Source organism: Meles meles, chromosome X, assembly GCF_922984935.1.
Source record: "Meles meles chromosome X, mMelMel3.1 paternal haplotype, whole genome shotgun sequence".
Classification (NCBI taxonomy): domain Eukaryota; kingdom Metazoa; phylum Chordata; class Mammalia; order Carnivora; family Mustelidae; genus Meles; species Meles meles.
In genome coordinates, this window is record NC_060087.1 from 116,834,194 (window position 1) to 117,122,551 (window position 288,358).

The 288,358-nt window shown below is 44.7% G+C and overlaps 4 protein-coding genes, 1 non-coding gene and 1 pseudogene across 6 annotated transcripts; 5 read left to right on the top strand and 1 right to left on the bottom strand.

Annotated features, from left to right (window-relative positions):
- The first annotated feature begins 35,963 nt into the window (after positions 1-35,963).
- ADGRG4 (adhesion G protein-coupled receptor G4) lies at positions 35,964-139,577 on the top strand. Its single transcript, XM_045994635.1, has 24 exons — positions 35,964-36,149; positions 38,905-38,983; positions 55,998-56,612; positions 71,942-77,800; positions 79,168-79,262; positions 80,908-80,972; positions 81,980-82,019; positions 83,466-83,509; positions 85,596-85,759; positions 87,372-87,504; positions 88,977-89,095; positions 97,968-98,184; positions 99,154-99,316; positions 108,647-108,781; positions 113,588-113,707; positions 117,822-117,867; positions 119,516-119,619; positions 121,657-121,778; positions 124,727-124,995; positions 128,196-128,274; positions 130,664-130,944; positions 135,896-135,997; positions 136,912-137,079; positions 139,298-139,577. Exons 2-24 carry the CDS (start codon positions 38,914-38,916, stop codon positions 139,480-139,482), a joined length of 9,195 nt encoding a protein of 3,064 aa, XP_045850591.1. The 5' UTR covers positions 35,964-36,149; positions 38,905-38,913; the 3' UTR covers positions 139,483-139,577.
- Positions 116,460-117,251, bottom strand: LOC123935228 (annotated as a pseudogene).
- A 49,865-nt stretch (positions 139,578-189,442) lies between the features above and the next one.
- TRNAE-CUC lies at positions 189,443-189,514 on the top strand. The gene has a single exon. It is a non-coding gene; the product is annotated as a tRNA-Glu (tRNA).
- Positions 189,515-192,439: 2,925 nt separating this feature from the next.
- BRS3 (bombesin receptor subtype 3) lies at positions 192,440-196,555 on the top strand. Its single transcript, XM_045996514.1, has 3 exons — positions 192,440-192,873; positions 194,491-194,842; positions 196,142-196,555. The coding sequence occupies exons 1-3, from the start codon at positions 192,440-192,442 to the stop codon at positions 196,553-196,555; spliced, it is 1,200 nt and encodes a 399-aa protein (XP_045852470.1).
- A 5,328-nt stretch (positions 196,556-201,883) lies between these two features.
- On the top strand, positions 201,884-219,115 carry HTATSF1 (HIV-1 Tat specific factor 1). 2 transcript variants are annotated; one of them, XM_045995433.1, is made up of 10 exons: positions 201,884-202,098; positions 202,290-202,547; positions 204,271-204,451; positions 205,109-205,156; positions 206,132-206,286; positions 208,459-208,622; positions 209,581-209,680; positions 215,064-215,153; positions 216,271-216,408; positions 216,858-219,115. In XM_045995433.1, the coding sequence occupies exons 2-10, from the start codon at positions 202,362-202,364 to the stop codon at positions 218,091-218,093; spliced, it is 2,298 nt and encodes a 765-aa protein (XP_045851389.1). In that variant the 5' UTR covers positions 201,884-202,098; positions 202,290-202,361; the 3' UTR covers positions 218,094-219,115. The 2 variants fall into 2 exon arrangements, with proteins under 2 accessions (XP_045851389.1, XP_045851390.1); XM_045995434.1 differs by lacking the exon at positions 215,064-215,153.
- A 24,380-nt stretch (positions 219,116-243,495) lies between these two features.
- Positions 243,496-259,642, top strand: VGLL1 (vestigial like family member 1). The gene is made up of 3 exons (XM_045994653.1): positions 243,496-243,697; positions 253,492-253,911; positions 259,602-259,642. Exons 1-3 carry the CDS (start codon positions 243,496-243,498, stop codon positions 259,640-259,642), a joined length of 663 nt encoding a protein of 220 aa, XP_045850609.1.
- Positions 259,643-288,358: the final 28,716 nt, after the last annotated feature.

Genomic DNA, 288,358 nt, shown 5'->3' on the forward strand with positions numbered 1-288,358 from the left:
AGTGAAGGAGAGTGCTTGTGGGACATGCACTTTGATGAGCCCTCTATATCTCAAAATTTCAGGGAGCTGTAAAAGGGAAGGAGCTAATAACAGCAAACATTTATTGCCTCTTACTATGTGCCAGGCCCTGTTCTAACTACCTTACCTATATTCATTCATTTAATCCCCCTACTACCTGACAAAGTAGACACCGTTATCACTCCCATCTCGTAGATAAGGAAACTAAAGCAGAGAGAAGTTAAATTATTCACAGTCACACAGTTACTATCAGAACCGGAATTTGAACCCCAAATGTCTGACCAGTAGCCTCCTCCATGTGCTTAGCCTTAAGCAATACTGTTTCATAAAAGCTGGAGATTCATATATAGCTCCTAAATGATTAGCATCCAGAATGCATAAAGATCTAAAAATACATAAGGAAAAAACCTCCAAGTAAAGTGAGCAAAAGGCATAAAACAGGCCTCCCACAGGAGAAAAATCACAAATGACCAAGAAACATGAGAGAAGATGCTCACGCTCTTCAGCAGTCTGAGAGAATACAAACAAAACCCAGAAGATATCATGTTATACCTACAGATTTAGCAAATTTAAAGAGTGAACAATAAGTGTTGGTGAGGCTGTAGATTAATACTGGAGGAAAAAAAATACTGGGGATAGACTTAGGGAGACTCCCATCTAATAATGGGAGTCAGGGGTAGAGTGGGAGTGGGGAGGAGGAAGTTTGGCATTAGAAAGTGCCCAAAGGGGGCGCCTGGGTGGCTCAGTGGGTTAAAGCCCTGCCTTTGGCTCAGGTCATGATCCCAAGGTCCTGGGATTGAGCCCGGCATTGGGCTCTCTGCTCAGCAGGGAGCCTGCTTCTCTTCCTCTCTCTGCCAGCTTCTCTGCCTACTTGTGATCTGTTAAATAAATAAACAAAATCTTTTTAAAAATAAAAAAGTGTCCGAAGTCCTGCTCCTGTGTGTACCCAGAGAGCAATGGTTTCCATGATGCACGTGACGGTAGCCATGATTGTTAATATGACACACATGTGATGAAGACACCAGCAAAGCAGACGCACATAAATTCAGCTTTGGTGATTTATCTGGAACTCCACAAATGAACAATGCAACATCACCTTTATGATTTCTTTCTTTCTCTTTTTTTTTTTTAGATTTTATTTATTTACTTGAGGGAGAGGGAGGGTGAGCACACAAGCAGGGGGAGCAGCAGAGGGAGAGGGAGAAGCAGGCTCCCAGCAGCACAGGGAGCCCGACGCGGACTCAGAGCTCGATCCCAGAACCCTGGGATTATGATCTGAGCCGAAGGTAGATGCTTAACTGATTGAGCTACCCAGGCACCCCACCTTTACGGTTTCTTGCAAAAATGCTCAAGATGCTGAACCTATCTAATAATGAGGAAATTTCAGACAAATCCAGACTGTGGCGTTTTCTATGAAACAACTGGCCTGGATGCTTCAAAATGTTATCATCATCAAAGATTAAAAACAAACATTGGAGAGTGTTCTGGATCACAGGAGACTAAAGTGACCAAGTACCAAGCATGGTCCTTTATTAGAAACTAGATTAAAGGGGTGCCTGGGTGGCTCAGTGGGTTAAAGCCTCTGCCTTCGGCTCAGGTCATGATCCTGGGGTACTGGGATCGAGCCCCACGTCGGGTTCTCTGCTCCCCAGGGAGCCTGCTTCCTCCTCTCTGCCTGCCTCTCTGCCTAGTTGTGATTTCTCTCTGTCAAATAAATATTTTTTAAAAATTAAAAAAAAAGAAATAGATTAAAGGGCGCCTAGGAGGCTCAGTTGGTTAAGCATCTACCTTCAGCTCAGGTCATGATCCCAGGGTTCTGGGATCCAGCCCCGAGTCGGGCTCCCTGCTCTGTCAGGAGCCTGCTTCTCCCTCTCCTTCTGCTTGCCACTCCCCCTGCTTGTGCCTTCTCTCTCTGTCAAATAAATAAAATCTTTAAAAAAAAAAAAAAACTTGGGCGCCTGGGTGGCTCAGTGGTTTAAGCCGCTGCCTTCGGCTCAGGTCATGGTCTCGGGATCCTGGGATCGAGTCCCGCATCGGGCTCTCTGCTTGGCAGAGAGCCTGCTTCCTTCTCACTCTCTCTGCCTACCTCTCTGCCTACTTGTGATCTCTCTCTGTCAAAGAAATAAATAAAATCTTTAAAAAAAAAACTAGATTTTAAAAATAGCTTTAAAGAGCATTGATTATTGTAGCAATGGGGAAAATTTGAATATGAACCATGTATTAGATAATATTGCATTAAGGTCAAATTTCTTTGGCGGGAGAATGCTACTGTAGAAATGTCCTTTCTCTTAAGAAATAAAAGCTGAAGAGTTTAGGGGCAAGGCATTTTAATGCCTGAAACTTACTGTCAAGCAGTTCAGAGGGAGAAAACAGCAAATATCACAAAATGTTAAAAATCGGTAAAACTAGGGGCGCCTGGGTGGTTCAGTGGGTTAAGCCTCTGCCTTGGGCTCAGGTCATGATCTCGGGGTCCTGGGATCAAGTCCCGCATCGGGCTCTCTGCTCAGCAGGGAGCCTGCTTCCCTCTCTCTCTCTCTCTCTGCCTGCCTCTCTGCCTACTTGTGATCTCTCTCTCTGTCAAATAAATAAATAAAATCTTTAAAAAAAAATCGGTAAAACTAGAGGATTATATAGATGTTTGTTTTACTCTTCTTTCAACTCTTCTGTGGGTTTGAAATTTTTCCAAATGGAGATTTCTTTTTTTTAATCTAGAAAGTATGGCTTCAGCTGACTTGCAAACACCACCACTTTGAATAAAAATAAAATTTGATTTGAAAGTACACACAGGGAAGCACCCTCCATGATCTTTTCAGCATTTAGAACTTTTAAGGCCTTAATCCAGCCCAGGCATGGATGGGGGGGAGGCGGGGTGGGCAGAGGAGGGGTACTAAAAGGTTTACAAAAAAAACAAATATGGGCAATGTTTGCTAGGAGCTGGGTTAGTAATAAAAATGTGTTCTGAGAGCTCCGAGGGACAAAAAATCACTTCTGGTTAGGGTGTTCAGAGAAGCCTTCACGAAGAATTGGCACTTATTTCTGGACCTGAGGACCAAGAGAGAGCATCACTCCTTCATCCCGGCCCGTGGGAACTGAGTGAGGAGTTGGGCCTATCTGTAGCCAGATCTTCCCGTTTTTCAAAATAAGCTGGAAATCTGGATTTTAATATAAAATCTCTTATTGTAAAAATGATGACAACATTAAAAGTTTTGGAAAACACAGTGCAAGGCAAATAAAATGATCAGATATCTCATCAGTGGTCAACTTTGGCAACTGTTGTCTCCTTTCCTATGTCTGAATAAAAATCCAAACAAGGGGGGCACCTGGGTGGCTCAGTGGGTTAAGCCTCTGCCTTTGGCTCAGGTCATGATCTCAGGGTCCTGGGATCCAGCCCCACATGGGGCTTTCTGCTCAGTGGGGAGCCTGTTTCCCCCCTCTCTCTGCCTGCCTCTCTCTCTCTCGGGATCTCTCTCTCTCTGTCAAATAAATAAATAAGATCTTTAAAAAAAGATCCAAACAAGGTCCACACATGGCATCGATATCTCCTTTAAATCTCTTTTAATCTACAGATAACCCTTCTTTCACACAGGGAAGTTTAGCATTCATTTGTTCATTTCAAAGGTGGAATCACTCAAACTGTCATCTGCTCTGTGCCTGGCACGTGGTGGGGAGACGGGAAAGGAGCCCCGCCCTCCATTGATTCTATGCTGATTATTTATTCAATGTCAGGGTCCAACCTTAGAGGTTTTCTTGGAACTAGAGCAGCTCCCTAAGGAGCCCACACAAGACTATATTTCTCAGAAAAATATTGGAACTAAAGGCGTCCGTTTGGGTAGAGTGAGTCTAATTCTTCTGGGGCCAGCCCAGACTCAGCTGGGAAGGAACCCAGGCGGCTCCTCTCCTCCTGTGTTTGGAAAGCGTGTAAGTTCCCCAGTGAGCAAAAAAAGAACTGGAATCCTGCTCACTTTTTTCCCCCCTTGGTTATTTTTTCCCCCTTAAACCTGACACCAGCAGGAAGAACATTCAGAAACCACAGGCACAACAGGTCTAGGATTTGTCACATTTTTTTTCTATCAAACCATGAAGTTTTTAAAAAATGGAATTCACATGTAACAAACACTGGGCAGACTGCCCGAGTCTAACAAATTTCCACTGCAACTCCCACCACCGCGGCACTGTACTGGGAGTTTTAAGCTTCATAGCCATGAGATGGCTCTCCTCTCCATCCCTGAACTACCTGTCAGATTGGCCCAGCAGGCCCACAGTGGAGGCACTTGGCCTCTCATTTCTGACTCTTACCTCCCATCTGTTGCAGCTTGGCTGTGATGCCAGGGTTGGGGGGACGGGGCGGGGGGGGGGGGTTCATTCCGGACTCATCTCTTACCAAATCTATTCACATTTTCCTTTCTTTCCCCAAATCTGCACTTTTCTTCCCTCCTAAGCTACAGGCTTACCTCAGGCTCTGGACATTTCTCGAAGCTTTCTCAGCTCTGGAATTCCCACTCCAGGAGCACCTTCCACCCACCCATGCCACAACCCTTCACAGCCATCCCTCCTCACCCCATCTCTCCTGCTTTCTCTTTGCCTGGAGAACTGGGGTGGCCTTGCTCTGTGTACCCTCTCCTTTTTAGGGAGTCCCTGGGCCCTCCTGGGGTGGTCTGGGGGGCTGATCATCATGGCCTGAAGCTCACCAGGATGGAGGCAATAAGCTTCTGAGGAGAGGAAGAAGCGGTATTTCCCTCCAAACTGGAAATTCAGCTAAACCTCGGAGGGTGAGTCTTGGACACTTAGGGGAGAGAGTAAGAGCTGTCATTTATCCCTTGCCTACTCACTGGCGGGCGCAGTGCTAAAGGCTTTGCACGGATCCCTTCATTTAATCCTTCCAGTACTTTTATGCGACAGCTTCTATTCTCATCCTCACTTTACAGATGAAGAAATGGGAATGGGGAGGTTGACTAACCTGCCCATCCATGCTTAGCACAGCCAGCTTCAAGGGGCAGAGCCAGGACCCAAGCCCACGTATGTCTACTAAGCCTTCCGCTGTGTCTCCCAGTTTACTAGGTGCTGATCTCCAGTCCACTCTTAACTCCTACCCCATGCCTCCTGCTCTTTCATTGATCCAGTGGCCCCACTCTGGCACCTGAGCCTTTTCTAAGCTGCACTTTCTATACTTAGTAGTCTTACTACACCTCCCAACTCAAGTGTCGACAGCTGTTTCTTAAGCCTTTAATAGAATTGACTCTGGACGCCTGGGCAGCAGAGTCGGTTAGGCGCCTGACTCTTAGTTTCAGCTCTGGTGGTGACCTCGGGATCCTGAGATCGAGCCCTGCCCGGGTCGGGTGTTGGCCTCCAGGTCCAACATACAGAGCCTGCTTAGGTTTCTCTCTCCCTCTCCTTCTGCCCCTCCTTGCCACAGGCCCTCTCTCCAGAATAAATAAATAAATCGTTAAAATTTTTTTGATTCAAACTCTTGAGTAAGAAGCCATTGTAAATGGGTGTTTAATATAGGTCTTGCAGTGGAGATCCGTAGGTCTCCTCTTAAGCAGCTTTCTTCTAGAAAGACTCAGCAAAATCAATAAGTGCTGAGTATTCAGGACTGGATTCAAAAATACACATGTTAAAAAAATGCGTGTGTAAAGGGAAAGACGCCACATCTCTTGTAGTCTATCTTGCAATGAATGTTGGCTGAATGAATGACAGCAAATACTAAAAGCCTCTACGGTACTGGAGGAAGAAATCAAAATATTCTGGATGGCCACTGGGGCGGGGGGGGGGGCGGTTTGTAAAGATCTAGACTTAAAATTATTAAAGGGCAAGTAAACGTCCTCATTTTTTCCCCCTTAACTTCAAATAAGGTAGAGCAAACATGGGCTGGGTCTTCTCATTCTAAATACAGGTCTGTAATATAAAGGAAGCTTCAGAGGATGCCAAAAAGCCGAAAACACCAAGGAATGCCCTTTACAGACACTTAGGAATTTCTAATAGAGCTAAAAGTTGGTGAAATCCAGATGGGAGAAAATGAGAAGAAAAGAGGAGCCGAGATAGTTTATTAAAACCCACATTGTTGGGCCTCATTCCCAGGGTTTCTGATTCTTTAAGTGTTATTAGTTGTATAACATATACCTCTAAGGAATATACCAAATGATGTCTAGTGTGATGTCAAGTACACCTGAGTACCTAATGTTATTTCTCTTTGATGATAATAAATCTGAAAAATTCTAATACAGGCCTAGTGTCTCCTAGTTCCTGATTTCCTGATCTTTAACCTTTTCTTTCTTTTCTTTTTTTTTTTTTCCACTAAGGGCAGGCAGATATTTTGCCCTAGAGTACATTGAAAGCCAAGGTATTGTCATGGCAACGCCAGGAAGCATCACACAGGGAAGGGCATCACCAGTGGAGGGAGGAGCACCGCAAGGAGGGAGGAGGTGTGGCCAGGAGGCCTGAGGGCGGTTTGTACCACAGTTTCCTGTGCTGGTCTCTGATACAACACACAACATATTCGCTTTTCCCTCTCTTTCCCTCCACCCCACAGCACACTGTACGCACAAATGCACCTACATTTTATTTTATTTTTTTAAAGATTTTATTTATTTATTTGACAGATCACAAGTAGCCAGAGAGACAGGCAGAGAGAGAGAGAGGAGGAAGCAGGCTCCCTGCTGAGCAGAGAGCCCAATGCGGGGCTCCATCCCAGGACCCTGGGATCATGACCTGAGCTGAAGGCAGAGGCTTTAACCCACTGAGCCACCCAGGAGCCCCTGCACCTACATTTTAAAAGGAGCTAGTTGAATGACGGAGGGGAGAAACATCCAGATCACACACAGAAAGAGAAATGCAAAGCCATGGAAGGAATCTCATGCATATTTATGTATCGTACTTCGTTAGTCATCAAGTTTTATCTGGGACTACATACTATTCTAAAAACTCTTAGGTCTTTAAGATTTTGAGACTTGGGGCTCCTAGCTGGCCTAGTCTGTAGAGCTGTGAGTTCTTAATCTCAGAGCTGTGAGTTCGAGCCTCACTTTGGGGGTAGGGTTTACTTAAGAAAGAATGAAACCATTGTCAGTGATTTAAAAATTCCATCCTTGGGGGGCCTGGATGGCTCAGTCAGTTAAGTGTCCAAACCTTGATTTCAGCTCAGGTCATGATCTCAGGGTTGTGAGATCAAGCCCCATGTTGTGCTCCTGACTGGGTATGGAGTCTTTTTAAGATTCTCTCTCTCCCTCTTCCTCTCCTCTCTCCCTCTCTAAAAAAAAAAAAAAAAAAAAAAAAAAAAAAAAAAAAAAAAAAAAAAAAAAAAAAATCCATCCTTATTCTGGCTATTTTTTTTTTTTAAAGATTTTATTTATTTATTTGACACAGATCACAAGTAGGCAGAGAAGCGGGGAAGCAGGCTCCGGGCTGGGCAGAAAGCCGGATATGGGGCTCGATCCCAGGACCCGGAGGTCAAGGCTTAACCCACTGAGCTACCCAGGCACCCCACCCCCCTTATCCTGGCTCTTCTTAAGAATTTCCCTTTGCTGGGGCGCCTGGGTGGCTCAGTGGGTTAAAGCCTCTGCCTTCAGCTCAGGTCATGATCCCAGGGTCCTGGGATCGAGTCCCGCATTGGGCTCTCTGCTCAGCAGGGAGCCTGCTTCCTCCTCTCTCTCTCTCTGCCTGCCTCTCTGCCTACTTGTGATCTCTGTCTGTCAAATAGTAAATAAAATCTTAAAAAAAAAAAGTATTTCCCTTTGCTGGAGTTGGTGGGGAGGGCTGGCTCTACTGGTCACCAGCGTGTGACTCTTGATCTTGGGGATTTGGGTTCAAGCCCCACATCGGGTGTAGAAATTACTTCAAAATTTAAAAAAATCTTTAAAAAATTTTTCTTTTGCAAAAATCAATTGTCAATGGGCTGATACAGTTGTAGTGGAAAGCCTACACTATAAAGCCCATTGTTCCTTGAGGGCCAGCTTGCAGATCTATTTAGAGAATATGTACTTTCAGATTTTAAAAAAAAGGGCTGAGAGTACAAGGGAACCTTGTGTGCACACTCCTCAGGCCACGTGGGTCTAGCGGAATGCACACTTGGGCAGCCAAGAGCCCAGGCAAGTTTCGCCACGGTTCTCATCCATGTGTGTGGCCGGGGTGAAGGACTCAGCAACACAGAGCAAACCTTCAGGGTCAGGTTCGCTCAACAGCCAGCCCCTCCAGGCACCTGAGGAGTGTCTTCAGAGACGACTCTTAGGGCGGATGGGGCAGAGAAGAGAAAGTACAGGTTATCCCTGAGGCCAGTGGGTACATAGACCACAGTTCTCTGTTCTCATGAAAGACACACACCCTTGACTTTGCTTTTCTGGAGTTTCTAGATGTTGCTGTCAAGATAGCCACAAAAGGTGAGAGCTAGGGATGACCAGCAAGGCGATGAAATTCAGTTCTTCACTTTGACCCCAGCTGCCGTAACTGGAACCCCAGCTAATGCTCTACTCCCTGCACATGCGTGAAAGGCTGTCCAGATCATCTTTTGGGAGGAAAAAAAGTGACAATTCCTGATCTGGTGCTGGGAACCATTATGTAATCCAGCGGGAATTTGCCCCATATCCTCCCAATGAAATGGAAAAGGGACACGGGAGGGAAACAGATTGAGATACGGCTACACTGGCAAAGGCGTGCTTAAAAGGATGTTGAACAACCATGATTTTTGTGAGGGGACCAATGAGTTGGTCCCTGTCTGTTGCTCTGGACTCAGCTCTCATCACCTCCTGGGAACTCTTTTTTTGCAGCAGCAGAACAGGGCAAATACCTTGGCTCTCGGGCCCCTCTTTACTCTTCCCCCACCTCACAGAGGCAGGATTCAGATTCGGGATAATCTGATTCCAGAGTTCTCGAGCTTTCCAGAAGTAGCGGGAGCCAGAGCAAGAGAGGGCCCCTAAAAACAGTGCCCGGCAGCCTAGGCCAAGGGCAAAAAGAACAGCAAAATCGAATCACTCTTTGAATCTGGGAGTGGACGACATGGGAATGGGGGAGTTGGCCAAGGGCCAACGTAGCCTGAGAGGCTTCCCGGAAAAAGTCGCTCTTACAAGTGTTACCCTCAGAACTCTGCATGGTGTTCGGTAGAGGGTTTGTGCTGTTATTGATATTATGATGCCTGGGGATGATTAATTCGACCAAAACATACCCAGGAGGTACTAACTAGTTCTTTCTCTGGGGGGAGGAGGGTGGGTGCCAAATCCTGGGATCCAGCAGCTGAGTCTGACTTCAGAAGGAAGGTGCGAGAAATACAGCACTGATTTCCATTTGAGTTCTGTAGAAATATTTGGGAAGCCTGCTTGGTGGTGTTTTCATGATTAAAAATGACCCAGTGCGTGAGCTTGACAGGAACATGGGCCACAGCAGGCCTGACATATGCTTTTTGCCATCTCCGTATGTTTCATTTATATCTTAATCCACGGCCTGCTGGGGAAGAGCTGGGTAACATAGCAGTTCAGGGACCACTGTAAGTCGGTCTCATACTATTTTCCCAGCCTATGGTATTCACACATCCTCCACTACGAGCTGGAATTTGGCCCTGGGCCTGTGGAATTGCCATAGGGCTGACTGCAGGGGAAAGAAAATTTGAAATGTGAAATGAATTTGTTCAAATGTGAGTCAGGGATGTGTTCAGTCTGTTTATAGAAGGAGGAAATGACATTTGAAGAAAATTGGTTCTGGAAGAAATGCTGTCATTATGTAAGCTTTCGAAATTTAGTAACTGACTGGCTAGGAGAGTAACAGATTGGCTAACTTGTAAAGTACCCAAACATGACCTTTACCCATTACCGCGTGGTGGCTTGGGTCCCAGCCCTGCCACTTAAAGACTATTCAACAAAAAGTCTAGGTTTCTGCATCTGTAAAATGAGGGTAGTAACAGTTGCTCAGTCAGTGAAGCGTCTGACTTACACTCAAGTCACGATCTCAGGGTCCTGGGGTTAAGTCCTGCATTGGGCTCTCTGCTCAGTGGGGAGCCTGCTTCCCCCTCTCCCTCTGACCCTTGCCACTCCACTTGTGTTCTCTCTCTCTCTCCCTCAGTCTCTCAAATAAATATATCTTTTTAAAAAAAAAAAGCCGCTTTGTTGATAGAAAGGATCAGGTACAGTTCTCAGTATGCGCTCAATATAAAATAGTAGTAATAACAACAGCTAACATCTTAGAGGCAGATATCACATCCTTTTTTCATGTTGTCTCACTTACTCTTGACAATTAGGCTATGAGGCCAATAGAATTACCTACCCACAAATGCCTAATACCATTAATAATGACAATATAGCACACAGCACAGATTGGAATAGATGATTCCGTGCTCTCTAATCCATTCACCCCCCCACCACACCTTCCGCTACTGAGTTTTCATTTGTGGCCAGAAGGCGGGAGATGTTTCACAAGACAATAGAATAATGAAGACGGGAGACCAAGAGAACAAAACATTTTGGAGCTCAAATGCTCGAAAAGGGGTTTGCAGTCAGAGCCAAGCGGTGGTCAGGTTTTCACACAAAGAATAATTGTGTATAACTCTCTAACAAAGAGGCTTGTTTGGGGAGAAACAACCGTGGGAATCATCCATGCACTTGAAATCTTATAATGAACCAGAAGAGTCACTACCCTTTATGTCTCTGTTCCTCACCCACCTTCCTTCTCTGTTTTCCTCTGCTGTAAGGGGAGGAAAAGGCCTTTTCTACAAAGGGAGAGGGTCTGGTCTATCCCCTTGAGGTGGCTTGCCAGTCCCAGACCCCATCCCCCACCCGTAGGCACTACTTCTCGTGGGGAAGGCACAAGGTAAGAGCAGAGAGTGCCCAAACCCGTAGACTGAAGCTACTAGGAAGCTGGTACTCCGCTCATTTCTCCCCAACGGACACGGCCTTATTTGATCTTGCAAGAAGCCAACAGTTCTCTTAGGAGAAAGGTCAAGAGGGAAGCACAGGACGGGCCTTGAAGAACCTCAGGTCTGTTGGGAGTTAAACCAGGTCACATGACTAAATATACCCCCCCCACCCCCACCCAATCCCATAAGGACAGCTTACACTTGTGGGACACACAGTGTCTCTTTCAGGGCAAGATTATTTTAATACTAACTGAAACCAAAGCGGGTTCAAATTTCCCTTCGGCCTTAAGGAGGTAACAGCACAAAATTTCAACATTTTTTGCTTACCCTGTCCGTGCATGGTTCCAAATTCGTTCTGAGTACATTTCCCACTCCCCTCCCCCTAACCTCTGCCAATTCTCTGGGTGTGGGAGAAAGGAAGCGCTTTCAGTCTGGTCTCCAACAAAAGTCATGGAAATACGAATGACAGTAATACGATATTTGGAATTGTGTATTGTTTTAAAATAGGAAAGTCAGTTATATTTTTCTCCAGTGGCATTTTGTGCCATACTTTTCAAAACAACAAGTTAAGGAACACTTTCAGGTGAGCATTCTGAGCTGGGATTCCTCAGAAGCACCAGAGAGAGAAAAACTTAAATGATGACTTATTTGCTAGCTCAAAAGCACTGGATTTTAAGAGCTTGAGATTTAATCCTTAGTCAGCTTCCTCTTTATTTTGCAAAGAAAACAATTTAGAGGGAGACTTGTCCAAGGCCACCCGGCTAGTAAATGGCAGAGTCATATGTTTTAATGCCCCATTTTCAAAATTCTGTTATACACAATCCCATCCCGGCAGGGGGCCCTTTTGTGTGTGGAAATTGACAAGATGATTAGTTGCCACGAGGATTAAACGGGATAATGTCTATAAAGCAGCGCTCACAGCAGCTACACAAAACTGAATGAACATGTTCCTTCCTTTATATTCCCATCCACATATATTTTAGGTTTACATAGTTGTAATGTTTGTGTCTATACCACATTGTGATCTCCTTTCTTCACTTAACACAGCCCGCATACTTACCATTTTGATGTCTGAAGAATGTTCCATCTGGTCGGTAGACTACTTTTTTTTTTTAGACACTTTACCATTATTGAACATTTGGGTTGTTTTCAGTTCTTCACCATTATAAATAGTGGGACTTGGAACAATCTTACATAGCTTACCGCCCTCCCGCCCCTGTACCCCTTTTGGGGTTGTTTCCTCGGAATATGTTCTCAAAAATGGAATGAGACACAGAAAGAGCTCTCAAACCAGATTGCTCTCCAGAGAAATACCACCAGAGTACTGTGTTTGTGTGTCACTAGTGATGGGAGGCATATTATTGCAAAAAAAAAAAAAAAAGGGTTTAACTGTTCTGTCTAGGCATAGAAAAGGAACTTGGGGATTCTTGCCTGAAACTTCCTTTCCCAGCAGCCCCTCCTCCCCCCACTGTCCCCACCCCTGTACCCTTGGCAGTGATCATGCTTTCCTGGCCTTTTTCTGACTTCCTCCTCCTGTTCAGTATCTTGGACCAAAAGTAAACGTGCTAATACAGAACAGGATGAACAGTTTCTGTATTAAAATCTAAGAAAAGCCTCACATGGAGGGTGACGATCCCAAGGGCCTCACCAAATCAAAGGAATGCCGGAGAGTCACTTGTGACTTTCCATAACAAACAAAACAGCAATTTGGGTTTTGAAGAAAAACCTGCCATTTCAATAAGAAAATCTAACTGTGGCTCTGTGTATCTGTGGGCTTGAATCCAAACTTCCAGCCCACTGGGCTTCGGGGGCCTGTTCTGACTTCTGTCACTTACAAACTGTCACTGGTTCAATAACAATAAGTCACATTTTTGAGAGTCAAGGCCCTTTGCCTCCATGCGGCATCTCATTTAATCCTCACAACCATCCTCGGAGTGAACACTATTATCATCCCTATTTTATGAATGAGGAAATACGAGCTCAGAAAGAGTCACACGGCTAGGAACTGCCTGAGCTATGACATGAACTCAGGTCTGTTTGACTCCAAGGCCTTTGTGCTTCCTCTTGTCCTGCCTCTCATGCTCTCATTAATGACATGGTGACTTACCTGCCACACTGACCCCAGTGTTGTTTCAAGGATCAAATGAGACCAGAATTCCCAAGTGCTTTGTAAAGAGCAGACAAAACGTCGGATAGATGGATAGGCATTTTATCAGTGTCAGCCATTATCATCACTTGGATTTAATTTAGCTTTGGTGACTCTATGGGACTCTACCAGGCCATATTACCTAGCCCCGCCCTAGGCTTTCTGGAGAGACTTGGTGGTTTCTATCCTAAGAACAACTTCTGTGAAATGGGTCTCTGATTAGAGTTACCCTAGGCGATCTGCAAACGCAGTGTTCTGCAATCGTGGGGCTCTGCAGAGGAAGACGGCACTCACCTGAATTGGTGGTTTTTTTCTTGACCTTTTGCATGTTTCCAATTGAGTTCGATGAACTAGACAGGATGTGGTACTCAGAGACTCATCTTCTGAGCAAGCCCGGCTCTCCACCGCAGGTCTTATTGCAGTGGGCAAATGATGTGGTTACGGGGTAATAATGGAAGGAACCTCTGTCTCTCACTTGTTTCCCTAAGGAAGAGACCTGGAGTTAGACACACAGTTCACCTCCATACCAAATCAGTGACTTTGAAAGAGGCCTTGAATTCCTCTCCCATGCCTGATTTCCTGAGGATGGCTTTACTGCTTAAAAATACATAAATGAATAAAAGCATGTATACGTCTTATGTTGTATCAGACTGTCACGTGCCTCTCTGTCCCTTGCACACATGGTCTCTAATTCTTTTTTTTTTTCTTGTATTTCCTGAAGTCATCTTTACTCCCAATGTGTAGCTTCCACTCATGACCCTGAGATTGAGAGTTGCATGCTTCACTGACTGAGCCAGGCAGGCGTCCCTGGTCTCTAATTCTTGTAAAATCCTAGGAAGTCACTATTATTATTATTATTATTATTATTATTATTATTATTATTATGGCCTTATTACAGATGAGGAACTCCAGCCCAGAGAGATGAACTAATCTGCCTCAGCACGCACAGTTGCTAAATGAAATCTTCGGGCAACATTTATCTCCCCGAAGAAGGAAAGTGGAAGAGACTGGGATGCAGAGTTAAGGGACTGGAGCTCTAGTTTCCACTTTGCCACTTCACCTACACCTATGACCTTGGCTAGAGCTGTTTCATCCTCTGCAAGTTAAAGGGTCCTACTCAGTTCTTGCTTTGGTTCTTTTATGGCTCCCCACCCCCCACGAAACCTGTATCATTATTTACGATTACTAGCTGTTCAGGAAAATAAAATAGAAATAGAAACAGACAGTATGGCTCCAAAATCGAACACGAGATGATAGAGATCCTCATACTAGTGACAATAGACCCTTTTTCTCTTTGACAAAGCTAAGTGTTGCTGCCACCTAGTGAGGAAAAGGAGCATAGCCTCCTGCAAGGTCTCGTCCTTCCGGGGTGGCCAAGGGAAAAACTAGGAGAAAATCATTCCATTGACCAAATAATTTGTGGGACTTCACAGATATGTTCAGCCTTACGCTGTTTCTGCAAGCTAGTCTCTACCTTTATCTAAAATGAGGTTAGGAGAGGGGTGCCTGGGTGACTCAGTTGGTTAAGCCCCTGACTCGGGTCATGATTTTGGGGGTCCTGCCATCCAGTCCCGCTTGCTCACAGCTGCGTGCTGGGTGTGGAGCCTGTTTAAGAGTCTCTCTCCCAAAAAAGATTAGCTTTAAAAACAAATAAATAAAATGAGGTTAGGAGAAGAGCTTCTCTGGGAGGTATTATTAGGTACGTGTGACCCATCGCTGTCCTTCAATGTGTCAGTTATTGTGTTGTTTCCCATACCTCCCCCACCCCCGCCGGCACCTGTAATCCTAGAACGCTAGGTCTGAGCAGGAAAGAACCATCCTCAGAGAATTTCCAGGGCAACCCATTTCATAGTCCAGAGGACAAGTGTTTTGACCGAGGTCACACAGGTAGTTAAAGTATGCAGCGGTGACTGTAGACCGGTCCCAGAATTCCCAAAGGTGGTCTGATAAAACCCACCCGGAAGGGATGAGATTAAATTATTTGCAAAATCACCTTCCCAGGAGAATAGCTCCCAGGCCCGGAGCAAGGTTAGGAGAGGGAATCAATGATATTTACATATTTAAAGAAAGCCTGAGTAGTTCCGGTGGGGAAGTGGGGGTGGTCAGGCCGGAATCCCCCGCCCCAGGAGCCCTCGCTTACCCGAGCTTTAAGCTCAACAGGGTGCTTAGTGCGGAAGGAAGTGCTCCCCGGGACTCCCTGAGGCCCCCAGCCCGGGAATCTCAATTTCCGGAGAGATCTTTCCCACCCTTGGGAACCCCGGGAGAACTCCCAGAAGGAGTTTTCAGACGTGAGAACCGAAGCAATGGTTCTTGCACGCCAGCCGGCAGCGGATAGAATGTATCTGAAGCAGTCAAAAGTTTTTGTTTAGTACGATTGTAATGAATCACTTGCAGCCAAACCACCGGCGCCTCGTTGAGCGGATCCACTTACTCTCCTAACAGTTCTTGGCACAATCAACAATCTTTTTAATAAGAAGACTAAAATGGCTGATGTCACCAAGGGCACCCATTGAGTCAGGGGCTTTGCACTGTCTCCCATTTACATCTGACAACAGCCCAATGAGGTAATAATTATTATGATCCTCATTTTACCACCGAGTAAGCTGAGGCTCAGAGAGCACTGTACGCAGAGTCCCTCAGCTCGTCCTGATGTTCTCAGTCCTTGATCACTACCCCGTACCACCTCCTCCCTGCCAGCTTGGCCTCCCAGATGCGCGAGGACGGGGAGCAGGAGGGCGCATGTGCACTCTGGCTGGTGAACACGCACCTTTCCAACTCGCGGAGAGGGGGCGGTCCTTGCCAGCCCCCCAACAGACCCCACCGGAGACGAGTGCAGGGGCATTCGGGTGATAACAGCCTCCCCTTGGGGAACTGATCCACCGGCTTGGTAGGCTAGTTGCCTGTAGGGGGAGAGATTACCTCGGGAAAACATTTTCCCTAATTATCAACAACTGTTTGCTGGGCGCAGGCGGAGGGGGGAGACAGACTGTAGGAGGACAGGTGACTAATTAAGGGGAAGAATTTTTGAGTATCTGTTGTTTCAGCTTATCAGAGCAATTGCTTCTCTCAACATGGATAATTAGGAATTTACTGCGTAGTTAAGTGGTGCAGACCTTTCTCGCTCACATAAAATTCTCTTTGGTAATAAGCAGGCACAGAATTTTTCATTGAAAAGGATGGACTTCCTTCCAGTGTTTGTTGTCAGGTATAATCCCGTCCTCCTCCGATTAATTTATCAATTAGGGGAAGAGCTTCCTTAAACAAGAACATCTATCATTCCTCTATATGTAATAGAGGAATTACATCTCTGTAATTGAACAATAGTAATATTACTCTCGCCCCTCTCTCTCCACCCTTATAATATTACTCTCTCCACCCTTTTGACTTTTGTTGGTTCCTTGGGCTACGAATACACGTTAAGGCTTTGATAACATTTTATGCTGTCTCTCTATAGTTTTTTTTTTTTAAGGCAGAGAATAATAAACAAGGGCATTTGGAAAATGTGAACAGGAAACAGTTGAACACAAGCTGAGAATGCTGTTAAAAAGAGGAAGTGAGTCGGGGACCAAAGGAAACTTTGTGTTCAGAAAGAAAAGAAAAAGCCTTTTTTTTTTTTTTTAAAGATGCCTTGCCTCTCTTGTCTAGGCCCCTTGCACCAAGTCTGGACTACAAGCAGAATTTTCAGCTGTTTCCTGAAATAAGCCCAAGGTATAGGACCACAAATTGCCCTCCTGGGGTTGAGATCTTGTCTCATATTTCATTAAATTCCACCCCCCCCATGTCTAGCCTAGTTTTAACATGTTTTAGCTAATATTGAGTGAGTCAAAATGCAATCAGGTTTCAGCCTTCAAGAATCAAGTTGCTTTTTTCTTGTTAAGCAGCAAAGGACATGAGGAACTATAGAGACTTGATTTCACAGCGTGAAGGGGGGCTGTAAAGATAAGTGAATGTTCGGGGCGCCTGGGTGGCTCAGTGGATTAAGCCGCTGCCTTTGGCTCGGGTCATGATCTCGGGTCATGATCTCAGGGTCCTGGGATCGAGCCCCACATCGGGCTCTCTGCTCCGCGCGGAGCCTGCTTCCTCCTCTCTCTCTGCCTGCCTCTCTGCCCACTTGTGATCTCTCTGTCAAATAAATAAATAAAATCTTTAAAAAAAAAAAGATAAGAGAATGTTCTCATTTTATATGAATCATAAGTATAATAATGCAGCCAGCCACGGCATGGGCAACTCTTCAGTGGCTGGTTACAGCCAGCTTCCAATCCAGCTGTCTACCTGTAGGGTACAATTCACGGAAACAACTGTTTAATTAAAAAGAGAAAACTGCTGTGTGTGTGCGTGTGTGCATGTGCGTGTGTGTTGTCTGTATGTTTAAGCCAGAGAAGTTAGAATTGAAAAGAATTTTTAGTATTGAAAAGCGTTTTTATTTTCTAATTGTTTTAAATAATTTGTAAAATTATATTATGTTAGTCACCATACAAAGCATTTTAAGAATTAGGAGAATTCTCACTACCAGAAGTCTGTGTTCAACTTTCGTAGTGTGGTGTGTGAGAAGTTCCCAAAGACACCCCTTTGTCTTCCTAACTCCCCGCTGCCTTCCTCCTACAGCACGTGACAGCTACTTAAAACACCCCCCAGCAGGGAGGTAAAGATCCTGTCTCTTGGTGGCCTCTGTTAAAATCATGCATTTGGAAAGAAGAGGGTAAAAAAAAAAAACACCTGAAATCTTGGCAGGGAGCAATTATTATGTGCCAGGCATAATGCTGGCAAACATGCATATGAAAAGATACTCGACCTCATTAGTCATGAGGAAAATGCAAATTAAAGCCACAGTGAGATTCCACTGCATACCCGATCAGGTTGGGTAAAATAGAGACAAAGCAAAACCAAAACTGATACTATCAACATGCTGACAAAGATGCAGAGTATTTGGATCTCTTGAATATTGCTGGTGAGAGGAGAAATATTCAAGGAGAGCAAGATGAAAATGTGTACTAATTTGGTCTCTTATCTAGAATGGACCTTTTCTTGGCGGCGGTTAAAATAAAGGATTGTTATAAGCAGGTCCTGACCAGGGCCGTAGCTAAAAACACTAGTGGCCACGTATTATGTAGTGACTAAATCATTCCAGAGCAAAATGAAGAACTCTGGAGAAACACTTAAGTTCCTGGTCTCAGCCTGAAACCTGTTCCAAAGATGGGGAGTTTGACATTCTTTCTATTAGAATTACTTCTGGAAACCTAATTTTTTTTAAGATTCTATTTTTTTTTTTAAGATTTATTTTTTTGACAGATAGAGATTACAAGTAGGCAGAGAGGCAGGCAGAGAGAGACAGAGAGGAGGAAGCAGGCTCCCAGCCAAGCAGAGAGCCCGATGCGGGGCTCGATCCCAGGACCCTGGGATCATGACCTGAGCCGAATGCAGAGGCTTTAACCCGCTGAGCCACCCAGGCGCCCCAACATTCTATTTTTTAAGTAATCTCTAGACCCAACAAGAGGCTCGAACCCACAACCCCAAGATCAAGACTCGCCTGCCCCACTGACTGAGCCAGCTCGGTGCCCCTGGAAACCTATTTTTTTATTTTTATTTTTTAAAAGATTTTATTTATTTATTTGACAGAGAGAGAGATCACAAGCAGGCAGAGAGGCAGGCAGAGAGAGGGGGGGGAAGCAGGCTCCCTGCTGAGCAGAGAGCCCGATGAGATGCGGGGCTCGATCCCAGGACTCTGGGATCATGATTTGAGCCGAAGGCAGAGGCTTAACCCACTGAGCCACCCAGGTGCCCCAAAACCTATATATTTTTTAAATTTACAATAAGATCTATGCCGAAGGTGGGGCTTGAATTCACAACCCCGAGGTCAAGAGTCGCATGCCCTGCTGACTGAGCCAGCCAGGCGCCCCTCTGGAAACCTAATTTCCACCACTGAAAGAACACATGTCTCCTTTTAATTTTAAGAAATTGATCACTTCTGTAGATTGCTTTTAGTAGGGAGAAGTTTGTGGAATGGTGGGGGGCGGGAGGCGGGAGGGAGAAAGAGACAGAGGGAGAGACCTTGTGATCAGGTGGTTTAACTCTCCTTCTGGGCACCTGGGCCAGTTCAGGGCTCCCTCTAATGAATGCCTCCTGCAGCCTTTTAGCCGTCAGGTTCATGTACAGATTTGCTGTGTTCCAAACGAGTCCGAGCAACCTGAGCTTCCTAGGATCGGTGACCCTTGGAAACCACTTCCTGATAAGGGGGCTGCATGTGGTCTCAGGATATACTGTACCTATCTCAATCAATGCTAATGACTTCCCCGCATTAATGGCTTCTGCTTTCAGTAAGAATAAGGCGCCTCCCCAGTTCTGCCATTTCCCTGACAACTATGAATTACAGTCAAGGTTATGCTCTTATCTCCACCGGATTCAAATCACCCTCCTGGCTCCGGAGCTCTGGGCAGCTTTCTAGACAGATGTTGCCGTGGTTCTGTTTCCTGACTACCTGCCAATTTGGTTAATGTGGGTAAATACACTTATACTCTCTGCCTTTTACCTTTGGAGGGGACCTGTCTGGAGTTAATTGAAATAGAGAACGCCAAATAATCTGAATAAATATACATTGTGTTACACGGGGCAACTAAATCAAGCCAAAGAGTTATCCAAAGTGATAACTACTGTAGAGAAGCGACAGTCTGTGTTGTTATTACATGCCTGAATTGCTCATGTGGAGGTCATTTTTTTGGACTAGAAAATGACCTATGATGGTACAATCAATGGGATTGCCAGCTGCTTGATTTCATTCCAGTTGGTTTGGCCAAATACCATCGACCAGAAAACAATCCATCTGACTGTGATGATTTCTAATTGTTCTGACAGAATTGATTGATTGAGGATTTTTTTCACCCATGGAGACAGACTTGTTTTTGTATGGTTTTAATATTTAGGAATTTGGAACCCTTTTCCTCTATAAATGATTCAAAGTTTCCATTCTTTTTCTTTTTAATTTTTTTATTATTTTTAAAAAAGATTTTATTCATTTGTCAGAAAGAGAGAGAAGGAGCGCAAGCAGGGGGAGCCGTAGGCAGAGGGAGAAGCAGGCTCCCCGCTGAGCAAAGAGGGAGCGGGACCCTGGGATCATGACCTGAGCCAAAGGCAGATGCTTAACCAACTGAGCTACCCAAGCGTCCCAAAGGTTCCATTCTTTTTCTTAGATAAAGCACACACCTGTCTGAAGGCTGAAAGTTGGTAATATGTCGCCTATTATTTATATGATTAAGTCACTAAACACTCTGGAAATGACCTTCCTTTTTGCCCCAGGTCTGGCAGCATCTTACAGGTGACTTTCCTATCTATTATCTCTCTCCATCTAGAATGCTCTGACTCCCAGCATCTCCCAGCACTTACAGGAACTCAATAAATATTTTTCTGCCTAGCACAGTGCCTGAAGGGGCTCCATGCTGGGCTGAATGGAACAGTTAGAGAGACTAGACCTAACCTTCCCTCACTTATGTAGACACGATGCCAACCTCCAAATAGCCAATGTAAAACAAAGCTGGCTGGATGTATTTACAAAACGGGGGAGGAAGCAAATGGCACATTCAGGGGGGCTTGGACTGGCCTAGACCGGCCTACACTGGGAAGCTGGGGGTTGTTAGTATGAGTAGGCCTGGACCTGCCACGTTAGTGCCTCCCGTTACCCTTCGAAACCTCATGGGGAATGGGCAGAAGGCTGCGCTGCACCGCAAACTGAAGTGAAAAGGTACAGGAAATCAGGAAGCAGTCAGTGAGCATCATTAGAATGAGCTAGGGATAATCATAATAACTGCCATTTACCCAGTTCCAGGCCCCATGCTCCATACTTTCCCATACATTATCTCATATCTTGCTCACAATGAGTCTGAGAGAGAGAGAGATCTCCATTTCGTGCTGTGGAAACTAGGACTCACTTTGGTACAGAGCTTGGCAGTGTTCCCACGGAAGTCCAAGGCACTCTAACCCTGGTCTATCTGAGTTCAGAGCCAGAACTCCCTTTTAACCATTGAACTATTAGCCAAAAAAAGAGTCTAGAAACATGCAAAGCCTACTGTGAGGTGTGTGTGTGGGGGGGGGGGTGTCAAAGTAGCTTCCAGGGTGCACTTTGATCAGTTGCTAGAGAGCCCAACTGAAGAGATAGATTTATTGGCCACTGGGCAGGGGACCCGTGGGAGGAAGATTTGGCCTGAGCCCCTGACTAGGCTGGAAGAGGAGTGGGACCAGGAAGAAGGAGACCAATAACAATTAAAGGAAAATATCCAGCACCTAGGAGAGCTCCGGGCTTCTTTTCCGTGAGGGCAAAGCTGGACCTGGCAATGCCCTTGGTCCTGCCTTTCGCCCAGAGACCTTCCCCACGTCAAGCAATGTGTTCAGCGATGTGACAGGGCGGCATGCACTGCTGTGGGCAGCTCACAAGTGGGAGCTGTGTGTTAAGGAGATGAGCTGTATGTCAGACTTCTAAGTTGCAGCCTAGCTATGTCCCTGAACCCAGACCCTGCCCCAAGTCCTCGAGCACTAGAACAGCAGTGACAGCTGTGAAAACAAGCCGCCTTGCTCATCTTGGCATGGAGTTATAGAGCACATCATCATTATGGAGGGAATCAGTAACATCTGTCTTTCCTGGCCCTTATTTAACTAATTCTACTTAGGCAACCTCTCCATGTTCCCACTCTGTAACTACTGTAAATGATGCAAAAGAGGAGCAAGAGACAGAGCAAGAGACAGAAAGAGGGAGAGAGAATTAATTTACCACTAGGTGAAATGAAAATGTACTGAAGTGTAATGGAATTTCATTAACTTCGGAAATGATGATGAATGCTGTCCAAATAATTCTTACTAATGCATAATTCACAGCTGAAAATAGAGCCAAACTCTCCTAAAAAGCACATCCATTTATGCCCCCAAATTAATTTGGTGTGTTATTCAGGATGGTTGACAGGATAAAAGATCTACTATGAAATGTAATCATCTATTAAGATTAGGAATCTATGAGTCTTTCTGGTTTAGTAGATGAGGGGAGCTGATAGCAAGTGGCAGCTTGAGAGGCAGACACCCACAGTCCTCATTCTCATAATTTGAATCTCCCCAAAGACATAATTTCAGACATAACCACGGAGAAGTTAGGATGAGCTTTGAGATCTCCATAGCAACCACGACCCAATTCATATATATATCCCAAAAGGAAATTAAAATCCCTTTCAAAGATTCAAATGGGGTCAGGAAAAGTCCCATACCTTTCCTGACTGGTGAGGTTTTTACATTGTATCTTTATATAATATATAAATTATATAGATCATATATTATATACATTTATACATAATTACACAGAAAAGGTTTAAAAATCACGTTCCCATTTTGCGTAATATTGTCTTTCCTATTCCACAAACTCTTAGAGACATTTATCACTTAATGTCTCAAGACATAATAATCCCTTCATTAAAACCCACTTATGCTTTTTGTATACTCAGGAGAGTGGTAATGGGGGAGAGACCTTTTCACCTTTGGATCTAACACAAACCCCCACTGTGGTTGGCAGAGAGACCATTATGCTGTAGGAGGGTAGCTATTGGCTTAGCTTCCACCAATGGGAATGCGTGGCTGCAGAGGCCAAGCAACACCTCACAATGGAGGCGTCATGGCTCGTTGCCCCCTTCAGCCAATCAGAGAGAACCTTGGTCAGACATGTGAATAGTAATGTCACAGTGACTTCTGTAACCCTCTGAATTCCTTCTTCAGCGTGGATCGTACTGTGCACAGATGGAGATGTCACGGGGCCAGGGAGCACTACCTTCCAAGGTCACCCCTATTTGTCTAAATGGCCAGGCCTTATGATTTGAGGTGCTGGGATGATAAACAAGTTAATTGGCTGCTGATACAGGGTGTCTAATTCAGGAAGCAGCTGCCATTGACCAGCATCCACCAATGGGAAGCCGTACTTTGTAGGACCAACAATACCTCACAATGGAGGCTCCTCCCCGCCCTGGGTCCCTCAGCCACTAAGAGAATACTTTGTTGCTGACATACGAGTAGTATCTGATATCAGGGATAACTAATTCTACCTTCTCAGGTCTTTCTCCTCAGATGAGGTTTAGTGACTGGAAGCGAATGTGTCATGGGGCTTGACCCTATGATTTGGAATGCTCGGGTGGTAACTGAATACATTGTCAACTGATCCTGAGGGTGTGATTAAGTAGAAGGGCAGCCATTGGCCAGCTTCCACCAATGGGAGGCCTTACTGTGACGGTCATCAATGCCTCACAATGGAGGCATCATGACTGGCCCCCCATCCATGTGAGTAGTGACGTCAGAATAACTAAAGCTACTCTCCATTCCTTCCCCTAGAGCAGGATTCAGTGTGTGAGGTGGAAATGTAGTGGGAGAGGAACACTACCTTCCAGGGCCATCCCTATGCCTCTTAACAGTCTTTCCATATGATATGGGTGCTGAGGTGGGAGTCAAGGACATTGTCAGCTGATCCTGAGGGTGTGATTAAGTAGAAAGGCAGCCATTGGCCAGCTTCCACCAATGGGAGACCTTAGTTTGAGAGAGTGGCAACACCTCACAATAGAGGCATGACCTGCCTCTACGTGGGTACTTTAGCCAATCAGACAGCACCTTGTATTGACATGTGAATAGTGACATAAGAGACGACTTCTGCCGCCCTCTCGAGTCCTTTTCCTAGGACGATATCTGGCACGTATGGCTGTGTCATGGGGGCCTACCACCTTCTAAGGCCACCCCTATTCCTCTTAATGGCTTGACCCTATTATTTGGAATGCTCGGGTGGTAACTGAATACATTGTCGGCTGATCCTGAGGGTGTGATTAAGTAGAAGGGCAGCCATTGGCCAGCTTCCACCAATGGGTGACTTTTGTTTGCCAAGCCATCATTGCCTCACAATGGAGGCATCATGGCTCCTCCCCCTCCCTCTCCCACTGCCCTCCAGGAGTCCTACATCTATTGTCACAAATCTGGTGCTGACGTGTTAAGAGTGATGTTAGGGATGATTAATGTTACCCTGTATTCCCTCCCCCAGAGCAAGCAAGATTCAGTGTGTGAGGTGGGGCAGGGAGCACTAACTTCTAGGTCCATCTTTATTCCTCTTCACAGTCCTACCCTATGATATGGGTGCTTTAGTGGCAATGAAGCCCACTGGTTGCTGATACAGAATATGTGATTACGTAGGAGGCAGCCATTGGCCAGCTTCCACCAATGGGAGTCCTTAGTTTGTTAGGTCATCAATGCCTCACCATGGAGGCATCATGGCTCCTTTCTCCCATGCGTCCCTCAGTCACTCAAGAGAACACCTTGTGCTGACACCTGAATAGTAATGTCAGGAAATGTATCTCTCCCTCTGAACAGCTTCCCTTGGGGGCAAAAGTGCAAATAAATGGGCCACTATCAATTAAGAAGTCCCCAAAGTCTTTCCCACCCTGGTATCCCCACCCTGTCCCTGCTGCTATTCTGTGATGTCATAGACTTCTTACATCACAGTAACCAGGTAACCCTCGTTGAAGATACTCGTCTCTGTCTGTTCCCATACCTACGGATTTACGTGCAGTTACATGGCGATAAGTCGCTTACCTTATGAGTCTGACATATTTTCTATGCTGTACCTCAGTTTTTCATACCTTGGAGCCTTTGAAAACTGCTGTACCTTTACAAAGGAGCCCAGTCGAGTTCCTTAACAGGCTTTCAGGACCCCATGTGGCTTGCTCGGTCCCCTCCACGCCCCCACCAAGGCTTCTCCCCACCACCTCTGCTGTGGGCACATAGGTATCAGGGCTCACCCCGGGCCTGAACTCACTTTACTTTGTCTACACCCATTCGAGTGCTACTTACCTTTCCAACGCCAGCTTCACTGTCTTCTTTGGAGCTCTTGCCCCGGGTTGAAATGTTCCCTTTTGCTGTGAGTTTGAACAGAGAATCAGTGTTAGTATTGGATCTTTAACTAGTTTACCGGCTTAGTACGTTTATCCCTTGGCCCTCTATCTCTTTCTTGTTTAGATGGCTATATTGAAAAAAAAAATCGCTATGTTGAATGAGTCCTTGTAAACTATCTCCAATTCACTGTGGAACAAATAGAATAAACGAATAAAGAAATAGTCTCTTTCAGTGAGTTGCACCTCTAAGCCCTATCTGTTACATGTTCTCTATCCTCCACGTCTGCCATTACCTTGTTTTTCTGATGGGACTACTCACCTGGTAGTTGGATGGATATTGGTCGTTCTCTGGATACAAGCCTTGCCACTACGAAGGTGGGTTCCAGACGTCTTCATCAAGGCTCTTCTCCAGTGTCTGAGCTGTCCCAGGGAGTCCGCCTGTATTTATACCCTGGCCCCACCCAGATTGCCCTATTGTGTGCTAATCACCCCACTGTGACCTAGCCTGCACTATGACATAGGCGGACCAGGACGACTTGTAGATGGATGTATTTCAATGACTGAATAGTTTTCAAGGTAGAGGAAATATAGTTACATATAAGCACAAACACTGATACAATAACATCCCCACAAACTTGTTCAGAATTCTGGATTCACAATCCCATCACTCTTTCTGTTCGTAAAGCGTGTGAACGGCACTGTAGCTGCTGCCTGACAAGCTCTATGACATTCTTCAGAGGCCCATTGCTTATTTCATCAGACCCCATAGCCAAGCCACATATCCCTAGTTTCAGAGCTATACCAGCGGTAGCTAAACATGAAACTTCAGCTAGGTCAGTTCTAATTAAACCTAACGGCTCTTCATGCTTTTGTGCTAAAAAACATACCCCTCTTGTATTAAATAAAAAACAGTGGTCACTTGTGGGTGCCTGGGTGGCTCAGTAGGTTAAGGGACTGACTCTTGATGTCTGCTCCAATCATGATCTGAGGATCTTGAGATCAAGCCCTGCATCAGGCTCTGCACTGGGCATGGGACCGGCTTAAGATATTCTCTACCTTGGGCACCTGGGTGGCTCAGTTGTTAAGCATCTGTGTTCGGGCTTGGGTCATGATCCTGGGGTTCTGGGATCGAGTCGCCCATGGAGCTCCCTGCTCAGCGGGAGGCCTGCTTCTCCTTCTCCCACTCCTCCTGCTTGTGTTCCCTCTCTTGTTGTGTGTCTCTCTGTCAAATAAAATAAATAAAATCTTAAAAGAAAAAAAAGATTCTCTCTCCCTCTCTCTCTACCCCTCCCCCCTGCTTACATATGCTCGCTTTCTCTCTCTCTAAAACAATGCTCACTACTTTTAAGCTTGTTACTTACCTCCCATTAGGAGTTCCCTTCTCCTTCCGACACCACTGCCCATTGGTACAGCACTATAAACCCAACCTCCTTCCTTTGCCTGAAAAAGGAAACCCTGAAACTGCTTGTCTCTGTTAAAAAAAAAATAACAAGCAACTACCCATATTTGTTAGGACTGCACAGACCGTCTAGAGACTCCCTTGAGTAATGCCAATTTAACTGTGCTTGTTAATTGTTCATACATGAAAAGCAAAAACCCGAAATTGACAAACAGGATGTGTTATCGCAGACTTAAATTTACTCTTAAAATGTAAACTTATCAGAGAAATTAAATGAGTTCTAAGGGCTAAATTGGTGGTCTTTGCCTAAATTGACCAAATGCCAAGAGACGAAGGTTTATATTGGTAGCATATGGTTTTAGGTTAATCTGATTTTGAAATGCTTTGAAATGAAGAAGTTTACTGACCTTGACAGAAACACCTGTAAAAATGGACCAAGTCAAGAACTATAATAAAAGAGGAGCGCAGTTCAAAGTGCAAGGACCCAGGGTCTTCTAAGAAAACCTTAGCTGACTGCTATGCTAGACAAGCAGCTTTGGCCCAGATAATTGCTCCTGCGATCACTCAGAAAGGAGACGACGTTGAAGGAATTAATAGATCTTCTGAGATTGTTGTTAACTGTCAGAGACAGATTGCCATTAACTGTTGTTAACTGCCGGAGAGAAGCCTTTAATTTGGAAAAAAGATACCTGGGAAATACTTGAAGCCTCATTGCTTAAAGAGAGTATTTGGTACTTGTCTGTGTGCTTACTTGGTAGCCTTTCAAATGGATTTTAGCAAGAATTCTTCATGATATTATCCACAATAGCAGAGATAAATTGGCCATATTATTACATTACCGTCCATGGGGTAATTTTAGAGGTATTGTCAAAATGTTTCCAAAACATGCCCTAGCAGCTAACAAGCTAGTCCTGGTTAAATAGTAAAGTGGGTCATGGACAGGTACCAAAGCCTGGAGGGCCCTTTGAACACCTCCAAATAGACTTATTTATTTATTCTTTTTATAAAGAGGTGTTTTTTTATTTTTTTTATTTTTTTTTAATATTTTATTTATTTGACAGAGAGAAATCACAACTAGGCAGAGAGGCAGGCAGAGAGAGAGAGGAGGAAGCAGGCTCCCTGTGGAGCAGAGAGCCGGACATGGGGCTCGATCCCAGGACCCTGGGATCATGACCTGAGCCAAAGGCAGAGGCTTTAACCCACTGAGCCACCCAGGCGCCCCAGAGGTGTTTTTTTTTAAAGATTTTTTAAATGTATTTGACAGAGAGAGATCACAAGTAGGCAGAGAGGCAGGCAGAGGGAGAGGGGGAAGCTGGCTTCCCGCTGGGCAGAGAGCCCGATGTGGAGCTCCATCCCAGGACCCTGAGACCATGACCTGAGCCAGAGGCAGAGGCTTAACCCACTGAGCCACCCAGGTGCCCCTCTGAATAGACTTTATACAAATGCCTCCTCAGTAGGCTATAAATATATCTGGTCGTTGTTTGTTTTCAGGGTGGGTTAATGCTCTGCCTGTGAGAGAGTACTACCCTGTTTTTGTGTCCTAGGGCTGTGTACTAGGGTACCATACATTGGATAGCTTACATGACAGAGATTGGTTGTCTCACAGTTCTGAAGGCAAGAAGTCTGAAATCAAGATGAAGACAGGGTTGGTTTTTCTTCTTGCATGGTTGACTGAGTGAAGTCAGCTCTCTGCCCAACGTGGGGCTTGAACTCACAACCTTGAGATTAAGAGTTGCAGCTCCACAGACTGGGCCGGCCAGGTACCCCAGGTTGGTTTCTCCAGAGGCTGTGAGGGAAGGGTCCGCTCCAGGCCTCCCTCCTTGACTGGTAGCTGGCTGCTTTTCCCTATGTTTTTTCACGTCAATTTCCCTTTCTGTGTGCCTGTTTCTGGGTCCAAGTCTCTCCTTTTTGTAAGGACACGGGTCATAGCGGATTAGGGCCTACCCTGATGACCTCATTTTAACGTAGCTAATTATATCTGCAAAGGCCCTATCTGCAAATAAGATCACGTTCTGAGGTCCTGGGCGCTAGGACTTCAACTTATGAATTTTGGGGTCACTATTCAATACATAACAGGCCCTAAATGTGGCAAAATAAAATGCTGATTTCATTTTTTCCCAATCTGGGGCATTCCAACTTATCTCTCCGGTGACAGGGAAACTCACTCGCCAGCTGTTATTAAGGAGCTCTGTAAATGTCTCCGTTTTACCCGGAAACTTCACTGTCCTTATCATCCACAGTCCTCATAAAAAGTAAAGAGAATTAATGGAACTCCAATAGTAAAACTAGCAACGCTCTCAGAAACCTTAACACTTCTACGGCTTCATGTATTACCATTAGCTTTAATGTCTGTAAGGTCAGCACCCTCCGGGACCCACAAATTATCTGATGAATTAATAAGGACTAATGACCTAATAAGCCCTATGTGTTTGGGAATTTTACCCCCTCCCCAGCCTTGGATTCTATCCTATTACAAGCAGACATGATTAGTTCTTGCGAGACATTCAAACCATACTTCCGGCTTTATCGCCGACAGGTGCCAGCCACATTTCCAAATATCTACCTCGGCAGCTGGATAGTCTGTCTCTGGAAAGACTGGAGAAAAACTGCTCTTGAGCCTTCACAGAAAGGACCTTATCAGGTCCTGTTAACAGTTGTCATAGCAGTAGATACCCAAGGTACTGATCCTTGGGTTTGCAGTTTCCAACTCAAAAGATGTGCGTCGCTCCATCCTGATCACCAGACATCTGTTCTGCGCAGAGACCTTCATCTTTGGATTCTTGGGAATCTCCAGAAGCCGCTGACTTCAGAGGCGGACAGCTTCTCCCCAAGATAACTGAACAAGATTAATTTTCTGATTCTCCAACACTCTTTTTGTTCTTTTATTCTCCTACTAACCTTGCTTATTACTCTACTTTGATGCCCTCTAGATGTGACATCCCTGGTCTTCATCTGATTGTTTTGCTTCCTTACATCTCCTTCTGCCTCTTAAGAAAAAACTTAAACTCCGTCATGTGTTTTTTCTGTACCCACCGAATTTCATGGCCCGCCGGATCTGTTACCCCTTGCCTATCCCTGCTGACAAAAATTTAATAGCTATTCCTTTAAATACCTCGGAGGAAGCCTCTCTTTGACAGGTCCCTTCTGGCACTTGTTTCCTTCCCAGTGTTAACCCCGACGTTTGGTCTTAGAAAAATTGGACCTTGACCTCACGTCAACAAAATGCTTCTGCTGAAGTCCTTAGGATCTTATCAGCAAGTCCTGGTCAATCAGGAGTAGGCAGTGATATTAGGGATTTTCCTGTTGCAATGGTCTGTTCTTTTCAACTTACTTTGGAAGAATGGTTTAACTCCACTAAAGGGATTTGTCCATCTTCAGGGATATAAATTGGCTTACTCCCATTGGAGTAAATAAAGTAAATAATTATATATAATTATATATATATATATATATATATATATATGACTGCCCTGTACTATTTACATAAATGTAACAAGTATATACACACACACACACACACACACACACACCATTTTATTTATTTGTTTGACAGAGAGGGAGCACAAGCAGGGAGAGCTGCAGAGAGAGAGTGAGAAGCTGGCTCCTGGCTGATCAGGGAGCCTGACATGGGGTTTGATCCCTGGACCCTGGGATCACGACCTGAGCTGAAGGCAGATGCTTAACAGACTGAGCCACCCAGGTGCCCCAATAGTTACAATTCTAGTACAATCTGTGCTCTTAGAGTACCACTTTTATGAGGATATCAGCCCTATACCTTGAGGAGGACACCCAGAAGCCTCCCACATGAAGCAAAAACAGGTTATTCAAGAGAACTTGTAGGAGGGATAATTGATTCCCTCTTTATGCCTCCACTGTGAGCTGTAATTCTGTAAGGGGAGTGATAGTCGATCTAGATAGGTGGTCCCAAACTTGTCCCTGCCACTGACAGAAGTAATAAATGACACACTTCTGCTTTGGAGGCCCAACAGACTCATCTAAATTAATTAGCTGGTCTTGTCACAAATGATCACCCAGCCTCTGATTTCCTCTTAGCCAACCAAGGGAGAGTTTGCACTAAAGCAAGTAACTCTTGTTACGTTTATGTAAATAGTACAAGGCAAGCAGAAGAGTTTGCGACTTGATTGGATTCTGCGACATGTTTTCATTAGCTGGGTTTCGTAATCTAAGCCCCTGACTTCAAGACTTGTTACTGATACTCGCGTTGGATAATTGCTTGTGTTACATTGACTGATGCAAACCTCCCAGTCTTAGGACAGTGCCTTATTACTGTGCAGTCATTTTCATCTCAGAGAATGCAACAGTTTATCCCACAGCAAGCAGGAGGGAGAGACTAACCCCCAACCCAACTACAGACTACATGTTCTAGATAGCCGCCCTGACCAGCAGTAGGGAAATCTGGGTGTCATGGAGAAATGGCCTGTAGCTGGACTTCATCTGTCCTTGGCCAAGAGAGAAAAAAGCAGCCCTGTCATCCAGGCAGTGGTCTGATGTTCACAGAGAAGCCTGAGTGTTGGTACAAGCTGGCTTGGTACTCACTGCTACACTATGTTATTCTCCCGTTTGACACAAACAATCTTACAGAAAACCGGTGTCAGCCAAGGTTACTCTAAGACCAGGATAGAGTAAGATCAAACAAGGCTGTTTCACAATTCTGTTTAAGTAGAGACAAAAACAAGATTACCCTGTAGCCCACAAAATGCCAAACATCTCCCTCTCCTGGTTATTGTGAGTGACTGCTGCCTCTCTACAAATTAAGGTACAGGAACTCCTCTTTATCCTCAGTTCTGCTTTCCACAGTTTGTTATCCATGCTCAACCATAGTCGAGAAGCAGATGATCCTCCTGATGAATCATGAGAAGGTCCCCAGTAGCCCACGCTGCGTCACAATGCCTACGTCATTCACCTCACTGGGTCTCATTGCTAGGCATTTAAACATTTCACACCATCACAAAAAAGAGGACAATAAGATATTTTAAGAGATGGGGCACCTGGGTGGCTCAGTGGGTTAAGCCGCTGCCTTCGGCTCAGGTCATGATCTCAGGGTCCTGGGATCGAGCCCCGCATCGGGCTCTCTGCTCCGCGGGGAGCCTGCTTCCTCCTCTCTCCCTGCCTGCTTCTCTGCCTACTTGTGATCTCTCTCTCTGTCAAATAAATAAATAAAATCTTTAAAAAAAATATTTTAAGAGAGAGAGAGAGAGACCACATTCACAGAACTTTTATTACAGTGTATTGTCATCGTTATTCTATTTTATTATTAGTTATTGTTGTTCATCTCTTCCCATGCCCAATATATAAATTAAACACTGTCATAGATACATATATGTGTAGGAACAAACATGGTCTACGTAGGGTTCGATACTGTCCATGGTTTCAGGCATCCACTGGAGATCTTGGAATGGATCCCCTGTGGGTCAGAGCGGGGGACAACTCCAGCTGTGTTCAAACGGTAGTGGGTTCTCTCTGTAGATCAGACTGACTGAGATACCCAATCATGGAATCGTCCCTGCTTTCGGACGGCAGCTAACCTAAAGCAAACCCTTGCCTCCTTATACCATCCCCAGATTCCCCAACCAAAGCCCAAATCCTGTCAGAAGTCTTTCCTAACTCCCTCTTGCTGAGATACCTCACGGTTCCTCTGCAGCATGTGTCCTCCCTTGTTGCAACGAGTAATAAAGGCAACTTGTTCAAATACAGATGTGTTCCTAGTGGCCTTCAACAGGAGGGCGCTGAACACCGGAGAACTTTGGTGGCACCTGAGAGCTGCTACTGAGACTCATCTCCAAAAACCCTGAAAGAAATGTTTCAGGAAGTGATAGACCTTTTTTTTTTTTTTTAGATTTTATTTATTTATTTGACAGACAGAGATCACAAGTAGGCAGAGAGGCAGGCAGAGAGAGAGAGGGGGAAGCAGGCTCCCTGCCGAGCAGAGAGCCCGATGCAGGGCCTGATCCCAGGACCTTGGGATCGTGACCTGAGCCGAAGGCAGAGGCTTTAACCCACTGAGCCACCCAGGTGCCCCTAATTGCAATTTTCTTACAACTTTCTTCCGCAGGTTTGATGTCCTTTTGAAGTCACATGTTTAAAAAAAAAAACAAAACTCTGCAAGGGGGGCTCTCTGTTTCTCCAGAATAAGGTCAAAGTTCTGAAAATGGCACACCAGAGCCTGTGTGTGTGTTTTGGCTCTCCAGTATGTCTCTCCTCTCACTGTGGTCCCCTTAACTTGTTCTGCTCCTGGCACACTTACGTCAGCTCTGTTTCTAGAACATCCGGACATAAATGTCATGAGGAGAGAGAGTTATCTGTTTTGTTTACTGCTGAATCACCAGCATCTTAGACTCATCAAGTGTTCTTGACTAAATGCTGGTGAGGTAGAAAAATAAATTTATTATGAACCGTGCAGTATTCTAAGTGCGTTACATGTGTTACCTCATTTATACTGTAAAAAAAAAAAATACTCGATGTGGATATGATCGTCATTATCATCAGCAGCATCATCTCCATCATCCTTATCATCAACATCTCCATTTTGCAGATGAAAAAGCTGAGGCAGTAAGACAAGAGAGAACCCAAGCAGTCTGCTTTCAGAGTCTTTTTTACTAACTACGCTCTGTGCTGCCTCTCTTGTGGTACAGTCCCTTCTATGTTGTGTTTAAAAGCATGCACATTTAGGTGATGTCTAAAAACGTGTTGATAAAGGACGCCCACTTATGTAGCAAATCTATGAAGTTATGATGGGAATGACAACCAGCAGGGAGTCGGCTGGATGGCAGTGTTTAAGGTGGCAGGCAGACCTAATCAAAATTCCCCTTGAAAATCGCTTAGCAAGTCCCCAACACTGATGATTTTTTCCTCCAGCATTGGATCCTTTCCTTATTTCTATGGTTCAGACCCAAACTCAATGGCTGATTTGCGGTTGGGGGCCATGTTGGATGGGAATCACCTGCCTCTCGGTTGGCTTGGTAATACTCACACCAGGAAGGGAAGAGGGAATGACGACAGCATGGACCTTCACCAAATTAAAGGTCTCTTCGAGCATCAGAAACAGGGACAGAGTCTCAGTAAGCTCAGCCAACTCGCTCTGTGGGAGGACAAGCAAATCAGCAGAGCCCCAGGAGTTCTCTAGATCTTCGAGTTTCCAGGATGGCTCATCACATCCCGTGACAGCCTTTTCTGGTGTTTATCAACTCCTATCAGCAGTAATGACTTACTTATGTTTAACTCTTATCTCCCACTACAATTTCAGCCCACTTCCCATTACTCTGTAGATACAGAGAACAGATGGCCAACTTTTTCCTTCTAATCTTCCAGAGAGTGGAAGATACCCACTGAAGCCCTCCCTCCTCGGGTGGCATTTTTTTCCTCCTGACCAAAGACTTCCAGCCTCTTCATTTTTATGCATGTTTCATTTTTCAGCCAGTTGTTTTTTTAGTGGGCTCTACTCCCAGTGTGCGGCTTGAACTCCTGACCCTGAGATCAAGAGTCACATGCTCCGTCATCGGAGCCAGCCGGGCATCCCGCACTACATTGGATTTTTAAATAAAAGTAAACATAGTGGGGCGCCTGGGTGGCTCAGTGGGTTGAGCCGCTGCCTTCGGCTCAGGTCATGATCCCAGGGTCCTGGGATGGAGCCCCACGTCGGGCTCTCGGCTCCGCGGGGAGCCTGCTTCCCACCCCCTCTCTCTGCCTGCCTCTCTGCTGACTTGTGATCTCTCTCTCTGTCAACTAAATAAATAAAATCTTTTTCAAAAAGTAAACATAGTGATTTTTTTGGAAAAAGTAACACATGCAAATGATGAAACATCTAGCAGGACAAAAACATATGCAGAGAAAATTAAGTTTCGCTCCCATCCAAACCCTTCTCCTTTTCTAGAATCAGCTCTTCTCATCAGGGTCTTCTCCCACCGAATTTTCTTAACATATCCAAGTACATATGAATATATTCTTTTTTTAAAAAGATTTTATTTATTTATTTGACAGAGAGAGAGATCACAAGTAGGCAGAGAGGCAGGCAGAGAGAGAGGAAGGGAAGCAGGCTCCCTGCTGAGCAGAGAGCCCGATGTGGGGCTCGATCCCAGGACCCTGGGATCATGACCCGAACCGAAGGCAGAGGCTTTAACCCACTGAGCCACCCAGGCGCCCCCAGATGAATACATTCTTCTCCTCAAAATTCTTTTCCAGTTCAACAAACATCTACTATGTGCAAGACGCTGTGCCAGCTCCTGGGACTGGGCCTGAGGGGAACAGAGATGGCTTCCCTGTCCTTAGCAAGGGCACACTTTAGTGTGGGCGGAAGGCATAGTCATGCATTCATTTGTTTATTAAATATTCAACGAGCCCTCCCTCCGTGCCAGGCAGTGTGTGTGCCACTGAACAACATGGAGTTCTGTCTTTCCAGAGCTCATCGTGTCATGGGGGTGGGGGAGGCAGACCAGTGAGCAGACCTGGTGTGAAGTCGAAGCCAATGCCAAGGAAACGGGAAGATGATCCTTGGCCACCGCCCCACCCCCACCCCCTTGTAAGCTGTGTGGACCACGTGGGGCGTTGGGCCACCAAAGTTCAGCCTTGCACACAGTGGGAAGAGAAAGCAGTGGTGAGTGGCCCAGGTACCCCGGGTCAGACCCTGAGCTCAGCCCTTCACACCCACCGTCTCCTATAATCTTCACAGGGATATGACATGAATGCCATTAGCCACAGTTTACGAATGAGGACACTGGGGGCTCCATATCACACAACTGAGAATCAAACTCTAGTCTACCTTTCTGGAAAGCCTGGGCTCTCATCCACACCACTCACAGTTTCTGGGCTTGGAGATGAGTAAAGGATGATTCTGATAAGCCCCCTCCTCCCCTTCCCCTACCCCCCACCCCCGGGGAGTGCCACTAGCCTACAGATAACAGGTTGTCTCAGTTCATCATTAGACTGAATTGCCCCATTTAAGGCGTGGATGGAGGGGAAAACACGTTGGCCTGGGAACCAAGAAACCTCAGTCCTAACTCCTGCTCTCATAATCTCTGTGACCGTGAGCAAGTCATTGTACCCTCTGAATTTAGGGTCCTGACCTTGGAAACGGGGAGGCTGGCGGGAATCATTCCCGGAGGCTTGATGGAATTTGACGATATTTCCATCATTCCAAATGGTTATAAGGACACCTCTGGGGGCAAGAGCTGCATCCCCCCCGCCCTTGAGAATGACATAAAACCAGTTCTGTAAATCTACTTTCGAAGCAACTTGAAGAATGGATCGGCAGTGAGGGTAAGAAGCTGCCTCCGTCTCACTGATGGCGTGAGACGTGAACGTGCTGGTACTTCCTTGGCCCCTGATTTCTGCTCATAGTTCTGAACACTCTCCCCAATCCCCATTTTCTCAATAAAGTGAAATGAGCCTTGGTTAAGTGAGCAAGTACCGGTTTAATATATCCAATTTAATTAAAGTGATAATCAACTAGCAACTGCAGATAATCCTTAGTGAACACCAGGAAAGAGCCCTGAAATGAATGGGTTATTGTAAGTATGTAATAACCTGAGAACTTTGCTCAGGCTGATTTCATGCTCGGGAGAGCAGCCCCATGACGTATTATCAGCCGCGGAAAGAGAATCTGCCCTGGTCAATTAGCCCCATAAAGCTAAGAGCAGAGAGGCTGGGTTGATCCAGGAGAAAAAAAAAAAACCCAAAAACAACAAACCAGTGACCGAGGCAGGACCAGCTGATGAGGAGGCTTCCTGCATCTTCTCGTCCCATTTCACATCAAGCATAGGGATTCGGAGACAGACCTGGTCATTCGTAGAGCAAATTCTTCTGGACTCCATAGTGACACGGGGTGGGAAGTTAAAGGAATCCAGCTCTCAGGTAAGCGTCTTTCTTCCTCTCTTCCCCGCTTCCTTCCTCCTACCCTACCTCCCTCTTTCCTTCCTTCTCTCCTTCCTTTCTTCCTGCCTTTACCTTTTTTTAAACGATGAAAGAAACACATATTCCTCACAGAAGAACCCAGTTACTTATGACTGTATGAGGTATAAAACAAAGGTCCTTACTCTTTACCCTTTCTTTCTCTCTTTCTCTTCCTTTCCTCCTTCTCTTCTTTCTTCCATTTTGGAAAAAAAACCGAAAATAATGCATGCTCAGTATGAAATTCTCAAACCGTACAGAACGGTATTAGCTATAGAGGAAACCTGTTTCGTCCACGTTCTTCCATCCTGTCTTGTCCTCTTCCTCTCTCCTCTCCCTCCCTCCCTGTCTCCTTCAATTATAAAAATCACATAGGTAACAAATGATAATCATACAAGGACCAAGCAGTACAGAATTGTCTCCTATACAAAGGAAAGTCCTTAGTGCCCATCCCCCCACCTTTTCATACCCGACGGACATACAGACTTACCCGATTCCTTTTAATGGCTGCGTAGTATTCTGTAGCGTGTCCCGTGAGTTATTTACAGGATGCCAGGTAAGTCTCTGAAACATACGTTGCAATTGTTATAAAAGTTGAGAGGAAATGCAAGAAAGATATAAATTGGATTGTTTGCCACTGAAAATTCCATTTTATAGATAGCAATCATATCCATTTCTATAGCACTTTAGACTTTGAAAATTGCCTTTGAAATATCACCTCATTTGATCCTCTTCCACAGCAGCTCTGGGAAATAGGCAGATTATTATCTCCATTTTTACAGATAAGGAAACTGAGGCCCAGGGAAACGAAGGAACAGAAATACAGTCCCACAGCTACTTATGGATTCTCGGTCCGGTCCTCCTCCAGGACTGTAAATTTAAGCTGAATTTCATCTTACAAGTCATAAAAGATTTAGACATCCCCGATTTCTAAGCCGGTAGTTTGGGAAATCCATCCGAGTCATACAAATTCCATTATTATTCTAATGAGAATGGCAGTAGACCACTTTGTAAATATGAAGAACTATATTAATGGCTGGGGCTCAGAGCGAGCCCAAGATTCATTTGGTTTCGTAATTGGGTTCTGTTACTTTAAATGTAAAGCGGGTCTACTCGCTCCAAATCCCACTTAGAAGTGGTAAGAAATACAATATGTCGCATTATCCTACAGGAAAAGAGATGTTTAAATCAGTAGTAAATCATTCAGAAGTGCATTTTATTTAAAATCAGAAAAGGCCCATCAGCGCCCTACTGCCAAGCTTCTGTAATATAGTTCTATAAGATTCATAGTTTTAATGGCGTTTTGACTGGAGAAAAAGGGATCTCCAGTGTATTTCCCAAATAAGCAGCTTTAATTACACTTTTAAAAAAATAACTTATTTCTATTTTTAGAGTGGAGGGAGGGGGAGGGGGAAAGAATGTCAAGCAGACTCCCTTTAGATGTGAAGCTCCATCTCACGACCCTGAGATCATGACCTGAGCTGAAACCAAGAGTTGGATGCTTAACCGACTGAGCCACCCAGGAGCCCCTAATTATACTTTTTATTTTATTTTGCTTTGCTTATCTATTTGCTTATATATTTTTTAAAGATTTTATTTACTTATTTGAGAGAGAGCGAGCACGAGCAGGGTAAGGGGCAGAGGGAGTAGCAGACTCCCGTCTGAGCAGGAAGCCCGACTCGGGGCTCAATCCTGGGACTCTAGGATCATGACTTGAGCTAAAGGCAGATGCTGTCAAGCCACTGATTATTTATTTATGTTTATTAAAAAAATTTTTTTAAAGATTTTATTTATTTGACAGAGAGAGAGATCACAAGTAGGCAGAGAGGCAGGCAGAGAGAGAGGGGGAAGTAGGCTCCCTGCTGAGCAGAGAGCCCAATGAGGGGCTCGATCCCAGGACCCTGAGATCATGACCTGAGTCAAGGGCAGAGGCCCTAACCCACTGAGCCACCCAGGGCCCCTATTTATTTATTTATTTATAAATATTTTACTCATTTATTTGAGAGAGAGAGTGCATGAGCAGGGAGGAGCAGCAGATGGAGAGGGAGAAGCAGGCTCCCCGCTGAGCAGAGAGCCGGATGCAGAACTTGATCCCAGGACCCCGGGATCATGACCTGAGTGGAAGGCAGACACTACACCGACTGAGCCACCCAGGTGCCCCCCTAATTACACTTTTTAAAGGAGAAATCTGGGTAAATGTAAGGAGATGATCGGGTTTCTCTAAGCAGATCTGCTTTAAAAATAGAAATGATTTGATGAGTTACTTTTGCCAATAAAGCCTTCTTGCATGGTGCTTCCTTCAAAATGTTTACGATCATTAAATGCAAGTCGTTGGGTTGACGTTGTGTGCATTAAGGTTGAATGTATCTCATTTTGTAATTATGCATTCGATGTCTGTCTTCCCCTCTGGGCCAACTTGTCTTCCCAGCGCTGTACTGTCACTGCGTGCGTGCGTGCGTGCGTGCGTGTGTGTGCAACACAGGGTCTGGCACACATAGGCCCTCAGTGAAGTTTGTTGGAAGGATAGGCACACAAATCAATCTGTGAGGTTTCAGCAAGGCTGCATGACTCAGGCAAGCGCCCATATTGCAGCTGGCGGACATGGCTTTAAGCAATAGGAAAAAGCCTGGCGTCGGGCGAGGAAAAGTGTGCTCACGTACACTTAGAAATTGTTCGTTCTGAATCTCAGCCGGGTGAATTTCTGACTTTTTGAACACAGGTTTACACAATGAAAGAACATATCACGTGTCGGAGGCTTTATGGATTGGTCCTCATGTTGAGTTTTATCTTTCTCTCAGGTAAGAAAATGGATTCTTACGATTTCTTTCAATGTCTCATATACAGTAGCTTACAGAAATAAACCATTTGAAAAGTTGTGGGACTGCCTCTCAATGGCTTCCTTGTGATCAATATGGCTGTAGGACAGGTTGAAACTTCAGTAAATGAATTCATTCACTCAGGATTGTGTAAGACTGATCAAAAATTGGCCTCAAGTGGACAGTAGTTTGGACTATTGTCTTTGATATTTCTTTCTTTCTTTTTTCTTCCTTCCTTCCTTCCTTTCTTTTTTCCTCTCTCTCTTTCTTTTTTCTTTATTCTTTTCTTCCTTTCTCTCTCTCTCTCTTTCTTTCTTTCCCTCGTTCTTTTTTTACTTTTATTTTTTTTAATTAAGTAGGCTCCACACCCAACGTGGGGCTTGAACTCACAACCCTGAGATCAAGAGTTGCATGCTCTACTGACTGAGCCACCAGTCTCTCTCCTTGACATTTTTTATAAGATTTTATTTATTTATTTGTCAGAGACCAAGAAAGAGAGCGTGCACAAGCAGGGGGAGCAGTAGGCAGAGGGAGAGGGAGAAGCAGGCTCCCTGCTGAGCAGGGAGCCCAATGTGGGGCTTGATCCCAGGACTCTGGAATCATAACCTGAGCTGAAGGCAGATGCTTAACAGACTGAGCCACCCAGGCATCCCTGTCCTTGACATTTCTTTTTCTTTTTTTTTTTTTAAGATTTTATTTATTTATTTGACAGAGAGAGATCACAAGTAGGCAGAGAGGCAGGCTGAGCAGAGAGCCTGATGCGGGGCTCAATTCCAGGACCAGGGGGCCATGACCTGAGCCAAAGGCAGAGGCTTTAACCCACTGAGCTACCCAGGTGCCCCAGGTGCCCCACGTCCTTGACATTTCTTTTTTTTCTTTTTTCTTAAAGATTTTATTTATTTATTTGACAGAGAGAGATCACAAGTAGGCAGAGATAGGGAGAAGCAGGCTCCCCGCTGAGCGAGAGCAGGAGGCGGGCCTCGATCCCAGGACCCTGGGATCATGACCTGAGCCGAGGGCAGAGGCCCAACCCACTGAGCCACTCAGGTGCCCCTGACATTTCTTAGTGCAACTCTGAAATGCCATTTGGTAGCTAATGCACACCCAGTAGAAGCTTTGAGTTCTTTCTTGCGCTGTTTTCCCTCATGTAAATGTTTTATTTATTTATTTCAGATTATATTTATTTATTAGAGAGAGTGCAAGCACAAGTTGGGGGAGGGGCAGAGGAAGCCGGACAAGCAGACCGCCTGCTGAGCAAGGAGACTGACTCACCCCAGGACACTGGGATCATGACCTGAGCTGAAGGCAGACGCTTAACCAACTGAGCCACTCAGGCGTCCCAAGCTTTGGACTCTTGATTTCAGCTCAGGTCATGATCTCAGGGTCATGAGCTAGAGCTCCAGGTCGGGCTCTGCACTCAGCAGGGAGTCTGCTTGTCCCTCTCCTTCTCCCTCTATCCCTCCCCCATTCGCAAGTGTGTGCACGCACGTTCTCTCTCCTCTCTCCCTGAAATAAACAAACAAATCTTAAAAAAAAAAAATGCTCCCTAGAGCATGATGATACCATATTTTTAAAAAGATTTTATTTATTTATTTGACAGAGAGAGAGACCACAAGTAGGCAGAGGCAGGCAGAGACAGAGGGGGAAGCAGGCTCCCTGCTGAGCAGAGAGCCGGATGTGGGCTCGATCCCAGGACCCTGAGATCATGACCTGAGCCGAAGGCAGATGCTTAACCCACTGAGCCACCCAGGCGCCCCACCATTTTTCTTTTTTTAAGATATATATCTTATTTTTTTAAAAAGATGTATTTATTTATTTTGAGAGAGAGAGTGTGTGGGGCAGGGGAGGGCAGAGGGAGAAGGAGACTCTCAAGCCGATTCTGCTCTGAGCAGGGAGCCAGTGGCAGGTCTCAATCCCACAACCCTGAGATCATGACCTGAGCCAAATCAAGAGTCAGATGCTCAACGTACTGTGCCATCCACGTGCCCCTAAGACATATATTTTAAGTGCAACAATTTTTTTTTAATTTTTTTTTTATTTTATTTATTTGTCAGAGAGAAGGAGAGAGAGAGAGAGCACACAGGCAGGCAGAGGTGGAGAGAGAAGCAGGCTCCCTGCCGAGCAAGGAGACCATGCGGGACTCGATCCCAGGACCCTGGGATCATGACCCGAGCCGAAGGCAGCGGCTTAACCCACTGAGCCACCCAGGTGTCCCAAGTGCAACAATTTTTTAAATTGTTTTGTGTGGTCACTATTCTTTTCTTTTCTTGTATTTTACTTTATTTTATCATGAGATCACCTTTCTGTCCTTTATTTGTCTATGGCAACAAGCATAGACTAGAGATGGGGAAACCAAAGTATGCCAAAAACTGGTCAGTGATTCACAGGGACAAACAGGCGTCTGTTTTGCAGTGGCCCAGATCTTGCTTAGGCTCTGTGATAAGAATGGAGGTAGATTCTGTCTCTGTGTCTATTCTGCAGTGACTAGATGATTAAGACAGTTCAACTGAAGTAGCTAATAATTTAGAGACTTAAGGAAAAGGTTGCCTTGGAAAATTGCAATCTCGTCCATATTAAGTAAATTCAGTTGATAACATTGTTCATTTAGCACATCAGTCTTTAGCTAAAAGGTCATACATGTCAGTGAGTGACAATCCCTGATGAAACAGACCTGTGGTTTAATTTGAACAGTCCTCACATGGAAAGCTAATCTTCTGGAAAAATACCAAATCATCATTACCATCAACAACAAACACTGACTGCCTTCTTGCTGTGTGCAGGACCTGATGGGAAACCACGTTTCTCATAATAAAGCTTGAAATGGGACCTATGGGGCACAGTGGCAACTCTGTCACCTGGCCTTGACTACCCGCTAAGATGTTGATTTGTCTTTCCCCTGTCTGTTTCCTCAAAGGCAAGAAACTATTTTTGCCATTTCTTTATCCAGAACGTCCAGCACAGGTCTTGACATGCAGGTTAGACATTCAGTACTTATTTGCTGATTTAATAGATTTGTTTTATTTAATAAATCGATGCAATTTGAAATCACACAACTTTGAACACCTGTATGGTGGTAGTATATAAGACACAGACTCTAAGTGGGTTATTATTTTTTTTTTGAGGGCTCATGGGGCATGAAATAGATCCAGGAAGAGGGCGATCTAGAAGTCTTTAGTGTAGTCATGAAAGAAAAAGTGGGAGTGTGTCGTACTGGAAAATTAGAATGAGTTTGAGAGCAATGTCATTGGTCAATGGAAATCATGATAGATATGCAGATCTGAACCCTGAAGAGATCACTTTGAAGCATTCCCAAGGTTTTGCAGGCTAAGTCTCAAAACTATAGATCAAGACAAGGACTTTTCTAGGTTATCAAACAATTAATTCTAATTATTCTTCAATTGGTAAGAAACTCATCATTTTCTTCCCTGGGGAGTGGTGTGGGGGGTGGTGTGAGGAAGATCCTGTCCTTGAAACAATGGCATAACTAAGGTTCAGTCTCCTTCAGTCTCCAGATAAGTCACCAGCTTCCCAACTGTGAGGGTCATTGTGAGTTAGAGGGCCAGGGTCAACACTAGACCAGGCAGAGGGTGACTCAGATGCTCCAACTGGATGGAGCCGGAGTGTGGAGAAAAACCATGTTCTTGGAAGAATACCAGGGGTCAAGAAGAAGAAACGAACCCTGTCATAAAGTCTAAGGGTTGAGGACAGAGCCAGCAAGAAGGGATGAAGTCTAGGTCAGGAACTGAACAGTTGCAGAATGGAGCAGGAGATAAGGAATGAAGCTGCAACAGCCCCCTCACTGGTCTCCCTGCCTCCACTCTTGTTCTGCTATAGCCCATTCTCCACACGGCAGCCAGAACAATCCTTTCCTGTGTCAACTCAGATCATGTCACTCTTCTATTCAAAACCTGCCAATACGTTTCCATGACAATTAGAATACAATTCAAACTCTTTCATAAGAGCTAAAAAGCACTGCATGATCTGGTCTCCCACTGCTTCTTGGGCCTCATTTCCTCCCATACTTCACTATCACTCCACTCGAGACACACCGGCTTCCTTCCTATTCCTTGAACATACCAAGCACAACCCTACTTCAAGGCCTTTACATATGCTATTACCCATGTCTGGGTGACTCTAATTCCACACCTTTGTAACCCTAGTTGTTTTTAGTCTCCTAGAAATAAGTAAAAAAGACTTTTCCCTCAAAGAGGTCTTCCTCAACTATCCTAATATAGGTATTCCCATCGTCTCATCCCCGTCCCTCCCATTAGCTAACTCATCAGCCTATTAATTTCCTTCAGAGGGCTTTTCACAATTTGTACTCCTTTAAAAAAAAGATTTTATTTTTAAATAATCTCTACACCCAACATGGAGGCTGAACTCACAACACTGAGATCGACGGTCTCATACTCCACCAACTGAGCCAGCCAGGTGTCCCACAAGTTGTAATTCTTATATTTGTTTATCAACTACCTCTCTCTTTGGAATTTAAGCTGACTAGGGCCAAGGACCTGGTGTGAACATGAGTTCACTCTATCACTGTACTCTAGCACTGACACATAGTTGGTGCTCAGTGACCATCATGGGTGAGTAAATGAATTTTCCAGGGTGCTTCTGGTTTTATGAGTAAGGACATCCATTTTGTTTGGTGAGACATAGGCTTAGGATGCAAAATTTGAAGGAACAATCACATTACCTATGTGGGGGTAATTTTCTGCTTCTTACTCTGAGAAGAATGCCTGGCAGGCCACATATGTGGTCAGCAACCTGGGTCCTGATGGAGGGGATGTGTTGGATAAGTCAGTGACTAGTGACTGGTGACAGAAATGAGGCTCAAGGGGCACCTGGGTGGCTCAGTGGGTTAAGTCTCTGCCTTTGGCTCAGGTCATGATTTCAGGGTCCTGGGATCAAGCCCCGCATCGGGCTCTCAGCTCGGCAGGGAGCTGCTTCCCCCCTCTCTCTCTGCCTGCCTCTCTGCCTACTTGTGATCTCTCTCTCTCTCTCCCTGTCAAATAAATAAATAAGTAAATAAGTAAGTAAATAAATAAATAAATAAAATCTTTAAAAAAAAAATAAAACAAATGAGGCTCCAAGTTGGATGTTTTTATAGTTGGCAGATCTGGTTTACCAGATTTGCTGGTTACTCATAAGACCAGTGGGACGCGTAGACAGCGGGTGGCAGGCGTAATTCCAGTTCTCTGTGGCTGTTCACATGATGAACACAGTGTTGTGGGTAATGGAGCTGCCCAGTATCAGGCATCTATCCTTTATATCAACTCAGACAGTCATGGGTCTGCTAGACTGGGGCCAGGTCTACAAAATTTTTCAAAGCTCCTGACCATTCATTTGCATTTGTGATACTAAGAGCCAAAAGACTCCTTGTGCAAGTATAGGTTTTGTAAAGTATAGAAATGAGTGTCTGCCCACTATCCCCCCACTTTTTAAAAGATTTTATTTGAGAGAGAGAGAAAGAAAGCACGAGCAAACACGAAGAAGGGGAGGGGCAGAGGGAGAAGCAGACTCTCCACTCAGCAGGGAGCCCAACACAGGGCTCGAACCCAGGACCCTGAGATCATGACCTGAGCTGAAATCCAGAGTCAGACACTTAACCAACTGAGCTATCCCAGGCGCCCCTGCGCATTCCCATTTTATGAGTGACTAGTGACATTTCCCAGGGACATTTCCCAGTGACATTTCCCTACTCCCAAGTAGGCTTGGTGTACCCTTGGCAGAATCCCCATCCTCAGAGTGGCCAGATTCTTGACAGTATCCATGCAGCCAATGCCTCTGGTGAGTCCTTTCCCTAAAATTTGCGCTCTCTTGTCTCCCTCTTCTGAAAGGAAGTATCTCCAGGTGATTAGCCGGGCCTCGAGCCTTATTCAGTATGATGAGTTGAATTGTGTCCCCCCAAATTCACATGTTGAAGTCCTTTCCCTCAGCACCTCAGAAGGTAATCACAGTTGGAAGTAGGGTCATTACAACTGTAATTAGTCAAGCAAAGACAAGGTCATACTGGAATATGACTGCTCCTAATCGGACATGACTGGTGTCCTTATAAAGGGGGAAAATGTGGACATAGACACACAACCGGGAGAGGGCCATGCGGAGATACAGGCAGAGACTGGGGAGACACAACTGTAGGTCTCAGAACACCAAATATTGCTAGTGAACTAGAAACTAGGAGAGAGGCGTGGAACAGATCTTCCCTCCAGAGCTCTTAGAAGAAAAAGACCCTGCCGAGACTTTGACCTCAGCTTGTAGGCTCCAGAACTGTGGGACAATAAATGGCTGTGGTTTAACCCCACCGGCCTATGGTACTTCATTATAGCACCTAAACAACGCACACATCACTGCTCAGTCAGACTCTCTGAGTAAAACAGAGGAAAGCAGGTCACCTCACGGGAGAGAAACAGTGATCGGGTCATGCCTCCAGTATCTGACCACGATGAGCTTTGTCTGTCCACTCCTCCTGAGATGGTTCAGGGCAATGCACCATAACATCTCCGTCCCCTACCCTCTGAAACACTTTAATATCGTGAGGAGACGCTCAGCCAAGAGAGGACGGAGAAGCAAATACAGAATATATCTGATGATTGCTCAGTGCTGTCTTCAGAAAATTCAGGGACTTTGCTGGTTTTAAAAAAAGAATACCTTGGGTTGCCTCTCTCTTGAGGTTCTAAATCTTTTTCTCACTGACTTTTAAAATGACTGTATTTATTACTTTCGGGGTCTGATAGGAAGAGGGAACTTTCCCCAGAACTTTTCCAGAAAGTTCTTGGGCAAGGCGCAAGTTCAGGTTGCAGTCCAGAACTTCTCATTCTATGCCAAATGCTTCACCCACTTCCCTGATACCTTTGCACGAGGAACAGTCGTAGAATCCAACTCAGTGCCCTAAAAGCAGGGCAAACCATTTATTCAGAAAATAGCTATAAAGGACCCACTATGTGCCAACCGTTGTGCTGGGCACTGGAAACTGACAGTAGGGGGCCAAGACTCAGGTTAGGCCCCCGCCGTGAAGAATCAGAGAACATGAAAGTTGAAGTATTCTGGGAAAAACCAGCACTGTTTAATGCTTCACAAATTCAGGTCTGCTTAAAAATTGTGTAAACACGGCATCACCAGGCAAAGCAGCTTGGGAACCTCACAAAAGGCAAAATAAAATTACATATTGAGTAACAACTGTGGCAAGAGTTTTATTTTCTTTTCCCCGGGCTCTGCCAGAGATAGGCCTGGAGCACAATGTTTTGCTATATCACTCTGCTAGAGAGTTAAAAAGCGGTAGCTGGCAGACACAGCCATCACAAGAAATCTGCAGACCAAGATCCCTTATGAATATAGATGCAAAATTCTGTTTCAAAAAAGATTTTTTAAAAAATTTTACATAATCTCTACATTCAACGTGGGACTTGAACCCACAACCCTGAGATCTAGAGTCACGTGCTCCACAGACTGAGCTAGCCAGGTGTACCTCCCCCATCTCTTCTTTTAAAAGTAAACTATAGGGGCGCCTGGGTGGCTTAGTGGGTTAAAGCCTTTGCCTTCGGCTCAGGTCATGATTCCAGGGTCCTGGGATTGAGCCCCGCATCAGGCTCTCTGCTCTGCAGGGAGCCTGCTTCTCCTCTCTCTCTGCCTTCCTCTCTGCCTACTTGTGATCTCTGTCTGTCAAATAAATAAATAAAATCTTAAAAAAAAATAAAATAAAATAAACGTATGTCACCAATCATCAAAGAAATGACTGCAACAGCAAGATATTATTATCAGCTAGATTTAAAAAAAAAAAAAGTAAACTATATGCTCAATGTGGGGCTTAAACTCACAACCCTGACATTTAGAGTTGCATGCTCTACTGACTAAACCAGCCAGGCTCCCCTAGGTGCAAAAATTTTTTTTTAATATTTAATTAACCAACATAGAGTACATTATTAGTTTCAGAGGTAGAGTTCAGTAATTCATCAGTTGCATATCGCACCCAGTTAGATGCAAAAATTCTTTTTTTTTAGAAGATTTTATTTATTTTTTTGACAGAGAGAGAGAGATCACAAGTATGCAGAGAGGCAGGCAGAGAGAGAGGGGAGGAAGCAGGATCCCTGCGGAGCAGAAAGCCTGATGCGGGGCTCGATTCCAGGAACCTGGGACCATGACCCGAGCTGAAGGCAGAGGCTTTAATCCACTGAGCCACCCAGGCGCCCCCAAAATTCTTTTTTTTTAAAGATTTTATTTATTTATTAGAGAGAGAGTACAAGCAGGGGGGAGCAGGAGAAGGAGAAGCAGGCTCCCCACTGTGCAGGGAGCCTGATCAGGGCTCCATCCCAGGACTCCAGGATCATGACCTGAGCCGAAGACAGACACTTAACCACTGAGCCACCCAGGCACCCATAGATGCAAAAATTCTTAACAGGGGTGCCTGGGTGGCTCAGTCAGTTAATTGTCTGCCTTCTGCTCTGGTCATGATCCCAAGGTCCTGGGATCAAGCCCTGCATCAGGTTCCCTGCTCAGCGGGGAGTCTGTTTCTCCCTCTGCCTCTTCCCCGCCTCCCCTCACTCATGCTCTCTCTCTCGTTCTCTCTCTCTCTCTCTCATATAAATAAAAATAAAATCTTAAAAAAATTCTTAACAAAGCATAGCAGACTGAATCCAGCAATATATTTAGAGGATTATATACCTTGTCCAAGTGGAATTTATCCCACAAATGAATGCAAAGGTGGTTCAACATGTAAAAATTGATCAATTAATGTACTAAATCACATTTACAGACTTAAGAGGGGGAACCATATGATCATTTTAACTGATGCAGGAAAACAGTATGACAAAATCCAACACCCTTTCATGATAAAAATGTAATGTAATAAGAGCATCGATGGGGCTCCCGGGTGGTTCAGTGGGTTAAAGCCTCTGCCTTCAGCTCGGGTCGTGATCCCAGTGTCCTGGGGTCGAGCCCCGCATCGTGCTCTCTGCTCAGCGGGGAGCCTGCTTCCCCCTCTCTCTGTCTCTGCCTGCCTCTCTGCCTACTTGTGATCTGTCTGTCAAATAAATAAATTAAAAATCTTTAAAAAAAAGCATCTATGAAAAACCCACAGTAAACATTATACTTCATGGTGAAAAACTGAAAGCTTTCCCCTATGATCAGACACGAGATCAGATTGCCCAGGTTCCCCACTCGCATTCAACATTACACTGGAAGTTCTAGCCAGAGTATTTGGGCACGAAATAGATATAAAAGCCATCCAAACAGGAAAGAAAAAATAATACTATGTCTATTTGTAGATGATATGTTCTTACAAATAGAACATCATAAAGAATCCACAAAAAATATATTTAAGTTAATAAACACATTCAGCAAAGCTGCGAGATAGAAGATCAACACAGAAAATCAGTGGTATTTCTATGCACCAGGAATGAACAATCTGAAATAAAGTTTAAGAAAACAATTTTATTTACAATAGCATCTAAAAGAGAAAAATACCTAGGAATAAATTTAACCAAGTAGTTGAAAGACTTCTACACTCAAATTACAAACATTGCTGAAAGAAATTAAAAAAGACCTAAGTAAATGGAAAAGATCCCATGTCCACAGATTTAATAAAAGATAACAAGATATAATATTAATATGTCAATATTCCCCCAAAGAGATTTCCGGATTCAATGCAAGCCATATTAAAATCCAATGGCTTTTTTTTCTTTAAAGATTTTATTTATTTATTTGACAGACAGAGATCACAAGTAGGCAGAGAGGTGGAGGGGGGGGAGCAGGTTCCCCACTGAGCAGAGATCCCGATGCCGGGCTCGATCCCAGGACCGTGAGATCATGACCTGAGCCAAAGGTAGAGGCTTAACCCACTGAGCCACTCAGGCGCCCTTGGCTTTTTTTTTTTTTTTTTTTTACAGATATGTAAAAGCTGATTGTGCAATTCATATGGAATTGCAAGGGACCCTGAATAGCCAAAACAATCTTGAAAAAGAACAAAGTTGGAGAAACCATACATCTAGATTTCAATGCTAACTGCAAAGCTATGGCAATCAAAACTGTGTTATTGGCACAGGGACAGATATTGAGAGTCCAGGAAGAAACCCAAGCATATACATACGGTCAATTAATTTTCCATAAGGGTGCCAAGAACATTCAATGAGAAAAAATAATCACTTCAACAAATGGTGCTGGCCCAGCATGTGTACATAAACACATAAAAAGAATGAAGTTGGACTCCTGTCTTAACACCGTGTACAAAAATTAACTCAAAATGGATGAAATTCCTAAATGTAAGAACTACCACTATAGAAATTAGAAGAAAGCACAGATATGGGCTCGGATTTGGCCCTGGGTGACTTTTGGGCTTGGATGACCTTGGATCTGGCAAAGGGGTCTGAGAACTGACACCAAAAGAATGAACAGCAAAAGAAAAAAAAAACCAGATCAATTGGATTTCCTCAAGATTAAAGATGTGTCTACCACAGGACACCATCAAGACAGTGAAGAGACAGCCTAGAGAGGGAGAAAGTATTTTCAGGTCACATGTCTCATAAGGTTCTAGTATCTAGAGTATATAAAGAGTGCTTACAACTCAACAACAAAAACAGGAACAGCACAATTTAAAAATGGGTAAAGGATTTGAATAGACATTTCTCCAAAGAAGATATGCAGATGGTCAACAAGCACATGAAAAGATGCTCAATGTCATTAGTCATTAGGGAAATGCAAATCAAAACCACGATGAGATACCGCTCTGCACCCTCTGCAATGGTTATAATATTAATTAAAAAAATGGAAAACAACAAGTGATGGTGAAGAGGTAGAGAAATTAGAACCCTTATACACTGGTGGTGAGAATGTTGAATGACTGCTGCGGAAAACAGTGGCTGTTACTCAGTAAGTTAAACATAAAATTACTAAATGACCCATCCTGGATATATAGCCCAAAGAAATGAAAGCATGTTCAAATTGAACAAATGTCATGAATGTCCACAACAACACTGTTCATAATAACTAAAAAGTGGGGAAAAAACCATTAATGTGTCCATTAACAGGTTAATCAGTAAATAAAATGTAGCATATCCATACAATGGAATATCATTCAGCCATTAAAAATAATGATGTACTGGGATGTCTGCCTGGTTCAGTTGCTAGAGCGTGCAACTGGATTTCAGGGTTGTGAGTTTGAGCCCCATGTTGGGTAGAGAGATGGCTTAAAAAGAAGATCTTAAAAAAATAACGATCTACTGATGCATGCTAAAACATGGATGAATCTGGAAACATTATGCGAAGTGAGAGAAACTAGAAACAAAAGGTCACTTGTATGTTTCCATTTATGTGAAATGTCTAGGATAGTCAAACCCATACAGACAGAAAACTAGATTAGTGGTTGCCAGTGGGAGGGAGGGGGGAAAGGGCCACGATTGCTTAATGGATATGGGGTTTCCTTTTGGCATAATGAAAATGTTCTGGAACTAGATAATATGATGGTCAGATACCATCATGAATGTACTAAATGCCAATGAGCTGCACACCTTAAAAAGAGTAAAATGGCGAATTTTGTGTTATGTGAAACAGTACAGATAAAATGGTGCCCGGGACTCCAAGGGCTGTAACATAGCCATTTGTATGAGGCTTATGATAAGGTTTTCCAAATATGGAAAAACACTTCTGTCACCTTGTGAAGTGAGAAAAGCAGGGTACCAAACTTTCCATGCAATGTGATCTTGGCCACGTAGAAACAAACAAAACCTGTACCCGGAAGAAAAGAAACACCAAAGGAAATTTACCAAAATGTTGTCTCTGGGTGGTGGGAACTCCAGCTGACTTTGTTCTCATCTTTTTACTTTTCTAATGCTTGCCATGTTTTCTTTTAAGAAAGCATGTACAGTATCACTTTTATGATGGGCGAAACACCTTTTTTTGAAAGCACGGACAACAATAAATGTAATTTAAAATAAAAGGAAACAGGACGGAGGCAAGGAGACACAGAGGAGCCAAATGACGAGAGAACATGCTTCAGGGGAGCAATCATGCAATTTGGACTTGAAAATTGCCAGGAAACAGATGGCAGTGTCCAAGCAGACATCTGCAATGGATAGTTAAATCATATGCAAAGACACAAGTGGCCTTTGAAGCAGGCCCTGGAGAGGCCCAGCAGAGAAATCTGCTTGCCTGGCCAAACAGAAGGGCAAAGCCTTTGCCCCCACCTCATTGCAGCCTGGCCTCTTCTGAGCCCTTGCTGGGAGCCCGAGTGGGGGGGGGGGGCGGGTTACAGCAGGGTTCCACGCAGATGTGCTTGGCTGGGTAAGGGTACAAAAGAGGTTGTGGGAGAAGAAAGAGACTTCTCATCATGACAGTGGCAAACAGAGCAGCTGACGTTTACCTGGGGATTCACAGTTTATAAACATTTCACATACATAACATAAATGGCAGTTACATTACTGCATCATCCTTCGTGACGGCCCCGCTAGGAAGCTAATTAGTATTCCTATCTTAACCATGGAGGAAGGAGACACAGAGAAATGACGTGGGTTTGGTGCACACTCGCATAGCGCTCACTATGTGCCGCTGTCCTCAAAGCTTTCCCGTGCATTAATTGTCCATGTTGATGCAGCTAGTAAGGGACAGAACTGGGACTCAAAGGTGCGTTTTTGGATTCCACTACACTACGCTTCTGCTGATATCTAAGTAGGACTTAGCTCTGCCCGCAGAATCTCAAGTATGGCCCCAAGTGGTTCTGTCCATCCACCCATCCATCCATCCATCTTTATTTTTCTGATTTTATTTTTTTAAAGATTTTATTTATTTATTTGACAGAGAGAGAGAGATATCACAAGTAGGCAGAGAGGCAGGCAGAGAGAGGGGGAAGCAGGCTCCCCGCCGAGCAGAGAGCCTGACTCGGGGCTCGATCCCAGGACCCTGGGATCATGACCTGAGCCAAAGGCAGAGACTCAACCCACTGAGCCACTCAGGCGCCCCTATTTTTCTGATTTTAAATTTGACATATGATTGCATAAAAAGTACAAAAATTACTGAAATAAATAGCATAGAAAGCAAAAGTCCCCCTAAATCTCACATCTGAAGATATTAATTCTTCTTTAAAAAAAGATTTTATTTATGAATTTGTCAAAGACAGGAGATAGAGCGCACAAGTTAGGGGAACGGCAGTCAGAGAGAGAAGCAGGCTCCTTGCTTGGCAAGGAGTCCAGTGTAAGACTCGATCCCACGAATCTGGGATCATGACCTGAGCCGAAGGCAGACACTTAACTGACTGAGCCACCCAGGCGCCCCTAAAGATACTCATTCTTAACTGCTCGATGTGTGTTCTTCCAGGTTTTTTCTGTTATGCTAATGTACACATTTTTCTCTTATTTTAAAAAGTAGGATAATATTGTATCTACACTTATGCCAACCCCGTTTCATGGAGTATATGAAGCCTTGGAAATCTCTCCATGACTGTATAGATCTACCAGATTTGTTTTAATTCTCCATTATATAGAGGTAACGATTGCTTAGCTAGCCACTTACGGATAGACATAAAGATCTTCTTTTTCTCCATTACAAACAATACTGCAATAAATATCCTTGTACTTGCATCTTTGTATACATGTATATTTGTCTAGGATAAATGGGTATAAGTGGAATTGCTGGGTCAAAAGCATACACACAACCATACACAATGAACATGTTCATAGATACTGACGGATTGCCCTTCAGATAAAAAGACTACTGGGGTCCCTGGCAGGCTCAGCCGGTGGAGCATGTGATTCTTGATCTTGGGGTTGCAAGTTCCAGTCCTGAGTGGGGTGTAGAGATTACTAAAAAGTAAATAAATAAACTTAAAAAAAAAGGACTCTGTTAATTGGTGCTCCCACCAACAGTGTATTAAAATGACTTGTTTCGGCAGATGGTGCAGAGGATGCAGAGAAAGGGGAACCCTCCTACACTGTTGGTGGGAATGCAAGCTGGTGCAGCCACTCTGGAAAACAGCACGGAGGTTCCTCAAAAAGTTGAAAATAGAGCTACTCTGGGTCCAGCAATTGCACTAATGGGTATTTACCCTAAAGATACAAATGTAGTGATCCGAAGGGGCACACGCACCTGAATGTTTATAGCAGCAATGTCCACAATAGCCAAACTATGGAAAGAACCTAGATGTCCATCAACAGATGAATGGATAAAGAAGATGTGGCATATATATATATATAAAATGGAATACCATGTAGCCATCAAAAGAAATGAAATCTTGCCATTTGCAACAATGGGGATGGAACTAGAGGGTATTAGCTGATCGAAATAAGTCAATCAGAGAAAGACAATTGTCATATGATCTCTCTGATCTGAGGAATTTGAGAGGTGGGGGGTGTTGTGGGAGGTAGGGAAGGAAAAAATGAAAGAAGATGGGATCAGGAGGAAGACAAACCTTAAGAGATTCTTAACCTCATGAAACAAACTGAGGGTTGCTACGGGGTGGGGGGGGTAGGGTTAGGGTAGCTGGGTTATGGACATTGGGGAGAGTATGTGCTGTGATGAGTGCTGTGAAATGTGTAAGCTTATTCACAGATCTGTTCCCCTGGGCCAAATAATACATTATAAGTTTTAAAAAAAGATATGAAAAAAATAAATAAAATGACTTGTTTCCTCACAAGCTCGTCAATGCTGGGTATTCTCAGCCTAAAATGCTATCATTTCAAAACAGTAAAAATAGTATCTCTTTGTAGCTTGTGTTTTAAAAATAGGAAGAGGCCATCTTTTTGTATTTCTGATTTAGTAAGTTACTTGCTTGTGTCCTATGGCAACTGGCTTTGTATTCATGTATTACAGAGCAGAGAAGCCCTGTAGACAATAGGGGATTATGGTACATTCTCTTTTAAGGGACAAATAAGCCCTGGAGATTTACACTCACCATAAAAGCCGTTCTTAAACGTTGTGATTGACGTCATATCAGAGGGCTGAGCAGAAATGCAGTTGGCCAATCATAATCGATACTGGGTTTCTTAGTGATTATCACCTTGTAGGGTTACCTTTTGATTTATTAGCCACATGAAATATGGTAAGATAATATAATCACATAAGCCAGGGACAGAAATAAACGTTTGCTCACCCACCATGGACAGTTCAGAAATAGCTCCCCGGCAGATGGATGGCAGGGGCTCCCGCACAGGGAGCGGGATGCGAGCGCACACGCACGCATATGTACGCAGGCAGGCATGGACTTGCTTGCCTTCGAAAGACACTCGGTGCAGGAATGGAGGGAGACAATAGTGTAGAGCTAGAGAATATCTAGAAGCTCGCACCTGGGGCCATCTCTCCGAAGCAGGGAAGTGGTCACTTCTGGTCAGCCCCTCTAGTGTGCCGTTCTGGCTGTCAGTTTTAGAGTGCTGGTCCCAAGGTCACAGCCCTAATTTAGAGAGAGGTTGGAATTCCATTCTGCCATAAAGCTCTTTTCGGTTTGTCTTGGGCTGCGCTGGGACTGGAATTAGGTGGATGTTTGGCAGTTCTCAGCTGTTTGCTTTGGGTCCTGGGTGCGAGCTTCGTCATGGTGATAGTATCATGATTCACCAATATCTCCCTAGGAAGCAAAGGGCACACTTGATTACAATTTTTATAGATATTGCCAACTTGCCCACCAAATGACTGTACTGATGGACATGTTCTTTTCTTCTTAAGACTTCATTTATTTATTTGAGAGAGAGGGAGAGCAACAGAGAGTGAGCATGAGCAGGGTAAGGAGCAGAGGGGGTGGGTAGCAGACTCCCTGCTGAGCAGCGAGCCCGCTGTGGGGCTCAATCCTGGGACTCCAGGACGGTGAGCTGACCCAGGTGATGGCCATGTTCTTCAACAATGTTCGGGAGGGCTTTGCAGGCATCATTGCCCTTAATTTTCAAACAGTTTTGTATGGTCAATAGATAAGGCTATTATCTGGCATAGATTATAATGTAAATGGTGGCTCTCTGAGTTGTGTTATATATTGTGGCCTGGATTCCCCATTTTACTGAAGCAAAGGTTGAGGCATCAGGAGGTTAAGGTCCTTGCTCAAAGTTACACAGCAGATGAACATCAGACCTGAGATTCCGACTCAGGTTCTTTGACTCCGGAGCCAGTGGTAACTGGGTCCATGGCCACCTGAAACATTTTATAAAACAAGATTTGTTTGTTTCAGAGACAGAGAGAGAGCAGGGGGAAGGGCAAAAGGAGAGGGAAACCAGCAGATTCCCTGCTGAGTGGGGAGCCTGATGTGGGGCTCAATCCCAGGACCCTGAGATCCCGACCTGAGCCGAAATCAAGAGTCAGACACTCACCCAACTGAGCCTCGCGGGTGCCCCCCACCAGGAAGCTCTTAAAGGTATGCAGGCCCCCCCAAAAAAGATATGCAGGCCCCTTGGTGAGGAGACAGAAGGAAGGAGTCGGGGTACCCATTCCTGAGGACAAACAGAAGCCTTGCAGCTTCAGTATTGTCCAACTGGTCATCCTCCAAGCCTCTGTTGGAGCCCTCAGTGAGAAGCCGTCTCCAGAGACCGAATAAATCAGGTAATTTGGCTCAGGAAAAGGCATTGGAGAAATAAATTGCTGTTGCACCATGAATATAATAAGGCAGTTAGGTAGATGGAAAGAGCTATCTTTTGATTACACGAGTGAAGATTATGTGCAGCAGAGTTTCAAATCCAAGCTGCCTTTTCCTTGGCCGCCTCTCTGCCAACTTAGCTAAATACTTCTAGCTGCCTCCCCACACTGTCCAGCTAGGAGCACTAATCTGACTTTTCATATTAGCCCAGGCAAAATGTAATTAGGGAGAGACTCTTCTGCCAGAAAATGTCACATGCCAGTGTCAAATAGAGATGATTTGTGTATATCCACTATTTGGGTGTGGGTTTTTTTTTTTTGTTTTTTTTTTGCACCCGTATTAACTCATACTAAATAGCATTGTGTAATTTGGGATTGACTATGTGGCTAAAGAAGATACAATTGAATTTTTGTTATCAAAATTTCATTTGCTTTCTCTTTCCCCTTCCCCAAATTTGGGCAGAGGCACTTTCCCTAAAAGGAAAGAGACTGGATTTTTATGGAAGAGCTGACACATACGCGAGCCTGGCCAACACGTTTCCTGAACTCAGTCGACTCACAGCATGCATTGACCTGGTGTTCGTGGAGGACAAATTAAGTGATTGGATGGCCTTCTCCTATATTGCTAATAATGCCTTCCTGGGCAGAGAATCCATAGACCTTGGACTTGGAGGAGACCATCAGCAGCTAATACTATACAACTTGGGCAAGACCTTTTATATCCGGTACTCCCTGACTCCCTTTCAATGGCATACAGTATGCTTGGTGTGGGATGGTGTGAAGGGCAGATTAGAGCTCTTCCTGAATACAGAAAGGATACTGGTAATGACGGATCAACCACAAAGCCTGACACCTAATGGGACTCTGATTCTAGGACATTTTCTTTCGAACTGGGACAGCCAGGTAGGAAGGGCCCTGCCTGGCTTCACTGGCAGCTTGTACTACTTTCAGCTCTGGGACCACATCCTGGAAAATGAGGAGTTTTTGAAGTGCATCGGTGGAAACATTGTTAGCTGGGAAGAAGATGTCTGGCTCATCAACAAGATCACCCCAACTGTTGACACAAGACTGCGCTGCTGTGAGTAACTTCTGAACTATCCTCCTTGGCAAGGGTTGACTATCCTCCTTGGCAAGGATTGGTCTTCCGTTCACTAGTCTGGATAACCCACTCTGGGCCAAGGCTCTGTCTTCCTCAGAGGGGCCCAAGGTTGCCAGTTTTTTCATCTGCTTTTTAACATAGAGCAAAGACTGTTTTCCTTCTCTTTGTGTTTTGTCTTTTGTTTTGATATCATTTAAAACTTGCAGAAAATTGGGGCGCCTGGGTGGCTCAGTGGATTAGGCCACTGCCTTCGGCTCAGGTCATGATCTCAGGGTCCTGGGATCGAGCCCCACGTCAGGCTCTCTGCTCCACAGGGAGCCTGCTTCCTCCTCTCTCTCTGCCTGCCTCTCTGCCTAGTTGTGATTTCTCTCTGTTAAATAAATAAAATATTTTTAAAAAAAACTTGCAGAAAATTACAACAGGGCAAGGAATTTATACAAGTTTTTTTTAAATTTATTTATTCGACAGAGATCACAAGTAGATAGAGAGGCAAGCAGAGAGAGAGAGAGGGAAGCAGGCTCCCTGCTGAGCAGAAAGCCCGATGCGGGACTCGATCCCAGGACCCCGAGATCATGACCTGAGCCGAAGGCAGCGGCTTAACCCACTGAGCCACCCAGGTGCCCCTATACAAGTTTTTTTTACACAGATTCACTGATTGTTACTTTGTTTCCCCAGATTTTATTATTCTTCCTCTCTCTCTCTTTCCTTCTCCCTATACACACACACACACACACACACACACACACACAATCTGTTTCTTAATCCTTTAAGAATAAGTTGTGGACATCGTGCCTCATTACCCCTAAATAGCTCAGTATTTCCTTAGAATAAGGACATTCTCTTACTGCTGTAGCTTGATATAATTTCAGTATTTAATCCATCGTCAATATTAAAATTTAACCAATTGTCCTACTAATTTCTTTTATAGCTATTTTTCTAGATTTCTCCACTGTTACTATTTTTCCCTCTGTAATTAATAACCAATTTCTGGGAAAGGGTGCCTGGGTGGCTCAGTCGGTTGAGGGTCTGATTCTTGGTTTCCGCTCAGGTCATGAGCTCATGGGTCGTGGGATTGGGTTCTGCACTCAGTGGGGAGTCTGCTTGAGGATTCTCTCCCTCTGCTTCTTCCCCACTCAAATAAATACATCTTTTTTAAAAAAACTAATTTGGGGGGAGATATTTGGAGGCTATGTAAATATCCTGTTCTTCTCAAACTTTTTTAAAAAAGGTTTTATTTATTTGTCAGAGAGAGCGAGCATAAGCATGGGGAACAGAAGGCAAAGGGAGAAGCAGGCTCCCCACTGAGCAAGGAGCCCAATGGGGGACTCGATCCCAGGAATCTGGGATCATGATCAGAATGGAAGGCAGATGCGCAAGCAACTGAGCCACCCAGGCGCCCCTGTTAACAAACTTTCACCCAGTAGTTTTACATCTATCGAAGATGCTTGCCTCAATGGCTTATACAATAGTCACAAAACATTGATTTTTAAAACTCTGTCATTTTTCAACATTTATTAGATAGTATTCTATTGCAAGCAAGAGGGTTTTCTTCTTCCACATTTACTTTGATATTCCTTCAGTTGTTATGTGTCTGTACCAGCATGAACTCATGGATTCTTACCTTATTCAATGGGTTGCAATCTGTTGCTATTATTTATTTTGATGTTCAAATTGGCCCAGTTTGGGCCAGTGGGAGTCCTTCCATCTGGCTCTTTTGTCCTTTCGACACATTCCCATCATTTTTTGAATACTTCTTTACTTTTAGCACAAGATGTTATAGGCTCATCTTGTACTTTCTCTGCTCAGCCCAAGAATCAACCATTTTTACCAAAGAGTCCTGATTCCTTTTAGCAAGGAATGGGATTTATAAACCAATTCATTTTTCTTTCATGAGCAATGATTATGTTAGGAACTTTGTGGGATGGAGTTCTTGGAACTCTGTTCTTGGAACGGCTGCTTGGAATGACACATACATTTTTCTCCTTCTTTCTGATTTCGACGAGAGAATATACGATTGGTTTTCTCTGTCCAACCCTGTTCTCCCCTCAAATCCAATCTTTTCCTACCTCGGCTGCAGCGGTCCTGAGTGTGGGTAAAGTCAGTGATAACAGGATCAAGATGAGATTTTTTTTCCCCCCACATTTCCTGAAATGCGTACTCATTCTTAGGTTTTATTCACGATTCTTAGGGATTGGGGGTGGTATCCAGAGAATGGGGGTTAGATCCACGTCTAATAAGTTCTCACAGACTTCGGGGATGTATTTTCACCAGCAGTTTGAATTAATGGCAGAGGCACATTCCAGGGGGCTTCTGGGTTTCTTTGAGATGAGACTAAAGCAAAGAAACAGGAAAGCTATTCCTTTGAGTGACTACCTGGAGACATTTGGTTTTTCTCTTTTCTGAAGCCTTGAAAATAAAAGAGAGCAGTGCTAGCTGGCTCTGATTACAAAATGGAGCTAGGGACTAGTAGGTTAAGCCTGAACAGCTCACCCAGAGCAGTTTAAAGTTACTTAATCTTTGATCTAAAGAACCGGAAGTATAGCTCTATTAAATCCTTATGCTTAGCAGCGGTCTTTGAAAACCTAATCTGGCCAGTGAATTGCCACTTTGCTACCACTTTGCTGGCAAATCACGAAATCTAGCTGATGTTGTTAAAGTGCAAGACAGCCCTCATTTACTTTGGTCTTTTGTACCCTCTTTAACGACCATCCTATCCTCTTGGTCTGATTGGGTTCCGGTAGGCATAATACACCAATACTCCAGCACAACAAAAAGGAAAAGAAAGCACAACCTAAAATGACAACCCGGAAAAGGAGTAGAAAATATTATTTTTACTTTTCATGCGTCTTCAGATGTTCTTTCTAAACCTTAGACCAGGGCTTTCTAACCTGAGGTCCAGAATGACCTCGATAGTTGGGCAGAGCCCTTGAACGGCTTGAAAGTGTACTAAAAAGGCAAGATGGATTCCTCTTTCCGAGGACAGAGTCTATAGTTTCCCTCCTATTCAAAAATAACATGGTAATTGCTACTTTTTACGAAGTTCTTTCCGAGTGCCAGGCATTTTATAGATGAGGAAAGAGAGACTCAAAGAGGTTAAGAAAAACTGCTTAATGGCACCTATTAAATAAACAGTGGGGCTGGGATTTGAGCAAAAAGTTGTCCGGTTGCAAAGGTTGTGCTCTTTTCACCTCGGCCTGCTCACCACTGAAGGAGCTGTAACACCACACAATTTCTTCTACCTTTGCCCTGGCCGCGTGACTTCTGGGGGAGAGGGGGCACTTACATGAATAAATACGAGTGATTACAACACGGCTAGCTCAGCTTTTGCCTAATAAATTGGTATTTATGGTCTATAGAAGGATTATGACCTTTAAGGAATAAATTTTAATGAGCACATTGCTAGGTTACAAATCTCAATAAATCTATTTACCCATAAATTATATATGTATATATTTATATATTCATGAGAACAAGGCTTTGGGGGAACATTTGCTGAAAACCATGAACCCTACCTGGATTTAATAAACAAGTATTCACAAGAGTTGGCGATGCCTCAGGAATATTTAAACAACACAGTAATAAATAATAACAACAGCAAAGTTGCCAGTCATTAGCGATTTAGTTATGGAGGTGTTTTTAAGCATCTTTTCTTTATTTTTACAAGTTACAAATGGAGGGGGCAACTTGGCTGGCTCAGTTGGTGGGGCATGGGACTCTTGAACTCAGGGTTGTAAGTTCAGTACACACATTGGGTGTAGAGATGACTTAAAAACAAAACCTTTAGGGACGCCTGGCTAGCTCAGTCGGGGGGCATGTCACTCTTGATCTCAGGGTCGTGAGTTCAATCCTCACGCTGGGCGTGGAGTCTACTTAAAAGAAAAATATCTTTTTATTTTATTTTAAAGATTTTATTTATTTATTTGATACACAGACAGAGATCACAAGTAGGCAGAGAGGCAGGCAGAGGGAGAGGGAGAAGCAGGATCCCTGCTGATCAGAGAGCCCGATGCGGGGCTGGATCCCAGGACCCTGAGATCATGACCTGAGCCGAAGGCAGAGGCTTAACCCACTGGCTACCCAGGTGCCCCGAAAAATATCTTTTTAAAAAACATTTTATTTATTTGTTTGAAAGAGAGAGAAAGAGTGTGCACTCATGAGTGGGGGAAGGGCCAGAGGGACCAAGAGAAGGACAAGTGACCCCCCCCCATGCTGTGTGGGGATCTTAATGAAGGGTCTCAATTCCAGGACCCTGAGATCATGACCTAAGCCAAAGTCAGACTCGTAGCCGACTGAGCCACCTGGGTGCCCCCAAAAAACAATTTTTTTTTAAGATTTTCTTTATTTATTTGACACACACAGAGAGAGAGATCACAAGTAGGCAGAGACAGGCAGAGAAAGGGGGGAAAGCAGGCTCCCTGCTGAGCAGAGAGCCAATGCGGGGCTGGATCCCAGGACTCTGAGATCATGACCTGAGCTGAAGGCAGAGGCTTAGTCCACTGAGCCACCCAGGCGCCCCCAAAAAACAAAATCTTAAAAAAAAAATCACGAGTGCAATACATTATAGTTGTTTATTATATGGAGTTTATTATAAACTCAAACAATACAAAGTGCATGAACTATGAAGTAAAACCTCTCCACAGAGGTGTCTGTTCTTTTAGATTTTTTTAAATGGCTTTATAACGAGTGTTCACTTGTGTGTATAGTCCTAAAAAAACCAAAATAAGGGGCACCTGGGTGGCTCAGTGGGTTAAAACCTCTGCCTTCAGCTCAGGTCATGATCCCAGGGTCCTGGGATTGAGCCCCACATCAAGCTTTCTGCTCAGCAGGGAGCCTGCTTCCCCCATCCCGCCTGCCTCTCTACCTACTTGTGATCTCTGTCTGTCAAATAAATAAATAAAATCTTTTTTTTTAAAAAAGCCAATATACAAGATTTTAAAAAAAACAAAATAATATATGCATACATACAGAATGTTTTACAGTTGATGTATTTTTATAACTTAATATTATCATGGACACATCAGTACATTTAGATCAACCTCGTGCATGTTTAGTGCTGCATATACCCATTTTACAGATGTGCTATGATTTCTTTAACTCACCACTGACAGGCATTAAAGTTGGTGTTTTTTTAAATAGGTTTTTTATAGGTTTTTTTTTAAATAGTTTTAAATAATGCTGTGACAAATATCCTTGTACATACATCTTGGTATATGTGGGTTTGCTCTTTCATAGGACATGTTTGCAAGAGTAGACTTGCAAGGCAAAAGATAGAAGTTTTACAATTTAAATTGTCATGATTTTTACTAGTTTATTACTTTAACTATTCATTAAAATGGATTTATTTTTTAAAGTAAAAGTAATAGATAGGCGGGTAAAAATTGAACAGTGCACAAAGATAGAAATTAAAAGTAAAAGCCTCCTTTCTCATCAATATTGTTCTTACCCTAAGTCCTCTCCTTAAAAGTGACGATTTTTAACAATTTCTTACTTATCTCTGCAGGAACAACTGAAAACTTGGGTTTACGTGAATATAGTCTTTGTTTTTCTTTTTCAAAGTTAGGATCATCATTATATGTTCATAGTCTTCATCTTTTGTATCCATTTAATTATATATTTTGGAGGCACTCCCATATCAGAAAATATAGAATATAGAGCTGCCTGCTTATTGCGGGGGGGATGCTGATTAGTATGACAGAGTAGGGATCTCCTATAATTTATTCATCGAGCTCCCTTTGAGGGACTTTTAAGTTGTTTCCAGGTTTTAGCTGTGACAAAAGTCTGCCGTATTTTGAAAAGGAATGGATGGTGACAGGAAATTCTTGAAGTGACCATTAGGGACAGATCACAAACTCAAATTTCTCTCCAAGTATGTTTAGCATAATTGCCTCATGTTAACCCAGACACCTGGCCCAACGAAGAATTTGTTCAGACTTGAGGATGTATGAAGACACAGAGTCTTCCTAAAGACATGCAGATGAAATGACTCCTAGATATGTTTGGAGAAATCACCTTTGGAAAGAATGAAATAACACGAGCTGGGTCCATCCCGGGAAATCTGCACTGTATCAAAATCCGGGGTCCCTGTATCTGTGGAGGTATTGATTTGCTAATAGGTATTAATTGATCTCATGTTCCAGTGGCTTTGAATCACTTTATAAACTAACCATTCTTCGAATATGCAGAAATTGATTATATAGTTTATGCACTTTCTAAGAGCTTTGTTTAGCCCACTAGGAAGCCCTCTAAGCAATTGTCAGCTCTGATAGGAAAGGTTCCATGGTCATGGGCTCTACTAGCTAAAAGGCAATTTGGTTTGGCCCTTGTGTATCAATTCTCTGCGCTATCCTTGTTTTTATCGTGAAAGATAAGCAGGAGCTGTTTGTAGTTTGCTTGAACCTTCTTATTTGTATTCCCATGCACAGAGTGACATTCTCCTATAGATTCAGAGATGGAAGCTCTAGCCTGTTTCTCTCCCTATCTCAGAATTCATTTTTCATGTCCTTGCCTGGAAACTGAATACAGACACCATTTTGAAAAAAAAAAAATATACACACACACGCATATATATATACATATAAGCATACATATATGTGTGTGTATATATATATGTGTATATATATATGTATTTTTTTCTCATCATCTTAAAGATACTCATTTCATATTTTTCCTACCTCACAGGCAGATCTGTCTGTGGCGGTTCCTGGTCAGTATTATCTCACAAATCTAATAAACACACTCGTGATTGAAAGAAAAAAACCAGATGCAATATGTAGGCTAGAAAAACACAAAGATTTAATATGAGGTGATATACCCAAATCACAGGCAGAATTTGGTACCTTAGCAAATGTTCTACTTAATATTCTCTTGGCAGGTACATCTGCAACAAAATGCCTCATAAATATTCAGCCACTCTATACCTCTGTTCTCCCGCTCCCAATGATTACAATAATACAATTTTGTCTAGAGTGAAGGAGCAAATGGCAATTAAGCCCACAGGCCGCTGTGAATTAGCATGGATTATCCCCACTTTAAACTACAGAGATAGCAAAGCTCATGCAAATCATTTGTGCAAATGATCACTTGTTCACAAACGGGAACAGAATGAATGTGGCACAACACGTTTGCAAGCCCTTCCAGGATGGAGGCCTGACTCCATGGTTTCTGTGGTCCGTCCAGTAGGGATGGACATTCGGTTATCACTCAGCTACGTGCATGATGTAGGTTTTTGCATTTGCCTTTTTTTAATTGTGAGAATTATAGATTCACATGTGGCTGGAGATCCCTTGTATAATTTGCGCAGTTTCCCCCAAGACTAACATCTCACAAAGTTGTTGAGATAATGACCAGAAGATTGATGTTGATACAAATTCACCAATCTTACTCAGATTCCCCTAGTTCTACTTGGACTCATTTCTCTGTGTGTGTGCATTAAGTTCTATATAATTCTATCACCTGTGTCGATTTGTGCATCTACCAACATAGTCAAGGTAGTGGACACTTTCAGTATCTCAGGAATCCCCCTCGTTGCCCTTCATGAACACGCCCACCTCCCTCCTGTCCTTTCTCTCCACCTCCCTCGGCTCTCCACATCGCTAACCCTTGACAACCACTAATCTGTCTGCCATTTGTAGGAGTCTGTCATTTCCAAAATGTTAGTAAATAAAATCAGATGGTATGTAACCTTTTGGCATTGAATTTTTTTCACTCAGCATCATTCCCCCCTTGAGATCTGCCCAGCTTATATGTACCCATAGTTTGTCCTTTTCCATTGTGGAGCAAGGTTCCATGGTATGGATGTACCACAGTGTGTTTAAACGTTCACCTGATGAAAGACATTTGGACTGATTCCAATTTTTGGCGATAGCCACTCCCTCCCCCTAAAAACACCCACACCCTGTTATGAATCTCTGTGTACAGGTTTTTGTGTAAACACAAATTTTCTTTTCTCCAGGATAAATGCCCAGGAGTGCCATTGCTGAGCTGTATGGTAGTTGCCCGTTTATTTTTATTTTTTTTAACTTTATTTTTTATATTTCTGAAGATTTTATTTATTTGACAGAGAGAGACACACCGAGAGAGGGAACACAAGCAGGGGGAGTTGGAGAGGGAGAAGCAGGCTCCCCGCTGAGCAGGGAGCTCAATTCGGGGCTTGATCCCAGGACTCTGGGACCGTGACCTGAGCTGAAGGCAGACGCTTAACCGACTTGAGCCACCCAGGCACCCGACCCACTTAGTTTTGCACAAAATTTTCAGGCTGTTTTCCAAAGTGGCTGTACCTTCTTATATTTCCACCAGCGATGGATGAGTGATCCAGTTTCTCCCATCCTTGCCAGCATTTGGTGTTGCCATTACTTTTTGTTTTAGCCATTCTTGTAAGTGTATAGTGCGGTTTCATTATGGTTTTCATTGGCATTTCCCTGGTGCCTAATGACATTGAACATGGTTTTCTATGATTATTTGTCATTTGTACACCCTCTTCAGTGAACTATTCATGTCTTTTGCCCATTTAAAAAAGATTTTATTTATTTATTAGAGAGAGAGAGCACAAGCAGGGAGCAGAGAGAGAAGCAGACTCCCCACTTAGCAGGGAGGCTGTTGTGGGGCTCGATCCCAGGACTCAGGATCATGACCTGAGCCGAAGGCAGATACTTAACCTACTGAACCACCCAGGTGCCCCACCTACGTTTTTTAAATTTACATTCGTTTTACTGTTGAGTCTTGAGAGGTCTTTATATATTCTAGTCCTTAGTTGGATATATGTTTTGCAAATATTTTCTCCTAGTTTACAGATTGTTCTTAAAAAGCCTTTTCACATGGGCTTTCATGGAGCGAAAGCTTTTAGTTTTGGTGAAGTCGAATTTATCAATTTTTCTTTTGGTATCAAGCCAAAGAACTCTTTGTTTAGTGCTAATTTTGTATGCTCTGACCTCACTGAACTCACTTCTAAGTTTCAGGAGGTTTTTCCTTTTTTTTTTTAAGATTACTTGGGATTTTCTACAGGGACAATCATGTAATCTGCAATGCTTAAAAATTTTTTTAAAAATTTTTTATTAAGTAAACTCTGCCCTCAATATGGGACTCAAACTCACAATCCCCAAATCAAGAGTTGCATGCTGTACTGACTGAACCAGCCCAGGGCCACTGCACTGTCTTTATTTCTTTTCCTTTCCTCACTGGAATGCCTCTGACTTCCAGTACTGTGTTGACTAAAAGTGGTTAGAGTGAACATTCTTGCTTTGCTTCCTGTCTTGGAGGGAAGACATTCAGTCTTTCACAATTATGGGTTTTTTAAAAAGATTTATTTATTTATTTATTTATTTATTTATTTGATGGGGGGGGCGGGGAGAGACCATGTGCACAGTGAGGGGAGGGGCAGAGGGAGAGGGAGTGAGAGCATCTCAAGCAGATTCCCCACTGAGTTCAGAGCCTGACATAGGGCTCAGTCCCCCGCCCCTGAGATCGTGATCTGAGCCAAAATCAAGAATCAGCCCAGCTGATCGAGCCACCCAGGGCCCCCCGGTTGATGTTAAACGCAGGTTTCTTGGTGATGTTCTTTATCAAATTGACATAAATACCCTCGGTTTCCAACTCGCCAAGGGGTTTTATCATGAAGGTACATTGGATTTTGTCAAATGCTTTTTCCGTATCATTTGAATGTATTTCCTAACCCATCTTAATTAATTGCCAGACTTGGGGTTTGAAAGAATCTTTAATTCCTATAAGTCTTGGTTAAAAAGTATAGACATTTGATTGGATTGACTTTATCTGGGATATGGATGACTCTTCAAGGCAGATGTTGTCTCGGGGCATGGCTGTAATTTAGGATCCCCATTGGGTTTCGATGCCCAGGTTTGCAAGGAAATCTTTACGTTTTAGTTTAGCACAGTGATACTCTCCTCTATGTTTTATGTCATGTAGTGTTGGGTGATTGCTTATTCTTGAGCTGTTCAGCACTTGCAGAACTTGGCTTTTATTATCTAAATTTGTCTTTTTTTTTTTTTTTAGGTAGAGTCTCTTCTTTCTCCTAGGTTTGTGGTGGTACTGTATAAATTGAGAGCATGCACTTATGGCTACTAGATAATTAAAACTCTGGCACACAATGTCTTACTTCTCTACGTGTTTCATCTGTGGAAATCTCATCCTGTCAGCACTGTACCTCTCTGGGCCTAGTCTCTAAATGAAGGGATTGAACACAATCGCCAAGAGTTAGTTCTATGGTTCTGTGATTTTAATTAAGGAAGACTGGAGTCTTTGTGAATAAAGACATTAGAGGAGGGGCGCCTGGGTGGCTCAGTGGGTTAAGCCTCTGCCTTCAGCTCAGGTCATGATTCCAGGGTCCTTCCTGGGATTGAGCTCCGCTTCGGCTTCTTGCTCAGCAGAGAGCCTGCTTCTCCCTCTCCCTCTGCCTGCTGCTCTGCTTACTTGTGCTCTCTATCTCTCTGTCATAAACAAAATCTTAAAAATAAAAGACATTAGAAGAGAAATTTGGTACACTAATCCTTCTGGAGAAAACCTTTCACCTGAAAGATTCAATGGGAGGGTTGCTGAAATAGAAATCCAGGCTTTGGGTTCAAGTGAGGAAATGTAAATTGCACTATTTTCTAAGAGATACCTGGTACTTAAAATGTTACCTGCTTGGCAATTTTGTTCAACTCATTTGTTTTTTCTTTTCTAAGTATTTTTTAAGATTTTATTTTTGGGGGCACCAGGATGGCTCAGGGGGTTAAGCCTTTGCCTTCGGGTCAGGTCATGATCTCAGGGTCCTGGGATCAAGCCCCACATCGGGCTCCCTGCTCGGGAGCCTGCTTCCCCCTCTCTTTCTGCCTGCCTCTCTGCCTCCTTGTGATCTCTCTCTTTCCCTCTCTGTCAAATAAATAAAAAAAAGATGTCATTTTTTAAATGATTTTATTTATTTATTTATTTGACAGAGAGAGAGAGAGAAAGGAGAGGACCAGGGGAGGGAGAGGGAGAAGGAGAGAATCTCAAGCAGACTTCTTGCTGAGTGCAGAGCCTGATGAGAGGCTGACTCTCATGACCCTGAGATCATGACCTGAGCTGAAACCAAGGGTTGGATGCTTAATGAACTGAGCCACCTAGGGGTCCCTTAAGATTTTTAAAAAATAATCTCTACACCCAATGTAGGGCTCAAACTCACAACCCTGAGATGAGGAATCCCACGCTCCACTGACTGAGCCAGCCAGGCAGCCCCCTCCTTTCCTAAGTTTTATGCGTCTTTTTCAAATGCTTACTGGAAACATTTACAATTACTTACAATTAGTATCTACAGCTCAGCCATCTTTACGTACAAATATCATATCTAACTCCCAACCTCTGTGTTCTGAGTTTCTCATTACTCATTAAGACTCCTGGAACAGTGCTCTTTGAATATTGTATCAAAGAAGATGGACTTCTGTGGTATTCAATATTTTATTGTTTTCCTAAAAAGTGAGTGCAGCTCCATCATGAATCACTTGTAAAAGAGCAAGAATTAGTGTATTCTTGGAGAGTGATTCAGGAGCTGGGATGCCACAGTCCTCAAGTGTGGTATAAGTGACCCTTTAAAAAGTTTGCAAGTGGTAAAGCCTTCTGCAAAAATGGAAACCAAAATCCTGACTATTCTCCCTCGACTTGTAGTTATGGACACATTTGAAGGCAGAAGTCTTGACATAAATGTTGTGCTGCAGAAGGATAGCAATTTCGGGCGCCTGGGTGGCTCAGTGGTTTAAGCCACTGCCTTCCGCTCAGGTCATGGTCTCAGGGGCCTGGGATCGAGTCCCGCATCGGGCTCTCTGCTCAGCGGGGAGCCTGCTTCCCTCTCTCTCTCTCTCTCTCTCTCTGCCTGCCTCTCTGCCTGCTTGTGATCTCTCTCTGTCAAATAAATAAATAAAATCTTTAAAAAAAAAACAAAGAAGGATAGCAGTTTCTTGGTAAAGCCTAACAGAATATGGACCTCTGATCATTGAAATGATGTTGTAAAATTAAGTGGGAGAGTACTTCTTCTACTAACTCTGACTGTTCCCTTTGCATGTGTGTGTTGTGCCTTTATACGTGTGTGACTTTTGTCAACTTTGTTTGCACATTCAGTTGCAGGCTTCTAAGTGTCATTCATCCCACTTCCTAATGACCACAAAATCCTAAAGAACATCCTACACACATCTCAGAATTTCTATCTATGCAAATTAAAAGTAATTTGAATGCTCAAGACAGTGAAACAAGTTAGTAGATTGTCTACCACCATAATTATTTCTACATCATAAGTAATATGCTTCCCAGGTGGATAAATTCAAAATGCTAATTTCCCAATGGTAAATATGCATGATTTCATTCTGGGTGATCTGAACCGGAGAAAAATTATGACTCAGTCTTGAATTTTACTGTGTGCCATTTTCGCTTGGATGTTCCATCACCCTAAGTTCCACTTATCCATGTCAGAAGTGCATATTTTTCTTCGGAGAGAGGCCACCTTCCCAATTTCCCTATTTCCTATAATTATCAACATTCTCCAAGTTGCCCAAAAGCAAAATCTGCATCCTCTGAGATTTCTTTGTCGTCTTCATCTTATAAGCTTCTTTGTTACCATACCTGTTGCTTCTTCCTTTAGGAATCCCCCACACTACTCTTATTTCATTCCAAGTCCTCATCATCCCCTTATTCTGTCAGCCTGCAGATTTCACTGGACATCTCCCATGTGCCAGGCCCTGTGCATACGGTGTAGTGAAGAGGACAGACAGGAATAAGCACGCACTGATATAAACCTTCAGCAGCAACAACTACTCTGAAGAAGAGGTGTGGGGTGTCCCAAGAGCCTAGAATAGATTGGTTTGACCTAGTCATGGAAGCTAAGGAAGGTAGCAGCCTCCTTGAGGAAGCAATGCATGAGCTGAGCTCTGACGGATGAGAAGTTAGTCAGATCAAGAGGGATGGGAAGCAGACTCCCAGTACAGGTAACAGGATAGGTAGCGGTCTTGTGGTGGGAAAGAGAATGCCAAGTATTGGAGGATTAAAATGAGACTGGTGGGCTGGAGTCCAAGAAACAAGGGAGAAAGCTTCTCACACAGAGTGAGGCCGGACAGGGGGGGGTAGGGACCAAACTGTGCATAGCTTTATAAGCTCTATTAAGAAACACACTTTTTTTTTTAATCCTAGGAGTAATGGAAGGCCACTAAAGGGAACTAAGTTTGTGTGTGAGTGTGTATGTATATGTGAGAGAGACATGATCAAATTAGTATTTCAAAAAGATCGTCCTGATAGAACTATGGAACAGATTGGAGGGGGGCCAAGAGTAAAGGCAGAGGGTTCAGTTGAGAGACTATTGCAGAGTTTAGGTGAAGAGACTGATGAGGGTGGTAAGTGATCAAGATGGAGAGAAACAGAGTCAAGAGCTATTTAGGAGATAAGAGTCATAGGGCAAAATTATGGGTTGTCTATGGCAGGTGAGACAGAAATGGAAGGAGACCAAGGGAGAGGGTTTTGGCTTGCATAATTGAATGTATGATGATGCCATTCACTGAGAGAGTACTGAGAAGACCCAGTTTGAAGAGAAGACAATGAGTTCAAATTGGGGCATATGATAGAGTTTGAGGGTTACTGAGCTATCCAAGAGATGTCAAGTAAGCCGCTGTGGAGCTCAGAATAGAGATCTGGTCTAGAGATATAACGTTGACTTTCATTTGTGTACAGGTGTAAACTCGAATATGGAGGTGTGTGGAGGAGTCACAGGGTAAGGAGAGAAGAGATACTGGGACCAAGGCTTGAAGAACTCTAATATTTAATGACTGGGTTAAATAGGATGGATCTGCAAAGGACATAGAATAGGAGTGCCTGTAGGATTAGGAGAAAGCCCAAGAGCATTTTATGTCATGGAAATCAATGAAAAGAGCATTTTAAGAAGGTCAGAGTGGTCACCATTGTCAAAAGCTATTGAGAGTTCAAGTAAGATGAAGACTTGAGAAGTATGTGTTCTCAGGGAGGCCATTGGTGGCCTTAGTGGGTGCCGCGCAATGGAATGATGACAAAACCCAGACTAGTGTGGGCTAAAGAATGGGGCTGAGGGGGGTGGAGAGAGTCAGGATAGATAACCTTTCTTAAAGTGATGTGATGGGGAGGAGGGAGACCTGCAGAGAGATGTGGGGCTTTTATTTTTGTGTTGTAAGAGAATGGAAGATATTTTCAATCAGGAAGGAAAGGCTCCTTAGGGAAAGGAGAGATAACTGCTGATGAGGGCTAACTGAGGTGGTGCTGAGTTTCTGATCACTTCAGTTATGTTTTTATATGAAGTAAGGGGCACAGGTACTTAATAAACTTGTGGGGGCAGAGTTTGATAATGAGGAAAGTTTTATTTTACTTATTTATTTTTTAAGATTTTATTTATTTATTTGATGAAAGAGAGAGAGAGAGCACAAGCAGGGGAAGGGGCAGAGGGAGAGGGAGAAGCAAGCTCTCCACTGAGCCGGGAGCCCAATGCAGGACTCGATCCCAAGACCCTGGGAACTTGACCTGAGCCGAAGGCAGATGCTTAACCGACTGTGCCACCCAGGCACCCCAGTGAGGAAGGTTTTAAATAGTTACTGCACAGAGTAGTAGCAAAATTGACCAGAGAAAAGTAGACTGGGCAGTGTGAAAGGCTTATTTGGGTTTGGTGATGATGAATTGATAGAAATACTAGTTCATCCCCTTGTGTGACCATGTCCAGCAGTACTTGACTGCTCAAATGCAGGTATGGAGGTAATGGAGAGTTGTGCTGGCCCAGAGTTGGTGGGAATGAAGTGAGGAGGATGACTCTACCAGCCTCCTTAAAAGTTGCCTGGCTTTCACTGTCTTCCTGTTCCTACCCATCCTGTATACAAAATTCTTTTTTTTTTTTTTTTTGAGAAAGAGAGAGAGAGAGAAAGCAAGTATACAAGCGGGGTTGGGAAGGGGAAGAGGAGAGAGAGAGAGAGAGAGAGAGAGAGAATCTTAAGCAGGCTCTACGCCCAGCACCGAGCCCAATGTGGGGCTCGATCTCATGACCATGAGATCATGAACTGAGCCGAAGTCAAGAGGTGGACACAACCAACTGAGCCACCCAGGCACCCCTGAAATGGACGTCCTTCTACTTGTTACAAAATGAAGGCATTTTGAGAACCATATAGAGATTTTAGAAAGTAGAAAATCATTTTAAGAAAAAGCAAGTAATCAAGTGGCTTGATTATATCTGGTACTTATCTCCTCTTAAAAACATGAGAAAAAATTATAGAGCTCTTTCTAACAGAATTGTCTCTGATTTCTAAAGCCAAATCCAAAGTAACACATGCTTTCTGATTTTTCAGTTGTTTCTGAAAATATAACAATTCAAGAAATGAGCACAACTCTTCCACAACAAATAGATTTGACAACTCCATCCCAAGTTACTGGACTAAAACCACGAGAGACAATATATTCTTCTACAGTGGCATTTAAAAGCATGCCTGTGTTTGCAAATGATTATACAACCATATCATATTCCAATACAACATCTCCACCTCTGGAAACAATGACTGCACCAAAATTTTTAAAGACACCCATAGCCGAGACAACCAGATTCACAGCACACATTTTGTCTACTTCAGCAGCTGTCACTCTGCCTACCAAGAGCACCTCCATAGGCACTACTAACAATTCCATGAAAATAACTAAGTCTCCATCTTCAGAGAGCATAAGGACAACAAAAGTGGCTGAAGCCATTGCTACTGAGACTTTTCATCCAACTACAGCTACGAATTTTCTATACACTTCTGGACTGACCAAGAATTCAATTATATCCAAAACTTCTGTGACTGGATCTCAGTCAACCATTATGAAGACAACACCTTCATTCTCCTCTGCTGAGTCAAAACCCATATCTACAATATCTTGGCCCAAACATGAATCCCCAGGTATTGATGTACTTTCAATCTCCACAGCTAGCCAGGAACTTCTTGCCCCTACAGCTGGTAGAACAGTACCTTGGTGTTCGGTGGAAGAGACTTCAGCTACAACTACTCATATTGGGACTGCATCGACATTCCCACCCGAGTCTGTGCTCAACTCCACGGTTGCTCCAGTGGATTCCGTATTTCCTAGAAATCAGACAGCACCTGCGTTGGCAACAACTGACATGGAAATAGCATCTCCAGCGTCAAAAACGCTCCCAACTAGGCCTATTGAGGTGATGCCTATGCCCACGGCTGAAACAGAATTGACATCTACAAATTTCCAGGACGTCTCTTCACCCAGAATGGAGGATCCGGTCTCTACCTCCATACCAAAAAGGGCCTCTTCTGTGGCCCTTTCTTTCAGGACATCCTCCCCATTTGCCGGAGCTCAGAGTGCACAGCCAGTTATCGACGCTGAAACTACACATACAGCCTTGACTCTTGGGGCCACACTTGCGCCAGTGGTGGCTGACACTCTGCTTCCCCCCATAACACCTGGGCCAGTGTATACCCAGAACATACCCACAGGGGGAGGAAACATGCTTCTTTTGAGTTCCACTAGGTCAGCTTCCACGTTTAAGGCATCTGAGTCTGGTCCCACATGGATAACTCATGATGGTGTCCATCTGTTCTCTACCAATGAAACCACATGGACTCCTGGGCCAGACCAGACCCTGCGCACATCCGCATTCCACGGGAGTGATTCTAACGCAGGACATTTATCCCCTACTAGTACTACAATTATCCCACCAGAAGGCTCCTCAGAAAGTGAGGCTGCCACAATCACTGATGCTAGTATTACTGCTGGTGATAGTACAGACAGATACGGGACAGCTCTATCCACGTTGATGACTTCATGGTTTGCTAATTTTTCCACAGTTTCAGGAACCATATCTACAACCAAATTGCCTGAGTTTAAACTTACCACCTTACGACTAAAAACTACGTCTCTGCCCACAGCAGGTGGAAGCGAGCCTCTTTCAACACCGAGGGAGACATTTTTTCCACCAGTAGATATAATATCTACCCTTGCTAACATTGAACCAAATGTCTCTACTGAGGAGAGCACTTCTGAGACCACACTAGCAGAGACAAATGCCACAGTTGCATTTGGAGAGACAACAACTCTTGTACCAGAGTCTGCAACAACACAAGGATGCAATGGTCCTGTGACAAGGACAGAAACAACTTCCCGTTATCTTGAGGGAAAATCAACTATAGCAGTGACAACTGAGCATTCCCCATTTGCAACAACGCTGGAAGCAGCAGATCCATCTGCACAAATGGTAACAGCTTCTGTCACCGTTTCCCCTTTTCCTGACGTAGAAAAGTTGACCACCCCGTTGGATACTAAAACTGCAACCACTGAGGTGAGAGGAAGTTGGCTTTCTACAAAATCGATGAAAACCACACGTAAGAACTCATACGATGGAGCCACAGAAATCTTTAATTCTGCCCACACCCACACAGCACGTTGGACTTCGGAAGCTCCACCTGAGGAGAATCCAACTCCATCTCCCATGTCCAGAAGCACACAGACATTCCCTGAGCCCCTGGGCGCTTCTACCACAAGGATATCGGGGACCAGTTTTGCTACTGTCCCTACAGCTATGTCCTTGTCTGCTGGCATCTTGCCTCCACAGCCTACTGCTACCCGTTCCTCAGCAGCCCCTGTGCCATCAGTTACAGTGACCACAGCCTCAGCATCACCATTGGATCAGACTGCTCCAACAGCCAGCGGTCCTGTGCCTATCCATAGACACTCAATTCCCACCACTTCAGAAGCCAGAGTGTTCTCTGTCAGGATGACACCCATGACAGATCCCTCTCTGACAAAGACTCCAGTCCCCTCGTGGAGACCTCCTACTCCTGTGGCAACTAAGGCTGAGACCACCTTTCTCTTCACCTCACCTGATACAGTAACCCCATTTACACCCACTCTTGTCTACTCTAAATCTCTCCCCGACAACATTCCTGTTGTGTCCCCTACCCATGTGACCTCAACTATGTTTACACCAGTAGCAACCCAGCCCATATCACAAGGGAAGGAGACTTCTACCCATGCTCTCAGCCTTCCATACACTTTTAGCAACAGTGGGGCTGTTGTTAGCTTGGCTCTTGGCTCCACAGAAACTTCTGTTGTTGATGAGACCGTATCGTCACACACCTCTACCAATAAGCTTACAGAAGATGGTCCCATTTCTCAATCTTCAACAGGTCTTGGAAACACACTGGTCCCCACCCTATTAGTGACTGACGTTTCTGCCTTATCTTCTGACAAAGGGCAGATGACCACATTCCTGGGAAACACCTCGAGAACTATGAAGGTGACAGAAATGTCCCCATCAGAGAATCCTTTTGTTTCAGACTCCCAGAGTACTTCATCCTTGGAAACAACAGATACGGGATTTGCTGAGAGCCCAGCAATTTCCAGTCACCAAACACATTCACCTTCAGAGCTTCCACTTGCAACTCCACCTGACAGGATTTCAACTTCTTCCACTTCTGGGACTATACAGACTACACCTACCTCTATCTCAAGTCACACAGTAGATGCTCACATTCCAGAAATGTCTGCCAGTCTTGGGAAAACAGCCCTCCCTTCACAAGCTCTGACAATTACGAGATTTCTGTCTCCTGAAAAAGAAGGCATCAGTGCCCTTTCAGTATATACTCCCAGGACTGAGAAAATGATAGTGAGTGCCACCTCTGTGACTTACCCTTTCTCATACCACCAGGATACTTCATTTGTAGACTCTGTAACTTCCAGGACAACTAGAACGTCCAATGCTGTAAGTGTCAACAGGACTCTTTCATACTTGCTTTCCCCTAAGACTCAAACTGAAGTGACTTCAGTTGCCTCTCCCGTTTCTGAAAGCACACAGACCTCCCCTGAGTTCCTGTCTCTTTCCACAACTGGACCATCTAGTGCCGATTTTACAGTCGTCTCCACTGATTGGATCACTACAGCCCTGTCTGCTCCAAATGCACCTACGACACTTCATGGGAAAACCTCTGTGGCGACGTCCACTCCTATCTATCAGATGTCCTCACTGCCAGTTAGTTTCACTGCCTTCAGCTCCAAAAGAGTTTCTGACACTCCCACGATACCAATAATGAAATCTTCTAAAACAACACATCCAGATTCTTTGAAAAGTCCCTCTATGGCCACTTTTGGGCCCATGTCTGAGATGCCCTCAATGTCAGTTAATGGCTCTGCTTTCTTACCTCCAGCTGTTTCTTTTGACACTTCCACAAGAGTTGGACCATTGTCTTCATTATTGTCCTCAACTGCCCCTAGGACTATGATGACCCTACAAACATCGACACTGGATGCTGCACCTGGGCTGACTTCAAAAAGCACACTGTCTTCTTCTGCTTCCATCACTTCAGTAATGACAGAGGTGTCCTCTAGGATCACACCTACATCCTTTTCCTCTCCGACAAATTTTCCCTCTGTGAAAACCATTCCAACCACTGTTATGGCGGGGGTAGCAACTCCATCCATAGGCACCACTGCTCTGCGAGTAGAGCTCAGTTCTAGGAAAACTGAAGCTATTTCTTCCATTCCAACGACCACATTTTCACCATTTCGATCAATAACTCGACAGTCATCACAAAGAGATGAGACCACAGCTCTGGGCATATTATCTGGAACTACAAATGGATTCTTTTCTCCCAGAGGCAGTAGTACAGTAACCGCTCTCACAAATACTTATTCCAGAACTGCTGCGCTTGAAAGTGTGCTTTCATCTACTCCATCAGATGATCTCCATACTTCATTGAATATTCAGGTTTCCCCATCTCTGGTGAAACTTAAGAGCACTTCCGGCCCCACAGAAAGGGTAAAAGCGACCACCTACCTTTCTTCAAGTACAGAAAAGATGACATCCTTGTCAGAAAATACTTCAGCAGCTGGACTAACAAAAGGAGCCACATCTGTGGATACCCCTGTTTCGCATCCTCCATGGACTCCATCCATTACAATGCCACCTTTGTTGACATCATTTCTTTCTTCACCTCGTAGTACTAAAGCCAAGCTCTCCACTTCAGAGACATTTTTCCCTCTTACAACCCAAATGGTTGAATTTCCAGTTCTGGGAACAAGGATCACATCTGGTAACACCCAATCTCTGCTTATGACTTTCTGGAACACACCCACAGCTAAAGGTTCTCAATTTCCAATTTCCACCACTACTCATATATCTACACCCCGTAAGGTGGAAACAGAGACTCCATACCTAGTTCCTGGGTCTTTGTCAACATCCACACCCTCTCAGACTGGTCTTGTGTCTGGAGATGTTATGGCAAAGTCATCAATTTCCACGTCAGGAATTCTTCCTGCCTTGGGGATGTCTGATAGCCCTTCATCAACAACATCTTCAAGATCTACTCCTATCACTTTGGCTGACATTAAGCACACACTTGAGAAGACCACTACACCTGTGACTCCTGGGAGCACACTTGCATGGACTCCTTCCGGTGCCACTTCAGGATCTGTACTTTCAGAGGCTGCTAGTTCATCCACACTGGCTTGGATTTTACCTGCTCTCCCTCCGGCTTCTCTTCCGGCAACTGTATCCAGTACTCCTCACACTGTAACTTCTTCTCCAGTAGAGGTGTCAAAGTCCTCCTTTCTGACTTCTGACACCACGCCAGGGCGCTCACTCACTAACTTTACAACACCACCCATTGCTGCCGTAAGCACCGCACTCACCCAAACCACTCCTCCACCTACAGTGAGCAGTATCACTACTGGCTTCCCAGTTTCTCTCCCCATATCTATAAAAATCACAGCTGACAGTGCATACATTTCCAAATCCCCCGAGGCATCTTCCAGAACCTCTGTGGCTGCCAACTCTAGGACCGTGTCTCAACCTCTACCCTTTAGCAGAATGAGTAGGTTGCCTCCTGCTACACACCACATGCTATCTATCAGTTCTGAGCTTCCACCTAGCCCCATAGGAACGTCTGCTTGGAGCAGAATCCCAGCTGTGTCAGCATCCCCTTCTTTAGTTCTTCCTAAGCCCACGCTGGACTCCCTTCCAAATATAACTACCACTACACTTACCACTACCGCAGCCTTATTTCCGCTCACATCCACTGGAGTAACGCAACCTTCCACAGCGTCTGTGTCTTCACTACTCTCTTCCTCTTCTGAGACAACCCGGCTAGAGTCCACATCTTTTCTGCCTATGGAAACAGTGACTTTCCTTACTGCCACTGAGTCCACGGGTATGTTCCACAATAGGAGTCGGCATCACTAACAGAACGCATGCACAATGGGTCACGTGTTCTCTAAGGCAGCCATTTCTCTGAAGGCAGAAAAAGATACTGGTATAGACGTTTCCTCTCTCCTTCAGACAGTGGGTGCAGTGGATACCCTGTCCAAACACAGACTTCTCTAGCCATCTTGCTTAGCTTTGCTTTATTGAAATATAATGTAAATGTATCTTTTCATTCATGGTGACATTTCTTTTTTTAAAAGATTTTAATTATTCATTTGACAGAGACACAGTGAAAGAGGGAACACAAGTATGGGGAGTGGGAGAGGGAGAAGCCGGCTTCCCACCGAGCAGGGAGCCCGATGCAGAGCTCGATCCCAGGACCCTGGGATCATGACCTGACCTGAAGGCAGACACTTAATGACGGAGCCACCCAGGAGCCCCTCTTTTCTTTTTTTAAGATTTTATTTATTTATTTGAGAGAGAGCATGAGAGGGGAGAGCGTCAGAGGGAGAAACAGACACCCCACTGAGCAGGGAGCTGGTTGTGGGACTTGATCCTAGGACTGCGGGATCATGGCCTGAGCTGAAGGCAGTCGCTTAACCAACTGAGCCATGCAGGCACCCTCATGGTGACGTTTCTAAACACACTTTCTACCCATTTTGTTCCTGATACTCTGTCTCTGCCAGTGTGAACATGGATCAGGAACTTCTGCCTCTCTCAGTAGAGAACTACATGGCCTTAGGTCTGACATGATGATTACATACCAGCAAACACCAGGAGATACTCTAGCCTGTTTGTTTGAATGCCTCTTAGGCCTCAGTTTCTACATTCTCTACCTCTAGCCGGCTTAGAATGCTTATCCATGGCTGGGGGAGAATTTGCCTTCCATGTCATTCAAATATTGGCTGTCCTTTCAACTTCTAACATTCCAAAATTGAAATCTGACAGGACCAGACAAGAGAAGGAGGAAAAGAGAGAAAAACCTGAAGCAGAAGGAAAGTCACAGGAAGAAATAAATATTTTCTCAGGGCAAATGATCTTGTGAGATAATGTTCAGCTTGACCATGAAATGGACTAGGAAATGTGTTGGCTAATGAAAACTGAGGATTTGGGGGATTTGCAGAATGTCCATCAACTGTGTAGCTGTCAGGAAACTGCCCGAATAATTAAAGCAAAAATGTAATAGTACATTTGTTTTGCTTTTGGATATGGAGCCCAAAGTGCTGGTTCTTGACCTTGGAGTTAAATTAAGCAAAATTTAGGAGTGAGATTTCATTGTTAGTCTCTTTAAAATGACAAGCAATTTTCACCAGATTTATGGAAGTTAAATTTCTTGAACTAAGTGAATGAAATTTATCTCATTTTTAATTACAGTTTCCTTCTACAATATTGAAATGAGCTTCTCTGTGTTTGATGAAGAGCCAAGGATCCCTATTACCAGTGTTGTAAATGAATTTGCAGAAAATTGGGTAAAATAATCTTTTAAATATTTATGGTACATATAAAAATGTGAATATATCTATATCAGGGACTGAGCAGATGAAAACTAGGCTTTACTTTTTTCTACCCATAATACATTTCACACCTAATTGGTCTTGATTTTTTTTGCTGCAAATTTATCCAGTCTGTGAGTAACACCGTAAAGATGTATGTGGTCTCTCCTTCATAGCACCAATGCTGAAAGCTTTTATGGGATGTTATTATTTTAATTTGTTTAGAACTGTACATTTCCCTCCACTGACACAAATTCTGGGCCTTTGCCAAATTTTTCCCATTTGGAGAAAAGTAGGAGAGCAGAGATAACACAGTCTATGTTATTATATTTATATATATTCATTTTTTGCATTTTAACTGTTTTCTCTCCTACACAAGAAATGTTTTATTTATCCTCACATTTTTTTGATTATGAGAGTAGTACATATCCTCTGTAAAAAAGTTCATGACCTGAAATCTGAGACTCAGAAAGTAAATGTCTTCTCCCTGTATTGACTCCTCTTAACAGTCTGAGGTATATTTGTTCAGATTTTTTCTACCTGTGATAACACTGATGCAAGTATGTTCTTTGACAAAAATAACTGGACTCATACCATTATGCTGTTGTGCAGCTTGCTTTTTCTCATGTAACCATATATCTTTGAGCATGTTCATGCCGCAGTATCGATCTACCTCATATACTTTAAAGATACCAAGGATTTCACTAGATGGTTATAAAGTAATATATATATATTTTTAAATACAGACATCCATTGGTGGACATTGAGGTTGCTTTTCTTTTTTTTCTCTATTTAGAAACAATGCTGACAGTAATGCCCTTGCAATAAATTTTGGGGACACTTGAGTTTTTCTATAGGATAAATTCCCAGAACTGGAATTGTTGGATCAAAGGACATGATCATTTCACATTTTAATAACTAGAGCTAAGTGGCCTCCCAGACAGGTGATACCAATTTGCACCCCACCAACAGTAAAAGATCATGTCTGTTTCCTCTCTTGGTCCATCAGCATTTCTTTGCAAGTGTATATGACATGATCATAAGCACTTGATAGTTGGGGGGGTATATTTGTTCACTTGGTCCGCCATAACAAAATAGGATGCACTGGGGGACGGGAACAACAGACATTTCTTTTTTTATGGTTTTAGAGGCTGGAAGTCTAAGATCAAGGCATTGGTTTCTCCTGAGGACTCTCTCCTTGGCTTGCAGATGGACCATCTTCTCTCTGGGTCCTCACATAGCACACATGCACACACACACACACACACACCAGAGAGAGAGAGAGAGAGATATCTGGGGTCTCCTTCTCTTCTTACAGGAACACCAGTCCTATCAAATTAGGGTTCCACCCTTTTGACCATATTTAGCATGAATTTCCTCCTTTAAAGGCCCTACTTCCCAATATAGTCATTAGGGAGTTCGGACTTCAATATACGAATTTGCCGGGGGCGGGGAGGGACACAATTCAGCCCCCAAATAGAAAAACTGAGTGGAGCAGATGGAAATGTTGAACCAACCCAAATAATAAATGCAGCTTAATGATGACATTGTGTCTGGTAAATTTCCTGGATTAAAATAGAGGAGTGAGAATACTAAACCTGATATGTTTTATCTTTTACAGTTGAATTCTATATTTCAGGACAGTGAATTTGCTCTTGCTAATCTGGCTATTCAAACCAAAACCAGGTATGTGAGTGTCATTTACTGTGGGTCTAAGGCAGTTTGAGGGATTCTGGGTATGTTCCTATCCAGGGGGGATTTCTTTTCTTTTCTTTTTTTTTTTTTTCCTGTCTGAGATTTAGGGACTGCATTTTAAGTTGCATCTTCCCTTCTGAGTGTAGCTTCTCTTTGGAATAAGGAAGAAATTTCTATCATCATTGTAGTGTATAAAGCCAGTGGGAGAACAAAACAGAAGGAAATAAATCGGGGAAATGGTTGAATTGGATTCAATTACCTTTAATGCCCTTCTTAGCTTTAAAATGCTATGATTCTGTGACTTCGGGGGAAAAAAATCCTTCCTTAAAAGGATGTAAGGTGAGGGATGGCCAATGGTGAAGATTGAGAAGACCCTTTATTTTCCAATAATGCACTTTCAAGAGTTAGAAATTCCAAAGGGAACTTGAAATGTTTAAAGTGAGGAACACGGACTAGTCTAAGACTTGCCTAGGACACATAGCTGGAGCGGTGATTGCATTACCAAGGGCCAGCATTGAGTAGTATCAAGGAGCAGACGACAAAGAAAAGACATGGTTTCCCCCACCCTCTCCAAGAACTCTGGTTCATGCCTCTAAAATACACCATGTATATCTTTTCAGGCCAATACGTAAGGATTTAGCTTATTCGTTTTAATGACCACATAGGATTCTTTTGCATGGGTGTGCCATGGTGTATTTACCAATTACCTAGTGATGGACCTTTCCATTATTTCAACCCTTGTCCATATGTTTGTATGCACTGTTGCTGTACTATGATGGCATAGATTCCTGGAAGCGGGGTTACTTGATGACTTACCACTATTTGGGTACATAGATAATGACCACGCTTCTGAAGTGTCTCCTTAGAGCCCTAGTATTTGAATTCCAACCTGGGGAATTCCACTGTTCTGCCTCACAGTTGTCTTTCCTCTGAGCTTTTGTCCTACTGTAGTGGGCACCATATTTCATATGTATAAATTTTTTATGCTTTTGGTACAGAGACACTTCTGAAGGAGAAATAACCATGGACAAAACTGTAGTAAGTAATTTTTCAAAATGAATCTACTTGTGACTCTTCTAATACCTGAGTAGATGTGAGTAAAATAGTGCTCCTCCCTAAGTGGACACCAGGCCAAGCTCAACTGTGGTCATCGAGGGTCAACTTACATTACTTTCTTTGGCATCTGCACAAGAACCCAGTAGGAAAACCATCCTCTGATTTTTCTGAGATCCCTGCAGGGACTTTTGGAGGCACATTTTGTGGGCTATGGGAGTGTGGAATGACTAGGGGATTGTCAATGGCAAATGAAATGTCTTGGTTGTAGACTTCTTGGAAAGAAGCCTGGTTCATCCAAGAATGACACAATTTTTGCAAGACTGGCATTCACATCATCAATCCCCTCTTTATCTCTATAGATTTGAAATCAGGGTGTGACGAAACCATCTCCCATCATCCTTGCCCCAATACTCAGTCCTTATTCCAGTGCCTCCAAGCTTTACCATGATAGACTCTGAAAGGATCAGTAAGCACAGACCTTGTAAGGTATTTAAATACGAGGGAAATGTTTTGATTCTACAAAGTACAATCAAGACTACAGTGCCTTCCAAATTATCTGCCACCATTTAAAATGCTTTCTGGAAAGAGCTGAGTCTGAATTTCTTTTTTTTTTTTTTAAGACTTTATTTATTTGATGGACAGAGATCACAAGTAGGCAGAGAGGCAGGCAGAGAGAGAGGAAGGGAAGCAGGCTCCCTGCTGAGCAGAGAGCCCGATGTGGGGCTCGATCCCAGGACTCTGGGATCATGACCTGAGTGGAAGGCAGAGGCTTTAACCCACTGAGCCACCCAGGCACCCCTGGGTCTGAATTTCTTAATTTAATAAATGATAGATTTCATGACCTACGTAAAATTCCTCTTAAATAATAGGTGTCAAAAGCCTTTTGATGACAATGTGGTCCCCAGAATCAGGCTGCCTGCGTTGGAACCCCTGTTCTTCCACTTCCTGACTGGGAGAACTCTCTGAGCCTCAGTTTCCTCATCTGGGGAAATGGGGATGGGGATGGGGATGACAATATTACCATTCCTCATAGGGCTATTGGAAAGATGGAATGGAATGATAAGTAAATGCTTGATAATGTTTCCTTGTCATCACCATGTTAGGGTCCAGATACAGAAGGCTCAGACTGCTCCCATTTCTGACTCATCAGCTGTGTGATACTGGGCAGATCACTGAACTTCTCTGAGACTTAGCTTCCCCATCTAGGAAATGGGGTGATAATCCCTGCATTGCCCATACTACAGGGGTGAGGTGAGGACTAGATGCTTGACTTTTCTGAGTCTGATTTGCAAATGACAAAAATGAATTACATAAATGTAAAGCATAATTATGATTGCCGTTGTTGACAATAAGCCCTGTACTCAAATGTGATGTTTGTTTCAAGATTTCAGTGACGATGTACTTTTGTTTTGCATTATTTTGGAACAGAGAGAAGGGCAAGGAATGGCTACAATTTCCCACGTAGCATCCAGGTAAGAGCTGAGTTTATTCATAGCTGGTACATTTAGTTCTGATTTTCCTTCCATTTAATTCTGTATTTTGCAGCTTGTTGGTCAGAGCTGTCAGAAGGAAATCAAAGTACCCGGTGGTTATTTTACAGGTGCTGTAATTGGGCTCTTGCCTTCATGAAATAAGTTGTTTCGGTTGGTCATGGTGTAGCCTAGCAGCCTGCCTTCTGCCTCTTTGTAGTGAAGAGAAAATGGGGTCCAAAGTGGTCATAATTTGGGGATGGGGATAAAGTGTTTGTTGTCATCAAAAAAATACTGGAAATACTGAGCAGGGAAGTAGAAAACAACATGGAAAGCATCCTTGGTTCTGTTCAGATGCGTGGTCTGGCTCCTTCCGGAGCACTGGCTATTGCTGCCCTGCCTAATGCATTTCAGAGAGGCTCACGGGAAGGTCACTGACAAGTTCAGGGTGCTAAGAGCAGAGTCTGTTGCAGCAAAGGGAGAGGTTAAAAGAAGGAGTCCTCTTCAGAGTGGCAAAATGAGAGCTGGGAAAAGACGGGCACCTCACAGAAGGGCAGGATGAGCAGGAACCCTGCTTACTGTGATCAGTGGAGGGGAGGCGTGGCTTAGGTTGGACAAAGAAATTTTGAGTTAGCACAGGCTCATCTAACTTTCAACAGCTGTATGAGACCTAGGAAATGCATGCTTCGAAAAGATGTACTGGCAAATAGAAATGGAGAAAAAGTCTAAGTAAGCTTGTGACTCTTTTTTTTTTTTAAGATTTTGTTTATTTGAGAGAGAAAGAGGACACGAGCAGGGGAAGAGGGACAGAGGGAGTGGGAAAAGCAGACTTCCCACTCAGCGGGGAGCAGGACCTGCGGCTGGATCCCAGGATCGTGAGCTGAGCCAGTCAGCCGCTTAGCCAACTGAACCAACCAACTTAAGCTTAAAGATGCTCTGTAATGAGATGCCTGGAACATCTGAGGACCTCGCTCCAGCCGTTGAGGTCAAGAACAGTCATTCTTTTGGAACATATATTTTAGTGGACAGAATATTCTAGGGATGTACTAGATATTTGTGACCTTGGCTAAGTCTCAGCTCCCTCATCCGTCAATGGGGACCGTAATAGCTCTACTTATGAGGTTGTTGTGAAGGTAAAATGAGTCAAAATACAAGGAGCGAGAGTGCTACAAAGTTAGCTACTATCACCGCCATTATCTCCATTATTATTCTATTATAGAAATAGGCCTTCTGCAGAACACATCTTTAGAGACTAATTGAACATGTGCCATTTGCCTTCTTGCAGTAATGATGGATAAATTGGAGACCAGAAGGATAAAAGGTTTTCTCCAAAGTAATAAATCCTGAGTACTCCATCTCCTCTATTAATTAGTATAAGCTCCTAGAGAACGCATAGCTAGTTCATTTTATTTTATTTTATTTTATTTTGTTTATTTCATTTTTTAAAGATTTATTTATTTATTTGAGGGGGGAGGGGCAGAGGGATTTGAGCAGACTCCCAACTGAGTGCAGACAGACTCAGGGATTAATCCTGTGACCCTAAAATCAATGACCAGAACCAAAACCAAGAGTCAGTTGCTTAACCGCTTAATCCACAGAGCCACCCAGGCACTCTTCATTGATTTTAATATAATGCAACTGTTGCTGACTGTTCTTTTGAGAATGGGTTTTGAGGGGTGCCTGCGTGGCTTAGTCGTTGGGTGTCTGCCTTTGGCTCAGGTCATGATCCCAGGGTCCCTGCCTCGGGCTCCCTGCTCAGCGGGAAGTCTGCTTCTCCCTCTCCCGCTCCCCCTGCTTGTGTCCCCTCCCTTGCTGTGTCTCTCTGTGTCAAATAAATAAGTAAAATCTTTAAAAAAAAAGAGAGAGAGAGAAAATGGGTTATGAATTGTTTGTTCTGCGTATGAGAAAATTGATCAGATTTCAATATGCTGTCTTCCATAATTTCTTAAGGTTTGCCTGTTGATAGATGTAAAATGTTTGATATTGACAGACTCCGGGTTAACTCATGTGTGTGGAATTTCAGCACTGTGTGCGGGATGCACTTTGTTGACGTAAACGCAACATCGTTCTTTTTTGCTCTGCTTTTTAGCTATCTTTGTCAGACCATCCTGAAGGCCAGCTCTTCCTTAGCAGCCACCGAACTGATTAACAGAATCAAAAGTAAAATACATGGCAACCTCGCCCATGGAAACTTCACCAAGGGTCAACTGACATTATTAGTAAAATCTAAACACATTGCGGTGAAAAAACTAGGTAATTGGGGGCAGGGGTATTCCATACACATTCAGCCCCCCTTTTTATTTATTTATTTTTATTTTTATTTTACTTTTAAAGATTTTATTTATTTATTTGACAGAGAGAGACACAGCGAGAGAGGGAACACAGGCAGGGGGGAGTGGGGGAGGGAAGCAGGCTCCCCGCTGAGCAGGGAGACTAATGGAGACTAATGTGGGGCTCAATCCCAGGACCCTGGGATCATGACCTGAGCCAAAGGCAGAGGCTTAACGATAGAGCCACCCAGGCGCCCCATGCACTCCGCTTTTTGGAGAGCTCATAACGCATGCGCAGTAAGACATCCTGAGATCTGGGGGGAGAGGAGGTGTCTTCATGTTCCTTTCCACATCCCCAGTGCTCACTTGCCCTTTCCACTTGTTAGAGCTTATGAAAAACACAGAGGGGTTCCTGGAGACTCTCAGTCCGCTCTGGGTGACAGCAGCGGCCAGGGCACCAGAGGAGTGGGAGGACTGTCCGTCTTGCATAAATACCCGGAGGCCTGGGGAGTTCCTCATTCCACACAATAATTGCCAGATAGAGGCTTGCTGATTTATGGATTGATATAGCCAGGCTAGTCATCTGAGAAAATGATCTGGGTACAGTCCAGAATTTCTCTCACGGGCATCTCTTTCCTTTCATGGTAAAGAGAAAGGCTTTTGGATCACTCCATCCCCTTGCCGTGGCTGCCAGTGGACTGCGGTAAAAACATCGGGCTAAGCCAGATGACATGCAGAGGCATTAGAACACACGGTCCTTGGCAACAAAGTGATCAGGTAGCAGAGGGCAGGCTGTCATTGTTAGCAACCGTGAGATGGGAGGCAGAGAAGCGTAGAAGCCACAGGGAGAGCCCACCGTGCAAATGGCGCTGAGGGCTGCCTTCCGAGGAAGCTGGGATTCTCCTGGCTCTCCACTCCTCCCGGCCACCGTATCAACACATGAAGGAAAGATTTCCGGAATCAGGGTCACGGACCCAGTGGGTGGTCAGTAGAACCTGGGGACTTATCACACACACTTAGCCCAGGTCACTTCTCCCTTCATGTGACCACACTTGGCAACAAAACCTTGCCCTTGGCACCACCAACAGAGCAGAGCTCCTGTGTCTAATACTGGCGATGGCAGACGCATTGAGTTTACTAAAACCAAATCCACCCCAGAGTCCATTAGGAAGGGAGGAACCATCCAGAAGGAGAAGTCAGCCTTTGGTTTCCTGTCATTGACCATGGGGGAGTCTCAGAAGGAGGGCAACTGGCAGGTGAGACTTCTGAATTTTTGTGTGTGTGGCTTGACCTTTTTTTAAGGCAGATGTAACATTTTTCAAAACTGAGACCAAAAGAACAGTCCTGTCAGTTTGTGGTTTTAATGAAACGGACTAAGTGTGAGTTTTTCCCAGGAGGCTTCCTAAAAAAAAAAAAAGAGAGAGACAGTATTTCATGTACTTTCAGTGAAACCTGATTTAAATGGCCTGCTAGAAAAAGTTTCCTCTTTTATTGGCCAGTGTTTACGTGTCGGGAAATAATGATGGGTCATAATGGATGCTCATGACCCTTGTAAGTGCCTTATGCCCCTTCAAATGCATACATTTTCTCCATAGAGCCAGGAAGGTGCGAAGCCCAGGAAACAGTCTCTAAATACAAAGGGACCTATAAGTGGCTCTTAACCAACCCTACTGAGACAGCCCAAACTAGATGCATAAAAAACAGGCATAGCAACGCTACTAGAATGTGGTACGTATTGGCCAAGTTCTTATTACCCCTCTACTCTGTCCTTCTTTCACCCTTTGGACCTACTTCAGCATGCACAGGCAACATGAGAGCATTCTGAAGAGATGTTCAAGGAGACAGAAGAGAAAAAGTCACCCGTAATCCCTCTCACCGCTGGTTTTAGGTTAGCGTATTTTTTTCATCTCCCTGTTTCCTGTGTGCCTTTAAGTTTTATGTAGTTTTATGTAGTGGTAATCACTGTCCTCATCTCAATAATGTGATTTACCTTTTCACTCAATAGTTGATCAAACATTTTTCCATGTTTTATGTTCTTCTTCTTAATGACCATTTCGAAAAATTGCCTCATAAGCTACCTCGTTGATGGGCCATAATAATTTACTAAATCACCCTTCTATTGTTGCCTTATCATTTTCCTTCTTTAAATCATCAGTCCCTCTTCTCTGACTCTCTGCTGTTAATAGTTTATGCCATTACCTTAAGTAGGCAAACCAGAAGGGCAGCAGGTTTTGACAGAGGCTTAAAAGCTCTCTGCTGGAAGGCAATATCCTGGACTGGATCCTACTCTCTTCATACATCTAATCAGTCAGCAAATCATGCTGGTTTTGTGATCACAGTTAGAGCTCGTATGTAACCTTAGCTTTCCATCCCTACAGCCATGACCGTGGTGCAAACCCTTGCTATCATCCCTCATCTGCTCTTAGAACAGTCTCCTTGCCTTCCCCCACTCTGGTTCCACACTGCCTCAAGTATGAAGTCCAAACGCTTAAATACGGAGCTCAAGACCCACGGGCTTTCTGTTTACCAAGCATGCCAGCCAAAAACGGCCTTTAGCTCTTGTGGACCCCAATGGGTACCTCCTTGTGTCCCGTTCTCCACCTGTGTTATCTGCTCTGTTTCGGGGTGGGAGGGGCCTTTCTCCCAGACCCCGCCCCATTTGTCTGCACCTCGTGTCAGTCGTCCTGGCACGTCCGGGGTGCTCAGTAAATGTGCTCGCTCATCTTGAAATGCACTGGACTGAGTTGGATGAGGCATAGGGGAGGGTGGATGTTGAAGGCCGATGAGCTACAGAGGGTGCTATGCTCACTGCCTTCAGGGAATGATGTGTGGAGCTAGGGACAAAATTCTATCAGGAATTTCCTCTTAAAATGGGGATAAGAAGGGAAAGTGAGGGTAAGCAGCCATGTTCAAGGTCCAACGTCTCCTCCTTGATTCTTGCTCCGCTGAACATTGCCAGACTTCATCTCATACTCTCTTGCCTTTTTACACCTCCTGCATTGGAACTCTCCATTCCCTTGTTCCCCAAGAGCAAAGTGTTCTTCCACTGGGCTCCCACCTTTGCTGTCTGAGCCCAGAGGCTGGGAGTGGATAGAGGGAGGCATGCCCCTGCTACATTGTGTTCCTTTGTTTGCTCTAAGATTTTCTGGCCTCATCTTCCAATGAGAAAGCTTTTTGTCCCTCCCTCCTCTCTTTTTCAGCTCAATCAGTATCCGTACTGGCAAATCTCAGTGGGAAAAGCCAAAGTTGAAACAATGCAAACTGCTTCAAGGACTTCCTGATAAGATTGTGGATCTTGCTAACATTACTATCGGTGATGGTAAGCAAGACTGTTCTGTACACATTAATGACATAATGGAACCTTGCTTAGTTGGTCGGCTTGACCTGAGATGAAAGGGTACAGGCAAGCCTCACGTAGGAAGATCTACCTTACAACGATCCAATTTCAGAAACTAGGAAGTTAATGTTGGCAGAGGTGGGAGTGGGGCATGCTATGATGGGATCGTCAGTGTTTTTTATTTTATAATTTTTTTTTAATTTTATTTATTTATTTGACAGAGAGAGATCACAAGTAGACAGAGAGGCAGGCAGAGAGAGAGAGAGAGGGAAGCAGGCTCGCTGACTGAGCAGAGAGACCGATGCGGGACTCGATCCCAGGACCCCGAGATCATGACCCGAGCAGAAGGCAGCGGCTTAACCCACTGAGCCACCCAGGCGCCCCTTATTTTATAATTTTTTTAAAAAGATTTTATTTATTTATTCTAAAGAGAGAGAATGAGCAGGTTGAGGGGCAGAGGGAGAGGGTGAAACAGGCTCCCCATTGAGCAGGGATTCCAACCCAGGGCTCGATCCCAGGACCCTGCGGTCATGACCTGAGCTGAAGGCAGATGCTCAACCACTGAGCCGCCACCCAGGTGCCCCACTATTTTTCATTTTAAAACAGTTTTAACAGGGAGACCCCTGGGGGACTCAGTTAAAAGTCTGACTCTTGGTTTTGACTGAGGTCATGATCTCAGAGTCATGGGATCAAGCCCAAGTTCAGCTCCACGCTCAGCAGGGAGTCTGCTTAAGACTCTCTCTCTGCCTTTCCCTCTGCCCCTCCCCCCACTCACTCCCACACACACTCTCTCTCTATTTCAAATAATAAATAAATAAATATTTACAAAAAACAGTTTCGGGGCACCTACGTGGCTCGGTCAGTTAAGTGTCTGACTCTTGGTTTCGGCTCAGGTCATGATCTCAGGGTTGTGAGATCGAGCCCCGCTTCTGGCTCTGTGCTCAGCTCAGAGTCTGCTGGAGGTTCCCTCCCTCTCCCTCTGTCACTCTCCTGCTCTCTCTCTCTCTCAAATAAATAAATAAAAACAGTTTTAATAAATAAAAACAGTTCTTTAAAAAACAGTTTTAATAGGTAGTTCTTTATATAGTTCGATATTGCAAAACCAAAAAGGAAATACAGTGAAACATCTTCCCACTGCTGACCCCAGCCATTCAATAAATATCCACAGAGATATTTCACGTCTCTATTGGGAAATTCACACACACACACACGCACCATACAGATACATATACATGTACACGTATATTCTTCCTCCCTCCTAGTACACAAAGTATATGCTACCCATGCCGCTCTGCACCTTGCTTTTCTCTTCTACCAATATATTGCAGAAATGATCATTTCAGTATATGAAGAGCTTTCTCATGCTTTTTATCACCGCATTATATCATACTGCATGGGTGTGCCACAATTTATTTCTTTAACCTATTTCCTATGGGTGGGCATTGAAGCTGTTAATAACATTTTATCTTTACCAAACTGCTGTAATGGAGACTGTACATATGTCATTTTGCATAAGTAGGATATACTTGAAGCATAAATTTCTAAAACTTTTGATGATGTCAAAATGCTCTCTGCAAGGCTTGCTTGGAGCAGTGCATACTTCCACTTGAAGGTAGGAAAGCACTTGTTTGGGGCTACTTTCATCAATGCAGCATGCTATCAGACTTCTGGGTCTTTGGTGATTTGATGAGCAGAAATGGATATCTTGTTGTGGCTTAAAAATTTTCTTATGAAGATATTCACAGAGCATAACATTTTACCCACTTACTGGGTATAATTCCATGGTTTTTTGTGTATTCACTAGATTGTGCAACTGTCAATTAGTTCCAGAACATTTTGATTTTGATCTCTCCAAAGAGAAGCCCCATACACATTAGCAGGCACTCTCATTACCCCTCCTGCTGCCCCTGGAAACCTCTAACTTACTTTCTTTCTTCTTTTAATTTTATTTTATTGTAGTAAGAACACTTAACATGAGATCCATCCTCTTGACATATTTTTAAAGTACAATGTTGGGGTGCCTGGGTGGCTCAGTTTGTTAAGCATCTGCCTTCGGCTCAGGTCATGATCCTGGAGTTCCAGGATCGAGTCCCGCATCAGACTCCCTGCTCAGTGGGGGAGTCTGTTTCTCCTTCTGACCTCTCCCTTCTCATGCTCTCTCTCTCTCTCTCTCTCTCTCTCACTCAAATAAATAAATAAATAAGATCTTTTTAAAAAAGTACAATGTGGTATGGCTGACCACCAGAACTTATTCATCTTGCTTAACTGAAACTTTATCCCTGTTGATTAGCAACTCTCCATTTCCCCTACCCCTGGCCCTTGGCAAGCACCATTCCGCTCTGTGCTTTTGTGAGTTGGACTATGTTAGATTCCCCACGTAAGCGAGATCATGCAGTATTTGTTTTTCTGTGTCTGGCTTATTTCACTTAGCATAATGCTCTCCAGGTTTATCCTTTTTTTTTTTTTTTTTTAAAGTAGGCTCCGTGCCCAATGTGGGGCTTGAACTCATGACCCATGCTCTACTGACTGAGCCAGCAGGTGCCCCATGAGTTATAGAAATTCTTTGTATTTTTTGGAGATGAACATCTTATCAAACATATGGTTTGCAAATATTTTTTAGTAAGTTCGCCTTTCAGTCTGTTGATTGATTATTCCCCTTGCTGTGAGAAACTTTTTATTTGATGTAGTCCCACTTGTTTATTCTTGTTTCTGTTGCCTGTGCCTTTGGTGTCATATCCATGAAACTGTTGTCAAGATGAAGGTCATGAAGGGGCGCCTGGGTGGCTCAGTGGTTTAAGCCGCTGCCTTCGGCTCGGGTCATGATCTCAGGGTCCTGGGATCGAGACCCGCATCGGGCTCTCTGCTCGGCAGGGAGCCTGCTTCTCTCTCACTCTCTCTGCCTGCCTCTCTATCTACTTGTGATCTCTCTCTGTCAAATAAAGAAATAAAATTTAAAAAAAAAAAAAAGATGAAGGTCATGAAGATTTTCCATTATGGTCTCTTCTAGGGGTTTTTGAGTTTCAGGTCTTGCATAGAAGTCTAGAATAATTTTGAGTTGATTTTTGGGTATGGTGTAACAGGAGGGCCGATTTCATTCTTTGGCATTTGAATTTTCAGTTTTCCCAATGCGGTTTATGGAAGAGATTATCCTTTTCCCATTGTGTGTTCTTTGTGTTCTTTTTTTTTTTTTCTAAAGATTTATTTTTTTTGACAGATAGAGATTACAAGTAGGCAGAGAGGCAGGCAGAGAGAGAGAGAGAGGAGGAAGCAGGCTCCCAGCCAAGCAGAGAGCCCGATGCGGGGCTTGATCCCAGGACCCTGGGATCATGACCTGAGCCGAATGCAGAGGCTTTAACCCGCTGAGCCACCCAGGCGCCCCTGTTCTTTGTGTTCTTACTGAAGATCAGTTGATGGTGCATGTGTGGATTTGTTTCTGGGCTCTCTATTCTGTTCCATTGGTTTATAGGTCTGTTTTGATTACTGTAGCTTTGTTTTATATTTTGATATCAAGGAGTGTGATGTCTTTGTTCTGCTTTCTCAGGATTGATTTAGCTATTTGGTTTGTGTGTGTGTGTGTGTGTGTGTGTTTCTAATGAATTTTAGAATTACCTTTTCTATTTCTGTCCAAGATACCACTGGTTAGACTAGTTCAGTGAAGTCTATTGTCCCTGCAGTGTAGAGCTTCTGATGCTTCTCCTTAGAAGATGCAGGCTTGGACTTGGACAAATTCTCCCTGACGACCAGGGATGACTGTGGTTCTAGCTAGGTTCTCTCTGTTTCTTTCTCTGATCTCCCTGCCGAGCTTCTGGATGGCATACCTCTCTTGGTATCACACCCAGCTGTTAGCCTCCCAATTGCTAGTTGACAGCTCTGTTGTTTTTGACAAAAGCTTGGGACATAAATTCCTCCATAGTCTGATCGCATTATAGTCCATCCCCTTGACTGGGACAGAGTATTGCCAGTTTTTGAGGCTTTCCCTCACCCTTCTCTGTGAAAATATATCTGTCCTATGGGACAAGAGCTCGGGAGATGATAGAGTGATGAATGTCCTTCACAAGATGCTTCACCAGAGTTTTCCCTATAGAGTAGGGGCTGTGTGTAAATTTGAGGGGAAGGGGGACTTACCGCTGGCACTCAGGAGCTGCCACTGCCCAGGAGAGACCTTCCACAGACCTGAGCCAGAAATATGGGAACTTCTAAGGTCCACTGGCTCTCAAATCTACTCAGAATAGTTCTTCTACCCCCAGGGACCTGGGGGAGATGGTAACTACCATTCTGCTACCTAGCCCAGTAGAGTGATTTTTCCACAAGGCAGAGCTCTGGGAGATGGGGCCAGTCCCTAGCTCAAATGCCATGACCTCCCACTGTACTGACCAAGTTTCCATAGATTTTGTTGATTAAATCACCTCTCAATTGGTTGGAAGATCTCTCATCAACCACCAGGGACTGTGAATTGTTGTTTTTGCTGACTTTGACCAGTGTAATAGAGTTTGCTCTTGGTGAATTTTTCCCCAACCCCTCCTTTCAGTCTATTCTTAAAGTCCTACCCAACATACCGTGTTTTGAAAGCGTGCCTAAGTTTCCCTCATCGACTCTCAGTCTTTACACACCTTTTCACGTGAAACTCTACTGCATGAATGCCCCCCATCTCCCCGCACCATGATGACTAGTTGAAAACTGAGGTGCAGGCATTCCATTGCCTTTCAGGGCAGCTAGGGAATTGCCTTGAGGCAGTGAACTCCTCAAACTTGTCTTCCTTGCAGAAGATGGAAATTTGAGATCCTTGCCAAGGAATATCTAGAAGAATTAGAAAAGTAAGCACAGGTCTGATGGTTTCTGGGTCCGAAATCATAAGTCAGTACACTCGGGAGGGTTGTAGCTTGAAGCAAGTGGACAGCGAGTTACAGAGGTCTGTGTTTCATGCTGACCTCCCTTCTCTGAGTGACACATTTTTCTTAGACACAATAATAGAATTTTCTCCTTAGGAGAAAAAGTTAAACAACCTTAACAACAAGAAAAGCACTGAGTTAGGATTTTTAGAAAATTAACTGTCAGAAATCACTTTGTTTAAAAAAAATCCACAGAGGATGAGAAGAGTTGCACAGTGGCTGTAATGGATATAACTGAAAATAAATTATCAAATTTATTAGCTTTGGAGCAATGCTTCTTGTAAGTTAGCTTGATGAAGAATGAGCACAATGTAAGGGAAAGAAAATGCATTCACGTTGAGACAATTTTTCTTTAGCCTTCAATCTTGCTGACAAGCATTAGATATCTTGGTTGGAGAAAAACTTGTCAGTTCCTCCAGTTAAATGCTCATTTCATGTAACTCCTTAATATTGCAGAGTTCAAAAATTACCCTTATTTCAAAAGCCTGTGGGTTCTTTGCTTTGCCTCCAAAACACTGAAGATGCATCACACTCTAATGAAGTTGGCTGGAACTTTTCACAAAGCTGTCTCCTGGATGTGTCCATCCCATGGCCTGGGCAGGATAGTGGATGGTGGAGAGAAAGCAATGTAATTTCCAGGATGTCAGGGAGAAGTACTGTAAAGCACAGAGGTTCCAACCCCAAAACAGTGGAGAAAAGGGACAAAGGCACAGATGCTGTAGTAGAAAGTGATATTAAAGAACACTAACTTTGGACTCAAACAGGCCTGGATTAAAAGCTGGGTTAGAACCTCTATGGCACAATTCCTTAATCTGTATAAAGGGAATAATGTCGGTACCCATCACACAGGGCTATCACGACAATGAAATTGGAGAATGTATGTCTAGATGCCTTGTGGTATCTTGTCTCCGAAATGCCCACCATCCATTCATTCCCTCCTTGTCAATTAGAAGTTGAATTAGGGCTGCCTTGTCACTTCTTAGCCCAGTAGAATTCGGCAGCAGTGACACTGTGCCTATCATGGGACGAACTTTTAAGGGGACGGGAAATTTCTGCTTCTGTTCTCTTGTATGCGCTCAGTGGGGATTCTTCCTCTCAGAACCCAGACAGCATGCTATAAGGAGACTGGAAAATGTTTAAACCACCAGCTCTGCCAAAAAAAAAAAAGGTAATTTTGTCACACTTGCTGATTTCCTTGGTGTAATTCTCCCCTGATGGCTGGATACAAACTACAACATGGAGTTGTTAAGAGATGGACATGAGTTGGTAAGAGATACACAGATACCATAGCTATAAATAATCACCAAAGCATACATTATTAAAATGCAACAAAATCATTAGGAATTGATGAGTCTTGGGTATCATGGGTATCACCATTGTTTTTAATATAATTTATTTAAGAGTTGATATAATTTAATTTTCAATAATGGCTATGTTTAACAACCAGCTCACAAAATTTCCAAAAATTTAATAGTTCATTCTGACAAGTTGACACCAGGCTGGATCCAACATACCACTGAGCCTAAGCCTCTGGGAAAGACCATGTGCTGGGAATAGCCTCAAATGACTGACCCCCAGAGGACAACAGTCCCAACTTGACTGTTGCCTGTGTATAAACTGCCAGCCATGTGAATGAGACACCTTGGACTTCCAGCCTAGTCTAGTCTTCAGATGACTCCAGTCCCAGCTGCCATTTGAGCACAACTGCATGAGAGGCCATAATCAGAACCACTCAGCTAAAACCAGTCAACACACAGAACCATGAGGGATAATAATGAATTCTTGTTTGAAGTGATTACGTTAAGGGTGGTTTGTTATGCAGCTGTAGACAACGCCAATACTGACCCATAGGAATTGCTCAATCAATAACTGATATGATTATTGTCTTGGTGGCTGCAATTATTGGCAGATTAATTATTTCAAGCAATGGGGGATTTATATATTTTACAACAAATAAGAGAGGATTCCTTTTATTGCTTTTCCTCGAGGACTTAGAATTTTTACACAATGAGTGTAGTTTGTCCTGTGTTTGACTTAAAAAGCATATAACTCTAGCTGAAAAGTCTACAATGACTTTCCCCAATATAGCTATTCTCTCAAATTCGCCTGTTGTTTACTTTTCTCCCGTGACAGCAGGGACTGCAGGAAGTAAAGTCACACCACCAAGGCCCAAAGAATGACTCCAGGTCAGCAGCTCTGGCTATCCCATTTACAGCAAAGCCTGAAAATTAAATAAAGCAATAGAAAGACTTGTGAATGAGAGCACTATATTTTTCTTCCATCCCCTGTCTTATTGTTCTCTCAGTTTCTTTAACTGACCAGAAGACAGATGTACCAAGGACAAAATGTTAATTTAGAAGTAATTACAACCTTGTTCAACCTCCCCCTTTCTTCCACCTCAGTTCCTAGGCCATTGTTGGGCAGATTGAAGTAATGGTTGAGGGGGGCGGGGAAATTGAGAGCATCTCAGTTAAGATTGCTTTATTTACATAGACAAGGACAGGGAATTGTTTGCAGGGGGGGGGGGAGAAAGAGAGGGGGGATGGAGGGGAGGGTGATGTTTATGGTAATTTCTTTTGTTTTTCCAAACAGACTTGGTTATTTGTCATGTAACCCAGGTTAAATTATGAATACAATCTCTCTCTGGACTTTTTCTCAACGGATTGTATTTCTCGATATTTTCCATTATATTTTAGTCACTCACTTCAATATGAGGGCTTTAAGCTGGGAGGGCACCCCAAGGAGCTTAGCTTTCTGTGAGTTATATTGAACTAAAATCTAATTTGTGTTGGATTTGTTTTAACAAATACTGGCATTGTGGTGACAACAAACAGGGCTCTTTCGTTGTATTTATGGATGAAATGATACGTCTGGGATTTGCTTTAAAATAATCTGGGGTGGGGCGCCTGAGTGGCTCAGTGGGTTAAGGCCTCTGCCTTTGGCTCAGGTCATGATCCCAGGGTCCTGGAATCGAGCCCCACATCAGGATCTCTGCTCAGCGGGGAGTCTGATTCTCCCCCCCTCTCTCTGCCTGCCTCTCTGCCTACTTGTGATCTCTGTCAAATAAATAAATAAATAAAATCTTTTAAAAAAATAATCTGGGCTTGCGGGAAGGTGGGTGAGAGTGGGGGTAAAATAAGATTAGCTTTTCATTGACACTTGTTGAAGCTAGGTGATTCATGAGGTACATGGGGATTCATTATACTAGTCTTTCTACTTTTGTGCATGTTTGAAAATTTCCATAATAAAAAGTGAAGAAAAAAGTGGGCGAGCTAATATCTATTGTTCCTCTTCTCTACAAAAAAAAAAATCTAAATGAAATTGCTCCTTATTATACATGGTCCATAGTTGCTTTTTTTTTCCTGTGATTGCTGGTTCTTGACAGAAAAATATCACCACCACCCTTGATTAGGAAAACACAGACTGAGTGTTTGCAGATATTTTCGTACAGGTGGGATCTACTTAACTCAATCCAATACTCAAAAGTCTTAACTTAATTAGAATCTAATTGCAAGATAATCTTTAGTGACAAAAAGGTTTCCCTGGTGTATTTTAAAAAGGATTTAATGAATAAAAACTTGACTTGTGTGCTATTTTCTGGGACTCTGCCTGTTGTAGAAATTGAGGTCCAGCATTTTTTTTTTTTTTACCGTAAATTTTGCTGCCTGTGTAGATATTTGCATTTGACTGCCTTTACTTTTTTTTTAAGATTTTATTTGTTTATTTGACAGACAGAGATCACAAGTAGGCAGAGAGAGTGGGGGAAGCAGGCTCCCTGCTGAGCAGAGAGCCCGATGTGGGGTTCGATCCCAGGACCCTGGGATCATGACCTGAGCCAAAGGCAGAGGCTTAACCCACTGAGCCACCCAGGTGCCCCTGCCTTTACTTTTGAAAGGGAAGGAAGCAGACAAGCATGGTCCCAAACGAAATAATGCAGGTTTTCTATTTCAATTTTCCTTCCCCAGAGAATGCAGATGATGTCGCAGAGCACGTTTTAAATTTAATAAATGAATCCCCCCCTCTGGATGAAGAAGAAACAAAGATTATTGTTTCTAAAGTATCTGATATTTCACAGTGTGTTGAGATAAGTATGAATCTAACCCAGATTGTATTACAAATAATCAATGCTGTTTTGGAAAAACAAAACAATTCAGCCTCTGATCTGCATGAAGTGCGAAACGAGTAAGTACAAATGCTTTGATAAAATAAGTTGTTTCGTAAAATCTATAATATTTGTTATTCATTCCTTTGCCTACAGCCACCAGATTGTCAAGGTCAGGTAGCTGTGCATGGAAAGCTGCGTTAGTATGATGCAGTGGGGTCATCCCATACAAATCCCCATTGTGAAGGGATGCTTTGCAAGATTCGAATTCAAAATTCCAATTAATTGTATCAGAGTTTCAAGTAAATAGTTGCCCCAAACTGAACCTCCACTCCATTTTCCCAGCCCTGGTGCTCCCCCAAGTTCTATAAAATGCACACACCCATTGCCGAAGCAAAAAGCTTGGAAATAATACTAGTTACCTCCCTCTACTTCACAGCCAGGCAGTAACCAAGTCTTGCAGGAGGCACTGGACATGAGGTTTTTAATCCCTGAAATACTCCTCAAATCCATCTACTTCCGTCCATCCCCCAACCCACTCCCACCTTTGTCCCAGCCTCGTATCTCTCCGCTGACCTTCTACAGTAACCTCCTAACTGGGCTCCCCCCACATCTTTTCACGCACATATCACCTCATGTCATTCTCTTGCTTTAAAACCCCTCAGTGGCTTTCTGTTACACATGGAATAAAATCCAAATTTCTTGGCCTATGACTCCATGCAGCGTCTGACTTTACATACAACAACGTCATTTAATCTCGAGAACCACTTGTGAGAGGAGCGCTAGGCTTACCTCTGGGCTGCAGGTAAGTAAACAGAAGCTCAACCACGTTACCGTATTCGCCCACACAGTTAGAAATTAGAGGAGTGAGCTTTAAACCACAGCCTGTCTGACTCCAAAGCCAGTGCTCTGATTTGATAGTCCCTGACACAGTATAAAGACAGTGATGAAAACAGAAGGAAAGTCTGACATTGACGACATCTTGCAAGGAGTATGGGTCTTATATTACAGCGATAGGAATTCTCTTCTCTCCCTGCGGTTCCTTGCAGAATTCTGAGGATAATCGAGCGTGTGGGTCACAAGATGGAGTTTTCAGGGAGGACAGCAAATCTGACGGCAGCCAGGCTGGCATTGGCCATCCTGCGTGTGGACCACACGTTTGAAGGCATGGCATTCGCCATTGGCTCCTATGAAGAAGGCACAGACCCCGAGGTAAGTCTACCTCCAGGAACTAAGAACCAATCAGGCAAGTCTTCATTCACTGACTCCTTGGGAGAGAGAGGGGATATTTTTTTTTAACTTTTTTATTTTATTTTTTCTTAAGACTTTATTTATTTATTTGACAGAGAGAGAGAGAGAGAGATCACAGGTTGGCAGAGAGGCAGGCAGAGACAGAGTGGGGAAGCAGGCTCCCTGCTGAGCAGAGAGCCCGATGCGGGGCTCAATACCAGGACCCTGGGATCATGACCTGAGCTGAAGGCAGAGGCTTAACCCACTGAGCCACCCAGGTGCCCCGAGAGGAGATACATTTAAAGGTTTTAATCTTCGGGGGACCTTATGAAAATATAAATATCCCAGAGAAGATTCATATAGAAACCTCAGAAGCCTAATAGTCGGTCGGAATGGTGTCCGTGAGGTGTTCAACAACACCATCTTTGGCCCCTGTGGCCTGAAATCATCTCACATGTTACTTCATTATTAGCTACCATTTCTGGAATGCTTATTATATGTCGGGGCACTGAGCTACTACCTGTGCAGATAAGGAAACAGAGTAGTTAAGTAACTTGCTCTAGGACACACAGCCTAATGACAGAGTCAGGATTCGAAGTTATGTCTGTCTGGCTTTAAAGTCTGGGCCCTTTCCATCACAACACAATACCTCAGCCTTTGGCAGGCCACAGGCCATCAACCTCTGCAGAAAACAATTGGGAAGGGTACCATTTTTTAAAAAAATTATAGTTTAAAAAAATTATAAAATTTACATATGGGGAAATGCACAAATTTTAAGTATCTGTTTTCTGAATTCTAACAGTTGCATATGTCTGTGTAACTCAAACCCCTATCAAGATACAGAATATTTCTCTCACCCCTAAAATCCCCCTCCTGCCCCTTCCCAGTCAATCCCCACAGCTATGACCTCCCCTAGCAACCACTGTTCTGGTATCTTGCCACCATAGTTTTCCTGTTCTAGAACTTGATATAAGTGGAATCATAAAATATGTACATTCTTCTGCTTCTGTAGTTTATTCTTTTTCATTGCTAAATAATATTCCATTGTATGGATGTACCATAGATCATATATCTAGTCTGCTGTTGATGGACATTGGGATTTCCAGTTTTTTGGCTATTATTTTTGGCTGTTTCCAGTTTTTGGCTATTATGAATGATAAATACTGAACATTGATGTAACAGTCTCTGTGTAGACATATATGTTCATATATCATGAGTAAATACCCAGGAAAAGGGATTGCTGCCTCAGAAGATGTAAGTTTAAGTTTGTAAGAACCTATTATGCTGTTCTATAAAGTGGATTGTGGAGTGATTTTTCATTTTTTAAAAAATTGAAGTGTAGGGCACCTGGGTAGCTCAGTCAGTTAAGTGTCTACCTTCAGCTCAGGTCATGACCTCTGTGTCCTGGGACTGAGTCCCACATCAGGCTCCTTACTCAGCAGGGAGCCTGCTTCTCCCTCTCCCTCTGCTGCTCCCCCTGCTTGTGCTCTCTCTCTCTCTGACAAATAATAAATGAAATCTTTAAAAAAATAAATTAAATACAAGTATAGTTGACACACTATGCTACATTAGTTTTATTTTTCATTTTTAAAAAATATTTTATTTATTTATTTGACAGAGAGAGACACAGCAAGAGAAGGAACACAAGCAGGGGGAGTGGGAGAGGGAGAAGCAGGCTTCCCACTGAGCAGAGAGCCCAATGCAGGACTCGATCCCAGTGTCTTTTGTTAAAAAAAAAATAAAGTTGGTTGTCTATGTCTAGATCTATGTCTATGTCTGTCTGTCTATCTGCGTATCATCATCTAATTTTGAATCCTATGAATTCGCTAATCTCACCTGTTAGTTGTAATGTCATCTGGCAATAGAGACAGTTTAATGTCTTTCTTCTTTTAAGCATTTTTACAGTAATGCTCATGAAGGATGTTGATCTAGAATTTTTTTCTAATTTTTCTTTTTATCAGGCTTTAGATTAGGGTCATGCCAACTTCATAAAAGTGAGTTGGGAAATGGTCCCTGTTCTACTTTTGGAAAAAGTTTCTGTATCTTTGGTGTTATTCCTTCATCAAAGACTTGATAGTGTCACTAGGAAACTCTGTGGTTGAGAATTTCTCTGTGGAAAGTATTTTGATCGCAAACCCAATTAATTTAATGGATAGAGAGTCATTCAATGTTCTGATTCATCTTGTGTCTGTTTTGGTTATTTATATTTTTTTGAGAATTTATTTCATCTAACTTATCAAATTTCTTGACAACAGCTGTTCATAGTATTTCCTAATGGTTTCTTAATATCTGTATGATTTATAAGGGTGGTCAGCAAACTTTTTCTGTAAAAGGTAATAAATATTTCAGGCTTTGAAAGTCACAGGTAGTTTCTGTCTGATGAACATTTTTATTGTTTCTCTTTTTCTTCCTTCTTCTCTTTCTCTCTTCCTCCCTCCTTTCCTTCCTTCCATTGTCACATTCTTTTTTTTTAAGATTTTATTTACTTATTTGACAGATGGAGATTCCAAGTAGGCAGAGAGGCAGGCAGAGAGAGGGGGAGAAGCAGGCTCCCCGCTAAGCAGAGATCCTGATGCGGGGCTCTATCCCAGGACCCTGGGATCGTGACCTGAGCCAAAGGCAGAGGCTTTAACCCACTGAGCCACCCAGGCGTCCCCCATTGTCACCTTCTTTATTTTTTTTTAAGGTTTATTTATTTGACAGAGAGAGAGATCGCAAGTCGACAGAGAGGCAGGCAGAGAGAAGGGGGAGGCAAGCTCCCTGAGAGCCCAATGCGGGGCTTGATGCTGGGCTCGATCCTGGGACCCTGAGATCATGACCTGAGCCGAAGCTAGAGGCTTAACCCACTGAGCCACCCAGGTGCCCCTGTCACATTCCTTAAGAAAAAAAAAAGAAATATTAAAGCTATTCTTAGCTTGAGGCATATGAAAACAAGCCTTGGGTAGGGTTTGTCCTGCTGACTAACTTATCAATCTCTCTTTAATTCTTGATAATTTTTTAAAGATTTTATTTATTTGGGGTGCCTGGGTGGCTCAGTGGGTTAAAGCCTCTGCCTTCGGCTCAGGTCATGATCCCAGGGTCCTGAGATTGAGCCCCGCATCAGGCTCTCTGCTCAGCGGGGAGCCTGCTTCCCTTCCTCTCTCTCTGCCTGCTTCTCTGCCTACTTGTGATCTCTGTCAAATAAATAAATAAAATCTTTAAAAAAAGATTTTATTTATTTGTCAGAGAGAGAGTGAGAGCATGCAAGCAGGTGGAGAGGCAGGCAGAGGGAGAAGCAGGCTCCCCGCAGAGCAGGGAGTCCAATGCGAGACTCAATCCCAGGACCCTGGGATCATGACCTTGAGCCAAAGGCAGACACTTAACCGTCTGAGCCATCCAGGCATCCCAAATTCTTGATAATGTTAACTTCTTCTTTTTTTTCCTCTCAATCAATGTAACTAGAGATTTTTCAATTTTGTGGATCCTTTTTAAGAACCAACTTCATTAATTTTCTTTATCACTTGTTTTCTATTTTGTTACCATCTGCTTTAGCTTTATTATTTCCCTCTGTGTACTTACTTTGTGTTTATTTTGCTCTTCTTTATCTAGTTTCTTTTCTTAAGATTTTGTTTATTTATTTGACATAGAGAGGGAGAGAGCGCAAGCAGGGGGAGATGCAGAGGGAAAGGGAGAAGCAGACTCCCTGCAGAACAGGGAGCCTGATGTGGGGCTCCATCCTAGGACCCACAGATTATAACCTGAGCTGAATGAAGGCAGATGGTCAACAATCAAAGCCACCCAGGCACCCCTTTTATCTAGTTTCTTAAGGTGGATCCATGGGCCATTGATTTTAGATGTTTCTTCTTTTCCAATATAATCATATAAAGCTATAAATATCTTGCAAAGCAATTTCAGCTGTGATCTGCAAATTTTGATGTTGTATTTTCTTTTCATTTCTCTTTCTTTCTTTCTTTCTTTTCTTTCTTTCTTCCAGAAAGAGAGAGGGAACACGAGCAAGGGGAAGGGCAGAGAGGGAGGGAGAGAGAGAATCCCTCAAGCGGGCTCTGAGTGGAGCCCAACTCAGGCTTGATCCCACTACCCAAGATCATGACCTGAGCCAAAACCAAGAATTGGTCCATCAACCGATTGAGCCACCCAGCACCCTGATATGCTGTATTTTCATGAGCAGTCAGTTCAGAATATTTCCTACTTTCTTCATTGATCTGTGGATTATTCAGAACTATGTTCTTTCAGTCCCAAATATTTGAGGAACATCTAAGACTTATCGTTGTTGATTTCTTGTTTATTTTGCATGGATCACAGAATGTACTCAGAATAATTTCAATCCATTTAAATCTGTTGAGACTTGTTTTATGACCCAGTGTGATCTATTTTGAAGTTTCATACACTTGAAACACTTGGTGTTTCTACCGTTATTGGATATGTTGTCCTACAAATATCGATTAGATCTCAAAGGGGTCGATAATATTACTCAGATCATCTAAGTCTTCACTGATTTTTTTTCTTAGTTGTTTCCTAGTTTAGAGAGGTGTTAAAATCTCTGATGTTGATTGTGAAATTGTCTATTTCTCCCTTAAGTTGTATCAAATTTTGCTTTATTTTGGGGCTCTGCTATAAGGTATATATGTATGTTGTTATGTCTTCCTCATAATAACTCTAATACTAACTTATTTATCATTATGAAATAGTTCTCTTTATTTCTGGTAATATTCTTTGTCTTGAAGTCCATTTTATCTGATATATATATATATATATATATATACTGCACCCAATTCCTTTCTATTTCTTCATATTTAAAGTACACTTCTTGTAGATAGCATACAGTTTGTGTTTCACTTTTTTATCCATCCTGAAAATATCTGCCTTTGAATTAGAGTGTATAATTCTTTTAACATTTAATGTATTTTTTGATCTGGTTGGATTTAGGAGTACCATTTTATTTTATTTTCTACCTGTCCCTTCTGGTTTTTGTTCCTCTTTTCCTGATGCCTTTTCATTTATTTTCATATTTATGACAATTGAACTTTAATTTTTTACTAACTCCTTAGCTACACTATTTGCATTGTTTTCTTGAGGGTTGCTCTAGAGATTATAATATGCATCCTTTTATTTTTGTAGTCTTCTTCAAGGCAACATTGTACCAATTCATGTAAGACACACAAACTTTGACCATACACATCCATTTACACCCTCTGGATTTTATGTTATAGTTGTCATATATATTACATCTAAGATCAGAAGCCCCACAAGACAATGTTATCATCATTGTTTTTTTTTTTAAGAGTTTATTTATTTGTCAGAGAGTGAGAGAGCGATGCACAAGCAGGCAGAGTGGCAGGCAGAGGCAGAGAGAGAAGCAGGCTCCCCGCGGAGGAAGGAGCCCGATGCAGGACTTGATCCCAAGACCCCGGGATCGTGACCCTAGCTGAAGGCAGTGGCCTAACCAACTGAGCCACCCAGGTGTCCCTATCATCATTGTTTTAAGAGTCTTGTGAAATTGGAAGAAAAAATAGTCTCGTATATTTTTGTAGATATTTATAATTTTCAATATTCTTCCTTCTTCCATAAAGGTCAGAGTTCCATCTGGTAATATTTCCCTTCAACTTGAAGAAATTTACTTAGCATTTATCATAGTACAGGTCTGATGGTGATGAATTTTCTTAACTTTCATTTATCTGAGAATGTCTTTATTTTGCCTTTATTCTCCTTTTTATAATATTTATATTTATTTTAAAGAACACAAGCAGGGGAAGGGCCAGAGGGGGAGGGAGATGCAGATTCCCCTCTGAGTGTGGAGGCCAACGCGATGTGAAGCGGGATCCCACGACCCTGAGATTATGACCTGAGCCGAAATCAAAAGCCGGATGCTTAACTGATTGAGCCACCCAGGCGCCCCCTCTCTGATTGTTTTCAGTGTTTTCTTTGTTTCTTTGTAGTTTAGTATTATGTGTGTAGGTGTATTTTCTCTGCATTTCTCCTGCTTGAGGTTTGCTGAGATTTCTGAACCTGTAAATTTATGTCTTTTATCAAATTTGGGGAATTTTCTATCTTTATTTCTTTAAATATTGCTTCTTCGCCATTCTTTCTCTCCTCTCCTTTTGGGACCCCAATTACATGTATGTAAGATTTTTGGATGTTGCCCCAGAAGTCCCTGGAGCTATGTTCATGTTTTTAATCATTTTACAATTTTTTAAAAAAATTTATCTATTTATTTGACAGATGGAAATCACAAGTAGGCAGTAGAAGCAGGCAGAGAGAGAGGAGGAAGCAGGCTCCCTGCTGAGCAGAGAGCCCGATGATGATGATGATGATGATGATGATGATGATGATAATGATGATGATGAGGGGCTTGATCCTAGCACCCTGGGATCATGACCTGAGCCGAAAGCAGAGGCTTTAACCCACTGAGCCACCCAGGTGTCCTTTACTATTTATTTTCCTGAGACTGTAATTTCTATTGATTTCTCTCCAAGTTCACTGATATCTGTTATCTTCTATGTTACTCTTGGACCCATCCAATGCAATTTAAACATTTTTGATGCTGTATTTTTTGTTCTAGAATTTCCATTTTTGTCCTTTTTCTGCTTGCTTCTCCACTGGTATTTCTTCTTTTTGTTTTAATTGCAAGCATATTTTCTTTTAAATACCTGAGCATAATTACACCAGCTGCTTAAAAATCCTTGTTTGTTCACTCCAACATTGTGGTCATCTGCAGAGATCTCCACTGATTGTCTTTTCACTTCAAAATGAGTCACATTCATTCTTCCTTCACACCTGGGGTAAGTTTGAATTATGTCCTGTATATTGTAAATGTTATGTTGCAGAAATTCCGGATTCTGCTATATTCTTTGGAAGACTATTGACTTTTGTTATACCAGGCAAATGACTCCATTGGAACTGAACTACAGATTCCATCTCTTGGATGGCAGCCTAAATCTCAGTAAAGTTTCTTTTTTTTTTTTTTTTTTTTTTAAATATTTTATTTATTTATTTGACAGAGAGAGACCACAAGTAGATAGAGAGGCAGGCAGAGAGAGAGAGAGGGAAGCAGGCTCCCCGCCGAGCAGAGAGCCCCACGCGGGACTCGATCCCAGGACCCTGGGACCACGACCCGAGCTGAAGGCAGCGGCCCAACCCACTGAGCCACCCAGGCGCCCAGTAAAGTTTCTTTATACTTAGTTGGAGTCTGTCTTGTACATTAATGGTTCAGAGGCCAGGCAGAGTCTAGACTCAGAATTATGTCTCCTCCTGGTGGGGCGCCTGGGTAGCTCAGTAGGTTAAGTGTCTAACTTCAGCTCAGGTCATGATGCCTGGGTCCTGGGATCCAGCCCAGCATGGGCTCCCTGCCAGGTCTGCTTGTCTGCGTCTCCCTCTGCCCCTCTCACACTGTGGGTGCACCTGGGTGCACTCTCTCTCTCAAACAAATAAATCTTAAAAAAAAAAAAAAGGCGTTTTGGATCCTCCTGTCTAGCTTCCTCTTTCCCATAATTCCCTGCTCCTCCCTGGACCCTGCAGAGTTTCCAGTGACGGTTGTGTTTACCCTGACCTTTGTTTTATGGTTCTTCATGTCACTAAGACTGCAGGTTTTCTCTCAGAATTTTGAGTGTTCTTCACAGCATTAGTTTCACCTTGCCATCAGATTAAAAGCTGTAAAAATAGATAACTCTCCCTGTAATGTTACCTTTTTCCAAGTCTCTGCTCTGGTCCGGAATCGGCCTGCTTTTGTTCATTTCCCAGTGCTTTTGAGTTGTGATTATTTCGTATCGTTGTCGTGCACAGGAGGGTCAAGTCCATTCAGAGCTACTCAGTCTTGCCAGAGGCAGATGTTGACTTCCCATTGTATTTTGGTTACATATGGGGTTTTCTGTTATAGACTTTGGGGGAGAAGCAAGTCAACAAACCCCAATCACATCCTTGGTACCAAACTGCTTTCATATTGAAGCTAAATCAGAATTTCTCCAGGCTGCCTGTGGGGCTCAATGGGTTAAGCATCCGCCTTTGGCTCAGGTCATGATCCCATGGTCCTGGGATTGAGCTCAGCATCAGGCTCCCTGCTCGGCCAGAAGTCTGCTTCTCCCTCTCCCACTCCTGCTTGAGTTCCCTCTCTTGCTGCATCTTTCTCTGTTGGATAAATAACTAAAATCTTAAAGACAATCAGAACCTCTCCATGGTCCTTCATTGCCTTAGTGGAGTTTATTTGTGCTGGCAGAAATGTCATACTGCTTTAGGGTTCACAAATAATTTTTTAAAATATTGTAAACTCTTATCTCCCCCACTTCCACAGCTGGCTAGGTAATAGTTCCTTGATAGACCACACGGATAATGGGGGAAATGGAGGTCCAAATTACACATGTCTTTGTTCAACTATATCCCAGCTGTGTGACCCTAGGCAAGTCTCTTAACCTCTCTGAGCCACCATTTCCTGATATCATACAACATACATTTCAGAGCTAATACATGAGTGAACACACGTATAGGTGCCCATATACCCTGTCTTGCCTGGGAGAGTCCAGGTTTACAACTGTGATCGCAGTTTAGTGGTAAAGCCCCCTTTCACTCTCAAAAATGTTCTAATACTTATAAAATACTGTTACCAATCAAGTCAGTGAATTTTCCTACTATCGAGCCTCTAGTGGAATTCCTAAGGCCTTACTACTTTACTTCCCTGTCTTTTCAACAAAAGTATTGCCCAATAAAATACGGGGCAACGCCTAATGCTATTGTATCGGTTTTTTGTTTCATTTTTTTCCCTCTCAGAACTGTATGGGTGAAAGGGGTCAACTTTCAAAGACTGGCCTTTATTTCTGAGAATTAGGGCAAATCCCCTGATTTGTCCTTCCCCTTTCCTCCTCTATACATACCCAAGTGCAAGTAGACCAGAGATAAGTTTGGGAAGAAAAGTGTGTGTGTGTGTGTGTGTGTGTGTGTGTGTGTGTGTGTACATAGAAGGTGTTGCATACAGGGTACCTGGGTGGCTCAGTTGTTAAGCATCTGCCTTCAGTTCAGGTCATGATGTCAGAGTCCTGGGATCAAGCTCCGCATCAGGCTCGCTGCTCATCGGGGAGCCTGCTTCTCCCTCTCCCACTCCCCCTGCTTGTGTCCCCTCTCTCTCTCTGTCTCCCTCTCTGTCCAAAACATAAATAAAATCTTTCAGAAAAAAGGTGTTGCATAGCTTCTGCAACTAGCTCCCACCCTTCAGCCCTACAGCACGTGATGCTCTGGGGGTTGAAGCTGGGGTTGGGGTGGGAGGAGGGGGTGGTTCGGGCTCATGGGTGATGATTCCAGTTTCCACTTCCCGCCTTGTCTTGGCAGATTTACCTGGGTGAGGTCCCTCTGGGAAGGATTTTGGCTTCCATATATTTGCCTAAATCACTGAAGGAGAGAATTCCTGTTAGCAACTTACAGACCATCTTGTTTAATTTTTTTGGCCAAACTTCACTCTTTAAGGTAAGTTCTTGCCTCTGGAAACTGTCATGAGCTGACATATAGTGACTCATTGTAATTATGAGCTCTTGCTATTTTCATGATGTTCTGTTTATTTTAGAATATGCTCTCTGATTTATTCTGCAAGTCTCCTGACACAACCCCGGCCCTCAATATGAATCAATGTCTTCTTTAATGATGTTCCCAGTTTTTTTTTAAATTTCACAGCTTCTCGGGTCTGCAAGGGACCTTACAGATCCTATGGTGACCAGACAGAGACCTCAGGATGGTTTTAAAACCAGAATAGGATAGCAAGTCCTCCTGATGAATGTTGTTCTAACTTGTTCATGCTTTCTTCCCGAATCTTCCTTGGTTCCTCTGAGCCTCCACGCCCACTGTTTTGGGCCAACCCATTTGAAGCTGAGCGGTGGCCAGTAGGACACTTGCCCTAGAGCATGTGTCACTCCTTCCCACCGCTTTCACAGAACCTTCTCGGAGGGCTCCAGTCCTCACCCATTTTTGAAACCAAGAGAGAGTATGATGTGGAGGTTATGGGCATGGATCTGGGACCGGCTGAATTTAAAGCCGGCTGTGCCATAGTCTAGCTGTGGGGCCTTGGGTGGGTTACCCAACCTCCATGGGCCTTAGTTTCCTCTTACGTAGAATAGGATAATAACAGTGCCTCCCTGGGCTATTAAGGATTAAAGGAGTTAATACACAGGAAGTGCTTAGAACTTTGCCTAGCATGTCATTATCACCAGGTAACTGTTTGCATCACTATTCTTATTTGCCTCTTTGGGGGCTGTGCCTAATAAAAGGTTCATTCATTTGGCCCACTCTGTCCCATGTAGCTGTTGGGAAGACAGCAGCCAGAGATAGCATGAAATGGTTGATGATCACTATTAATTGTTAATGTTCACACTTTATTATCTCATTTACTTACGAGGAACCTTGACTCAAAGAGTGCTGTGGTCTGAATGTTTGTGTCCCCCAGAATTCATGCATTGACATCCTAACCCCCGAGATGAGGGTATTAGGAGATGGAGCCTTTGGGAGGGGATGAGTTCATAAGGTGGAGCCGTCATAATGGGATACGTCCCCTTATGCAAGAGGCCCCAGAGAGCTTGCTTGACCCTTCCTCCATGTGAGGATATGACAGCAAGCTGCCCTCTCTGAACTGGAAAGCAAGCCTTCACCAGAACCTGACCATAAAGGCACCCTGATCTTGGACTTCCAACTTCCAAAGCTGGGACAAAGATGTTTCTGTTATTTAGAAGCCGCTCAATCTGATATTTTGTTCTAACAGCTTGAACGGACCTAGACGAGGAGGCTAACGGACCTAGACGAGGAGGCTAAGTTATTTTGCTCAAGGTCACACAGCTAGGAAGTGGCGTAACTAGTAATCAAATCCGGGCGGTCTGACTCCGAAGTTCAAGTTTTTAAGAGATCCATACATTAACACCCATGTGTATTTGCATTTTTTAGAGAGGCTATCCAAAGGAATAAATTCATAATGGTCAAAGATACAGAGAGTTATTGCAGGGAGATTGCACCAGGCCAACTTAAATATACCACATACCAACTCAAATATAACACATTGTCTCCAGTTATATCTGTAGGATGTCCTGTTCTCCTGGAATTCTCTAGCCGCTCCCCTTTCTATGTATATTCTCATCATTCCTGTGGGTTCAGCTCAAATCCCACCCAGAAAGTCCACCTGGAGTTCATGAGCCCCTGCTTTCCTCCACACCCACCGCTTGCATTCTTGTCTTCTGTATCCACCTAGTCTCTAGTCTGGTTTCCCTAAGTAGACTGGCAGATGTCGTAGGTCAGACATGTTTTATTTTCATGGTCCTGGCACAGGGCTAGGTATCCAACATGTTTTCAGTAGATACATATTTATTAAGCCTTGTTTTTAATTGGAAAAAAATCGGTTAGACTGGGGGCAAGACAGTGAACAAAAACTTTAATAAAAAGGCAAAGTATGGGTTCATGGCACTCTGATCCTTTTGGTAAACTTGAAATTTCTCTGTCTCATTTGATATACCATTATTTCTGTCTTAATTTTCTCTCCTTGAGAGAGCTGTGCTTGTCTCATAGAAGAGAAGATAAACTTATTTTGCATAGATTTCACACCTAATAAGTAATTTTTATTCACTAACATCTTCCACGGAAGGGGATTAAAGATCTTTGACAAAATTAGCCTACAGACGTCATAGTGCCAGATAATGGATTAGAAGTAGCCTGCCGTCACATTCAGAAACGGAAGGGCCCTTGTAACTCTTCGTGGCCCACATCTCATTTTACCGATGGCCATGTTGAGACCTGCTAGAGGTGACACAAGGTACTCAGTTGGTCACACAGTTATGACTTAACCAGCAAATAGTGATCGAGATCCTGCTAGGGGTCTTGTGTCGTGCTGGGTGCTGGAGATACAACAGCGAGTGACAGAGACATGGTGTGGGTCCTCATGGAACTTTTGGTGTGAGGGGGGGAAAACAGATACCAACAGATTCTAACCTTGAAGGGGATGACCTTGAGCCTGGGTCTGGGGTCCCCAGATCACTGGGGAGGGAGTGCTTATAAGAGATGCCTCTCTTTAACTGCCTTTTCCCCTAAGTCCCAAGTTAGCCTTGCTTTCACGTTGCTTCCTCTGATCTTTTTATCAAAAACTTAACAGCCACTGCAACAGTTTACTTTAATGCTTGACAAGGGGAGGCCGGCTGGTTTTGTCAGTGGAGCAGGCGACCCTGGATCTTGGGGTTGTGAGTTCCAGCCCCACGTTGGGTGTAGAGATGATGTAAAAATAAAATATTGAAAAAAAATTGTTGAGAAGACACTGCTCTTGGAAAACACATACCTCCTCCACCACGAGAGGAGGGTCTCTAGAAGGACAAAATGTTAGGCAAGTACGACATGGCACAGGGGCTCTGGGAGCATAGTGGAAAGATTGGGGAGAATCAGGAAAAACCTAGAGAGGTGTGGGCCAGAACCCAAGGTTGAGTAGAAGGTAGGAGATAAAAGGGGCAGGGAGAAGTGTGGAGGAGGGCTTCCGGTAGAGGGAACAACTTCTCTAAAAGGTTCAGAAGTGAAACAGGTAAAACTTGAGCCTTGAGCCAAAGTGTGGAAGCGGGAGAAATGATGGAGCACCTTTTCCTGCATGGCTGCCATTTTGTACGGAAGGGAAATAAAACCAGAGGACAGGATAATTAAGTCCTGGGTTGTGGTGTGTTTCCCCTCTTTTGGCATTTCCACTCCAGAAAACTGTATCTCTTCCTAAGTTGAGAAGATTGTTTGATGTCCACTGGTCCACTTTTCTTCCTGTTATCAGTGTACCAGAGGGGAAGAGATTTTAAGGAACAAGAGGGCTTGGGCTAGCGCTTGGGCTTTGGATGGTCATCCGGGGCCCTGGGCACCATGTTGTGCTGTAGATCCACCTCGGCCTCAGGCCACCGCATGGGAATTTCTCTGGGAAGAGAGCATGGAACCACCAGGCTGGCTTTAGAGGAACAGAGCTGGTCAGGAACGGGAAGGGAGTAGCTTCCTAGCAGAACCCCAGGCAGTGTTCACAGTTACCCAGTTCTCAGGGGCTTCAGGGCTCAGAAAATGGAGTGCCGGGCATCTTCTGAAAATGGCCTAGCAGGCTCTGCAAGGAACATCATCTGGGCTCACCTCATCTAGGCTTCCTTGGCAAGTCCTCAGAGGACTTTCTCCCCAGCCCTCCTGTCCTGTGCCTGCCTCATCTCTTGGCTCTTCACATGTGCCCCAGAAGAGGCAATCTCCCAGCTGCCTCGCCCCCTGGGGCCTTGGCCTGTTGCCCTTTGGCCCTGAGAATTAGCAAGTTGCCACATCCTAACAGCTACATTCTAGGTGATCTCCTTTGAACCAATATTTATGAAGCGTCCTTGCGCCATCGTGCCCTAGCTGTGGGATCTTTGCCCAAGCCTTTGAGCCTCCCCAACCTTCTGTTTATCCAGAAAACGTGTATATTGTTTCAGTGAGGACTGAGGAGAGTGTGTGTGGAAAGCACCTAACAGTGTAACCGGCTTGCTCTGGGCGCAAGATGAAATGCTTGCTCTATGTCCGGCCATGAGGGGGGACACGAGGTCACGTGACATCTCTGCTCTGACCTCAGATCTCACAGTCCCCTAGGGAGGAGACGATGGCCCTCAGAAACTTATTTCAACCTGGATGTTTATCCTCCTGTTTCCAGCTTCAGGAGGGAGGAACAAAAGGGTGGCTTATAACTAACCCATGACGAATTTATGTTTCATAGGGGGAGGGGCCCTTCTAAAAGTACGTACAGGTGGTTAGGCGTTAGAGCTAAGATACGTTGTGAAATGTCAGGGTTTGGAGTTTTGGAAGTAGGGAATGGTTTCACCTCGGGGCTAGTGAGGTACCGAGTAGCAAGTACCAACAAAGTAGCAACAAAGCCGATGCTTGCTGGATATATATTTGGATGTAGGGATCGAGTTAGTGAATGGTTCCAGCTTGGTCGACTCGAGACCTTTTGCGAAGACAGGAGATGAGCTAAATGACATCTAAAACTTTTTCTCAGGAGCCGCCTAGCCGGCTCTGTCAGTAAAGCACGCAATTCTTGATATCGGGGTCGTGAGTTCGAGCCTCAAGTGGGGTGTAGAGTTTACTTTAAAAAGAAGTAAAATAATAAAAATAAATAAATAAATACAAATAAAAATTTTTCTTCAGCTTGTGATTTTATTTTCTGTGTTTCTGTACCTCCTGCCATGCATTAGTAACTCTGAACTGATTGTTGACGTGCCAGAAACTGGGGATTTATAAGCTGAACTCTTTATTATGTCCCACCCACAGACTGGAAGCGTCACTAAAGCACTAAGCACCTTCGTGGTGAGTGCCAGCGTTTCAGACACGTCCCTTGAAAACTTGGCTGAGCCAGTGGTTATCACTCTGCAGCATGCTGAAGGAAACCAGGTAGTGTACCCTTCTTCATCTCAGGATAGGAAGGACTCCGAAACCCTCCTTGGGCTTTCTGTTAAAAATAATGGAGTAGTGGGGCACTTGGTGGCTCAGTCAGTTAAGCATCTACCCTCAGCTCAGGTCATGACCCCAGGGTCCTGGGATCGAGTCCCACATCCGGCTCCTGGCTCAACGGGGAGGCTGCTTCTCCCTCTTTCTATGCCTGCCGCTCACCTTGCTTGTGTGTGCTCTCTCTCACTCTGTGTGTGTCCAGTAAATAAAATTTTTCACAACTGGGCTGTTTAATAGATGTGGTTCTAAGACTTAAAGAAGATCATCCCATCTTAGGCAGTAGAGGTGTGTTGTAGTTGAGGACTTCTAGACATAATGCCATGGCTTAAAGGGATAAGTAATGGTGGACTTCTGGCCCAGTGACAGATCGGCAGAGGACTGCCTAGGGCAGGTGGATGCTTTGGTGGTCCCATTACACTAAATGATATTGAATTCCATTTGTTTTTGAGTGAGGCAAACAATTTAAAATAATTGAACATTTTGATCCTTTTGAATTGCGATTAAGAGCATTAAAATATGTATTAATTATCACCAATGAATTAAAACCATAGTCATATGGCATAACATACGGAATATATTACTAAATGATCAAATTTAGCTGTAGTTTAAGAATGAACTACTATTCCTTTCTTTGATGTTAATGTATGTCCAGTGTGAAGTCTTAATAGCTTTCTTCATTACCAATCAAAACGACCATATGGTACAACATAGATTTCACAGGTCTTAATTCTAGGAGGGAAGGAGGAAGGGTGGGAAAGGGATATAAGAAACGCCAGATACCAAAGAAACATGTTAGATGGATAAGATCTCTCAATTCCAACACAGGCCCAGCTCTCCAAGCATCCTCCAGCAACCAAAGTCCAAAGTTCTGCCAGGAACACCTACCCCACATTGGACCTGCCCTGACCTTTCATAGCCTCCTCCTGGGCCTTGCGCCAGGAGGGTGTGGCAAATTCCTCTGTTACCAGATATTTGTGTGTATGTGTGCACACACTGAGTTTTATTGTAACAAAGCAACTTGTACACTTTTAATATTTAAAACCAAGCATCATCTTGGGGCCCCTGGGTGGCTCAGTCGGTTAAGCATCTGACTTTACCACAGGTCATGATCCTGGAGTCCTGGGACTGAGCCCCATGTTGGGCTCCTCACTCAGTGGGGAGTCATCTTGGCCCTCTCCTTATGCCCCTCCCCCTGTCCATGCTCTCTCTCAAATAAATAAATAAAATCTTAAAAAAAACAAAACCCTGAGCATCATCTTTCCTTTGCAGTGAAACAAACAAATGGAAGAATAAACAGGAACAAAGATATAATAGAGAATGTCGATTCCAAGTAATATCCTACAGGTACTGCTAATTCTCCCATTCAGTGGCAGGGCTCAAGTCACCATTAGGAGAGAATTTTATTTTAAAATTGCCATCTTGGGGGCACCTGGGTGGCTCAGTGGGTTACCCCTCTGTCTTCGGCTCAGGTCATGATCCCAGGGTCCTGGGATCGAGCCCCGCATCGGGCTCTCTCTCTGCTCAGCAGGGAACCTGCTTCCTCCTCTCTCTCTCTGCCTGTCTCTCTGCCTACTTGTGATCTCTGTCTGTCAAATAAGTAAATAAAATCTTTAAAGAAAAAATTGCCATCTTGGGGAGCCTGGGCGACTCAGTGTCTTAAGCCTCTGCCTTTGGCTCCGGTCGTGATCCCAGGGTCTGGGATCGAGCCTCGCATCGGGCTCTCTGCGCAGCAGGGAGTCTGCTTCCCCCTCTCTCTCTGCCTGCCTCTCTGCCTACTTGTGATCTCTGTCTGTCAAATAAACAAAATCTTAAAAAAAATAAAATTGCCATCTTAAACTGCAAGGCTGTCCATTAAACATCACAACCAAAGATATCGGAGGAGAAGCCATGTGGTCAGAATGCCCACTTAACTCACCCAAACATCTCAAACCCAACCTTTGGTGACCTTCTATGACCCCATTTTAAAATTTTATTTTATTTTTTTAAAGGTTTTAATTATTTTAGAGAGAGTGTGTTGGAGAGAGAGAGTATGAGCATGAGCAGGGGGAGGGGCAGAGAGCGAAGCAGAGTCCCCGCCGAGCAGGGAGCCAGGATCCTGGGAGCAAGACCTGAGCCAAAGGCAGATGTTCAACCAACTGAGCTACCCAGGTGCCCCTGTACCTCATTTTAAAATTTTTTTTCTTTTTTTTTTTTTAACCAAGAGAAAGTAGACAGATGTATGTTGGTCAGTACTAACTGTCCATACGCCATACTCAAGTAGAGACGCTGTAATCTCTGACCCAATATCCGGAGAAAGGAGGAAAACTGGAACTCGAGGCACTCCCACACATGGGTCCCACACCCTTCAGTTTCTAGCAGAGCTAGGGGAGCAGAAAGGTTTCCCTTTTTTCCCACAGAGCATGGTGGTATTCATTCCAGAATGTTTGTGTTGAGACAGGAAGGGATAAAAATGAATTTGGAACAGAAAGGGTAGAGATTCTTTCCCCACTGTATTCTGCTTGAGGCATTTCCCCCCAAAATAAGTTGAGAACCATGGTATAGATGGAGAGAAGAGATACTTGAAAAAACAGGACAAATGGGCACAAGATGGGGGGGGGGGTGCTGCAACTTGCTGCCAAGGACTGGAGAAAATTTAAAAAAGAAGGCCGGGATCCATGATTGTTCCATGACTCAGTTTCTTCTTTCTCCTCCTATCCTACCTCCCCTCATCCTCTTCTTCATCTCCTTCAGCTTCATCCTCCTCCCCTTCATCAATATCTTCCAATCCTTCTTCTTCATCATCACCTACTTCTCCTTCCCCTGCTTCATCATCCCTATCGAGAACAAAGTAGTGCGGTCATGGATTTGGCCAAGTGTTATCTTCAATGACCTCTGCTGGTTCATCTGCACCGGTATTGGAATGATCAGGAAACCAGGGGAAGAAGCTCTCTGGCTCATCATGCAGTCTCTTCCTGCTGACTCCATTCGGTTTTGGACCTGTACGTTTCATCAAATCCTTTTTGGATTTCCATTTGATTTCAGTGGACTTGGAAGACGAATCACCACTCTCGGTCAGATGAAATTCTTTGGAGAGAACTTTATTTTTGAAGGAAGGGTTTTCATCAAAGTAAAAATCTGTTCTGAAACCTACCTGATTTCATATCTTCGAATTCTGTCACCTCAGCTCACCATCTCTTCATCCCCCTCCCCGAGCAGTGCAGACACCTGTGGATGGTTGACTCTTGGCCATCAGTTCTGACCTTTTCTGAAAAACGTGGTTGGTGGAGTTTGTTATATTTCGGTTCTAGTTTCAAGATCTCCATGCTGGGTTGTTCATAAGTCTGTCTATTTCATTTTGTACTTCATCAGTATGTGCAGTTGCTTCCTGCTGCTCTTTTTCTCCCTTTAGCAAGTGCTCAGAGGTCAACACCTCCTCTGGCTTAGGGGCAGGAGGCGGACTCTCTTTCTTCATCTGAGGCAGGGGTGAAGACTGCCATTTTGGGGCCATGCTGTGAGGAAGGTCCATGGAACAAAGGCAGATGCACGTCTGGAAGATGTTCTGATTACTCTTACGTTACCAAACATTGTATTTACTTATTTGTTTGTTTATGTATTAATTTATTTTAAAGATTTTATTTATTTGAGGGAGAGAGAGAGCGCACACAAGCACGGGGAGGGGCAGAGGAAGAGGGAGAGAAGTAGACTCTCAGCTGAGCACAGAGCCTGACATGGGGCTTGATCCCAATAGCCTGAGTTCATGACCTCTGCCAAAACCAAGTGTCAGACGCTTAACCAACTGAGCCACCCAGAAGCCCGTACCAAACATTTTAAAGGACACATACTAGACCACCATGCAGTAGCATGCTGTTTTCTCACTTATAAACCCCAGGTCACTTGGGGTTAGTCTTAACACCAACTCGCAAATGGTCCAAGAGTGTGTGTGTGTGTGTGTGTGTGTGTGTGTGTGTGTGTCTACTGTTTGTAAAAACATCGAGAAGAAAATGCTTCTGTGTACTCATCATTGTGTAGTAATTATCACAAGAAAAGGTGTTTACCTCTGATTTTTCTTTTTTTCTAGAATTATGATCGAGTTCACTGTGCCTTTTGGGACTTTGGGAGTAACAGTAAGTATTTTTCTGAGCACGCTTTGTCTTCAGCTCTCAAAGAGCCTTTGCCCCTGACCATTTTCCTAGTTGGCAGTTGGATGAGAGGGAGCCGTACTGTCTTACCGGACCCTACAGAGAACTCTGACTGACCAAGATATGAATATGAGATTTATATTTAGTTAGGGCATGGGGGGTTAAAAAAAAGCCTTTCTTTTTGATAAGAGACTTATTTGGGGGATCAGAAAAATCATACAACTTGAGAATAGGGGAATTTGGAAGACCCAGTGCAGGGTAGCCTTGAGCTGTTTAAGCAAGTTGAGAAATGAACACCTGCCTCTCCATCTGTGTTTTCCTGTGGAGATTTGCAACATCTACTATCTTCTTCCCTTTTTCCCTCATCTCCTCTAGACTGACTGTGTGACCTTGAGGAGTCCATTTACTCTCTAGGGGCCCCCATCTTTTTATCTTTTCACCAAGGGGGTAAGACTTGCTGGGTGGGCTTGAAGAGCCCTTCCTTTTTGGCTAGGTGTGAGTCTTTGGGGACAGTAAGAGAAGGGGTTGGGGATGGGGATTGCAGAATGGGTTCCTCTTCAGTCTGACTTCTCCATTGGAATCTCCAGAGATATGATCAAATGCCAAAGTATTCCCATCCCGAATCCATTTTCCCTGGAATGCCAGGGGCTATGTGCCCCTCTGCCTGGGAACTTTTCCCTTCAGTATCCTTGAAATTCTGGGAGAAAAAAGGAAATCCTCCTCCTGTTGGACTCCCTAGGATGTAGGACTACTATTCCTTCCCTACAACAGAGATGGCACATCCTTTTCTGGTCCTCTCCAACTCTCCCAGGATAAGATTCCTGTTAAATGGTAAACCTTGTCACTGACAGCCTCAATAAATTGAGCCAGTGGCCAGATTCCTCCTAGGTCACCCTTTTTCCCCACCCTCTGTCTATGGATCCAGAACCTCTGGAATCTATGGGGTTTTCTTGGATGGACACATTTTGGTCACATTTAGCTGCCTGCTTTATGATAACCTCTCTGGTCTAGTGCCGCCCTGGAGGCTCTACTCCAGCTCTGGTCTAGTATCTGAGGTCTACAGGTTACGTGGAATTGTGGAGGTTGGTTTTAGAACCCTGAATAAACTCAGGAGTGAGAAACGAGGCAAGTGTCAAGTAAGGCAGAGGCTTTAGTTGGCCCTAAGGAGTGACAGACAGCCCATGATCTGGCTGGAACTGGTGGTTTCAGATGTTTCTTCCAACACCACCAAGCAGGCCCAGATGTCAGCCTAGATTCTGTAACTCGTGTCCTTCAAAAAGTTCTAGATCTACCTGTTCCCTATTTGTGCTGCTTACTCTGTCACTCCAGCATGGTGGGGTGACTGTGGTTTATGATTAGAGTCTGTCCTGATCTGTAGAAGAATCTGTAGGAGTCCTTGTGTGGGGACAGGAAGTGAGAGCCCAAGACAGAATGCCATGCACGAAGTCCCCCAAAAGTCAATTTTGCCTATTAGACTTCATTTGATTGCAATGTTCAACTATACCTCTATCTTGCTCTCTTAACAAAACATACTAATGGAGTGTGAACACACGCTCCGAAGGTGCATATAATGAAAAGTTAAACATATCTGGGAAAAACAAAATTGCTTAAAATTCCCTTCTGTCTCCTGCAGATGGGCAAGGTGGATGGAATTTGTCAGGCTGTAAAGTAAAGGAAACGAATGTAAATCACACAATCTGTCAGTGTGACCACCTCACCCATTTTGGAGTCTTAATGGTGAGTTTTCTGTTAATCACTCCTTGATAGAGTTTGCACAACTTTTCTTAGATTGCAGACCAGAAATACATGTGTGAACTGTGATGGAAAAGGGGTGTATGAGTGGGGAAAAAAGTCACCTCTTTGTTCACCCAAAGTAGAGCAGATTGAAATAAATATTTCTCTCCTTATCAAAATTCAAACATTACAGAAAAGCTCCTTATAATCCCCTCCCAAGAAATCACTGCCTTTAACACCTTTATGTAAATTCTTTCACATTCTTTTCCTGCGTGTATATTAGTATATGTTTTTTGTTTTATAGAAACAGGGTCAAATTATTCACGCAGTTTACCATTTGCTTTGTATTAACAATGCAATGGGGCATCTTTCTGGCAAATATCTATCCATCTACTTCAATTTTCAAAATGCCTTTATAGAATTCTCTTGTGTGGATTTAACATGATGAATGTAGCCAATCCCCTATATGCAGACATTTTAGTTGTTACTGTTTTTGTCCATTATGAACAATGCTGTAACACACATTTTTATTCATTTCTCTTCCAACCCTGGTGTAACTACTTCTGTGGGATAAATTGATGGAAGCAGAAATGCTGGGTCAAAGGGTATGGTCATTAAATTTTTTAATTGTCAGATTGCAGTATAGGAAAGATATAAATTTTTTTTAATTCTTGCAGTACTTACCAAACAAGACTCATCTCATCAATTTTCTTATTCAGAATTAGAGCTTCAGAGTCATCATTAGTTAACTCTTCCATCTCTTTAGTTCTTGCTGAGTTTTCCTTCAGAATAGTGCCTGGCTGGCTCAGACAGAAGAATGCCTGACTCTTGATCTCGGGGTCAGGAGTTCGAGCCCCACGTTGGGCAGAGTTTACTAAAAAAAGAAAAGAAAGAAAATTACTCTTAAATGTGTTCCTTCTTCTCTACCCCCCTCTGAGTACTTTCTTAGCTCTCCTGAGTTACTTTATTATATATACTGTATACTGTCGTCAGAATGTGTTGTGCATGAGTCGTTTCTCATTCACACTGTTGATATTCTGAGCCAAATAATTTTTCCTTGTGGGGGACTGTTCTGTGCATGATCAGATGTTTAGCAACATCTCTGGCCTCTCTACCCACTAGATGCCCATAGCCGCTTTCCCAGCTGAGACAACCAAAAATGTCTAGACATTGCCTATATCCAGGGTGGAGGGGAGGGGGCGATATCGCTTCCAGTTAAGAACAACCAGGGTAGACCAGTGTTTCTTAGCCTTTTATGATTCATGAATCTCTATAACTATCCGAGGAAAGCTCTGGACCTTCTCCCCAGAACAATGCACGCGTACAGTCAAACGATTTTGCCTGCCATTTCAAGTCTTTTATGATCCCCGGGTTAGGAAATTTTGGGATTGGGGCACCTGGGTGGCTCAGTGGGTTAAAGCCTCTGCCTTCGGCTCAGGTCATGATCCCAGGGTCCTGGGATCGAGCCCCGCATCGGGCTCTCTGCTCAGCATGGAGCCTGCTTCCTCCTCTCTCTCTGCCTGCCTCTCTGCCTACTTGTAATTTCTGTCTGTCAAATAAATAAATAAAATCTTTTAAAAAAAGGAAATTTTGGGATTATGTGATCTCTAAGATCCATTTTGTCTCTTAATTTTATGAAAGTTATTTAAGGTCTAAGGAAAAGGAACATTTTTTTTTTTATATTCTGTGTAGTGTTTTGGGATGCTTAGTTCAAATAATGATTCACCTTGCATCCCAAATTCACATCTATTAGTTTGGTTATATTTTAAGTGTGGAACATGTTAATGACAATAAAGCCAAGACTAAATGTTCTTCCAGGGCTGTTGATGTCTCTCCATTACCTACACAGTAAGCTGCACCAGGCATAGTCAACAAACAGCATACAGTCTTATTGTATATTCATCCACATATTCTGGTTTTATAAGAGCTGTAGCAGAGAGGCTGTATATCCTGAGAACCTCCTGTTAGTGAACCCTGGAAGCGTTTTACCATAAACTTGCTCTGGCAAATGTGTAAAATACAACATATTGCATTTCCTAGGATTTATCCAGGTCTGCAATGGATGCAGTGAATGAACGGATATTAGTGCTGATAACGTACATTGGATGTGGAATCTCCTCCATTTTCCTGGGAGTTGCAATAGTGACATACATAGCTTTTCAGTAAGTTGACACAGTCTTGCTCCGCGTAGGTTTAATTTGGTTTGATGGATGCTATTGTCATTGTAACCATGTTAATTTCATAAAATGTTCGTACTCATCACAATAGGAAGAGGTCAAGTCCATTAGATTATGAAGTGGACAGATTTTTTTTTAAAAAAATGACCAAGGCTCTTTCAAAAAAAGAGAGCGAGAGAGTGATTGCAATTGGATTTTTAAAAAGAAAGAGGTTTGGGGTAGGGTAAGATTTCTCTAATGGGGTACAAAATGCTAACCATAAAAGGAAAAGTTGATAAATTGGACTTCATTGAAATTATGAACTTCTTTCACCAAAAGACACAATCAAGGTAGTGAAAAGGCAAACCATAAACAGGGAGAAGATAACTGCAATGCTGATACCCGACAAAGGACTTTTATGCAAAGTATCTATCTATCTATCTATCTATCTATCTATCTATCTATCTATATTATATATATACTATGTTATATAGTATATAATTAATAATTATAATAATTTATATAATAATATATATACTCTTACAAATGAAAAACATAGACAATACAATTAAAGGTAGGCAAAGAACTTGAAAGAGACCTCACAAAAGAGGATATCCATGCCTAACCTTAATCCTTACCCAAATGGCTAATATCCATATGACAACGTTCTCAACATCATTACTCATCAGAGAAGTGTTAATGAAAAGCACAGTTATACTTCTATACACCTACCAGAATGGCTAAAATTAATAGTATTAACAAGAGCAAGTGCCAACAAGGGTGTGTAAAATGGCACAGATACTTCCAAAAATTCTTTGGCAATACCTGCTGAAGATAAATACCTATCTATCTATTGACCCAGAAACTTCACTATTAGAGAGAAATAAGTGCATATGTCCACCAGAAGATATATACAGGAATAGGCACAGCAGGGGCACCTGGGTGGCTTAGTCGGTTAAACATCTGCCTTCAGCTCAGATCATGATTTCAGTGTCCTGGGATCCAGGCCCATGTCAGACTCCCTGTTCAGTGGAGAGAGTCTGCTTCTCCCTCTCCCTCTGTCCCTCACCCCTACTCGTGCTCTCTCTCTCTCTTGCTCTCACTCTACTCTCTCTTTCAAATTAAATAAGTAAAAATCTTAAAAAAAAAAAAAGAATATTCACATCAGCTTCATTCGTAGTGGCTCCAAATTGGAAACAACCCCAATGCATATTAACAGTTGACTGGATGAATAAATTGTGGTATACTATAAAATGGAATGCTTCATAGCAGTAAAAAAGAATGGACTTCTTCTGTACAACACGGAACGTAATATCCAAACCTCAGAGGCATATTGTTGAACAAAAAGGAAGCCAGAAAAAGACGAGAGCATAATGCATGGTTCCATTTATATGAAGTTCTAAGTACAGGCCAAGCTAAGTCTATGGGGACAAAAGTTAGAATATTGGTTACTTTTACCATGTGTGTTGAGTGCGGGGGGGGGGGGGGGAGGTTACCGAATGGGAGAAAGAATAAAGGAGCCTTCTGAGATTTGAAAATATTCCCTCTAGAGAAGATATTTGCAAATGACATATCTGATAAAAGGTTGGTATCCAAAATATATATTAAAAAACTGGGGTGGGGCACCTGGGTGGCTCAGTGGGTTAAGCCTCTGCCTTTGACTCAGGTCATGATCCCAGGGTCCTGGGATCGAGCCCCACATTGGGCTCTCCACTCTGCTCAGCTTGCTTCCCTCCCTCTCTCTGCCTGCCTCTCTGCCTACTTGTGATCTCTCTCTCTTTCAAATAAAAAAATGAAATCTTAAAAAAAAAAAAAAAACGGGCGTCTGGCTGGTTCAGTCAGTGGAGCATGCAGCTCTTGATCTCAAGGTCGTGAGTTCAAGTCCCACATTGGAAATAGAGATTACTTTAAAAAAAATCAATAAACTTTTAAAACAATTCAATAGTTTAAAAATATATACAAAAAAGTGATACAACTCAACACCCCCCCAAAAATAATAATCCAATTAAAAATGGGCAGAAGACATGAACAGACACTTCTCCGAAGAAGACATCCAGGGAACCAACAGACATCTGAAAAGATGCTTGACATCCCTCAGCATCAGGGAACTGCTAATCAAAAGTACAGTGAGATTATCACCTCACACCTGTCAGAAGGACTAAAATCAACAACACAAGAAACAACAAGTGGATCCAGCCCCGAGTCTGCTGAAGGCGTAATAACACAATGGTGGTATCCAGGAAACTCCTTCCTTCCTTCTCCCCAAAATACAAAAAGAAAAGGAAAACGAAAAAAGGCTGCTTCTTAGCTCAAAGAGGCTGCTGTTATTACTGTTAGTGAAGATCACGGTATTTAGGATACTTTGACTCTACCTGGAAAAAGGGTGGGGAGCTCGAAAAATCCATTACATGTAAGGTAAAATGAGTAAGTTAGTTTTTTTTAAGATTTTATTTATTTGCTTGTCAGACAGAGAGCAAGAGAGAACACAAGCAGGGGCAGAGGCAGAGAAAGAAGCAGGCTCCCCATGCAGCAAGGAGCCCAATGCAGGACTCGATTCCAGGACCCTGGGATTATGACCCCAGCTGAAGGCAGACAGTTAACACACTGAGCCACCCAGAAGTCCGTGAGCAAGTTAATTTTAATAGATACTACTTTTCTTTGATTTTTTAAAAAAGATTTATTTAAAGACAGAGAAAGTGGGGGTGGGGCAGAGGGAGAGAGAATCTCAAGCAGACTCCTGTGTGCAGAGCCTGATGCACGACTCAATCTCACGACCCCAAGAACACCAGCTCAGCTGAAATCCACAATTGGCTGCCATCACTTTAACCGACTGAGCCACCCAGGTGCCCCTAGCCACTTCTTTTATTCTTTCACTTCTCAGGCAGATAAGATGTGGCAATGCTTCATTTAAACCAGAGACCCTACCTAACCAAACACTGTGCCTTTTCTTTTAGCAAACTTCGAAAAGATCATCCTTCCAAAATCCTGATCAACCTGTGCGCAGCACTACTGATGTTAAACCTGACGTTTCTGGTCAATTCCTGGTCCTCATCATTTCAGAAAGCCGGACTCTGTGTCACAGCCGCGGTGGCCCTCCATTACTTCCTGCTCGTCTCTTTGACTTGGATGGGCCTAGAGGGGGTCCACATGTACTTGTCTCTCATCAGAGTCTTCAACATATACGTCCCCAATTATATTCTTAAATTTTGTCTCATTGGTTGGGGTAAGGATATCTGCTTGTCTGATGTCTCTGTTTTAGGCCTGTGTTTATTTCTAATTCGGGCTTCCTGAGACACAGTATTCAGGACCAAATTCTGTTATTATCATCAGTAAGGATGCTGCATCCTTATTCAGCATTCACAATACTTCCAAGAGAAGGATTTCATCATTATTCCCACATCATGGTGAGGACACTGAGGCGCAGAGAGGTTAGGTAATTTGCCAAAGTGTATACAGCTGGTATGCGGCAGAACTGGGATTTGAACCAGAGATTTGGCTCCATAGTTTGGACATGTAACCTCTATGATGCAGCCATACTGTTGAAGAGACAGGGAAAGGACTTGGAATGTGCGGAGGGGTGCTGGGTCAAACACACCCTGATTCCCGCTACACCCCATGGTGGTCATTGTGACTGTTCCCCAATGGAAGAAACCAGGACAGGAAGCCAGCATGAAAATTTCCTAATTTAAATGTTTCTTCGTTGGTTTGCTGTCCTGTATTTCTGACATGGTCAGCTCAGCTCCTCACCCCCCTTTGCCTGTTCAAAATAGATTTTGAGTTCAGAGTATGTGTTGGAGACACAGGAGGCGTATATGAAATGGATAGATTTTACCTTCCACTGCCTTTGTAAAGACAATAGCTTCCCAATTAGCTACTCATCCTTTTAATGAGTTCATTAACATAGCACATGCTTTCACGGGATACACAGTCAGTGCTATTATCCATGCTAATGTGGGGAGCAGAGACAGGCAAATACTAAGCAGAGCATAATCTAAAGTTGTTTTAGCACACTTTGCAATCCATCAGAAACACGGAGCCCAAAGCAGTCAGTACACTCCTGTGCCTGGCAGCCCTCATCTCAAGTCAACCGGGAGATTGAAAAACATTGCGAAAGAGGCTTCATGAATAATCCTCAAAGCAGATAACCCACATCTGGCTAACTGTAAAGGGGCTGGAAATCACGCTGGGTCCTGGCTTTCCTTCCCCTTTGTCATCTCTCATCCTTGGTTTCCTTCTCAGTCCCCTCGCTCCTCAAGTGGCAGAGTTCCCCAAGACTCACTTTTTTTCTCTTGATCTTGTTCCACACACACTTTCCGGGGTGCAAGGAGCAGCAGCGAAGGCTAAGACCTGGAACCTGGAGGTGAGATAAACCTAGGGAGTGTCAAGGACCCAGCGGAGCCAAAGTCAAGGCCAAGGCCTGACCACCTGGACCAGTCCAGATGTAACCAGCTGCTTTCAGATTCGGCTGATGGCTTTCTTATCCAGCTAACGGAAGAGTAGCTAAAGGCGCCAGCTCCCAAGTCCTTGTCCCCCACACTATAAAAGAGCGACACCAAAACAAAAGGGAACAGATGGCTGCCACATGAGTTAAGGGATTCCCTGTAGCCAAAGAGTGGGTTATGAGCTGGAGCTCTGCACTTTTCTATTCTGCAGCTCTGTGCTGAGGGGGCGGGTTGCAAAGCCCCACACCTCCCCCGAACCTGGGAGGGACAAGAAACTGCCTCATGACAGCCTCTTGAGGAGATGGAGAAGCGAGTAGGGGACGGCCTCCGCTCCTCCTCACACGCCTGGAGTCTCTTCCAGCTCGTACGGGCTCACGGGTTTTCTGCCCAAGCTCAGGTCCCCTGCTAGTCCAGCCTTTGCCTGCTCTGCCCATTGGGTACCTGCAAGGTCACCAGGGAGCCACTGCAGAGCTGTCCTCCTAAGTGGACTTTTGGAGCATTTAAATATTAAACGAATGCAATCAATGGCGAAAACAAACATTAGCATCTGCTTATGTTTGAAGTTCCGTCTTCTTAATGCCAAAGCAACCTGTTGAGAAGGTTTTACTCCTGTATTTAAATCCTTGTCCAAGGCAGTTGATCGGTCCACATTTTTTCTTTAATAACCAGTAGGGGATCTTTTTGTTTGGTAACCGGTTATGGATTGATTTGTTAATTACCAAAGGGTAAACACAGCTTGGGGACCACCTCACAACTCCCACTGTAGATGTGAGGCTTCCCTCCATCCCTCCTTTCTGGCTTCCAACAGATTGAAAAAACCTTTCTTAACACTCAATGTTACGTGAGTTTCAGGTGTACAGCATCGTGACTGGACAAGTCTACACGTTCTGCCGTGCTCCCCGCAATCTCTCCCCATACAGCGCCATTGCAGATACCATTCATGACATTTCCTACGCTGTGCCTTTCATCCCTGTGACTTACTCATTCCATGACTGGAAGCCTGCCCCTCCCGCCCTCCTTCACCTGTGTTCCCCACCCCCCCACCCTCTCCTCTCTGGCAACCCTTAGTTTGTTCTTTCTATTTATGGGTCTGTCCCGGTTTTTGTTTTTTTCAACAGGTATTTTTGTAAATATCTACATCACGCTAGGCACTGTGCTAACTGTGTGATATACAGATCAGATGGGATTGTCCTGTTTCTCACAGAACAGGACAGTGTGGAGGATTTTTCAAGATGCTTGGCACTCTGGGATTCAGAACAGCCTTGCAAAGCATCTTATGAAACCCCTAAACCGGGTGCAGGTGTAATGCTCTTAGTTGAAGAGAAATACATTGTTAGAAATGAAGAAATCATTTACGTTTTGCAAATGTACATGTAATTGGATTTTTAAATCCTGTGTCTACACTCACATTACGTTTGACCACTTTGATGGAACTGATTGCTTTATTATAGTCTGGCTGAACTGACTGGTCGTTAACTGGTTGATCTAGTCAAAATGTCAGACTAGTAACGAGTGTGGAAACAGCCCCCCTGTCAGAAAGCACTGAAGGCTGCCACTGATTGCCTCTGCCCTTCCTCCAAGGTGACCTAGACAAAAAGATCCTGGGAACTAAGGGGCTTTATCGAAAAGGAGAAAAGAATTGGCAGCCCATCATCTGGGAAAAAATACTTGATGCGAACCTTTCTTACAATAAACCAGATACTTCTATTGCCAAGTTGATTTTTTGGCTCTTGAGCTATTTTTAATAACCAGTGGGCGTTGTATTGGAGTCTTTGGCATGCTGTTTAGTTTAGCAGATTGGAGCACTCCTAGAAATGTTTAACTTGGGAAAATTCACAAACATTTTGCAAACAATGGTATTTTGATGCCTGCACGTCTGTGGCTCAATTAAACAGTGTCTTGGTGTAGCAGGGCTCACCATCAATGATCAGGACTTCTCCCACTTCCTAATGGGATGCCTTTGGCTTGCTTCCCCCTCTAGGAATCCCAGGGATCGTGGTGGCAATCACACTGTGTGGGAAAAAAGATCTGTATGGAGCTCTGAGCTCAATGACTCCATTGTAAGTACCAGCATCTCTGGTTCTCAGGTGATGATGTGGCGATCAGGGTCTCAGGGGTGGGGAGTCTTTCTGACCTGTGGCTTGGTCTTGACGCTGGCTCAGAGGGGACACTCAGTCTTTTCGGCTTAAACACAGTCATGGTTGGAACTCATATAACTAATGTAACGGTTAGGTGACTGGCTCTGTGTGACCTTGGGCAACTTACTTTACCTCTTCCTTCCATTTCCTCCACTGGAAAATGGGGGCCAATAATGTTTGCTGTCCATGTTGTGTGTAATTAAAATGACATCACGTGTATAAAATGTTCAGCATATGGCCTGTGCCGCATGTTCTACGTAACGGGCCGTGATTACGATTAGAAAGCTCACAGAACCCGGGAGGAGTTGTAGTGAGCACTGTAAGGAAATAGGGAGACGGTTGGAAGACATTTTCCACCATCAACAACAGTCTCCCCTGAAAGACGCCACTGCCTTCCTTGGTAAATTGGCTCCGCCTTGTTTTCCTCTCTTCTCTTAATTTTTAAAAAAATGTTTATTTTATTTTTATTTGAGTACAGTTGACACACAATGTTACATTAGCTTCTGGTGTACAGCTTAGTGTTTGGACAAGTTTATACATTGTGCTGTGTTCGCCATCTTTTGTTTTCTTCTTTTGTTTCTTCTTTATCTCTCCAGAACCTTCCTTTATAGGTGCAGAGCTAGTTATTATGTAGCCCTTTAGATAGCGTGCTTTCCTTTCATGCTTCTGATTGTTTTTTACTTACCCAGACCCATTCTCTTTATTGTTGCCTCTCAAGCTTTTTTTTTTTTTTTTTAAACTACAGATTTCCTCTCTCATTGGACTGCAGTCAAATGTGGGAGGTCTCGCCCCCCCAGACTCCTCCATCGTTTGTGTTGAGTTGAGTTTCTGGAGGGTCAAAATTATATTGTCCTTTCCAGCAGGTGTTTTCTAATTATATAATTTCTTGTTATCCTTCCTCTCTCTCTCTTCTCTCTTCCTTTCCTTCTCATCTCCTCCTCCGTCCTTGCTCCTGGCTGTTCCGTGGTGTAAAGGGCCCCCCAGGGCCTACGTATTGGTGATTCTTCTTCAAAGATCAAAAGCAAAAGCAAAACCAGAACAAAACCAACTCCACTCCTCCTGAAAAGAGCCCTTTCATATGTGAATTGGTTAGTAAGAGGCAGAGTGCTCTAAGAGCTTTTTTTTTCTTTTTTGGTAATTATATTTTGAAGAAGTGATACATGCACATGGCACAAAATTCAAAAGCACAAAAGGGTAGAGGATGAAATGTGAGCCCTTTTCCCAACCCCCAGCCACACTGTCTCTCTTCCTTGATGCAACTCTTATTACCAGCAATCAGATCTGTATAGATATTCTCTTGGACCCTCCGTTACCCAAATGGTAGACATACACTGTTCCCTACTTAACAATATGTCTTAGGGATGATTCTCTATCCAAACATAAACCAGCACTGTCCCTTTTTAAAATGTTTTCTATAGCCTCCTTTAAGGCTGAAGATGATATTCAGGGAACCCTAAATATTGGACTTTATGAGGGCAATTCAATGTGGTTTTTTTCCCTCCCTCCCTCCCAACGTGTGCACAAACACACACAAACTCACACACATGAAATATCCACACCAGCATGAACAATACGATGGAACCGGATTTTTCCGGTTCTAAACAAGCGGTCTCGGCTAAGTTGACACACAGTTAAATTGGCAAGCTTGTCCCTGTTCAAAACTCAGAGGTAATGCCTCTGGTCATGGGAACTGTATTAGATGAAATAGCTATTCATAGGACTCATCACTTATTTCTTCTTTAATAGAAATGGTAGAGCCATTAAGAATCCAGCGGCCAGGGTTGCCTTTTGTCCCAAGGATGCGGAAGGAGGTTTAAAATATACATCATTAACACTGATGATCTCTTCATTGTTTGACATAGCATTCAAGAAAGCCAGTCATTGCTCGTGTCCTTTTACTGTGATATTTATCATGCAAAACAGAATTCATCCTGCAAACAAAAGCTCAGGTGTAAGGTGGTGGGGCAGGATGTGGGGAGGGGAGCCACTTAGGAGGAAAATACATCACTTGTTTTTCTGCTGTAGAGGAACAAAATAGCCTCCCAGAGAATTGGACTGAGAAGTGTCTGCATATCCTCTATGATTTCTGGCGCTGGAAAGAACCCTGGACTGGGGCTCAGGAGATTGGGGTTTGAGCCCCACCCTGCCCCCAGTGAGCATGCGTGAACTCTTGTCAAGGCAGCCCCTCTCTCTAGGTGCAGATGTTCTCAGGTGAACTAAAGCTGACAAGGTGATCTTCAGGTTCTCACTGAAAAATACATATGTGTGTTTCTCTGCCTCACAACGGCCTTCTCTTCCTTGTCTCTTACAGTTGTTGGATTAAAGACGATTCTATCTTTTACACCTCGGTTGTGGCTTATTTTTGCCTCATATTTCTACTGAATCTCTCCATGTTCTGCACTGTCCTCGTTCAGTTGAACTCCATGAACTCCCAAAGCCGGAAGACTCGGCGGCAGACCATCCTGCATGACCTCAAAGGCACAATGAGCCTGACATTCTTACTTGGCCTCACCTGGGGCTTTGCTTTTTTTGCCTGGGGACCTGTAAGGATTTTGTTCTTGTATCTTTTTGCCATTTTCAACACATTGCAAGGTAACTTCTGCTTCTTTGTCCTCTCCGTGGCTAGCCAGAGCTCCCCACCAAAGCTTTGCTGCTTTGGAAAAGATACTCCAAGAGACTTCTGGTATCAATCAAGTGATAGGCAGCCATTGGAAACATTACCCAGATGTTCGGACATCATGAAACGAGCTCACTCTTACTTGGGGATATAGACAAGAGCCCAGAGAGCCAACTCAACTCCAGCTAGTTGGCAATGTTTATATCAAACACTGGCTGGTGATACTTTCGACAGTATTCCCAGTAGTCCCTGAATACTGTAGAATACTGAACTCGGCATACCGAAACCACATGGTTCCCGTAAGTGTTCGGGACTGCACTTGTGTTGACATTCTGAAGTGCGCGATCCCATCGAACACAATAATTACTGGACAGCAGACACATTAAACTGTTGACCCCCTAGACTCTGGCTACATCAGAGATCCAAATATTGTGGGAAGGAGCCAGGCTAGGAAATTAGAGAGTCGTAAAGGAATGAAGATGAAGAGCAAAGAGCCATGGATCAAGGCAAGAGGCCAAGGTTCTAGTCTTGGGTTTTGCTCCAAACTCACCTTGGACAAGTCGCCACAGCTGGTTGAATTAGATGATCGTAAGCTAATGTCTCTATAGCTCTTTAATTTTATTCCCATTTTCTGCTGAAAGAAGGAAATGATAGTAATGTGGTAGGTGAATGCCTGGTAGGCCAAAGATGTCACAAGCAGTAAGAGTGAGGGGTCTGGTTAATACACCTCTGACTCAGTGTTGATGTTCATTTTAACCTGACTTTGCCTGTTACAGATCTTCAAGGGAAGAGGCATGCAGAATGATTTCCTGGGAGTGTCAGGCTCTGCTCCATGCTCTTCCTGTCCTCAGATTTGGCCCAGTTCATTTAAACTACTGGGGCAGCTGGGAGGAGCTTGGGCAGTGCATTGAATTAGGGTCTCCCTGAGTGCTCCAAACTACTTATCCACTCACTAAACCCCTTTACCAGACTCCAGGCTGTTGGTAGACCACAGGATGTTCCAGCAAGAGATGAGTTCCATGGTCAAAGAATTTCAGGAAATGCAGCAAACTGTATTCCCCCATTCTTAAAATGGCACCATCTATATTATCATGGTGAAAGTTCTGAGAACTTCTACTCGGGGGAAAAAAAAAAAAACCAACCTTAAAAAATTTGTTTTAGCCAAGCATTTTTTTTTTTAAAGCCTCAGAGCACTTTGTCATCTCGTTATTAACCCTTGCAGAACCTTGGGAAGTATGAACTGGAGTGTAGTTACTCTATGCCAGGCATTTGCGGGGTGCTGCAGGGAGATGGGGCAGCAATCTAGAATAAGGCATACATTTGTTCTCATGTCTCTCGATTCAAGAAACCATCTCATTTTAGAGCAATGAAATGTATTAGCCGAAACTTCTGTCCCACCAGTTTCTTCCGAGCATGTTCTGATTGGAATGTAAAAAGGCACAGAAAGCCCGGGTATAGAACATGTGCAGGAGTGGATTAGGAACCACATCCCGGGGGCAGATTTCTTCCTCAGCTGTAAGTGTGCTCACTAATTCTGAGGAGAAACTCACCCTATGCAAAGAGGGGCTAACGGGGAAGCTGCCAGAAAGAACAAGAGAGCAAAGCAGTTTAAGGCTTACAAAGGGAGAAGGCATGTCTTCAAAGCAAGGGCTCCATTCCTGAGGTGGAAAGGGAAAGTGGTTTCTAAGCAGGAAGGCTCCGTGGCTTCGAAGCAGAATCCAGTGGGGGATCTCCTGAGGACTAAGCCCAAAGTCCCACAGATCCCGCATGGACAGAGCCCAGCTGTCTCTCTGTCAGATACGCTTTATGGCAACCAAGCACCAAGCATTTCTGGTTCTCCTAGTCCTGCCTTACAAGATAGAAGGTGCCATCCTCCAGAGGGCGGGTTTGCAGAATCCTGAGTTTCAAACTCAAGTTACCACACACACACACGCAAGCACACGCACGCGCCCGTATGCGTACTCCGAGTAAGAATGCAACGGACCAAGTGAACGAATGAGCCGTTTAAAAGACGGGTGGCAAGTTTGCAGTTCTGGCTGAAGGGGGTTGCCCTGTGGTCAGGTGTGAAAAAATGCTGTGCACAGTGAGCCATTTCTGAAGAAGGGTTGCACAAATAAAAATGCAGGTGACAAAAACCTGACATCTTCCCTCATGCCTGTGTGCTAGTGAGTAAGCAGATCAATCTGTTATTGGAAGGAAAAGGGAAGGCTGACAGGCAGAGAGGGAGAGCTGGCAGGCAGCTCATTGGAATTCATATAATAACCTTTAAGTCTGAGAACAAACTAAACTCCATGCAGGAAATCAGCACGGTAACACGTGCTTGTTGTCTCTGTTGCCCCTTGTTCCGGCTGAATCTGGAGGAGTTTTACATTTCTGAGACTGGGGTTTGCTCTCACCAGGTTGCCGCACCCCCTTCCAGGTGGCTGCTGCTCGGAAGGAGTGAGCGCTGCTCGACTCATCACCACCGTTATTCGGTTACACGGAGATAAAGCCCTCGGGGGAGTGAGTGAGACATGTCATTCCGTTTAGCCTCCAGATTGCTACCTCCCACCTGGAATCAGAGAGTCTCAGGGCTGGGGCTGGGGACCCAAGATCTTCCCAATCCAACTTACCCTCGAGTGACAGAAAGTCACATGCCTCTACCCGAAACTTTCCAGATACGGAGAGCTCACTGTTCTGTAAAGCAGAGCACTCAATTTCTCTCTCTGTCTAATGGAAATATATTTGACATTTAACATCGTGTAAATTTAAGGGGTACAACGCGTTGATTTGATACACTGATATATTGTAGTACGATTACCGCTGTAGCTTCTAATCTGCTCTGTGTCTTATCCAGGTCCCCCTTTTCTGAGGGTAGAATGTGCAGGGCAGTGGTTAAGACCTTGGGCTCTGCAGCCAGACTGCCTGCATTTGGTCTTGAGGCTGCCATTTCAATATTAGCCCCATGACTCGGTCAGATTTACTAGATTTCCAGAACTCTGAGGTCTCTCAACTATAAAAAATGACACCAGCAGCACAATGCCTGTGACAAAATCATTACTTAGTAAACACTAGCTTCGATTACCTAGTTTGTCCTCTTCATACCAGCCCTTCCACATCTGTAACTATAGCTACTATTTCTCCCCACCCTGTGTTCCCACTCCAAGTCTTCTCTATTCTTGAATACTTCGATTTGTCGTCATCATTTCAAAATGAAGTCTCCCAACCTGAATATTGTTCTGGTAGGGAGAAAGGGCCAAACTGGGTCAAGATGGGAGGATCCTCTTACCTGCCTCAACCAACATTCTTGACTTCCACTGATGCCCTAGCTGAAGTGAGCTTTGGGGGCATTTACTATTGACTCATGCTCAACTTGCAATGAGTTAGGACCACTCCGACCCATTACTGATCAGTTACTTCAGCACAACTGACCAGTGAGGAGGCAAGCTGAACCTTATATAGAGAACAAAGGGTTGCAAACTGCACTTGGGTCAAAAGAAAGATTTTGAGGCCTGAGAACATAATACAAAGGTTGCAAAAAACTGAGAGTTTGTGTCTCGAGTGCCTTGGAGTGCAAATCAACAAACATCTGTTGAGCTGCCACATAGTACTGGAGGCAAAGAGAGAAGTGATACAAGGATGACAAGCCTTTACAGCTGGGTGAGGAGATGGGCAATACAGGGAGACTGTGGCCACATATAGTGACTCATAGAAGAAATAATGCTATGGGACCTCAGAGGTGGGAAAGGTGAGTTTCAGCTTGAGGCACCTGGAAAGGCTTTGTTAATGGCAGATATTTCTGCCAATTCCACACCCAAGCTATAGGAGATCCAATGTGCCCTTCAGAGCATTTACCATCAGGAAAATCTCAAGCCTACTTTTTTTCTCCCAAGGAGATATTTTAGAGAGAGGGGATGAGAAATGGACAGGGCTACTGATGGATGCCCCCAGCCCCTCTCAATCCCACTTTCAGGACAAAATCAGGGCTGGCAGTGGAAAATGAGGGCACCAAATTTATGGTTTCTACGTGGTGTAATTGTGCCAAAGAGCGTGTGTATTAGTTATTTATTGCCATGTTAACAAATTACTCCCAAAGTTTAGCAGCCTAAAGCAACAGCACATATTATCATACCCAGTCACTGGGTTGGGAATTTAGGAGCAGCTTAGCTGGGTAGTTCTGGCTCAGGGGCTCTTTTTTTTTTTTTTTTTTTTTTCCTAAAGTGGATTCCGGCAGAGCTTGATCTCATGACCCTGAGATCAAGACCTGAGCTGAGATCAAGAGTTGAACACTTAACCAACTGTGCCACCCAGGTGCCTGTGGCTTGGGGACTCTTATGAAATTGCAGTCAAGCTGTCAGCCAAGGCTGTAGTCATGTGGAAACTTAACTGGCTCTGGAAAATCTGCTTCTAGGAAGCCTCACTCACATGACTGGGGACTGGAAGCCTCACTTCCTCACCATGTGGGCCTCCCCACGGGGCTGCAGAATGTCCTCACACTACAACACTTAGGTTCCTTTGGAGGGAGTAATCAGAGATAGAAGCCACAATGTCTTTTAGAAGCTTTTCTTGGAAGTGACATGACTTCACTTCTGCCATATTCTATTGATATGGTGTGGAAAAAGATGACACAAGGATACAAATGCCAGGATGTAAGGATCATTAAGAACCATTTTGGAGGCTGACTACCTTTGCAGGGCTGCTCTCTCAAGCTCTATGATTGACAGCAATCCTGGGGGGAACACTTTGGTTGATAGGAAGTCTTGAAACAGACCTTCTTACCATCACTGCCTTTGACAGGGAAGTTAGAAAGACGAGCTCAGAAAGCCATAATGGCTCTGGGGTTCCTTAGGAAGACTGTCTATGGTGATAAGAGTAGATCTGGGTCTGGGTGTTGGTGACTGCTAACAAAAGAAGCTGAAACAGACTGACCTTCTTCTTTTGACTTAGGATTCCTCATTTTCGTGTTTTACTGCCTGATGAAGGAGAGTGTGCGGGAGCAGTGGCAGATACACCTCTGTTGTGGGTGGTTACGACTGGATAATTCTTCGGGTAAGATGCCACTTTGGGTAAGGTTTTGAATTTCACGGGTTTCCCACAACTGATCTGATTAACTTGTCTCCTGGCTTGAATTCGTAGAGCATTGGCAACATGGAGGCTGTTTCCATGTCATGAACATGATTTGTACTTCTGTGCTGAGATGAATGAAGTCAAGTGAAGAATGTGATTCGGCCATATTTTAACTTAGTGAAGCTTCTCTCTTTTGGCCCAGATTCTTGAATTGCTTGTCGTCACTGTCACCTCAATCTCAACTCAATTAAAAAGAATGTCGATTAAGTGTCCTACTGTGTTTCAGACCCTGGGTCACAGGGGCTTTCTGGCCTGTAGCCAACAGCGGGTTGAGTGGATGAGGGAACAAAGAGAGGTAGCAGAGGCAGGGAGAAGCCTAGCTGGATGGAGCAGTGGCCCATCCAACACAGTGAGAGATGTGGTGGACTCCGACATTGTCTCTGAGATTATCTCCAGTCCAGGCAAATTGATTTTCTGTGTATCAGAGTCTCTTCCATCCAATGCAGACAACTTCTCTCAGCCTCAGTGCAAAGCTCGGTCTGTTTTATGGAAGGCAAGTGCTTGAACTTGAAGATTTTATAAATGGCACAGAGATCTCCCTCCTTTATCCTGGGCATGTCAGTAACCCACAGGCCTCTGTGCCAAACTCTAAGGAAAGGAGGCATCCTTGGTAAGTGAATTAGCTCTGGCTGTGTCACACATTAAATATAAATTTACTTCTCACAACTTCATAGAGAAACGGACCCCTTGAGGTACCTAGAACAGACACTCTCTGCATTGAGCTTCATATTTTTAACAGGATGATTGAGGAACAATTCATACATCATGCAATTTGCCCATGTTAAGTGTAGAATTTGATGTATTTTCTGATTTTAACTTTTATGGTGTCATTTCAGATGGGGACAGCAGGTGCAGGCTACAAGTTGGGTATAAACAAGAGAGACTGAAGAAAACCTTCCAAGACAAATTGTCGACACCATCCCTCAAGTCAACTACCACAAGTTCTACCTTCAAATCTTTGGGCTCTGCGCAATGCATGCATTCAGAAATCAGCTTCCCAAATGGTGAGGGAAAAACTATGCTGTCTACTCTTACATTCCAAAAATATCGAATTAATGTGAGGCCACATACTTGGTCTTGGGAGTTGGTTCCTCCTCAAAACTAAAAGCATGTGTGTGTGCATATACCTGGGCTCATTCCTGGCTGAGAAAGTGTGTATAGAAGCACCTAGTGAACTTGGTACATGCAAACCTGGTAGGTTATTCAACTGAAACGGGAGGGAAGAGACTAGAAGTCAAAACAAATTCATGTGTGATTCAAAACAATGGTCAGAGACGATGAAAGCCAGAAGGAACCTTAGACAATGTCCAGAGTGATGTCGTCATTTTCCAGATGAGGAGCCTTAAGCAGGGAAAGGAAAATGTCTTACAGATGCTTACTCACCATCAGTAGCAGAACTGGGGTCAGAACTCAGGTGGCCTGGCTCTCAGGCTAGGGAACATCGCACGCCACCAAGAGCACCTACTGAGCAGCACGACATTCTTAGTTGCTCAGCTTCTTCCATAGGAAGACAAATTTCTAGTTACAGAGACACCTGTTGAGGTGGAGCTGGTTATTGGAAGAGAAAATGTAAGGAAAGGATTGATCTTTTTTTAGAGATTTTATTTATTTACTTGAGATAGAGAGAGAGTGAGCAAGCTCACAAGAGAACAGAGTGGAGAGGGAGAAGCAGACTGCCCATCGACGCAGGGCTTGATCCCAGGACCCTGGGATCATGACCTGAGCCAAAAGCAGACTCTTAACCAACTGAGCCACCCAGGCGTCCCAGGAAAGGATTGATCTGAAAGCCCAAAGTAAAGAGAAAGGCAAAGGGAACAAGACCTTGAGAACTCAAGCTGATGTTGTGATGCCTCTGTGTTGTGTACTGCCCTGGACAATGATGCTTACTTGAGGACCAAAGTTGATTCCAGTTCACATATACAGAACACCTCTGGTGGCCCGGCTGTAGCCATTCTCACACCTCAGTGCTGGTGGAACTGCTGCTTGTATTTTTCATTATATCGGCTCCACACAGATGTTCTATTTCCAAGGTCTGCAGCCAATCTGAAATCAGCATGGTGGGTAAAAAATAAATAAATAAAGCCACCAAGGGTCACCTGGCTGGCTCGGTTGGTAAAGCATGCAAGTCTTGATCGCAAGGTCATGAGTTCAAGCCCCACATTGGGTGTAGAGATGACTTAAAAAATAAAAAAAATAATAAAAAATAAAATCTTTAAAAAATTATAAAGGCACCAAACTTGGAGTCAGAAGGCTTTGGTTCAACTCCCAGCTCTGTCACTAACTCTGTAACCTTGGGCACATCTCTCCCTTAGTGAGAGCTACATTCTCTCTACCTTCAACGTAAGGAGGCTAGGATAGATGGATAACCTCCAAAGTGCCTATCAGCTTCTAGACTGTGTAGGACAACATTGTTTCCCAGTTTAGGCTGACTGTCTAGTGTACAGTCTCAGTCTCCTCCTCTGTATGGGAAAGTTGGTGCATATGGAAAGACTCTTTCCATGCCCACAAGTGTCCATTACTCTGGCCAGCTAACTTGCAGATACATTCCGGTGCTCATATGGAGGCACTGGGGAGCCATAGTATATGATAGAGGGCAGAAGTTAAGGAAGCTGCTTAGTAGATAATAGTTGAGACCAATAGGGAAATACCATTTTTGCAAAAGGGTTCATTGGCATTGGCTCTCTTGCTGTCCCTGGGGGATACCGTTTCATTAGCAGATACATGGCTTGAATGTACGTGTCTTTCTTCAGGGGGATGGTAGCCCCCTGTGCCTAGGATTTCAGGGTTGTTTTCAATAACATGTCCAGCATTTTAGTGTTGTTGTATCAAGTGATAGATCCGGAGAGCCAAGGGCCTGGGGTTGTGACCGTGACGTAGCTGGTGAGACAGGTAGTCTAGCTTCTTGGCTAGACTTGGTCTAGATTTGGTCCCAAATCTGCAGTCTGGATATAGCCCTCGGATGGTCAGAACCACAGCAGCTTCATGTCCATGAACACGGAGTGAAGACGTGCCTTCTGTAATTGCCTAAACAGTGCTGTCAGGATGAACAAATTTACCCTGGGTCCGCATAAACTACCCAAGAAAAGCCCCACAACCTTTACTTCCTTTCTAATTCCTCTATTCGCTCCTTCGTTTGGTTAAAAAAAAATTGTCTGTTACTTCTACTATCTGCGAAGTCCTCAGTGCCACGACTGAAAATGTTCTTTTTTTTCTTTAACGCAGGTGACTTTGATGAAGATCCCTACTGTTTCTCTCCCTTGAGTTGTGAAGTTGTGCCTAATTATGTGGGAAGAATATTACCTGTGGAAGTCAGAATGAATTCCACTCACAAAGATTTCTTCACTAATTCCCAGCAGAGATACCCACCTCCCCCTAGCCCCAGATTAGGGAAAATGTTGAGTTTGTGAAACCATCTGCTCCGACTTTGTATTCTAAATATTATTTTGGAAGGCGCAGAATGAAATAGCGTTTAGCGGTTATTAAAGTCAGAATAATTCTCCTATTCATTGTTATAGCTGTTTCTTTCTTTCTTTTTTTTTAAGATTTTTTTAAATTTATTTATTTGACAGAGAGAGAGATCACAAGTAGGCAGAGAGGCAGGCAGAGAGAGAGGAGGAAGCAGGCTCCCTGCAGAGCAGAGAGCCCGATGCGGGGCTCGATCCCAGGACCCCGAGATCATGACCCGAGCCAAAGGCAGCAGCTCAATCCACTGAGCCACCCAGGCGCCCCTGTTTCTTTCTTTTTCTAGGTAAGATTTGAGCCTAAAATCGGGGGATATTGGGGGACACATGTCCACAGCACTGGAGATTTTGTTTCAAAATGCTAAGTGTCCCATCCTGGAAGAAAAGAATTAAGATCCTAGTCCTTAACTTCACTAGGGATGAAATCATTTCAGGCAGCCCCAGTTTTCGGATACCCGGTTGGCTTGACACCCACAGGGGAAGTAGGAAGAGTCTCAAGGTCATACCTTTTGGGAAAAAATATCCTGTTGGCCTGCCATGACAAAGCATCTGAAATCCCCATTATTCAAGTCACTCTTTGATTGACTCCCTCATCGACGTGTAACCACATTTTGTGAAGAGGGTAGATCATCATCCTTAGTGTGGCTAGATTTCTCAGCCAAGACAGCCCCTGACGGGACAGAGAGCTGGGTTCTGAGGAATGTAACAGCAGGAGCTGTTTGAGGCTGGTGGTTCTCTTTAGGGAGGAAAGGACAAGTCAGTGTGACCAGGACAGGGCCAGGACAGAGGTGAAAAAGAGTCACCCAGAGGCAACAGAGTGAGCGCTGATGATGACTTCTGCCTTCTTGTTGCTCTGTGGCTAAGCTCGATGTGGTGCGTGGCCTTCTGAATTCTCCCCCAAATATTGCTTCTAAGCCTTCCCAGCTAGGCTGGTTTCTCCCATATGGCCTAGGGTAGCAAGGAATAAAGAGATGAACACTTTGGAAGGACACACAAGCAACGGGTATCAGTGGTAGCCTTCAGGAAGGGGAGCCGGGTATCTGGAAAGAAGGGAGAAGGACTTTTCACCCTATACCTCTTGATATCGTTGGAATATTGTATTGAGAGAATATACTGCTCTTTTTCGGTGATAAATGGGGGATCGGACCTTTCCAATGAGAAAGAAAGATAAACTCCTGAGTTTCAATACCATAAATCAAGACCCCCATCATCCTTGGGGATAGGTATGATATAGTGGGCTGTGGAGACAGCAGAACTGGCTTCAAATCCCAACTTTGTCCCTCCTTCGAGTTGAAACCCAGGGAAATAAGAGGTGATAGTACATTTGTTACAGAGCTCAAGTGAGACTTACATGAAGGCTACACATTTTCAAGCACAGGGAAACACAGTACGTCTTCACCCTTTTCTCTTTATAACTCACACCCTCTTACCTCTCCTCCCCTCGTGGCCCACAGATGGTATTTGCCCCATTAAAGTTACCACCTTGGATCCTATAAGCAAAAGTTTTTTGGTGGGTTTTTTTTTAAGCTTTCTTTCTTTTTTTTTTTTTAAGATTTTATTTATTTATTTATTTGACAGAGATCACAAGTAGGCAGAGAAGAGGCAGAGAGAGAGGAGGACGCAGGATCCCCACCGAGCAGAAAGCCCGATGCAGGGCTCGATCCCAGGACCCTGGGATCATGACCTGAGCCAAAGGCAGCTGCTTAACCGACTGAGCCACCCAGGCTCCCCCTGTAAACAAGAGTTATTTCTGACCACTAAATGGACCAGAGCACTGGTGCCAGTCCAGTCACTGGTATGAAGCTCCTAGACTCCCTTTTGCCCCCTCTACCACCTGAGGTAACATAAAAAAATGTAGGAGGGCCCTCAGGCCCCTGGATACCTGCCTCACGGTCAGTCTCCTTGCCTATGAGATTTTTCTCTTGAGGTAATTCCACAACCGTTGTTCCCCATAGGTCTGTTTGTGTACTTTTTTGTAGAGGAAGGTGGTGAGTGCGTGAGCATGTGTGTGTGTGTGTGTGTGTGTGAGGACTACCACAGAATGAAGAAACTGTGTCTTGAATGTTGGAAAATGTCTTAGAACTGAAAATATTGTCACCTTCATTCAAAAAACAAATTTAGGGATAGGGCTTGGGTATAATTAACAACTCTACATATATATTTATACATTCTGCAAATTCTTTGACTTGGGGGAGCGTTTTGGCTGTGAAAATGCCCATGACTGTTCTGCTCCTGCTGGAGTGATGAATGTACATGCTGTCAAGAACAGAAATATTTTATAGAAAAGATTATGATTCCTGTCATGACTCCTCCTACTAATTAGTAAAACATGGGTTTTCCACAAATTAGACAACAATATGAAATTATAGGGAAAACAATGATTAAACATCTTTCAGGCATCCTTTGGTTTGCTCTTCCTGAGCTCCCCATATGGCTGACACTTGTGTGAAGGCAGGCCCACATGATTATGGAAAAGAGACTCTAGAACCTTGGTGCTGCTTTCAGTCAACAATCTACCCCCAAGTATTCGTTGAGCGGTGGCACAGAGAGAAAGATTCATTCAGATCGACATCTGTAGGTCACTACATCCAACAGCTTACCATCTACTTGGGGAGACCAGATACTCACACTAGAATAGTCAACGATCCAAGCAGCGAGGATATGGTGGAAAAGTAGTGCTTCCCAGGCAGTAAACGATGTGCTTTTTAGTCCAGCTGAAGGTGGAGTATTCCAGGTTTGGAGGGCGGCATCTTCGGTAAAGCAGGATTTCATTTCTCAATAGCACAGACTAATGTGTATGAAGTATGGGTCAGAAAATTGACAAAGCCCCTTTGGAGCTTCAGGGCATGGGCTCTGTCTTCTGATTCTCTGCAGTGTCTTAGGCACCCTAGGGGCAAGCTTGAAAACACTGACCAGGACTACACTTTATCTGGACCAAGTTTGAGGACACTCCTGCCGAGCACCTGAATCTTTACCTGTTTTGTCGGAAGTCCCAAAGGTGACGGAGGTGACCATCTGTGATGGTCTGCCTCCCCTGAACCCAGAAACACGAGAAGCATGGTGGCTGGAAGGGTAAGAGGAGGTAAGGCTCATATTTTTGACAGCTCAGGCCTATCGTTAAAACATGTCTTTCTGGGACACCTGGCTGGCTCAGTCGGTTAAGCCTCTGTCTTTGCCTGAGGCCATGATCCCAGGGTCCTGGGATCGAGTCCCGCATCAGGCTCCTTGTCCAGCAAAGAGCCTGCTTCTCTCTCTGCCTCTGCCTGCCACTCTGCCTACTTGTGCTTTCTCTCTGACCAATAAATAAATAAAATCTTTAAAAAAACAAAACAAAACATGTCTTTCTGGTCCTGACCCTCAGCTATGTAAGGGACATGATGAGTCTGGAGCAATGGAGAAAGGACCTAGTTATACTTCTGTCGATTAGACGAAATAAATGAGATGGATTACCTTCATTCTTATAATGTCTGGCACCTCGTAGGCGCTCCGTACATATTCATCATATGCATGGATGAATGAACAGTCTACAATACAGAGTAAATGAAAGCAATGGCTGACTTCCTTTTCTAGGGATTCTTAACTTCGTGCTAAGTAAACCTATGTTACCCACTCATACGTGAGCCTCATGGGGGCAGAATCCTTGTCTAGCTTGTCAGTTGCTCTACAGTCAGTGCTGACACGCTGTTTCAGTCGAGGCTCTTTGGTGGCGGGCGAGGGAAGCAGCATGTCTTTAAATTGACAATATTGTCACTTCTGGTTACCCAAGGGAAAGGAAACTGGTGGAATGGACTTCGGGAACTCAGATACTTATTGGGAAGTTTAAAGAATAGGGCTGGAAAAAAAGAGGTCTACAGATCAGGAACCATAGGGGTAGCTTCCTAGCCAGGACACATCTTGTGAGGGCATCGATTGTGGGAAAAATAAAGAGTAATTTCTTCTATCCTCATGTTGTCAGCTTAAGATTCAGAGTCTCACCAGACTGCCTGTGATCAGCTGAGCTTGAATTCTGTGCTGTACTAAGCAGTCAGATGAGGGATATGTCAGAAGAAACCTTTGGGGAGCCTCCTGGTTTTGATAGTGGTAGGACAGGAGCTTGGATTTACCATCCCACCAAGAACACCCACAGTGGGGGAGAAGTCATTCTGCAAAAAGAAATTAGGGTGCTGTTAAGAATGGACAAGTAGTTGGGGGAAATCCCACATTTGGAAATCCCACTACGCACAACACAGGACTGAATTTATTTTGATTGAATGAATGCCTCGTTCAGGAACATACTTCTTCAATGTGGGTGCAACCATGCTTGGAAAAGGAGTGCCCCACCTCTGCCACACCTCATTCATGTATTCACCTGGGTTTTTGTTTTTGTTTTGTTTTGTTTTAAAGATTTTATTTATTTCTTTGACAGACAGAGATCACAAGTAGGGAGAGACGCAGGCAGAGAGAAAGGGGGAAGCAGGATCCCCACTGAGCAGAGAGCCCGATATGGGGCTCAATCCCAGGACCCTGGGATCATGACCTGAGCCGAAGGCAGAGGCTTAACCCACTGAGCCACCCAGGTGCCCCTCACTTGTTTTTCAAAGGCTGGGGTATATCAGGACATGCTGGAAAAGCTGAGGAATTCAAAATAAGCATCCCAGAAGGATGGAGAAGAGTGCTGTTACAAATGGTGATTTTAAGAGTTCTTGGGTACACAGGTTGATCTTACTTGAGGAAAATCAATATATGAAAACAAACTTCGTTGTCTATGGTGTTGCACAATCTGTCCAGAAAACTTCACAACTCATTACATTCTTTGGATGCCTGGGTGGCTCTGTTAGTTAAGAGTCTGCCTTCAGCTCGGGTCATGATCCCAGAGTTCTGGGATCGAGCCCCACATGGGGCTCTCTGCTCAGCAGGGAGTCTGCTTCTTCCTCTCCCTCTGCCCGCCCCCCTCAAGTAAATAATTTTTTAAACAACTCATTATATTCTTATGTGAAGCTGCTTCACCGTACTCTAAAATTTCCCCCACATATCCGACTTCTAGGACCCTTCAGCTCTGATTAAGGAGAGCTCAGTTGTCTGATAAGGCAATGAGAAGGAATGCTGCTTACATTCTCCAGCTTACTATACTATTTGCAGGATAGTAATAAAGTGAGGTTCATAGGAAAGGGGGAGACATATGGCACTCAGGGCCCTGCATTGGAAGACTCTGGTGTGAGTATATTAAAAAAAAAAAAAAAAGAACCAGAAGACATGAGTAAGTGGTAACTTCAAATATTGAAAAAAATTCATCTCATCTAAATATATAAGAAAACTACAGATGTTCCCTTAACATATGCAGTCCTATGCAAATGATTATGTATATTAAACAAAAAGTTGGAACTGGCAAATTCCCAGGTTTCCAAGATTTTCTTATGTTAACCTAGTATTCGTCATAGAAACAAGGTTGAGGATTTTTGCTTACATCCCAAAGCACTTGGATGTGTGGGGGGAGGCAAGATTGAATGACATGTTACATTAACAGTGCGAAGGCACTCGTATCAGGACATGCTGGATAGATGGTTAGATGGATGGATGGATGGATGGATGGATGGATGGATGGATGGATGGAAGGGTGGATGGATGGGTGGATGGATGGATGGATGGATGGTTGGATGGAGGTAGGGTGGATGGATGGATAGATAGATAGATAGATAGATGGATCATAGTTTTTCCCTTCAAAATGTTAGCCAGCTCATCCATCATGCTTGGTTGTGGGCAGCAATGGGACAAGAAATGGAAATGAATCTGAGTTGCAGTGAATTTTGATGAAGGCCTAGTTCATGCAAGAAAGATTGAAAAAAAAATCCTCAGCCCACAAATTCCCAGGGGGATGGAAATCCTTAGAGATAGTTAAAGGGGAAGAATGAAGACCTAGTGTAACAGGTTCCATCCAATCTTCAGACTCTGGTACTTTCAGGGGTAGAGATAGAGGGGGATATTTTGTAGTGGGTCAGACCCCCCCCCCCCAGTCAGCATCATCTGGGTCCATTTCACAGGCTGAAGGAATGAGGTTATGAAGACTGCCAGCAGGCTGGCTCACACTCTAGCTGTCTTCCATCCAGGAAGAATTCTTCCAAGTCCTCTCCCCACACTGTACTGACCACAGATGACAGCTTCATAGACATACTCTTCTTTTTTGTTATTTTTTTGTTTTGTTTTGTTACATATCAGGACACAAAGAGCTTCATTTTTTTCTAAAGGCTGCATCGTACTCCGTTTCTGAAGCAGATTCCCTAATGATGGTTTCCAAACTTCTGCTCTTTCAAATAAATGCTGCAATACATAGCCTTGTCCCTTTGGGAAAAAAAACAGAAATCAGGTTGTGGTCTTGAGCTCTAGGGGGAATATTTCCTAGTACTGGGGCCAGTAGCTGTGTAGCTATTGAGTGGTAGAAGAAGATTCCTTCTCTTCCTTCTTTCATCCTGAGTCCAGAACTGAGAGCAAGTGAAGGTTTGAGGAAGGTCTGATGTTCTTTCTACCCATTATCTAACCAAATACAGCATGCTGGGTATTATAGGCCATTCCTCTGTGCCCAGCTCTACGCCATGGAAGATAGAGCAATGAATTAAGCCACAGTTCTACCCATAACAAGCTGGGACCATCCTTGGGGTAACAAAACATTCACACTTGTGACAATTTGTCTATAGCAACATACTTTAATTGTGTGATAGGGACCTTTAGGCATAATACACAGTAGCCCCTTAATTACTAATCTAATCCCACAAACACTTACTGGGCCTCCACTCTGACTGAGGAACTGACCAAGACAGACACAATTCCTACAATCATCTGGGGAGATGGAAAGTGAACACGTGCAATCACTGTCCCGTATGGGATATTCTCATGCACTACGACCGGGGGTTCCGATTTACACGGCTGGTGAGAGGACAAACAGATAGAGCCTCTCTAGAAAACTGTTTTGTAGCTTTTAACAAGAAGTTAAACATACTCCATGATCCAGCCCTTCCACTCCTAGAAAAATGCAAACATACACCTGCAAAAAGACTTGCACACGGAGGTTCACAGCCACCGTCTCGTAACAGCCAAGAAAGGGCACACAACTGAAATCGCTCACAACAGGTGAACGGACAGACAAACTGCAGGCTGCTTGTACAATGGACTGCTATGTAACAGTAACAAAACAATGAACTCCAGATATGCGTAACCATGTGGATAAATGTTGAGTCACAGAAGCCAGACACAAAGGGCATATGGAGCACGATTTTTTTTTATTTTAAAAGATTTTATTTATTTATTTATTTGACAGACAGAAATCACAAGTAGGCAGAGAGGCAGGCAGAGAGAGAGCAGAGAGCCTGATGCGGGCCTCGATCCCAGGACCCTGACCAGGATCATGACCTGAGCCAAAGGCAGAGGCTTTAACCCACTGAGCCACCCAGGCGCCCACGATTTGATTTATAAAAAGAAAAATAACTGAAAATTCTAGAAATCACAATAGTGGTGGTCTCTGGGGGAGGAGGACATGCTGGGAAGGTGCAGGAGGGAATTTCTGGGATGCTAGAAATGGTGTGGATCTTGATCCCTATGGTGGTTACACAGGTCTATACACCTATAGAGTTCATCCAGTTGCACACTTGAAATAGTGCCTTTTACGCATTTACTGTATGTATGCTGTGTCTCAGTTGAAAAGCAGAAGAAAAAAGCCACACACTTTTTTTGAAGGCACGTTTGCAGGACCTGTCCAAATGTGTATGTACCTACACTCACCCCAGAAATCCCATTTCCGACATTCTATCCAGATCGGGAATATGAAGATTCATGGACAACGTGGGGTTTTTTTTTTTCAGTTATATTTATTTTTGTATATGTTCACCTTTTAATTTTTTTTTAATTTATTTGACAGAGAGAGCTCACAAGTAGATAGAGAGGCAGGCAGAGAGAGAGGGAAGCAGGCTCCCTGCTGAGCAGAGAGCCCGATGCGGGACTCGATCCCAGGCCCCTGGGATCATGATCTGAGCCGAAGGCAGCGGCTTAACCCACTGAGCCACCCAGGCGCCCCTCACCTTTTAATTTTTTAATATGAGTTAAATTGTTATCACAATAATAATAACAATAATAGTAATAGGGACACCTGGGTGGCTCAGTGGGTTGAGCCTCTGCCTTCGGCTCAGGTCATAGTCTCAGGATCCTGGGATCGAGCCCCATGTTGGGCTCTCCGCTCAGCGGGGAGTCTGCTTCTCTCTCTCTCTCTCTTTGCCTGCTTCTCTGCCTACTTATGATCTCTGTCTGTCAAATAAATAAATTAAATATTTTAAAAAATAATAATAATAATAGTACAATATTATTGACTATAGTCCCTCTGCTGTACTTTTTGTCCCCATGACTTATTTATTCTCCAGCTGGAAGTTTGTACCTCTTAATCCCTTTTATCTGTTTTATCTGTTTTTATCTGTTTTTTTAATCTGTTTTTATCTGTTTTTGTCCGTGGGCAAAGTTATTTACTGAAACCCTGGAATAGTGAAAACAGGGGATAAACTAAAGTCCAGCGATACCATAATAGGTACAAAAACGTGGCCTGTGTGTAATATGGGATGATGTGCAGCTGATAAAAAGAATAGGTTACATCGATATTATTAAAACTGTGAAGACATCCATAATATATTTTTATTCTAAAAAGCAAATTGCTGAATAGTACATCCAGTGTATAAAGTATGTGTACAAATAAAACTGTATGGTGAACACTACCTTCCTTGTCAATAGCGGCTTACCTCTGGAAAGAATGACTGGTGGGGGCTTTCAGTTTTTAATTTAAATACTTAAGTGTTGTTTTCACGTTTATAACAAGCCTCTGTGACTTTTGTAATTTGAAATTTTCGTAAGGATCGGAATATACACAGTGCTGTGAGTTTCCCTGACTTGGGAAATCAAATGGCCGATGATGCCCTTTGCTCACTAAGATAATAAGAGTGGAAGTGATCGAAGCGGGGTGTTGGTGAGAAAGATGATACAATCAGTCTTGAACATCTGGTTTTGAGATGTACGCATCTGGAAGGGAGGTGACGTGTAGGTCTGGGGCAGAGAAGAGAAATTAGGGATGGAGCTCAAGATTCGGGGATATGAATGGCAATACACGCCACTGTAGGAATGAATGAGATTACAAAGGGGAGCAAAGGGGCTCAGAAATGAGGAACACCAAGGAGCAGACAGAATTGGATCAGCCTGCAAAGGATGCCTTGAAGGACTGGCTAGAGAGGTAGGCAGAAAATCAGGAGCATGAGGTGTCATGCAAGCCAAGGAAAGAGAAGTTCATGATGGACAAAGTACTCGGTGGTGACAAATGTTGGTGCGAATGGACATACACTAAGGAGAGAAACATGTGTCCTGGAGTGAGTGAGTGACAAGAGAGCTTGGGTAAGGTCCAGGAGGTTGTGTGCATTGGGAGGCAAATGTAGCTCTTTTATTAAATGCGGTTGTTAAGTTGCAGGGGTTGATGGGGGAGACGACGGTCACTGGAAGGGACGGAGGTTGAGAGAGATCTTTTTACATCATTTTTTAAAAGATTTTATTTTTAAGTAATCTCTACACCCAATATGGAGCTCGAACTCACAACCCCGAGATCAAGAGTTGGAAGCCAGGTGCCCCGAGAGAGGCTTTTATTTTATTTTTTTTAATATTTTTTATTTATTTGACAGAGAGAAATCACAACTAGGCAGAGAGGCAGGCAGAGAGAGAGGAGGAAGCAGGCTCCCCGTAGAGAAGAGAGCCCAATGTGGGGCCCGATCCCAGGACCCCGGCATCATGACCTGAGCCGAAGGCAGAGGCTTTAACCCACTGAGCCACCCAGGCGCCCCCCGAGAGAGGTTTTTAAAATGTAGTCTTAAAATCAGGAAGATTTAAACACCTTGACACAGCGATGGGCGGTAGCTAGTAGAAGTGTAGAGACCCAAATACTGAGGGGGGCAGGGTGTAATTTAGACCCTAGAGCAAGGAAGGAGGGGATGGGGATCCACAGGAAGGAAGGAAAGGGTGGGTGTAGATGCGGGCAAACAGATGGAGTTGGGAAAAGGACTTCAAGGGCGCTCTCATCTCTAGCAACGATTTTCTCCAGGAAGTAGGAGGTAAAAGGACCTGCTGAGAGTGTGGGGAGAAGAGACGAGATGGAGAACAGAAGGAAGTGCTGAGGAGGCAAACGAGAATTGGGAGGCCTCCTTACAGCCCTAGTTGCTGTGAAGGACCATGGTCTGTGTCCTTTGGGGGCATTATGGGAGCCCATCTCCCCGGAAGAAGGGAAGAGATAGCGGGTGGGTCTACGCAACCGCAGAATCTCTGACTGACTGGGTGGATGGATTCAAACCCCTAGTCGATCGAGTGAAGAAAACCTACTCCCACAGCTCCTCAGCACCGCAAGAGTCCCAATCCTGTTTACTGCCCCAGCTGAAGCATTTGGATGTCATTCTGTCTCCGGTGTCGGAGCCAAGGCGACCCTACCAGTAGCACTTTGCCATTCTAGTCACAGCTCGGAAGTGACCCCTTTCCTCTTCACGCCTGCACTTAGAATTCTGTTCTAAATTGGAAAGCTTTTTACCGCAGCATTATTTATGGTGACGGGAAGTTGGAAGCAATCTGACATATTCGTCACCAAGAGAGTGGAGAGGTGAAGTGTGGTTGGAGGCACACTCCAGAGTTGTTCTCAGCAATTAGAACCAGAAGATTCGGTGTCCATGAGCAACATGCAGAGGTTTTTCAACCATCGCGTTGGATGTAAAAAAAAAAAAAATAATAAGAGACAGAATAATATGGATAGCCAAATCATTTACAGAAATTTAAAAAGACATTTACTGAAAATGAGACTATACACTTTGTAAGAACCCATACCAAAAAAAAAAAAAAGAGTCATTAAACAGAAGACAAAGGTTGCCAGTGAGGGGGAGGGGAGAACATGAACGGGGTGTGGGGATGATAGGCAATAATAAAGTAAACCAGGGGCGCCTGGGTGGCTCAGTGGGTTAAAGCCTCTGCCTTCAGCTCAGCTCATGGTCTCAGGGTCCTGGGATCAAGCCCCTCATCAGGCTTTCTGCTAGCGGGGAGCCTGCCTCCTCCTCTCTGTCTGCTTGTGATTTCTGTCTATCAAATAAATAAAAAAAAATTTTTTTAAATAAAGTAAACCAGATACCCCTGAGAAATGCATCGCTGGCTGGGTTTGATGGTCAAAGTCAGTTGCAAAGCTTAGACTAGACCCAAGCCTCCTGGGCCCAGGACTCCCTTCTTCTGACCACACATACCCACTCGGGAGAATTCTCCCATGTTTTTTTTTTTGCTGTTGTTTGCTTCTGAAATGAATTTGACTCCATCCTGGGGTTTCTGCTTCCTTCATCTTTTTTTAATTTAAAATTAAAAGCAGAAAAAGAGTATACTGTCGTGACCTGCCTACACCATGCCAGTAAAACTTAGCTGACTGCAAGAGTTCTCAACTATTTTTTTCTGGTTTATTGTATACTACTGAATACTAGAATTTGCAGCAGCATGCTTCCAGGGGGTTCAAAAGTGTACTAAGCATGCTGTCCCTTCTGCATTAATAATGATGCCTCACAGGGCCCGTGGAGGCAGAATGTTTATCTATGTGCTTCTCAACACGGGTCAACCTTGGGTCATGGTTTTAGTAGATCAGTTCCCTGCCCCGATCACCCTTGCTTACATACCCAGGACACAAGTGAGCATGAAAGCTTTCTGGAGACCTGGTGCTACTTTTCCGCAACATTTGTTCCTTGTTATTTGATGTCGTCCTATGCCTCCTCCCCGCCTTACACAGACTGAATTCTGGTCGGTTCTATACTGCATGACCTACTCAACTTAATGTTCTTTAGGACAGTCATCATCATAACGTGTTGTATGCTCGGTTGTCACCAAACTACCCTGCTTTCTTGGCCCCCAGGAAGGGTTTTGGGGCACACCTGCTGAGAACCACTGCTCCAGGCTGTGATGGGGTATCGCAGAATGGAGTTGTTAAGGGCATGGTCTTTAGTATTGGAGACTCCAGAGTTTAGACACGACACCCATCACCAGGCAAAAAACCTTGGGCAAGATACTTAAGCTTTTTAATTCGAACCAATGAACATAAATGGTTCTGCCATATGCAAAGTGCTGTTCCAGGTGCTTGGGGGTAGGGTAGGAAGCCAAACAGATGAAAACCCCTGCCCTCATGGAGCTGACATTCTAATAGGGGGAAATAGACAAGAAACGATTAATATAAGTAAATTAAGTAATGCTGTAGGAGATGGTGTCGTGGGCTAAAGAAAAAGTTGAGAAGGCTACTTGGACATTGGGTTGCTGGGGAGAGGGCACAGGTGGCAGTATTAAATGGGGTGATCAGGGTAGGTTTTATTGAGAAGGTGACCTCTGAACAAAGAGAAAAGGGAATTAGCCACGTGGCTACCCATGGTAGGCAGAGGTATTCTTGGCAAGATCAAGGAACGGGGAGGCAGCAGCAGGGGGGTAACATTGATAAATCATTGAATTCTGGATCTGTTTTGCAAGTGGATCCATCATAATTTCATGGCAGATTGGGGTATGGTGATTGAGAAAAAAATATATCAAAAATGACCCCCCCAAGTTTTTTGGCCTAAACGATGAAAAGAATGGAGATACTGCCTACATCCGAAAAAGGGTACAGTTTGGAGCAGGTTTCTCTTTTGTCTTACTTTTTCATCATGGAGCAAGATCAGGAGCAGTGTTCTGGACACATTGAGATGTCTATTGCAAATCCTAGCGAAGCTGATATTGAGTAGGAAGTTAGATACACAAGGTCAAGGAGGAAGTCTGGGCTAGAGCTATACATTTGCGAGTCATTGGTGTAGAGATGAGTTTGAGACCGGATGAGACCACCAGAGGAGTGACTGGAAATAAGAAAAGAGCCCCAAGGACTGGGTCCTGAGGCCCCACAGCCTGGAGAAGTCAGGGAGGGACCCAACCGGCAAAGGAGACTAAGGAGTGTCTGAGAAGTTGGAGGAAAACCAAGACAGCACGGTGTCCTGAAAGCTAAGGGAAGGGAGTGAGGCAAGGAGAAGGGAGAGATTCACCATCTTCAACGCTGCCAATGGATCAAGAAAGACAATGACTGAGAACGGACCCCTGGACTGGGAACGGGAGGGCTCTCAGTGATGTAACTAGAGCGGGTTTTCTGGAGTAATGAAGACAAGAACCTAACTGGAGTAGCTCTAAGAAAAAAACTGGAGACAGGGAATAGAGACGACTCTTTCATGAAATGTGCTGTGAATGAGAACAAAAAAATGGGTAGTAGCCCTAGCTTTCTCGGCTGTCAAAAAGGACGAATCGTCTTGCCTATCTCTCAGCGTTATTGAAAAAATGTCGAGACTCAACAAAATGATTTTGCGTTCTTGAGACAGTACAAGTAACGTGTCACACAGTAGGTCCTCAATAAAAGGCAGCCATTATCTTTACACTGTTTACACCGGCATCAGAAGCAGGTTCTGGCACCTTTTTACATAATCCGGACTTTAATGTCTTAGACTAATGTCTTAGATGAGTCACTGTGTGAGGGAAACAAACAAACACACATCTCAGAAATAAGTTCTGCTGTAGAACACGTCAAACCACGTCTCACAAGATGACCTCCAAAGAACACATCTGCTCAGTTTTCATCACATTTGTGTTCCCTAGGGCGTAGTAATTATATGTAACTACCAGAGGCCTAAGAAAAAAGCTTCTTTCGAAAACACAATCTTCTCTCAAAATGGGACAAGCATCTCCATTAGTGAGCATGTCTCTTGAGTATCACAAGGCTGTAAAGTTGCCTCCTTTTTTCATATACATACAATATTTTCCCCCTCTCTCATCCCCTAATTGCCACATTAAATGGCATAGAAGGAAACTGACATTTGAGACTTTTTTTTTCCTGTCCAAGCCGATGCTCCCTCTAACCCCCGCCCTTTTTTAAGATGGTGAACCAACAATATTACATAAGCATTATGAAGACTGAACAGTCCGGAAGAGAGTTTAGTTGTGAAAGGAAACACAACTTGAAAAGAAGTGAATTTGACCGGTACTTCTCAGTTACACAGAACAGTTAGGGTGTCGTATGTTAATTAGGCATAACTGGTGAGCTGTTGGCATGAGTGATTTGAATTAGTTATTCTTTTGCACAGCCAAGACTGATTGCATCTTTCCTCTGTTAATTTTCCAGGCACTCATATTTCTATTGGTGATGAGGATGTGTTCCAACATACCACATTCTATTGTGTGTGTTTATTTATTAATTCCTTCCTGTTTCAAAGAGAAGTAGTTCTTCCTTTCTAACATACACCCTACCATCACCCCCTCAACGACCTACCACTGGCTGGTGACGAAAGCCCGTCCCTCTCTGTTCACAGTGCCCACATCTTTGGCACATGGAGCTTCCTGCCCCGGGCCCTGGCTCCTCTTCATGCCAACCCTTCCCCCTTCTTTCTGCCAACAACACCCAACCCCTCACAGTCCCCACCACTCTTCCTTCCCTGCAACCTGGCTTCGTGGTCCCCTGCACCGCCGAAACTGCTCTGGCAATCATCACCGAGGACCCACGAATTGGCCGATCTGATGACTGCCCACCCCCGCCCAGCCTCTAACCTTTCCAATCTCTTGTAGCATTCCAAACTGGAGATGACGCCTCCGTGCTGACACATGGTCCTCCCTCAGCTTCCTTGACAATTAACAATTCTGTCCTGGATCTTGGCTTCTTTTGGGGGCCCTCTCTTTAGTCTTGTTCTCTTGCTTTGTGTATTTTCCCTGGGAGAGAGACTTCACTTCCTGGGCTTCCCTTACCAGGAAAAGGCTTGTAACTTTCATGTCTATATCTGCAGCCCAAGGCTCTCCACTGAACTCCAGCCCCATATTTCCAACTTTTATTGGATGCCTGCCCCTAAACGACTCATATACGCTTCAAACACCAAGTGTTCACATCCAAACTCATTAGTTTCATCCCCGCCTGCCCCAGTCTGTGCCCAAACTGGAAGCTGGGAGTATGTCTCCTTTCCCTCCAACGTCTGGCCACCCGCATCTGAAGTGTTCCACAGTTCTGAAATGACTCTGGAATGTCTACTGCCATTTTCTTCCACAGGTGCCATGGGCGGTGTTCAGGGTCTCCACATCTTTTAAGCAAAGTTCCTCCTGCCCCTTCCACTCCACCCCCAACTCTGCTGACTGCAACCACACTGAACTACACAGCCTTCCCCCAATGTCCGATCATCTCCTACACTAAGAAGCCGAGTCTAACTTACATTTCTGAAATGTATTTCTTATATTGTAGAAAACGCCATCTGTGTTCAACCTATAGTATATGCAGGCTCTAAGCCAATTATGCTATGTAACTAAATATTCAGAACAAGGAGGCTCTATGGGCTGATGGGTGCGATGTGCGGGGCTCGGCTCATTGGTCTGGGACAGGTCTCCCTCTGCCCCTCCCCAGAAGTATTATGCAGATTATAAAAGAAAGACTAATGGCCGGACTTCATCCAAGCGACTCCTGCCTTGTTCTGTGCAATGGAGGTGTGTAAAAAGAAAATGCCCATTCTCTCCCCCAAAGCAAAAATGGAACCCCACGGCGAGCTAGAAAAAGCAGATCTAATTCCTGGCAACAGCCTTTCCCAGCACTCTCCACTCAACCAAATTGGAGAGAATGGATCTGATTGCCATTCGCTCAGCTCATCATTAAGGAGCATTCAGATTTAACAAAGGTGTATTTTAAAAATGTCTTTGTCTCGTTGTTACATTGTTCTTTCAAGAGAGATCCTAGCAGAGTATGGTACTTCTTGGATTTTTCCCTCAGTTCTCCAGCCATCATCCTAGTACAGATCTTAATAACGTCATTCCTGGGCATTTATAAGGTCTCTCCACCTCCCATATTTGCCTGGCTCCTCCCCCCCATCAGGTCACGTGCTTCTGCAGGGGCCTGTCCCTTAACAAGGATTCATTGAGTAACAGGTTAACAAGAACTAACTGAGGAACAGCTCTGGATTGACACCCCCCACACCCCTGAGGAGATTGGGGAAGGAGTGGGAGATACCTGGAAACCAGGTTGTCCCCAAATGTCACCTCTGCATAGGGAGACACCTTCTCTATGTGTGAGCAGCTCCTCACAGGCATGGGTGTCTGCTGCCCCTCTGCCCCGCTCCCAGCGCTTTGTGTACACCTCATTGGGGGTACTCCTTGCATGGGATTGGACACTCTCTCTTATCTTGTGACAGTGACCTCCTTGAGAACAGGGACTGTGGGACACATAGGGCTTAGTGCCCACCAGAAGAGTCTAAATGAGTGCTAAATTGAGCTGCAAGCCGAGGGCCATGGGTCGTATTGGAGCTCAGGCTGTCAGTCTGGAAAGTTCTGGAAAGTTCTGGAAGGGGTAACTGAGAGTCTCTCTCTAACAAGCCAAGGACCACACTTTGAGTAGTGATGACTCCAGCTCACCTTCCCTATCTGTCTTCAGGCCTTCTAGTCACTGGCGTTGAGACCCCCGTGTTCAGTTGGATAGAGATGCCAGGTACCAAGGGACCCTGCCCAGGAGGGTGACGAGGGTTGAAATCTGAACCTTGTCCACCAACTCTTGTACCGTGGTACTGGCCACACGTGCTAGAAGGAAGGGGCACCTTCCCTCCCTTTGTTTCTGTGACTCACAAAGGCTCAGGAAGCTCCGCGCAGCCCCGGGGACCACTCCCATCAGAAGCAGGCACCTTTTCTCTGTTTCATACAAAAGTGCCATATGGTCTGGCCGCCTTGGCCGTGGGTGATAGCCCAGCCCACTTCACCCTTTATCCTTTGCTCCTTTCTGACCGATCACCGAGGTTGATGCTTCTGTGTACAACTGGATTTTGCTTGGCCACTATCATGCGGGCCCTGCATTTGTGGATATGAAAGAAACAGCGGAGTACTCTTCATCACAGGACGGGGGCTCCCTTTTTACTCGCTTCATGACTTCAGGCAGGGCGTATAAACCCTCTGAGCCTTGGTTCCTCACTTATCAAATGAGGATTGGCAAGACCTGCTATACTGGCTTTCTCTGGGTTATTGTGAGGATCAAAAGTGATAACCTAGGGGAAAGCCCTTTGTAAATTGTAAGGTTCTGTACAAATGTTAAGGATTATTACAAAGGGGTTAGGTGGCATATCTTTAAATCCCTTTGTAATTCTCCCTGGCTCAGAAGCACAGTGCCTTGCCCGCAGTGGCTTCAGAGCCCAAGACTCATTGACCGGCTGCGGGAGCGGGTCCTCTCCGCACTCTTTCTAACAAATCGCAGCTTATGGCGGTGAACAGCACTGCGTGCCAACTTGGGAAGGAACTGTCACTCGAGTCCATCGGCTGACAGAGTCGGCAAGAGGGCAAGCACAGGACCTCACCGGGAACAGGTGGTAGAGAAACACCAAGGAAAAGACACCAAGTTCCAAAAGATTTTTTTTTTTCAAATTCAGAGGGTTGACTCACTTGTTTATATGCTAAAAAGAACCCCCTTATTTTGATCTCGGAATACTTTCTCTCCTAGTAGTCAAATTTATTATGGAATAAAACATTTTGATAATTGCTTTTTAATATGATGAAAGGTTGGAACCTTTTCCAATGACAAGGAAATGAGAAAATATAATGGAATGCTGTCTTGTAATTTTTATAACTTCTAAATAGCAAATGAGAGAGTCGTTCATTTATTCACTGAAGTTTCCTTCCAGAATCACAGAAGTACTCCTACACAGCAATTAGGAGGGGGAGATGAGTGTTTAAGCATTAGCTGTAACTTGTCTTTCTGGGGAGGAGGGGATTAGGTTTAGGCTGTTGGCAATGGGGAAAGTTAATTAAGAAATAGAAAATTTCAGCTATTACTTCCCTCTTTTCTGCAAAGGTTTTCTAAATTGAGAAGTAAAATAAATCATTTCTGTAATTTTCAAGAGTTTGCTTTAAAAAAGGAAGCCAAGGTAAATAATCGAAACATATGTTAAATATTAATCTTTGTTTTAAAAAAATATAGGTCTTCGGGGGGATGTTTCTTATCTAGCGCTTGTCAAAATCCATGGCTGGGCAGCTCAGTGGGTGGGATGCACAGAGCTAGCAATGCTCGGTGCCCCCCCCCCACTCCCAGGCAACGGCCAACCCCACCAGTGTGTGCCAGAGCTCACAGAGGGCACTGGCCAAGGTAGGGGAGGACTTCAAACAGAGCTGTCCTCCCTGGGAGAGACAGAACCCAACTTGATGGCTCTCAGTGCCACGTTTTCTTAAGACAGGGAGAGATTTTCAGCCCACCATGAATTACTGTCTTGATGGCCAGAAAAGCCAGAGCGACTTCAGCTTCACGTGGCAGTAACTTCCCTATGTTCAGTCCCTGCCCTGTTGCTCCTTTCCTGATGGGAGTAGCTGATTTTTCCTTCTTATCTTTCCTCTCATTGATCTGGGTTTATGTTCTCTGTATGTGTGTGTCTGTCTCTCTCTGTCTCTGCCTGTCTGTCTCTCTGTCTTTCTCTCTCTCTCTCTCACACACACACAGTAAGCCCCTCTGAATCCTCTTCATTTTTTTTAAGATTTTATTTATTTATTTGATAGCGATCTCAGCAGGCAGAGAGAGAGGAAGGGAAGCAGGCTCCCCACTGAGCAGAGATCCCGATGCGGGGCTCGGTCCCAGGACCCTGAGATCATGACCTGAGCTGAAGGCAGAGGCTTAACCCACTGAGCCATCCAGGCGCCCCCTGAATCCTCTTTAGAAGTTGGTTTAAGTGAAGTTGGTTTGGAAGTTAGGTTTAAACCCGGGTGACTCACCCCACACCATATCCCAGCGGGCAAAGGTTACTTCATCTTCTTCCTTGAGTCTTTATTTCTTTTTGACACTTCTCGTCTTCATCTCTAACTTGCTGTTTGTTTTCTCACCTACGTATGCTGCCAGTTAGCTCTGAGAAGGGAATAACGAAAATTTAATGGAAAGGGCAATGTGTGTTCGTATCCCGTGTATCTGAGCTGAGACCAGTGTGCTTCTGCCAAGAGTGAAAAAGCAGAAAATGGGATTTTGAAGATGGATTTTTATTTCTTACTGTTAAACCAGGAGATTAGTGGTTACAACAAAATCACTCACTTGCTGTCCTATTCAGCAACGTCCTAATTATATATTTGCCCTCCTCTGAATATATGTGATTTTTAAGCTACATCAAATTCTTTTTAGAAACAAGATGTGTGCAAATAAAACAGGTTTTTGTCGGGGGTGGGGGGAGTGGTCTGCTGTCTTCACATTTTACATGCCATGGTTTGTCTCCATCATTCCTTCTTTAGCTCATCATTCAAAGCCATTCATTCATTCATTCGATAAACACTCAGCAAGAGCCTCTCTTTGTGCCAGATCGACTAAAGCCGCTGATGGCAGACGGGGTGCAGTGGTCACTAATTCTCAGTCCAGGAGGCTGAAGTAGGCTTCACGGAGGAGGTGGCTTTTAAGTAGACCCTTGAAAGATGAGTTGGTTTCTGTGGTTGGGTGAAGGGAGGAAGGGACGAGGGGAGATGAAAAGGAAGTTGGAACACCCAAAATGCTGAGCTCAGGTGTTTGTAAGCACTACTCGGCCCTCGGGGACCTTCTCAGTTGGTTCCCGGCTTTCTTCCCATCTGTTCTGGCTGTCCCCCACTTTCCTCCCCACTTCCACTAGGGTGTTACAGGGATTGCACCTGCTTCCCCAGTCTGGTTCTCAGTAACCAACGAAGGCGTACACTGGTCCTGCTTCTTTCCACTCCTGTCTGCCTTGGGATATACCGTGTCATAGCCTCCAGCCTTTGGGATCCAAGTCCAGCCACTTTGGGCCTGCATCCTCCCTGATTCTCTGCCTCCATCGCCAGCTTCCCTACACTGGCAAGGAGGGACGATGTGCTCAGACAGGAGCTTTGCTAGTTGGCATGGTGCTACAGGACTAGTGTAATGCTCCTGGCTGTCTACCTTGTCCCAGCTAGAGACTTGGCAGGGGGTGGGGTTCTTGCACCAAAGATCACCCCAGGAGACAGAATAAGAAGAACACAGTGAGTCTGGGGTGCCTGAGTGGCTCAGTCGGTTAGGTGCCCGACTCTTGATTTCCACCGAGACCTGACCTTCATTGGAAATAGATTTATTTTTCCTCAGGATTTTTAGTTATGTTGGAGGGAGGGGGAAGTCAGGAATTTCAGTATGGCAGCTTACATTTTATATACTGTCATTCTCCTTCACTTCTTTTTCCTTTCTTCCAGGTTAGCATAGTAAACGCCACGCAGCGTGGGTTTGGACGAGACAGTTCTGGATTTGGATTCAGGCTCTGCCGCGTGTTGGTCCTATGACCTCGAGTCATTAATCTCTTGGAGATTTAATGGCTTTTCCTGTAATATGAAGTCAGTAAGGGTCACCTGCCTTTTAGGAGATGTGGCGATGAAAGAGAATAATGTACATGAAGCATTCCGCACGTGGCCGGTACACAATGTTATTTGTCATTGCTGTCGTTATTGGGATCATCATTTCATTATGCCTTTTTTTTATATTTACATTCTCGATTCTATTCTTAAAGTGTTATCCCCAAGGTGACCAATTAGGATGGCTGAGGACAAAGTGGCTCAGAGGTCTCACCAATTGAATGAAATATAAGGGTCACTGGTCATCTTGACTTAGAAGTTCAGTACTGCAGGGGCACCTGGGAGACGCAGTCGGTTATGCATGAGACTCTTGGTTCTGGCTCAGGTCATGATCTCGGGGGTGTGAGATGGAGCCCGGTGTCAAGGTCCAAGCTCAGTGCGGAGTCTGCTGGAGATTCTTTACCTCTGTACCCTCCCACTTGTGCATTCTTTCTCAAATAAATGAATCTATTTTTTTAAAACTGTGTAACTGAGTTAGAGAGATTAGAGAACAGCCATTGACCATCATGAGTTTATCTGATATTATCTCCAAGAGATGATCCATGAGTGATGGATACACAAAGATACCAATGATGTGTCCCCAAACTTTCCTCCGCCCCCTGTATACCTGAAATCTCATTGCTGGGTGTTGTATATAAGTGATGAACCACTGAATTCTACTCCAGAAACCCACATTGCACTGTACGTTCACTCACTAAAAATTTAAACAACAACAAAAAAATAATGAAAATAAGGGGTGCCTGGGTGGCTCAGTGGGTTAAGCCTCTGCCTTCAGCTCAGGTCGTGATCTCAGGGTCCTGGGATCGAGCCCCACATCGGGCTCCCTGCTAAGTGGAGAGCCTGCTTCTCCCTCTCCCTCTGCCTGCTGCTGGTACACACACACTCTCTCTCTCTCTAATGAGTAAGTGGATAAATCTTTTAAAAATAAATAAATAAATAAGAGTTCAGGAAAAATATACTGTAGACATTAACAGGAAATACCCGTTTCATTGTCCAGAGTTAATTTAATAATCTCTGAACGTCCCGTAGTTTCAAGGGAGCTGTCACCATACCCTTGGATTTCTGCATAAAAGTTGCTACTCTATTGTACTTGCATCTAACAACACAGGCAATGACTTGTGTTGGATACAATTGCTCCTCTGTCTTTTTTTTTTTTCTTTTAGAGAGAGAGAGCTGGGGCAGAGGGGCAGAGGGGCAGAGGGAGAGAGAATCTCAAGCCAAATCAAGGGTAGGACGCTTAACCCACAGAGCCCACTGAGGCACCCTGTTCCTCTGTCTTAAGGAAGACAGTTTGGCCCAGGGAACTGGTACTCGAAAATACCCGTTGTAAAAATCACAAGCCACTGCTAGCGAATCCAAGTGGAGGGCCACACTTATTTAGAACGCTTATCTAATTATATCTAGGTTGTCTAGAAAGCTTTGCAAACTAATGGACTAAATGTACTGCCTCATAACTTTTTTCTTTTTTTCCAACTGATGGTGTCCCTTAAAATTTCTTCAAGGAAATAATGACTGCAAAGAGACTGACCTTCTCTTCTATTTACCAGTATTGCTGGGCAAGAAGTGAGAAGCCCTTTAGCAAGACAGAGTCAGACACAGATTTTGCCCTTCTCTCGCTCATGTCCATATCCTGAAAAGCACAGATAGAAAATAGGTAGTAGTTCTGGGTATTTTCCATTGCAGCCAGCATACCAAAGCTATACTACCTGCTTCCCAGTGGTAAAAGAGGACCCTGTTCTCTTTTGGTTCTGTTGTTACACCTTATTGGAGTGGAACTTAAAAGATAGATGTTGAGCTCCAATGCTTCCAAGAGCTCTCATTGAAGCAAATATGGTCCTTAAAGCCATGGGACCAGACAATATCACCTGGTCAGAGAGAAAGTGGGCTCTAAGGAATCATGACATTTAGAGGTCAGGTAGGCAAGAAGAAGCCTACAAAGGACACTGAGAAAGAATGACCAGTAAGGTAGGAGGAAAAGCAGGAAGTATGATGTCACTCAGAGATGTCACGAATGGAGAGAGTTTCAAGGAGTGAATAGTCGATGGTCTCACACGCTGCTGGCTGGTCAAGTAATTCAAGGACTCCAAAGTGTCCATCGAAGTTGGGAACACAAAGATTGTTGATAACATTATTCGGGGCTGTGTCAATGGACTGATAGGAAAAGAAGCTGGATTCTGAGGTTGCTGAGGGATGGACAGGAGGTCAGGAAGTGGAGACAGGCCTTCATGGGAAGACAACTCTTTAAAGGACTTTTGCCACGAAGGGGAGCAGGGAAGACCTTGGAGGGGATGTGGAATTATATGATCTTTCTATGAAGGGAGATAATAGAGTATGTTCAAATGTTCTGCTAGAGATGGAATGTTCTGCTAGAGATGGAGTGGTTGAAGATGTAGAAAAGAGAGGGCTAATTAAAGGAAGCAAAGCCTCGAGTGGGTAGGAAGAGTGGGATACAGATCACAATGGTGAGTTTGGTCTTTGTTTGCAAGAGGGAGATGTCTTTCATCCGATCAAGAGGAAAGAGGGGGAGCTGCAGATTAGAAACATGGATTCCGTGATGAAAAGACTCCCTTATTCAATGAACACATACCAGGCATTCTTTGGGGCTATATCGAAGGATTCTTTGAAAACAGGCGACGTTCCCATTCTCATGGCATGGGGTTTTCATTCTAAGGAAGAAGACACACAATGAAGAATTTAAAACACACAATATGTAATACAAGTTCAGAGGCAGAAGCATTATGAAGAGCCATAAAATGGGATAAATTGTCCGTGGCTAGTTGTGTGCGCAGGGAAGTGAAGTGGTTCTTTTTTCAGGGATAACTACAGAAGACCTCTTTAAGGAGCGAAGACCTAAAAGAGTACGAGGGAAGAATGTTTCAGGATGGCTTCTGTTATCTCTATGACATATAAAGTGAGGTCACCAGCTGAGAATGGGGAGTGTAGGAGGATGGAGGAGAGCGAGAAGATACAAAATAATTGTTCTAGAGAGTGAGAAAATGAATTTAGGGAGGAAATGTATCAGGATCGCCTGGTGGTATTAACTAACATTTGATCCTTGTGATCACGTCTTTAAAGGGAAGGGAGGCATCCCAATTCTGGGATTATGTCCGGAAGCATTTAGAGGCTCAGGTGCTGAGTTCAATCAGAGTTGGAGATTTGCCAGATGAATGCTACGGTGCAGTGGAGGGGTGAGAGAGAGAGAAAGAGAAAGAGGCGGTGTTGTAAAGTTGCGAAGAAGTGGTTATAATAATGGTTCATGGAACCTGAGCACAACAATGAAGGGAGGTTTTGAGGCAGCTAAACAATCAAGAGGAAACACAATGCAACAGTGAATTACAGGTTTCGATGAGGCCAAAAACTGTAAACATGCTTGAGTCCTCACTTAGATTCAAACCTGAATGATGCCCCCGCCCCGATACACACACGCACATCCCACCAACAGAGCCAAATCCTAGCATCTACCCAGCTAATTGGATCCCTTGTGCAATAATTGATTGTTAAGACATTCATAAGATGGTTGAGACAATGTAATGGTTTAAATTCACTGGATACTTTTATAGCATTTGGCTTTACTTTAGCTATAGACCCAGAAGTATGAAAAACTTAAAGACCTCCTGAAGACCACTAAGGGTCAAATTTATTCAGGTTCTGCAAACACCGTTCCCTAATGTCCCACCCAATTTGAGGACATTTACAAAATTGGGCTGAGTCCCTTTATGGTATGCTCTGTAGTTCCTCCAGGATCATGGCTGGAGAGCCTTCGATTGAGACCCCTTGGGTTTTGATGACTTCAAACTCAAGACCCAAATCACCACAAGTATATTTGCTTGCTTGCTTGCTCTCTCTTTTCCCTCAGCATACATCCCCTGTCATCCTGGGGCCTGACCCCACTCCACCATATATGAGGGCACAGTTTGCCTTCCTGCTTTAACCCAGAAATCTTTTTAATCCTAATACGGGAGACTGTCAATCTCCGTATCCCTTTTGTGATTTCTCTCCAGAGGCCAGAGGTCATCATAGATAGGAATCCTTGTGTTCCGGCTGGTCAGCTCTGAGTTTCTGATGTGACTTTGCAGATTGTTTGCTTTGCTTTTGAAAAATGATCAAAATACCAAGAAATTCTTTTTAAGCCAGCTCACTGTAACTGGATGTTGTCAGTTAATTGGTTATAAAGTCCTTACAAGGAAAATGGCATAACACGAGCTCGCACACGGACTCAGCGGGAAGGCAGGTCCGGGCTCTGCCACTCACCAGCTGCCACCTCTGCTAAGTACCTAACCTCTCCAACTCTCAGTTTGCCGTCTGTACGATAGGGCTCATGACTGCTGTAAAGATGAAAAGAGACAAGCCATGTAAATGACAGAGCACGATGTCAGTGCTCTGCAAGCATTTGTCAGGATTATTACTGTCCTCCGCTAGAATGCGAGCACCACAAGAACAGGGCTTTCTGTTTTGTTCCTTCCTGTATCCCCAGTGACTGAAACACAGTTTGGTACATAGCAGAGACTCATTAATTGTTCGTTGAATAGGTCACGTGTGTCTTATGTTGTCTTTTGCAATTGCCACAGTGTTAGGTACGTGCGAGCGTCTCTTAAAAAACCAAGAATCCTGGAATATGAGAGCTACAAATGCCTGAGAGATCGAGACCACATTTTCATTTTACAGAGAAGGAAACTGAGGCTCAGGGAGAGGAAGTGGGTTGTCCAAAGTCAGAGAAGCAGTTAAAGGTGGTATCGATGATGGGGCGCCTGGGTGGCTCAGTGGGTTAAAGCCTCTGCCTTCGGCTCAGATCATGATCTCAGGGTCCTGGGATCAAGCCCCACATCGGGCTCTCTGCTCAGTGGGGAGCCTGCTTCCCTTCCTCTCTCTCTGCCTGCTTCTCTGCCTGCTTGTGATCTCTCTCTCTCTGTTAAATAAATAAATAAAATCTTTAAAAAAAAAAGCGGTTTCGATGATGAAGAGCCCAGACCGGAAAGCCAAATGACGAGGGTTCAAATCCCTACTCCCACTTACTAGCTGTGTGATTTGAGCGAGTTATTTCACTTCTCTGCACCTCAGTTTCCCTATGCGTGGTGTGCGGGTGCACAGGGAATAGAGTCTATAGTAATGTAATAACTCTTTGGTGACAGGTGGGGACTATGCTTTTATGGGGAGCACCAAGCAATGTATAGAATTGTTGAATTGCTACATTGCACACCTGAAACTAATTTAACATTGTTTGTGAATCATACTTCAATTTTAAAAAGCCCCTCACTCGTAGTCAACATTTAGGTTGCAAATGTAGCTTCGTTTCCCTTGTCACCTGGAAGGAGAACGGGTACTTCCTTTGGTGCCGAAAGTATGTCTTGTACAAACATTACTCAGGGTCTTACTCATCTTTTAATTCCTAGTGTCAGGCACAGAGTAGAGTTCTGTTAAATATTAGTTCTTTGTTGACTGAATGTACCCTCCTTTGGACCTTTAGTTATATGATCATGCAGAAATAGTAAGACTCAGCGAAGTTTTTCTGTAAAGCGTCAGATAGTAAGTCTTTGAGGCTTGTGGGCCACACACTCTCTGTCACAGCTGCTCGGCTCCTGCTGTGAAAATAGCCACAGTCATCGACTCATGGATGTGTCTTTGTTCCCATCAAACTTTATTTACAAAACCAGGTGACACGCATGGGTCACAGTTTGCCAGCTTTTCTGGTTTATTGTGTGGCAAGAGCCTTAGAGATCAAAATGAATAAAAGCAGAAAGTCTAGCTAGGAACGCGTACTCGAATGAATTGCAAGCATTTAATTTGCACTAAACTAATGAGCACAAGTTTGCTCCACAAACAACTTGGTCGGAGTTCTGAGCTTTTCTGTCGGATGTTGTGTGACTCTATTTTACCCATGCTGGTAAATGAGTCGAGCTTCAGAAGCCGATACAAAATGAACGAGGCACAAATTGGTGTGGGAGCCAAGAATGCAGTGGTCTAGAGTTTTAAAATCATATAGTAGGGGCGCCCTGGTGGCTCAGTTGGTTAAGCGTCTGCCTTTGGCTCAGGTCATGATCCCAGTGTCCTGGGATCGAGCCCCACATCAGACTCTCTGCTTAGAGGGAAACCTGCCCCTGCTTGTGTTCTCACTCTCACTGTCTCCCTCTCTCTGTCAAATAAATAAATAAAATCTCTTTAAAAAGCAAAAAAAATAAATCATATAGTATTATTTGGATACTAGAGACTTATACTGGACCTTGAGGAAGTTCAGATCTAGTAATCAGTGTAAGTAAAATTAATTAGTATTATGACAGTTCATTTTTATTTTATTTAGTGTATTTATTTATTTGCGAGAGCACGAGTAGGGAGAGGGGCAAAGAGAGAGAGAGAGAACCCCAAGAAAACTCCCCTGCTGAGTGCAGAGTGACCCCCCCCCCCCCGTGCCCGCACCTCTCTCACCCGGCTCAATTTCACCAACCGGTCTCAGCACCCTGAGATCATGACCTGAGCTGAAATCATGAGTTAGCCGCTCGACCAACTGAGCCACCCAGGCGCCCCAACAGTTAATTTTATATGTGTATAGACGTGCTTTAAATCGAATTCCATCCCTAGAAACAATACACTCAGAGAATAAAGAATTTTTCTCATTTCATTAGCTTATGCAGTAGCCATTAATGATACCAATTTGTCTGATATTTGTCTGGAAAAATAACAAAGCAAACACTTGTGGAGTCCTTCATGCTTCTGTGATCGATACTGGGTTGCACAGAGCAGGGCACAGAAAATAAGGGAGAAATAACACTCTTTGTAAATATGTCATAATTAAGCCCTATCTGCTGTATCTGTCACCGGAGAATAATTGGAAATTCTATTTATGGTCTTATTTACACTTCCATTGTCAAAATTAATGACTCAGTGTAAGTGAGAGCTTTTGCCTATATTCATCCCCATCAGTACCATGACTAAATGAAAATGTGTTTATATTTCCACAAACCTTGATTTTCGTTACAAAGCCTCAAACTCCATTTTTATGTGGTAACATTTATTACCAGTATCCTACAGTCTTCCTTAAATTAGCAAATCCTTACCCTTCAAAACAGACATTTATTTTTAGCGGGTTTTTTTAACTACTGAATAGACAAAAATGTGCCATAGGCATAAGGGATAGAAAACAATGCTGAAAATCGCCACGTAGTTGTAAAAAATTAAATTTAATTTTGTATAAGTAAGGCATCGGATGGTACAAATTCCAAATTTATAAAAGGTTATACGCGGAGAATTCTACCATTTTTCCTGTCCCTGGTCTTCAAAGCACTCCCTTACTCTTTTGAATGGCTGCCTAGTATTCCGTTGTATGAATTTAACATCATTTATTTAACCTGTCAACTACTGGTTAATAGTTTGTTGTTATAAAAAGTGCCTTGGTGACTAGCCTTCTATGTAAATTATTTATCACATACCTGGGAATATCCATAGAATAAATTCCTAGAAATGGAGGTTGTCAGTCAAAAGGCATGGGTATTTTAATAGAGAGAAAATTCAAACTCCCATCAACAAAGCACGACAGTGCTTGTCTCCCCAGAACTTGGTGAATGAAATGTGCCATTTAGCCTTGTCAATGTTGAAGGTGAAAATGGCATCGTGGTGGACTTTGAATTTGCATTGTCTTATTAGTACTAAAGCTAAACCCTTTTTCGTGTGTCAATAGTCATGTGTATTTGCTCTTCTGTGAACTGCTCATTCTCCTTCGCCTATTTTTCTATAAGGTCTTGTTGGTCTTCTTCCTATTTACTCATAAAAGGTATTCCTCAAGGGAAATCTGTTCTTTATCCTATATTAACCCACTCACCCCCCAGTTTGTTTGTCTTTTTGCTTTGTTTAGGATGTTTTGCCATGCAGAAATTCCTTATTAGCATGTAGTTAAATGCATCAATCTTTCCTTTTGTGGTTCCCGGGTGTTCTGGCATATTGAGAGAGGTCTTCTTTAGTCTAAGAGTGAAACACTGTGTTAAGCACCTCGGTTATACAAAGATGAAAGACAAAGGGCGCCTGGGTGGCTCAGTGGGTTAAAGCCTCTGCCTTCGGCTCAGGTCATGGTCCCAGGGTCCTGGGATCGAGCCCCGCCTTGGGCTCTCTGCTCAGCGGGGAGCCTGCTTCTCCACCCACCCCCTCTCTGCCTGCCTCTCTGCCTACTTGTGATCCTTGTCTGTCAAATAAATAAATAAAATCTTTAAAAAAAAGAGAGAGAGAGAGAGAAAGAAAAAACGTGTCCTTCTATCCAAAGAGCTTGCGTTAAAGTGTGGAAGACGGGTATGCTTCAAAATATGGGAGTGGAAATGGTGTGTAGGGGGAAGGGGTGAGGATAAACGTAGGTCGAGTGTAGACCTACTTAGCCTTTCTTGGCCTCCATATTGGGCCACTGATGTTATTATGTGGAGCAGTAATCAGCAAGCTTTAGATGTAAAGGATCAGATAGTATCTTCAGCTTTACAACTACTCAGTTCTGCCTCAACAATGAGAGTCTATGCTCCAATGTAACTTTACAGAAGGACACGGAAGTGTGAATTTCATGTAATTTTCATGGGTGGTAAATAGTGTTCTTCTGTGTGTTTTCCTTCCAAGCATTAAAAAAATATTTTTAAAAAAGTTCTCAGCTTGAGGACCATACAAAAACAGAGGGCAGGCCAGATTTGACCCACGGGTCCTAGTTTGTCAGCCCCTGATGGAAGGGAACCACTGTGAAATTCGATTCCGGGAGAAAAAGTTGATTTGAGAGAAACCTAGCAATTATGGAAAGCCTCACAAATAACTCTAAAGTCATCACTTTGTTTTTAAGTTTTGCAAAAGGAATCTAGAAGCAGTGAATGGGGAAGGAATGAATATGTGACCCACCGCGGCTCAGCTAAACACTGCTTCGAGGTGGAGAGAATGGAGTTCTTTGAATCAAATTCACCGATTCCTTCTGTTAAACTGCCTTTCACCTAATATTTCTGTCAGAGAATCTAGAAACTATGGTGATTGATGCCATAGAAACACACAGCGAGCGAGCAGGGTGATGAGCTTGTGAATTGCAGCACGGCTGAGAGCAAAAAGCTTTTTAGCTGCCAAGCTCAAGGTAAGGTAATAGAACAAAATGCAATGCAGCTAGCATGCAGTGAGGGCTTCGTTGTTTACAGAGCACTTTTCACATATATTATCACCTTTAATTCTACCCCAAATGCACAGTAACCCTGTGTGGGTAGGCGTTGTTACTATTTGACCAAGAAGGATCTGACTTTTCTTCTGACACGATTCATACTGTCCTGAGTGTAAGGACCAGAGAGACCCTCCATGCTAAGGGTAAGACCACAGTCCACAAATAATAGTGATGGAGACGAGGAGAGGAAAAGCGTGCTGGTCCCCGGATGTCGGCTATGTTCCAGACACGGAGCCAGGCACTGGACACACGTGGCCTCGTTTTGGCCTCCCAGCTGCCCAAGTATAAGACTCACGATGGCATTGCATTTTTGATCATCAGCTTTGGAGTTGGAGAGCCCTAGATCCAAGACTTAGTTCTGTCAGTTATAGCTCTGTGATCTGCGGCAAGTTACTGAACTTCTCTGATTTCCAGTTTCCTGATTTATAAAACCTGGTGCCGTAACACTACCTACTTCTCCCAGCTTTGGCATAGATCAAATGGGATGAGTGTAAAAAGCTTAGCACAGTGGCTCTCCCATACTAAGTGCTCAGTAAAGCTTTATTATTACTACATAGAGCTTATAATACCTCTGATCATCCTGCTAAAGATGATTACAATACCTTAATAGAATCTACACACCTAGCATACAGACCTCAAAAAAAAAATCAGAAAATTGACATTGGTGTAATGCTGTTAACGAGATTAAAGATTTTATTCACTTTTCACAGTTTTTCTTTTTCTTTTAGACAGAGAGAGAGCACGTGCATGCAAGCAGGAGAAGGGCAGGGGTGAAGGGAGAGAGAGAATCTTAAGCAGGCTCCATGTCCAGCATGGAGTGGGACACGGGGCTCAATTTCACGACCCGGAGATCACGTCCTGAGCTGAAATCAAGAGTCGGAGGCTTTACAGACTGAGCCATCCTGGAGCCTCAGTTTTCACAATTTTTAAACTTGCATTCACTTATGGGTGCATATTACCCCGAGTATGGATTCCTACAACTGCTCCTACAAAGACGCAGAACTCTTTCCATTACTTTAAAATAACTTCTGTGGATTTGCATCTTACCCCCATCCCTGTCCCTTGGCAACCACTAGTCTGTTCTCCATCTCTGAAGTTTTGTCGTTTCAAAATGTTATATAAATGGAATCGGTATGTACCCTTTTGAAATTGATTTTTTTTTTTCACTAAACATAATACCACTGAGGTCCCTCCAAGTTGTGTGTATCAATAATAGGCCATTTCTTTTCATTGCTGTATCCCACTATATGGATATACTAGAATTTGTGCAACCCTCACCCACTGAAGAACGTTTGAACATCTCCAATACTTGGCTATTACAAATAAAGCTGCTATGACTAATAGTGCACACTTTTTTGGGGTGTAGATAGAAGTTTCCATTTATTTACGCTCAGAAGTGTGATTGCTGGGTCATATGGGTTTTTTTAAAATTTATTTATTTGACAGACAGAGATGACGAGTAGGCAGAGAGGCAGACAGAGAGAGGGGGAAGCAAGCTCCCTGCCGAGCATGGAGCCCGATGTGGGGCTCGATCCCAGGACCCTGGGATCATGACCCGAGCCGAAGGCAGAGGCTTTAACCCACTGAGCCACCCAGGCGCCCCTGCTGGGTCATATGATTTAAGGGTATGTTTAAATTTATAGGAAACTGACAAACTGTTCTCTAGAGTGTCTGTACCATTTTACCATCCCACCAGCAGTGCATGAATGGTCCAATTTCTCCACATCCTCACCAGTATTTAGTATTATGACTATTTTTTATTTAGCTATTCTAATAGGTATGTAGTGAGCATGCCTTTTGGTTTTAATCTGCATTTCCCAGGTGGGTGATAGTGTTCAATATTTTTTTCCTGTGTTTATTTGCCAGACATGTCTCTTCTTTGGTGACATATCTGTTGATGGCTTTTGCCCATTTTATAACTGGATGCATTGGATTTTTACTGTTGAGTTTTGAAAGTTCTTTACATATCATGATCATAAGGCTTTTGTTGAATACATGATTTATGCCATGGACTTAATTGTATTCCCCAAACAGTAATGTTCAAGTAAAACCCCAATACCTATAAATCTGACCTCATCTGCAAGTAGGGTCTTTGCAGCCATAATCAAGTTAAAATGAGGTCCTATTGGATTAGGATAGGCCCTAATCCAATAACTGGTGTCCTTATAATAGAGGCAAATTTGGGCACAGATACATAAGGGGAAAGCCATGGGACAAAGAAATGGGATTGCAGTGCCATGTTTACAGTCAAGGAGTGCCAAGTTTACAGTCAAGGAGTGCCAAGGAATGCCAGCAAACACCAGAAGCCAGGAAGAAGCAAGGAAGGATCCTTCGTGCACAGCCTTGAGAGAAAATTGCTGATCCCTCTGTCTTGGACTTTTGGCCTCTAAAACTGTGACACCATACATTTTTGCTCTCTTAAACCACCAAGGTTATGGTGATTTGTTATGGCAACCTTGCAAAAGAATCCAGTCTGTAAATATTTTCTCCCAGTCTTTTTCTGGTCTTTTCACCCTCTTGACAGCATCTTTCCAGAGAAAAGATTTAATTGTGAAGAAGTCCAACTTCTTAAGTTTTTCCTTTTCTGGATCATGCTTTTATCATCATGCCTAAGGACGCTTTGCCTATTAGCCCTAGATCCCAAAGACTTTTCTCCTATGGCTTCTTCTAAAAACGTTTAAAGGATCTTATGTTTTTATCTAAATCTATTATCCATTTTGAAATAATCTGGGAGTTTACACTGAGGTCCATTTTGGTTTTGTGGACAGACTTGCAATGATCCCAGCATCATTTGTTGAAAATGCTATCTTTTCCCCACTGGATTGCTTTTGCATCTTTGTAAAAAAAAAAAAAAAAATCAATTGGTCATATTGGAGTTCATACTCTAGGATCCTTATTTTGTTCCAGTAATCTAAGTGTCTATTTCTTTGCCAATACCATGCTGTCTTGATTACGTAGAGATATAGTAAGTCTTAACGTTAGGTGGAATGATTCCTCACACTTTAGTCTTTTTCAGAATTAATGTAGCTATTCTAGTTTCTTTGCCTTTCCAACTATATTTTTGAAATAATCTCGTCTATATCTACAAAACATCTTGCTAGGACTTTGATAAGAAATGCATTAAGTAGTAGGGGTGCCCGGGTGGCTCAGTGGGTTAAGGCCTCTGCCTTCGGCTCAGGTCATGATCCTAGGGTCCTGGGATCGAGCCCCGCATCGGGCTCTCTGCTCGGCGGGAAGCCTGCTTCCCCCACTCTCTCTCTGCCTACTTGTGATTTCTGTCTGTCAAATAAATAAATAAAATCTTTTTTAAAAAGTGGATAGATTTCTAAAAAAAAAAAAAAAGAAAGAAAGAAAGAAATGCGTTAAGTAGGGTACCTGGGTGGCTCAGTTAAGCACCTGACTCTTAATCTCAGTTCAGGTCTTGATCTCAGGGTCGTGAGTTCAAGTCCCACATTGGGCTCCACGCTGGGTGTGGAACCTACTTAAAAGGAAGGAAATACATTAAGCCTATAGCCCAACTGGGGGAGGATTTACATTTTTAATATATTGAGTCTTCCAATCTGTGAACAAGACATGTCTCTTTATTTAACTCTTTGATGTCTTATATCAGCATTTTATAATTTTCAGTATAGAGATCCTGTGCACATTTTGTCAGATTTCTATCAAAGTGTCACCTTTTCTTTGGGGTGATTAAAAATGGGTATTATATTTTTAAATTCCATTCCATATGTGTGTCCCTACTACGTGAGGAAGCGATGGAATCTTGCCTGTTGATCTCATACCCTGCAACCTAGCTAACGCAATAATTTTACAAGCTTTCTTCGTTGATTCCTTAGTATTTTCTATACACTGACCCAAGTATTTTTTCAATAATCAATATGCAAGTTTGCACAGATCTCGTGGCACATATTCAAGAAGGAAGTATCAGAACTACCCAGAGACCAGCTCAGAATCATAATTCTACCTCCTCTTCACTCAAGTGGCAGCACACATGAGAATTCTTTGTTACAATAACTTGTTTTAAAGTAACATTAACTCATTAACTCTCTAATAGAAAGACAAGAGACAGGCCTCGCCTGTATGCATTGCTAAACTAGAATAGGTCTTAACAGGTAAGCTCAGGTCCATTGATCAGTGTGGGGAGGAAGCCATGTTAATTTCATTTCATTCGTTCATTCATTCAACAAATAATGAAATAATTACTGAGAACCTACTCTGTATAAGTCACCAGAATAGATCCTGCGGACCCAGAAATAAACAAGATAGAGATATTCTCAAATGCATTTGCCAAGCAACATCTTGAGCTCAAAGTAGAAATTTTTAAAAAGGCTATTTGTGCTGCTTCTAATTTCCTGAAGATTGAATTATTCATTCATTTAACCAGTGTGTTCCCAGAGCATTTTATGAGATGGCATTTTCACTCTGAAGAGCATGGAAAAAAAAAAAAAACAAACAAAAACCACTGTGATTATCGTGTTATTAACACAATGCTGTATCTCAAAAGCAAAAGCAAGGGAAAGGGAGCACCAGGTGGTTTGATCCATGTGGTCACTTACCATCCCCCCACCCCTACCTCTGAAGGTTCTGACTCATCCCCAGGGCCTTCAGGACTCCTATCTTCTTCAGCTAGAATAATCTGACCCCAGCTGCGGCCTTAGCTGTATCTCCGAGCCCTAACATTGGTCTCGACTCTCACTGCACTTTGGGAATCACTGTGAGATTTTTTTTAAAAATACAGATGCTAGGGACCCACACCAGACCAACTGATTCAGAGCCTTTGGGACTGGGGCCCAGGCACAGGTATCTGTTAAAAGCTCCCCAGATGACTCTGGGGCATAGCGAAAACTAAGAATCGCTGTAAATCTAGTCCAATCTGCTGATCCTGGGGACGTATGTCTAGGCTCTGTGGGCCACATTGTATAATGGCATTTTGTTAGGCTTCTACTGGCCACCTGCCAGGCACTGGGATTGATACTTTACACACACAGTTGTTTTATCTTATCCTCCCAAAGTGTTTGGGTCAAGAAGTAGCTTGAGGGACTGGGGTGCTTTAACCTTCCTCCCCCATTCCCATCAGATTCTCAAAAATAACTCCAGATAAATTCTCCTGCAGGCTGACGCCTGTGCCCTGGGTTGGCCAGCTGTGTCTCTTAGTCCAGGGTCACCTCCTGCTGGCAGGTGGACGTACATACTTAGCCAGGCATGGAAAACCAGCACCATGGACACACAAGTCTACTTCCAAGGGTACCAAATGTTGGGGGTGACTTGTGGGAAAACAGAGTTGAGCTCAGCAAGGCAGTCCTAGAAAATGACATTTGACCAAACCATTTCCACCGGTCACGTCGGAAACTGCCAGAAGCCCCAGCTATACTCACTATGTCCAATCAGTCCCCCTTGTAAGACAAACCGCCCTGATTCTTTTGACTCCGCCTACCCCCACCCCCGCCCCGCCCGGTTCCTGCCCCACATCAGAATGAGTGCCCAGCATGACTGAAAAATCCTTACAGGTCAGCTCCACTCCTCTGTCTGTGTGTGTGTGTGTGTGTGTGTGTGTGTGTGTGTGTGTGAGTGTGTGTGTCCCTGAGACCAGGCACTTTCTCTTTTCCTCTGCCTGAACATCAGAGCCTTCTAACAAGTGGGTCTTCTCACCCAGCAGGAGGCAAAAGTGAGAGGAATCTCTAGGCAGGTGAGGGGGGTCACGGGGCGGGGGGGTTTACCCAGGAGAAAAGGTCCATGAGAGTTCAGGGCACCTCGTGTGAAATTTTGTTATCTTGTTAGCTATTTTGGGTTGGCGGTGCACCCCTCGGGCTATTTGTATGGCCAATTCTAAGACCGCCCGTCCTTCCAAGATGCTTTTCACTGAGATTTACCAGATGCCAAAGCCTCCGCTTCTACGTTTCCAGGACGTGTGAGTCTGCTGGGGGCCCTGCGATGTGGGCCCTAGAAGCCCTTATCAGTACCTTTGCTTAGAGGGCTTCTTTTGGGCTCGAATTGGGTAGATTGAAGCATTGGGACAGCCTCGTGGTCCCCTGTAATTCTAATCCCTCAAGGGTCCCTGTTACTTGTCCAATTGGGGGCAGCAAGCACGGCCTATAATTTAGGGGAACATTCCCAAGAAAGAACTGTAAGGCCTCAGCCCCGAGGGGGCCCTTTCCAGGCTGGGGAAGGCACTTCGGCCTTCTAGGTGCTCACCAGAACTACCGGAGCGCACCAGTTCCGCTCAGCAGCTGCCTGCCTTGTTCTAATGAGGTCTAGTGACTAAGGGCCCTTATGCCAAGTCCTGCCATGGTGGGGTGAGGTGGGCTGTCATGTCGGAGGCCAATAGATAGGGTCCCCCTTTCGGGACTACTGGATTCTGGACAGGGCCCCTCTCCCCCCACTGTTTTTTCTTTCTCTCTCTCTCTCTTTTTTTTTAAAAACTTTCAAAGCCATCCTAAACTCAGGCCTGAGGTAAAGCAAACACGGATGTTTGCGTTACATGTCGCCTCCTTCTCCTGATGGTCTCTGGCTCTACATGCTCCACTCTGGCTCCCTCAAGGCGCTCCTCAGACCCTCCCAGCTCAGGGCAGTTCTGGGATAGAGAATGTTCCCGAAGAAGCTCGACAGAGAAGGCCCTCTTTAAAGCACCAAGGCCCCACCCACGTGCAGGAAGTCCTTCTCTGGGTGATGTGACCAGACCACCAGCCGCACAGCCAAGCAATGGGGCGGGCCCGAGGGGCTGTGTGCCCTGAGAAGAAGAGACAGGGTGACTCTTAGAGAAGGGGGCCACGCAGCCAACCCGAAGGCAGGAGGGTCCCCGGAGGCTAGTGCCTGAGCCAGATCCCATGGTGTCCCACATAGTGGTGTCCCACATGAGTGCTCCCCTTCCTGCTCCCGAAGCCTTAGCATGGAGGAAGGGGGGAGTGGGTATGGGGTGGGATTAGGGAAGGGACGCCTTGCCCTTGGCCCCTAGGCCACACGTCCTTCTGAGTAGGACTAGCCCCTCGGTGGGAGCCACCAGTCAGAAAGGGTTTGGGAGGCATTGGGGAGTGGTACGGGAGAGGGGAGTGGGGGTCTTGGTCTGGGCTTTCCCCAGCAACCACAGAATCTGTTCCTTCTGAGCTCGGGATCCCTCACTTTGGGCCGGTTTTAGTTTTAGAGAGTCTCTGATAAAATGGGTCGGGGTGAGCGCAGAGGGAAGCAAGGCGGGGGAGGGGTGGCACAGCTACCCCGAACCGAACCGTGGCTAGCCTCGGCAAGAGTCGTTGTAGCCTCTGCTGGTTCAGGGGAGGTGGGCTTTGCAAAGACCGTGAGCCACAGAGCAATCCCACTTCTGTGACCTGTCGAACTTCAATTCTACCACCGCGTCCTGGGGTAAATACCCAAGTGTCCCTGGGCTCTATCCTCCCTTGGGTGGGTCCTTTTTAAAGCCCTAGAAGGAATCATCTGCGAACTGATCCATTTCCCTGATGAACCAACACACAGGTTCCCTCCAAAAATGATAAAGCAGGAAAACGGAAAGGGCAGGAGGTGCTCCAGGCCCCTGGGTCCATAAGGCAAATACCCAGAAGTGTTGGTAAAAGGAGCAAGGATGGGCGGTGTAGAGCCAGTGGGTCTATTGGCATGGTAGAAACTTCCAGAGGCCCCTAAACAGGACCAGCTCCTGGCAAACCAGCCTCTGAGCTGCTCTCTGCCTGCCCACCACGCAAGGCAAGGATCACTACCGATACAAAATTTTCTACCACAAATCACCACCCACACTTATCCCTTTCACACAGTTAAAGCCCACGATGATAGAAGCGTTATGAGTAATTCCAGGCACCTGCATCTGTGAAGACAAGAATACAGCGGCTGTGTCCCACAAAGGGGATCTCCACACCCCCTGGTCCGAAGCTGAAATGTGTTTTCTGCTGTGTCTACCCTACTCTGGAGGGCCGATATCAGAGCTCCCTGTGTGGGGCTTCGCACTGAGCCTCCCTCTTGGTGGAGGAACACGTACGAAGAGGGTGTTACTGTGGACAAGACTGCAGATTTGCCTCTGCCGTTCCACCATTTTTTTCTGGACTAATACCAGATCTCCTTGTCGTTTGACAAGGGGACATGGGTCTTCAGCTGTCTCCCTCATATCAGACTCCTTGGAAGGAAAAGAGGTCCGGCTCTAGGAAAACAGAAAACTGCTGGTGTCTCTGCCTCCCCAGCTCCTGTGAAAGGAGTTGTGGTCTAGCCCATGGAGAGAAGGGGTGTTAGGACCCCAAAGTCTGGACTGAGCAGGACAGAGAGAAGAAAACAGAATGCGGGAGATCGTGTAGACAGTGCATTGATCCTTGGGGAAAGAGATCTGTCGGCTAGGAGAAGCCAAAATCCTTGTTTTCTGGCTTCTGTTCTTGTCCTCTCAAAATCATGACGCCTTGTCCTTCATGTTTATACACCCCTGAGGGTCACAGCCAAAGATTCAAAAATCAGTCCCGGCTTCTTCATGTTAGAAGCCAAGAGAGGTGGTGCCCACTTGTTCAGGTAGACTGAGCAGAAAGAATAAAACGTTAACCTAAATCCTTCACTCTAGCCCGGTGAAGACCCGAACATCACTGCTTTGGTTTACAGGGAACTCACCGCCTTGTATCCCTCTTCCATACTCCGCATTGTCGGTATCATATAATCTTTTCAAAGTCTTCTAAGAGATCATCTCCAAGATTATGTAAGTAACTTTGCATACTGATGTGGGCTCCAAGAGGTGTTGTGTATGAGAGAGATCTACAAAACAGCTCATTGCGTTACCCCTGTACAGACATGACTAAGGCAGGCTTGTCGCATATTCTGGAAGACAAGGGATCTTGGAGGTGCAGGAGAAGCTTGCTCGGGCAGCCTTTTTCTTACCCTGCCTCTGTTAACCGATCTCAGGTTTGTCTGAGGGTGTTTGTTCCCCAACCTCATGTCCACCATGGACCCCGAGTGGGCTAAGGACCGTGAGACCCAGACTGGCATCCAAATCCATACAGCCGTTCTGCTAAGTGGCCTAGAACACCGAACTCTTCCAGAAGCAGGCAGGGCCAACTTGAATCCGTTAACCAGGAAGGAAGAATGAACATTTGGGTTTGCCTAACAAAGCGCAATGGGAAGCCATCTCCTGGACAAGGTGGGCTTTGGCACAGGAAAGGCCAGTTGAGAAGTGACACCCCCCGCCAGTCGAAGCCCAGCCCTTCCTAACTGCTTCCTGCCGCTGCTGCTGGGGGGGCGTGGGCTCTCCCCCGGGGAGAGAGAGGGGCCGGGCCCCCTTGCTTTTACACACCCTAGGTGGTACAAAGAGCCATTTACCACAGCATTCTTTGGGAAAGAAAGCAGATTGTGTGAAATCTGAGGGAATAACATCTCATAACTAACAAAGGAAAGAAAATGTGAATTGAAGCATAATTACCAATGCGCGATGCCAAGCAATTTGTTTTGCTTGTCAGGAGTCCATGGTCCACTTGTTATTATTTAGGTGCTTCTCCAGAGTCTCAAACTCTCTTTATCACTCACAACTATTTGCTCTGCTCATCTACATGTTTGTTTTCCTAGGATTGACATTTTTTTTTTCTCCTGGTATCTGATGTTCTATTATTCAGGTCCTCTGGACGTCTGCTCCACACCCCCAACCACAGATAACACTCCGTAGTCGAGGCGCCAAGGTCATGGCTCCTTGAGCCTGGGAGGCCCTCTTCTGAGAGAGGGCTGCTCTGGGGGTAAGCACGACCCACCCACTGAAGACCATTTCTTGCACCGGACTCTTGAGCACTTCCTATGGCCTGTGAGAGTGAGTGTCCTCTTCCTAGAATATTCTGGGACTGTAGGACCCCCACCTGTGCATTCAGTCCCAAGCCCCAGCTCATAAGAGCAGTACCGCCTTTGAGGCCAAGACGTATTTAAGAAGCTCCCGGTCAGCATTCTGGGCTTGGCTTCAAGCATCTTTTCTTACCGTTGTGGTTCTGCCTTTGCCTTTAATTTAGATGATCTCAACCCTACCTTGTCTAAACATGGGCCTGAATCCTTCTCTCCCTCTCTCTCTTTCTTTTTTTTTTAATTTAAATTTTAGTGAACACAGAGTGCGATATTGGTTTCTGGAGTAGACTTTAGTGATTCACCACTTATATACAAGACCCCTTGCTCATCACAACAAGTGCTCTCCTTGATCCCCATCCCCCATCTAGCCCAACCCCCACCAGCCTCCCTCCGTCAACCTTCAGCTAGTCCTCTATCGTTAAGAATGTCTTCTGATTTGTTTCCCTCTCTTTTTTTCCTTTCACCCTTCCCATATGTCCCTCTGTTTTCTTTCTTAAATTCCACAAATGGGTGAGATCATACGGTATTTGTCTTTCTCTGAGTGACTTATTTTGCTCAGCATAATACCCTCTAGTCCCATCCACATTGTTACAAATGGCAAGATTTCCTTTCTTTTGATGGCTGCATAGTACTCCATTGTATATATAGACCAACTCTTCTTTATCCATTCATCTGTGGATGGACATCAGAGCTCTCTCCATAGTTCAGCTATTATTGATAATGCCGCTATAAACATCAGAGTGTTTGTGCCCCTTCAAATCACTATGCTTGTATCTTTCAGGTAAATCCCTAGTGGTGAAATGGCTGGATCGTAGAATAGTTCCATTTTTAACTTTCTGAGGCACCTCCATCCTGTTCTCCAGAGTGGCTGCACCAGTTTGCATTCCCAACAACAGGATGAGAGGGCTCCCCTTTCTCTGCATCCTCGCCAACACCTGTTGTTTCTTGTGTTGTTAATTTTAGCCATTCTGACCCTTGTGAGGTGGTAGTTCCTTGTGGTTTGATTTGCATTTCCCTGATGACGAGCGATGTGGAGCATCTTTTCATGTGTCTGTTGGCATCGGTATGTCTTCTTTGGAGAAATGTCTGTTCATGTCTTCTGCCCATTTCTTGCCAGGGTTATTTGTTTTGGGGGGCATTGAGTTGATAAGTTTTCATAGATTCCGAATACTAACCCTTTTTCAGACATGACATTTGCAAATATCTTCTCCCATTCCGTAAGCTGCCTTTCAGTTTTGTTGATTGTTTCCTTCCCTGTGCAGAAGCTTTTTATCTTGACAAAGTCTCAGTAGTTCATTTTTTGCTTCTGTTTCCCTTGCCTCCAGCAACCTATCTAGAAAGAAGTTGCTATGGCCAAGATCCAAGAGGTTTCTGCCTGTGCTGTCTAGGTTTTCTATGGTTTCCTGTCTCACATTTAGGTCTTTCATCCATTTGGAATCTATTTTTGTGTATAGTGTTAGAAAGCAGTCCGGGTTCATTCTTTTGCATGTTGCTGTCCTGTCTTCCCAACATCATTTGTTGAGACTATCTTTTTTTTCCGCTGGATATTCTTTCCTGCTTTGTCGAAGATTAGATGACCATAGAGTTGAGGGTCCATTTTTGGGTTTTCTATTCTGCTCCATTGATCTATGTGTCTGTTTTGTGCCGGTACCATCCTGTCTTGATGATGACAACTTTATAACGTAGCTTGGAGTCTGGAATAATGATGCCTCCAGCTTTCCTTCCCTTTTTTCAGGATTGCTTTGGCTCTTTGGGGTCTCTTGCAGTTCCATACAAATTTTTAGGATTGTTTGTTCTAGCTCTGTGAAAAATGCTGGGGCATTTTGATAGGGATTGGATTAAATATGTAGATTGCTTTGGGTAGTATAGATATTTTAACAATGTTTGTTTTTCTAGTCCAAGGGCATGGAATGTTTTTCAAGTTCTTTACATTCTCTTCGATTTCTTTCATAAGTAACTTATAGTTTTCAAAGAACTGATCTTCTATCTCTTTAGTTAGGGTTACTCCTGGGTATCTTACTGGTTGCAAATGCAAATAGGATTGATTCCTTGATTTCTTTTTCTGCCACTTCGTTTTTGGTATATAAAAAGGCAACAGATTTCTGCACATTGAATTTTATATCCTGCAACTTTGCTGAACTCATGTATCGGTTCTACCAATTTTTCGGTGGAGTCTTTCAGGTTTTCTGCATAGAGTGTCATGTTGTCTGCAAATAGTGAAAGTTTGAATTCTTCCTTGCCAATTTGGATGCATTTTCTTCCTTCCTTGGAACTGAAACATGCAATTTTCTTTTCTTTTCTTTTCCTTTTTTTTTTTTTTTAGATTTTATTTATTTGAGAGAGAGAGAGAGAGGGAGAGAACACAAGCAGGGGGAGCAGCAGGCAGATGGAGAGGGAGAAGCAGTCTCCCTGCCGAGCAGGGAGCCTGACTTGGGGCTCCATCCCCGGACCCTGGGATCATGACCTGAGCTGAAGTCAGGCACCTAATGACTAAGCCACCCATGTGCCCGTTTTTTTTTTTTTTCTTTCTTCCTTCCTTCCTCTCTCTCTCGCTTGCTTGCTTGCTTGCTTGCTTGCTTTTCGTTGTCTGATTGCTGAGGCTAAGACTTCCAGCACTATGTTAAGTAGTAAAGGTGAGAGCGGATATCCTGGTCTTGTGTCTGACCACAGAGGAAAAGCTATCAGGTTTTCCCCATTGAGGATGGTATTAGCTGTGGGTCTTTCATATATGGCCTTTTTAATGCTGAGGTATGTTCCATCTATCCTACTTTGTTGAAGGTTTTTGTCAAGAAAGGATGCTGTATTTTGGCAAATGCTTTTGCTGCTTCTATTGACATGATGATATGGTTCTCGTGCTTTCTTTTATTATTGTGGTGTATCATGTTGATTGGTTTGCAAATATTGAACCACCCCTGCAGCCCAAGAATAAATCCCACTTGATCGTGATGAATAATTCTTTTAATGTACTGTTGAATTTGATTCGCTAGTATTTTATTTTGTTTTTATCTTTTAAGATTTTATTTATCCATTTGAGAGTGAGAGAGAGTATGAGAGGGGAGAAGATCAGAGGGCGAAGCGGACTCCCCAGGGAGCTGGGAGCCCGATGCAGGGCTTGATCCCAGGACTCTGGGATCATGACCTGAGCCGAAGGGAGTCGTCTAACCAACTGAGCCACTCAGGTGCCCTCGCTAGTATTTTATTGAGAATCCATGTTCATCAGGGATATTGGCCTATAATTCTCCTTTTTAGTGGGGTCTTTTTCTAGTTTTGAAATCAAGGTAATGCTGGCTTGGTAGAATGGCTTCAGAAGTTTTCCTTCCATTTCTATTTTTTAAACAGTTTGAGAAGAATAGGTATTAACTCTTCTTGAAATGTCTGGTAGAGGGGCACCTGGGTGGCTCAGTGGGTTAAAGCCTCTGCCTTTGGCTCAGGTCATGATCCCAGGATCCTCGGATCGAGCCCCGCATTGGGCTCTCTGCTCAGTGGGGAGCCTGCTCCCCGCCCCCGCCCGCCTGCCTCTCTGCTTACTTGTGATCTCTGTCTGTCAAATAAATAAATAAATCTTTTAAAAAAATAAATTAAATAAATGTCTGGTAGAATTCCCCAGGGAATCCATCTGGCCCAGGACTTTGTTTTTTGGGAGATTATTTATTTATTTATTTTTATTTTTTTATTTTTATTTATTTGACAGAAATCACAACTAGGCAGAGAGGCAGGCAGAGAGAGAGGAGGAAGCAGGCTCCCTGCAGATGTGGGGCTCGATCCCAGGACCCTGGGATCATGACCTGAGCCGAAGGCAGAGGCTTTAACCCACTGAGCCACCCAGGCGCCCCTGGGAGATTTTTGATTACTGATTCAATTTCTTTGCTGGTTATGGGTCTATTCAAGTTTTCTATTTCTTCCTGTTTCAGTGTTGGTAGTTTGTAGGTTTCTAGGAATTTGTCCATTTCTTCCAAATTGCTCAGTTTGTTGGCATATAATTTTTCATACTACTCTTATAATTGTATTTATGTGGTGTTGGTTGTGATCTCTCCTTGTTCATTTGTGATTTTATCTATTTGGGTCCTTTCTCTTCTTTTTGATAAGTCTGGCCATGGGTCTATCAATTTTGTTAAATTCTTTTGAAGAACCTATTCTTAGTTTCATTAATCCCTTCTACTGGTTTTTTTTTGTTTGTTTTTTGTTTCTATATCACTTACTTCAGTTCCAATCTTTATTATTTCCTTCTTCCACTGGCTTTAGGCTTTATTTGCTGGGTTTTTTTTTCTAGCTGCTTTAAGTGTAAGGCTAGGTTGTGTATTTGAGACTTTGCTTGCTTATTGAGGTAAGCCTGTCCAAATCCTTCTCTTGATAATTTACAAAGTATCCTTCATTCTCCTCCCTCCATGGGGAGTTCTCTTGTTTCTTGGTGTGGGGGTAGGTAGAGGTGGGTGAATCACAGGTTTGAAATGTTACTGTGAGGTTCTGGAAGATTCCCTAAACTAGCGCTGGATCACCATCCCCCTTTTATGTATTCCATATTCTCTGACATGCACATTCTCCTTTCTCCTAGAATCAGTTAAGAAGCTCTAGCTGTTTAACTTTATTATCCACTTGTTCCCCGAAATATGAGCCCAAATCAGAGAAATCAGGCCAGATCCAACTCGTCAAAGCTGCTCACAGGGGATGGGGTGGAGGGAGGGCAGGGTCCCAAGATGGTGCCAAAGGAATCTCAGTCACTACTCAAAAGGTAGGATCTTAGGCCTTTTAAACAGCCACACCTGTCCCTGTACTGTGTACCAGGTGCCTGCCCAAAAAAGGGAAGCTCTAGCCGACCCAGCTGTGACCAGCCTGCACTTCTTGCTTCTGATTTTGTCTTGTTTCCAGCTGATAGTTATGTTTCCTGCTTTTCTGTCTGGCCTTGTAGATGAGTAAAAAGAAAACGGGCAGCTGGGTGGCTCAGAGGGTTAAGCCTCTGCCTTCAGCTCAGGTCCTGGTCTCAGGATCCTAGGATCAAGCCCCATATCGGGCTTTCTGCTCGGCGGGGAGCCTACTTCCCCCTCTCGCTCTGCCTGCCTCTCTGCCGGCTTGTGATCTCTGTCTGTCAAATAAATAAATAAACAAATCTTTAAAAAGAAAACAGACCTTTATACTAGCAGGTTCTGGATTTGAATTCTGGCTCTTCCACTTACCACTGTGTGTGACCTTAAGCAAATTTCTTGACCTTATAAGCCTTAGTTTCTTCACCACTGAAATGCAAAAGCATATCCTCTACCTCTCCGAGCTGGCTCTGGATTAAATTAGATAACATATTTTATAGCACCCAGCATACAGTAGGCACAGTGCTCAAATGCATGGTGGTTATGGTTCCACTTCAGATCAAGCCACCTAACATAAGGCTGGTTGTGACCAAATAAGAAGGCAAAGGAAATGCATATGCTGCTCTGTACATTTTTTTAAAGATTTTATTTATTTATTTATTTGACAGGCAGAGATCACAAGCAGGCAGAGAGGCAGGCGCAGGGAGAGGGGGAAGCAGGCTCCCCGCTGAGCAGAGAGCCCGATGCGGGGCTCGATCCCAGGACCCTGAGATCATGACCTGAGCCGAAGGCAGAGGCTTAACCCACTGAGCCACCCAGGCGCCCATCTGCTCTATATATTGGAACCCAGGAATGACTTTTATTTTAGCCTGAACACTTTTCACCGCCATTATATAGGTTCTCTCTTCTACCATCAGCTCCAGCAAACAGGCCTTTTTATAAATGGGGGTGGCCGTAGGAACCCCCGTTGAAGCTCTCTTCATTTCAAGCTCCTCACTGTTACTCCCACAAGCCCTGCGGGTCCCGAGTGGGCCCAGAGGAAGGGCAACTGGAAAAGCAAAACAGGACTCGAATTTAAGACCAAGGCAGAAGACAACGTGGTCAAAGATAAGACGAGGTACGGGCAGGTCAAGGGGATGCTCAGAAATGATTCCAGGGACACAAGCCGTCTGCCAGAGTATACCCCGTGGGCACGGGCCAGGGCTTCTCGTGCAGCACAAGGTATACCTTGTATGTTTTGAAAGAAGCCAAGATAATCCAGGTACGCACTTGAATTTGCCCAACTGCACAGCCTAGCCACAAGCATAGTGTGGATGCTGTACTCCCACAGTGCCAGCCGAAATCTATGAGAATGTCCTGGGGTTTCTGGTCTGAGATCATGGAGAGGGGCCATGAGCCTTCAGATGTTTTCTACAGGTTAACCTCAACCTGTCTTCCCAGGCTATTTCTGCCTTGCTTCCCTATTCACGGCCACACTTCAGTCAAAATGGACTGTTTATTCCCCGAACGTGCCCCCAAACCCTCCCACCCCTGTGTCTTCACTGTTTGTGTTTCTGCAAGACATCTTTCCTGTCCCCTCTCTCTACCTGCTGAAATCCGTCAGTCTCCCCAACTGGATGTGATCTCTCTCCCCTCTGAACCGTGATAGAATTTACTTTCTACCTCACTTGTGATGTGGGTTCTAGTTTGAGCCAAAGTTGTGACCCCTGCTGGGTTTCGGACATACTCAGCAGCCTGGTAACTTGGGGGAACAGTGGTGAGGAGATAAATCCTCCGGGGGGGGCGGGGGCGCACCTGGATGGCTCCGTCTTCGGTGAAGTGTCTGATTTTTTTATTTTAGTTAAGTTCATGATCTCAGGGCCATGAGCACGAGGTCCGTGTCTGGCTCTGTGTTCAATGAGGAGTCTGCTTGAGATTCCCTCTCTCTCCCTCTCCCTCTGCCCCCCAACTCATTCTCATTCTCTCTCTCTCTCTCTCTGGGTGTCAAATAAATAAATCTTTAAAAATAAAAAAAGTATTAAAATTTAAAAAAAAATCCTCCTGGGGCACCTGGGTGTCTCAGTCGTTTAAGCATCTACCTTCGGCTCAGGTCATGATCCCAGAGTCCCAGGATCGAGACCTGCATTGGGTGCGCTGCTCAGCAGGGAGCTCCCTCTGCCCTTCATCCCACTCGTGGTCTCCCTCTCTCCCCTTCGTTCTCTCTCTTTCTCAAATAAATAAAATCTTTTAAAAAATTAAAATTAAAATTAAAAAATCCTCCTGAGGGGAGGAAATCACAAAGCACGACAGAGCTGATCAGGCACAAAACCCGTGTGTGAAGTAGGAAGCCGTAAGCTGGGGTACAACGTGGTGGCTGTTATCTGGGTCTGCCCCAGCCCAGCCTCCCTAGATGCACGTCTGTGTCCTATCCAGGCACCTATTTACATCCAAGAAGGATTCTCATTGTGGCAAAGGGTACAAGATCCTGACCCCCTCTTCTTAACAAGCCCACCGAGATCCAAAGGGATACACAATGTCTACTGGCCTGGGATAGTCCCCCATGAGGCCAAATTGCGGAGAAGGACCAAGGTAGGTACCCTGAGAGGAGCCCTTCCATTGAAAGTGGATGTGGATGGGCGAGCCACACTGACCATTGGAGTCCAGGTCACTACAGGAGGGTCTGGTTCAAGACATGTAGTCATCCTCAAAGGAAAGAACTGTGTCATTACCACTGAAGACTTAGAACCCTTAGGGGCCCAGGCAGTCTTTCTTTAGGACACTTCTGCCCTAAGTCTGACAGAAGGGAGACGACAGCTTGAAAACCCATCTTAATGAGGATGGATGGAGTCAGCATTCTACGCTGGAACCAGTCAGAGCTAACGGCTTGGTGGGAGCCATCTTTGTTTCATGGAGGTGGTGGTTCGGAGCACTGACTCTGGGACCAGCTCTCTGGGTTCAACAGCTTCCTCATCTGTAAGTGAGGATAACTGAATAGGTCAAAGGAGAGCGGCAAGCAGGACCACATTGATGTTACCAGTTGTGAAGTCAATGTCAAGAGGCAAGATCCCATAACCCGGCAGACTGGATTGAACAAAGGACCGAACTGTTAAAATTCTTCCTAGAAACAATGGGTGTTGTAGGAGGGGTGTCCTCCACGCCCATGTAACTTGGATACTGAACGACAAGAAGTTTCATATTGAGGTATCATTGACATAAAGCGGTATACTGTTTTCAGGTGTACAATAACGATTCAATATTTGGATGTAGTGTAAAATGACCACCACGGTAAGTCTAACGGAATGACCGAGTCACGGGGATGAAAGTTACGGCACAGGGAATTTGGTCAGTGGTGTTGGAACAGTGTTGTACAGGGACAGATGGTGGCTACGCTTGCACTGAGAACAGCAAGCATAGGCTTGTCCAGTCACTACGAGGTACGCCTGAAACTACTGTAACATTGTGTGTCACCTGGACATCAACAAAAGTTAATCAATTAATTAATTAAGAGGGGGAAATAGTAAAAAAAAAAACAAAAAAAAAAGAGGGCACCTGGGTGGTTCAGTGGGTTAAAGCCTCTGCCTTCAGCTCAGGTCATGATCCCAGGGTCCTGGGATCGAGCCCCACATCGGGCTCTCCACTCGGTGGGGAGCTTGCTTCCTCCTCTCTCTCTGCCTGCCTCTCTGCCTACTTGTGATCTCTCTCAAATAAATAAATAAAATCTTAAAAAAAAATAAAAAATAAAAATAAAAAAGCACAAAAAAAGCCTAATTAACATTTGCCACCACACGCATTTCGTTGTTCCCCTCTCAGCTTCACTGTATGACTGGAATAAACTCCATCCATTTTAAGTGTACAGTTGGGTTTACTAGATTTAAAAAACCATGTGACTATCCTCACCACAGTCGCCATTACTCCAACCTCCAAACCCAGCGATCACGGACATGCCTTCCATGACTAGTGTTTGGCCTTTTCTAGAAATTTCGTATGAAGGAATCGAAGGGAGGATGTGGTGTCTTGCATTGTGTACATTGGAGGCTCATTCATGCTGTGACCTGTATCGATAGCTTGTTCTCACTTGGGATTAGTGAGCAGTCTGAATTCAGAAGAGTTCAGTGTTAATATGCAGGAAAACCAGCTTCCTCAAGCTACTCCAATCATACCACAAGCTGAGAGGGGAACAACGAAAATGCATTTAATACTTTGTGTCTCTGGTAATCTGCAATTTCTAATTTTGCAAGTCATCGTTCTTCTTTAAAACAATTCCCACTACAAATTACAGATCATGAAAGGGAGTCCCAGTGCTAGCTAAAGAGACACAAAATGCTAATATTTATGTCTCAGAAAAAAATAAACTTGATAACCAATGAACTGGATTTAAAAAATAGTTTGTTTTTTTTTTTTTTTTTTTTTTTTTTTTTTTTTTTTTTTTTTTTTTTTTTTTTTTTTGCTGAGTAGTATTCCACTGTGGGGAAAAACCCCATTTTGTTTATTCATTGCTAAGTGATGGACATTTAGGTTGTTCCCGGTTGGTTTTTCTGAATAACGCTTCCATGCGCGTTTGCGTACAAGTCTTTTGGTGGACACAGCTGTTAATTTATCTTGGGTAGACACATAGGAATGGAACTGTGGGGCCAAAGGGTAAATGTATGGTCTCCATTGATCTGAAGCATCGTGGCAGGGATTAATCTGTAGGAGGCTGAATCTAAGCCCTGTGGGGATGGGACACATGGTTAGGGTGATGCAAGAGAATTTTCGGAAAAGGGGAATTACTGACAAGGGATGTAGAAATGCACTAAGAGATAATGTTGTTTACTTCATAATTGATACCTCAATAGTTAGGAAATCCAAACATTTTATCTGATGCAAAACCACTTCGATCTCATGTAATTGTGGAACTCCACACAGACCATAGCACACACTATCGGGCACGTGTGCGTGGACAAGTACGGTGACCGGGATGCACACTTTTAGGGAGCTATTAAGTTTAATCATGACGAAATTGGCTTTAAACAAAAAATTCCATTTAAAAGAGTCTATTGGCATTTCTACTCTTTGCATAGTTGGTTTTTATTCTTCCTGGTCTCTGCAGAGGTCATTCTGAATAGCAGTCTCCCCTGGAAATAATGAAACGATACCGGTATAAAGTTTTGAAGCAAGAAATTATGAGGGAGAACAGAGAACTGTGACAACAGGAATCACTATTATATAGATCCAAATACGCCCACAAGTTAAATTGTGTCGTCTCACAATTGATCTAGCCCAGTTAGTTAATAACAAAGAAATTCATCCTGTTTTCTGGCGTAAGACTTTTTTTTTTTTAAAGGAACCTCTGTAACTAGAGACTTAGAGTTTGAGAGTTCTGGTTTTTCATTCATTCGTCAGTTCTCAAATATACAAACTGTCTTTGAGTAGTAGGCAAAAACCTTAATCACTTCATCTTTCTCCCGTTGGAAAGATCACCCCAAGCCCCTTGGGTGACTTGGAAATAAGGCTCACCAGGGACCGAGAGATATACGCACCAGAATTTCCTTGCCTCTAATGAAGACCTACAAAAATATCTCTTTGATCTCAATATCAGGAAAAGCCATGCTTCTCTTGAACAGCTGGATTATTCTCATCCTGAATCAGTGGTTCTCAGAGTGTAGTCCCTGACCAACAGTGTCAGTATCTCCTGGGAACTTGCTAGAAATGTGAATGTTTGGGGCACCTGTCTGGCTCAGTCAGTCCGGCATGCAGGTCTTGATCTTGGGGTCGTGAGTTCGAACCCCTAATTGGGGGTAGAGCTTACTTAAAAAAACAAAGATTTGGGGGCACATGGCTGGCTCAGTGGTAGAGCGTATGACTCTCGATCATGGGGTTACGAGTTCAAGCCCCGTGCTGGGTGTAGAGATGACTTTAAAATAAAATCTTTTAAAAAATCAAAATAAAATCTAAAAAAAAAAAAAAAACAACAATACAAATGTTGGGGCCCCAACCGCAGATCTATCCAAGTCAGAATCTCTGGCGGTGAGATTCAGCGATCTGCTCTGATAAGCCCTCCTGGTAATTCGCGCACAAGCCAGACTTTGGGAACCACTGCTCCGCTTCACTGATGGCTGAGAATGTTGGCACCAAACCTGCAGCTTCTCTCCAGCGACTGCTTTCTAATCCCTCTCCACCTCCCAACTCAGAAGCAGAGAGGGGCTCTGTAGCCCCCTTAGAGCCCCAGGTCCTTAAAATCTTAAAAAAAAGATTTTAGCAACGCTAACTGAATGGGACCCAACCAGGAAACCCAACCTCAGAAAACTGGTAGTTTATTTGCTCAATATCAAACACTTAATTTGGAGTTAAAAGACTACATTAAGATCATATTACGATTGCTTAATCTCTAAGGAGCAGTTAGTTTTGAAAAACTGGCATGATAATACTGACCGATCATGTGTGAAACATGAACAACAAAGGATTTCATCCTTCTGCATCCTTCACATCTTCTAAGTGACCTGCAACTTTAACTAGGAACAATTAACTAGACATTATGTTTCATGGGTGAGTTATAAGGTAAAATAAGTAGAGAGAGAGGCAAATGCATTGAAATGATCTATACTTATCATCGTTTGCTTGTTAGCCTGGAAACCCCTTGTCCCTTGGTTAACAGAACACGCAGAACACCCAAGTCCCTGATGCCAAATGAGCAAATATGGGTTACTGTCAGGAACTGAGTGTTGTCTGCTCTTGTCACTGATTTTTAACCTCTCAGAATTCAAAGAGAACCTGTTTCATCTCAGCTCTGCTACTGAGTAACTTATGTGACCTTGCCTGACATTCTTCCCCGCCCCTCTAGAACCTCATTTCTGCCCCTGAGAAAGTTCACTTCCATCTCTGATATTCTGGAATTTTGGAATTCCAGAGATCCAAGAACACTCATGCTCCAGCAGCAGCCCCACACCCCTGCTGTCTCCTGCCCAGGAGGACCGGGGAGGAAGAAAGGCACGCTGGGGGGCCACAGCCTCATGAAAGCATGCCCGAGATCTCTGGAATTCAGATAATTTTGGACCTCCTGCGCAAGAGTTTGTTTCTTACGAAACACTGCTGTGTGGCCATCCGTCGAGGTGTGAATTGGAAGATACTGTTTGCTCTTTGCTACACGACACACAGGAATCCCAGAGAGATTTTATCATTGGCTTGTGAGAACAGGATAGGAGCTGAATAGACAGTCGTTTTCTGGAGAGATGATTTTAAAGAGCCAGCCCAGTGCGTGGGATTATTTGTGTGGATACTTAAAAGCTAAAGGAGTTGGGTTGATTCTAACACTCCCCCTCCCCATTTCTATCAAGAACAGTTATTTGGCTGAGTAGTAATTCAGGCGGGGGTGGGGGAGGGTGTAGCTTCACAAAGGGTGGGGGAGGGGTGTGGTTTTGGGGGGAGGGGTCGAATGAACCAAATAATCGATGCATTTCATCCCATTTCCTTTCCGGTAGCATTGATCGCACGTACTCTGTCAGGTAGAAAGTGTAAACCTTCCTCGCTCCTCCAAATACTTTGCTGTTTTTCATTTCACTTCCCAGACTAACTCTGATATGGACGTGTTTATGAAAAACCTCACTACACAGAGTTTCTCCTAGCTGGGAGATGATCCTTTAAATTTGATCATTTCAGGGATTATTTCATAGCAGGTTATATTATTAAATGCCTTCAGACTGCGGGCTTCTCTCTCCCCCAAGCGACTCCCCACGCCACCCCACAGACAGGCACAGAAATCACATACTTACATTCTCTACAACAAGGGGCTTTTCTTGCCGCTGCTAAAGGGATTTCCTCACTTTTCTCCTTCCTCCACTTGCTTCAAACATCATCTACTTGCCCGTCACCTCTGGAGTAACCGACGGCATTCCTTCATTTGAAAAGCATGACTTTCATTCTTAGAAGCCCTTTTGTGTGGGGACCTCCAGGCAGGGTCCTGTCTTACTTTGTTTTGGAACAAAGCAGGTTCATTTTAGCCACTGCTGAGGAGAGAAACCCGAAACAGCATTTCAAAATGTATATGGCATTCAGACAGACAGCCAAACAGTAAAAACTGCTTGATTGGGACATTTAGAGACAAAGCAACTGGTGGTTTGCCTGGATTTTTTGTGTCTTAAGGGTTGCTTCGCTAATTCTGCAGCGTGGCCCGGGTAACGTGCACAGAGTGGGGAATTACCGTGTCAGAGCAAGGTGATAAGCCTAGGGTCACCTGAATTATTCCTCCTCAGGAGTGACATCAGCCCTGTCAAAGTGTGAATGATTTGTTGCTTCAGCGCCTCTCTGATATTAAATCTAGAGGAGTGGATTCGAGTTTGCGCTTCAGGAGACACACATACTTATTCACCAGATAAAAGAAAATGCATTAGACCATCTTCTGATGGCAGAGACGCGAATGAGTTCGGGGAAAAAACGGACAAGACCTGTATAGATTTTCATGGGCAGACAAGGAGACAGGGTGATTCTAATAAACAATAGGGGGTATTTGATGATGACTCGTTATTCATAGGATTCCCCAACAGGGAAGAACAAGCAACTGCAGAGCATTTCCCAAACCCCCCTCCCTCTGTCACGTAAACGCCAATAAAACTCCTCCACCTCCCAGCCTTCAATGCCAGATCAGCAAGCATTTAGCCAAGCATGCTGGGAGACACACAGAACAACTGAAGGAAAGGCGTATCCGGGTGTCTTGAATTTGCTTGCCATTCTGCTCTGTTCTACCATCTCGTTACTAGACGTAGGCATTAGACGTGACAGTCAACTACATTTAAACTGAGCAGAAGAAATATTAAAGGCAGAGTCTTCAGAAGAAATGTCTCAAAGACAGCCTCAGTCACCTAATGAGACTTTAATTCCAATCACAAATGACACAGAATCATCAAGCTCTCTCGTTCCCAATGATACCACAAATAAAGGACGGATCCGAGACAACTCTCCAGGAATAGAAGCTTTGTGTGCCATCTACATCACTTATGCTGTGATCATTTCAGTGGGCATCCTTGGAAATGCTATTCTCATCAAAGTCTTTTTCAAGACCAAATCCATGCAAACCGTTCCAAATATTTTCATCACCAGCCTGGCTTTTGGAGATCTGCTACTTCTGCTAACTTGTGTGCCCGTGGATGCAACCCACTACCTTGCAGGAGGATGGCTGTTCGGGAGAATTGGCTGTAAGGTGCTTTCTTTTATCCGGCTCACTTCTGTTGGTGTATCAGTGTTCACGTTAACAATTCTCAGCGCTGACAGGTGGGTTTCTTGTCTCAGTTTTATTTGCCAGGATGTGAAATTAGGCAAAAAAAAAAGAAAGAAAGAAAGAAAAGAAAAGAAAAAAAGAAAGGAAAGCTTCTACTTAGCATTCATGGGCTACTATTCTGCTTTCTTACAGTCTATAACCTGGATGTAAGATTAGAAAATCGGAGGTGGGGGGTAATTGAAAATAAAAGTTGTTGCAAGAATGTTAAGATTCCTGTGTTAGCATCGGAGGAAAGGCAGAAATTGTATGCTTTAGGAATAATGTATTCTCTTTGAAGTGTAATTGTTTGCTTGAAAGAATTCTGAACGATGTTCTCCCCGCTCCCCGTTTATTTATTAAGTAAGTAAGGCAAATCGTTCCAGGTGTAAAAGAAAAACAATTCATGCTTTATACATTAGTGCAGCCTAGTGGTACAATATTGTTAGCATTAGAACATCAGCATAGGTGTGAAATTGACCATATATACATTACTGTCGACCGGAAGAATGGTAAAAAGATGCATGCATTTAATTTATTTGAAATGCATCAAATTAATCAATGGCAGAAAAACAGTGAGGTTTTCGGCTGCCTGGTAACTCAGTGTAATGTCATCACTTAATTGTATTTGTTGTCTCTATAGGCATTCAGTGACAGTCTTGTTCTTGGAGAAATAAATTAATCCGGTTGACTTTTAGAGCTCTATGGATAGAGCTTGTGAGAACTTCGGGCAGTCCGTGTGTTCAGGCTCCATTAGGATATTTTCAGTCTATAAGTACTATGTTTTTCTGTGTTCCTATTGTTGAAAAACTGTGAAAGCCGGGGGGGGGGGGGCAAGTTTGAGGCTCCAAATGGTAAAAGTGATGCTTTTAAAAGCCTGTGAGAAGCCTCTAAGTAATCAATAGCTTCTTCAAATTCTGGAATCGGAGAAGAGGAAAATCTTCCCCGGGGTCTTTTATGGATTTTTGCTTTGGTTGGTTTTATATTCTATTTGAGGGCAGATTTACTTAAAGGCTATAGATTTAAAGGTGAATTTGTCAGAATAAGGAGGCACCTTTGCATGGGCATAGGGTGTACGGTTTCACCCTTGCCTTGCTCTAAATCTACCTATAGAGCAGCTTGGGTAACAAAGTAGCACTTACGAATAGGGAAGAAATTAACCCTCTTCTCTTCACTGCACAAACTCAGGGAAATCTTTTCTAGGAAGGCTAATGACTGTTCACTTGCAAAGGAAGGAGAATTGGGTTTAAAATCAGTCACTTAGACCAAAATGAAGTTTTTTAGAACATGTAAGGTAATACACAGGTAATGAATTCCCCCCAATCATACACAAAAATCATGCCGAAAACAATTTATTCATCCTAAACAGAGGATCTACACACAAAATTCTAAAACTGCAAACCTGAGCTATTTCCTATCAGTGAATCAGAGAAAAGGATGATTAGTATCAATATCAAATATTGGGACATACTATGTATTTGAAATCATGACTGATTCCAGTCGGTTAACGTTGACTTGGTAATATACATGTGGATCGGAGGCAGAACTGGAGGACCCCTAAGGTCACTTCTAACCTTGAGATTCTACAGTTCTGATATTTATTTTGAACTTTGCCTGTGGTTCTATGTTTCTAGGTACAAGGCAGTTGTGAAGCCACTGGAGCGGCAGCCCTCCAATGCTATCCTGAAGACCTGTATTAAAGCTGGCTGCGTCTGGATTGTGTCTATGATCATTGCTCTGCCCGAGGCTATATTTTCCAATGTATATACTCTTGAAGATCCCAACAAAAATATGACCCTTGAAGCGTGTACCTCATATCCCGTTTCTGAGAAGCTCATGCAAGAGATACATTCTCTGCTGTGTTTCTTGGTGTTCTATATTATCCCACTCTCGATTATCTCTGTCTATTATTCTCTGATTGCTAAGACTCTTTACAAAAGCACCTTGAACATCCCTACTGAGGAACAAAGCCATGCCCGCAAGCAGGTAGGTATTAATCAGGACTCTCGCAAAACTGAGAAATGAAATTCCTACTTGTGCCCCTGTGAGGAATAGTACAGTACTGTGGTTCAGGTCTCAGGCTCGGGAGTGTGTCAGACCCAGGATTTCACTCTGGCTCTACCACATACTAGCTGAGCAATCTCAGGCAAGTTACTTAACCTCTCTGGGCCTATTTCCTTATCTGTAAAATGCAGCTGGGGACTGGGTGACAGTCTGGTTTGAGCAGCCAAAATTGGGTACCCCGTGGAACAGCGAGGAACAGCACTCAAGGTGAGACTATGAAGGCAAGCATCTTTTGTTTTAGAAAGTGTAGCAGAATGATAGACGCAGGATGCTAGAACTGGCGAGCTGCCCTCACATTATTCAGAGCAAACCGCTTACCCACAGAGGAGCAAACGGAGGGCTCAAGGGATAAGGTAAGTGCCAATGGCAGGAGAACATGGTGACTCATCATCACAAGAGCCAGGTGTGCTCTCCTTGCATAAATATGAACAGAAAAAAAGAATGTTGCCAAAACATTGTTCCATTCGGTTAAAAAAAACAAAAACAAAAACAGGAGTTCTATCTTTGGCGGGGGGGGGGGGGGGGGGGGGGGGGGGGGGTGTTGGAGCGGGGGAGGGGCTCCCATTGACCTCTTGACCAGTCCCTTCAGTTAGATCAGCAGGGCTGCTCGTGAGGCTAAAGTGGCCTATTTCATGCCCATGTGAACACTTCTCTTTGCTCTGGGACCGTAGGCAATGTCTTCACTTAGCCTGGTTCGTTTCTCGCACGAAGGGGTGCAGGCAGGAGTATTTTCACAGGTGTAGATAGGATGACACACTGGTTTTTATTCCTTTGACTGTATGGTCCGAATTCCTACAGATTATAAACCATTTGGGGTCCCGACTTGGCAACTTCCATAAACCCCGGAAGAATATCCTAATTGCGTAGAGAGATCTCTATTTCTAATTAAATTAAAATCTCAAGAATTCCACAACACTCCTTGAGCTAATTGGAGGCATCCTAGAGTCTCTCAAAACCACGGCTGGGAGTCTCTGCATTAGAGCTAATGAGACCAGGATCGTGGGTTACCATGCCAATTAACTAGCTGTATTCTATAGGCACTGGCTGCCTTCCCACACCTCCCAAGCAGTGCTCTCAGACGCATGCTCAAAGGAACTCAAGCCTGTTAGCTGTAAATTTCTATGTAAATCTAGAGAACGGCTTTGAAAAATCTCTGCCAGCTAAATGATTGTTTTTGTGGTCATTTTTCTCCTCTCCAACCCCCCTCCCCACCACCCGCAGATCGAATCCCGGAAGAGAATTGCCAAAACCGTCTTGGTGCTTGTGGCTCTGTTTGCTGTCTGCTGGTTGCCGAATCACCTCTTGTATCTCTACCACTCATTCACCTATCAGACCTACGTGGACCCCTCCACCATTCATTTTATTGTCACCATTTTCTCTCGGGTTCTGGCTTTCAGCAATTCTTGTGTAAACCCCTTTGCCCTTTACTGGCTGAGCAAAACCTTCCAGCAGCATTTTAAAGCTCAATTACTCTGCTGCAAGGCAAAGCTGCCCAACCCTCCTCCTGCTGATACCCCCCTTAACAACCTGGCTGTGATGGGAAGGGTTCCAGGCGCTGGAAGCTCGCAGGTGTCTGAAATTAGTGTGACCTTGTTCACTGGGTACAGTGCGAAGAGGGAAGATGACAGAGTCTAGCTTTTCAATTACAAATGGTATTTTTCCTCCCAGCATGTGTATCTGACTCTGAGCTGTGCGTAGGTGTATGGTGTCAGGATTTTTGTTGTTTGAGAATTGTGCTGAGATCTGAGGAGTGAGAGATCTTATAAAGTAAAAGACCGTGATTTTTTGTCAACGTACAAACATTAACATTATCGGGCTTTCTACATAAAACGAAGCCCCACTAGGCGTAGAAAGACACGTCCATACGTCAGTGGGTCCTACAGGAGATTGAATGGGAGAGAAGGTGAAATAAACAAGATGACACTGTAAAATTGAATTTGTTCCCATCACATCTATGCTTCTAATTTCTCCTATACTCCTGTGATTTGCATAAAACTGTGTTCGTGTTTATTATGTGGTGTAAATCTAGAGATTATACTTTGCATATGAAAAAGGGATCAAGAAGAGATACAACATAACTTCTGCAGTTTTCTTAAGAAACTAAGTCCTAAAAAAATACACCTTTGCCGGAGTTTTGGACTGCTCTTTCCCATTCATCTCTATTCCATTGCAAAGCACTGTGATTACAATGAAACTGTTTCGGAATCAGCGAGCATGAAGTACTGAGTAAGGATCTGGGGCAGGGTGTTTGCCTTACCGGGTCAACACTTAGTGACTTAATGTAGTTCTACTTTTGACTACCATTGATAATCAAGTAAAGTTATCTTTCACGAACATTGTGAAGAACTCGCCTTATTCACAGGCAGATGAAGCGGCCACGTTTATTGTCATTTTGAAGGCCCCAGAAAAGGATCCCTGTTGAAAAACCTGTGAACCTGCCCGTGTCTGCAATTCTTCCTTTAAGGAAATCCATTTCTTTCTGGTAAGCAGTGCCCTCTTTCTAAAAAATGGAGAAATACCACATGAGATCCCTAACATCTGGGTGTGTAGTTGTTACCAGATCATCTTTCTGCTTGACTTCTTTAAACCCGATGGGTGCCTAAGTCCTGTAAGAGTGTGACCTAATTAATCTCTGCCCTTGGAAATCAGACGGGAGGTTCTGATTTTCTATCCTCTGCTCCTACTTGCTAAATGCCGTGAGCTTAGTAATTGTGATTTCAAACAACCTGTTGTCAATAGAAGTGTCAAATTTAGATTTGTAATTTTAGAAAATGTTTTCTCGGGGCAAATTAAAGTATATGTTTTGCTTGTGTCATTGTGAACTTTTGCTAATGATGTGGCCCGAAAAGGAATACGTATTAACACTAAACTTCACATTTCTGTAAAATTGTTTTACCGAAAGTCGGGGTGCCAATATTGTATTAGTATTAGGCTGGACATTGTAATAAGTGGTGGGAAACAAATAAATATTAAATAAAGCTTTAAAAATGACTTTGTGTAACTTTATATTCTAAAAACAATAGTTCTGACAGAATATAAATGAGAACCCAATTTAATAATAAAACTGAAGTTCTTTTCTTTAAAAAAATTATTTTAGAGAAAGAGAGAGCGTGTGTGTGCATGCTAGCAGGGGGAGGGGGAGGGCCAGAGCGGGGGAGAGAGAATCTCAAGCAGACTCCCTGTTGAGCTTGGAGCCTGACTCAGGGCGCGATCTCAGGACCCCGAAATCATGACCTGAGCGCAAATCAAGGGCCAGCCAACTTAGGTGCCTCTAAATTATTTTCAAGTCACGAATCTCCCAGAGATTTTACTATTTCCTCACGCCAAGTAAAAACTACGTCTTAGGGGCACCTGGGTGGCTCAGTGGGTTAAAGCCTCTGCCTTCAGCTCAGGTCATGATCCCAGGGTCCTGGGATCGAGCCCCGCATCGGGCTCTCTGCTCAGCGGGGAGCCTGCTTCCCCCTCTCTCTCTCTGCCTGCCTCTCTGCCTACTTGTGATTTCTGTCTGTCAAATACATAAATAAAATCTTTTAAAAAAACTACATCTTAAAGCACAGCATTTTAGAAATAACTCGTAGAAGTTCCAGATAACAAAAGCCAAGAAAGCTGTTTAGCAATTGATAAAACTAGAACTCAAAGAACTTTCATTTTCCTCACTCTTAGTAATCCCTAGGTAACTTGGGGGATCTGACATAAAATAATCCCCTAAATGGTTTTATAGGGCATCAGCCCCCCCGCCCCTCCTAGAGTTGGGGAATTGGGATTAAAATCCATGGTTTTGTTTTGTTTCGTTTTTTGGAGGGGGTGGTCTCTCTCTTTTTCTCAACAGATGATCCTAGTTGGAGCTAACCTTATAACTAGGCCCCAATATCCACAATTTCTTCCACACTGCCTATTGTAGTGTGACTATTGTTCCAGAAATGTGATTATGGAAGACTTCATTTCTTTGGAGAGTGTGCTAAATGGAGAAAAGGTTGGTACCTGAAAAACAAATTCTGTATACTTCCTAATTTTGTTCAGGGTCTCCCCTGACCCCAGATTTAGAATAAAGGACCATAATAATATGCTACAAAGCAGGAAAAAAGAAAGTCACATACTTAGATATAGCCGAATTGGGCAATGGGTAAGTCTCTGGCATTGAAGTTGAAAGTGCCAGGAAACATTTTAACACTGGCATGCCCACTGAAAGTAGCAAATTTCGGTTCAAAGAATTTCTGTGGTTTCAACCATCTTAGGTCAGGGATCCATCAGTCTGTCAAAAGTAGTTACTTTTGTTTCCACTAAGTGTTGAGATTACAGGAAATGGGGCCAGGAAAATTCTTGAACAGGGTGCCAAAAAAATCTAGTTTGGTATAGTTCAGTAATCTTTCAGAGTTCCTAAGCCAGATAGGAGACTTCTCTGCTCAAGAAGTCTCTGCTTTCACAAGTTAATGTATATTTATTTTTTAAAAGATTTTATTTGACAGAGAGAGACACAGCAAGAAAGGGGACACAAGCAGGAGGAGTGGGAGAAGGAGAAGCAGGCTTCACGCTGAGCAGGGAGCCGGATGCAGGGCTCGATCCCACGACCCTGGGATCATGACCTGAACCGAAGACAGACGCCCAATGACTGAACCACCTAGGCGCCCCAAGATGATGTATTTTTATCCACCAAGAAGGCCATGGCCTATTAGCCAGGAGTATAGCACATATTGCCCTTAACAGAGGTTGATGAGAGAAAGATGAAGATATTCAGAGAGAAGCTGGCTGTCTGGGTCCTGAGAACTGGTTGGGCTTCCTGGGTCCTGCAGCGCCTCATAAGACCCATGTACATTCCCATCCGGGAATTTCAGGCGCCATCCTGGGAGATCATTAGAATAATAAATACTTAATTTTTTGCTTATTGCCTTGAGTGTTTCCGTGACTTGCAAAAACTCTTGAAAAAGACAGGCTACAAAGACAGAGACGCTTACAGATTACCTGTTACCAGGGAGTTCATTCTATGAGTTAGAAATAAGTTAGGGAAATAAGAACACAGAGGAACCAGGCCTCACAGAGACAACAGCACTGTTAGAACAAATGTCAGGTCTCATGGCCAGAGCGCCACTGTAGGTATGAGTGTGCTTAGCTCCCAACTCTACTGCTCCACTATTATGGTGACTCAGTGACCCCTGTCACTGCCTCAGCTTCTCCTCTCACCCCCGGGGAACTTCCCCACCGCAGGGACCTGCTCTGCTTATTACCTTCCCTACATGGGCCTCCCTGCCTCTGTGCCACTCTGACCAGGTCCCTGCCCACTCCACACTCATTTCTGTCCCTGGGAAAAGTGGTTTATTGGCCCATATACCCAATTCAGTCTAGAATGCAGAGCTACCCTATCAGGTCACCTCACGGGCCTCTGGGCAGCCTGTGGACCACGGTGGCTAGGCCACATGGGACCCAGGCATAAGGAACCTTTTTGGTGACCTGTTCAGAGGGGACTGTGGATACAGCAGGCACTCAACGGGTCATGTGCAGTACTAGGGCTGTGTAGCATATTATCACCCATGCCGTGAACTCACCCAGGAATGAAATGGGAGCCCAGGACACATTGAAGAAAACAGCTGTACACTATTTTGGGACCCAGGAAGAAATATTTAGCAATGCTTAAATATGCGAGCCTAATAAAACTCACGTTATCTATATTATAAAATGCATGCAAGTTCAGTTCTCTGATAGCCCGCAACAGAACAAAAACCTCACGAGAAAGAAATGGAATTAAAAAAAGAAACCCAAACCCAAGCTACTATTTCAAACCCACTGTTAGGGTTGAAACCATATTCTCACAGCTGGTATTTGGGGAGTTAAGATTTTCTAGAGCCCATACGCAACTGCTATATTTAGAAGCAAAGGTCACTGGAATTGCAGAACTTTCTTCTGGTAAGGTTTCCCCCACCCTCAAATCTGCTTTAAATTTAAAATTTTACCTTTATACATAATGGGTTTACTACTGTTAATTTTAAAGGAATTAACAAAAACTTTAAAATTGTTTTTTGTGCAACAAGTATGGATAAGAATCATGTACATAAACAAGTGTGTCTCCCTTGAGAGGTGCCCGTCTTGTTGACGGCTGGCTCGCCAGAGCCTAGCACAGTCCCTGGCACTTGGTTGCTCAATAAATTATCTGCCCGATTAAAAAAAAAATTACAAACCTCTTTATTTTCTACGATAAATATGTAATTTGGGAAAAATCTGTATAGAGGAAAAATATTCTGGGCTTTTCTAAAAGAAAAGACAAAACCCCGAAGTTACTGGGCCAGTAAAGGTGGTGCTTAGATACTTGGAGGTTTTAAGTTTCAGGTTTGGAGCTTGAGCACCTCTGAATCATGGTGTTCAAGAGGAAGGCAACTGCTGCCCTCCCCCCATCCCCTGTCTTTCCTGAGCTGATCTCCAGCCTGAGAAGGTACCAGAGAGATAAAGGAGGGGCCTGAGGCTGGGAAAATAAGGTTGGTTTCCACCCATCGTTCGTTCGTTCATTCATTCATTCATTCATTCACTCACTCACCCAATACGCACTAGACACCACACCCTGTGGTAGGAGCTTAGGCCAAGAACGTGACCAAGAGCCAGCGCCGTTCCTAGGGAAATCATAAAGAACAAGCGTTTCCCATGCGGAACGGGGAAAGGAGGCCCAGCTTTTTCTCAGGAACACAAACCCATCCCGCCCGCCCCATCCACTCCCCCAAGATGGCGCCCGCCAAGTGGGAACATTCCCACGCCCCCGGCTGCCGCCCGCCGCAGCCCCCGCGGAACCCAAGGTCCCCAGGCGCCGCGGCCCCCGCACCGCCCCCGCCCCGCCCGGGAGGTCCGGGTGGGCTACGGCGCGTGACACCGGCGCGCGACCGCCGCGCGCCCCCCGACGCCCCGCCCATAGGACCCAGCGCCGCCCGCCCGCCTGCCCGCGTCGGCGCTTGTTGACGCCACTGGAGGCGTGTCGGCGCGACCCGCGACGTCGCGACGTGCCGACAATGGCGGCTGCGTCAGCCTGAGCGGGCCTCAGTTTTCCAGCAATCTCCTGACGTTGGTGCGAGGGCCGTGGGGCCGCGGGAGCCGCGGGGACTGCAGGCGTCTCAAACCCGGTCGGCGGCGGCGGCGCGCGTGCGCGCTCCCGCCACGCCCTGTGTCGAGCCGCTGCGCCGAGGCCCGGTAGAGCGAGCCAGGTGGGCGGCGGCGCGGCCGGGCTGCGAGCTGCGGCGCGCGCGCGCGCGCGTCGGGAGGGCGGGCGGAGCGGGGGGCGGTGCGGGCGCCGGACGGCCCCGACCTCCCAGGGGCTGCTGGGGCGTCGCTGGGAGGCGTGCCGGGGGGCGGCGGGACGCGGGCTGAGTGAGGCTAACCTCCCTTTCTCTGTTAGCCTCCGGCTGCATCTCGGCCTCAGTGCTCCTCTTTGCTCGCGCGAAACCTGTCCCTTGCCTAAGTCGGCAACATGAGCGGCAACAACTTGGATGGGAACGACGAGTTTGATGAGCAGTTGCGAATGCAAGAATTGTACGGCGACGCCAAGGACGGCGACACCCAGAAGGAGCCCACTGGAGAACCCGATTCTTTCGGGCAGCAGCCGGCTGACACCCCCTATGAGTGGGACCTGGACAAGAAGGCTTGGTTCCCCAAGGTAGGTGAGGGGCACGGGCGCCACTGCAGCGTGGGCCCGCCTGGCCAGCCTCGCGAGGCGCCCCTTTTCCGTTTTCTTTGCTGAGGTCCTGAGTTAGAGCCCCATGGATAGTGACGTTTCTTTTTGTTGTTTCTGTTGCAGAACCGATGTGTAGAGAAACGTAAATCTTTACGGAGATGTCTTAAATGTGATTTAATTCTTAAGTCGTTTCTATGCCTTGTTAATTTTGTCTGTGAAGGTCACAGTTGGTTATTGCACCGGTGACTGCTTTTTATTGCAAAGAGGAAAAACACCAGGAGCAAATTTAGTAGCTGTTAATCTCAGATAGCCAACCTCACTTATCCTAGGAATTCTGCTATTTGTTTAGCTTATGTACCTTGTGCAAAAGGCAGCTTCTCGGTTTGAAAAAAAGTAGCGGTGTATACCTCATTAGGGATTGAACTTTGTCTTGCACCTCTTTTTCCTATCAAATTTTGTCCCTAGGCATGTGTGTTTTAACCATGTAACCACAGGCGCAGAATAGGGGTGGAAAAGATCTATGTATATTTGTTCAGAGCGCTTGGAAATTGTTAAGTATTTTATTTCAGCTTCAAAGTAAAGTAACTGGTGTTAAATTGGTTCTGTAGACTTTGGGGTAAAAGTACCCTGTTAATCAAAGTCTCCTGTGGGTGGAAAAAGATACTAGTAACACGCTAATCGACTTGCAAGCTGGTAATATAAACCGTGTCTCCATTGTGTAATTCGTCGGCTACCCTTAAAATTATTTATTTCAGCTTTTTTATTTTCCATTGTTTATAGGTGCGTACGCTCCATTCCCTCCACGTTGTTAAATTTGTGATTTTGCTTGTACTGGTCGTGCCAGCTTCAGAGCACATTTGGTTTCTGAGTACCTTTAACAGTAGTCTGAGAATGGATTGATTTGTGACTGTTATGTTTTTATGTTATGGAAGCCCATACGTCTTGGAACTTGGAGTTTAAAATTTTCCCCACTCCTGTGTGTGCGTAACATTGACCAGAATGAAGGAAGAACTCCCATTTCTTTCATTGTGCAACTGCGCTTTATTCCCCCCCCCCAAAAGCCGGGAATATAGATGTGAGTTGAATTCGGTCTTAGTTTCTTCTGAGACTAAATGATAGTGTGATTTTAATTAGTGATGTAGTTAAAATAAACATTCGTTTTACAGTTGTTAGCTCCAGTCTCTTTTTACCAGATCAGTTCCATTCTGCGTGCTGGCTACAGGCAGATAATCAAATATTTAGTGTGTGTATACTTTTGTCTATCTCTGTGCAAAAGAAAAATTGGCCCTGGTATTAGATTATTAGTTGACTGTTGGGTTTTGTTCTGTTTTATTGTTATCTGGTATTTCCTTTATTGTATGTACTTGTAGCCTTAGTCAGGTAGACTGTAGAGAGGTAGTGATTTATAAATGAAATAACGAGAAAACGTGCCAGCATCACTTAAAATGCCAGTAGTATCTTAGAATTTTGTGCTGATAACTCAAATACCCATTTCTTATTTTTTTTTATCATTTTATGCACATTTTTCACATAAGGTGACTACTTTGGCATTTACACCATTTACTACAACCGTTATCTGCAGAAGCACTTCTGTGTTCAATCGTATAAGCAAATATGCTGAAATTTAACACTGTGTCAACTTTTTATGGGAAGAAATCATTTTTGAATTTCTGTTATGTGTGTGTATATTGAATGTTTTGTTTAGATCACTGAGGATTTCATTGCTACATATCAGGCCAATTACGGCTTTTCTAACGATGGGGCATCTAGCTCCACCGCAGATGTCCAAGAAGTCAGTGCTAGGACTGCAGAAGAATCTCCAGAAAGAAAAACCCCTGAACCCAGTGACCCCAAAAAGAGGGGAGAAAAGAGAAAGGCCGAATCAGGCAAGTGGATTTAGCTTGCAAAACAGGAATGTGAAAATTTTAAATGTTAGTATGTGTATATATGGTTACTGTTTGGAGAATTACAGTAGTTTTGACGGAACCATAAGATGAGGGTTTTTTTTTTTTAATTATTTGGGTTCATATAGTGGCTCTCGCACTAATTTGTGGGCACTGGGTAGGCTGTTTCAATGCTGTGCCTCGGTTTCTTCCTTAGCAAAACAGAGCTGTTATCAAAAGTTCTGTTTGTAAGATAATTTTCTTATATTTTTTGAGCTTAATTAAATGGAACTCAAGGCAATTTTGCCTCAGCTTGGCCATGTCTAACACAGTAGATTGGAGTCAGAAGGAACTTAACGCATGCAGGGCTTAGAGTCCGCGCAAGGATGAGTTTTTTTCTTTTTAAGGTAGTATCAGAATCATAAAGAACCAGGATAACTAGCTATCCTTTTGTAGACAGGGCTTTGAAACTAATTTAGTGTCCAAAGATCCGAATACTTTGAAAGTTGGACAGTGATTTGAGTTAGTCTCTCTTGTTCTAAGGGTAAGAAAAGTCCTGGAAGTTTGAAGAAACTGCTGCATTGTCAAGATTTCATAATGTGACTCTGACCTTTTCTTGCATGTGTGTTTGTTTGTTTTTTTTTTAATTTTGATCTTTAGGATGGTTTCACGTTGAAGAAGACAGAAATACAAATGTATATGTGTCTGGTATGTGTACTTTTAAATTTTTATTTGTTTGTTTATTTTAAGTAGGCTCCACACCCACCATGGGGTGTAAACTCACCACCCTTAGACTAAGAGTTGTGTTCTACCAACTGAACCAGCCAGGCGCCCCTCCCACCTCTTTTAAACAAATTTAGAGTAGAAAATACTTGACGGTTTGAGATTTTTCACGAAGTGATTTATACTGTTCAACTTCTCTAAAGTCTATTTTTTATCATTGTGCCCTTTTTTTTTCATTCAACAGTTGACATTTGTAAGGGGTACATTTTTGTTGATTACAAACCTAAGAAACATGACAAGCATACAATTTTGTATGCCATCCTTTCTGTCTGCTGTAGGTAACTTAGGGCAGTCTGCCCCTACAGTGATAGAAGGCTTAAGCAGAACACGATTTTTTTAAATCTTTTTTTAAAGATTTTATTTATTCATTTGACAGAGATCACAAGTAGGCAGAGAGAGAGCGGGGGGAGGAAGCAGGCTCGATCCCAGGATCCTAAGACCATGACCTGAGCCGAAGGCAGAGGCTTAACCCACTGAGCCACCAAGGCACCCCCAGAACACGATATTTTTAAAAAGATTTCATTTCTTTATTTGAGAGAGAGGGACACAGCGAGAGAGGGAACACAAGCAGGGGGAGTGGGAGAGGGAGAAGCCCGTTTCCCGTTGAGCAGAGAGCCTGACACAGGACTCTGTCCCAGGACCCCGGGATCATGACCTGAGCCGAAGGCAGTTGCTTAATGACTGAGCCACCCAGGCGCCCCACAAAACATGATTTTAGTGTATATTTGAATACATTAAAACATGCCATTTCCTCAATTCTATAGGTGTGAGATTTTTTACAGACATTTAGAAAATCAGATTTGAGCTCATCTAAGTTGTAGATTTCTAATTGGTAGAATGCTTAAGTATACCTACACTGTTACGGTACATGCCTTTGTGATTTTCTCCCTAATGTTCCAGGTTTGCCTCCAGACATTACAGTGGATGAATTTATACAGCTCATGTCCAAGTTTGGCATTATTATGAGAGATCCTCAAACGGAAGAATTTAAGGTCAAACTGTACAAAGATAATCAAGGAAATCTTAAAGGAGATGGTCTTTGCTGTTATTTGAAGGTCAGTTATGTGGTCAAATGAGTTTCTTGTATTTCCATTTTTAACTCAGGAATCAGGGCTATAATTTCATGTAGATGGTAACCAAGACAGAACTACGCAGAACAGGATATGAAGAAAACTAAAATTTCAGATTGTGCCAGTGTGTATCGCTTTGGTGAGGTTATTTATTTATAGTAGGAAAATACGTGCTCAGGCCAAGGTATTCTGTAAGTTACGTGCCTGAAGTGCTTCTTTTGTCTTGAAAGAATTCTCACTGCAAAGATCTCTTTAGGACTCTATCGCATATAAGCGACTCAGAACACATTTTAAAAATCCGCAAAGAAAAGAAAGCCGGTAACATTTCATTTACCTACTGGAATGAATGAGACCGGGATTCGGCAAACTCCAGCCCACTGCTTATTTTTGTAAATACAATTTTAACGAACGTGGCCGCATTCGTTCCTTCATTGACTCGTTCGTCGGGGGCTGCTTTTGTGTTTCAGCAGCGGAGCTGGGTGGTTGCAGCGTACACCACATGGCCCACAAAGCCTAAAATACTTACTAACTGGCCCTTTACAAAAAAGGTTTTCTGAGCCTTGAATTCAGCTGTGAAAGAGGATAGCCGTGCTTGCTCTTTGAAATGTATTTGGAATGGGAGAGAAGAGAGATCGGTATTAATAGAAATTTGCAGAACTTTATGTGTTCATGGTCCCATCAGTTAATTGCACAGGGAAAGCTCAGTGTCAAAGACAGGCACCATTTCCAGAACCTTTCTCACCTTAAGGGTATGTTTTATGCATTATTGTAGAATGCAGAAGAAATGTGCACAACGATGATGTGTACCTCTGTCATGGAAGGGAAAAATAATTACAAAGTAAAATCAAACTTAATAAACAACAGTACCGACGCCACAGGTGTGTGGTTGAGTGTACAGCATTTCAGTGAAATCAGAAAGGGGCAGGGTGAAGCCAACAGCTTTGAATCTGGTTCTTGAACGTGAATGGGCCATCTGTGGGTATGGCCATTATAGGTAGTAAATAATTTTCAAATACAAGGAGAGTGGAGAGTTTTGCAAGTTCTTCAAGGGTTATTAAAAATCTGTGAACAGATTCTTAGGGAGTTTGATTGGATTTTCTACTTTTTTAAAGAGAAAAAAATGGGGTTTTGAATACGTTGATAAAAAGTGCAAGACTGGCCAACCAGTAAATTAAGTTCCAAAAAAAAATAGAACTAAGGGACACCTGGGTGGCTCAGTCGATTAAACATCTGACCCTTGGTTTCAGATCGGGTCATGATTTCAGGGTTGTGAGATGGAGCCCCACATTGGGCTCTGTACTCAGTGTGGAGTCCTCTCTCTTTCTCCCTCCTCCCCTCCTCCTTTCTTCCTCCTTCCCTCTTTCCCTCCTCCTTCCCTCCCCTCTTTTCCTCCTCCCTACCCACTCATGCTCACATGCTCACGGGCTTGCACTCTCTCTCTCTGCGTAAATACAATCTTTTAAAGATACATAATTGTTCTCTAAGATCCATATTTGATTGTGCAGCTAAGTTCAGTTATTCTTTGTTTTCCTCAGGTGCTCAGATCTTTGACTCTGCATAGGGCTGACAGAATCCACAAATGTATTTAATATACAAGCCGTAAGATAATCATCTTCACATTATATCACAGACCTACATTTTAATAGGTGAACAAAGCAATGAAAGGCTGGCTATGTTATCCCCAGTTCTTTGAGTCATCTAGTCTTTTCAGAAGGAATACTTTAGAATTTTAAAACTGGAATGTACCTTAGAAATCACCCAAGTCCATCTGCCTCCTTGAGAAATTGAGACTCCAAGAGGCAATACTAACTATTCCAGTAATAATGTAATTTATTGAGCACCTGCTATATGCCAGTCCCTATCCTTTATGTGCATCCTTTCATTTGATTTTGTCAAGAACCCTGCAAAGAAGGCATTTCTCTTCCCACTTTACAGATGAAGAAATTGAGTAACTTGCCCAAGTTCACAAAGCTGGTTGAGGACAGCTGTGGCTAGAGTGCAGGTTTCCTGATAAGGCAGCCTAGAGTTCTTTATCTTACAGGAGGTAGTTATGATGAAATCTTTATTGTATGTATAGTCATCATTCGTCCAAAAAAACCTCCCAGTATTTCATTGCAGCATGTGAATTCCTGACTCTCTCATTTTACCTTTACAAAGAGGGAATCTGTGGATCTCGCATTAAAACTTTTGGATGAAGATGAAATTAGAGGCTACAAATTACACGTTGAAGTGGCAAAGTTTCAGCTGAAGGGGGAATACGATGCCTCAAAGAAGAAGAAGAAGTGCAAAGACTACAAGAAAAAGCTGTCGCAGCAACAGAAGTTTGTGTCGTTTTTCCCTTTTTGAAAGATTTCGTATAAATATCCTAGAGTCTGTCTTTGGTACAGCCCCCTACCTAGTTCTGTTCCATCAAATACACACATACATTATTTTCAAAGAATTTCATTAGGTCCTCAGAAACCTTCAGTTACCTGTACCGTAGAATGATCTGGGAATGGCGGGTTTTTTTTTTTCCTTTTCCGGGGCATGTACTTGTAGTACCGCACGGGTTTCAGTGAGATGAGCGGGCCATCTCTTTGAAAGAAGTCGAACATCAGATCAAATCAATAGTTTAGGCTTGTGGAGCAGAGCCCTTAGTTCATTTTTGATGTGCATGGACAGCAGCTTCCCCGAGAGCTAAAGCATTAAGTATTTTCTTTTATCGGAATGGGTTCTGAGAGCATTTCTAACACTGCTCAAACCAGTGATACGGTGATCACACGAGAGTTGAGTTGCGATTGCCTGTAGTTTTTACACGGATAGTTAGACTAGGTCCCTACCAATTTTATATAAACACCTGTCCAGTAAAATTTAAGATTGCACAACAGAGTGGTCGTACATACTTCAGTGTGATCATAAAATGCCTAAAAACCAGTACAATTTTGAGCTTAACTTTTTGCCCTCAAGGTGTAGTCGTGCATGCCAGACAGACAGAAATACTAAATAATTGGCACTTTCCTGTAGGAGTCTTACTAGAATGTTTGTAACCAGACTGCAGTTCTGAGAAAAGATCCACTCTGGGGATTTCAGACCCTGGGTCCGTCTTCGAGCCGCCCATTACCGTTCCTGCTTCAGAAAGTCTCCCACTGGGAACTGGGACTAACCTACATACGGGTGTTTTGGAATCAAATAATTAGTATCCTTAAGTACTCGATGAAGGAGGATTGTGACAGCTCCCTTTCTCCCCTCCCACAAGTACGAAACAAAATTGAGTTTCTTGTTCCTGCTTTATCACATTAGGCAGTTGGACTGGAGACCTGAGAGACGGGCTGGCCCATCCCGAATGCGCCACGAGCGAGTCGTCATCATCAAAAATATGTTCCATCCGACGGATTTTGAGGTAGGAAGTGATATTCCCGCTGACGGAAACGTTGATTCGCTTTCTTTCAAGGGAGCCCAGTGCTTGCCTCGCCCCTGTGTTGCTCCTGCCCCGTCCTACACAACCACATAGCTGGCAAGGTAGGAAAACAGCGAAGTAAGAGTCCATCAGAGCGTCCTTCTAAGTTCCCCAGGGAACACCGTTTAACGCGCGCTCTCCGGCCGCTTGTGGCAGCGACTTGAGGAAATCATTAGGAAAACATGATCTCTGAACGGTTTCGGGGCACTGCTTGCGGTTGTTGAGTGCATTTCCCTAAGGACAGGCTGGTTTCGGTGGGGAGTCATTTCCCACTTGCAAATGAGAACTTCACTTTGGGGCTATAAATCTGATCCTTAAAAACAAAACAAAAGTCAGGTTCGTGAAGTACGGCTCCCGATACTTAAATGGTGATGGTGGCTTTTCGAGACCTGACTTGTACCCAGTGCCTTCGTGGCTGTCGGGAGCACTTCGTGATACTTACTGTCCATGTAAATTTCTTACTAAGAGCAGCAAGCGGAAGTGACTGCAGAACAAAGAGCTGGGGGGGGGGGGTTGTACAAGGCCTAGACCGCCGCCGCGCCTTGCACTGCCTCCTGCCTCTTACTCTGGCCGGTGTTTCCCACACACCCGTGGCCGCATTTGTGGAAGAACAAGGCTTTATTCTCTGCCTGGCATCTGAAAGTAGTGATCACCAGCTACACTCGAGGTAGAGAAAGGCAACAAGTAACCATAAAGAGAACACATGAGGAAAAAAAAAATTTCGTACTGCACACCTCCAGGTTTACAAATGATCTGGTTGTACCCGACGCCCCCTCTTAGTCCTTCTGTGCATTGAAACAGTGAGGGGCTATCAGTTTCATTGTAGCCCCTCCGGAGAGGACCCCGGAGGGGTTTGTGGAGCTTGTCCGGGCCAGTAGTGATGTGATACGGTTCACGGTGTACCCTGGGTTCACGGTGTACCCATGGGGTCTGCGTATCTTTCCAGGTCACTGGAGAGATACATGTGGTCAATTTGTAACATTGGATGTCCCTTCTGAGTAGAATTCTGAAGGATCTTGAAGCAGTCTTTGAAACATTCTCCCTGCTAGGTAGGGCTTTGAAAGGAATTGGTAACTGGATGGGGGTGTCTGGTCTACTAGGTACTTTTCTACTAGGTAGATTTCTTACAGTCCCTCTCATTTCATCCGCCACGTAAATAACTGCCTTTTTCAAAATTACATGACCTGTTAACGTCTATGACTTACATCCTTGATGCACGCGTTCCATACTTGCAATGCTCGAGTGTGAATGTTAATGCAAACTTAAGGCAAATTATCTGGAGCCTCGGTAAGTAGAAGTCTGTTGCATAATTAGGTATGTGTGTTTTGCCCCCTGCCTTGCTCATTGACCGCCTAACCTGAATCTGGCGACCACACCGTGCAAACTTCGTTTTCCCAAGCTTCACGAGCATCCTTTCCTCTGGAAAGCCACCTTCACTTTACTTTGACCCCTACAAATTCCTCCAGTGCATCGCTTTAAGCATAGAAGGTTCACACTTGTAACCTCTTTGTTCTTTTTTCAAACGCTCTTAACGGTTTTTCGTGTACACTTCACCTTGGAGTTATAGAGCCTTTAAATTACCTGTGGAGCCTAAGTCATCTTACACTTCTATTTTCATTTATACCGGTTTGAAAACCCGTTCATAATGTTCATCATTACCCGAAATAACCGGATCTCCTCTGCTAGAATGTGAGCTCCGTGAGAGCCAGGGTTCCGTCCCCCTCATTTGCTCTTGTACTCCCAGTGGTTAGAATTCTGCCTGGCATACAGTAGACCCTCAATATGTATTTATTTTACAGACCCTCAATATTTATATGAAGAAAAAGTAAAAGAATGATTGCATGAGAGCCCTGTTACAAGGCAGAGTCCTTTGCTTCACTCCTCGGATAACACCTTTTCTCTTGAGCATCTTTGCAAATGAAGGAAAGTGTTCTTTTCAGACGCTCAGGGGGCAGGGAGGATGGGCTTCAGAGCTCACACACGGAGAAACCCGCGGGTGCTGTCCCTTCCGCCTGTCTGCCTGCCCTTGTGCGGTCTGTCAGCTCCATGAGAGCCTGTCAGACAGAGGGATCTTGTCATGCGTTTGGTGGTGGTTTTTTTTTTTTTTTTTGAAGGTTGATTTATTTGCTTTAGAAGAGAGAGCAAGCGTGCACACGAGCGGTGGGGGAGGGCAGAGGGAGAAAGAGAAAGTGCTTGGTTTTTGTTCTGGTCTCTGTGGACCTGAACTTCAAAGTGCGTCAGTATGAATCTGTCCAGCGTAGTGACTGTCCAGTAGGGTAGACTCCGGCCGCATGTGGTTATTTAAATGTAACCGAAATGAAAGAAAGCGAAGAATGGAATTCTTCAGTCCTGCCAGCCCTTTGTGTCCGATAATGCGGATCCTCACTTGTCACCGCAGGAGGTTCTGTTGGATGCCGCTGGTGTAGACGCTGTAGGACTCGGACGGGTGTGAGGCCGGAAAACGTGCTACTGGATGTGTTGAGGGGAGTGTTTGACTGGACTAAAGATTCCATGTGAAAACAGAAACGGACTTGTCCGGTTCCCAGGGTGTCCGCAAGAAACCAGATTTAGGGGGCTGGTGCAACGGATTTTCACTCCACAAACAGTTGACCAGCGTGAGAAGCAAAATACCTAAAAATACTCTGGTTATCAGGGTGAACAATGCAAAGGCTAATATTTTTAATGTAACTTCAGAGGGTTTTCAATATTTAATTCAAAGCCTTATTTAAAAAGGCAAGCCTAGGGGTGCCTGGCTGGCTCGGGCAGGAGAGTGTATGGCTCTTGATCTCGGGGTTGTGGATTCAAGCCCCACGCGAGGTATAGACATTACTATAAAAAAATCAATAAACTTTAAAAAGTAAGTAAGTAAAACCGCGTACTTGGTCAGTTTGAATACTAGCAGTGGAAGAACCAAAACTCCGTGTTGCAAGTGCAGGTTTCTCATTCTCCACACCAGCCCTGGCCAACAGACGGAATGTGAGCCATGCGCGTAGCTTCGATTTTTCCAGGAGCCGCAGTTTAACTAGAACATGAAATGGGGGAAATTACTCTTAATAATGAACTTTATTTAACCCAATATAACCAAAATATTTTTCATTTTAACATGTGACCTGAAATACTAACGAGTTACGTTGTTAACCCTTCGGTACTAAATCTTCAAAATCTGGTGTTCGTGTCACACTTGGAACACACCTGAATGGGAACTAGCCACATTTTAAGCGCTCAGTGGCCACATGTGGTTGGTGGCCACCGTCGTGGCCCGTGTAAGTTTAGATTGGAAAGGAATGAGAAATACGGTTTATTTCTTCTGGGAAAACAGAACACCACCACCACCACCCCCCACCACCACCACCACCCCCCCCCCCAAAAATTAGGAGTGTTGAGCTGGAAGGTTTCAGTGCATCTGTCTGACTTTCATCTCAAGTCTGTTGCTTGCGTTTACGTTTAGAAATTTTCCATTCTTAGCTATGTTAAAGAGTTTTCCTAGAGGAGGGGATTATTATCCTTAAGCTTCAGGCTACTATACAGCAGTGACGCTGTATTAGCTTTTCAAGCTGGTATAAATGAAAACGGAAGTGTAGGAAGATTTTGGCTAAAATCTGATATCCTTGTAGAAAAAGTGCTGATGAGACTTTGCTACAGAAATAGAGTGGTGCACCCCTCCCCACACACCATGGAATCACACTTAAATTCGTTAAATATTTTGAAATAGTATTTTGTATGTTTTTACTATAATACTGATTTCCCTTGGTGAATAAAGTTAAGGTATTCGGAGTGGTTTTTTCTAACTCTGAAAAAGCTTTTTATTGACTATTCACCATGTGGAAACACCTGTGCTGGGTTCTGTGAGGCAGAAGAAACATTTAGACCAAATTCCTGCCTTTGCAAAGCTGACCACACACACACACGCCCCCCCCCCCCCCCAAGGCCACCACATGCCTTTTATGCTCCGGTTCCCATTCCTCTCAACAGCATCTTCTCCAAAATGAGATTTTATAAGTGGGGGCAATCCAGCTGTACTGTTAGAAGGCTCAGATTTCTAGGATTCTCTTTTATTTTAAATTTGATGTCAGTATCTGCCTGTCAGCTCTTTATTTTTGCTTTTCGAGAGAATTTTAGGAGGGAAAAGGCACTTTTTTGTTGTTCTTTGCAGTTCTTTAGTTGGTGAGGAAAATAAAAACCCGGGAGCAAGATGAAGTTAAATGTTTCCTAAAAAGCGTAAGTCTACTCCAGTAGAAGTTCATACGTAGGATGTTTTGTTTATATGTGTATGTAGTTGCAATTCAGATCGCTAATGTAACATTTTGTGAGCCCTTTTCATGCACTGGGACTTGCAGAGAGACTGGCCAATTCCTCCAGGTGATCTGAAGTCCTTTTGTCGTGGGGTGGAGAGTCCACCCAAACCCAGGACCACCAGAAGCAGCAGCATTTGAATGCTCCTGATAGACTCACAGTTGCAAGAAATCAACAGCTTAAGAATGTATTTTTAAAAAGATTTTATTCATTTGAGAGCAAGCGAGCACACAAGCAGGAGTTGGGAGGGGGCAGCGGCTGCAGAGGGAGAGGGAGAAGCCGGGGAGCCCAACATGGGCCTTGACCCCAGGACCCTGAGATCTCAGCCTGAGCCAAAGGGACGCTTAACGAACTGAGCCCCCCAGGCGCCCCAGGAATGTATTGTGTGCTTATTATTAGCAGCTCTTTATTTGTGTGGTTCTGTTGCAGTGTGGTAGGAGACGAGATGAACAGGAATCCTTACAAGGGAGGTTTGCCCTGTGAGTTAAAATAGAATCTTGGAAGCACAAAGAACTATCTTAGAACACTTAGTCAATGCAAGGGATAGATGTCTCCCTGTTACAGCATTTCTGTAAATAGGAATCCATGCAAACCCTAAAGCAGAGAGCTCTCTGGTCAGTACAGTCATGATGCCCGTGCGGAACAGGAATTGGCAGCGTCCGACTTTGTATGTGCTGGAGGACCTTTTTCCTGCGCTTAACAGCTGCTTGTTCTTTGGGATTTCCAGCCCTCCTCCCCTGCCCCCCTCCCCTCTGCTCCAGCACGGTCCCGCTGCAGCCCCCCATGCTTAGCCATGCTTAGCCGTTCCCTCCAGCTGGAAGCAGGGCCACCCCTGTAGCAGCGGCTACAGCCTTGGTGATCTGACGTCATTTGGTTTTGACTTTTTAAAATTTTGGAGCCCGCAGACAAGAGTAACTACTTCTAAGTAAAACCTTTTTCTGTACGCTGGTTTGTCAAAGCAAGAAATTTGATTTCTCAGGGTTTATATTTAAAGAAGGGGGCAGATCTGTTTTAATCGTGTGTATGTTTGCAGGATGATCCATTGGTGCTGAATGAAATCAGAGAAGACCTTCGAGTAGAGTGTTCAAAGTTTGGACAAATTAGGAAGCTCCTTCTCTTTGATGTAAGTTTGTGGCTTAGACAAATGATCCCTAAGCAATTGTTCTTTCCATTTGATAAGTTCTTCCCAGGTGGCAGTATGCCCCCGACTTTGGATTCATGTTTTTGTATGGTAGGTCTGCTATCTCGTGGTAGTCCTCTGTTAGCAATAATTAGATGAACGTGGATCGGAAGTCAGGGCTTTGGTAGACTCGGTATGCCTCGGTGATTGCCCGTTATTATCACTCTGGAGTATACGATCGGGTGAAAGGAAGTCCGAGAAGGACGTGTGAGACCTTGTGGTTCCCTGTTGGCCCACCTTTCCCCACCTTTGTGAATTATTCTCCTCCTCCATGTTTGAAGAACAACAACCAAGCAAGATATTTGTCTGTTCCCGTTCGTACTCTTTGTACTTCCAAGATCAACACGTAATAATGAAAAAAGAGTCGCCATGTATTGATTGCATATGAGCTACTGTGTGCGTTACCTCCTTTAATCCTCACGATCGTTTGAGGTAGGTGCATACGATTATACCCATTTTACAGAGGAGGAAGCTGGAAGTTTTAGAGATTGAGCGAGCTCCTTGCTCAAGGTCATTCCGCTGTTAAGTGGCACAGAGCCAGAATTTAAACCCAGGGCTATTTGACTGGACAGTCCACACTCATTAACAACTATACCATCTTGCTTCTCTTTAGGCGGTGTTGTCAGCAGAAGCATTTCCGAGGTCGCCGTGCTTGGTTCTTGCTAAACAAGATTAAGCTAAAGAAGCAGCTAGCTTTGGGCCGCCTGGGTGGCTCGGTCCGTTAAGCGACTGCCTTCTGCTTGGGTCATGGTTGCCGGGTCCTGGGATCGAGCTCTGCATCAGGCTTCCTACTCAGTGGGGAGTCTCCTTCTCCCTCTGTCCCTCCCCCTGCTCATGTGCTCTTTCTCTCTCTCTCTCTTTCAAATAAGTTAAAATCTTGAAGAAAAAAGCAGCAGCTAGCTTCAAGTCGCTGGCTGGTGCACAAAGGAAGAATGGCTTCATACATAAAACCTTTAAGCTTAAGTCATCAGAAAGAACACTCCTGGGGACCGGTTTTGGCAGATGTGTATGTTTTATTTTTCGTTTTCTCATTCATTCCTTCTTTTTCCTCCCTTTCTAGAGACACCCAGATGGCGTGGCCTCTGTGTCCTTCAAGGATCCAGAGGAAGCCGATTATTGTATCCAGACTCTTGACGGAAGGTGGTTCGGGGGCCGTCAAATCACTGCCCAGGCATGGGATGGAACTACAGATTATCAGGTAAATTCTGCAACTGTCGAGGGCACATAAATGGAATCATTACTGACAAACACTGATCTAGTGGTCCTTCAGGATAAGTCTTGGGTTCAGTGCAATCTATTTAACGTAACAATACTTCTGAATTATACTTTGCGTTCAGAGCATAGAAAGAAAAATGTTTCAGTCTTTTAGCTTCTAAGTGAAGCACGGAGAGAGTTCAGATATTAACTTTTTCACTGGTGAAACATTTCTGCAGGACTGTGCTGTTGGGCATTTTTTTTAAATGATCTTAAGACCAACTCTAGTGGACCAATACGTAAAGTTTTGAAAACTGAAGATAAGGAAATGCTCTGATTTCCTAAGAAGAGATGCCATATGAAATCAGGACACTTGTGTCAGTATCAGAAGTATGTAGAGAGATTACTTTGTGCCCAAAACTTACCTCAATGGCAATTCCCATTTCTCTGCAGGTGGAAGAGACCACAAGGGAAAGGGAGGAGAGGCTGAGAGGATGGGAGGCTTTCCTCGATGCTCCCGAGGCCAACAGAGGCCTTCGGCGTTCGAATTCCGTTCGTGCTTCGGAAAGGGCAGGGCCTTCTAGAGTGAGGCATTTTTCAGAGCACCCTGGTACCTCAAAAATGAATGCACAAGAAGCCGCAAATGAAATGGTATTCGAAGAACCTATCGATGAAAAGAAGTTCGAAAAAGCCGAAGATGGAGGAGAATTTGAAGACGATGCTTCTGAGAAAGATGCCAAAGAAAGTGGCCCGGAGAAAGAGGCTGAAGAAGGCTGTTCCCAGCAAGAATCTGAAGAAGGCAGCATCAAGACAGAGTCCGAGGAAGGCTGCCCCAAGAGAGAGCGCGAAGACGACTACCTTGAGAGAGAGCCTGGAGAAGGCAGTCCTGCGAAAGATTTTGAAGAGGGTAGTCCTAAAACGGAGGCTAGAGAGAATGGCCCCGAACAGGAATCCAAGAAGAAGAGGCTCAAAAATGACGAGAATGGCTTTGAAAAGGAATCTGACCAAGATGGCCCCAGCAAAGAGTATGAAGGGGAGGAGAGCCCCCAAAAGGAGTCTGATGAAGACGACTCAGAAGGGGAATCCGAAGAAGACGACTGCTCTGAAAAGCAGTTCGAAGAGGGCTCCGAGAAAGAGTTTGATGAGAACGGCCTGGAGAAGGATTTTGAGGAGGAGGGCTCCGACAGGGAGTTCGGCGGAAACCTTCTCGACCGGGAGTTCGACGACAATGACTCCGACAAGTCGGAATTTGGAGACAGCAGCTCCGAAAGAGTGTTCGAGGAGGACGTCTCTGACAGAGAGTTTGACGAAGAGTCCGATGACAAGGAAGAAGGGGAAGACACATACGAAAAGGTGTTCGATGACGAGTCGGACGAAAAAGAGGACGAAGACTACGCAGATGAAAAGGGGCTCGAAGATGCCGACGAGAAGATGTTTGAAGACTCAGACGACAAAGAAGACGAGGAAGGAGTCGAAGTAAAGGAAGATGAAGAGGTGGACGAGAAGATGTTCGAAGAAGACGATTCCAACGGGAAGCTGTTTGACGACGACGATTCCAGCGAGAAGCTGTTCGACGACTCCGACGAGAGAGGGACAGTGAGGGGCGTGGGGAATGCGAAAGATGAAGGGCCCCTGTCCACGGGCAGCAGCTTCGTCCTCAGCAGCGACGACGACGTCGAAGATATTTAATCCCTTCAACTTGCTTTGTAGGGAGCTTCCTCCATCCGTGTTCAGCCCACGCTCCGGGGTCATTGCTAGTAGTGCTACATGAACGTGTGCCTAGTGGTAGGAAACCAGCAGAATAACGCATTGAAGTTTTCACTGTTACCTGTACTTGATGATCTCAAATCTGTGTTAATTGGCCGTTCAGGTAAAACTTCTAGTATAATGCAAGTCAGCTGGGTACTCGTCCTTGGTCGAATTTGTTAAACGCATGCCGAATAATATTTTTTGAAGTATTCTGATTGAAGTTTGTGATAATTCCAAAATAAAAACAAGTTGTTAATATGCTGAAACTGGAGAATTGGACTTGCGTTACGTTGCATTTTAAATTCTTGCTGTTGCTTTATTCATACTGAAGTGCGGTGTTTGTGAGGACTTGAAAAAGCTAAAGCTCATAGGAGTCTTCTTGCTTCCTGCTTCCGTAAGCACTTACGTCCCCATTCCCCCTCCCTAGCCCAGAACGTGTCACTAAACTTACAAGGTAAATGATGCTCCCGTGTTGTTCCCTGCCGAGTCCTTGCAAGCTACCTTCACTGGTTTTCTTTCCCACCCTCTTGCCGCGAAAACGGACTCTGAGATGTGCGAAAGTCAACTCCCGGAGGTCCCAGCTTCCTGTACTGGAAATACTGAGGAGATCAGAATTCTCCAGCGTACTGTGGGGGCGCCTTGAGAAGCTGATTGAAGCCACGGGACCTTTCCCCAGAAAAATGTGTGCGCACTACACAGCTTTTCTTTGTATACACTTTTCAGAGGTTCGTGGATCCCCTGGAGTTCAAGATCTACTTGTATCATGCATACTTTGGTTTTTTTGTTCTAGATTCATGGTGCCCAGTACTGTGCTGAGTTGTGTAGTCCCAATAAAAACTGGAGTCTTTCTTGATTGTGCTTTCCAAATTAAGTATTGGTGAATTGACTTCTGCTGTAGCATTAAGAAGTGACTCTCGTGAAGTAGAAGCATTAAAATAAACTGCATTGATGCTTTTTCGTTATACCGTCTGTAAGTGTAATTATTGTCCCCTTCAGACCAAAAAAAAAAAAAGAGTCCTTGTATTTCAAGCCAAGGCTGAGAATTTAGTGGTTGATGTCTGGGATTTCTTAAAATCTCAGGATTTTCAGGGGGCCTGGATGGCCCAGTGGGTTAAGCCTCTGCCTTGGGCTCAGGTCATGGTCCTGGGATCTAGCCCCGCCTTAGGCTCTCTGCTCAGCAGGGAGCCTGCTTCCCCCTGTGTCTCTGCCTGCCTCTCTGCCTACTTCTGCTCTCTCTCTGTCAAATAAATAAGTAAAATCTTAAAGAAATCTCGAAATTTTCACCAAGGACAAATCCATAAGAGCTAAAGAAAGGTAAAAACAGAAAAGTGGCAGACCAAACTCGTGTTCCCTTTAACGGTCTAAGCCAGAAGCATTTACACATTCCCTTTATTGGAGGATTGGTTTCCTGAGGGGTGGGCTGCGGCTTCCCTTCCACACGCAATGGTTGAAACACATTACAACACAGGTGAGCTCCCAAGACCGTTAGAAGGGGGCTGTTTCCTTTCTAAATTTGCTCTCCTCATTAATTTGATTGATAGGAAGTAGTCATGCTCTTTTTATATAAACACCCCGGAAGCAAAGGTCACAAATAGCTGTCAAATGGCAAATGATTTGGGAGGTGATACGGACAGACATTAAGAGTCATCCACACACACAGTCACCCGTTTCCTAAGTAGCTGGGTCTTACTTGTCCTGATGATGGAGTTTTTTTGTGAGGCAACATGTCCTGGTCGCAAAAGAACAACAATCCGAGGGGTGGGTTTTAAGCACAGCAAAGCCCAACAATTATGACAGTCTAAACCTTGATGTTCCTTAAGACAATGTCGCTTCTGTAAATATCCAATAATGTATCCCATCCGAAGGGCTTCAACCAGGAGGGACGGATGCCTTCACAGGGCATGAGTGTCTTGCATAGGAGTAAACTCAAAACTCCACGTTAAAAGAGCGCGATCTCACCGGCCTTGATATTCACAAGATATTTGAAGTTATTTCTGCTTTCTACAAAAGACACCCAACAGGGCAAATTTGGAGTAATTTGTTGCAAAGGGCTGTTTCTCTCCTCCTTCTGAGATAATAACCCTGGGCTCTTTCTGAAGCCCTGAGGGGCCAAATCTGGTCCATTTGGAAGCTGTTGCCTCTTCCTTTTAAGAGAGATTATTTTTCTGGTGCCAATTATTTGGGTATTCTGAGGCTTGGAGACCTGGTAGGAGTTAGCAGATTTTCTGAATATGCCTTTCTCAAATAATGTGAATCTTTAAGTAAACCCAACATTTCAAAGGAATGCCCAGAAGTGCTCTTAATTCGTTTGAACAAAGCCAGGGCTTGGAGAGTAGGAAGAGGCTTTTAAATGTGCCCCTTGTGAGTATTCCCCAGTATTCTTAGATACTAGCTTTTGGAGTCTCACAAGCTACATGCCATTTTGTTGCTGTTTAGACAGTGACTTCGTTTAATATCAGACTGCTCGGATGATTTTGCCTCTTAACCACACCTCATTTACATGACTGCCTTGTTGATCTCTAAGTAAAATACTAGCCTGATGTAAGAAAACAAAGTTACAATTAGCCCTTCATAAAAATCACAAGTCCAGAACTGCAAACAGCCCGAAATCCTGGACACCAGTTATCACAGCTGTTTGAGAAACAGCTGTTTGAGAAAAATACTTTGTGGTTTGAAGTTTACTTTGAGGTAAACTTAGAAACCGAGTCCCACGAACGTGTCTTTTCATTCGGAACCGAGAGGATTCCGCTGTCCTGGGATGTCTGATGCATTACACGCACACAGAGACCAAAAGCAGGGCAGCGCGTGTTCGTAGTCCCATTCTCTGCGGAAACTTCCAGACCATGACAGTAAGGTGCACTGCTGGTCCCGGGCTGGGTAAAGAAAGTTCGAGGGGCCGCCGCACCGAGGGGGCTTGGCCACTGCCGACATTTCCACCGCTTCTTTATGCTTCTGCTGAAATAGCAGTGGTGAGGTGAGAGGAGTAAAGCTCTAAGCAGAAAGCATGTCTTCACACCTGTCAGAATGGCTAAAAACAACACGGGAAACAGCAGGTGTTGGCCAGGATGCAGAGAAAGGGGAACCCTCCTCCACTGTTGGTGGGAATGCAAGCCGGTGCAGGCACTCTGGAAAACAGGACGGGGGGGGGTCCTCAAAAAGTTGGAAATAGAGCTCCCCTAAGACCCAGCAATCGCACTACTGGGCATTTACCCAAAGAATACAAAAACACTAATTCAAAGGGGTACATGCACCCCTATGCTTACAGCAGCATTATCTACAGTAGCCAAGATATGGAAGCGGCCCAAGCGTCCATCGACTGAGGAATGGATAAAGAAGAGCCGGTATGTTTGTGTGTGTGTGTGTGTATATAACATATAAATACAATGGAATAGTCTTCAGCCATAAAAAAGAATGAAATCTGGGGGCCCTGGGTGGCTCAGGTCATGATCCCACGGTCCTGGGTCGAGGCCCTCCCGCATCGGGCTCCCTGCTTGGCGGGAAGCCTGCTTCTCCCTCTCCCACTCTGCCTGCTTGTGTTCCCTCTCTCACTGTCTCTCTCTCTCTCTCTGTGAAATAAACAAATAAAATCTCTTTTTTTTTTAAAGAATGAAATTTTGCATCAAGCCCCGCATCGGGCTCTCTGCTTGATGGGGAGCCTGCTTCCTCCTCTCTCTCTGCCTGCCTCTCTGCCTACTTGTGATCCCTGTCTGTCAAATAAATAAAATCTTTAAAAAAAAAAAAAAAAGAATGAAATTTTGCCATTTACAATAACATGGATGGAACTTGAAAGTAATCAAAATTAGAGAAAGACAAATACCATATGATTCCATCGATGTTTAAGAAACAAAAATGAGGGGTGCCTGGGTGGCTCAGTGGGTTAAGCCTCTGCCTTCGGCTCAGGTCATGATCCCGGGGTCCTGGGATCGAGCCCCACATCAGGCTCTCTGCTCAGCGGGGAGCCTGCTTCCCTCTCTCTCTCTCTGCCTGCCTCTCTGCCTACTTGTGATGTCTGTCAAATAAATAAATAGAATCTTAAAAAAAAAAGAAACAAAAATGCGCAAAAAAAAGAGAGAGACAAAGCAAGAAACAAACTCTTAACTATAGAGAACTGATGGTTACCAGAGGGAGGGGGAAGGGGGATTAAGGAGCGCATTTGTGATGAGCACAGGGTGATGTATGGAAGTGTTGAATCCCTATATTGTACGCCTGAAACTCATATTACACTGTATGTTAACTATACTGGAATGAAAAAAATAAAACCTGGGGATGCCTGACTGGCTCAGTTGAGGGGGGAGGCATGTGACTTGATCTGGGGGTGGGGGCCATGAGTTCAAGCTCCACACTGAGTACAGAGGTTACTAAATAGTTTTTTTTTTAATCTGCTTAAAAATAAACAAGCATTTTTTTTGATCGGCTACTTCCAATTTCTGCATGGAAATTAGATTTAAATAATAGTGATGATAAACCTGCAGCATCCACGTCAAATTTCTAGACTCCGCTATATGGCTAAGGTCGAAAATGTGACAACTTGACCTCTTATTTTCTCAAAGTATTTTATACTGCTTTTAAGCAATGTAAACTTTGGGGTGTTTTTTGTTTGTTTGTTTTGTTTTGTTTTCTTTAATCTACACCCCACATGGGGCTCTAACTCAGGACCCCAAGGTCAAGAGCTGCGTGCTCTACCAGCTGAACCAGCCAGACCGCCCATATGCTTTGGTTTATTGGGGATTCTTAAGAAATTATAGATTAGGATCTTAAAAAATATGAAATATTTTTGAAATCCCTCTTCCCTCTCTGCCGCACTTGATATCACATACTGAGATACTAGTAGTGTTAGACTCTTGGTTTAGTGTATTTACACTTACCGTAAGCATCTGTTTAATATAATTTGGTTCAATCAATGAGCAAGTAGAGATTAGGTTACTGTATGCCTGTTAACTGCCAGAGGAGGTAGGGCGGCGGGGATAAAGGCAGGATTAGGCATGGACAAGGCAGCCCCCCCTCCCCGAAATGTGGCATTTGTCCAGCAATATCATTTCCGGAGCCTAGAACAGTGCCTGCCACATAATAGAGCTTCATTCAATAGTTGTTGAAAGAATTCATTTATGCTATGAACATACTTGCATACTCTCATTCATCATCAGTGAAGAAGTTCATTGGCTTCATCACTACCTTGTTACCATTCCTGGTGGTTTCAGTGTGGAAGTAAACAATGCTTTCTTCTCCCCAGTCTTCCCGCCTCGGCAGCCCAGCTGTGCAAACCAAAAATCTAGGAATCGTCTTTGATTTCTCGGTCTCCTTCATCCCCCACACCCAAACCCTGCTGGGGCTTCTAAATCCAAAAACAGCCAGACTCTGAATACTTCCCCCCACGCCCCCCTCCTACCACAGTAGCAGGAAGCACCATCAGCCATCGGAGAGCTTCTGAACTGGGCTCCCCATTTGCACTCGTGTCCCCTTCCAAGAATTTCCTTAATTCCCAGTCACTGCCTAGAATGCTCCGATAGCATTCCATTACTGTGTTCCAGTAGCTCTTGGAAAACAATCCAAACTCCTTACTGTGGCCTGCCCATGCAGTTCAGAGAGCCCTTGCTGGCCTGCCCCTCCAGACTCATTGCAGTGGGACTCTCCCTAGCGCACCACCCTTCAGTGGCATGATTAGCTGTTTCTCATCCTGATCTCAGGACCTTTGCACGTGCCTCAGCCTAGGGTGCTTTTGCCCCAGCCAAGCTGCGTCTTTGTCATCCTTCAGACCGCTTTAAGTCTCACCTACTTAGAAATCCTGACCATCCTATCTATGGTACCCTGTCCCTCCTCTCCACCCAGCTCCCTCTCCATGTCTCCACGGTGGGACCCTCTTCAGAGCAATTAATTATACACTCTAACACTATCTGGCTTATATGTTTATTTGTCTCCTCACCCCAGGAGTACGCAAGCTCCATGACAGCCAGGCTTTCTCCTGGCCTCTGCTATCTCTCCAGTGCCTACGGCAGTGACTGGCAGGTAACAGACAGCAAATACCTTTCCAGGTTTGGGAATCATCATCCTGTCTGTGTTGTATTCCGTGAGGAGCCCCGCATTTTTCGAGAAATGTGCAGACGTTTAAAGAGGGCAAGGGAAGAGGAGTAATAACAATTATCCATAATATTAAACCAAGAGATACGATTTGGAAAATACAAGGCTCACTGGTAGAGTTAATCACTATTTGGGGACATAAAGATTATATTAGTACAGTTTTATTATATTCTTCTTAGTTATCTTCATGGGATACTGGGTTTGAATTATAGCAAAAGGTCTTGGTAAGACAAGTGAAGCTTTCTAACAATCACTAGGACCGCTCAGAGAGGAGCTTATGGCATCCACATTTCTGGAAATCTTACCGGATATGAAATGTCTTTCTTAAATGAATTATGTACAATTTCCTTTGGAAAATACCTTGATTTGATTCCTAAAACGACTTGATTCGGGGACACCTGGGTGGCTCTGTCAGTTGAGCGACTGCCTTCAGCTCAGGTCATGATCCCAGGGTCCTTGGACAGAGCCCTGTGTGGAGCTCCCTGCTCAGCGGGGAACCCGCTTCTCCCTCTTCCGGTCTCCCCTGCTTGTGTTCTCTCCCAAATGAATAGATGGAAACTTTAAGGAAAAAATAAAATGACTGGGCGCCCGGGGGGCTCTGTGGGTTAAAACCTCTGACTTTGGCTCAAGTCATGATCTCAGGGTCCCGGGATCCGGCCCCATATCGGGCTCTCTGCTCAGCAGGGAGCCTGCTTCCTCTTCTCTCTCTGCCTGCCTCTCTCCCTGCTTGTGATCTCTGTCTGTCAAATAAATAAACAAAATCTTTAAAAATAAAATAAAATAAAATTACTTGATTCTCTGACTTCCCTACTGTCTTCTTCCGTGTCATTTATTCTCTCTACCTGCTCTGCAAACAGGAAAATTTTACCAAAATTCTGTGACTTTACAAGCTCGTTGGGGTCCTATCCAGTCTGACTAGACACATTATCCTTAGCCACTGGAACTACCTTCATCTTTGATGACAATGAAGATGTCAACGCTACCGTAGAGATCTGGACCAGTTGGCAAGAAGACTGTATTTCATTTATACATTTACTGATATTTCTGTTATAAATTCACTGTCTTAATACCAAAGCAGTGAACTTCATCTCCAGTTTCACTTAGATGTTGAAATCACCCAGAATGATGACAGAGATAATGGGACTGAATTCCAGCTCCACACTGGATATAGAGATGACTTGAAAAAAAAAAAAAATCTTAAAGAAAAAAAAAAAAAAAACAGGGGCACCTGGGTGGCTCGGGTTAAGCCTCTGCCTTCGGCTCGGGTCATGATCTCAGGGTCCTGGGATCGAGCCTGGCACCAGGCTCTCTGCTCGGCAGGGAGCCTGCTTCCCCCTCTCTCTCTGCCTGCCTCTCTGCCTGCTTGTGATCTCTGTCTGTCAAATAAATAAATAAAACTTTAAAAAAATATATTCAGATCGTGCTGGAAACAATTCAAATCAGGGTGATTTGCTACTGATGATTTGGTAAAGAGAACATTCCTCAGAGTGCTAAGAAGAGATGATTGCTAAGGAGATGACATTTAAGACAGCACTGAAATGATGAGAAACAACCCGCCAGGTGAAGAGCTGGGGGAGTTGGTTCTGAACAGAGAGAATAACAAACAAAAAAACTCTGAGGCATGTTCTTGAGAGCCCTGGAAAGAGCCTGGGTTTGTTGGGAACGGCATAGGATGCCATTACAGAGTGAATTTTTATATATTCATTCATTCGTTCATTCATTCATTCATTCATTTAAGGGGAAGGGACAGAGGGAGAAGAAGAGAGAGAACCTTAATCAGGCTCCATTCTGGGTGGGCATGGAGCCTGATGCTGGGTTCCATCTCACCACGCTATGAACAAGACCTGAGCTGAAATCAACAGTCAGATGTTTAACCCACTGAGCCACCCAGGCGCCCCGGGAGCTGATTTGTAAACAGAGTGGATTTCTGTTTCAATGGGGTCTTTTAACCTGCTGTGTAGAGAATGAACTGGAAGAACGAGTAGACAGGAGGCTGTTTTGGTAGTCCAGGCAAGTGGAGATGGTGGTTTGGACTAGGGTCCCAGCTGTGGAAGTGGTGAGAAATTACTGGGTTCGGGACACATTCTGGAGGTAGCTACAGTGTGGGGAATGAAGACGTTAAGAAGCTTGGGTTTTGTAAGTACAGGTGTTTCTCTTATCATGATGATTCTGAAAAAGTTGGCATGCTGCTCGAGCGTTTGATAAAAATAATAGGGTTTAGGGGAAATGTAGGGTTAAGGTAAACCACTTCAAAACCCAAGAACAGGGGCGCCTGGGTGGCTCAGTGGATTAAGCCGCTGCCTTCGGCTCAGGTCATGATCTCAGGGTCCTGGGATCGAGCCCCGCATCGGGCTCTCTGCTCCGCAGAGAGCCTGCTTCCTCCTCTCTCTCTGCCTGCCTCTCTGCCTGCCTACCTCTCTGCCTACTTGTGATCTCTCTCTCTGTCAAATAAATAAATAAAATCTTAAAAAAAAAAAAAAAAAACAAGAACAGGGGGTGCCTGGGTGGCTCAGTGGGTTAAGCCTCTGCTTTCAACTCAGGTCATGATCTCAGGGTCCTGGGATCGAGCCCCACATCAGGCTTTCTTCACAGTGGGGAGCCTGCTTCCTCCTCTCTCTCTGCCTGCCTCTCTGCCTACTTGTGATCTCTGTCAAATAAATAGATAAAATCTTAAAAAAAAAAACAAAAAACCCATAAAACAGGGTAACCAAAGCATTAAGAAGAGCCAGGCCACTTCTGATAATAATAATATCTCTGATAGAGGTATTTTACCTCTGATGGTCCTTGTGCCCGGTATCCCAGCCAGTTAATCCCTGGCAGCCTTCAACCTCCGGTCAGCTTCCTCTTCCACGGTGGAATCCTGGAGGGCTTTCCCTCCTAATAGAGACCATTTTCATTGAAATTAAATAAGCAACCCAGGACATAGGCTTTGTTATTTTTCATCACTTTAACATGGGAGATATGCCTTTATACCCTTTACATCTCTACCTTTATATCCTTTACAGCTTCGAGAGCTAGCTTCCCATGGAATGGACCATAGCCATGATTGAAACTAGTAAGCTAGCCAGCCACACTAATGTTAAAGGAAGGTCCCTGTAGATTTCCTGCTTTCTGCTTGGGGGTCTTCCTCTATTGCTAAGGCCTTCTTTTTAATGGTGAGGAAATTTTGGGCGCCTGGGTGGCTCCCTGGTTTAAGCCTCTGCCTTCGGCTCAAGTCCTGATCTCAGGGTCCTGGGATCAGCAGGGAGCCTGCTTCCTCCTCTCTCTCTGTCTGCCTCTCTACCTCCTTGTGATCTTTGTCTGTCAAATAAATAAATACATAAAAATGGTGAGGAAATTTGCCACAGATCGCCTCGAATGTTGCCACGCTAGAAAAACAGCATGTGAACCAACACAGTTTCCGTGTTACAACAATGTCAGTCCCCTATCGCTTCTTTGCTTATTCCGTAATTCCCACCAAAGAAACACACACCATAGCAAACAGACTGTACAAGAGAAAAGCTTTTGTGCTTTTAGGCAGACGAGCGACGTGATCTGGTTTATGCTTCAGAAAGATCATTGTAGGGCGCCTGGCCGGCTCAGTTGGTAGGGCATGCGTCTCTGGATCTTGGGCTCATGAGTTCAAGCCCCACATTGGGTGTAGACATTTATTTAATTATTTAATTAATAATAAAAATTAAAAAAAATAAAAATAATAAAAATAAAAAAAATAAAAAATAATAATTATTTAAGAAATAAATAAATAAAATAAAATCACTGTGAATGGAAAGAGGGAGAACAATGGAGGAGAAGACAGGAGTCCGGGTGAGTAATGCTGGTGGTTCAGTAGAGATGGCGAGAAGCTATCACGTTCATTCTGCATATAGTTTGGAGGTAGAGATGACTGCACTCGCTGATGGAGTGGGTGTGGGGCTTGAGAGCAAGAGAAGAATCAAGATGACTTTCTAGGATTTTGTCCTGGCCAAGTGAGTGACTGCTGGTGCTCCTGGCTGCAGGAGGGAAGACTGGGAAAGGGATGGGTTCGAGGAGGGGAGGACCGAGGGCTTCCGTCCCAGCCACATGGTTTGAGATGTCTATATGACATCGGTAGGAGATGCCAAACAGGCAATCTGATATGCCTTTAAAGCTCCGGGTTGAAGTCAGAGCTGGAGATTTCAGTTTGGTGACTTCAGCATAGAGATGATATTTAAAGCCCGGCGCCTGGGTGAGGAGTCTTCAGCCTTGCAACATTCCTTCCATATCTGACTCTGGGTCTGTTCGCCCTGTCTCTTCCAAGTATTTTGTGCCTTTTAATATGTCTTGTAATTTCTTCTTGTCTTTTCTTTTTAAAAAGATTTCATGTTCTTTTAAGTCATCTCCACACCCAACGTGTGGCTCAAACCCACAGCCCCGAGATCAAGAGTTGCGTGCTCCACTGACTGAGCTGGCCACGCACCCCTCATTCCCCCAAAACTTAACTACTAGTAGCCTCCTGTTGACTGAAAGCCTTACCAACAAGATGAAGTCGATTAACACACATTTTGTATGGTGTATTATAAGCTGTGTATTAAAATGTTAACATTAAAATTATAAAATGTGTATTATAAACTGTATTCTTACAATAAAGTACAGCTAGAGAGGGGGAAATGTCGCTAGGGAAATCATAAGAAAAAGTCATAAGGAAGCGAAAACACAGTTCCAGTAACGTAGTGTATTTAGTGAAAAAAAATCCATGTGTAAGTGGACCTGTGTGGTTCCAACCCACGTTGTTCAAGAGTCAACTTTCCCTTCCCCCAGGTCAGTTAGGCTCCGACGAAAACCCTAATAACTTGCTTCTCTGGAGGGCAGACCTTGTTAAGAAAAAACAGAAAGCAGACAAAGAACCCTGGACGCTCTGATGTGTTCAGAGTGGTTAGTCTCCCCCTCCCCCTGCCAGAGGCAGGAGGTGGGATTTTTCTCAGATATGCAGTGTGAGAACCTGATCAAACTCCAATAGCTACACCTCACAGAATTGTGGGGTTCCACCGATGACTGGGTTCCCCCTGGAGTTTTTGGTCTCCCTCACATCCAGCCTCCAGCCATGTGTCAATTACGCCATGTGTCAGTTACACGGCAGGGTTTCCTGCCCAGCGCTGCCTCCCTTGGAGCTTTCTGCTCCAGTAAGTTGTGACTCTCTGTATTCGTCTGTCTGTCTCTGTGACCTCCCTCCTCTAGTGAATCTCTAAGGAGAGTCGTTAATTTCTCAGTTGGTTTAGCTCTCTGCTCGCTGTTAGGACAGAGTGGTGGCTCCAAGCTTTTTACTTTGCCAGACCAGCACGGGAAATTTTTTTTTTAAGTGGGTTATATGAAATCACATTGTATGCTGCTGGGATGCTGCAGAAGGGAGGAAGGGAGGTGCGGGAGAAGAGAGGATAATCACGGAGCTGAAGCCCTAGGGTAGGCTATTTCAGTGGGAGGGATGCAATCAGGCAGCCTTTGGCGGGCCACTTCCGTGGATCGATGTAGGCTGTCTGGTGGCCAACATCACGTAGAGCCCAGCCTCATGTCCAGCATTTCTCTCATCTCACCCTACCAGGCCAAAACACATTCTGTACTTTCGCTCACTTTGGGGACCGGACTAGCTTTTAAGTGGATTGTGCAGAACTGTCTGCTTAAAAGTCGTGCACTGAATAGCCGTGGAGATCTGGCCCTACAAAGGCGAGCAGCAGCCTCTCATTGCTTCTGGTGCATGGAGGAGCACACCCTCGGGACTCCCAGAAATACTCGGGGGGTGGGGGCGGTGGGGAGGGAAGAAACCGACCCGGAAAGGACCTGGGAGTCCTGCAAATGGAGGTGATTGAGGGAGCTCAGATCCTTCACGCACTAATGTCAACATGACCTCAATTGTGCGCAGAGACTGTCGAGGCTCTGGTGAAGTGCTCTCAGGTCTGTGCTTCTTAAGCATTAGCATGTAAAACCCAAAGGACCAGGGAACACTGGACTCCCTCCCCAGAGACCGTGATTCAGTAGGTCTGGGGCAGAGTCTGAGATTCCGCATTTCTGACAAGCTCCCAGGTGCCACTGGGGCTGCTGGTCTGAGTCTGAGCTGAGACCAGTGGGACCCACAGAAGCACAGATCGCTTCTCTGGGGAGGAGGTACGGAGAGGCGGAGAGGCTTCACGGGAGAGGTATGTGAACCGCAACAATGTATAAGTTTGGGGCATGCCAAACCCAGGAGGAGTTGAAGGGCGTTTCTTTCTTTTTTTCGTGATCTTGGCCGCTGAAACTAGGTTGGTCATGTGGCAACTGATTCTATTAAGACAAATGTAATGAACGCATCCATGGTGCTGGCCACCTTTCCAAGGAAATACTGATTTCAGGTAATGTAATCTTCTTTTTTTTTTTTTTTTGCAATCTTAATGGATGTATTAGTTGTAGTAAGTAAATATGGTGAGTGAAGATTTGGTTATTTCTGAATTGTGAATTTAGATTATGGGAATCCTAATTCATTTGTAACACTAATTTTTTTAAAAGATTTTTTTTAAAGATTTTATTTATTTGACAGACAGAGATCACAAGTAGGCAGAGAGGCAGGCAGAGAGAGAGAGAGAGAGAGAGGAGGATGCAGGCTCCCTGCTGAGCAGAGAGCCAGATGTGGGGCTGGATCCCAGGACCCTGAGACCAGGACCCGAGCCGAAGGCAGAGGCTTTAACCCACTGAGCCACCCAGGCGCCCTATGTAACACTAATTTTTAAGTGTATTATTTTTGTTTTATTTTAAAATTATTTTTATTTTATTACTACTTTATGTTTAAAGATTTTATTTATTGGGGCGCCTGAGTGGCTCAGTGGGTTAAAGCCTCTGCTTTCGGCTCAGGTCATGATCCCAGGGTCCTGGGATCGAGCCCCGCATCGGACTCTCTCCTCAGCAGGGAGCCTGCTTCCTCCTCTCTCTCTGTCTGCCTCTCTGCCTACTTGTGATCTCTGTCTGTCAAATAAATAAATAAATAAATAATAAAAAATAAAAAAAATAAAGATTTTATTTATTTATTTGAGAGAGAGCACTAGAGACAGAGAGAGAGCAAACATGAGTCGGGGACCGAGGGAGAGGGAAAAGCAGACTCCCCACTGAACAGCGAGCCCAATGTCAGACTCGATCCCAGGACCTGGGATCATACCTAAGGCAAACACTTAATGGACTGAGCCACCCAGGAGCCCCAAAGAATATTTTTTTTTAAGTAATCTCTGCACCCAACACGGGGCTTGAACTTAATGACCCCGGAATCAAGAGCCTCATGCTTTCCCACTGAGCCAGCCAGGTGCTCCCTAACTCGTTTAAAAAAAGGGGAAAAGGGGAGGAACATGATGAGCATGTTTCGTTTCTTACCATAAAATTTAATAAAATTTTAATAAATACTTTAGATAAATATCCACTTCACCTCCTCCAGAAAACCCTTCCTTAATAGCCATAGGCCCTGCCCATCAGATGAAGAGAGTTTTGCTGTACCTCCCTATCCATGGACATTCTTTGGTTTAATTTTGTCTTGTTTTATTTTTTTAAGGATTCTATTTATTTATTTGACACAAGCAGGGGGAGTGGCAGGGAGAGGGAGAAGCAAGCTCCTGCTGGATCCTAGGACCCTGGGTTCATAACCTAAGCCAAAAAGGGAGATGCTTAGCCGACTGAACCACCCAGGCGCCTCTAATTTTTTCTTGTTTTTTGTTTGTTTGTTTTGTTTTGTTTTTTTGTCTTTTTTTTTGGTCTTGTTTTTATTATTTTTATTTATTTTTTTTAAGATTTTTTATTTATTTATTTGACAGACAGAGATCACAAGTGGGCAGAGAGGCAGGCAGAGAGAGAGGAGGAAGCAGCCTCCCTGCTGAGCAGAGAGCCCGATGTGGGGCTCGATGTGGGGCTCGATCCCAGGACTCTGGGATCATGACCTGAGCCGAAGGCAGAGGCTTTAACCCACTGAGCCACCCAGGCGCCCTTGGTCTTGTTTTTAAATTAAGCAAAGACCAACAGTGTTATCAGTCTCTCTGGAGGATCGTGCAGATGAACGGTGTTCATCACGGAGAAACCTTACAGTTTCCTTGGGTTTATCTTGTTATAAATCTGAAATCTGGTTTTGGGATGCCTGGCTGGCTCAGTCAGTAGAGCATGCGACTCCATCTCACGGTCGTGAGTTCAAGCCTCATATTAGATAGGGAGCCTCGTTTAAAAAAAATGAAACATTAAAATTAAAATCTGTCTCTGTTAAATGCAAATTTATTTTTGCATCTATTTTTTAGTATTTCCTTAAAATCGGCTTCATAAAGTAGCTTTCCTGCATCATAAATCTAGTGTATTTTACATTTTGACTGATACTGCCAAATTGCCCTCCAGAAAGTGTAGCACTCACACCACCACTCAGAGCAACAGTGCGCAAATACGTTCAGTCTCCCTTAAAAGGAGGTTTTAGGAGTGAAAGGAAAGGGGGGAAGCAGAGATAGTGACCGGCCATGGACAGTAAGTTCAGGAAGTGTTGCTGAAGGAGAACAGAGGAATGGAAGTGGAGGCAGGCAGTTGATAAAAATGAGAGATATGGGAGCGCCTGAGTGGCTCAGTGGGTTAAAGCCTCTGCCTTCGGCTCGGGTCATGATCCCGGGGTCCTGGGATCGAACTCCACGTCGGGCTCTCTGCTCAGCAGGAAGCCTGCTTCCCCCTCTCTCTCTGCCTGCCTCTCTGCCTACTTGTGATCTCTGTCTGACTTGTGATCTCTGTCTGTGAAATAAATAAATAAAATATTTTTTAAAAATGAGAGATATGTAGGCATATTTGAACCATGATGGGAAGAGTAGAGATGGAGAAGTAGAAGCAGAAGAGAACGGCGATAACGGAGGTTTAGGATAAGCCTCTAACTTGATTCATTACCAAGTGAATTGGCAATTGTCCCCATGCCAAAAATTGATGAATCAATCTGTTCTCTACTGGTTTGAAATCTTAAAAATATGAAATTTGCAGGGTGCCTGGGTGGCTCAGTTGGTTAAGCATCCAACTCTCTTGGTTTTGGCTCGGGTCATGACCTCAGGGTTGTGAGATCAAGCCCGGAGTTGGGATCTGTGCTGGGCGTGGAGCCTGGTTGAGATTCTCCCTCTCCCTCTGCCCCTTCTACCCTGCTCCCTCTCTCTCTAAAAATGAAATATAAATAAATAAAAAATAAAGAAACTTTCCCCTGTGTACTTTTTTTTAAAAAAAGACTTTATTTATTTGACAGAGAGAGATCACAAGTAGGCAGAGAGGCAGGCACAGGGAGAAGGGGAAGCAGGCTCCCTGCTGAGCAGAGAGCCTAATGCGGGGCCTGATCCCAGGACCCTGGGATCATGACCTGAGCCAAAGGCAGAGGCTTAATCCACTGAGCCACCCAGGTGCCCCCCACCCACCGTGTACTTTATAGTACAGATTGTTCCACCGATCTCCAGGACTTGGGCTTCCAAGTTACTACGACAGACTGCCGGTTATGTCCAATGCTAATAATTTCAGCAATTATGTTACCAGTTTTAAGAACTCTGTCTCACTCTCTTGGTTACTTCTCTTTCATAGCTGACTGACTTTGTTCTATGAATGCAATATTCTCTTGGACCTCTCTGAAGACACTGATTTGAATTTTTAAAATGCTTTCCATTTTAACTTTTCCCTGAAAATTCAATGGTTTTGCTCCTCTGTCTTAGTTTTTCTCTGCCACGCTGTTGGTTGGTTCGGGGTCCTCTGCAGTCGTGAAGGTCACTGTTCACCTGGCAGTTTTTCTCTCCAGAATGGGGCAGAGCTGCACAGGACAGTGGTTGGGGGTGTGCCCACCGGAGGCTTCCCATTTATGAAGCACAGGTAGGGAACAGGTTGTAGGTTCTTACCAGACGCATAAGAGCTTCAGGGGATTTAACTGTTCTGCCAAGATGCCTTTTGTCTCAACATTCTTCCTGCCCGACCCACAGTTACCTGGGCCCTCCCTCCTCTCTCCAACCACAGAGTCCATGCTGGGTCCCCTCTTTGGGCACAAGAAGTGCTTTATTTAGAAGGCTATGCTCACTGGCGGTAGCCAGGGGTGAAAACGACAGCAAGACACTGTGCACCGAGTTGGAGAAAGGCCCATTTGCCTTGGCAGACCTTTAACTAACGTCTCTGCTTTTCTGCTCCATGACTCACTCTAGCCCCTACTAACTCAGAGCTTTTTCTGGGGCTCTATTTGGAAGATTCATAATCATTTCTCCCATATCCTTCTCTTATTCTTGCGCTAGCAGGGTGTGAGTCCTGCATTAGGATTTCCAGAAATTTCTTATTGTTTTCGAAAGGTCATGTTAACAGCGGTTTAGCACGCAGCCCTAGAGTTACACTGCTTGGCTTGGACAACCCTCATTCCTCTCCGTGGCTCTGTTTACTAACTGTTTTTACGGTGTTAAATTTTATTTTGTTGATATTGCCTCATTGGGCTAACCCTGGCATCAGCAAACATTTTTTTTCCTCTTTTTTTTTTTTTTTGGTCGAAGTGTAATTGACATAAAAATATATTAGTTTCAGGTGTACGACATAGTGACGCAACAAATATACCTTATGGGGTGATCACTGTGATAAATCTAGCTGTAGCCTGTCACCACACAGTGTGGTTACAATATTATGAACTATATTGCCTGGGCGACTTACTTATTTTATTACTGGAAGTTTTTATCTTTTAATCCCCTTCCCCTTTTCGCCCACCCCCTCTGTTTACTCATCTTTCAATTTGCGTAATAATACTACCTATTTTGTAGACTTATTTAAATGGCTTAATACATGTAAATTGCTGAGTGCTGTGGGGGGCCCATTGGAAACACTGAAGAACTACCAGCCCTTACATTTCTCTGGTCTGCTAGTGACATCTTTTCTGGTTTCCCGGCACTGCTCTGGATTTGTTCTTCTTTTTATATTTCTTCTGGCATTTTAGTGGCATTTTGGAAGGAAGATGAGATGAAATACATGAACTCTCTTCTCTCCATCACTTTGAACTGGACCTGAGCACTTGCCTTTGAAAATGGTAAAAATGAGCACTCCAGGTGGTGAATTTTCTACCATTTTGAGTTTCACATTCTTGGTTTACTTAGACTAGCGTAGCTGTAGAAAGCCATGGAGACCATCAAATAGAGCACTCTCTCTTTAAAGAAGCAAAGAAATGAGAAAAATCTTCTCCAAGATTGCAGATCTATTTCGAGGGACAGATCCTTGCTTTCCAGTCCAATGTCCCTACCACTAAAAATAAGTAAATCAGTATCTACCAGAAGTGCCAAGGTGATGAACTCCATATGTCCGTGCCCATCCTGTGCCCTTTCCTCCCCTTACAACAGAACAGTCCCTCCTTCTAATGTAAAGCCAGTCCTTTCCCCGGGACTGGCACCCCATCCTCTCCTGCTTTCTTTGGTGTTTTCTGTTACAGAAACAAATAACAAATAACCTTATTTGTAGCATATTCAACCTCTTGTGTTTAACTAGTTCCTTTAGACATATTGGAATCTATCCCTTTAAGAAAAAGGAACAACAGGGGCACCGGGCTGGCTCAGTGGGCGGGAGCCTGCGACTCTTCATCTCTTGATCTGGGGGGGGTGGGGGGGGGTGGGGGGGTGGTTGTAAGTTCGAGCCCCACACGGGGTGTAGAGATTACTTTAAAGAAATGTTTTAAGAAAAGGAAAAGGAACAACAAACCTATTGGGCTCCTTCCTCCACCCCCAGACTCTGCTCTATCTTTCTACTCCTTTTCGCCTCCAAACTCCCGCAAAGTACCCTCCCCATTGTGCTTTCCTCTCCCCCCCCCACCCCACTTGCATCGGCATCCAGCATCATCACTCCAGCACGCGTCCCTCATGTGTGACCCCCATGCCACTCAGTGCAACAGAACATTTTCAGGCACCAGTTTCTCCCAATTCTCAGCAGCGAAGGACGCAGGTGACCAGCTCTGCCCTCGTGCAACCTGTTCTTCTTTGGGTTTTGGGACACTAACTCTCTTCCCTCTTTTATGCCACCTGCTTGTCCATTCCTTCTCAGTGGTGTCTGCTGGCTCGTCCCGTCTACCTGGCCAAGTCAATGTTGTGGTCACACAAGGCTTGGTCTTGTTTCTCTTTATCTTCATTTTAAAAAGTAGCTTAGTTCTTTATGTCTCACTCTCTGTACTCCCTGGGTGAGCTAGAGCCCAAGGCTCCGATAGCCATCTATGTACTGTCAGCCCCCGAACGCAGATCTCCAACTCAGCCCTCTCTCTCGGCTCACCGACTGCTGTCATGTCTTCTTAGATGGCTCAAGGACGCCTGGAAATCAACAGTCTCTCCTGAAGAAGGAACTCTCTCACAGTGTTTCACAGCTCGGTGAAAGACGCACTAGTTGATCAAGTCATGAAACCCTCAAACCAGCATTAACCTTGGTACCCCTCATCCCCTAGATCCGATTCAGCACCGAAACATCTAGCTTCTGATATGAATCCATCCGCTTCTCTCTACATCCACCCCCTTCCTTCCCCAACGCCCAGTGCTGCTGTGCCCTTGACCCCCCCCCCCACCCAGTCCTTTCTCTATACCACAACCAGACTGATGACTTCAGCACACATCTGCTTAGGTCGCTTGCCTCCCCCTTCCCTTTCCCACGCCCCTCCACGCAGACCTCCAGCAAGCCCTTTAGTAGCTTCTTTTTATTCCAAGAAGAAAGACAAAATTCCTCGATAGGGCCTGCAAAGCCTGGCTGGCTCTGCCCCCTGCTCACTTTCTAGCTCATTTCTCACATAGTGCTCCAACGCCAGCACCACTTCCCCCCCCCCCCCCGCACTCTATTTGCCAGGCCCTTCCCACCACAGGGCCTTTGCACTAGCTATCTTTCCTCTGTGTGTGGTTAACCGTTTCTCAGCCTCTCAGGTCTCAGGCCCAGCATTATTCCCACAGGGAGGACAGTCTTTCCTGATGAAGTCCGGGCTTCTTATCAGAGTCTCTTCTAGTACCAGACACTGACTTAGTAACCTTGCCGGTGTACGTTTATTTGTGTGATTGAATAATTTCTCTCCCTGGCCACTCATTCATTCTTTCATTCAACAAATGTTTACTGAGCCCTCTACTGTATACCAGACATTCTTTTAGAAGGGGAGACACACTGGAAAGAAAGAAACACAAAATATGACGGCAAGCAGTGAAAAGTGCGGCGAAGAACCGGGAAGTGGGGTAATAGGGCAGGGATTACGGAGTCTGCTGACTTGGGTGGGACAGTGGGAGAAGGCTTCTGGGAGGGGCCGGCTAAGCAGAGATGTAAATGCAACGAGAGGGCGTGTGGGGGATGGGCATCCCAGGGAGAGGAAATGGGAGGGGGAAGACAGGAGGATGTTGACCCTATTCAAGGAAGAGCCAGCCTGTGGGGCCAGAGTGGAGGAGTGAAGGGGAGGCTGATGCATTCCGGATGGAGTTGGGGCCAGGTCATTCCCTTGGGGCCTTGTAGCCCAGACGTGGGAAGAGAAGTCGTTAGGAGTGACTGGATTCTCTGCCTCTCCTAAAATGATCCCTGGCGCTGTCTTGAGGTGAATGGGCTGAAGCAGGGAGCCCAGCTAGGCGCCCAGACTAGGGTGAGCCTGGGGGAGGTGGCGAGAAAGCACAGGCTGGAATGCATTTTGAAGGTAGAACTTCTGGGATTTGTTGATGGGTTTCTCCAGACCCTCCAGTGGGTTTCCTTTTCACCTGAGCAAAAGTCAGAAGTCTCAGCAGAGGGGCGCCTGGGTGGCTCCTTGGGTTAAAGCCTCTGCTTTCGGCTCAGGTCATGATCCCAGGGTCCTTGGATCAAGCCCCACATCGGGCTCTCTGCTCAGCAGGGAGCCTGCTTTCCGGGGCCCCCCCGCCCCCCGCCTGCCTGTCTACTTGTGAGCTCTCTCTGTCAAATAAATAAATAAAATCTTAAAAAAAAGTCTCAGCAGGGCCCGTGAGACCTGTCTCCCCTCCCTCCCTCCCTCCTCTTTGGCCAGGTTGGCTTCCTTGCCCTTCGGAGAACAGACCAAGCCTGCGCCCCCTCCTGCATTTGGTATTCCTTTGGCTACCAGGAAAGCAGATAATCAACATGGTTTGCTCAAATGTCACGTTGTCAGAAAGGCCTTTCTCGATGGTCCTGTATGTTCCCCTTCCCTGCCTCATTTTCCCCGTCAATTTCCCTTTGTCGTACCTACCATCTGCCCTGTACATACCCCGACCGCCCAGGCATATAAGCGGTGAGCACGTTTCTTCCGCGAAGGCAGAGGCTTGGTCTGTTTCACTCACTATAGAACAGAACTCCCAGAACAGTGCCGGGCCCACAGTAGATGTTTACTAAAAGTTTGGGAACTGTTGTTGAAATGGAGAGACGAATGAAGCAAAGAACGGCTCCAGGGTCGGGGACGGCCCGAGGTCATCTGGAAGATTTTTCAAGGTGAGCGTCGGGACCTCCTGCTTCGTTCTGTCCCAGGTTCAGAGATGCACGCTCTCCCTCTGGCGCCCACGGAAGCCCGCGACACGTCCAAAATTCTAGGATCCGGGCTCCCCTTCTCTTCCCCTGGGGAGAGAGGGAGAAAGTGTGATGAGCCAAACAGACTGGCCCGGTTCCCGAGAGAGTAAATGTGTCATCAATCTAAGGCTGGTCCCATAACCGATGTTTCAGACGTTATTACTCTGTGTGTGGTTCCTGGCAAACAACTGACTGCCTACTTTAAGAGACAATATCACTAAGTGCTTTTTTTTTTAATGCAAAAAGAAATAAAAAAGAGCTACCTATTTTCCTCATTCCTGCAGGTGCCCAACCCGAATGGCTTGTTGGAGCGCATTTTCTGCATTCTTAATAGATAGCCAGCAGGAAATGCCTCCTATAGCCCGGGCTGGAAGGGTAGAAAGTAGCGAGGGGAGGGTACAAAATCCTCAGCCCTAGTTCCGTAAGCACTGAGCTGCTCCTAGGGGGTCTAGGCAACTCCGACTACCACTACTCACTTTTGCTCAGCTGTCGCATCTTGCTGTCTCCGTCGATGGTCGGGAATTAAGGTAGGAGAAGCTGGCTATTTCTGGGGGGGCGAGGAGGGATGGGGAGTCAGCTGGGGCAGGAATCGGGGCAAGGGGATGCTTTGCTCACCGCGATACAATCTGGTCCCCTTGGGGCTTTCGTTCCAAGTGATCGCTGTGACCACCTCTCCCACACCCCACCCCACGCCCGAGGCGGTCACCGTGTCCTTGCAGGCAGACTGTGGTAGAGTTGAGGCCAGACTGCTGACACCGGATTCCATGTTAGAATATTTGTGCAGAAGTTGGGGCATCATTTTGGGGTCGAATTGGAGTGCTAGGTGTCCTTAATGTTTGCACGTTGGGGAAAGATTGCAAGCTGCGGGGCACTCGTGGAATTGTGCTATTCTAACTGCACAGCCGGCAACTGGCAAACCTTGACCTGAGGGTTTTGTGTGCCAAGAGGCTTTTTCTATCAGCCAGGGACTGGGACAGGATCACTTTCTCCCGGAAAGTCTCCGTCCCATCCCTGCTCCGCCTCGCGGCTATCTCCCCCCTCCCCCCCCCCCCGTTCCAGCTTTGCAGCACCCCTTCTCCTAAGCCAGACCCCAGTCAATTCACGCCTGCATCAGGAGGCCTCGCAGAAGGCTCACTTGGGGATGGAACTGTCCACGTTTCTGCAGAGGCTGTAGCCAATAACGGTTCTCAGAATCTCAGGATCCCCGAAAGAAACATCCTCTCCGCTGAGGTCTCAGTGCAGCCTGGAGAATTGCTTGTGAGCGAGATCCAGAGAAGTAAGCCATGGTTCTCCTTTGGGAGGTGCGTCTTTGTGTTTGGGGAGAGGTCGCACTTGTACCCTAATCAGGATCCTGGTTGCCTAAGGTCTGATCCCTGAGCCTCTGACTTTCACCCCCTCTAAACTTTCCTGGCTGGGGCCAGTGGCCTGGTCTCTGTGGTCCTTACCCAAGGAGGCTAGGGTATGCTCCATGGCCCTGATGTCCCAAGGGTCGGGCCGGCTGCCTGCCTTGTAGCTTCAGGGAGACTCCGCCAAGATAGATTTGCAAGCCGTGTCAAGCCTGAGCCTAGAGCACTGGCCACTGGCATCTCCAGGAGTAAAACCGTGAGTCTGACAGAGGTACTAAGCCTGGAGGGACTGGACGGGTGTTCTGTCTGCTTTCCCTGAAGGAAACCAGCCGTAAGCCTGAGGGCTGGCTTATGGGCTGGTTCAGGGTTCCCTAGAGATCAGAAGTCAAGCCTTCACGTTGAAAAATGGGGACACTGAAGCCCCTAGAGGGCTTCTTTGAGTCCCACCGGGCAGACAGCAATGGCAGGGAAGGGACAGACATCGAAGCCAGAGAGCCCTAGCTGTGAGGCATGGGCAGTTCATTTAACTTTCTGGTCCTCGACGTGCTCCTCTCTAAAATGGGGATAATAGCACCTACGTTGACGGTTGTAAAGATTGGAGAAATGATGCATAGAGCTTCTGGCACAGAGGCGGGATTTTGGAAACCATAGACGTAGCAGAAAGGCTGGCTCCAACATTTATCATGACTTTATAATTTGTAACACCTCCACTTTCTTTTTTCTGTTTTGACTGTGTTTGGGAAATAGATTTGACATACGACTGTGTAAATTTAAGGTGTTACATGCTAATTTGATAAATTTATATATTGTAACATGATTGCCATTATGGTGATAATTAGCACCCCATCACCTCGCATAATTATCCTTCCTTTTTAGTAGCTGGAATAATTTAGTCCTAGTCTTTTTGCAAGTTGGAGGACTGTGCTACAGTAAAGTCTGCTCATAAGTGATATTATAAAGTACGGTTGACTGGACGTTTGAACTACCTGGGTTTTGAACTGCACGGGTCCACTTATGTGAATTTTTTTACACTGCCGTGCTGTAAATGTATGTTTTCTACCTTAGGATTTTCTTTGCGTTTCTTTTCTCTAGCTCGCGTTGTTGTAAGAATACAAAGTATAAAACATAGACAAAATATGTGTCAAATGACTATGTTGTCGGTCAACAGTAGGGTATTCGTAGTTACGCAGATTTTTGACTGTGTTCAAGGCCAGTTGTACTTGTCATCCTCTGACTCATAATGTGCTCAAGGATAACACCTCTGCTTTTATTTCTACAGCTCCCAAAATCAGAATATATAGCGTGTGTGTGTGTGTGTGTGTGTGTGTGTGTGTGTGTGTTGTTTTTTTCACATCGAGGAATAACTTACCTTCTGTGAAATGCACAGATCTTGAGCGTACAACTTGATGAGTTTGGACAAAACGTCCATTCATGTATAACCTTCACCCTCCTCAAGCTGTAGGGCATTTCCAACACCGCGGGGAGTTCCTCACGTCCCTTCCCCATCTCCACCTCACAGCCAGCCACTGTTCTGATCTCTGTCCCCACAGGTTATTTGTGCCTGTCCCATATAAGTGGAATCCTGTAATGTGTGGTCTTTTGTGTGTGGCTTTTCTCCCCCCCCATCCAACATAATGTCTTTGTGATTTCTCCCTGCTGTTGTGTAGATTGGTAGTTTGTTCCTTTTTATTGCTGACTGGTGGTCTATTATATGACAGTGTCCTAGCTAGTGTATTCATCTTCTAGATGATGGGCATTTGGCTCGTTTCCACTTCTTTGGCTACTTAAAACAAAGCTGCTGTGAACCACACGTAATGAGGCTTTGTGCGGACATACGTTTTTGTTTCTCTTGGTTGTATATGCCTAAAATCAGGATTGCTGGGCTGTATAAATAAGCATGTGTTTCACTTGATAAGAACCTGCCCAACAGAGTTGTTGTTTGCATGCTTTTCGGAATAAGGATGCAATGGATTTGTTTTTCAGGTAGTGCCTGGTTATGCTTAGCATGGCTGTCAACCCGGGGCAAACAGGGTGATGTGCTCAGCAGAAGCTATGGCTGGGGCCAGAATGAGTCTGAAAGGAGACCTTTTCCGAAGGGTCCTCTGCTCGCTGCCAGATTCTTTCCTGACGTTTCTAGCAGGACCATGAAAGAATAAGCTGCAGAATTCATTTCTCTCCAACCTCCTAATTTTATCCAAGAGGAATCTGAATCCCAGAGAGGCTCTGTGTTTCCCCCAGAATCACACAGCTGCAACCCCCCCCCCACCGCCCCCGCGATTGTGCTTTCTCTGCACGACATGAAACTCAGGCATTCAGCCGTTGTTTACTGACCGACTTATGCCAGGTGCTAGGGGTAGAGAAATGAATAAGAAATGGCCCCCACCCTCAAGACCTAGAGAGGAACAGAGACTATGAACCTCTAAACAGTTGCATTAGATTCCCAAGAATGAATTAGGGGTGCCTTAAGCCAGAGCACACTGCCAAGTCTGGTCGGATGGCCAAAGGTAAAGAAACATCTGGACAGGCTGTTTCTCTTGAGTGCCCACTCTGTGCCAGGCCCTGACTTTGGTGCAAGAGGACAGACCCCGCTCTCAAGGAGCCTGCGGTTAGGGTTCTGTGTTGGAAGCCAAGTTTAAGGCAGCCACTCTGTCTCAGGCACTGTTCTAGGTGTGGAGGCTATGGCAGTCAGCGGGGTCGACGATCTGACAATCTTTCAGGAACTTTTCACCAATATCGCCCTATATATTAGCAGAGAGAATGTTTTCGAGATCTGAATTTGGTTCAGAATCTGTCTGGAGGCCTGAAGGCTGGTGTCGTTGGCCGTTGCCCGTTTTTTAGCGTGGGGAGGGGTGGTGGGAGGGGGACACGGTGGGACACAGATCAGCAGCCAACAAGCGAGTGCGAGAATTTGATGGGTTTTATTCTCTCGCCCCGCAAAGGGTCAGGATGGCATGGAGAGCACTGTTTATTATGAAAAGTGAAGTACCCACTGGATTGCTTAGTCAAGTTCGCGGAGTGGGGGGGCGGGTGGGCGCAGGGGGTGGTGGTGGGTTGCAGGCCTTTGTCCAGGGGCATCTACACGCAGTTCTGGGTCAATCTTGGCTCATTTGGTTTTGGAGGAGGAAGGCATTTCCCCAAAAGGCAAGTTGCTCTTTTTGTCCTCAATGGGTTTTTTTTTTTTTTTTTAAACTTCCCACTGTTCTTCTACCTGAGTGACCACATAATTCTCCCGTGTGGCTCTTGAGGGTCCCTTCGGCGCTTTGTAGAGCTCTGTCTTGTTCCCAGAATGCGGGTCAGACGAGGGTTGGCACCTGGTCCCCAGGCCAGCGCCGCGTGGCACGGCAGCACCCCCAAAGTGCCTCTCATCCCAACCACAGCCAAGCCCCTTGGAAAAAAATGTCCCAGTGACGTTTTGTGTTTGATCCGCAGCTGTCCCCCACCTACCTGTGTTGCTCACCATGGAAGAGATGGGGAAGACTGGTGTCCAGCTGCAGAGACCTATAAAAACGGAGTGGAATTCCCGGTGTGTCCTCTTCACCTATTTCCAAGGGGACATCGGCAGCGTGGTGGACGAACACTTCTCCAGAGCTCTGCGCAATGTCAGGAGCCCCCAGGGCTTGAGCCCCTCGACCCAGAGCCCAGACGTGATGCTGAGGAATGGTGAGCATGTTGGGAGGGAGGAGGCTGGAATTCTCGGTCAAGGCTACCACGGAAAGACCAGTTCTCCCCTGCCCTTGATGCGCTGAGACGTGTGTGTATTTGGGAAGGCAAGTCATGCCTTGAGTGAGTGAGAAACTGCACCCATTTCTTGGAAGTTTAGTGTGAAAATCAACACCATAATCCAACTAGGTCACCTGTTTCATGATTTCCTTAATTGCGTTCAATGCTGGGTTCACTGCTTAGTACATAAAAAGAGAGCCATGACTATTTGCTATTATCAGCCTTCGTCATTTATTTATTTATTTAAAAGATCTTTATTTATGTATTTATTTGTCAGAGATTGAGAGAGAGAGAGAGTATGCAAGCACGAGCAGGGAGAGTGGCAGGCAAGGGGTGAAGCAGGCTCCCCGCCGAGCAGGGAGCCCGATGGGGGGCTCGATTCCAGGACCCCGGGATCATGACCTGAGTTGAAGACGAGCCACCCACGTGTCCCAGCCTTTGTTATGTGTTATGATTGCTACTACTGACCTGACCGCATGTCCCCTGTAGGTGCACCCAACCTCCCTTCAACCAATAGCAGATGACCTGGTGAGCGAGGGCAGGGCTCCGGAGGGGTCCATGAGGAGTCTCGGGAACCACCTCTCTCCCCGCCCTTAACAGCATTAGGACATCAACTGCACACGCTGTTTGGTAATTTAAAAATACAAAATAAGCATTCTTGGGGCGCCTAGGTAGTTCAGTCGGTTAAGTATCCGACTCCTCGTTTGGGCTCAGGTTATGATCTCGGGGTCCTGAGAACAAGCCCCAACTCAGGCTCTGTGCCCTGCAAGGAGTCCGCTTGAGATTCTCTCGCTCTCTCTCTGCCCGGCTCCACTCGTGCACACTTTCTCTCTCTAAAATAAATGAATAAATTAGCATTCTTCCATCTCCAAACAATTATTTCAAGAAAGATGAGTCCAGGAGTGCTCATCACAATACCCAGGGTTGGGGAAAACTATAAAATTAAGCTGGCAGGGCTGTAGTAGGACTTTCACAGACCCTAGACACTTCCGGGCCTCTTCCTCAGTACAATTATGAAAAACAGCACATTGTGACTGCCGTAGTATAAAAACAACTTTAATTCAGATGGATTCTTTTTATGTATTCATTGTTTTGTTATATTCATTTTTTCTTCTAATTTTAAAAGATGTTAAAGCATTTCATGGGCTCCTAAAAGTATCCGTGGGCCCTAGGTACTGAACCTGCTGTACCTCATGGAGAAGTCACCCTGTGAGATGAATGGGAGTCCGTCCACCATTTGGAAATGTGCAATAGACCGGGGTCTGGTTGATTTCAAGAACTCTCAGTTGTAGTTGCCCAGCACCCGTGTTGAATACCCGGCTGCCGCCGGAGTATGTACAGGCCTCCAAATGGTTGTTCGCTTTATGCAAAGATGCCAAGATGGGCGATATCCGCCTGTGGAGGACGATCTTATCTCTTTTCAGGAGCCATCACTCCAGCTTCGCTCTTTGGGCCTGAATGGGGAGTTGGTGTGCATATCCGATGTATTCGCCTTTGCAGAATTTACTTTTGTCCTAGAAATTATTTTTCCTGTCAGGTGATAATGATTTTCTGAGACTCTTGTGAGTTGAGCAAACACGTGGAAGGGGGCGTGGTAGCAGCAGCCACTGAAGGAAATGATGTAGAGTTTGCAGTTGCAACGGGCATAATGGGGTGGCTGGAGGGTGGGGACGTGATGTCCAAGAGGGTAGTGAGTGCTTCAGAGCAGGAGCAGCAATGACTGACTGAGTCATTTGGGGGGACTTAACGTGTAGTAACAGCTGATAAATGGGATAAGTGAGTTTCAGAGGATCTAATCCGCTCCTTGGAAGAATCAGAATCCCAAGCTCTTCACGGGCATGGACTTGGGTTATGTGGCTTTGACTGAGTTCTGAACACACTGGCTTGGATTCAGTGCCATCTACCTATAGTCCCTCACATCCTCTGTCCCGCTTGCCTGATAAAATCCAGCCCAAAATAAAACCAACTCTTGGCCTCTTGCCCCATTTGGTAGCGAGACTCAAAAATGGCGCCACGTGCACTCTGTCCTCTTCCTCTCTTGCTCTTTGGAACTCACTCCACTCGGGCTTTCGTCCTTATGACTCTTTAACCACTCTCACTGAGGTTAGCCAGTGACCTCCAGCTGCCAAATCAATGGTCTTTCCCTGTCTCCATCTTTTTTTTTGATCCATCAGCGACATTGGCTGCAGTGAGTGGCTCCTCCCTCTTAGAAATGCCTCCTTTGGGCTCCTGGGTGGCTCAGTTGGTTAAGCGGCTGCCTTCAGCTCCGGTCATGATCCCGGAGTCCTGGGATCAAGTCCTGCATCCGGCTCCCAGCTCTGCAGGGAGTCTGCTTCTCCCTCTGACCTTCTACTCTTTCATGCTTTCTCTCGCTTTCTCTCTCAAATAAATAAATAAAATCTTAAAAGAAAAAAAAAAGAAATGCCTCCTTCACTTGGATCTCATAACATCACATTCCCTTGGTTTTCCTCCTTCCCCCCAGGTTACTACTCCTCAGTCTTCTTTGCTGGACGTCCTCTTCTCTTCAGCTTCTAAATGTTTGGAGGCCCCAGTGTTCGGGTCGCAGACAATTTCTCTATCCACACTCACTTCCTAAGTGATCTCTTCTCTCTCTTGGTCTTAAGTACCATCTGTATCAATTTCAAGTGCATTACCTTCAGCCCAGACTGCATTTCAGTCCTGTCTATCCAGCTGCATGTTTGACCCCTTCACATGTCTACTAGGGATCACCAACAGTGAGGCTCAGATTGAGCTCTTAAACTCCTTGACCTGTTCTGTCCACTGTCTCCCCGTCTCAACACATGGCAGCTGCATCCTTCCAGTCAACTGGGAGTCATGTTCAACTCCTCTCTTCGTCCCCTACCCCATGCCCAGTCCTTTGGAAAATTCTGTCAGTTTTACCTTCAAAATATACCCACGTTCTGACCATGTCTGCCCCCCTCTGCTGCTATCGTGTTGGTCCAGGAAGCTGTCATCTCACCCCTGGATTTTTTTTTTTAAGATTTTATTTATTTATTTATTTGACAGACAGAGATCACAAGTAGGCAGAGAGGCAGGCAGAGAGAGAGAGGAAGGGAAGCAGGCTCCCTGCTGAGCAGAGAGCCCGACGCAGGGCTCGATCCCAGGACCCTGAGATCATGACCTGAGCCGAAAGCAGAGTCTTTAACCCACTGAGCCACGCAGGCACCCTCACCCCTGGATTTTTGTAGTAGCTTCCTGACTGCTCTCCTTGCTTGCATCTTTGATCCCCTTCTGTCTGTTCTCAAGATAGTCAGAATGGTATCACTAAAAGAAAAGTCTCGTCCTATATTTCTTCTGTTCAGAACCTTCCAGTAGCTTCCTGCCTCACCCAGAATCAAATCCAAAGTCTTGCATGGGGCCCTGTTTTCATTCTGATTTCATATCCAGCCACCCCATCCTCATCTCATCCAATCTAGCCTCCTACTATTTGTAGAACACTCCAAGTACAGTCCTGCCTCAGGAGTTTTGGACCTCCCCATCCCTTTCCCTGAAATGCTCTTTCCCCAGATAACTGCATGACTTTCCCCTTTTCTCCATTCCGCTCTCCATCGGAATGTCACCTCTCCAGCCAGGCCCCCTCTGCACAATCTGTTTAAAAAATAGACCCCCCCCATCACCCTCTGTCTTCTTACACTATTTTTATTTTATTTTATTTTACTTTAGTATGTTATACATTTACGTGTTTTCTTTCTTGTCTCCTCCCATCCTCTAAACTCTGAATCACCTGGTAGCAGGGCCTCTTTGTTAATTGCTGCTTCCCAAGACACATGGAAGGTGCCCGGTAAATATCGTCTGAATGGATGAAATCGTGATTCAGATATCTTCCGTAGATGGGGTCACCGAGGAGAGTGGGGCATGTGGCTTTAGAACCAGCTCTACCATTTATGAACAACGTGATCTCAGGGCACACCCCTTCCTCTGTCCGTACCTCCGCTTCCTCCTCTCTATAGCTGAGTATTATTTAACTATAGGAGGAGTCCGTGAGATCGGGCATGTCCACTGGCACATAGTGCCATGTGGGTGTTCGTTCTGGTTGTGTGGTCGTAGGAAATCTTGACGTGTTTTTGAGTGACTAGAGCGATAGCGGGGCCTGCATTCAAAGCACTAAGATCACAGAGCCCCTCCTGGAAGCCTACGCATTTTCTAGGGCCTTCTGCCATGTGGCGGCCATATGGTTTCCTATGCCTTCTGACTTCATTCTCTTCTGTGACGGTCCCGTGCGTGAAGGGAACTTGGTCGTGGCCCTGCTTCTTGCCCAAGTCAACCTTCCCAGGCCAAACAGACAGGCAGCCATCTTGTCCACTTACTCTCCGGGTTGCATTTACCCTGTGAAAATCTCCCAGGTCCCTTGACTGAAGATGTCTTGTTCACAGAGGCGGGCCAGGTGGGGCAAAGTTTGGGCCAGCTGACTGGGTAGAGGAAGGCCTGTCTTCCTCGAGGCCTCTCAGCACGGTTAAGGGTCAATCTCTCGTAAGTTCTGTTGCCTCACGGAGGCCCCGTGAAAGAAGGCCCGTCCCCCAGCGGTTCCCACAAGACGGGTTATGTGAGAGCCCCACAGCTTCGGAAATGATGGGAAATCCATGAAGTGGCCTTTCATTACTGACCGTTAGCAGCCTCTCAGTCCCTGCAGGCCAGCCCCAGGCCGCCAAGCCCTGGCTGAACCGTGTGCCCAACAGAACAGGCCCCCATTCACAGGCTCCTGTTACGACTCGGCCACTTTCTAAGGGCGCTCTGTCAAGCCAGATATGCAAAGCCCAAATACAGAGGCCCATGTGGCTAGGAAATGCCATCGAATTTCCTGGCTGTTTTCCCCCAAATCCAAATTATTTTTTTATTTACTTATGTATATTTCACACTGGCTGGACTTTAGAAAACACAGGCTGAAGGCATCTTTTTTTTTTTTTTTAAATAGCTGCTCTGCTTTCTTTTTTTTAAAGATTTTATTTATTTACTTGACAGACAGAGATCACAATTAGGGAGAGAGGCAGGCAGAGAGAGAGGAAGGGAAGCAGGCTCCCCGCCGAGCAGAGAGCCCGATACGGGGCCCTATCCCAGGACACTGGGATCATGACCTGAGCCGAAGGCAGAGGCCCAACCCACTGAGCCACCCAGGTGCCCTGGCTGAAGGCATTTTTGAATTATCTCCCTTTTAAAAGGACATGGAGGATTTCAGAGTAGGTAACCAGAGAAGTTTCAGAAGGCAGAAGACAGGGTCTTCCAGTCCCAGGAAAGGGCTGCTGTGAGAAGGTGAGAGGGTGAGTGTGTTCCTGAGCACCTAGAAGGACTTTAGCTAAGGGTAACAATTATGGAGCACGTCTTGTGTGCGGGGCGCCTTGCTGGGGGCTCCCACAGGATGAGCTCATTGAATCCTCACACCAGCTGTTGCTTAACTTGCATTGTACCCATTATCTTGGGAAGAAAACTGAGGCTAGCCAGTTCGACTCCGATCCTGAGCTCTCAGCCACTCTCAAAAACTGCCCATGTTCTGTGTTTCATCTTCATTCCCACCCAGGAAAAGGCTCTGGATAATCAGCAAACGACAGGGTACCCCAGAAGGCGATGTAAAGGGGGAGTGGGACCCAGCAGGGCGCCCTAACACCCTGGAACAGGACCGTGTCCTGTAAGCTGTCCTTCTGTTCCTGGTGTTGTTTCAACCTCAGCTAATACAAACAATATCCTCTTTGTTTCTGGGGTGAATGAATAAGAGGCCGGTGCCACTAGCCAAGAAGGCAGAGAAGGGAGAGTCAGTGCGTACAGATCAGACAAGCCGAAGGTTGGACTGTCATGGTGCAAGAAGTGAGTGTTCGCAGGGTGCTTGGTTTTCCCTTCATCATAAAGCAGGATTTGTATTAAAGGCAGAGACAGAGGAAGGGGAGGAGGACGAGAAGGAAGGATGGATGGAAGGAAAGCCGGCCGTTACGGATTGGTCTTTTACAACCATGACTCCGATCCAAAGAGTCAAGGGGTTTCCTCAGTTTTTATTTAAAAAAAATGTTTTAATCACAAAAGTACTGTTATTTTTTGAAAATCAGAAAACAAAGACAAGCGTTCAGGACAGAAGCACGGGTGTTCATGCATACATGCTAAGTTTTATACCGTGACACCATTTTATACATAAGTCGTGTGTGTGTGTGTGTGTGTGTGTGTGTGTATATACATACACACGCTTGTATCTATACATGTAAATATCCCAGGACACAGAGATCATGATCTGAGCTGAAGGCAGCTGCTTGACTGACTGAGTCCCCCCCAGGCGCCCCTACAACATCATTTTAATGGCTCCAGCGTATCCTTTTTATAGATGTACCAAATCTATTATAATTTTTGGACATCAAATTGTTACCAATTTGTCGCTATATTATAAATATCATTTTGAATATCCTCATAGCTACATTTTTGCACACATCCTTGATTATATCCCTAAATCGTTATAAGGGGAATGATTGGATCAAAGGGTGCGTACCAATTGCCCCCAGAAACAGTCTGTCCACACACACGTCCATCCGCAGGAGTGTGTGAGAGCACGCAGTGCACGCACTGCCTTCTTTGCAATACCGGGGAGACAGAGCTGCTAAGAGCACGAGTTTTGGAATCAGGCAGCCAAAGCGTTTGCTGGCTGCGTTGTGTGGCCTTGGGCAAGTCACCTTAGCCACTCCAAGTCTTTATTTTGTCGGCTGGGTCGCTGTGAGCATCACATGAGCTCAGGTGGGCAGAACACTAAGCCAAGTGCCTGGCCCAGGATAAGTGCTCAGTAAACAAAACTCTTGTGGATTTGCAATCGCTCCTTCCTGCCTCTGGTGTATCATTTCCTGGAAATGCACACGCAATGAGCAGTGGCTTCAAGTCATCACTGAGCAGTGGCTTCTGAAAATTCTCTTCCACGCCATCTACCCTCCACATCAGCCTTCAAGGGCTGCTGTGGCTGTGGGCTCTTGGGTTCAGCCCTGGACTCTCCCCTTCCCCAGCACTCTCTCTCTCTCTCTCTTTTTTTTAAGATTTTATTTATTTATTTGACAGCGAGAGAGATCACAAATAGACAGACAGGCCAGCAGAGAGAGAGGGGGAAGCTGGCTCCCCGCTGAGCAGAGAGCCCGATGTGGGACTCGATCCCAGGACCCTGAGATCGTGACCTGAGCTGAAGGCAGAGGCTTAACCCACTGAGCCAGCCAGGCGCCCCTCCCCAGCACTCTCTTGAGGCTGGGATGGGACTGGGAGGCATGGTCTAGATGCTCAGAGCTGGGAGCTTTTGGGATGGAAGCCTTTTTTATTCCACTTGAAAGGAAAATCCAGGCTGTCCTGAGTGTCCCAGAACTAAAATGTTCCTGGACTGGTCTCCATTCATTCATGTAGTTTGGGGTTTGATAAAGCAGCAGTCTTCCCTGGGGCTCCCTCCCTCTCCTCTCTGGAGGTAACTAAGAGCAGGGGACCTTGGGTAAGAAAGTGTCTCCAGGGTCACTTCTAGCAGCGGCTGCAGCCACCTTGAGCCAGTCGGGGCTGTGGCTTAGAATGCCTTCACGGTTCACAGGGTAGGGGAGCACGGCTGCCGGGAAGAGTGCCCCCCTCCCCGCAAATTCAGGGTCTCCACTCCATGAGGCACCAACATCCAAGTCTCCTCTGGAAAGATGACTTTCCTCAAGTCATCCCAGGCCCACCGTGGGGTTGCTGTGAATTTGGGATGTGGGACACTGTCTCCTTCGTGTTGCCATCCCAGCTGTGCTCTGGTGCACTCAGTGACCAGATGGACCTTGGACAGTGGCGCACCACCCACTCCCCTGAATGTTTTGATCGGAAAATTCTGGAAGGCTTAAAAAAAAGAAAAGAAAAAAGAAAATTCTGGAAAGGAAACAGTTAAATATTCAAAAGCCACTGGCACCCTGCCTTGTCCATTTCAAGCATTCAGCCTCTAGGTCGTATATCTGAGATCTGTAAGGCCAGTTTGGATGGAAACAGCCCACTTGTGGGGCTACACATTGTTTCTAACTTGTGCTCAGAACATGCAGAGTACTCTTACTCAACGTGAAGCCCGCCTAGTGATATACTAAGTCAGCTTAACCGCTCATTTTGTGCTACACAGTGGCCTGCATGGCTAGCGCTCTGCAGATACCAATTTTCAAAAGTAGCATTCATCACCAAAGAACAAATCTTAAGATGTTTCCTTGCCCTTGGTTTCATCAAGAGAGGCCAACCTTCGCTGCCTACTCATTGCGAGTGATGTGAAATGCTGGGTAGGATGGCTGTGTCACGTAGGTTAGGACTTCTTTTGCTCTCATCTGGATTACACGAAAAACTGTGATGGGAGGGCAGGTGTGTGTGGGGGGAGGTGCTTCAGTATCACTGTGCTGATCACTCAGGATCTGTTTATCTTGTACAAAACCAAGGGAAGTGGAACATTGGGAGAGCTGCGAGAGGCACACGTGGGATGGAGGGTGGGGGGAAGGGAACCAGACAGTCTCTCCAGCTCTCCAATCTTCCTTTGTCTCCACGCCCACGCCCCCCTTCATTATCTTCCATAGATGAGAGGCTCTAGGCTTTAAGCACCATCTGCCAGCGCTCCCTCCCTCCTCCCCTCTTGCCTGAGTGGGTGTTGCGAATGGGGAAAACATCCATCCATGTCACGAGCTGCCCTAGACTTTTTGAAGACTCGGTTTCAGCTGCTACCCTAGGCACAATGAGAAAAGTATCTTTGAGAGCAAAAGAGACTCCATGCCCCCTTGCTAGTCCGCAAGAACTTTGGGAGAAGAAACTGAGTCACTACTTTGACCTCAAGCATTTTGCTTTTGCAGGAAGAGGTCCAAGCACTCACTTCCTTACCCTGACTAATCGCTTTGCTAATTTGGTCCATGCCCCTGGTCCCTCTAGAAAATGGGGTTTCGAATTCTAGACTTGTATGAGTGAGTTATACACAGGCAAGTGTTAAACCCTTTATAAAGTTCTAGTTGTTGTATTCAAACCACGAGCTATAAAATCAAACCAACCAGCAATAACCAAACACAAATCACCTTTTTTTTTCTTTCTCTTTCTTCCTTCCTTCCTTCCTTTCCAAATCACCTTTTTAATCAAGGGATTTTACTTCTAGAAGTTTCCTTGAGGGGCTTGTTGGACATGGGTGCAAAGATGTTCATCACAGTGTTTTTAATTTAACTAAACACTGTGCTGCTGCTGCCTCTACTCGTTGCTGTGGAAGGATATCTGTGATTTTTTTTTAAGATTTTATTTATTTATTTGACAGAGATCACAAGTAGGCAGAGAGGCAGGCAAAGAGAGAGAGGAAGGGAAGCAGGCTCCCCGCTGAGCAGAGAGCCCGATGTGGGGCTCGATCCCAGGACCCTGAGATCATGACCCGAGCCAAAGGCAGAGGCTTTAACCCACTGAGCCACCCAGGCGCCCCTATCTGTGATATTTTAATGACGCCAAAGCAGCCTTAAAAATCCTATGTGATGTGAAAACCACGTGGACCTAAATAGAAGCAAATCCTAGAGAGAAGTATGCCTAAAGGGAGACAATGGTGGTCTCTGGGTATTGCAGTCAAGAGTGGGGTCTGTTTTCTCTTTTGTTTTGGAGGAGTCTTTCTTTCTTTCTCTCGCTCTCTCTCTTTACTTTTTCTACACTTTCTTCACATTAAAAAAGAGTCTATAGTAACCAGAAAAAATGCTGCTATTTCCATTTTGAAAACCATAAGCCCCTAACATGTCTTATAAATCTTTCCTTCCCAGATAGTGACATGCCTCCGAATCAGTGGCATTTCTCTTCCCAGTGGACAAAGCCAGAGCCAGAAGCATCTTTTGCTTACGGTGACGCCAACTGCAGCTTGAATGGGCCCGGTGTCCCGATGCCGGATCAGTACCCAGTGCCTCCGGCGGGGAGCCCCTCCGATCCGTCTGACGAGCTGTGGCAGTACCCCTTCCTGGGCAGCCCCGGCTCCTCAAAGCCTGGCTACTCTCACGCCTACTCCAGTGGGCACATGGTTCTAGAACCCCAGCCCGACGGGAAATATGAGCCCTTTCTAAGTCTCCTCCAGCAAGACGGACACTTCGCCTATCCTCAGGAATCCGCCGTGTGGGAGGACTACAGCTCTGCCCAGGTAGCCGGAGGCCCCGGATCGCTCTGCGACTTGCCTCCCAGCTCAGCCCACGGTAAGGAAATTGCCTCCAGATACTTGGAGGACCACCTCCGATTGGCTGTCGTCAAGAGTGAGTTGACCACGCGACCTCGCGAGGTGGGGTGCCAACTCTAATTGCTCCCTCTTCAGACGTGGGGCTTCAGAGGGATGGAATGTTCTGCTGCAGTGTTCCGTAGACTAATGATTCAGGGTTAGTTGGCCCCGAATAGTCACCCCAGTCTGTTGACTTGGACTTAGTCTAGGAAAAGGATTTAGGCTGTTGCCTAAAATCCCAGGAGCCTGCCTCCACCTCGCCATCAGCCACCAAATAATCTGCTTGGGAAACAGAATTCTCTGACATACCTACAGGCCCAAACTCTATCCTCTAGACAGGTTGGCAACTGGCAGTGATGACAATTTCCTGGGCGGAAACAAGGGCAATCTATACCAACCATCTGCTCCAAGCATTAAAATTCAAAGCCACCGTAGAGGCGGTCCCATGGGTGCCTGAAGACGCCACAGTGCCTGGCTGTCTGTGGCTCACGCCTGCGCCCTGGCCACCACCCCTCCCGCTGAACTGACCCCCACCCCCTTAAGGCTCATTCACTTCTTCATTCACTCACTTACCCAACCAATATTTAATTATCGCCTACTAGATGCCAAATGCCTACCAGAAAAACAAGACTCCCTTCTTTGTAAATGGCTGGGGGACAACTGGCTGAAGTACACTTTCACCAACAGAACAACCCAATCTACGAAATTTGCCTTTCCTATGAAACATTTGTAATAATATATATTTGATGGCTTCATGGGGCCAAGTCCGCATCCTCTGGCATTCCGTACTCTGGACGAATTTTCACACGTGTCTGTAGTTGTAGTGTTCCATGCCTGAAAGAAATTGCTAGAAGTTGCCTTTACTCGGAACTAAATATACAGTACACAAAGGGCCTGTTCAGCGTAACCTCCCTAAGTCAGGCACCGTGTTCCAGCCTCATGTCAAAAACAAACTTCCCATTAAAAAACCACTCTTGTCATTTCCAGAGTTTGATTCGGAATGGACTTCAAGAGTAAATCATAAAAATGTCATGCTTGGGAAACCCATGACAATTCCCACCCCTGTACTCTTTTTCAAAAATCTGTTCCTACTGGATTCAGAGGAAAAATTAGGCCAGCCGTGTTTCCATATATGTCTGTGCATACACACAGCAGAGCCCTGTTTCAACAGTTGGTTAGAACACAGATGGCTGAAATCCTCACCTCCCAAACATAATGACTATACAGTTCAAACCCGAGGCAGCAAATATTTAGTGAACATCTACTATACGCCAGGCACATTATGGCAAAATTATGAAGCAGGCGTGATCCTATTTCTGAAACTTCTAGACACATTCTGAAATGTTTATCACCAAGTCTGACTACCGAGAACTTGACGCTCTCCTACTAACACTGACGTCAGCTGTATTCGTGGGCCGGATGGTCTAGGATCTGTTGGGGAAGTCAGGAACGCTGCCTGGACGATGGGAATGAGACCCCAAGGTACCTTAAAAACAGAAACTTCTCTGTTTTTGTACCATCTGATGAGAGGAAATATGCCCCGTGTCTATCAGCTGAGGGGTGGGGGGCACCTGGGTGGTGGCTCGGTCAGTCCAGGGTCCTGAGATTGAGTCCTGCATGGGCCTCCTTGCTCAGCGGGGAGTCTGCTTCTCCCTCTCTACCCCTCCCCCTGCTCATGTTCACGCTCTCTCTTTCTCTCAAATAAAGAAATAAATAATCTTTAAAAATAAACTGAAGGGCAGGCATTTGGATCCCTGGAGATTTCTAATCATGTTCCTCCTTTCTAGAAAAAAAAAATCTATTTTCCCCCAGATGGTGGATTAGGCAATGCCAGCTTTGCAAGTGAAAGTGGGTGTGGGGTTCTGCCTTTGATACTTTGTCCCTATAGCTTGGGAACACAACTTGAGGAGAAGCTCATAGTGTGAAAACAAGGCTCTTCAACTGGTAAGACCCCGATTTCTATTACTTAGTATTTTCATAGTTGCAATTTGTTTCATCTTAGTCTCAAAGAGCCCATGTACTTGGTGCCTTGTAAAATGTCTTGACCTTTTTTTTTCCTTTACCATTTTCTCATTTTGCGATCTGAGCAGCTCTATGGAGTTTTTACCTGGGCAAGATTTAACCCAGATGACTCCGCGGAACGAACAAATTCATGCGGATTAGTTTGCTTGCCCCAGATGTTGAGTTTTCAGCCCAGCACAGAGGGCCACCCCGGAACTCCCGCAGCCCAGAAAAATGCCATCTGAGGCTAAAGGCCAGGACTCTGGGCTCCACAGTCAATTTGAAAGTGGTGTTAGTAGGAACTTCCAAATGGGAATGTGGTTCTAATCTGGGTTCATGATGTACTAGTCTCAGAAATTTGGGCATGTTTCTTTAACCTCTCCGTTCCTCAGTCGGCTCATTTGTAAAATGAGGACTAAGATAGTGTGCCCCCCCCCCCCCCCGTGTAAATGCTTAGGATCTAGATTCCAATGTTAATTAGCCACAGTATGCCATTAAAAGTAAGCCACCAAGCACACAGAGTAAGACTGGCACACAGTAAGCCATCAAAAAGTGACGTTGGGGAGGAGGATATCTTGTATGCCTCAGGCTGCTCTGGGCTATGGGCGTGAGGAAGGCTTTACCTTCTAGTGTGAAGGTTGGGAGAGGGCAGTAGTCGATCTCACTAGAATGTTAGCTCCTTGCGAGCCTAGGCACTGAGAGGTGTGTACCCACATCCCAGCATCTGCAACAGAGCCCGGCACAGAGGGGAATACGTATTTGTTGAAGGGATGAATGAGAGAGTGCCGGAAACAATAGAATGTTGAAGAAGGAAATAGTAAAAATACATCTTTGACACGGTACGGATTATCATTTTGTTTGAAGCCCTTGTGTAAGACAGACCAACGGACAAGCCATAAGTCACCGTCGGTGATTAACTGGTCATGGCCAAGAGAAGAGTTGGATTTAGGGCTGGTTCAAGAGCTTTAGCGTGGCTGAGTCACGCTTCACACCAATCTCTACCTGAGAGGATGAGTTCTGCTAGCCTGCTAATTAATGAAAGTCAGGATTATAAAGTCTCCTCTAAGTACTTGTGAATAGGTTGTACATTTTTAAATGTTAAGCCTTAGAATTACTGAAAACTTGATGCTTGAAATTGTTCCTTGGCCAAAAACAACAGCAACAACACGTATGGGTGTGGCCTATGGCCCACGTGTCGTTGCTGTTGTGAGAGAGGTACACCTCTCTTTGCTCTCCGTCTTAAAGCCATCCTCAATCATAAATGACAGTACACGTAAATCCTGAAAAACAATTCCAAGTTCAGTCAAGTGTACCGCAGTGAGGGTTGGCAACTGGTAAGATCGTTTCACTGCCTATGGGTTCCCTGACTGTCTGTGGCCAGGACACTGTCCTAGAGTAAGGGGAGGGAATGCTGGGAAAGTGGGCACATGAACAGCAGTACCTTGGGCAAAAGGCGAGGAGATGGACTTCCCGAGCAGAGAGCAGTTGAGGGGAGATGGGGAGTGGGTACTTGGCTATGCCAACCGTCCCAAGTCAGCTGCCCCGCCCCTGTGGCTCAGGGCAGAGGGAGGCAGCAGGGCACGGGGACTGGGAAGGGGGCCACTTCTGGGCGCCCTAGCAAATCCCCTGCTCTTCGAGTTCCCAGATCTTGCCTGATGGTGAGCACCACGGGAGAGCTTGGGAAAGGCCCAGATTCTGCGTTCTCACTTCTAGTAGATTTGGCACGGAGCTTCATTGCTTCTAGAGGTTTGATTCTTGTATATTTTTTATGAGCCTTTATCAGAGTGAACTGGATGACTCTTTCGGTAGGAATCAAGTAGTTCTGAAAGATGTCCTATGTGAGGCACCAGATAAAGATTCGTCAAAGGAAGGAAGGTCGAGTCTCCTCGTGCCCCTCGGATATGGGCTCAGTCCCCTCCTGCTAGCCGCGGCAAGTTCCTTAACCTCCCTAAACCTCCCTCAGCAACTTTTCTCCAACCCTCACCCCACAACCATTGCCTTCACCTGCCAAAGCCTCCATCCCGCATGAACTCCCTGGCTCCCTTCTGTGCCTCACGCCAACCAAACAGCCCTTGGGAGAAAACAGAGGTCATCTGATTAGTACTCTTCTTTTTTTTAATTTTTTATTTTATAAAGATTTTTATTTATTTATTTGACAGACAGAGATCACAAGTAGGCAGAGAGGCAGGCAGAGAGAGGGGGGAGCAGGCTCCCTGCGGAGCAGAGACCCCGATGTGGGGCTCGATCCCAGGATCCTGGGATCATGACCTGAGCCAAAGGCAGAGGCTTTCACCCACTGAGCCACCCAGGCACCCCTGATTAGTACTCTTCTGACTCTTCACAAACAGACCTGCGAATCGACGTGCACCTGTGTCCTCATTCTCCTTTTGTATCCGTTCAATGTTACCGTGTTCCCTCCTCCTAGCCAATGTCCATGCCGCCACGTGGCCCTTCTCCGGTCTCGGTGACCTTCCCCACGAGGCTATCCTCATCCTTCCCCATCATCATTTGATTTCTTCATCTTTGTTTGATCATTCCCATTATCATACAGGTAGAAGGCAAATAGTAGAGCCCCCTTTTTTAATTAAAGATTTTATTTGTTTGTTTGTTTGTTTATTTATTTGATAGAGAGACAGAGAGAGACAACGAGACGGGGAACACAAGCAGGGAAACAGGAAAGAGAGAAGCAGTCTTCCCCGCCAAGCAGGGAGCCTGACGTGGGGCTCGATCCCAGGATACTGGGATCATGACCTGAGCCAAAGGGTAGTGGAGGTTGCTGGACCGCAGGATTAGGTTATGGAAACAGGTAGCGCTAAGACTATATATGCCAATGACATGGGAGGGGGTGGGTGGAGAGTAGATGTTTGACATTGAAATGGCAAGGGTGCCACGTGTTTGGGCGATGACAGAGTCCTGCCATAGGAATGGCTGACTGGGGTAGAAGGAAGTAAAAGGTCATTAGAGATGAGAATGGTAAGATTCACTGAAGTGAAACAAAAGAAGAACCACTAGCTACCTACAAGGTAGGTACCATTTTTAATCCTCATTCACAGGACAGGAAAATCAAGGTTTAGGGAGGTTAAAATAATCAGCCCAAAGTCAAGGTCAGTGAGTACCGGAGTCCACTTTCTCTGACCTCCAAGTCCTTGGTCTTCCCTATGATGCCAGTTCTACTCTACTACATAAAATGACAGCTCCTCTTTTTTAAGTCTATATAAAGATGTTATTTATTTGAGAGAGAGAAAGAGAGAGCCCATGTATGTGTTGGGGGAAGGGACAGTGGGAGAGGGAGAGAGAGAATCTCAAGCAGACTCCCTATGAGCACTGGGCTTCCTCTCCCAACCCCCAAATCAGGACCTGAGCCGAAACCAAGTGTCAGAGGCTTAACCGACTGGGCCACCCAGGCGCCCCGAAGACAACTGCCTCTTTAACCAAATAGTAGCTAACGTTGGTTGAGCATATAAGTACCAGGCCCTGTTTGAAGGGTCCGTGTGTTTAATTCACTTGCTCCTTCCCAGAACCTTGGGAGGTGCATTAGCGGCCTCGTTTAACAGGTGAGAATGTGGGGCTCAGAGAGACTAGGGAACTCACCTAAGGTCACACAGCGAGGCAGTGGTGGGGTCGGGATTCAGACGGCTTCTTCCTCATCGTGCTTATCCTGTTTTCCAGAAAGCCAGTCACCGGAGCAAAGAAATGTGTTCTTTTATTGAACCTCAGTCCGAAGAAGAGAATTCCTTTTCCCAAACCTGCTCATGATTTTCTACTGTGAATCCAGAGTCTAAAGATGGCAGCGTCCTTTTTTCTTTCCGTCACTAAAGAGCATTGAGCCAAGAGCACGTTGCTGTTCCCCTTAATATCCGACCTTCTCTTCTTTGGCACCTACGTCCTGCGGCGGGAGTTTTCACACTTTAGTGACTCAACAACACATGGAACCGTGAAAAGAGCTGTTCAGGGATGAGAACCGTAGCGGTCCCCCTCCCCTGCCTGCCTCTCCCACCTTCCCCGTACTTGCTCCCCTCCTACTTAGAAATCAGTCCCCTTACCCTCTACCAGCAGGATTTTTCAAACCAAGACTGACCATGGGGTGTCCTGTGGGGTGTGGTCCCACTTTGCCCACTGAACAGAGGAGATACCAGGAACAGCAGGCAGCTTTCTAGCCTTAACCCAGACCCTGGCCAGCCGCGCTCCTGCCTCTGCCAAAGGCAGAATGAAAACTGGGTGGGCAAGACCCACTGAGGAAGTTGAGGCTGGGCATAACCTGCAGCCTCAGAGTCTAGAAGGAAGCTGAGAAGGTTCGGGAAGGCTCTGGTGAATGAAGTTCTTTTGCTTGGAATTTTTGATACTTCCGTTCTAAAAAAAAAAAAAAGTGATTCCAAATGGAGTTGTTGAGAAATCTGAGAACGAACGTATTGGAAATTAGTCAGCAGACTGCCCGGTTCCAGACTGGGCCTTGACTAAGTTCTGTGCCAAGAGCATTTCTTAGTTGCGGTTCCCTGAGTTTCTTTCTGCCCTCACTTTGAGGCTGGGGACTCTAGCACCGCGCCCCCCCCCCCCCCGCAGGTGTTAAGCTGGACCCTGGTGACACCTTCCAGCCCCCCCCCCCCCCAGGGGCCCACCTGGCTTGCACAAACAGTGAAGGCTTCCCCTTAGCTCTTTCCGCGTCAGTGACAAGGTCTCCCTACCATACTACTTATTGAGGCTTAACGCCAACGTGACTCTTGGATCTTTTTCCTCCCATCTGCTGTGTAAATAAAGACCATAGATCTTGCATGAGTGAATGTGTGACCTTGGCAGTGTAATACAGTAACTGTCTCGAGACTACGTTTTTTCCGGTGTGGTACATATGTTTCCTAGATTTAGTGAGAGAAAAGATACTTGGCTAATTCAGTTTCTCTTGGAGTTATTTACCTTCAAAAGCCGTGTTCTTTTTAAGGTGATGGTTGGAGAAATTCAGGGTTGGGGCTGGTCCTAGTGCTTGTGATGTGTAATTTATACAAGTGTGTGCTTCTCTTGGCTCCCGCTGGAAAGATTCATCTGTGCTCAAAGATAATCAGGACTGAACTCTTAATATGCTATTTGGAGAAAAAGAAGAAATGATTCCAAGAAGGCTGGCATCTTCCGCAGCCTGGTAAAATCTGATAACATTTCCTTGCAGATTCCGAAGCTCTCTTGGATGAAGCTGAAAGCTGTAATTCATTTTCCTACAGAAATAAAGAGGGAAGCAAGATCTCCTGCCTCTGAGAGACCCCTGTCCTTCCAGCATACACCTGTAAATACCCACCCAGATCAACTCCTGCTTTATCCTGGACTTAGACTTCTGGCTTTCTCTACCCATCCTTTCTTTCCTTTCCCACTTCACTTCCAAAAAGTTGACTCGAAAAGCATTTCTTTGACTCACTTTTGGCATTTTACTCTTGGAATTAAAAATTTGCATGCAAAGTTGGGGTGGCTGGCCCTGTGTGTTGTCTGGGGGTTCATCTACACTCCTCGTTGATAATCTTGTGAGATGCTAGTTTGGGGGTGAGGGGTGTAGAATTAGCCGATGGGTTCTTTCTCTACAATTTTGGGGAATGGGCAAGTGACATGGTTGACTCTTTAGCTGCTGCCCCAAACAAACAAAAAACCAAGAAAAAGGTGACAACTTCCTTTTTCTAGTAGCAAAGACCATCTTAAGGCTTCCAAGTAAGAGGGTGCGGGGCTGGCTCAGTCAGAAAGCCTGTGACTCTTGATCTCAAGGTTGTGAGTTGGAGCCCCATGTTGGGTGTAGAGATTACTTAAAAAAAAAAAAATACTCTAAAAAAGAATTCCAAGTAAGAACGTTTGCGGATCCAGCTGAGACTGGTGCTGGAGCGCTCTCCCATTGTACAAATGAGCATCGTGGAAAGTCATCTCCACAAATAAATGCTAACTAGAATATCGTTCTCTCTTTCCCACAAACACGATTTCTGCCCTTTCCATAATGGCTTCCCTAGCTCGATATAATGAATTGAAAACAATTTAGTAAACCATTTGTATCTTCCACATGTGCAGTTAATAAGGCAATGGCCCATCTCAATGCCTTTCCTGTGTAAGACTTTAAAACTGTGCATCGCTGTGAATTTTTACACATTAGTGGGAATGAAGTGGGCTCTCGCATTTTTATAAGGCTTACAGTTTTATCGTTATTTTAAAATAAATTTAATTAGGATTAAGTTAAGCCTCAAAGAGCAGTCTGGTTGGTTTTTTTTCCCCCTTCTAATGATTAGGCTTTGACGCAAGTCGAGTCTATTTATAGCAATGATGGTTACTTTTTTGGTGAAAACGGTGACCCTCCACTAATCTTTCCAAATGAGCAGACTATTTTTGGGGGGGGGTAAGATTTTATTTATTTGAGAAAGAGAGAGAGGGAGGGAGGGCGAGCACTCATGGGGGAGGGGCAGGGGATGAGGGAGAAGCAGGTTCCCTGCTGAGCAGGGAGTCTGACCTGGGGCCCAGTCCCAGGACCCTGAGATCATGACCTGAGCTGAAGTCAGACACTTAAACCGACTGAGTCACGCAGGGGCCCCTCTTTTTAAAAAAAATATTTTGGGGCTCCTGGGTAGCTCAGTCGTTAAGCGTCTGCCTTCCGCTCAGGTTATGACCCCAGAGTCCTGGGATTGAGCCCCGTATCAGGCTCCCTGCTCAGCGGGAAGCCTGCTTCTCTCCATCCCAGGCCCGCTGCTTGTGTTCCCTCTCTTCGCTGTCTTTCTCTGTCAAATAAATAAATAAATAAATAAATAAATAAATAAAATCTTTTTAAAATTTTTATTTATTTTAGGGAGAGAGAGAGTGTGTATGTGTGTGCGTGCGCGCGGCGGGGGGTGGGGGGCAAGGCTGAAGGGGAGGGAAAGCAGACTCCCCGCTGAGCAGGGAGCCCGACAAGGGGACAAGGGTTTCTGTCTCCTAAGACGGAAGATTCTGAGATCCTGACCCGAGTGGAAACCAAGAGTCAGACCCGTAAGGCTCTGAGCCACTCAGGCACCCCCCCCCCCCCCCAGCAGCCTTCTCCTAATGCCGCTGCAAACCCCGAGCGAGGACCCACCCTCTCCCGCGCCCCCCACCCCCCACCCTTGTGTTCCAGTCCGGACTCTGCAGCTCCGACTCTGCAGCTCGCTCGCAGTCCTCTTGATTGAGGCCCCCACCCTGCCAGGTCTCTGTTTCTCTATGTGGAAAATGAGATGATCCCTAAAGCCATTTCCGTTGCTGACGGCTACGTTTTGAAACAAATGTATTTACAACCAGGCTTAGCAACAGTTGCCATACCGGGGCTCAAAGAAGAGGCCAGGGTCGAGATGACCGAGGAGCAGAAGGAAGAACAGGAGTGGGGGAGCGGGGAGGGGGGAGGGGCAGATTTGCCTCTCCGGTGCAGGAAGCGCCGTTCGCCGAGTGCCTGGTCCCCCAGTCTCTCTCTGTTCCCCTCTGCTTCCTCCCCGTTTATGCCTTTCACAGGTTGAAACCCCCCAGAAGCTTGCACCCCTAAGTCTAGTGCCTGCTTCCTCTTCCACTGTCAGGGATCCTTGTGATTCCCTTGGGCGGGGATAATCAGGATAATCGCCAGGTTTTAAGTGAGGCTGATTGGCAACCTTAATGCCGTCTGCACCCTTAGTGCCCCTTGGCCTTGTTGCTGAAGATAGTCACAGGGTCCTGGGGTTAGAACTTGCAACTCCCTGGGGCTATTAACTTCCCAGCCACAGCGGGGCTGGAAACTGCCTACCTATCTGATATCAATACCCCCCACCACCGGCCCAGGCTGTCCTATGCGAGGACCCTGTGCAGCACATCCTCTGGACAGAATTGGACGTTTTTCTTTCTTCGTTTCTTTTTCTTTCCTCCTTTCTTTCCTTTTCCTTCTTTCTCTTTCTTTCTTTCTTTCTTTTTCTTCCTTTCTTTCTTTTCTCTCCTTTCTTTCTTGGATTTTATTTATGTATCTGACAGAGGGGGAGACAGAGCAGAAACACAAGCAGGGGGCGGGGGAGAGGGAGAAGGAGACTTCTCGCTGAGCAGGGAGCCAGAGTCTAGTTGACTCTAGTAGGGCTCGATCCCAGGACCCCGGAACCACCACCTGAAATGAAGCGACCCCTCTTCCACATAGGCATACCCCTCAGCCTGGCAGCCTCACCTCTAGGAATGTAACCGAGGAAAAGAATTTGACGAATGCACCGAGATCGCAGTATCTTGAGTATCTTGAGCAAGTATACAGGTGTTCAACGCTGCATTGTTCATAATCATGAAAAATCAGGAACAGCATAAATCCCCAACCGCAGGGCAATTTGCTAAAGAGATTATGTTTCATCCATCCAATACATATAATGTACAGCCTTTAAAAATGATGCTATATGAATATGGAGATGCAACGTGGGGGGTTAGGGGGATAGGAGAAGAATAAATGAAACAAGATGGGATTGGGAGGGAGACAAACCATAAATGACTCTTAATCTCACAGAACAAACTGGGGGTTGCTGGGGGAGGTGGGGTTGGGAGAGGGGGAGGGGGTTATGGACATTGGGGAGGGTATGTGCTATCGTGAGTGCTGTGGAGTGTGTAAACCTGATGATTCACAGACCTGTGCCCCTGGGGATAAAAATACATTATATGTTTATTTAAAAAAATTGGAAGGGGAGGCGAACCATAAGAGACTATGGACTCTGAAAAACAACCTGAGGGTTTTGAAGGGTCGGGGGTGGGAGGTTGGGGGAACAGGGGGTGGGTAATAGGGAGGGCACGTATTGCATGGAGCACTGGGTGTTGTGCAAAAAGAATGAATACTGTTACGCTGAAAAAAATTAATTTAAAAAAAGATAAATGTAAAAAAAAATGATGCTATAGGGACGGCTGGCAGGCTCAGTGGTTGGAGTATGCCACCCTTCATCTCGGGGTTGTGAGTTAGAGCCCCATACGGAGTGAAGAGATGACATAAATAAGTAAATAAATAAACAAACCTACCTTTATTTTTTAAAAGATTTTATTTATTTGACAGACAGAAATCACAAGTAGGCAGAGAGGCAGGTGAGGGGGCGGGGGGAAGCAGGCTCCCTGAGAGCCCGATGCGGGGCTCGATGCGGGGCTCGATCTCAGGACCCTGAGATCATGACCTGAGCGAAAGGCAGAGGCTTAACCCACTGAGCTACTCAGGCGCCCCAACCAACCTTCCTTTAAAAAATGATGCCGCAGGGGCGCCTGGGCGGCTCAGTGGGTTAAGCCTCTGCCTTCGGCTCAGGTCATGATCTCAGGGTCCTGGGATCGAGCCCCGCATCGGGCTCTCTGCTCCACAGGGAGCCTGCTTCCTCCTCTCTCTCTGCCTGCCTCTCTGCTTACTTGTGATCTCTCTCTGTCAAATAAATAAATAAAATCTTTAAAAAAAAAAATGATGCCGCAGGGGCGCCTGGGTGGCTCAGTGGGTTAAAGCCTCTGCCTTCAGCTCAGGTCATGATCCCACGGTCCTGGGGTCCTGGAATCGAGCCCCACATCGGGCTCTCTGCTCAGCGGGGAGCCTGCTTCCTCCTCTCTCTGTCTATCTCTCTGCCTACTTGTGATCTCTGTCAGATAAATAAATAAAATCTTTAAAAAAAATGATGCCGCAGATCTTTAGTCATGAAAATGCGTATTGTTAAGTACACAAACTGTCCACACCTGCACTGCACACACACAGGGGCTTAAGGCTCATTGTAAAACGTGTGCATATGATTCAAAGCGGTGTAATTATTTATTACAGTATGAATAGTAGCAAGAAACCTGGAAGTGGTACCAGTTTCTGTCAAAAACAAATCGGCTAAATAAATAATACATCTATACAGTCGAACACGGGGGAGTAGGTACAGAGAGGTGGATCTCTCTCTGCCGAAATGGAAAGCAATTATCATTAATGGAGAAACGCAAGCTACAAAACAGCAGTTTGGTGTTATCCCTTTGTGTGTTTTTGGAAAAGGAGATGTTAGTGTGTGTGCACTCAGGGCAGGTGAAAGTTGTTGCTTTGCACAGTGTTACACAACGGGTATCATTCACATTTATCATGATCTTCTTTGTTTTAAAAAAGGGCTTTATTTATTTGACAGAGACACAGTGAGAGAGTCAGCGAGAGAGAGAAGGAGCACAAGCAGAGCGAGTAGAAGAGAGAGAAGCAGGCTTCCCACTGAGCAGGGAGCCGGAGAACGATGATGGGTTTGATTCCAAGACCCTGGGATCGTGACCTGAGCCAAAGGCAGATGCTTAATGAGAAGCCGCCCGGACCCCCTTATCATGATCTTTTTTTTTTAAAGGATATTATTTATTTGAGGGAGAGCAAGAGTGAGAGAGAGAGAGAGGAGCACGAGCAGGGGGAGCTGCAGGCAGAGAGAGAAGCAGGCTCCCCCTGAGCAAGGAACTCCATGTGGGGCTCCATCCCAGGACCCCGGGATCATGACCCAAGCTGAAGGCAGACGCTTAGCGACTGAGCCACCCTGGCGCTCCCGCTGGCACTTTTTACAAGCATGTGTTATTTTCTTGTCTTACGCAGAAAATTCTTGGAAAATCAACAGCGGTTCTCTGAGTGGTGTGATCATTGGGAAGCAGCAAAATCTGTTCTGTTCTTCCAAAGCTTCCCTGATAACCCAGAGCCACTGTCTTTTTTGAGTCCTGTTCTTTTTGTGAGACTGGAAGAGAGTGATACACTCCCCAGGTCAGAAACAGCCTCCAGAGATGACCCAGGCCAGACCAGGGCCCTGCCTTCAGACGCATACATTATCTAGGTGATTCAAGACAAATCTTTGCTTATCAGGACAATATTAATAACCTTCTTTGGGAAATACTAATTACCTGTATTCAATGATTATCTTCTTTCCTGATAAGTTACAACTCTAAAGACATAAAAATGAATTTTTTAAAAAGATTTTATTTATTTGACAGAGATCACAAGTAGGCAGAGAGGCAGGCAGAGAGAGAGAGGAGGAAGCAGGCTCCCCGCTGAGCAGAGAACCCGATGCGGGGCTCGATCCCAGGACCCTGGGATCATGACCTGAGCTGAGGGCAGAGGCTTTAACCCACTGAACCACCCAGGCGCCCCCATAAAAATGAATTTTTAAAAAAACATCTATTGTCTATTACGAAGTAACTTTCACATGCATTGCTGCATTTTGAACCTCACAGTGACCCACCCAGTTGACAGACAGGGAAACTGACGCTCTGGGAGGTATGTATACATATTGCCATAAATGGGAGAGGGGAGGGAATGAGTGTTTAATGATCACCTCCTATGGGCTGGTTACAGCATATAACTTCCTTCATTTTATCTTTATACAGGTAAGTATTGTTATTCCCATCCAACAGATGAGGAGATCGAGGCTGTCAGCGGTTCAATGATTTCCCTCAGGGTCCCTGTCTCTCTCCATTAGAGTGCCATAATGAATTAGCACAGACTGGGTGGCTTATGAACCACAGAAATTTATTTCTTACAGTCCTGGAGGCTGAAAGTCCAAGTCGGCCTGTGCAGAGGCTTGTGAGAGCCCGCTTCCTGGCTCATAGGTGGCCACCATTTTGCGGCGTCCTCACTGGGGGGGGGGGGGGGTAAGGGGCATGGTTGGCCAGGGACATTTGGGTCCCTTACGTAAGGGCACAGTTCTCATTTGTGAAGCCTCCACCTTTAGGATCTAATCACCTCCCAAAGGTCCCACCTCCAAATACCATCACGAAATACTCAGGGATTAGGTTAAAACCTAGAAGTTGGCTGGGGCTAGGTGGGGGAGGGGGAGAGGTGGACAAAACCCGCAGTCTATAGCAGGTACCCAGAGGGAAACTTTCCCTCCATTAGCCCCCAGGATCACCGTTTCCCTGGTGAGCCTGGAATTCCTTTGATATAATCCTGCAATTAAAAAAAATAATTTTAACTTTTTCTTTTCACAGATACCTGCGTTTAAAGATCTACAAACTCCGGCTCCTAGGCGACGGGAGGAAGGTCACTTGGCAAACAGGAACTCAGCTCAGAGATTTGGTTAACAAAAGATAAGGCATCAGGACTGCCAAAATCATCCTTTTGTTCCGGAGGTAGTGGGCCCTGGGTCGGGGGAGACGGAGAGAGCCATTTGTTTTTTGTGATAATGACTGCTTTTTCATGACAATTATCCATTTTTCACATATTTCTGTATTGTAATTTAATAAGTACGGTAAAAACACCGGCCCTTAGAGGAATATCTGCCTGCAAGCTATCCATTGGTAAAGGCGGTTAGTGGAGGGGAAATCGGGAGCTGTGGTTCCCCAGCAAGAGTTTCCATTTTGCGAGATGAAAAGTTCTAGAGGTCTGTTGCACGGCACCGTGAATGTACTTGATACTACTGAACTGTGCACTGAGAAATGGCTAAGATAGTCAGTTTTATATTACATGCTTTGGGCTATATTTAAAAAAAAAAATTGTTTTAAAAATCCCTTAGTTCTGGGAGCCTTTAAACAACGTCCAGGGAAGAAGAGCGAGATGGTGGTGAACACACTCTGTCCTTTGCTCTCACCGCAGTAAGCGTGTCCCTTGCCCTTACTCTCGTGATTAGTGCACACCTGGGATCTGTTACATTATACAGCGGAAGCTATCCTGCTCACGACAGGTGAGGAGTCCAGCCACAAAGCTCAGAAGAACAGCAGGGAGAAGAAGCTGACCGTCTCCTTGCCCCCAACAACCTCTATATTGAAACAGCCCCCTAACCCGAGCCCTCAGTGACTCTCAAAGAACCGTGAACTTAAAAAAAACATTTACGTATCCGCTGTATTGGGACGTACCACTAGATGGTACAAAAAACCCAGATTTCTGGTAATGATTTGCTCATGTTGTGAAGGCAACAGCAGCGTATGCAGTTGGAGGTACTCTAAACCCGTTCTCTGTTAGTTTGCTTTCCTCTAGCTAATGACAAAAAGCACTTTGGGGGAAAGCGGTTGGGATCCATTTTCAAAATTTTCCAACCCTTTGGCTGGGGTTTTGTGAGTCCAATCCTAACTGCGATGGTGAGATGTCCATTCGACTGGCTTAACCCCAGGAGCTTCTAGAATTATTGTAATTATGAAATTATACACAGTTTAAAAACAAAAGCCAGGCAGAACAAATCTATGGTGTAAAATGTCAAGGTTCTAAAAGGCATAAGTCTAGAATTGAAAAATGAAACAAACAAACAAACAAAAGGACAAATCTCGGCGTTAACATGGCTGCTCACATCACCGACCTCGAGCTTGACCTCAAAAACTGAAGGTCGGTCTTCAAGACTTCATTAGCTAATACCATAAGGTACCACCATGCGGGCAGGTTCTGGAAATTCAGGTACACTTTCCTACTTGCAAACCAATGTGTTTTGTGATGTAGAAAGAACAGATAATGGATGTTTAAGCCAGGCAGAAACCCAACCCATGGCATCTTCAGTCTTAGTTCTAAAATCTTTTTTTTTTTTTAAAGATTTTATTTATTTGTCAGAGAGAGAGAGAGACGGAGAGAGAAAGATCACAAGCAGGCAGAGTGGCAGGCAGAGGCAGAGGGAGAAGCAGGCTCCCTGCCGAGCAAGGAGCCGGATATGGGACTCGATCCCAGGACGTTGGGATCATGACCTGAGCCGAAGGCAGCCACCTAACCAACTGAGCCACCCAGGCGTCCCTTCAGTCTTAGTTCTTATGTTATGTTACCAGAATGATCGAGTTGATCATTCAGAAGAAACTGAAAAGCATCACTGCTCCTGCTTCCTAAAGAAGAGAACCAGCTTTCAGAAGAGCAGTCCTCATGTCTGAGTCATCTCTGTTTTAGAATGCCTAGCACTGTGCCTGCCATAGGGACCTCGTTCAGTAATTTTGTGTCCAATAAATAATGAATGAAAATGCTATTACTCTTGGCCAACGAGGACAACAAATGAACTTTACAGATCCTTCCTGGACCCCCACCTAGGCCCCTACCCGCAGCTGACCCCCTGAGGGGGCACAGGCCATTCCCTGACACCTGGGCTCTGAGAGAGCGGAGGCTGGAGGAAAGAATGGGTGGTCCCTCTAGAACGAAGTTGATGGGGGGCGGGGGGGGCGGGGATATTTCGTTCTAGCCATCGGCTTCAGACACACAGGGGTTGAGGTCCGTCTCCAGGGCTTTATGACCAGCTTTGGCCACTGACTTCATTCTCTGGAGCCTTGTTTCTTTGTCAGCGCATCTCACCGCCGCTGCCACAGCCCACCCTCCAGGTGAATGCATCAAGTGTGTGGGAGTGTGCATGTGTGCACAATTGTTCAACTATCTGAGTAGTAAGGGCTCCGATTTCCTGCGTACTCGCCCGGCACGGGCTCCAGCCTAAGTGCCTTAGACGCATCAGCTCATTGATTCATCACAATAAGCTTACGAGTCATGAATTAGAGTCACTCTTTGGAAGATAAAAGAAAATAAAACTCGGAGTGCTCAAGCGAGGGACCCGGCCCACGCAGCTGGGAAGCTGCGGACCTGGGATGGGGGTCCGGTTTTGTCTGGCTCCAAAGCCCATACTCTTAACCCCTACACTCAACTGCTGTAGCATAATTAAGGGGCATTAAAATGGAACCCTGTAAAAGCCAGAGAATAAAGTAAATAAATAGAAAGCTTTTGCTTTCCCTTGAAAGGCCATTAGTTCCAGCGGCCTTTCGGTGTCAAACGAGAAAGATAATAAGGTCGGCCCATCAGTTAGCAGAAGCGGGCAATGCACTTTACCAGTGTGCCGGGTCCTTCTAGCTAAAATAATTACCATTCATTCAGCCGCTTTAATGACTCCCAACCTGGGCCTGGGCGGCTTTCATCTGGCTCTCTACTTCACTGTAGAACATCAAATTATATGTAGATAGGCAGCCCTCTCCAAGGGGCCTTTGAAAGCGCTATTTAACAACAACAAAAAAGCAGAAGTTTCCAGTTTCCAATCTTCTAAAGCCGGGAGTTCTTTCCAGATTCTGCAAGACCTTTTGTCAAATGCATTCAAGTGGGAAGCTGTCCTGCCCCGTAGTTTCAGACCTCAAGGATGCCGCGTCTAAGATCACACTGGGAATGGCCTTGCTGACTAAAACTGCTCCCGTTGCCCTAGTTTCGGGCCGAAATTTGCAAATTGCTTAGGTTCGGGGAAACATTTTAGTCAAACCGGGCCCGATTTCCACCCCTTTGGAGAGAGGCCAAGTGCGGCACAAGGTTAGAGATGGAAGGAGGCCCGGTCCGGATGCACGCGGCGTGGGGGGTGCGGGGGCTTGTGGGCAGAGGGGGCCGGACTCGGGGGTCTCTGCTGCTCTCTGCTGGCCGCAGGCGGGTGCTGTCGGCGCCGGGACCGGAACTCGGGGCCCCGTGCTCCCGCTGGGGCTGCCCCGGCTGGGCCACGAGCATTCCCACTCCCACCAGCTCTACCGGTTTGCAGGTGCTCTCTCGATGCCAGGTACTGGGCGAGGTGCCGTGGAGTCAGAGATGGCAAGTTCTGGTCTCTGTCCTTGGCAGACTCAGTCCCGTGGGGGAAGACAGCTTCCCAAACAGAGAATTAGAATCAAGTGCGTTTCGCGTGGAACAGGATCTCTGCGCTCTTTCGAGCCTCCGTACTGAGCCCCTGCTCTGTGTTAGCCTCCAAGTGAGAGTCCGTGCACGGCGTTTTATTGTTGTAGCCGTCCTCTTATTACACATCTCCTTGGAGCATCACGACAAACCAGTGAGGGCTGCAGAGCAAATAGGAGTAGCCCCATTATATAGATTAGGCAATTGAGGCTCAGGCAGGTGGCGTGCGTTGCCAGGTGGAACGCGGACAGCTGTCGGGTTACAGAGCTTGCCCTTGACTGTGTCTTCGAACCCACCCCTTTGCCGCAACACACAGCTTTATGCCTGCTTACTGAGAGCTCCCAAGGGGTAACAGTGAAGGCCAAGTGCTCTGGAGTCCTACCGCTCTCTAGCTGTGTGTGTAACCTGGCGAACTACTTCTCTTTGCCGCTCCCCACCCTTTTCTTTCTTTTTTTTTTTTTTTAAGATTTTATTTATTCATTTGTCAGAGAGAGTGAACACAGGCAGACAGAGTGGCAGGCGAGGCAGAGGGAGAAGCAGGCTCCCTGCTGAGCAAGGAGCCCGAGGTGGGACTCGATCCCAAGACGCTGGGATCATGACCTGAGCCGAAGGCAGCCGCTTAACCAACTGAGCCACCCAGGCGTCCCACCCCGCCCCCCTTTTCAATGCGAAGAAAAACAGCTCAGTTTTCAGTCTTTGGGGGTTGACACCTTTTCCTCTTGTCTCCAAGAGTTCCTGCAGAATGAACAGAGCTACAGAGGCTGGAGGAACTACTTCTGCCCTAGAGAGGTGACCTCGGCCACTCTGGGGGTAGGGGGATCAGGACTTGTAAGAGAGAGCTGTAAAATATTCTTGTTAAAAACGATCTGAACCAGGGATGGGGAAACCTGTCGCTCCGGACTCATTGGTGAAGAACGGCCTGACATTTATGTCAATGACCAGACTTAGGGCTTACATATTAGCAGTCTGTTTCAATTCTATTTTAAGAGACAAAAATGCCTGGTATACATTTTTAATAATTAGAATTGGCTCTGATTAACAGCCCATGTGTCAAAGAAGGTCCTTATAATACGTACACACATAGGCAGTTGGAGAATTTTATCGGGCTGGAGGTAAATGCATTTTGTAGCAAAAGGGAAGGAAAAAAATCCCGTAACATCAGTGACTGTGGATGACCGAGGAGATTGCTCCAGAATCCCTATCTCCTGCCAAGACTTCTCCCGGGAGCTCCAGACTCATCACCCACCTGTCTTCTGGACACTGGTACCCAGAAGTCCCATAGATACCAACCCCTCCCAAATGTGTTCCCCCACCTGTTTTCTCTGCATCATTTAGTGAAGCCATTCTTAACCTAGCCAGTCAAGGTTAAGAACTTGGAAGTCATTCTTTTTAAAACACTGAGATGTAATTTGCATAGTCACCCTTTTACAGGGTTCAATTCAGTACTTTTTAGAAAATTCACAGCTGTGCAACTGGCCCCACAATCTAGTTTTAGAACATTTCTTCACCCCCACCCCACAAAAGATGCTACTTACCCACTAGCAGTTCTTCCCCATTTCCCGCTCCTCCTACCCTTGAAAACAATGAGACTATTTTCTGTCTCTTTGGATTTTGCCTATTCTGGGTTTTTCATATAAATGGGATCCCACAGTGTGTGGTCTTTTGTGACTGGCTTCTCTCCCTTAGTGTAATGTTTTTGCAAGGATCAGAATTCCATTCTGGTTTATGGACGAACAAGATTCCATTGTATGGATATACCACAGTTTGTTTATCCATTCATCAGCTGAGGGCCATTTGGACTGTTTCCAGATTTTGGCGGCTATGAACAATGCCGCTGTGAGCGCCCATCTACAAATTTTTGCGTGGACGTATGTTTTCGGTTCTCTTGGGTGCATGCCTAGAAGTGGAATTTCTGGATCATGCGGTAATCTATGTTTAGATTTTTGAGAAACTGCTAAACCATTTTCCAAAATGAATGCACTGTGGTACGCCCACCAGCCTTGTGTAAGGTTCAGATTTCTTGGAAAGTCAATCTTCATTCTTCCCTGTCTCTGAGTTCACATGCAGCTAATTCATCACCCAAGTCTTGCCAGCTGAACAAATTCAACACGTTTCCAAACCGTACTTCTGCTCCGGTCTTGCGACTACTGCTTCTGTCTATCCTAGATCATCTCTTACCTGGACCATTGCAATTGTCTCCAGACTGGTTCTGGACTCTGCCTTCTATCCTCCACTCGCTGTCACAATGGGCTCTTTAAAACAGGCACTTTGGGGGCGCCTGGGTGGCTCAGTGGGTTAAGCCTCTGCCTTCGGCTCAGGTCATGATCTCAGGGTCCTGGGATAGAGCCCAGCATCAGGCTCTCTGCTTGGCGGGGAGCCTGCTTCTCTCCCTCCCTTTCTCTCTGCTCGGCGGGGAGCCTGCTTCTCTCTCTTCCTCTCTCTGTCAAATAAATAAATAAAACAAAATTAAATTGAGGAAAAAACAAGCACTTGACCGTATCCTTGTGCTATTTGTGCTTGAAACCCAGTAAGTGCTTGAAACCCTGCAGTGTCTCTTAACTCTAGCTGTATCAGAGTCACCTGGACATATTTCTCTTTTTAAGATTTTATTTTTTTGGCAGAGAGAGAGAGAAAGCATAAGGAGGGGGAAAGGCAGAGGGAGAGGGAGAAGCGGGGAGCCCGACTCGGGTGGAGCCCCGGACCCTGAGCTGAAGGCAGATGCTTAAACCACTGAGCCACCCAGGCGCCCCACCTGGACAGATTTCTAATATCCTGACGCCCGAGTTACACCTGAGGCTGATTAAATCGTAATCTCGGGGGTTGGGAATCCAGGCATCAAGCTTTCTGGGTGATTCTAATATGTAGCCAAATAGGAGAAACATTGCTTTTGTGGCTCCCTGTTGCTCATAGGACAGAGTTCTGGCCCTTAGCATCCAGATTCTTCACCCCCGACCCCTGACCCCATCTTCATCTGTATCTCTTACCCCTCATCCGAGCCTCACACAGTAAACCCCAGCCAGCTGATATTGCCACTGTCGTGACTCTGACTGGGTCCCAGAATGGCTTTAGGCCCCGGCCCAGGACTTCCTCTTACAGCTGGGATCTATCTATCATAGAGGCCACTCCAAGGGCATTATTTGGACCCAACAGGGGGCCACCTCCAAAGGTTTCCTTCCCCTTGCGCCTTTAGTAAGAGTTTATTCCCATTATCCCACCTCTATGTGCAAAAAAGCCCCCAAAGCCACTCTTCTTTGCAGCTTCGCCTCTTAAAATCCTCCCTTCTGGCTTTACTTTTTGTCTGGTTCTTTCCTGTGTCCAAAGTGAAAGAAACCCACACTGCGGGGTGACTCGCTGGAGTCTGGTGCCAAAAATCTTACAACGCCCACTTTCCAATCAAGGATGACTAAATTATGAACTAGCAGGGCCCGTACCCCCTCCTCTGTAGTTCCTCACTCACCAGCTATCACCTGTCTTATAATTACTAGTTGATTAGCATGAAAAAGATCTTCCTTCCTGAACGAGTCCTCACAATCGGGTTTTTCAACTTCTGACCCAAATTGCCAGACAATTTAGGGTTGTTATTTGCTTGCTCGTTTGCTGGCTTTTTCTTTTCACTTGCCAAATCCTTGAAGCACATTCGGAACAATGCAGCTTGAAAGTAGTTAGCCCGTTTCAGCGCACAGACAGAAGTGCGCCCAAGTTCAAGTTCGCGTTTCCACCAGGGTAGAAAAACTGCTTTTTCCTTTTGTAGGAGAAGACCGAGATCAACAGCCATGGCGACCAAAGCTGAAGCTTCAGTTGAGGGAAATGAGATTCTTTTTTCCACGTGACACTGAGTTTGTATTCCAAGGGCAGGACTCTACCAAATCAGGGCTGTCTTTTTTTTCCGGGAGAGTGTGGATTCTACACGGTGGGTTTTTGGGGGCACCCAATGGATGGAGTTGAAACGTTTCCCCACCTGTTTATTACCGGCCAAGACAGAGGTGGCATTGCTGCTCCGTCCCCGAGAAGGCTCCTCTCACAATTGACTCATTTCGCTCATCAGCAAGAACGTGAAAATGTCTTTTTCACTTCTTTGTGATCATCTCCCCAGCTCAGCAACTGCGTGCGCCCCTGTCACTTTGATTTAGTCAAATGATGTAAAATGTCACTCTCTTGAGATCCGGAGGGGACCGTGTGTAGTGTCATCCAGCGCCCTGAAAAGCCAACGGATTTCAACTCTCTGAACGGATGTCAGCGAAGGGCAAAGGTGAGTCTGTGGGACCCTCTTCCTGTCACGCTTCTCAGTGGAGTGCTTCAAGGTGACTTAAACGCACTTACTGAGGAAGCCCCATGGCACCTTGGGCCAAAAAGGAAAGAGTCGTTGAGATAACAGAGCAGAACCTGTTGGTCCCAACCGCCCTCCGATCTTACTGGATGGGCGACAGCTCCAGGAGAGGGACAGTCTTCATGAGGACGTGACTGGTGGAAGGCATCATCGGACGCCTCGTTAATGAGTCTTACGGGGCTTGGCACCAAGGTAGGAAGCCCCCACGGCACGTTAGCTATTGCTCTGATTAATAGAAGTTTATTTCCATAGGGTGCCACTATGGCTGACTTGGCCTCAGACACACGGTGACCGTTCCCGAAGTTCTCTCCTGCTGGTGGCCGGCCTGGTGTGCTGGCCTGGTCAAAACCATGACAAGAACCCTCAGGGAAATGTCTCAATTCTCTTAGTGGGCTGGAATTCAGCAAACTGTCACGGGTCTTGAAATAACTGGAGGTCAAGGAAGCAAGCTGGGGGGGCACCCCTTAAGGAAAGGCCAAGACACTTAGCAGAGCCTTGTGCCGTCTGTCAGCAGGGAGGGGCATATTAGCGCCGTGCGCAGGAAGTCGGTCATGAAGTGCTATATATAACACAGCTTTGACCTTGTTCTTAGCTGAGGTCAGGTTCGCTTCCTCTAGAGCCTTTGCCAAGTGGCCTTTGTGGTTCCGCAGCACACTGAGCTCTCTCTTAACTTTTTCAGAGGGATGACAAAATGGATTCGCCGGCTGGCTGCAGCGAATGGTCGTGTGCGTCCTCGGCGCCGAGGGCCGGACGGTCCCAGCCGAAGACCTCCTGAGATTCACGGTCTAGGTGGGGACACAGACGGTGACAAGCTGCCGCCAGCCCGTACCGGCTCAGGAGGGTTAATAAGTGTTCGGGAATATTGCAGACCGTCTGTGAAACACACCGGTGTCACAAATTGAATTATATAAACTTACCATTAAATAAAATAGAATTAAAACAAAGGTAACAAGGGCTCAAGGCTTATCACTTCCTAACCTTCCCCCCCCCCCACTTTTATTATTCTCTCGCTCTTGAGGTAATCTACGGCTCTTGGATCTCTGTAGTGCGAATAATATATGCAGTATAGAACATAATAATCTGTATACAGTACAGAATATAAAAATATGATAGCCTATAATGTTGTGCGGCTGACATTTCTTCCCAGCTCAGTGTTGAGGGACCTCACATTGGTCGCCTGAGATGGGCCACGGCGGGAGTACTTACATTGTGGAAATCAGCGATCATTAGAACGTAGGATCTTTTTTTCTTCCAGAAAACCAGTTATTATTATTATTCACCAGAGCCGCACCAGAGACAGACTAGCACATAGGTGATTACGGTAAATCCCATGGGCCCTACAGCTATGTGATTTCAGTGTAGGCTGTGGGGGAGTGTGAGGAAGTGTCACCGAAGGCTCCAGAGAGAAATCAGTGCTTAAGCGAGCCCCTGAAGGATACTTAGGAGCCAAGGCCCAGAAGCAAGACTGGGCAGAAATGATGTGTTCCTTGCCCTTGGGGCATCTCCGAGCCGTGAGAGAGACTGATGAAGAAACAGGTGTAAGGAAATGCAGGGTCATGTGCCCTGCTGGGGACTGTGGGTGGGGGAGGCTGGCTGGTTTGAAAGCACAGAGGAGGACACCCCTAGTAGGGGGGAAGGAAGGCTTCCTGGAGGAGGTGACATGATACATTTTTTTTAATGATTTTTTTAAAAGATTTTATTTTCATTTGTTTGACAGACAGAAATCACAAGCAGGCAGAGAGGCAGGCAGAGAGAGAGGGGGAAGGCAGGCTCCCCACTGAGCAGAGAGCCTGATGCAGGGCTCGATCCCAGGACCCTGAGATCATGACCTGAGCTGAAGGCAGAGGCTTTAACCCACTGAGCCACCCAGGCGCCCCTTAGTGATTTCTTTAATTCTTGTTGAACTATTGTGTCAAGCTTGTTTATGTATTTATTTATTTATTTATGGAATCTCTACACCTAAGTTCAGGCTCCAGCTCACAGCCCTGGGGCGGGGCACCCGGCTGGCTCCTGCTGCAGAACATGTAACTCCTGATCTTGGAGTTGTAAGTTTGAGGCCCACGTTGGGTGTGGACGTGACTGAAAAATAAAATTTTCAAAAAAAAAAAAAAAAAGGCACATGCTCTTATGACTGCACCCAGCCAGCTACCTTCAGGATACGGTATCGTAAGCTGAGATCAAAAGATAATTAAGAGTGGCCATCTCTCTTGGAAACAGAGGTAGAAAAGTAATGTCTTCTTACATATTAAAATATGTTACCCAATATTTTTTTCATAAAAGAGTAATAATTATCCTCCCACGCGATGTGGGGTTTGCTTGAAATCAGCCCTGACCAAGGGCTTCCGACTTCTGCCTGAATCTGGGTGTGGTGGCGGTGGAGAAATTGGGCACATTTGTTCAATTCTGACCTAAATGGGACCGAATCCCTTGTTTGGGGGAGTAATTACTAAATTCTATATTCAGAGGTCTGGTGTTTGGATATCACGGGCAATGCATAGACCACACCATTGTCTTCCCAATACTATGCATTCTTATAAACACCACGGCTTAACTTATCCCAGAAGAACTGGCTCTGGGAACATTCTGGCATACTCGTGCAGATCAGGCCCTTTGAATTGGGAGCTTGTCCTTACCTACAGAGAATCTAAGAAATGATGTTGTCTTACTTTGGTAATAACGCTTGGGGAAAATACCTACTCTCTCTTTGCATTTGGGGCCTTAAAAAACACACACAAAAAAACTAAAGGTCAGATTAGCAACCTAAAAATGAAACTCGAATGGAGGCGAGGCAAAGAGTGGTGTAACCATTTGCGTCCCTGCTGAGAGGAGGCAGATCAAGTTATCCAAGCACCCGGACGTGAAGGCAGATCAAGTTATCCAAGCACCCGGACGTGAAATGCTCGCCCCGCCGTGTTACACTCTTCATGTTACACAGAAACCCACTGTGTGCCGGCTCTGCGCCAGGAGTCCCTGATAAGCAGTGACTAGGATGGACACAGCCCCTGTCCTCAGAAAGTGCATTGTCTAGAAGAAAAAAAAAACAGACACCAGACCCACCATTACACACTTTGCCAGTGAAACCGTAAGCGTGATGTGCCCTCTGAGGGAAAGGAACCAGAGATCCCGTAGGATCCCAACCTAGTGCGACTGGAGGAAGGGTCAGAGAAAGCCACCTAGGGGCACCGGGGTGGCTCAGTTGTTAAACATCTGCCTTCAGCTCAGGTCATGGTCCCGGGGTCCTGGGATCAGCCCCTCATGGGGCTCCCTGCTGAGCGGGGAACTTGCTTCTCCCTCTCCCTCTGCTACTCCCCCTGCTTGTGTTCTCTCTCTCTCTCTCTCTGTCTTTCTCTGTCAAATACACAAATAAAATCCTAAAAAAAAGAGAAAGATTCCCTGCAGAAGTGACATTTATCACTTCATAATGTGTATACATGTTGCATCATTCCGGTGAAATCTGAAACCAACATAAGATTACACGGTGACTGCACTCCAACTTAAAAACCAGTGATCTTTGCAAACACTTGGGAGTTTGCATTTAGCTGGGATAACGGTGGCACATCTAGTCCAGAATCAGCATGAAAATTGGAAAATTAAAACTCAGAAACAATGTAGAAAAATAATCTTCCAGATCTATTTTATTTATTTTAAGATTTTATTTATTTATTTGACAGAGAGAGAGAGAGAGAGACAGCAAGAGAGGGAACACAAGCAGGGGGAGTGGGAGAGGGAGAAGCAGGCTTCCCACTGAGCAGGGAGCCCGATGCGGGGCTCGATCCTGGGATCATGACTTGAGCTGAAGACAGACGCTTAACGACTGAGCCACCCAGGCGCCCCAATAAATAAAATCTAAAAAAAAAAAAAAAAAAAAAAGATTTTATTTCTCCAAACCTATTTTATTCTTGCAGGATCCTCCAATCAGAATGCTCGGTTACTGGCGCGCCTGGGTGGCTCAGTGAGTTAAAGCCTCTGCCTTCGGCTCAGGTCATGATCTCAGGGTCCTGGGATCGAGCCCCATATCGGGCTCTCTGCTCAGCAGGGAGCCTGCTTCCTTCCCCCCACCCCTCTGCCTGCCTCTCTGCCTACTTGTGATCTCTCTCTGTCAAATAAATAAATAAAATCTTAAAAAAAAAAAAAAAAAGAATGCTCGGTTACGCTCCCAGATCTTTCATTCACCCAGGACATTATTTCTTGGCTACTCGTGACAAAATGCCGTCTAGTGTGGCATTTCAAATGAGTGCATCGACAGCGCTATACCCAACCGGCAGCCCAGAAAGGAGTTTTCACTGGTGAAGGGATGGCCTTAGCCATGGGAATGATAGGACCCAAAGGCTGTGGGAGTGCAGATGCTTTAAACGGGACATTATTGGGTTTTAAAATTTTACTTCTCTGGCTTCCCCAGCAACTATCTTAGTCTATTCAGGTTGTATTAACAGAACACCTTACACCACAGCACAGAAAATGTATTCTCACTGTTCTGGAGAATGGCAAGTCCAAAATCAAGGCTCCAGCAGATTCAGCGTCCAGTGAGAGCCCTTTTCCTGGTTGATAGATGGTGTTGCATTGCTGGGTCGTCACATGGTGGGACAGGCAGGGGGGCCCTCTAGGGTCCCTTTCAGAAGGGAACTGACCCCATCCATGAACACTCCCCCTCATGACCTCACCGTCTCTCAAAGCCTTCATTTCGTAATACCATCACCTTTTGGGGGGCAGGTTTCAACATATAAATGTGGGGGGTACACACTCAGTCTATAACAAGAGTGATTTGTTTTCCTGAAATTAATAACACTGTTGATTTGTGTTTCATACTTCACAGAGCAGGTATCATGTGCTTTCGAGAGCACTGCTGTGTTTCCATAGTTACTTCCCATCTGACAAGTGGGAGAGGAGGCATTTGCTCGGACGCCCACCCACTATGGCCTCATCAAAGTTGCCTCTGACTGAGAGCGGTGAGCAGCAACCAGCTAAAAGTGCCTGATACATCTGAGTCACTGGACAGGATCCTAATTGTTCCGTTCTCAACACCGTCTGTCACTCCCCCACCAAGATAACTCCTGGGTAGGGAACGGGGCCTCTTCCCCCAGCTAGTTCTCTCTCTTAGCCATATGGCTCTTGCGGTGTAGACAATAGAGTTGTCTAGCGTAGGAAAGCCAACTGACCCAAGGCTTGTGTTAACCTCAGCACTTTCCATTTTGCAGAAATTTTTTTCAGTTACATTTGCATAAATGAGCCTTTCCTCTTTACATTTCACTTTGAATTCTCCCTTTGGCTAAACCCAAGTATCAGAGTGAAACTCAGTCAAAACCATGGTGTAGACCCCAAAGAAGTAAAGGTTTGCTTGAAACCTGAAGATTTTCTCAAAAGTTTTGTGGGGGTGCATAAGGAAAGGACCAGCCTTACTCAGATTTACAATAAGGACTGTGTTCTCAAACCCTGGGTTCTAAGGGTTGGCTGCCACTGGAGGAGGGTGGTAAATAATAATAAATAATAATAAATAAATAATGATAACAATCACAATGACGACTGCAAGTAACACCACTGTGCGTTGGGCTTTTACAGGATGCCAGGAGCTGTGATGTTAAGCATTTTTTTTTTAACTTACAAATGGCTCACATTCTCATAGCCTGTGAATGTCAGAGATGGGATTTGGACACGTTAACCTTGACAGTGACTGTGTTCTAACCCAGGTCGGGTAGAGTGGGAAATAGTTGAACTCATCCTAAGCTCATTTCCAAAGCAAAAGAGCAGAGTGCCATTATGGCTGGATTCCTAGAAATAATGACAAATATCACACTTCTTATACATACAATTATATATACATATGCACTCTCTATAGTTTAGAACACTGGTACTCTTGTTAATTCTTGTTCTGACGAGACATGAAGTTCACCCTTATGCAAGTGCTTCTTACCGGGTTAATAAAAGGGTGTTTGGGGATATCTGGGGGGCTCAGTTGGTTAAGTGTCTGCCTTCGGCTCAGGTCATGATCCCAGGGTCCTGGGATCCTGTCCTGCATCGAGCTCCCTGCTCGGGGTTGGGGGGAGCCTGCTTCTCCCTCTACCTGCTGCTCTCCCTGCTTGTGCTCTCTCTCTGACAAATAAATAGATAAAATCTTTTTAAAATGTAGTTTTTTGCCCACCTTTTAACCTGGCTAAAGCATAGAGGACCCCATGCTTTAGCCAGGTTAAAAAAAAGAATCTTGGTTTTCCCTGGATTGACCACACTGGGCAAAGCCGCTCACTGTGGCCATACTATTTGGAGCTGTTATACATGGGCACGAGTTCGGATCAGGAAGGGGAGGTGAGTAACAATAAGCACTAATAAAGGACATATATACAGACCTCAGTTGCTGAAGGACTTCATATCCGGAGTCTCTCACTTGGTCTCCAGAAGTTTTTTTGTAACACTTTATGTTGAAATAGTAAATCCCCAGGAGGTTGCAAAGAAATGCACAGAGAAGTCTGAAGCAGCCTTCCCCTAGCTTTCCCTAACGTTGATATCTGATACAACTCCAGTACAGTAACAAAGTCAAGAAATTGACATTAGCAAAATCCACAGAACTTGTTCAAATCCTACCCGTTATACACATACACAGGCACTCGAGTGTGTGTGTGCTCACAAGTGTGTGTTTGTGTGTGTCTCTGTGCCATTTAGTCACGTGTGAAGATTTGTAAAACCACCACAATCAAGAGACTCGACTATACCATCACCGCAAACTCTCTTGTTTTATGCCAGAGCTACGCCCATTCCCTTCCCTCATCCCTGGCAACCACCAGGCTGGTCATCATTCTATTTTTGCCGTTCTGAGAACGTTATATAAATGGACTTTCTCAGTAGGCGCTCTTTCGAGATTGGCTTTTTCTCCTTAAGCATGAGTCCCTTGAAACTCACTCAAGCTGTTGGATTTCTCAGGAGTGCATTCCTTTGTATTGCTGCACAGTACTCTGTAACCCCCCCAACCCATCCCCGGTGTGTTTCACCAGTCACCCCTTGTAGGACATTCGGGTACTTTCCTGTTTGGGCTCTTACGAATCAAGATGCTATCAACGTTTGTGTACAAGTTCTTGCACGAAAATGTAGAACCATGACGTTGTTTGTAGCATTCCTTCATTTTTCTGACGGCTGCAGCGTCTGCTGTGATATCCTTGTTTCAGTCCCGATGTCGGTGATTTGTCTCTCCTCTCTTCTTTTTTTTTTAACTTTTTTTTAAAATATTTTATTTATTTGACAGAGAGAGATCACAAGTAGGCAGAGAGGCAGGCAGAGAGAGAGGAGGAAGCAGGCTCCCCTGCGGAGCAGAGAACCCGATGCGGGGCTCGATCCCAGGACCCTGGGACCATGACCTGAGCCGAAGGCAGCGGCTTTAACCCACTGAGCCACCCAGGCGCCCCTCTCTCCTCTCTTTTTACCTTTTCAAACCTGCTAGTGGTTTCTCAGCTTTACTGAGTTTTTGTCTTTGTTTTTAAGAACCAGCTCTTTGTTTCTTTAATTTTCTCTTTTGGTTCCTTGTTTTCAATGTCAGTGATCTCCGTTTTTCTTTCCTTCCTTCTGCTTTCTTTCCAGGTTCTTAAGGACATTAGATGATGGATTTGAGAGTTTTTTCCTTTTTTATAATAAGGATTTAGTGCTATAAATTTCCCTTTGTGTACTGTTTCAGATGCATCTCATACATGTTGATATGTTATATTTTCATTTTTATTCAGTTCTGTGTATTTTCAGGTTTCTTTTGAGACTGCCTCTTGGACTCATGGATTATTAGGCATGTTGCCTAGTTTCCAAGTGTTCAAGGATTTCTCTTTTATCTTTCTGCTACTGCTTTCCAGTTTGATTTTGTTCAAAGAACATACTCTGGATCTCAATTCTTTTAAATTTGTTAAGTTTTTTTCAATGAACAGGGATATAGTTATCTTGATGACTGTCCCAAAAGTGCTTGAAAAAGAATGTGTATTCTGGGACACCTGGGTGGCTCAGTGGGTTAAGCATCTGCCTTTAGCTCAGGTCATGATCCCAGGGTCCTGGGATCAAGTCCTGCATTGGGCTCCTTGCTCAGTAGGGAGTCTACTTCTCTCTCCGCCCCTGCCCCTCCCCACCACCCTCTCTCGTGCTCTCTCTCTCTCAAGTAAATAAAAATCTTTAAAAAAACCATTTTTAGGGTTCCATTTTATTTATTTATAATGCTTTTGAGCAACTTGCTTTGTATAGTTTTCTTGGTAGTTGCTCTGAGCATTACCACATACGTATGTATATTATCACAGATTACTGATGTTGACATTTTACTACTTTGAATGAAGTATGGAAACCTGAATTCCATTTAGGTCCCTTTACCCTCCCTACTTTTCAGATATAATTGTCTTCAATATTTTCTCTATGTGCCCTGAGCTCCGTATCAGATAGTGTTATATCATTTGCCTCAGCTATAAAGTATTATTAAAGAAACTCATGAGGTGAAGGATAGTCTGTAATGTTTACTTCTATGTTTACCCATTCCACGTTGTTTTTCCTTTTCTGGAGGCTGCAGCCTTCTTCTGTTACCATTTTTTCCCTCTTTAGAGATCTTCCTTTCACTATTCTGTCAGGAAAGTTTCGCTAGTGGCAAATTCTCTTAGTTCTCCATAATTGGAGAATGTTTTGATTTCTCTCCATTCATGAAGGACAGTTTCAGTGGATACACAATTTGTGCTTCACAGGTCTTTTCTTTCAGTACCTCAAAACTGTTGTGCCACTTGCTTTTGGCCTCCAGGATGGCCTATGAAAACCCCATTATAATGGGATGTTCCCTATAGAATTATCTACAAGTTTGTGGTTCTCTTTGGCTGCTTTCAAGACTTTTTCCTTTGTCTTCACTTTTCGGAAGTTTCATGATGCTGTGTCCTGGTTTGAAATGGGGTGTGTGTGGGTTTATCCTAACTGACATCTCCTTGACTTCTTGAATCCATAGGTTCATCTTTTGTCAAAATGGGGGAGTTTTCATCTATTACTACTTTGAATGTTTTTTCGGTCCCAGTCTGTCTTCTCTTCTTGGGACTCTTTATAATAAGGATGTTTTATGTGTTTCTCTTGTAAATTCAAGAGAATTTTCATAGACTGTTAAAGCATATTGTTATGGCATCTGTTTTAAAGTCCTTGTCAGGTAATTCCAACATATGAATTGTCTCAGTTGATTGTGATTTTTATTTCACTCAGATTTTCATTTTCTTGGATTTGGTATGACAGGTGATTCTTAGGTAATTTTTTATTGTATCCTGTACATTTTGATTATTATGTTAAGACACTCTTAATTTTATTTAAATCTGCTATCTTATCATGTAGTTGTCCTGCTTAGGTTAATGTGTAGGTCCTGGTCTACATGTGTGGGTTCTAGTGCCAATGAAAAGCTAGTTTTCTGAGCCTTTGGGAACCATCACCCTGTAGGTGTCTGTTCTGGGTTTAGGCCATCTCTCAAGATTTTAGAAAATCCCATAGAAAACCGATTTCAGTGTTCCAAGCTTCTATGAAGTCCAAGGGGGTTCTATTCAACTAGAATTTTCCAAGACCATAGAAATATAGCTCAAAGCCCAATGTTCTGCTAATACAGCTGCCAGTATTTTTTTTAATTATGTTAACTACAGAGGTTTTTCTCACAGTAATTTTGATCTTTTTTTTTCCCACTCTATTTAAAGTTGGCCTATGCTGAAAATTATACCTTCTTAAATGTCATGCACATATTTTTCCTTACAAGGAGATTTTCTTACAGAATTAACCCTGAAACTGTTTTTCCTCCATCAGCTTCATGAAATGATGGTAATTTGTTTTAAATATCTATTGTAGGGTCACTTGGGTGACTCAGCCATTAAGCATCTATCTTCAGCTCAGGTCATGATCCCACCCTGGGTGAGCCCCGCATCGGGCTCCCTGCTTTGTGGGAGGCCTGCTTCTCCCTCCCCCTCTCCCCCTCCTTGTGTGCCCTCTCTTTCTATGTCTCTCTCTGTCAAATGAATAAATAAAATCTTTAAAGAATATATTTATTGTAAAGAAATACATTTTAACTTCAACCAAGAATTTTCAAAGATATTCTTTCTGCTGGACTAAGAAGAGTAATAATATACAAATTTTCTCCACTCTCATGTTTTGTAATTTTTAAAACTCTTAAAAAATATTTTATTTATTTGACAGAGGGAGAGAGAAAGAGAGCACATAAGCAAGGGGAGCAGGAGAGGGAGAAGCAGGCTCCCTGCTGAGCAGAGAGCCCAACATGGGGCTCAATCCCAGGACTCAGGGATTATGATCTGAGCCGAGGGCAGACACTTAACTGACTGAGCTACCCAGGTGCCCCATAGATTCTCATTTTTAAAAATTACTTTGCCTTCCATCATAAACAAAGTAGTGGGTGCAATTTTAGACAAAGTAGTCAAGGAACGCCATCTCTAAAGAAGGTAACATTTGAATTAAGATGACACAATGAGAAGGGAGCTAGGGGGAATAACCTCCAAGACAAAGGAAACAGAAGTGCAAAGGCTCTGAGATGGGAACATGCTAAGTGTGTTTGAGGAACAACAAAAAAATCGGTGTGGGTGCAGCAGCATGAGCCATGGGGCAAGTTGTAAGAGATGAGATCCGAGAGAATAATAAGATTTAGTCCTAGAAGATCCTATAGATAATCATCAGGACTTTGGATTTAATTCTAAGTGATTTCACTCAGATGGGTAGCAAGGCATTGGAGGACTTGAAAAAGATTTTGAAAGACATGAACTGACTCACATTTTAGAATGATCACTCTAGCTGTGATTTAGAGACTTGGAATAAAGCCAAGAATAGAATCAGGGAGACCAATGAAGATGCCATTACAGTGGTCCAAACGAGGATGGCCAGTTTCTCTGAACCATACTTAAACTAGGGAGGTGGGTAATGATGAAGGTCATGAGAAGTCATCAAATTTTGGTATACTTTTTAGACATAGCCCACTGGAATTTTTGAGGGTGTGGATATAAAGGATGAAGAGAAAGTAAAGAATCAAGAATGACTCTTGGGGTTTTTGCTTGAATGACTATTGGACTATGATGCCATTCACTGAGATGGGGAAGAATGTGAGAGGATCAGGTTTGTAAGGATGAGGTAGAAGATAGGGAATCAAGTGTTCTTCTTTGGTCATGTTAAATTTGAGATATCTATCATAAATCTAAAGAAGTGGTTAAGCAGGAGATAGTAATATGAATGTGGAGCTCAGAGAAGAGATCTGGACTGAAGATAAAAACTTTGGAGTCATCAACATATATAGATAATATATAAAGTTATGGGATTGGTTGAAATCACTTAGAAAGCCTCAGTAAATCAAAGAGTTCAAGGTAAAATTCTAGAACATGCCAACATTTATAGATGAAATTAAAGGGAAAAAACAGCAACAAAACTGAAGGAACCAAGCAATTTGGGTAGGAAATTATGGTGTTACTGAAATCAGGAGATGTAATTATTTCAAAAAAGAAAGAATGTTCAATCATGTTGAATGCTTAAGAGTTTGCATAATATGAGAATAGCAAAGTGACTATTGAATCAAGCAATGTAGACGTCATTAATGACTTTGACAGATGTGTTTGCAGTGGAGTGGTGGAGATGAAAGCCCAATTAGACAGTATTGAAGAGTGGTTAGGTCAACTGATTAGTGGTTAAACAAAATGTGGCATATCTGTAAAATGGAGTATTATTCAGCCATGAAATATTGATCCATGTTACATTTGAGCCATTATGCTAAGTAAAAGAAGCCAGTCACAAGATACCACATATTATATAGTTCCATTTCTGTGACGTGTCCAGAATAGGTAATTCTACAGAAACAGAAAGTAGACTAATGGTTGTTTAGAGCTTGGTAGGTAGAGAGTGATAGCAAAGGATACAGAAATATTGTTGAAGATGAAAATTCTCCAGCTCTATGAGTATACTAAAAAACCATTGAAAGGTACCCTTAAAATAGATGAATTGTATGATATATGAATTATATCTTTAATAAAGCTTTTTTAAAAAAAAGAGTGAATGGGAAATGAAAAAGAGAATATAGACAATTTTTTTGCAAAAATTCTTTGCAAAAATTTTGCTTTGAGAGGGAAGTGCTGAAGGGGCATATAGAATCAAAGGGTATTTTTTTTTTAAGATCGGAATTATTAGAGTATGTTTGTATGCTCATGGCTTTGATGCAGTAGAAAGAGAGAAATTGGTGATGAATTAAAGAAGGGATCCCCACAGATGTTTCCAACTACATGCAGGATAGCTCTGCCTGAAGGTGCTATCAGCTGTAACTCAAAATTTTACCCCAAATCCATTCAGTGTGCTCCACCTCCACTTGCTGTGGCTGTGGCCCAAGCCATCAGCATTGCTCACTGGACCCTCGTAAAAGCCTCCTAACCTGGTCTCTCTGTGGCCACTCTTGGTGTTCTCAAATGCAGCCAGAGTGATCTTCCTAAACTGTTAATCTGATCTCAATTCCCCTACTTAAAGCCCTTCAGTGATTCCTCATTGCTCTTACAATATAGTCTGAGTTCCTTAACTTGACCTATAAGACTCTCCAAGATCTGATCCTAATTCTACATCCTCATCCCTGACCTTTCTCCCCTTTACACATTAGGCTGTAGTCATACTGAC

Excerpts from the sequence above, each read along its gene's own strand:
- ADGRG4 (XM_045994635.1), top strand. The coding sequence starts at position 38,914 with ATGAAAGAACATATCACGTGTCGGAGGCTTTATGGATTGGTCCTCATG. Across the intron at positions 82,020-83,465 it reads TAACCATGGACAAAACTGTA|AGAGAAGGGCAAGGAATGGC; the intron begins GTAAGTAATTTT and ends ATTTTGGAACAG. Across the intron at positions 83,510-85,595 it reads ATTTCCCACGTAGCATCCAG|CTATCTTTGTCAGACCATCC; the intron begins GTAAGAGCTGAG and ends TCTGCTTTTTAG.
- BRS3 (XM_045996514.1), top strand. The coding sequence starts at position 192,440 with ATGTCTCAAAGACAGCCTCAGTCACCTAATGAGACTTTAATTCCAATC. Across the intron at positions 192,874-194,490 it reads ACAATTCTCAGCGCTGACAG|GTACAAGGCAGTTGTGAAGC; the intron begins GTGGGTTTCTTG and ends CTATGTTTCTAG. Across the intron at positions 194,843-196,141 it reads AAAGCCATGCCCGCAAGCAG|ATCGAATCCCGGAAGAGAAT; the intron begins GTAGGTATTAAT and ends CACCACCCGCAG.
- HTATSF1 (XM_045995433.1), top strand. The coding sequence starts at position 202,362 with ATGAGCGGCAACAACTTGGATGGGAACGACGAGTTTGATGAGCAGTTG. Across the intron at positions 202,548-204,270 it reads AGAAGGCTTGGTTCCCCAAG|ATCACTGAGGATTTCATTGC; the intron begins GTAGGTGAGGGG and ends TGTTTTGTTTAG. Across the intron at positions 215,154-216,270 it reads GGAAGCTCCTTCTCTTTGAT|AGACACCCAGATGGCGTGGC; the intron begins GTAAGTTTGTGG and ends CTCCCTTTCTAG.
- VGLL1 (XM_045994653.1), top strand. The coding sequence starts at position 243,496 with ATGGAAGAGATGGGGAAGACTGGTGTCCAGCTGCAGAGACCTATAAAA. Across the intron at positions 243,698-253,491 it reads AGACGTGATGCTGAGGAATG|ATAGTGACATGCCTCCGAAT; the intron begins GTGAGCATGTTG and ends TTTCCTTCCCAG. Across the intron at positions 253,912-259,601 it reads GCCTCCCAGCTCAGCCCACG|AAAGCCAGTCACCGGAGCAA; the intron begins GTAAGGAAATTG and ends CCTGTTTTCCAG.